The 233041-nt window shown below is 46.0% G+C and overlaps 4 protein-coding genes across 7 annotated transcripts in view; 1 reads left to right on the top strand and 3 right to left on the bottom strand.

Annotated features, from left to right (window-relative positions):
* Positions 1-35258, top strand: part of IQSEC3 (IQ motif and Sec7 domain ArfGEF 3) — a 93246-nt gene extending 57988 nt beyond the window's left edge. The window contains exons 3-14 of one of the 2 annotated variants that reach the window (XM_041484478.1): positions 2646-2934; positions 9003-10081; positions 14233-14394; positions 23723-23845; positions 24478-24644; positions 26734-26873; positions 27674-27799; positions 28918-29017; positions 31126-31287; positions 32028-32120; positions 32567-32610; positions 34821-35258. In XM_041484478.1, the coding sequence (XP_041340412.1) occupies positions 2646-2934; positions 9003-10081; positions 14233-14394; positions 23723-23845; positions 24478-24644; positions 26734-26873; positions 27674-27799; positions 28918-29017; positions 31126-31287; positions 32028-32120; positions 32567-32610; positions 34821-35258 (2923 nt within the window). Of the gene's footprint in view, positions 1-2645; positions 2935-9002; positions 10082-14232; positions 14395-23722; positions 23846-24477; positions 24645-26733; positions 26874-27673; positions 27800-28917; positions 29018-31125; positions 31288-32027; positions 32121-32566; positions 32611-32693; positions 32769-34820 lie in introns of those variants that run through there. The other variant, XM_041484479.1, reaches the window with a different exon arrangement.
* Positions 35259-49967: 14709 nt separating this feature from the next.
* Positions 49968-73019, bottom strand: LOC121362668 (sodium- and chloride-dependent GABA transporter 1-like). The gene is made up of 14 exons (XM_041484345.1): positions 72776-73019; positions 68009-68140; positions 67238-67338; positions 64543-64652; positions 64035-64167; positions 62716-62850; positions 61170-61273; positions 60750-60874; positions 59952-60064; positions 55082-55213; positions 54259-54361; positions 53748-53848; positions 52807-52974; positions 49968-50072 (listed from the first exon to the last, which is right to left on the bottom strand). Exons 1-14 carry the CDS (start codon positions 73017-73019, stop codon positions 49968-49970), a joined length of 1806 nt encoding a protein of 601 aa, XP_041340279.1.
* A 21939-nt stretch (positions 73020-94958) lies between these two features.
* LOC121362680 (sodium- and chloride-dependent betaine transporter-like) lies at positions 94959-178736 on the bottom strand. Its single transcript, XM_041484368.1, is given in 33 exon segments — positions 94959-95105; positions 97691-97861; positions 98914-99014; positions 105188-105290; positions 106606-106743; positions 107480-107592; positions 107800-107924; positions 109394-109497; positions 110974-111108; positions 113950-114082; positions 115659-115746; positions 117114-117254; positions 118610-118744; positions 122341-122537; positions 130234-130320; positions 139429-139490; positions 139492-139599; positions 140031-140131; positions 140756-140858; positions 141919-142056; positions 142203-142315; positions 142860-142984; positions 145623-145726; positions 154038-154172; positions 158161-158293; positions 160441-160525; positions 161085-161225; positions 162206-162340; positions 167105-167326; positions 168695-168759; positions 168868-169042; positions 177013-177209; positions 178626-178736. Coding segments are annotated over 29 exon segments (3618 nt in total). The 5' UTR covers positions 167322-167326; positions 168695-168759; positions 168868-169042; positions 177013-177209; positions 178626-178736.
* A 1307-nt stretch (positions 178737-180043) lies between these two features.
* KDM5A (lysine demethylase 5A) lies at positions 180044-230449 on the bottom strand. 3 transcript variants are annotated; one of them, XM_041484351.1, is made up of 28 exons: positions 229845-230449; positions 227977-228054; positions 226300-226422; positions 223989-224159; positions 223374-223508; positions 218143-218248; positions 217494-217582; positions 213974-214132; positions 211423-211542; positions 210184-210342; positions 208447-208628; positions 206553-206715; positions 205615-205734; positions 203807-204001; positions 203532-203713; positions 203145-203269; positions 202815-202965; positions 199877-199991; positions 196773-197128; positions 196109-196247; positions 195041-195220; positions 193471-193632; positions 191917-192468; positions 190900-191043; positions 187878-188037; positions 187158-187378; positions 184610-185020; positions 180044-183095 (listed from the first exon to the last, which is right to left on the bottom strand). In XM_041484351.1, exons 1-28 carry the CDS (start codon positions 230007-230009, stop codon positions 182883-182885), a joined length of 5076 nt encoding a protein of 1691 aa, XP_041340285.1. In that variant the 5' UTR covers positions 230010-230449; the 3' UTR covers positions 180044-182882. The 3 variants fall into 3 exon arrangements, with proteins under 3 accessions (XP_041340285.1, XP_041340283.1, XP_041340286.1); XM_041484349.1 differs by having other exon boundaries at positions 199877-199994; XM_041484352.1 differs by lacking the exons at positions 223989-224159; positions 226300-226422; positions 227977-228054; positions 229845-230449 and adding an exon at positions 223626-223736 and having other exon boundaries at positions 199877-199994.
* Positions 230450-233041: the final 2592 nt, after the last annotated feature.

A 233041-nucleotide genomic window follows, 5' to 3' on the forward strand; every position in this document is an offset into this window, starting at 1 on the left:
TATATTACCAGTGGATGCAGTGAATGTTACTCACTCAGGCTCTACACTGTGTGTGACAGAAGATAAAGCAGAGATGCACCCACGAGAGGTGACATCCTCCTTACAGAGCAGCGGGACCGAGTGCTGCAAACTCTCACACTCCATGTTCTACCCAGAGCAGCCAGTGCAGTCCTCAGAAAAACAGAGCTAAGCACGTCTGCCAGTGCTTAGAGGACCATCATGTCAGGGAATATTTGCTGGCATTTAGAGTCCATTCAGGCTCCAAGGGAAGTCAGGGGAAGGCAAGCTCTCCGTCTGACTGCCTCGGGCCTGACCTGCCCTAAAGAAGGTCTGCCTGGCACACTGGGCACTGTGGCCTTGACTCAGCTGGGCAGTGTGGAGCGTGTGTCTTGCTGAATGAGAGCTTATGCATGTAGCTGAAATTGCTTTATAGGGCACAGTCCAGATCCCACTGAAATGCTCGGGAAGCTTTTGCCATGCACTTCAATGAAAATGTGATCAAATCTATGTCACCTGATTTTCCCTTAGGCTGAGGATAAAAATTGCTGCTCTGCTGCTTAAAATCAGAATGGACAGTACAGGGGCTGCCAATAAAAATATTACAGTGAGATATGTAAGGGGAAAGTCCTCTAGTAAGATTTCCTGCAATGTAGATAGACATAGAAGAGAAAGAATTAAAAATAAAGAGTTAAAAATATCTTTAGGTGTAGGAAAAAATGTAGCATCAGGACTAGAACAATTCAAACTTTGACAAGGTGTCCAACGTAAAAGAACAGTTTTATGCTTCATTTTAATGTATTTCCTGACTGATGATAATGCAAAGATGTCATTTTAATGCTCTTTGACAAAGTTGGTTATATAGCATTTATGTTTGAGCATTTACGTAAGAGACTAATTTCTCCTGTGAATTTATTTTTTAAGTCTAACTGGTGGCTATAGACATGTGTATAAAAGGAGAAAATTTCTAAATTTAAATCCTTCATCTTTCTTAATTCTGAAGATGTGGTAGTGTCTGGCTCATCAGATTTGGAGCCCTCTTAGAAACTGTGGGAATGTTTCTAAATTTGATTGTTAATCTATTGAACAGAAAAGCTGCCATTGGAGAGAATAAACTTCCTTTTAAAGTACTAGTAAATGTGCAAAAGTGCTTAGAGGCTTAGGAGGCAAAGTCTATTTACAGCTAGAAGATTTGGACTCTTAAGGGCATACAGCACTTTTGAAAATGGGACTTAAATGCTTCTAAGTAATTTGGGCACTATATAAAATCATATCTAATTTCCCTCTTTTTGCTCTGACATCAACACCAATCATAAAATGATTTATTATCCAGTTGATAGCAGAACTGGTTTTATGTGAAGCAAGTCCAAGAGAAAGAGAGATATTTCAGAAGTTAATGAAATAATTTAATAGCATTTAAGTATGGGAGGCAATACACATTCTTGGTTTCACTGAAATTAAATGCATTGGTTCTGTAGTAATTATATCCAAACTGGATGTTGCTCTCAGCTGAATGCTCATCCCTTGGAAACCTGTGGACTGTGTCTGATGGACTTGGTGCAGTAGCAGCCAGAGTCCATGTAGGCTTGCACACTCTTGGAAATCATAAATTATTCCTCTGTAGCCACAAGAAGGAGGCTAAGGTAACAATGAACAAACACTGTCATGGTTCAAACAGAACCCCAGAACAACAAAATCTTGTTTGAAATTGGATGATTTTGGAATATACTTGGCAAAAGGGATTAAGTACAGACTTCCTCATCACTTCAATGGATCAGACACATGCTAATCCCATCCTGCCTGGAGCACAATGTCCCGTCTCTTAGGGTGCACTGTTGTCAGGCCCTGGTTTCACACTGCTGCTGCTGTGGCTGACAGGAGAAAAGAGAACTTTCTCCACAAGATCTCAGTGGCACAGCAATTTGTAGGTGAGAAAGAGGCAGCTTCTCTCATGGAAGCTCTGCAGTTGGCTGTGGCTGTATTGGAGACACTCTTTAAAGGGTCAGGATCTCAGGGCTGGCTGGCTCTGTTGCCCCTTTATAGTCTCAGCTCTCCAAGAGTTTCCCTGGAAACTCAGCAACATTCAGCCACCCCTGCCCCATTTCCCACATGCCCTTAGGAACTCCACGAGGAAACTGGTTCCTTGGGATCCAGGCTCCATGCCAGATGGAACTCGGGATGTGCAGAGATGCTGAGCAGTAGGTGGCAAGTGCACAGGGGTGATTGCCAGCTGCTCCAAAGGGCAGGAGAGGTGTCCACAGGCCATGACACCCTCCTTGGCTCTCCACCTCCTCCAACTGCAGCACCTGGAACTGAGGCAACCAGGCAGTTTGAGGAGTGACAGGACTGGGTCATACAGAGGAGCCTGCTCATAGAGAGGTTCTAAGAGCCTCTTGAGCAGGCTCCCCTGCATGAACCAATGCAGGTACGAACCAAGCAGGCTCCTCCCTCCCAGCTCACCTCAGAGCTTTGGCTGGATCAGCCTCCAATCCTGATCCATCACTGGAGGAGACCCCTGACAGCCCAGGCTCCCTAGACATTTAAAACACAGCTCAGGGAACGAGTATAGCGAACAGCAATAAACATGATCATAAATCAAATATAATATAAACAAATAAAAAAAGCGAAACGTTGCGTTTTGTTCACAGTGACGATCCCAGCGGTTCCACAAGCAAGAAAGCCGGGTGTGAAACGGAGGATCCGAAGGAGGCCGGCAGACAGAGTGGCCAGGAAGGCAGGTCCGACTCCGTGACGCTAAAAGCCGAGCATGCGGAGCTCCAAGAAGAGCAGGCAGCGGGGTGTTCCCCTCTGGTGCAGAAGGCGAGCCTCCACCACACGGGCTCCCCAGTGAGAGTGCAGCGCAGCAAAGGGACGGCCTCGTGTTCCCATGCGGCTGCCTCCGATTATGAGCTCTCCCTTGACCTAAAGAATAAACAGGTACCAAGGCTTCCTCCTCAGGCTGTTGGGAGAAGGGGATGGGGTGGGTGGGACTGCATTTGCACTGTGGTGGAATGACTTTCAGCAGATGCATTAGCCTTTTGTTCACCTGGAGCTTTTGCCCTGCCTAGCCGGCCCTTTGAGCACGTGAGGCTGATGGAGGAAGTAGATTGCCCACCTGTGACTGAGTCATTCTTTCACCCAAACCTGCTGGTGTCAGCTCCTCGTTGCCTGGATTCAATGGTCCAAAATGGACCTAGAAACCCAGTTGTGAGTGTAGGCTTAGAGATGGGTTACAGGCAGCCAAGAGCAGCAGCATCCAAGGGTAGTGCCTTGTTCTCAAGTGTGCAGTGTCAACAGGGCTCCCAGCAACTGGTTGCTCCAAATTACCTCCCTCATGGGTGAGTCTCCAAGAACCATCTTGCCATCTTGGATCATGCAGGGCAGGCCCCCAGCACACTTCTGCATCAGCATGAGCTTTCAAGAGGAAGTGGGGTTTATTCAATGAGTGTCCTGCACAGAATCTACCACAACGTTTGTGCGCTGCTGGCACCACTGCCCTCAGTCCAGAGGAGGATGCTGAAGAGATAGGCAAGTTTACCAGGCTAAGAGGAAATAATTCTGTCCTAGAAGCTGCATTCTGTGCCTGAGGCTACAGCCTAGCTCCAGAGCACAAGCGTGCCCATCTCTGGCTGTGTGTCCCACTGGACTCCCAGCAGGAGACAGTGGGACAGGGGCTAATAGCAGCTGGCCTCCTCCTTCACACATGGAATGTGTCCCCTCCCTCCTCATCTCTGCAGATTACAGCCCAGGAGAGCTATTGTGCAAAACAGAACCTAAAGCATAATTTGTGCCTTTTCCCTGGGAAGGCAGCTCAGTCAGAGGCTGTAGGATATGCAGACCCTGCAGTCTGTGAGGTGAGGACAAGTGACGGGGGGAGAGTTCAGTGGAAGCTGTGCTATTGCAGCTGAAGGGTCTCAGCTAATGAGGTTTCCACAGAAGAAGCTGCTACTTCTGGGACATCTCTCTACCACTTCCCTCAAGGCACAGGTGTTGTCCCTAAACATACATGTCAGATCAATGACCCAACAGATTTCTGAGCAAAAGAGACACCTTTGCTCTCTAGCTGTCTTTCTCAAAATACTGCATACTCAGACAAAATTCTTGCTTCACACCAGAAAAAAAATAAGAGAGACTAATTAACTGGCTTCACAAGTTAATGTGACATATCTTCAGGGTGGGCCACATCTTGACTGCTATATATGTTCTTAGCCTCCTGGATATCCTACAGCTGCTCTGGTTTGTCCTGGGGAGTGTCTGTCCTGTGTTATTTTAGCTTTAAGGTCATGTATCATTGTTCTTGCAGCAGATCTGCCCTCGATGCAAGTGAACAAGAGAGCCATGTTTAGCTGATTGCTCATTAATGTCTGGTGCCTCACAGAACTGACCTTGCAGGGACTGAGCCTATCTCCTTGGTGAAACCACTTTTGTCATACCAAAGGGACCTTACAATTTGTGTTCCTCTCCAGACTCATGGATGTCTTCATTGAATTGCCTTCAGCTCTGGAAGGGGGGATTTTCAGGCAGTGATGAGTACTAATTCTTCCACTCTTGCACTGTAGTATGTGTTTCTATAGGTATTAGTATCAATTTACCCATCAGGTAGTTTTCTTAAATACGAATAATGGTGATAGGACCTCACAGGGCTGTCCCAGTAGAACCCTACTTATAGCAGAACTTGTAATATAGGAATAGAACTCACAGTAAGAGAGAAAGGTGCAAGGAGACATTTTTAGTCTCACTGCAGAATTGAAGTCACATTTACCTTTTGAGAGAGGACTGAGTGCTAGTAAGGAAGAAGGGCAAGATGCAGCCTCCTCTGCAAGACTTGGACCAGTCATAGCCCCTCAGCATCATCCTAGAGTGTTGGTGAGTGGGTTCTTGGCTCTCCTTCCTCCCTACCCCATGAAACAGAGAATTTTGACAGTGCAAAGAGCAGATGTACTCTATGCTGGGAGGTTGGAACAGAGACTCAAGTACTAAAGTTCCCCTGTTCTTAGACTCTGTAATGTTGGCAAAATGCAAGGCACCACAGGGAAGAGGAGCATGCTTTCAGTCATACATACACTTGGGCTGTGCTGAAGGGCAGCAGGTGTCCCATGGATGAAGGAAAGCACTCCATTAACAAATATCCCTTGTAGCAATGTCCTTCCATTGTGAGAGGCTGGAGGGAGGGAGAAGCATTAAGAATGAGTGACAAGTATGCTTTGTATGTCTGGTTTTTTTTCTAACTTTTTTTATGATGCATGCATTGCCTTGAGTGACTCAGATTCTGTCCCTGAGCCTGATTCTTTTCATGGTGGCACATCACCATGCTTAGTGGCAACCAGGGTAGAAAACCAGTGCTAACCGAGAATAAGATCAGGCCATGGTCTCTCCTGGCAGATTTATAAATTTATGCCTATGGGCACCAAAGCCATGGGGTGTGCACCTCAAATGTTTGGCCATATCTGGGCCTGCAGTTTGGCTTGCCTTTTGGCTTGCCTTGACCTTGTTAAATCTCCCTCCATATGCAATCCCTCATGGCAGTGGATATTTCACAGCCATTTCTAATTCAGCCACAATTGCTCAGAATGAGTGTTCATACTGAGGCCCAGAAATGTATTAAGCTAATTATTCTTTGAAATCCCCCCCGATCCCCCTCCTGCTCTTCCCTTCCTTTGGCGCCGGCTGTCGGATCATTCCCCAGAGAAGAGTAGCTTTAAGTAGGCAATTACTTGTAATTCATGGGGTTTATTAGGAGTGAGAGAAGGCCAATCATGTCTGGCCTTTCTCAGCTCTCAGATGGGAACAGAAGGTTCCTCCAGCCATCCAGACTTACATCTCCATTACCCGTGACTGCTGCAGTGCTAACAAACGCCCTTTCCTCCTCTGGAGAAGAAGAACACAGGCTACAGCTGTGTGAAGTCCTTAATTCCTTTGGACTGTCAGTTAGCTCGATCTGACAGCAAATGGGTATGTCTCAGACATCAATAAGCAGCAAATGTCTGGGCAACAGCAAAGAAAAAGAGACAGAGACCCACTGCTACCAAACAAGGGTGAGAACCCACTTCTCTCTATGGGGATGCTGCATACAGCTCTGCCAGTCTTCTCAGGCATCCCTTGGAACACTCCCTGTCTCTGTTATGCCTGCTGAAAGATAGTGTAGGATTCCCCTTGCTTTGGACAGTGCCAGTAGGCAGTGGATCACAGGCAGAACCCAGCCTTGCACCCCTGGTATGAGCTAGAAGACAGAGTATTTGAGGAGGAGTCCTCTCACTTCAGATCGAGGAGTCCTCTCACTTTAGACCTTGTTCTGCTCCTTAATGCCTTAGTCCTTTGGGAGCACTGAGATTATGGACTGCAAAAAGCTGGTGATGTTTTTTATCGAGGTACTGACAGCTTGCTCTGTTCCTTTGGACTTTTAGAAGGATCTCTCCTTGCTGGCTATTAAAGTCTGCCATTTTTGGCACTGTCCTTGCGTGAGATAAACTGGCCTTTTACTTTAGATCAGCAATGACATCTTGTCTTGCCCTCTAATAAGATCAGAGCATATGAATTTCATGTTTTCAGAATGGCTGTCACCTCCTTGGAAACCTCAGATAATTGTAAGGCTCTTGCTTCTGCTTTATTTTGCATTTTACTGTTATTCTGTCCCTCTCATTTGTTCCTCTTTCCCTCCTAACACAATTAGCTCTGCATTTTCATTAACCAGATCATTATTTTAAGTGCTCACGGTCAGTTGTCAGTAATAACTGTCTGGGTTGGGCCTTTGCAGGTTACTGATGTAATTTACATTTATTTGCCTGAGCCTTCCTCCTGAAGGAATGGGCCAAGGGACAGTTCCGTCTCTTTCCAGGCAGGTCAAGTTTAAAGACATGTGTCAGGAGTGTTGGTTTTACGGCAGGATTTAAGATGTCCTTGTTTATCCAAAAGGCCTGCTGCCAGGTCTTGTGGTAAATGACACTGTAGCCATGATTACTGTGGGGGTGACTTTTAGCAATATTTATGCAAACTATTTCTGGAAGGGCAGCAGTGAAAGTATTAGACAAATGTTCTTTAAATCAGGGATAAACAGAGCTCTGAGCCAGCTACCTCTGCAACTGCAGTGGCAACCCCACCACTAAGAAAATTGCTGGTATTTCTTAGTGCTGGGCTTTGATGCTCGCCTTGGACAGACCACAAGCTTGAGGGCAAGGCAGACAAAAAACAGAAGCCTACCTGATGGTTGAGCACAAGGCAGAGGTCCCTGCTTCATGTCCAGAGAGGGAAATATGAAAGGATGTGCTCCCCATCCCACTCTCTTCCATAAATGTCAGCCTCCCAGTACTTGCTCCACAGGCAGGATAGCAGTGCAGGCAAAAAATGGCTGGACTTAGGTTGTTCCTCTCTGCCTGTTATCTCCCAAGGTCACATTATCTTCCTCTACTTCCAGAGGAGTTAGTATTGGAAAGACTCCAGAGGTCATTTACACTTCTCATAGCTGTCAGACCAGGTCTTTACGTGTACTTGCATCACTCACTGATGGTTTTATCTGTAATTTACGTCATGTTATGAAAAAAGAAGAAGGAAGCAGGTGGCATGACATGACTCTGTGAGCTGAGGCTCATGCCTCAGTCTCACTTTGACTGTGAAAGCAATTTGCACTTAAACTCAGATCTTGTGGAGCTCAGCTTTTCAAACAGTGAGTTCTGGGCCGACAAGGCAAGGTGAGGGACAAGTGGTATATCTGGGGATGAGGATGCAGTCAGTAAAACTCGTCCTTTGGTTCTGCTAACGAGCTCATACTCACTACATGACTGAGGCACTGAATCCTCTGCTAACTCAGGACTGACTTCACCGGTCTTCTCAGTCCTGCCTTTCATCTTTTTTTGGTTTTCCTACATGTGTGCAGGCACATATTAATGCTACAGTCTGCAACTGCACTCTGCCCTGTGAAGTGCCAATGATAACTTATAGTTCAGCCTAAACCTCAGTGAAGGTAGTTTGAGTTCTTTTTTTTTTTTTAACCCCATCTTCCACCTTCATCTTCACACTGTCCCCCTTGTCCTCTGTCAGTCACTCATTGGAACCAAATCATCTGTCATTCTCCTGGAACTTGTTAGTGAAAACCCAGCTGCACAGGAAGAGTGGAGGGATTACCAGGAGGTTTAAATTCTAGACTACAGGAACGACCATACATACCTGCTTTGCTGAAGCCAGTTAGGATGGTGTGTGTCAATGTATTTACATGTGTTTGTCGTTACCAGCTCAGGTAAATCCTCCTTCTACTTTTTTTTATTATCTTGTCTCAACATTTAAAATTCAGACTTTTTTACCTTTCAAAACTGAGAGTCTTTCTTTTTCTGGGTATTTTTCTTTTCATTGCTGGCTGACACCTGAAAAACTCAGATATCAAAAAGGAAGACACTTTGGGATTCAGAGTACTTTTTAAAAGACACAACTCAGAACAAACCCAGCCTCCACTAACTTACATGGAAGTTTATGTTTCTCACTAACTGCTAGATCAAGCCAGTATTCTTTGCATTTAAAAATGAAATTTTCTTCCCTTTTTCTGAATGATTTCTCCTTCTGCTGAGAGTATTTCCTAAGGTTGCTAAGGAGGGGAGAAGCATTAGTAACACTCTGAGACAAGAGATAATGCTTGACGTGACCAGAGCACCACTGAACAGGAAGACGTATTGCTGGAATGTTGTATTTGCAGTGATGCACTTGCCCTAAAGGCCATCAGAAGTGAGTCTTCAAGGGAAGGGCACCTGCAGGCTCCAGCTTTTATGAGTGGCACTCTAGGAAGAGGTAGGATCCCATTACAGCTGTGAGGAAGTTCATGGTGCTGATGATTTAGCCAGTCATGCCCAAATGGGAACCTTCTGTTGAAATCAGGGGCATGGCATTGCAGGGAAAAGTTAATTCATTGTCAGAAGTTCCTTTGACAGTTGTTGAAGACTAATCAGTGTAGAAAGCTGGGTAATAAGAAGCCATCGGGAGGCAATTAGCAAAAACTAACGTATCTGTTCTCTGTCTTTCAGATCGAAATGCTAGAACACAAATACGGCGGCCACCTGGTGTCTCGCAGGGCAGCTTGTACCATCCAGACCGCCTTCCGGCAGTACCAGCTCAGCAAGAACTTTGAGAAGATCCGCAACTCCCTGCTGGAGAGCCGCATGCCACGCCGCATCTCCCTGAGGAAAGTCCGCATCCAGAACTCGGAGAGCTTCTCCGCGGAGAAAGCCCTGGTGGAGGGGTACAACTTCGTGGGCATCCCACTGGTGAGGTCCCCGTCCTTGCCAGCCACTATCAGTGGGGCACTAACTGAGCTGGAGGACTCCTTCACAGAACAAGTTCAGTCCCTGGCAAAATCCATCGATGATGCCCTCAGCACCTGGAGCCTGAAGACCATGTGCTCCCTGCAAGATGGGGGCTCGTACCAGATCAGGGAGACCTTCAGCGCTAGCTCCATGCAGCCAAATCAAGACTTAGAGGCTGAGCTACAGGATCAGGAGAAGGAGGAAGGTCTCCTGCCAGATACTCTACCCAAGAGCAGCAGCACTCTCATGATGGCTTTTCGAGATGTCACAGTTCAGATCGACAACAAGAACATCTCTGTCTCATCATCTACCTCGGTGTCCATGGCAAACTGTCTCAGCAGCAACGACCAGGCTGGGCTCTCTCCAGCTACCAAGGCTGAAGAAAGCCCAGGAGAAGGGGAGGGAGAAGCCAGTGAACTACTGTCTGCCCCAGAGAGCTTACCTGAGAACAGCCTCACTTCCACTGAGGTGGATGTCAGCACTAATGGCACAGGGGATAGCAGTGCTGAGCCAGATCAGATGGCAGTGCAGAAACTCCAGTTTGATGCAAACAATGAGGCAGGACAAAGCAAAGGCTTGGAGTCTGAGAATGCAGACAACTCAGAGCAGCTGAGCAGCAGCAGCACCTCCACCTCAGCCAAGTCAGCCTCTGAGGTGTCCTCAAAAGAAGCCCTGCAGGCCATGATCCTCAGTCTGCCGAGGTACCACTGCGAGAACCCAGCCAGCTGCAAGTCCCCCACACTTTCCACAGACACCATGAGGAAACGCCTTTACCGCATAGGACTGAACCTCTTTAATATGTAAGTGACTCTTCCTCTATTTCCCAGCCAGTGTAATGCCTCACATAGGAACAGATGATGGCAGGCTCTTGGTCTAGATCCATCTCCAGGGAAGTTCGTTCGTGTTCAAGGGCATGACCATCTGGGTATGCAGTGCACAACACAGGTTGGCTTCCCAGAAGCTCTTTCCCTAAATTCTCCCAAGTACTCTCCTTCTCTTCTGCCTAACAGAGGAACAAGCCCATGAGTAGTGCTCATGCTGTCACAATTCACTGAACCTTCAGTTCCAGTTGCTGTCCATTTGGCATCCACCAGCTGAGTCTGGGATCACTCTGCTCCACTCTGTTGCAAAGGAACAAACATAGCTAGGACTGTTAACCCAGCCCTGGTTACTTAACATGGGGCAATTCCAAGTGAAGAGAGAGGGAGACAGAGGTAGAGCTGAGCTTAGCTAGCCCAGTATGAGTCATAATGGCAAAATTACATCTCTGGCTGTAATTTTCCTTCAGATACTTGGGTAGACTTTCACCTGACAGACCAGGTTTAGTCACCTGTCTCTCACATACCTGTGTTTGATATCCTGTGAGAAGGCTGTAGATGTGAAAGCAAAAGCAGAGCAGAGGTTACCATCAGAAGAGGTTAAGTCACAGGGTCACATGTGGATAGGCAGAAAGGAGCTGAGCTCCCTTAAGATTCAGATTTGCTCATTGCCTTTTGATGAGACTTTTCTCATCTAAGCAAGCCACGGGAAGTACTGGGTTTTTTTTATCATCACACTCTCATATCTCTGTCTTTGTTTCCATTTGAGTCCCCTAATAATAAGGATGTAATGTACCCATAGTAGGAGTATGTTTTTCCACACGTTAGCGTGGGCATTTTAGTCAAAGCAAGGCCTGATCATTATGCAGTCCCAGGCAGAAGTTTTTCACAGACAAAGGGGCAATGCACAGGATTTATAAATGTGTACCATGGAGGCTGTGGACTCCAGGAGGCAGGGACCAGGAAGAGAGGTTTTTAGGGTTGGTCTCAGAGCACACCCAGAAGTGAAGTGATGTTAGATCAGACAGATTTGGGATTCTTACAGAATTGAGAGGGACAGATTTCCAGTTCTGAGTACAGGTTGGAGGACAGGAGTGAGGAAAATAACTTGTTAGCTCTGGGGAATGATATCTTTCTTCAATCTCTGAGCAGTATCCAGGGGACATGTGGCTCCCCTTGTGACTTCTTATCCAAGGGGCTGAGAGGGCCATTAAGCTTTCTGAGGTTATTTGGTTGTTGCTTTCCCTGTCTATTTCCAGGAAGAAGCCAGTTTACTGTTGTGGGGTTTGGGATGTGGGCACTGATCCGTAGGCCGTGGAGCTGAGGCTCTGTGTGTGTGCACATCCTTTTTCCTGGCTTTCCCTGGAGCAGGAGCTGAAAGCCTGCAGTTTCTAGTGGAAACTGCCACAGCCTCTCTGGCCTTGCCTTGCATTTTTGGAAGGTAGTGCTGTAGCTTGGAGCAGGCCTCTGGAAACACATCGATGCAGTGGCACTTTCCTCATCCCTTCTGCACCGTGAGGGGGTGAAATCCCCAGAATGGTGAGTGCTTCATTATGCAGTGCTGCTGTAACAGCTCGGTGTGTGTGGGCAGCTGGCTGCGTGGGCAGAGGGAAAGACAGCAGGACGTGAGGAATCCCGCAGCATTTGCTGGCTCTGCTTGCAGCCCTGCAACACCAAAAATGAATAGCAGGGTCCAGGCTCAGGAGAGAGAGGAGTAGAGTAGCCTGCTGCACCTCTGGGTAAAAGCTGCATGCTGCACTACATGGGATACATCTGCAGGTGTTCAGTGGCAGAGATGCTGTATTGCTATCAGGTTTTTGTGAAGAACAAATTGAATCCTGGGAAAAACTGAGGGAAGACTGCTGTTAGTGAAAGAATTTTTGAGTTATAGTCTAGGCAGTGCAGGAGGGCTGTCACAGGGGTACTGTTTTATCCTGCATCCTTTGATGGCATTGTGTGTACCATCTCTACTGAGACCTGCACATCCATGCTAGTGTGTGTATTTTTTCTGGACATATTAAACTCTCAGCTCCTCTGGAGTGGATCCAAATCAGTCCAGTGACTTTGGAGTCACACAGGTGTAACTGAGTTCATCCTTGTGTTGTGAACACCATACCATGCCTTGCCAAATAACAAAGTGTGCAGGTGGATATGCATTTTATGAATCTCTGGTGCTTAGTTTGACTTATGTCCCAATCATATCACCTTTGCACTTAGCAGGGAACTTTACCTGTACTCCACAGCAGTGAGCCAGTAGGTCTGTATGATGATAAAGAAGGTGCATTGCTGCTGTTCCCTGAAGAAGGCCTGGGGTTTTCAGTATCACATCTTGCACCTCTCCTATTTATAAACTTAATGGGTTGATTGTTCTTGCAACCCTCTTCCCAGCAGTGCCCAGGATATTTTCTTTTGACATTACAGAGTAATCAGAACTATTTGAAGCCCATCTACTTTCTCCATGTCCGTGAGGCCCCTGTAAGGAGCAGGCCATTCTGCTGCATGCAGCTCCCCTTATAGCTAGACATATGCTGCTCACCCACATACTTCACCACCTGACAATGTCACAGTCTGTTCCTGTGCATATCATGCATTCACGTGCTCTGAAATCTCATCCTATTCTTTCCTTACCCCAGGAAACTGCCTGAGCAAACTCACCCATTGAGTCTTGACAAAGAACCCTCAATTTGGATTAATGATGGAAGTATGACATCATTTAAAGAAGTCACCCTCTTACCTCTCTCCACTCACCAGCTCAGAGAACCAAAGAAATGTGGCAATCTTCCTGCCATTGCAGTGATTCATCTCAGCACAGTGCATCATGACAGAGACCCTTCAGTGGGGCAGACTGAAATATGGGAGGAAAACTTCCTGCACAATACACACGTACTGTTTGTTCTTGTCTGCGTTGTGAGACAGGCACCACATAGCCTCACAGACACTCCCAGGATACACAAGGGCTTATAAACTAGGACAGAAAGATGGGGACAGATGTTTTATCAGGGCCTCTGGCAATAGAACCAGGGGTAATGCTGTAAAACTGAAGGAGGTTATAAGTAAGGAAGAAGATTTTTACAATGAAGGTGGTGAAACACTGGCACAGGTTGCCCAGAGAGGTGGTGGTTGCCTCATCTCTGGAGATATACAATATCAGGTTGGTGGGTTCTCTGAGCAACCTTCTCTAGTTGAAAATGTCCCCACTCACTGCAGGAGGGTTGGAGTAGATGGCCTTTAAAGGTCACTCCCAACCCAAACCACTTTGCTTCTGTAGGAGCTGTGTGTGCAGGCACAGACACTGGCACATTAAGAAGCAGAAAATCACTCCCACAGCCAGGCAATCAGGCCCACTCAGCACCAGACCTGCTCTCAGAGAGATGCTCACAGCCACAGAGGGAGAAAAGCCCTCTGTCTGGGAGCTGCACACTGCTCCCTCCCTTCTTCTGACAAAGCATTCTCTGGGTGCCTTCTCTCACACAGAAAGATTTCTGCCTGAGGGCGTGAATCAATAGAGAAGGGAAGAAAAACACAGCTAAGGGTGGGGGAAGTGGAGGAGGAATAAACAAATCTGAGTATGGGATTTCTGTTCAGACAGCCAACATCAAGCTCAGGTGAGGAAGATAAAAAAGTATCACTCTACAATGAACGTTGAAAATCTATGAAAAGCAAAATTATTTGTTTAACATAAAAAGTGTCCACTTTGGTTATCCCCCTTGGAGCCTTGAGCCTCGTTTGCCCATAGACCATGGCAGCAATGTCTCCTAAGTTTCTTCACAGAGGAAAGGGCCTCTGACTCTGGAGCAGATGGATGGCAGAAGAGTCACTTATGAGGTGTGGTACAATGCAGTAGGATTCGTTGTGGCAGTGGGATGCCACTTGTGATTACCAGGTGACAGCAGGTGCTGCAAGTGACACAGCAGGTCCTATGACATCTTTTTGTCCTCAGCAGCAGCTAGGGGGGCACACAGCAAGTCACTTTTCCTCACCCCAACCAGTCCCGTTCCTGACACACACGTGAACGCAGAGGAGCCCAGGCACATACCAAGGGCTGCATTGGTGCAAGCCATGGGGTGAGCCAGAGGCAACAATGCCTCCAAGAGCTCATGCAAACTCACCATGTCTCTGTCCTTCCCTTCCAGAAACCCAGACAAAGGCATCCAGTTCCTGATCTCCCGAGGCTTCATCCCAGACACCCCCATTGGGGTGGCACACTTTCTGCTGCAGCGGAAGGGCCTCAGCCGACAGATGATTGGGGAATTCCTGGGCAACAGCAAGAAGCAGTTCAACAGGGATGTTCTGGAGTAAGTGTGAAAATCTCTTCCCCTCCTCCCTTCACTCTGAAGGCATTGCCAGCCCACTCTGCCCCTGGCTGCACCAGCAAGCTCTCCATGCCCCTTTGCCCCCAATCTTCAGCAACTCCACCATTGCCTGTCCCTATCTGGTGTCCCTCAACACATTTCCCAGCTATGTGTGTCACCCTTCATATCATCAGTTCTTTCATTTCAGTCCTTCCTCAGGAGGCCTGCGGTCACCTAGCAGGAGCTCAGCACTGTCAGGTTGTAGAACAAGTGATGCTGGCAGGTTTGGGGGCTGGGGAACTCTTTGGTTGAAGTCTATCCCATCCATACAAAGTACTTCTGATGCCTTCTGGGAAGTATTAAGAGAGGCAGAGGAGGAAAAATATCTGCTTCTTGCTGTGAGACCAGCAGGGAGAAGTGAATGCTGGCTACATACTCAGATATCTTTCTGTTCAGGTTGGAAACTGGGGACCCTTTGAGTTTGTCCAACTGCATTATGAGGATAATTACAAGGTCCTGTTTGTGGTGATGAGGAGGCCTGTGTATGAAAACATGCTTCTAAGGGCTCGGCATTGCCACAGCAGCCACGGAGCACCGAGGAACATCCCCGCTCCAAAATCTCCAACAAGCTGTCCCTTTTCAGAACAAAATCTGAGGTTTCCTTCTTGCTTCTGATCAGTGGCTGCCTTTGCTGGATTGTTACCTTCAATTCTCTCACCGTGACCCTCTCCTGGTCACAAGCCATGCATCTCTCAGCCTGCACCTCTCTCCTCTTTCAAGTGTAGTTCATTCAGAGACCCATTTCAAGGCATGAACAGCATTCAGCTGCATCTTTTATTATGCAGAAGCACAACTCTTAGTGAGAGCTGCCTTTCCATTATGCAGGAAGTCCTTTGCACTGGGTCCTTTATTACATTCTCCCATTCTCCAAAATGTTCTCTATTTCCCTTGAATTTTGCAGTGGTTTCTCTTGAATCAAACCATAAAGAAACTCCAAATCCCATCCACATACCACTTCTACTCCAAAGAAAGATTGGAGAATGCCAAAGTTCAAGAGCCAAATCTAGGCCTAAATTTTAAAATTAATTCCAGCTGCAATTGCTGCTTCTTATTGCTGCAGGTACCTACCTGACCTTTGGGCCATCTCTTTTTTTAATACACTGTAGAAGTATCGATTTGTTCAGCAACAAGACACATGTGCTGTCCAGTCTCTTCATGCTGAGAACTACAATTAAAAGTAATTGCCTCTTTTTCTCCAGTAAGCATTGTGTGGGCTGCTTCCCCTCACAGATAATCTGCTCAAGTCCAAACCTAGCCTCTGCACTCACAGATATTGCAACAACAATAGGCTGACACTTCCCTGTAATCATAAATGTGGCATCATCCCTGCAAATGACCATGTTCCTCTGCCTCACATGGGACTACAAACTCAGTGTCAGCAGCTCCTGGGAACAGTGCCTATTGCAAAGCCTGGTGTCAGCCTCCCAGCCTCAGTGCCCAGGAGCTGCTACATGGGGCTTGCCTCTCCTCTTTCTGCATGAGGCATGGGGCCATTGGGGCAGGTGGCCCTACTCCATCATGCTCATTACTCGAAATTACCACTGCCCCTCTCATGGTAACACTCCAAATATTCAGTGAAGGAGTGACCTTGCCCATCCTATTAACATCTGTAGAAAACAAGGCCCAAAGATGGGGACCAAGATATTGAGGCTGTGTGTCCATGGATTACATGTGGGGCAGGGACTGTGTGTACTTGAGCATGTATCAAACTGGGTCTGAGTTCAGGGTTCAAACCTGTGTCAGATTTTGCCAGGCAACAGATGATATGCTTGCACTGACAATCTGTGCTGCCATCCTCTCTTCACAATAAATGCCTGATTTGTCTTCCATAAAGGCAAAGACAAAAGTAGACTTAAAATGTATGTAGAATATTTTAAAACAGGAAGGAAAAAACATGCACATTCAGCTGGTTAGAGCTGTGCCATTTGAAGGTACTTTCTTCCTGTGCCAGTTCTGAGCTTGGGGGTATGCTTGAGCATAGTTGGTGGGTTTTGCAAGCAAATTTTTCATCAGCCACTCATGAGAGCTAGATGGGCAACGGCTGCACACCCAGCAGCATGCCATGCATGGAAATAAGGCATTGAAAGGAGAAATCATGGCCCAGAATTATAATCCTGGATATTTTTCCTGTCCATGCTGCAGGAAGAAGAGGGCTGGCAGTGTAGTATAGTGTGCTGGCATTCCCAATGCACTGTATCTCAAGGGCTGGTCACAACTTAGGAGCTGTTTCTATGGGAGCAAGAGGCAGATCAAAGACCTTTTGGCATTTTGGAACTGTCTAAGACCTTGTCTTGTTCTCATTCCCCATCCAACTCCCATCAAACTAGCTCAGGAACACTGACACATGTTGGGAGAATGGACTGTGCAAGGGCTGCCTTGCTGTCCCCACATTCACCCACACTTAGTAATGTTAAGGTACATGGTATTCCCTGGAGAGCACGCAGCAGACAGGAGAGCTCATACAGCAGCTTTTGCACAATTTGCCCAATACCACAGTCATTTTTGTGGCCCAAATGGGCAGAAGAAGAACAGGCACTTAGTTCTGCTGACGTCAAATGCCCAGGCAGGTGGCCACGAGCAGGCAGTAGTGCTTGGACAGGCTCTGATCACCTGCAGTGAGGAAGCCTGTATGCAGGCAGAGATGTCTGTGCTCTTTCACATCCCAAACCTGACCCTGGAGCCTACTCTACCTCCCAGAAACAATTTCAATTATTGATGCTACTTGCTGTGTTAGTTTAGCTTTTGCTTGATGTGAAAACTTATGTTGCAATTGTGTATTGTGAGCAATGTTTCTATTGCATCCAGGTTGAATTAACTCAGCTGCATGAATAAATAATAGCACAGCTTTTAAAACATCTGCAAAAGTGTCAGCCTCCCTTGTGCATTTGGAGGCAGGGCAGAGCTGCCCAGGTTACAAACTCCAGACTCAGCTGTAATGTCCAGATATAAGTCTGTACTCTGCAGAGCTCTCTTGGCTTCTGCAGACCTTGAAGCTGTGCTGGCTGACAGAGAAACCTGTTGCTGCTGTCAAACAGCAGAGCTCAGGAGTGCAGAGCGGCATTTGGCTCTGTGAAGATGATCCCACTTTACTGCCACCAGTAAATGTAAAACTCCAGAGAATTGCTATGCTGGTTGCAAAGCCTTTTATGAAAAAGGGCAGGGATTTAGGTGAGGTAAGCAGTTTATGAAGATTGAGCTCTTTGGTGTGCTATTTTTCCTTCCCACACCTTCATGCCCAGCACCTAAATGCCCTGAAATTGTAATCTCCCCTCCATCTTCCTGCTCTTATCTTTCAACATTTAACTGATTTTCTTGGAACTCAGAAGAGGTGTCTGGATAATTCACAAGTAATTCTACATGCTAGCCAGAGGAACAACAGAGAGAACAGGAGATTTTCAACAGTTTCTGACTATAATTGGCACACACGCATTGATGACACTGAACCACTCAGGTCTGTCTCTTTAGGAAGATGCAGTATGTAATTTTCTTGTATAGAAAAGACTTCAGTCTTTAAAACTAGGATTTATCTCACTTGTTGTTGGCCACCACCAAGTTTAGTGCCTTCTAGAAATTTATGCATTCCTTTTGTCAATGGAGAGACACGGGGCCCTCAAGAGTGCTGTTTTTCTTAGCCTGCTAGTTTAGTCTGGATGTGCAGCTTTTAGGCATTTTGTGTTGCAGGGCATAAAACCCACTTGTAACCTATTTTAAGCATCTCACAAAATAACCATTCACTGTGATCAGCATCCAGAAGAATCTAAGAAGATCCAGTAAGATCCAAGAATCTCCTTCTACAGGCTGTCCTGCAGCCAGCAAGAGGGAGTCACTGGAGACCTGCCCCAGGGTTTCAGTGTCTACCAGTCCTGGAATACAGCTGGAGAGAGGTAGCCTGACCCACTAAAGGACCTATGTGGTACTGAGCTTAAATCAAATCTATTTGTCAAATACTGCAGAAAAATAATTCTGTTGCTTTGAAAAAGTCAGGCCCGAGGCATTAGCACATGGTTTTAATATAAGCCATGTCATCATTCTTGCATCCTTTCTTCATTCTGTGTTTATTTGCTTTTGTTCTCCTTTCTTCGTACTTTCCTTCACTTGAGTCCATTCTTCCCCTCCACCTGTTCCTGACTCAGGAATTACTTCCATTCATAGTTCATTCATGAACAAGATGATGTGAGTGATTTCATGAATGTAGTCAGCTGTGCTGGTACTGGATGGTTTGTGTTCAGCTTGTGGGATTTGGAAGTGCAGATGTGGCTGTCCTGGTGCACTTGCTGTCAGAGGAGAAATGGGCAGAGATTCCAGCAGAGGAGGCATTGTGCTGAGTTGGGGTCTGCTTGTGTTAAGAGTGGAAGTTGCTGTTGGAGACATTCTCCCCAGGGTTGAGCAGGTCTCCTGCCTGTCAGGCCTGTGTTGTCTTCTCTCTCTGTTGGGGGAAGTGGGAGAGAAAAGCTGCTCTCAGGACGTGCAGAGCTGGGAGCTCAGCAAAGGGGACTGCCTCTCAGAGAAGAATTAGGTTCCTCTTGAACAGACAGAATGGACTTGTCAGGTTAGCCCAAACTAGCCTTCTTTTCCCTTCTTACTGAGGATGCTACGGAGGGTCAGTAGGAGACTTTCATCACAGGAGGGTTTGAGCAGGAGCAATAGATAAGGATGTGATGGAAACAGGACAGAGGGAAGAATGTGTTAGGCAGTTCTGACCTCCAGCTGCAAGCAGGACTGTAGCACACACCAAATGTGAGAGCAGCCCTCCCATGCCTATACAGGCTGAATGTGCAGCTTGAGTCTGCCTAGTCCCCAGGGAAACTCAGGAAGGAGTAGATTCCCAAGTAAGTAGCCATGTGAGCTACCAACAACCATGGGAGGGTGAGTAGGCATGACAGCCCAGGAGGAAAACAGGCAATACACCAATCCTGCAGTATTCTCCAGAAAGGGAAAACTAGTGTGGGCCATGGTCTGCATTGTAGAGATTGTCCTTCCCAATAGGGTGAGGAGGGCAGGATTGGGACACACACCTGTGTCCACTGGTGCATGGAACTGGGGAGTCCTGCTGGCTTTTCTTTCTGTTCAGTTCACACATGCAGGGCAGTCTCTTTCCAGGGAGCTGAGCTCTTCTACAATTCACCCAAATCCTGATTCACCTTCAGAAAGCTTGTAGAATTAGGGAGGCTGGGAAAAGGGATTGTTTTTATGAATATCTTTGTGCCTTGTGATTTTAAACTTTCCACCTGGCTGCCTTCCCCCTTGCTCCCTCCCTGAGTGGAGGCTGCAGGTTCATTACAGATGCTTTTAGCTGCATCCCAGCCCCTGCTGCATTGTCACCTGAGTGGAAAAGCTGGAAAATAGGTCATTACACTTGGGTGAGCAGATCCCAGCCCCACATGATACAGCTGCTTCCTGTCTTCACTGAACCCTTTTGCCACAGGCTCTTTTGCCGTGCTTAGCCCTGTGCTAAAACCTCACAGCTCTTCTGCCATTACATCCACCCACTTTGAGGGGGACCTTTCCCTGTAGCCTACGAGGCTACAACAGAGACAACAGCTAAGCATAATAATCCATCTAGGAGCCCACTCTTTGGTCCTGGAACCTGGTGTGGAATTCTCTGCTCGTTGTTGTGAGGTGCCTCAGGGCAGATCAAACTCCTTATGTACACAGGTGGCCCAAGAGTCCTCAATCCCCACCCCCTTGTTCATGAGGCAGGGAGCCAGCACTTTTCCTGCCCACTTCAACCGCAGGATCCAAATATCCAAAGTCATATCCTCGCAGACAGTGGGCGAAATGAATCTCTGGATGCACTGTGAGTTCAATTTGTGTGGCTTGTTGCAAGTTCCTGGGCAGGAAGGAGTTGAAACATGAGATTTTATGAGGTGATTACTGTGTCCCTGTATCATCATCTCTCAAGCCTCCTGGCAGTCCTGGAATAGGCATCTCACAGGTGTCCAGGTGTTTGTGGGAAAATGAACTCAGCACTGGTTTTGGCATGTGCACATAAGTTTTTGGTTGATTCCTTGGATGCAGAGAGCCACCCACTCCCATATCCTTTGTCAGCTTCCACGGTCTCTAGCTTGGAAAGAAAAGACCTCCTTGGTCTGGTTTCACGAAGAAAAGTTGTGCTGCACTTCAGGGGATGTCTGACACAGTTACCAGAGTGCATTTGGAAAGTTAATGCAAGTCTGTGCAGGAATCTGAAGTCAGAGAAGGCTGCAAAACTTTCAGCTGTCTAGAAGAGGAGGAGGAACATGGCAGACCCATAGCACAAGGCTGTTTGGCTCTTTGAATGGATTTTTCTGTGTCAAATTTGCACACAAAAGTACAGACAAGTCTGATCCATCTTTCTTTCTGCCTGTCTAACAGCAGAAATAGCAGCTTGGTACCTGATGTCTCCTGTAGGAGCTGTTCTTCAGACCTTTGGCACAGGATTTGTCAGATAAATCAAATCCAAGCACAGGCTGACTTTGCTTGAATCAAATATTCTTCCTAACCTGTCCTTTCTGCCTGGTCAACTTTTCTCAGTAAACAGGACAGGGGACACTCTTCTTTGAGCTGAGAGACAAATGGAAGAGACTCCCAGGAGTTAGAATTTACAAAGTAAACCTGCATCAGTCAGTCTGTGAGAGAAACCCCCCTAGGAGAATCCAAGCATAACTCAAGTAGCAATGCCTGTTTGAGTTTGAAAAGAGCTGTGAACAGCTGCCTTGTCCTACTTGTCCGAAAGAAGGCTCCGTGCTTTCTGTATGAAGGGCATTGACTTTATTACTTGAGATTTGTACACAAAGGGGAGGATGTTTTAGGGCAGCCTGTGTGGAGGGGGAAAGACTGATCAAAGAGGGAAGGAGTAAGCAAAAGACAGATGATTTAATGCTGGTGGACTGGGGCTACTAGGGTGACCTTAGTGGGTGTCCCTGGGGCATGCAAGCACTCAGTGTTCACATGTCTGGAAGCAGACAATAGCAGCAAAATCACCAGGGTCAGTGCTGAGAAACACTTGCACACTGGAAAGGATTAAAAAATAATAACAAAAGCCCAAGTGCAGAGGTGGTTGCAGCTGTGAACACAATAACGACTAACAAGAGGAAAACTGTTTTTACTCTCAATGATAAATTCCAAGAAGCAGAATGCCTTGATGTTAACCCCAGGGACTGACTATAAGTATGAGAAAAATAAAAATAAAAAAGGAAAGATGCAGTGAAGGAATTTTTTCTTATTGCCAAGTGATTCTACAGTCCACCTCTTGGAGAGATAAAAAAATATTTCATAGAAGATTTCCTATGAGAGCAGTCCCTTTGATTCTCTTCCCTTGCTCTCTATCTGTTTCTGAATTTCGATTATATGGACTTTGTGCAGAGAAAGAGCCCACAATTCCTAGCTGAGGTTGTAACAAGTCCAACTTCAGAAGATACAAAGCACTTTATGTTCAGTCAAAGCTCTTGGTAAGTTATTCTGTGGGTGTCACCCCAGTTAAATGATGATAATTCCTGAATCAATAAGGCAATGGAGGAATGCAGAGACTTTTCTGAGTTCAAATCTCTGTCTCTTACCCATTTGAGGAATTGTGCAACAGATTTTTATTCCAGCAAGGCTGCACATGGCACTCAGCAGCTTAGCTGACAAACCACTTTCCAACAACCCACAGCAAACTGCAGCACTCAGACCAGCAGACACACTCCCAGTTTACCTCAGAAAGGAAGAAACTGGTAACAGCATACCCCTTTATTAGCAGAGGTTTCTTTGACAAAATTTCCAGATAATCCTAGGAAGCAGAAGGATCCAGAAGAGAGCTAATCCCCTCCCCCTCTTTTTTTCCCTATACCACTCCTCATAAAGTCCCAGACAACCTGTCTTGGGGGAAATTTCCTCCTTAATAACCTTAAATGTGGGATCAGTTTATCCTTTACCACATGGCATATCCTTTACCCCAAACACAATACAAAGAATTAAATAAAGGGGTTAAGGGACTAATAGAAGTAGCATCCAAAGTAAAAAGCAGCAGAAAATATGAAGTTCTTGAATTTTTAATGCGCTTCTATTGTCAAGGTGGTCCCATTAACAAATTAGTAACTTTGTATTTAATGAAGGTTTAAAGAAAATGGGATTTTGGCACCTGTGATTTTCTTCGTCTGTCAGACAGAATTTCAGTTTTGAAAATTTATTTTTGGCAAAGAATAATGACAAGCAGGAAGGTAAGTTGTGCATACCAAAGTCAGTGGAAAATAGAGTAACTCAATGTCTGTTTTGTTAGAATAACTAGTTTGCTAGACAGGGGACATGCAGAACATAAATCTAGACTTCAGCAAAGCTTTGGGCATGAGGAATTTTTTGTTGAGAGTGGAAGAGAGAGAAATTAGCAGAGGAATCATAAACAGGGGAGAAATTGGCTGATACAGACATTAGTGCCTACATACTCTGCTGAAATGGGAAGTTGGGCCTGAGGGACATTATGAACAGGGGTTTCTTTTGATTAATGCTTGCAGTAATGACCTGAGCACAAAAGGTAGGAATATGCTAACAGAATGTGCTGAAGCCACATGAGAAAGGTGTTGTCATTACAAGTGACTGAAATATCATGCAGTAAGAATAAGAACAAGTAGATTATTTGACTAATACAGAGAGCAAGTACTGTAGTGGTAGGTTTTGCAAACTAACAGCAGGGCCTTTATAAAATGAGAATGCTTTTGTGGGAAATAAGAGAGGTCATCCCCTTCTTGGGGTATCTAAACTGACCATGAATTTTCAGTGGGCGGTGAATCATGCCAAAATGCAAAGTGACACCAGATGAGCAGGTAATTTTCAATGTTATTTCTGTACAACAGCTTCCATTTCCTATTTTCTCTGAGCTGATTCTGGTCTTATTGATATTGATACAGGTGTCTAAATATCTATGTCAATATAAAGGTCCATATATCTATATAGATACAGGTAAGTATCAATACATATATATATATATATATATGCACACATACTTTCTCTGTATATGCATATGTGAATGTATATGCTGTCTATGGTGTGATAGGTATATATGATGGTGTATACATACACACACATATATATAAATATATAGTAAAGCACAAGAATTTCTCACCAGCTGTAGAATGCAGGAATCACTTGAGTGAGATCACTTCCCGTGGTAAGATCCAGGAAGCCATAGCCATGTCTCAAGGCCCCTCCCATGGGATTTCCCTTGGGGACTGGGCCTCAATGCCACGGTGGAGGAGCCTGCTTGGTGTCATCCATGGGAGGATGTTCTGATGAAGGCTATGTCCCCCTCTCACAGCTGTGTGGTGGATGAGATGGACTTCTCAGGCATGGAGCTGGACGAAGCCCTGCGGAAATTCCAGGCCCACATCCGTGTGCAGGGGGAGGCACAGAAGGTGGAGCGGCTCATCGAGGCTTTCAGGTAAGAGCAGGAGGCCTGCAGCCCCACTGCTGCAACCAGGGGAAGCAGGGAACTCAGCACACCCAAGGCAAAAAACCAGCAGGCATGGAGAGAATGTCCACAGACTTCCCTTCCAAAGAGGGGATCATGGAGGGGCTCCTGAAGGATGGAGTTCTCTGCCACTGCTGTGTCACAGCTGTGGCCTTGTCCGAGGTTCAGTGGCATGAAGGGCAGTGAGGCCAGTCCTGCTATGGCTTCCAGCAAGGGATTCCCTGTTCATTGGTGGCTCATAGGAAGAGAAGCAGAGGGGCTTGCAGGGCTGCTCAGTTCTCCCTTGGTGCATCCAGAGGAGTGCTTAGCAAGGCAGGCTGGAGCAGACACCTCCTGTATTACACTTGTGTGCTGACACACTCTGAGTAGTCCACTCCAGCCTCACTTGCTTTTTTGGTTCCTGAGGACAAGAAGGCTGAAGTTTCAGTGGCCTACTTCAGCCATTGGTGGGGAAATTTGCCTTCAGAGAGCAGTGGGTTCCTTCTCTCATGTGTGAGAGGTGGAGTGCAAGGAATGTGATCTGCTTGTGGTAAAGGCATTCCCAAGCTGGAGCAGAGGGCTCCCATGTTCCATGCTAAGTGTGTGCATCCCTCCTGCTGCAGCCAGAGGTACTGCATGTGTAACCCAGATGTGGTCCAGCAGTTTCACAACCCGGACACCATCTTCATCTTGGCCTTTGCAATCATCCTCCTCAACACAGACATGTACAGCCCCAACATCAAGCCTGACAGGAAGATGATGCTGGAGGACTTCATTCGCAATCTGAGAGGTGAGGGTTCTGCCTTGATTTTTCTTTTTTGCCCTCTTGCTTTTCTAAATTATGCCTAGATGAAGGCAGGAAAAGCCTAGTGGAACTGCCTTTCTCCAGGTCTTCTGCTGCTTGCCTGTGAGCCAGACAAGGAAGACCCTTTGAGATGCCTTCTAGGGTGCTGGGGAAGTGAAATTCTAATTAACTTTGTTTTCTGCAGAAAGCTGTCCAGCCTTCTCAGAAACCAACCATTTTCCTTTGAGAGATGGCTTCATCTTGTAAGATATCTCATTGCTTGGAAACAGTCCATTGTATTACATTTTCCTATTGTTCAGCTCCATCCTTCTTAGACCCTGTTGGGTTCTGCTAAACAAGCCCTACTTGCTGCATTGAATATATGAACACATTTTCCTTTTATCCAGGCTAAATCTTTCCCTTCTTAATTGCCTGCAATTACTTATAGTAACTGTAGGCGTGACAGAGTTCATGCATACATTATTTCTATGTAATTTCTGATCCATCAGTTCCCCAAATCAATTTTCTTCTATTTTCAAGGTCGGTCCTTTCCATCCTGGTAATATGTTGTTAAAAGCACTTTTTCAGATGTGGTCACAACATACTCATATATGGAGCTACTGCCTTGTTCTTATTTTCAGATCTACTAACTCAGCTCAGTATTGTTTGGCCTTTTTGACATCATGTCTAGACAAATTATTGTCTAATTTCCCAGCCATATTCATTCCTAGGTCATCCTAGGTCAGCCATTTTCCAAGTTTCTCTTACTGCACATCTGCAATTCATATAAAGCTCCCTCAAAGTTCTTCCAGCATGAATTCCTGTCTTTTCTGAAGATTTTGCATTTTTCTGGGTTTCTTTGACTTGTTTCTTTGTCCTGATTGCTGTTCAGCAAGTGTCAGCCTCCCACATCTTCCACAATTTGTCACCTGGTTCAGACTGGTATAATGTGACACTGAGGCCCTCTTTCAAGTTAATTCCACAGATACTGAATGGGTCTGCTACCTGCCATCACCCCCTTTAGTATTACAATTGATAGCACTAACAAAAGAGGGGGGTTATTTTAATGTTAACTTACTATTAGAGTTGCTTTAAAAACTGTCAGTTCACACCACAATGGATTAAATCAGCATGAGGGTCACTCACCTCCAGTGTGCAACACACCACAACTCATTAGAGCAAATGAATGTCACCCCATCACAGACAAGCAGAGACAGTTCAATCCAGACTCACCTGCAATGCAGGCCAATGCCCAGCAGCTTCAGCAGCCTGTGCTGGAAATGTTGTTTGGGATACATTTGCAAGGATGTAGGTAAGGGAGCAGGACATCTCAATGCCTTTCCATTTCTCAGCAGGTCCTCACCTGCATCACTCAGGATAGTACATCTCAGACCAGGGAGCTGGAGGAAGGCAGAGAAAATCAATATAAAATAACTGGAGGAATTCAGTTTGGAAGGACTGGAAACTTGGTTTTCAGTGTTTGACTCAGAGAAGGGTGGAAAAAACCTTTTCTGCCAGGCTCAGAAGGGTCAGGCAGCAAAATCTGGATAATTATCTAAGGAGATATAAAAGAGGAAAGGGGCAGGGTCAAGGCAGAGATACCACAAACAGAATAGCAGGAAAGCATTACTCCTAGGAGACAACACAGAAGGAAAATGGTGGAGGTCACCAAGCAGACAAGGAGAGATGATGCTTGCATTGGCAGCAAGAGCTGCTGAATCCCATCACAGAACTTCCCCACATCTAGCACTTCTGATGATACAAAATCAATGCAGGGGTTACTGCTGAGTGGCCCAAGATAAATGATGTGAAATTGTGGCTATAAAACCTTAGGGAACACATGGAAAGGAGCCACCATGCAGAGCAATGGAATAATGAAATCAACTGCATTGGCCTCAGAGATGTCAGTCTCTCCTGCTGGTGCATTAGATGCGTTAGAGAAACAAAGGAGACAGCCTAAAGTGAAGTATTGCTATTCCCCTTCACTTCCCAGCACTGCTCAGTGCAGAGGCAGTAGTGACCTGCCAGAGACCACTGGTTCTTCCCTTTTCTCTTCTCTCTGGCTGGTCTGCCCAACATTTTCTGTCTTTGGCAGGGGTGGATGACGGTGCTGACATCCCTCGGGAGCTGGTGGTGGGGATCTATGAGAGGATCCAGCAGAAAGAGCTAAAATCTAATGAGGACCATGTAACTTATGTCACCAAAGTGGAGAAGTCCATAGTTGGAATGAAAACGGTGAGCACCCATAATCCTCTGGCACCACCCAGCCCCTCTGTCCCCCACCTCTCTCCCTGCCCTCTTTTCTGTGTTTTTCCTCTATGCCTTTCTTCTCTTATGTAATACTTTCCTTGCTTGTCTCTACAAATGTACTCCTTTTGCTCCAAACTCTTTATTTCCTGCTATCTCATTCTTTCCTAATTTTGAGGGATCTCCTTGGCCAGAGTTTATAGTATCTAGTGCTGTATTGTTTGCCCATGAATTTTACTGCAGGTCCTGGCTGCAGGATAGGTCTGCAGTGTTTCAAACTTTCAGGCCTTTTAAGGGTGTAGGAAGTAAAAGGCAAAGTGATAAAAAACAATTTTATCTGTCTGTCTCTAGTGAATTCCCTAAAAATTGCTGGGGTTAAGAGATCCCCAAAGCACAGACATCTTCTTTGGCAGTAACCAATCTGTAGTGCAAGAACATACATACTGTTTATCCAAAATAAAGCAGAATGATTTCTCAAAGCCCAGGAAACCTGCAGATATCCAGTGGGGTGAGAGAGGCTGAGCAGTGACCCAAGGATTGGAAGCCAGAGATAGGATGTGTGAGCAAGAAGGTTGCATTTAGTCTGCCCTTTGATTTACCTGGATCACAAGACTTTCTCTGTTACTGCACCAGCAGGAAAACTGATGGCAAGGAGCAGTGGTGAGGTGATTTGTCTGGGCAGAGTGGGTGGAACTGTGTCACTGGGCAGGGTTGTGCAATCTGAGGGTGGGGGAGACCCACAGTGGCCCCTCCTTGAGCCCCTGCATGCTCCTGTGTGCTCCCTGCAGGTGCTGTCGGTGCCCCACCGGCGGCTGGTGTGCTGCAGCCGCCTGTTCGAAGTGACCGATGTGAACAAAGTGCAGAAGCAGGCAGCTCACCAAAGGGAAGTCTTCCTCTTCAATGACCTGCTGGTGGTGAGTGTGCTTTGGCAATTAGGCACTGCAGTAATAAAACCTGCCCTGGTTTCTGTAAGGAAATCTGAAACCAGTCCACAACATCCATTTTCCCTCTAAGGACAGCTCCCAGTTCATCAACACTGTAAGACACAGCTCTGGACCCCTCACCATTAAAAACCTACTAAATCTAGAACTCCACTAAACCCTTGAAAAAACAAACTGTCACATCCCACAGCCATCCAAGCAATGTTATTGCTTTCTCTCCTGCCTTTGCCAGCAGGGAGGTTCATTTCATGAGAGGGCGGTTCATTTCTTTGTCTATTTGTACTACAGTACACAGAGCCCTCTCATGCCCTTTAAATCTTTCCTGCCAGACACTTTAAAATCACTGCCTTCTAACATGGAAAAGGCTGTAGCAGACTAGACAGTACTTATCAGACCCCCAAATGTGCAGAGTATTTTTGAAAGTGTCCTGCCCCAGCAATGGAATTGTGCAGGTACCAGAGAGCAGAGTTGCATTGAAACTGAAAGGAGGCCAGACAAAATGGAGGTTTGCTGAATTTAATGGCAAAGTAAAGCCGTGGTGGCAGCAGATGCAAGGCAAAACCCAAACCCTTTTGTAGAAGAAGAGGATAAGAGAGCTTTACCCAGCTACTCCTCTGCAGCCACTTGCACAGTTATGAACGTGGGGAGAGGGTCTGCTCCTTGCAGGGTCTGCTCCTGCAGGGTCTGCTCCTCCTCTACTCCATGGGATAAACCTAATCCATAAGGACTACAGCTAAGGCACAAGGGCAGCACAGCATTCTCATAGCTCTTGTTGCCAGCTCTAAGGTATTTATGGCAGGCTTCCCTTTGCCTTTTGGTCTGTTCCTCGGTGAAGAGAATTACCCTTTCAAACTCAAAATGTGGTGACCAAGCTCCTCTGGGAGAGAGCCGAGTGGGCCCACGGCGATGCCTACAGGACTCCAGAAGTGTTGTTACAAGGCAGCATTCCAGGCAGCTGTCCTGCAAAGAGCCAGTCATTCAGCAAACATTGCTCCCATGTACACTTAGCAGAGCTTTTTTGCCTTGAGCAGTTTGCATCGTTCCTGCCTCACTGTTCCCCAGCACCAATGATGCTTCTCTCCCTCCAACAGATCCTCAAGCTTTGCCCGAAGAAGAAAAGCTCCTCAACATACACATTTTGCAAGTCAGTCGGCCTGCTAGGGATGCAGTTCCATCTCTTTGAGAATGAGTGTAAGTCCACTGCTCCTGGGTGTCCTGGAGGGGTTTGGCAGGGAAAAGGAGAAGGAGGGAGCGGGCTGTGTGAGTCTGCATTAGGAGAGAGATTCTGTCAGAGCTAAAAGCAGAGGAGAGAAAACTAAGACTTGTGCCGAGGAGATCACTCTTTAGGTACACTGTGATGAGGAGAAGATCCTGGTACCTCTCCTAGGTCTGAGCATCTGCAGAAGGGTCTTATTGAAGGATCTGGCTTATTATGGTGGCAGGGACAGCACCAGTGGTGAAGACTGGGGGAAACAATCCCCCTATACATCCCACTGAGCTCCCAGAAGCCAACTGCTGGTGCAGAATCTTGTTCTTGACAGAACTGCTGCTGCCAGCTTTAGCCCCTCTCCCCTCATGCCCAAAGTCACAACCCCCACTGCTGCCTGTGATGCTGACAGAGGCAGAGGTGCTGCTGCCACCTCCCTGCACAGTGCCGTGCTGAGCTGAGAGCTTCCCAAGGCAGAGGCAGAGCCCTTGGAACAGTACCCACCAAAGCATGGCAGGAGGCCAGCCCTAGTGAGCCTGACCTTGATGGTCTGGGAATAGAGCCATGATGTGTCATGATTGGGGCTGGTTGTGCCGTGCAGGAGTTCCAGAAACAGGCAGGCTCCCTGCTGGCACAGGCAGAGGGGCAGCACAGCAGTCCCAGGCAAGCATGGCTGATGCCCCTGGGATCAGGGGCACAAACCCCTAGGATCACAATGCTCTCCATTGTGAGCACATGGAGAACATGCTACAAGGAAGGAAAATGTAGCAGTGTTGTGGCTATGCTAAGTTTTTTCTATCCCTCCTCTACTCTGCTGGCAGCATGAGTCACTCTCCCAACACCCTGCTCTGCAGCATGCAGAGGCTCCCACATCCCTGTGAACCAAAGGGGCATTCATACCTGAATATCCCCAGGAGGCACCATCAGAGCTGGAATCAGCTTTCAGGGCTAGCATGACTATCCTGGCAGTGCCCAAATCTTCTGGCAAAGGTGCCTTGTTGTGTATCTCCTGCAGAGATAGTAAAGCAAATGTGACAATGATCTTGTGATCAGAACAGATGAGAGAGATAGGGTGGGAAAAGAGCTTGGCACACAAACAGGGGGAGCAGAGGGCTGGCTGAAAATAACAGGTTAGGCCTTGGCTTGTTTGGGAAAGACTGATAAAGGAAGGCTAATAAAGGAAGGCTGCCCATGGAAGACAGGCAGATGTAGGAGCACTGGAAGAGAAGTGAAAGCAGGACAGGGGAAGACAGAAATTAAATTTAGAGGAATGTGAAAGGAAAGGAGGAAAGGGATTGAAACCACCAGCCACTGAGTAAATGATAAAGTCTAGTCAAAAGTGTGGCAAGTTCTCTGCATTCTTGTGTTCTCCTGATTCTGTTGGTTGAATGTCCAGTCATCACCTCCCTGCACACAAACCTGATCTTTAAAACATGAGCCCTTTTGCTGTTTATTTTCACTCTCTGGGCATGGCCCCTCATTTACATTCCTGTGTGTTGTGCCTGTGAGGGGCACTAAGCAGAGACCTACAAATACACATCTTTCCCTTTACCATTCTCTCTGCAGAGTGCAATGAGCTCCCCACCTGCACTGTGCCAACACCCCTCCTGTGTTCTCTGCAGATGAAAGGAGAGGCTGGGGACAAGTCCTGCCACTGTGGATGCAATGGCTCTGACCCCAGAAGACAACCTCTCCTGCTGCATCTATCACAGGAGAAAAAGTGTCATTGGCCTCATAAACACTGTTTACTCTTCCACAGACTGAGAAAGGCTTTACAGTCTTACCTCTGTGCTCAGGTTCCTAGGCCCAGTGCTGCAAAAGCAACTAAGAGCTAGAGTTCTCTGGTTTTGGCAGCTCTGTGGTGCTGGTGACACTTGCCTTGCTGCTGCAGCTTGGTCCTTCTGTTCTCTTGGAGGGCTGCAGTGCTGCAGGTTCCCACAGCTGGCAGAGTGACAAACTCTGGGTGTGCAATTCCATTGGACTCGTGCTGAAAACTCTCTGTCCTTCAGAAGTACCAAAAAAAAAAAAAAAACAAACTAATCCATCAAGAATGCCTAACACATCTTTATTTTGTTGGCACATCTTTTTTCAGATTACCCCCATGGCATTACACTGGTGACTCCAGTTTCAGGCTCAGAGAAAAAACAGGTACTACACTTCTGTGCTCTGGGTGCTGAGGAAATGCAGAAGTTTGTGGAAGACCTGAAAGAGTCAATAGCAGAAGTGACAGAACTGGAACAGATACGAATTGAATGTAAGGGTCTCTCATACAATTCACACTCCAATGCCATCACACTGCATGTGACTACAAGGCAAAAAGGGTAAAGGAAGTGTTCTTCAGGAACAGGGGCAAAGAGGATGAGCAGCACAAGTCTGCACAGGGTGTTCCTGGGTTCACTGAGAGGATGAAAAAGCACACTGTGACCACCAGCCAGCAGGAGAAATGGAAGGACTTAACTACTTACAATGCTTATGGGACAGGGAGTGTGATACAGCAGCCTGGAATAGGGAACTTAGACTGCCACACCCAGAAGATTCTTTTCTGTCCCATACTCCTTTGACTATGCAAGCATGATCTGTAAGTAGCTGGGATAGATCTCATACCTTTAACAGAGCTGTCCTGAGGGCAAGCAGTCTGTCACTCCATGGTCTTACACAGACAAGATGTCCATGTAGCCTTTGATGGCCTTTCCAGGTACAAACTGATGAGCCAAAGTAGCTCAGCTGCAGTGGTCCCCATCTGTGCAGCACTAGCCAACCCTGTATAAATGTAGGTCATATGTAGAAGGTCCTATAGAGATACCCAAGTTTCTTCACATATCAAATCCTCTCCAGTTTCTGTTTTTTCTTGGCTGTTCCTCTCTCTCTTCTTGACACTCACTCATGATTTCCTTGCATTAATTCTCCTTGCTGACTTCTCATTTTGTTCCTTCAATATGCTGGTGACCTTCCCTCCATCCCCCCCTCATTTGTTTCCATATGTCTGTTTTGCAGGGGAACTGGAGAAACAGCAAGGGACGAAGACTCTCTCCTTAAGGACCAATGGAGCCCAGATGGAGCTGCAGTCTAAGCAAGGTTCTCCAACAGGTAAGAGGGCACCCAGCACCCAACTTTTTTTGGTCTAGAAGTGCTGCCTTTGCAAATGTGTTCTCACTGGTGCCTGTGAAAATAACAGCAAAAAGAAGTGTTCAGTTTTGTGTCCTTTAGCCTTGGCCAAATAGTGAAAATACAAGAGCATATACATTCTTCAAATACCCTAGAAAAGCCCTTGAAGTCTCATTACCCAGCCTGTAGCTGTAATACCTGGTAAAGAGCTGTTACTCAGAGACAGAGCATGGGTAAATTCTGAAGAACCTGGCCTAATTTTCTTCCCTGAACTGATAAAATGTACCCCACTAAGCAGCTAACATGTTGCAAGAGGGTCTGGATTGGCCTTGCACCTCTCCCTTTAACTCTCCAGTCCACAGTATGAGGACCAGCTCTTGACTAGAGGGACAGATCTCATGAGTGAGATATTTTGTTTTATTTCAAAGGCAAGAAGGATTTGGGGGAGAAGGTCTCGGACAGCACAGTGGAGGTAAGTAGAGTGCAGAGCAGCTGAGGTAAGTAATTCTCTCTCACTTCAGCACTTCTCACATTCTCTGTTGTTTCTTTTCTCAGGTTTTAATCAATGCCTCCCCAGCCAGACTGACAATTTTACCAATTTCCAGAGATACAATTAAAAGTTACTGCTAGGACGGGTAATACAACTTTCAAATCCAAACTAAACTTCAAAGCATTTTCAATCCTTTTCTATAACTGTAACATCCTTCATGGACCAAGCTCCCAAACGCTGTAGACTAACCCACCCCACTGCTTCTGGGGAGACTGAAAACCCCTCTAAGGACTTCCCTGACATGCTAACTCCATGCAGCATCACATGCAAATTCCCCACAGCCCAGCTTTCCTGCACTATCTCTGCAGCTCTGTCTCTCCATCCCCCTGAAGGGGATTGAGCATGGCCTTTGTACACCAGACTTTCCTTAGAGCTTCACCTTCCTAGGTAGGGAGCTTGGCTGTCCTGTGTACATCTATCTTTGCAGGAATGTCCAGCATCCAGTGGGTTGCCTGTTTCTTCACATATACCCTTACTCTCACTGCCTGTGAGGAAACAGGAAAATGCAATCTTCACACTGAAAATCTTATCAACTACTTCCTACTCTGTCTCTGTCTGAAATATCTCCATTGTCCTGAACCTTCCCTTTTTCAGGGTAGTTCTCTCCCCTCTTGTCAACATGTATTTACTTAAAGAATTTAGCTTCTCTGTGGGGAGTAGGTGCTGCTTCTTTTCCCTGGAGAGCACCCTGTTTTGCTGCAGACACCCCCTTCCTGGGAAAGGTGCCTCTGCCAGCCATTTTCCTATTCCTGTTGGGAGAAGTGTCTCCCTGTGTAGAACAGCTTCCATGTATCCTAATGTCATTGGCACTTCATGGCCCAGCATCCAGTTTTTCCTGTGGGATGTTCCAACACTTGAACAAATATTGACACAATATTATGTCCTGCTGTGTGGTGAGTCTGAGCGACCTCCATGTCTGGATAGAGACAGACAGCTCATCCTTGTTCCAGCATAGTGGGGAGCTTGGTCACATCACAGCTTCTCCTTCCCAGTTGCTGGTGCAGCTGCTGACTCTGCCAGACCCTCAGGGCAGCCCCACTGTCCCCCCTGTAACCCTGCCTGGCTGGAAGTGCCACGCTAACCTGCGAGCACTTGTTTCCTACCCAGGGCTTGTCACTTGGCTGACATTCTGTTTTAAGCCAGCAACTTAGCTCTGTTTTGGGGTCTCCATCAGCCCATGTCCTTGCCAGGAAGAACTATAACCTCATCCATCATTTGGGAAGCGTTATTTCCCTGCTGCACTTCTCCTGCTAGGGACTTCCCGTCCAGGCCAGCTCGTCCTTTTCAGACTGGTCTCAGTGAGCTCCCTTATTTGATTCCATTATCAGCATCTCAATGTGGAAACCCTGATGACCTCCTGCTTCCCTACCTGCTTTCAGCTGACCAAGTATTACTCTGCCAGCAGAGGAGCATTTCCATTTCTCTGAGATTATCTAATCTGCTGCCATTTCATCATGAATTTCTTTTATCATTGTATGAGCTAGATGGGCATTTTTGGTTTCTTTTTTTTTTTTAAATCATTTCCTTTCACTGACAAACCACCAAATGGAGCAGAGGGAGCTGCCTTTTGCTAGACTATGTCAGGTTTCTGCTTTTTCCTTTGTAAACAGATTAGCCAGTCATGTGGTGTACCTTCCTACTTAGAAAGGCAGGGAGCTGGGAAAGTCTTGAGTTTCTCTGTCGCTCTCTATCTCAGATTCAGCTGCTGTCATTTTGCTGAAACGTACAGCCTCGATTATCTGAAACCTTGTGGTCTGGTCCCCCTCTCCTTTCTGCTGGTGGGGACAAAGTCATGACCTCGAGGTCTGTTCATTTCCATGAGAATTCACGGACACTTCCACTCTTAGAATCGATGTGTGTTCCCTGTGCTGTTTGGATAATCACTGCATTTGGGAATGCCGGCTCTGCTGCCTTTGACGTGATGGAAAGGACAGGGACACTTAGGCTGGATGGGGACAATGGGGCTGTTGAGGGGGACTGTGCAGCCAAGATCATACCTATTCTGGTTTTTTGAGGGAGGGAGGGTTAAATGCAAGTGAGCTCGTCTGGTGGCGGGGGTTCAGGGCAGCCAGTAGCAGCGGATGGGAAAAGTCTTGTAACATTTAATGCTTCTTTGGCTGTTTCTAAACTAGGTGTCAATTCACAACAGGCTTCAAACGTACCAGCACAACTCCGCCCTGGGGCCCGAGAGTGGAATGCAGCCCAGCATGCGTCTTAACATGCCACGGGAGCAGCTGGAGACAGCACTGGTGCCCTCACACCCCGCCTCGGCGGGGACACTTGTACAGTGCCAGCAGATTGTCAAAGTCATTGTCTTGGACAAGCCGTGCCTCGCTCGGATGGAGCCGGCCCTCAACCAGACTCTGACACGCTACGTCACCTCCGACTCCTGCACCTCCACCCCCTGGCGCGGTGTGGGCAGTGGGCTCCCTGGGACCCCCATGAAGCTGGTCCATCAGCCTCCCCTGCCACCTCCACCCCCTCCCTACAACCACCCCCACCAGTACTGCCCCCCCAGCTCGCTGCTTCAGAGGCGCAGGTATTCCAGTGGCTCTCGCAGCCTCGTGTAGCCACACCACCAGCATCAAACAGCACAGACTTCCTCGCTTCCCTTCCCCACCACCTCCCAGGGACCCTTTCTGTCTACAGAGATCTAGTTTGTGATTTATTTTTTAGTAAAACAAGAACAAAAGATTAAAAAAAAAGCCAACTGACCTAACTCTTACCCTGTCTCCCCTCAAGATGACGCTATTTGTGAGGAGCCATCTGTAGAAACTGCCAACCTACATGCTCACACATCCTCACACCCTGCCAGCCCAGCTGGCCTCTGTGCTCGTGTTGTCCCCATGTAGCACTTTGCTGCCCTGTTCCTCAGAGGCTTGATGACCTGCTGCTTTCTAGGCACCGTGTCTTCCGTTTCCTACTCCTTAACCTCCTTTCCTGCCTTGCATTTACCTGGCCATAGGTTTGTACCCACCCAGCCTCAGAGAGAAATGGACTCACCTGTGCCATACCTTGGGGCATTCCTGGGGGTGGAGTTCTCCCTGCCACCATCACTGCCACCTGCTAAGCTGGAGTGAGAACTTGCACCACTTGCCACGCTTCCTCTTCATCGCTCTCCAAGTATTATCTCCTTGCAGCAACCGGCTCCAAATGGAGGAGTGCACGAGTGGAAGAGAGCTTGAGAGGAGGAGAGACTGTCCTGAGCTGCAGTACAAGTACACAAAGATGGCCTCACTGAACACCAAAACTTTTTCTGTTGTTATGTTGGAGCATTGTACCAGAGACCTCTGCTGAGACCTAGCAGACCTCACCACGTGTAAATACACCTGTATGGTAGCACACGTATGCGCATGCTTACTAAGGAAACACCAAGCAGTTCTGAGGGAGCAGAAGGGAGGGCTTCAGTCCAGGGATCTTCCTGGAATGGATCTGTGCTTTTCCAAAGAGACAGCACCGAGAGGTGCCCTCCCACCTCACCACACACACCCCCCACAAACACATACAGGAGATTGTCTTCTCTAAAACAGACCCACCTCTGCTTTCCTTCTTCTGGCTGGTTTTGTGTTTCCTGCCCACCTGCATTTTTGTATTCTGAAAGCAAAGCTGAGTGTTATGTTCACCTTTTGGGGTGGGCTCTTCCACCTGTGTTAGAGGGAAGGGACTTCTTGAAGACCACTTATGTGAGGTCCCATCTGTATCTCTTACCTGTATCTCTTACCCCTATATTCTCACCTCCATCAGCCCTTCCTATAGGAAAGCTGCCCAGATACCAGACTCCAAAGCCTCTTCTTTCTCTCTCTCTATCCCAGCTTCAAAGTGAGAGGAGGGGCAGATCCTGAGATAGAGATGACAGCTCAGCTCCTCTGCTTTATTGGGGACATTGATGTGAAGGAAGACAGCATTAAAAATGGGCTGTGGATGTATTTTTAGAAAAAAAAATCTCTTTGTGCAATAGCTGGGGGGAAGGTATTAATTAGCTTAAAGGCTTTGGTCTCACTCACTCATTCTATCTCCCTTCGAGGTTTAAGAAGATCAACTTTAGGATTCTAAAATAGGACAGAATGCCTTTTAGGGCCTTTATTTTTATTTTATTTTATGAGGGAAAGACAGAAATGCTCTTCCTTCCTGTGCAAGGCTGAGACATGAGCAGCGAGTGCTGATGATGTAATGGCAGGGTAAGGAATGGCAGGAGTTGTTGCCAGTGGTAGGAATGTGCAAAATGTCAGGACATGGGGGACAGCAAAGACAGATGCAGAAAACTTTTTTTAACCTTGTGGGATAAAAGCCACACAGCAATTTCCTTAGGGATTGTGCCAGTGCGCTGATCTCTGGGGCCATTGCCAGTGACAGAAGCCACAGGGCATCAGGGACGGGCTTGGCTCCCCTCAGTGCTCCCTGGATGCTTGCTGGCTGTGCTGGAATGTTCAGGGAGAGAGTTCACACATCTGACCTGGGCAGAAGCCCAGCTGGAGTTAGGGAAACAGACAGGGGCTGGAGTGACAAGTCTCCTGCACTTAGCCAGCCCTCCAGGGCAGGAGCCTGCTCACTTCCAGGTCCCCCTCAGTCTGAGCATGACCCATGGACCCAGCTGTGCCAAGAGTTCTGACTTGTTTGCTCAGCTGGGCACCAGGCTGCCACTTCTATCTGCAATAGCAAATGTACCGACTGTGAGCCCACAAGCAGAGCCTCAGGGAAGACTGCAGAAGCAGATGACAGAAAAGATTGTAAGAAAACCCTGAATAGAAGCCCAGTCTCCCTCCAGACCAGAGAAGCTCACTCCTAGCCAGCCCCCCAGGGCAGTTTGGATGCTCTGCATCCTGAACTGGGTGCTGGAAGAGGTCCTCACCCCTGGCCAGGGCTCAGCCCCTCACCCCCCAGCCAGCTGCGAGGCACAGCTGGCCTGGTGTGCTGCTGACTCCCTTCAGGGTGACACCCTGCTGCCTCACAGCAGCCAGAACCTCATCTGAGCTGCCCATAGCTTCCCAAGAGAGCATGTGTGGCATCTGCCATTTTCTGGTCATGCAGTGTGTGGCTGCTGTTGCTTTTGCTCACTGCTGCAGTGGAATGGGTGTCCAGGAGGCACTGGCACTGTGCCCCCTTCCCAGTAGTTATTTCACTGGCTGAGAGGAATGTCAGCACTAGTTCAGTTTTGGTTTTTTTTTCCAGAGTGCAGTGTGCCAATGAAGCTCTGTGTGTTAAAATAAATAAATTAGATTTTACTTGACATTTAACACAAAGTGACAACAGCAAAAAAACCTTAAGATACTTGAGGAAATAATTTTTTTAGATAAAATATTTATAACAATGCATACAAAGTTTCTACACAAGATGTTTGCTGCTTTAATAATTGATTGGGAGAGCTACAAGGATCTAAAGAGGAAATAAGGAAACTGCTTGAGACTCCCTTCTGCATGCTGGGTGAAGGGTAGAAGTGAGTGAACTCAAGTGATGAAGTACCTGAGGCAAAGTATTCTCTCAGGGCAAGTTGGTTCTGTTTCCCTGACCTTGCAAAGGCTACTGCTGGCCTTGAGCTTTGGACAGAGAAGCAAATGTAGATAACTCTTCTGTCTTCTAGCCTGCTGGCTACCCTGTGTTCTGCTGGGTTTAGCTGGAGAGGCACAAAACAGCTCTGTTCCAGCTTGTCATGGAACAGGGTGGTCAAAATTCCACTGTGGAGCCGCGCCCTTCGGACTTCACTTCAAAATACAGATTTTTTTTTTTTTTTTGAAGGTTGGTCTCAAAGGATGACAAGCACTTTAAAATATATCTGCACCTCACCTGATCTATTTTATTGTCTGCTCCTGCAGTCCTCCCACACAGACTCAGTGTAGCCCTACAGCTGTGAGCAGACACCCTTGCACACAGACTGACAGGGTGCAGGCTAGAAGGGGCATCTCAGTGACAACCTAGTGAAGGACAAAATGTGTGCCACAGCCCACCTGGAGGGACCAGCCCAAAGAAAAATCACCAGCTCTTGACAGCAGGGATTCTGATCATGAACCTAGCACAATCTTTCAGGTGGAGGAGTCGGGCAGGGAGCTGCTGCAGAGATGAGCTCAACCCAAATGAACCAGTGTCTTTTTGCTGCCAAATTCATGTCCTTCTATATTAAAAAGGGGGCGGGGGGGGGGGGGGGCGGAGAGAGAGAGAAAACAGAAACAAAACAGAAACCTAGTGAAAAGTGTTCTGCAGTGAGTGTTGGGTAGTCAGTGGCCAAATGAGAAGGTGGCTTTGCTGAACAGTAGGAGAGACTGAGCTGTGTTACGTCAGGCTCTGTCCTGATGCTCGCTCTTGCTGGTGCAGGCCCAGTGAAATGAATCTGTTTGCACCAGTAGCAAAGGGATGGGAAAATGTGACAGGAGAATTGAGCCTTGCAAACAATTTGGGTTTAATGCAGTGCTTTTCCGCTGCCACAGTAATTTTTAATGCCATAGTCTTGGCTGCTGGGTTAGCAACACTTTGTGCTTTCACGAGGCTTTCAAAGCATCCCTCTGCTCGCATTTCCTCTCCTTCTTGTAGATGAAAGGTGAGGGTATGGTCCACAACCTGAATTTCATCAATATTCATACTGAAAGGTACCACCAGATTTCGATGCATTTGAGGGCCTCCAAGCCATAAGGGTTTGAGTTTTGTCACCTGTTTCTCAGAAGGCTCAACCTGCAACTATGTGCACGTGTTTCTGAGGTTTCCAAAACCAATCTGAGCCCTAAACCAAGGATGCTGCTGCTTGGCAGAGCCTCTGCTTTGAAATGCAAGTTACTGAGCAAACTCCCCCCGTCTCCCACTCCACCAGCTGCCTCACTGTGCTAGTGTAGGCTCCAGGGACTGCCAACAGTGTTTTGTGAGCTAGAGCTGTCCTTGTCCTGCCCTCTCCTTCGCAGCCATGCCTGGGACAGCAGCTTTGAAGTCACCCAGCTCTTCAACACTAGTCACAACCCCATCTGAATGTGTCTTTTTAAAATCTAACAACAGAAGTGTTACCTATGCGTAGGCTTTTGAAAGCACCTGTCTGTCTGTACCTGTCTCCTGCTGTAAATATCACCAACAAAAGCTTCCTTTGGGAAAAGTGGTGTGGTCACACCTAGCAAAGAGTCCAAATGGCAAATATTTTGTAACAAAAATAACAAAAATAGATCAGAGGTATTTTATCTGTTCAATCAATAGAGTTTTAGAAATTATATTGAGATAATGTCACTTGTGCTCCAATGTCTTCTTTGCCTCAGCCCCCGCCCCGGTGTCCCTGGGCTCCAGCGGCGTGCACAGGCACACAAGCATGTACCAAGGGGTGCTCCATGGAGTGCTGAGCATCCTGGGCTCCTGCTGGCCTCAGGGGCAGCCTGCTCTGGCTACTGCTCTTTTCTTGCCAAAAGCAGCAGGAGCTAGCTCAGTGCCCAGGCTCTCTGAGGATCAGATCCAGAGGAAAACAGGAAGCAATAAACTTGTTCAGAAGGTGGCAACTTAACTGTGAAATTCACCCCTGCAAGGAGGTGGAGAGGAAAATGGTGAGGAGGAAGGCAGAGCCCTTTTGTGCTACAGCTCATTGCTGTCCATCTTGCTGGATGCTCTCAGCTGTGCAGGCTGCACCTCTGGGGAGGGAGACCCACACAGCCCTGCAGAGCACTGGCTGCTGCCTGTGCACTGTGGGGCACGTGGCCACACAGGAACCTGTGCACCAGAGAGCAGCACACACCGCGGGGCAGTGCTCACACCACACAGGACTGCACCTCAGAGAGCATGCTGGTACCTCTGCAGAACGTGCTGGACAAAACTATGGGCACAGCACCACGTACTGCCTGAGCAGGACAGCTTTGCTGGCCGCAGCATCACCATTGCAGCACATCTCACCAGCTACACAGGCTCAGGCCTGGGGAACATTTGGATGGGAGACACGTAAGGAAAATTACATTTCCTGTGCAGATCAGATCTATGTGCATATTTACACAAAGCATAACCCCAAGGTTAATGAAGCTGACCTTTGAGAGAGAATCAAGCACGTGCACACAAAGCGAGCTGTCCTCTGCAATGAGTGGGGGAAGGCAAGCTACATCTCTGCAGCTGGATCCAAGAGACGCTGGATTCAGATTGCACCTGCTAAAAAAACCTGTCTATAGGTTGCAAATTCTTTGCTGGTTTCAAAGAATACCTTGGATCCCCAGGCCCACCATGAAATACTTGGGAAGACATAAATCCCTCCCAGAAACAGTATATTTCCCTGGGATTCAGAGGCTTCTATTTATGTTTGTGTGTGCCATGGATATATTATAAATCAGCCCATCCCAAACAGGCATTTTCTAAGATTATTATTTTGAAAGAGAAGATTATTAAAGCTCCTGGCTGATGTTCAGATCACACACCTGGCTGTAAAGTAAAGATGAAAGCAATAAAACCAGATTGTCTATATGTGAAATACTCCTCACTTGCTCCAATGTACAGATACTGTTATTAATCAGAAGATGACAAGTGTCTCTGGGAAGGATACTATATAGACATATATAGGTAGTGCTGGTATAGAGGGTTGCAACCCAAAAAGCAAATACCACAATTGTCACAGTGCATCTGTACCCTGTTATATCTATACAGCATCCATTATGTGCAATAACTGATACATAGTGTGGCTGGAATTGATCAAAATACACCGCTCTTTTCCACAGAGAATCTTGAGATGCAATTTTTCTCTGAAACTCTTCAGATGGATTTCTAATTAAGCACATTCCTCAAATGTTTTGCTGTAGGTGGGCTCTATCCACCCCTGTCAAGCAAAAAAGCAGACTCACCACTGAACTCAGCAGCTCACAGCCTGCTGCCTCCTGCTTTGAAGGTGCTGCCTCGGGGGTCAGAGACCCATCCCAATACCCACACAACAGGGCAGTTCTCCAGGAGCAGGAGGTGGCAGGAAGGTCACCACAGACCCAGAGCTGCCATGTGCCTGCAGCGTCACTGTTGTGTGCAGATCATTATGGGTCCCTTTACACCTCATCTGGGATGCTCTGGGAAGATTGTGCTGAAAGGGGGTGCTTGGGGCACAGCTGATCAGAGCCAAGCTCCACCAGTCCCACAGACTGAGGTTTCTTGTCATCACCAGCTGATGGGAATGTCTGTAAAGTCACTGCCCAGATCCTTAATTCAGCAACCTGGAGCCATGCCCATATACCTGCCTGACCTGGGAAAGGTGGCTGAAAATAAGCAGGTGCCTCAAGGATCATGATGCATGGTTAGCAGGGCTGTGGGATTTAACCAGTTTAGGAGCTCTGTCACACTTGGTGGGTCTTGAAGCAACTTTTGTGCAGCTAACAAGTGCAACTGAGGTTAAAAGCTGGCTGAGGAGCTGTTTTCTATCTTAAACCATACAATCCATGAGCTGGGAATGTTCGTAGTAAGGCAGGATCATATTTTATACAGCACCCATACTCCAGCCTTGGGATCTTACAGTGTGGCACAGTTATCAATGAACTTTTTGAAAACAAGAATGCTGTCTTCCTAATCCTTCCTCCTCATTAAGGTAGGGTGTCCCAAACAGTATCAAGTTCATTAAAAACAAACAAACAAACAAGAAACAACAGAGGGAACAGAAGGATCTTCTTCCACAGCAGTGTAGGACAAAGGCTGTAGCAGTAAAAGCACTTAGAGTGATACATACTTATCCTGATATTCTATGTACACCTTTCTATTCCCTCTCATTATGGAAGGCTTGACTTTTCAGTATATTTTCTTTATCTTGTGGATTAATCTCAGCCAGCAACTAAGTACCTTGCAGCTGCTTGCTCTCTTCCCCTTCCACCCTTGGTGGAATAGGGGTGAGATCAGAAAAAGGTAAAACTTGTGGGTTGAGATAAGAATTGTTTAATAACAACAGCAACAGCAACAACAATAATAATAATAATGCAAATGAGGGAAAGATGCACATTGCAATTGTTCACCACCTACTGACCAATGCCCAGCCCATCCCCCAGCAATGATCAGCAGCTCCCAGCCAGCTCCTCCCAGTTTATGTATGGGACATGAAGTGCTATGGTATGGAATATCCCTTTGGCCAGTTCATGTCAGCTGTCCACACTCCTTCCCAGCTTCTGGTTCTTCTCCTCACTGGCAGAGAATGGGACTCTTAATTTAGGGTAAGCACTACTTAGCAACAACTAAAACATCAGGGTGTTATCAACATTATTCTCATGCTAAATCCAAACCACAGCACTCTATGAGGTCACATGAAGCAGGGCAGAATGATCTTCCCTTTCTAAAAGGAAAGGAAAGAATCTATCTCCTGGGATCTGACCTCAGCCTTCAATCTCAACTCACAACTTCTGTCATCCCTAGTGAAAAGGACAACCCATCCAGCAGCTCAGGACATGTAGCCAGGAAAGAAATGTGCAAGGGAAAAGCCAGAGCCCTATTTAAATAGCTTGTTCAAAGATAAAACTCCAGCCATCTGTCAACTTGCCCTAGAAGAGGCACGGCTATTAGCAGAGGGAAAGGCTGCAGAGATGCCAGTGAAAAAACCAGCAGTTTGCTAACATTTTACACAGGTCTGCCATGAATGCAGTGGGAAGAAGGAGAAAGAGTTAACAAATACAACAGAAGAAAGATCAGTGTATTTCTCCAAAGCAGAGACTGCTGGCAGTGTGGGACAGAAGCTTCCCAAGGGCTGCAGGATGCTTTGAGCTGGTGCAATTTGGCACTCAGCATCCCAAGAGCAGATGCTGCCACAGGGGATTGGCAGCAGCTGATCTCACTCAGATCCCGAGGCTCTGCCTGGCAGAGGAGTCCCCACAGCTGGAGGGTCGTCCTGGGGTCTTTGGTGCTGCCAGAGATGGGGGCAGTCCCCACGGGGCTGGGTGTACGTGATCCTCAGGCAATGGCTGGGATGCTGCCACGTCTCTCACCATGGCTGTGCTGCCCACCTGGATAGATCCCATTTAAACAGTGCTGGCTAACATAGACCTGCCCTCTATTCCTAAAGGAAGAGCCCTTTCTTCGGGAAAAAGCTTCTTTTCAGAGCTCAAAACATCTGGAAACCCCTGTAAATCCATTGGTGCAGCCTGACGGTGGCACCTACACAGTGTTTGGATGCACTCCCTGGTGCCACGGCAAGTGCCTGGTGGTGGGATGTCCCCTGTACCCTGCCTTGCAGAGCCCCCTGCACACACACTCCCATTCCCACAGCCTGGAGCACTCTAGTGCCACTGAGCCTCGCCTGCCAACACCCAAGCAGCTGCGGTGACTGGGGCTGTGACAGCTGCTCTGCCACCACCTCCCCCAGGAGCATCACGCTGAAGTTCCCCTCACAGAGCTGAAAAGCCGCTTTAAAATAAGAATCTTGGATTATAACTCCTAATCCCTTCATTTGCAGTAAGTGCAGAGAGGGAACAGAGATGTCAGCTCTCTCTCCCCCCTGCAGGACCAAATGCGCTTCAAAAACACATCAAAGCATTTGTGTCACGGGCTGGGCAGGCAGCGACCCAGAGCGGCTGCTTGGCCAGGACGCTGCGGCACCACCAGGAGGGCAGGAAGAGGCAAACGGGGATGTTGTCCCTCTCCAACCAGGCGCGGTCATCCCCCTCCATCTCTTGCCCTCCTTCACACCTAGGAGTTATTTTTAAAGGCGTGTCAGTCAGCTCTGGCATGTGCTGGAGGGGGATGCACAGAAAAGAGGGTGACAGGAGCACTCAGACAGGAGCAAACTGTGTCCAAAAGGCACACAGGCTCCCTGAGGATGGGCACAGAGGAGGCAGGGAGCCGGCACTGCCAGTGTGCTGAGACAGGGGGAACAGGTACCACCGTGTCCTGCTCTCGTCACCCTGGGGCCAGCCCAGGGGCTGAGGTACCCCCAGGTCTGTGTAAGGGGCTCTGGAGCCACTGAGCAGACAGTGGCAGTGCTCTTTGGGCTGATGGCAAAGGGATGAGTTTGCACGATAGAACCTTTTATCTGGAAAGATATGGAGAAGGTTTTTTCTGGATCTGGGTCAGCAGCGTCAGCACAAAACTAGCAGGTGCTTTTCTTTATGGGGTCAGTGCAGGGATATTGTATTTTCCAAGAGTCTTCTCCAAGCCACGCAGCCTTCAAAGGGAGAAAAACATTCAGCTGTGCCACCACGCCCTGCTCTGCCAGTGGGCCCTGGGCTTGTGGGAGATGCAGTGATCAGGCAGCAGTGCCCCCAGCCCCACCTGCCTCTCAGAGACCCTATGGGACCCTTGGGGGCCAGCCTGCTCCCCATACCATTACAGCAGGGATTCAGACAAGTCCCTTCCTGATGAGTTGTTTTTTTCATCTGGAAGCAGAAACACCTCAACTGGCCAGGATAAATTCCTCCATGCCCACTCTGCACAGGGCTGCAGCTGTGGGGGTGAGGGCTGCTTGTCCCCAGGAGCTGTGCTGGGGACACGTGCCACCCCACGAGGGCCTGTGGCTGGTCCCTGTGGCCGCAGTGAATGCTGGTGCTACTTTCCTGGCAGCACAGTGGCATCATGCCAGGCTGTCAGGAGCCATCTCCATCAGCCTCATGGCTGTCAGGTATCAGCACGGGGAGCACTAACCTCTCTTGAGCATCTCCAGACATGGACACTTCCCAGCTGACAGCATCACAGGGATGATGGACACACACTTGCCAGGAACCCCACACAGCCTGGGGCAGTGCTGCCTCAGCCAGGCTGCAGTGGGGATGTGGGATGCACCCCATCCCCTGCTGTGTTTTGTGGGCACACCATGTGGCCTCCAGGGCCACCCAGAGCTGCGCACTGCGCCTCGTGGTCTCAGCCGCTGAGGCAGGCAGGCAGTGCTTGGTGAGAGCTGGTAGCCCTCAGTACAAGCCAAACCACAGTGGATACATCCCATCAGTGATGCAGACCCCCTCCCCATTTGGCCATCACCACCAAATGCAAGCAGGATCCTCCAGTCCCGAGAGAAGCCTCCTGGAAGAGGCAATGGATAAGGACAAATTGCTCATCCAGAATGGCACCAGCTTTAAGGGCACCCCTGATGCACAACACAACTCCTCTCAACACACCATTTAATAGAACTGTGGAGAGACTACAAGCTGCACAGTGGCTGGCCAGTCAAAGCCTTCCAGTGCCACACAGCACCATATCCTGCCATGGACATGGCACAAGTGTTTTATAACCAGCTGCCAGCTGTTGGGGCACATCTGCTAGAACAGCAGCAGGAAGAACTCCCCTCTCCCAGGGGAGAGGATCACACCTGGGTCTCCAGGGGAAGCAGCTCTTGAGCAGCAGAACAATCCTGCCTTTCCCATGGCCCATGTCACCCCCTGCTGCAGTAGAGGATGGGGGCAGTGGCATTTATTTTGTATTTTGCAGGCCTCAGGAAAAAGAGGATTTCAGAGGGATTTGAACACAGGTCCCTAAATAGCTTCTTAGAATTAAGAGATTTCATAAAGGATTACTTCAAGCAGCTGCCTATGGTGGGGGGAGAGGCTGGCAGGTGCTGGGGAGGTGAGGGGACAGAGAAAAGGCAGGAGTGCTGTAGGTGAGCACAGGGGAGCACAATCCCCATCTGAACTCCAGCAGTGAGGAGAGGGGAGCAATCCACACCCTGGCTATGTATTCTCTCTTCTGGGTGAGTCAGAAGGAATGAGAAGCAGAGGGATGGGCAGCAGATGTGGTGCATCCTGAGAAGAGGACAAAAGCAGTTCTTACAGTCAATGAACAGATATGACTGCTTTGACAGACCCACCCACAATGGCGTTTCAGAGGTGTGGGATGAGCTTAAGGGGGTCCATCAACAACCCTGACTTCTCACTAGATGGAAAATCTGTGTGTGGAGGTAGGAAGGCTCTTATAGCACTAAGGATGGGATGAGTTTGAAACACTGGAGAAGTGGATCAGTCCATCAGACAGAGCTTGACTAAGGGTAAATTCCTGCCTGCAAGGTTATGCGTGCCAGACTTCACAGATACCAACATTCATGGTGGAAATAACATAGTGCAAAAACAGGAAAGGCCACAAAACCTTTCAGAACAGGCACAGCTCTGTGCACACTGGTGGAATGTGGGTTGAAAAGTCTTTCTAGTAATACCAGGAGATAGCATTCCTTGGCACAGCATTTTCTGGTACAAAGAGGAAGAGAAATAGCTGGAACTTCATTGTAATTTTGATATTGTGATGGAAATTGGTTCTTAGGGACTGGATCCTGTGAAAAGCTGGGGTCCTCTGCGGAATCCTGAGCTCCAGCTTTCAGTAGGCAGAAGTGTTGAGCATGCACACAGTGAGAGGCTAAGCCACAGGCATGCAGGAAGGAGTTCTAAGCTGGAAGAAGAGCACATGAGAGAAACAGGGAAGAGAGGCTGGTGATAATAGAAAGAGATAGAAATGAGGAAAGAATTGAAAGGAGAAGAGAAAGGAGGGAGAATTGCAATTTTACAGTAGCGAAACTAAGAAAGCTGAGGTAGATAATTTGGACAAATGATAGCAGGGAAGGACTGAGGCAAGAGAACAAAAAGGAGCAGGGCAGGAAAGAGAGAGCAAAGGAGAAGGTCATAAGCAGAAAATGGAGCAAATGGTTAAATCCCATTAAATATTGTTATTATGAGCAGACCCTGCTGCTACATCTGGAACAATGTAGCAAGGCCACGGGTCAGAGAGATGCTGGGACTAAAATCCCAGCAAAGAGGAATTGGGGTTTAGAGATTTCCTCAGCAACCAGGGAAAGAATTTTGACTTCTGGACCCTTCCTTCTCTACTCCCCTGGAGGAACAACCTTTGAACAGCTCTGCAAAGCTGCAAAGAGTACTCAAGCTCTTTGGCCAAGAGACAAAAAAAATACCACTTACACTGATTTGTTCTTCCTCAGACCTGAGCTGCCCCAATGAAGCTGGAAGAAACAAAGTCTTCCATGGTTTTATGGCCTCACCCAAAAATTTAGTCCATTGCCCATCACCCACCTGTGCAACCCTCAGTCTGCTTTTGAGGGAAGGGAGGTTATGGGGCCCGGATGCACAGGCAAAAGCAGGTTTCTAGTAAGGGTAATTACTGCAAAGTTTAGAGCTTAAACACATTTTTTGTGTACAGATGTCCCTCTCTAAGAACATGCATGTTTATAAAAAGTGGTTTCCTTAGTGACCTGGTTCATAAAAATAGGTGAAATGGGAATAGAAATGTTCAGCTACAGCAGCACAGACAATTAAAGGACAAGGAAAGATGTCATGTCTGAGATTAATAGTGATGAGCTATGATTGCAGCTTTCAGTGTTTGGCTTTTGGCTTTACAAGACTAAGCCTATAAATACAGCATTTCCTCATGTCTATTTAACAGCTGCAATTTTTTTGACACAAACACTGTAACAATTACAAGGTGGGACAGGGTGTGATCTCAGCTCAGGGTGTTGGAGACCACAAAACATGCACTTAAAGCCCAGCAGCCATAACTGCTGAGAATCATACATACAAATACAGATTGGTTTCACATCTGAAGCAACATTAACCAAGATGCACCCAGGAGTTGGCAGGGGATCCACTCCCAAAGGAGTCTGACTTTAGCTTTCACCAGAAAACTTCGTTCTTCTTTCTGTTACTGATCCATGGGCTGGAAGATTGGCAGAAGAGTAGGTTGGCCCCATGCTCTGGTGAGTCACTGGGACAAATAGCACAGGGCCAGCCTGCAGCATTTTGAAGCTACTGTTGGAGAGCAAAACAATTGTGCAAAGGCTCATCCCTCATCTGTCACCTGCAGTAGGACACCTGGGGGACTGCAGTGTGTCACTTCTGAGACCAGACTCTTTGGTAGGAAAGATGGGTGGGGCTTTTCTTGAATGCTCATTTATGAGTTTGTTGATTCTGATCTAAAGCTGGGAGCGTCAGAAGACCTGGCCATGCTGTGCCAGGGGAGGGGAGAGACTAATCAGCACTAAGTCACAGTATGTGTGCTCACCAAACACTCCGTACAAGGATATCTCTGTGTGGGGTCACTGGGAGACTGGCACAACTGGGAGCATCACTGTCACACCTACACGTGGTGCTATGATAAGCCACCTCCTTTCACAAAGCTTTACTAGAAAGAAATATGCTGCTCTTTTAGGATGGCTCTGAAACACTTTGCAGCCTTCTCCAAGGTGTTACACTCCTCCAGCACCATCTACAAGAGCTCACAGCCCTCTGTGGTTTATGTGTTGGGAGTTGGGATGTGCCAGTGGCTGATCTGGCTGAACAGACACGTCCCAAGGGAAGTGAGCACTGTTTCACAGGGTGGGTTTAAGGACGGTGGTTACACCCTGCCAACTGCCTCAGGAATTCTTGCCTGCGACCAGCTGGGATTTAGGAATGGCCACTTCCTGAAAAAGGTATGAACTGAACCACCCATGGGCATTACACTCCATCTGATTGTTTCCATCCAGGGACACAGCCAGGGAGGGTGCTTGGCAGGAACTACCCTGTTTTATCTTGGGTGGAGATTTTCACAGTGCTGGAACATCTCTTTATCACACAGCTTTGCCTCTGCACGAAGCTTGTTGTGGTCAGTGTGGGAGACTTGAACAGCCTGTAGCAAAGAGCCTTCCATTTACACTTTTTAGGGTCAGGCAGTGGCTGCTGCATGCAGCTACAGAGGGCAGAATGCTCCAGAAAAGAAAGGCTGACTGCTCTGCTGGGCTCTGGCTCACAGTGCCAGTCCCAATGGATGCAGCAAACATGTCTGGAGTCTGTGCAGGGAAGAAACATGGCACTGTGAGCAGCACACACTGTCCCCAAGGCCTTCTCCAGGTGTGGGGTGATGTCCTACAGCTACCAACAGGCAGGACTTTTCACTAGAATCCCTAGTTCTGCTCTAGAAGCCTTTGTTCTGCACATCCCCTCCAGTTATGTATTTGCTGGTGTTTTATGCTCCATCAATAAACAGCCATCTGGGATTTGAACCTAGTGATAGCAATCTCTCTGGGGTGAAACACAGCTGTGTGCTGGGGGATGCTCGGTGGAGTTTCACATGGAAAGGCAAGAAAAACAGAGAAGTGGATAACAATCAGTCTAAGCTCTCTAGAGACACCACTTCTCCTCAGGAGGAGGAAGATGTGGGTGCCAGCTGCTCCTCCCTGAGGGCCTGGACCAGGATGTTGCAGGATGAAGGTGGTCACCATGCAATGCCCTGGCAGCAGCTTGTTCAGGGCCTTGGCCAGCCATGCCAGGAGGAAGAGCCACGAGCAGGTTCCTCCACCAGGTCCTCTCTTGGACAAACGAAAGCCACCGCAGAGCCAGGGACAGCAAGCTGTGCCAGAGGAGCTCAGGGGACGATGTGGAGTGAGCGACTACAGGGCGGAGCGAGGAGTTTGGGCTCTCCTCCTACACGGCAGCATCCGAGATCCTCCCGTTCAAGGACGTCTTCGGCTGGAGGCCATTGTTCTGAGCGTGCACCTCTGGCCTGGGCTGTGTCATCTGCTGCAAACGCTGCCCAGAAATGAAAGGAGAGAGTGTGTCAGCCAGGGTCGGGGGCAGCAGCAGTGGGACAGCCAGGGCGTGGATGGCAGCAGCTGAGGGTTGGCTCAGAGGTGACCCTGATTACATGGCAAGGGGATGGTGCATGCAGTGACTCCTCCAGCAGCATTTGGTAGTACCCCAAAAGCCTCTGCGAGTCACCTTTGCTTTGATGCTGCACAGAGCACAGCAGCTCCTCCTTTTATCTGAAATATGGGGAGCATCCTGATAAGAGGCAAACTGTTACCAGGCAAGACCAGCAGCAAGGAGGAAGAAAAGAGAGCTGCAATGCCACAGGCTTCAGAGCAGACCTATTTTTCAATTAGGGTTGATTACAGAGCATTACTAAGTAACCACAGCAGGTTAACAAGGTTAGAGTCTGTGCCTTTGATGCCAGTCAGAACATCCACCTGCACAAACCTTTGCACAGCAGCAATTCCTGTCACTCTGAGCTGATCAAATGGAAATTGCAGAGTCAAGTAAAGTGGAGCAAGAACCCACGAAAATATGGAGGGGCCAATCATTACTGGAGGCATGTGGATTGAGCATCAGGAGTGATGAAAAAGAATGAATCACTTTTGCCAGTCAGGGAAGGACTGATGCTGTGCACTGCAGAAGAGAATGCAGAGGAGGATTAAGCCTGACCTGAACAGACATCACTAAGAGAAGTAGAACCTCATTCCAGTAAAGGGAAACAAACTCCTACCTTCTAATACCACTGAAGTGGCTGCTTCTGAGTGAATTTCCTGAAATGTTCACTGAACTGCTTCTGCCATTCATTGCATTTTTTCCCCTCCAACATTCAGGCTCAGTAGGATCAAAATTACTTGTAATCTTTCCTGTCTGTCAAAACCACTTTATTCAGGATTGGCATCTAATTTCCCTCCAGCTCCAGCTCTATTACAAATTAATCCAGGATCTGTGTATATAAGAGGCCAAAAATTCTCTCTGTCTCTCTGATACCAACACATGCACACACAGATTAGCCTACTTTCTTCCTGCTGCCATCTGCTGCTCACTCCTAGGTCTATGAATGATTGAGAGAGGGTCTGGGTCTGGTGATGTTTGTGGGCAATGTTAGAGGAAGAGTCAGACAGGGAGGGTGCACATCAGCCACTCATGCTGCTTACTGGTGCTGATGGTTTGCACAAGATGCTGAGGGGAGAGGTGGAAACACTCATGAGCTTCCCTCCAAGCCCCTGGGGCAGCACAGGAATACACAGCACTTTGGAAGGACTATGGATATAATTGGCCCAAGCCTTTGGTCAGGAGGAGATGAGCTACTCCTGAGAGGTCACAGATCAGTTTGGGCTCCCCCAGATGCTGTGATGTGCCTTCTCCATCTCCAGTGAAACAGGACTGGGACTGGGCAAAGGGTTGAACCCATACCTGTACATTCAGGCTCCCCTTGCCCCCTTTTCCAACTTATATTATGAGTGAATAAGGAGCCCTGTAAATGTCTGAGAAAGGGCCTACAGCTGGAATTCAGTTGGCCTTCAACCCAAAGTCAATGAAATGGCTTGACATAACACCCTGGCTTGAGTCCTGCAGGAAGGACAAGTACCTAAACCCAGCTTCAGATGAAAGACCAGAAATTGAAAGCAGATCTGAGATCCCAAACCCACCCAGCTCACCCCCATCCAAATGGAATGCTGGGAGAAAGAAAACTCAAATCCACCTGCAACTTCACCTAAAAGGTAGAGAACCTGAAGCTGACCTCAGCCCAGTAATTCCAGCCACAACTTCTTTGAGTCAAAGTTTGTTAAAAATACAGCATCCCTAAAATAAACTCATGTGATTTAGATGGTGTCTGGTTGCTGTTCCAGCGGGGCTGAGAAAGCCATAAATCAACACTCCTGGGGTGGCTTCTTACAACTGTAAGCACTAAGCCAGGGATTTGGGGCACAGTGCTCTCAAGACTGAGTGTCAACACCGTACATAAAATCTTAACAGTAAATACTGGGTATGACACAGAGACTCATCATTCATTGCTTAAAAAAATCCTGCTCAAATACTAAAGAAAATGTTTTAAACAAGACTAATGTGGTGGGTATTGTGGGTCTTTCTTGCTTCCTAATGCCTCAGTCACTGAGTGTTCTCTGAAAGGCACATGACAAACCATGTGCTTGTTTCTGCTGCTAGCAGAGCCTGGCCTGAGACATTTCAGGATTCAGGCTTGGAGGTGCTGATCTCCCAGTTGAGGAGTGCCAAGCAAACACGCTCATAGCCAGGAATCGCCAGGAGCTGGGATTTCCCTGGGACAAGAAACTCAAGGATTTCTTCCCCAATTCCTCAACTCAACATGGCTCCAGTATCCCATGCCAAAGAGATAGTCAGGGGAGGAGGGCTCCATTTTTTTGGTGATTGTCACACAAATCTCAATGAGGAGCCACAGACATAAGGGTAGAGCACCTGAAGGTCTATCTGCATGTCCAGCCACAGTCCAGCAGAGCTCCCAGAGTTAATGTGTCCTGCTCAGCTGTGCTGGCAGGCCCTCTCCAGAGAGCCCCTGTCACTGGAGGCTGTTCAGTGCACTGGGGCTGATGTGAACCCTCCCGCTCTCCTGGGGGAGATGGTGCACAGAGCTCCTGCAGCACCAGCCTGGTGCACGCTGATAACTCTGTCAGGGCAGACTCTGCTCGGTCCAGGTTCAGTTCAGGGAGGAGCTGACCCTGAGCAGAGAGCAGGGTGGTGAAGCTGTTCCTACCTGCCGGAGAGTCCCTGTTGAGGTGAAGAAAGAGTAGAGCATGTACCCTGGAATCAGAAACATGGAGGACAGGGCCATGAGCCAACCGATGCCTTGTCCCCACACAGGATAGACGTATTTTCCCAGTGTCAGAGGGGTCATTTCCACCACACTAAAGAAGAACACACCCTAGAAAAGAACACCAGCCATTGCAGAGGAAAGCGCAAAATCGAGGTCCTGTCATTCTTTTCCTTCATTACCTTCTTAGGTCCCAACAGCCCTACAGGAACCCAACAGCTCTTTTCACTAGTCTAGATTCTTTCAGCCCACCAACTGGTAATTTCATATAATTTCTTCTTATCCTAAGCTGGATAAGATATCCTAAGCTTTCCAAAAAGCTGGAATTGGAATACCCCATATTTCCTTCTTCACTAGACTACTCAGACAAGCAGTGCCTCCACGGCAGCTCCCGTGCAAGAAAACAGCATCCTCACAGCTGGTCTCAGGAGTCTTCATATCACACCACTCCCTGCACTACTTCTGCTGGGAGAGCAGGAACCTGCAAAGGCCAAACTGCTCTGCAGTCAGGTGTCCTGTATTTGGTGATAGCTTTTTTTCTCATAAGCGTGTCAGAGGCTGAAGGTGGAGTAGATGAAAGCCAGAACTGATAATAGCTTTTTAAAACATTACATGATTTTGCCTATCTTCTGGCATCTCAGAAAAAAAAAAATAGAAGAAGAACCGATGGCCTCGTTTAGATAAAACAATCATCTAGAACTTTTTTATGGGTGATTTCCAGCAGGCAGAGTGAAAGAGGCTCCTGTATCACTTTACCCATCTCCAGTCTGCCTGGGACTCCCTTGCACCAGACCTGCACTGGGTTGAGAACAGAATGTTTCCCTACTGCCCATCTAGAGGCCTTTCTAGACCCTCTCCTGCACATAGGACTCCCCTGGTCTTACCAGGCAGACAAGAGGTGTGAAGAAGGCCCAGCAGATCTTCCACCAGATGCAAGGCTTGTAGCCAATCATTTCTTCAATGTTCCTGTAAAACCTGTTCACACCTACAAGAAGAAATGAGTATTGAAAAAAATCCCCACCTCTGCACCATGGCCTTCATCTCTTCTCATGGCAGAGCACAGGCCAGGCACAGCAAGAGGGTGACAGTGTGGCACAAGAAGCATTAGCTGGAGGGGATGGAGTAGTGGGACACAAATTCATGCTAACAGCTTCCATATTCCTGATGTCCTCTTGAGGGCCCAGAGGGAAGGACCCTGGGCATCTGACAGTCTGTGCTGAGGTCTTTGTGAGGGCCTGGAGAAGTGAGATGACAGTCTTCCACTCCTGATTTTCTGAAGTTATCAATCTAAGCTATTTTTGCTGCAGAATTGTCATTGTCTTCACTGGCTTTGGCTTTTTCAGTAAGTCACCATGCCCACAGAGAAAACAAAGGAACAAGGTGTTTTGTGCTTACCATAACACCAAGAAATTGAGATGGTCTCAAAGAAGACAAGAAAAAGAAGACACATGCCACTGGCTGAGTAGTAATCAAACAGCTTGAAGACATAAATGCCACCCTGAAAAGACAAAAACAGAGTCAAGGAGTTCAGTTATAGATTATGACTGACAATATCAGCCAGCAGCTTGGATTGCTGCTGCCTGTGTCTGTTGGTTTAATGTCTATTTCCTTGGACAGTAGAGCCACTGTTGCAATGTTTCCACTGGAGTCTGGTTCCCAGCAGCAAAACTGATGTGCTCTTGCAGACAATTAGCCAGCCTGTTCAGGCATAGCCCAGGGTGAGGAGAAAAGAAATTCACAAGGATCTCTTCTATGTCTCTGCTTTAGGAGTCAATTTAGTCTGCTCTGCCCCTCCCCGGAGTTTTGCCTTGTCTCCTCATGAACCCACATTGCTCCACAAATGGTCTCCAGACCACTCAGCCCTCACCTCCCTTCATGTGAATCCAGGCTTCAGCTCCAGAGGTCCAAGCCTCCAACAGACAGGTTTTCTTTGTGTTATCTTAACTCTTTGAAGTAAGCACTTCCTGAATTTGGGCTCTGGTGGCTTGAGTCCTTATAGCAAATAGCAGAACAACAGGCCAGACTGACACTAGGATGATGGTAAAAATGATGGAGGCATCCTAAGTCACTCGAGATGTAGCACTGATGAGCAAACCACTTTACCCAGAACAGGAGAAATGCTGTCACTTCTCCCAAAGCTTTGGTGGTGCTGGGATATGCCAAGTGTCCAGAAAGGTGTCAGGAATGGAGGTACAAGCGTGGCCTGTACAATCTGTACCTGGGTGATGTTGGAGAATCCAATGAGATAAGAGATGAAGCAGACTACTGCGATGAAGATCTTCTTCCTGGCTCTTAGGACTTGAGGATACTCATCCATCAGGGCTGTAATGAACCCTTCCACAGTGCAGAACTATGGGAAAAGGCATACACTGAGGATATATAAATATATAAAAGTAACTTAACCTGTACACATTTAAATTCAATGTTGAGAACCCTAAGGACTCTGCAGACTCTAGAAAAGAAAGAGTCATCTCTGCACAAAGTTGGTCTAAACTATGTTCTGAAAATTCATCTCTCTCCCCACTGAATACAGATGAAGATAGGAGCACCAAAGTTAAATAGTTAAAAATAGCTCAGAAAAATCTCTGCCTTTTGCTTCTCATGAAAAGCCTCCTCTTTCTTCCCACAAACTCCCTAGGGCCTCCCTATCACTGCCCTGCTCCCCACGCTGCCAGGCCCTGTGCCAGCTGTGTATCTGGCTGCTGCTGGAACATGTGCAGGATCTTTATTGCTCTCCCCAGCCTGTGGCAGCAGCACTTGTGCTGTTCAATGATCTAAAATGCTCAATAAGGACCTGTATTACCCAGCCTCCCATGCATGTAAATAATATCTCTGATTACCCAGTCCTTGACTGCATTTCACTTTTTCAAGCACACAGCATTAAATGCATGTAGCACACCAAAAGCCCATCTTCATAGCACATCATCTTTCTAGAGGTGGAAATCCCTGGATGGTTTGTGCAGAGCTGCACCAGCCACAGTATAATAATGTTGTCTGTACCATAACACATAACAAAATCCCCATGAGTGTTGCCTTCCACTTTTCCTACTACTTCTGCCTTCTGGCACAAGGCCAGTTTGACTGCCCTTGTGAAGTGCATTCTTCTCTCCTATCCCTTGATAAATTGTGAGATTTACTTTTATATCTCGCTCCCTACAGGTAACATACCTTCTCTGAGAGAGCACATCTTGCCTCTAGCAACAACCCTGGGACTTTATGAGGGCAGCAAACTGGCTTCCCTGGCCATACTGAGCAAATGTACAAGCCAATGCAATGAAAATGAAAGCGGTTTCATCACTTTTCGATGGCAGGGACTTCCCTGTCCCTGGGAAGAAAAAAATCCCCTAGAGTGAAGGTGGAGGTATATAGACCAAAAAGAGCAGCAGAGGGTTGGGAAGATGTGTGGGGAAAAAATGGGGTGCCTGAGCCTATTATAGTAAAATTAGGGACCCCAACGCATTTGATTTTATGATTTTGGAATGCTGAATATTTGTTTTATTAAAACTATACTATATTACATTATAACTATATTAAAGAGAGATATTATACTATACTATATCTATACCACAAAAATACTGAAGAAATACATACTACTAATTAACAACTCGTGGCTGTCTTGTGACAGTCAGGACACCATTTTGAGTGACTGGCTAAGGAAACAAAATAATTTTTAGTAGAATTTAATTACTAATTTTTTTAAGGTAAATAATTTTCTAACATATTCTACATGTGTAAAACAAGAGGAGTAGTAAGCAGAGATGAGATTTTTTTTTCCTTCTTCTCTGCTTCTCTCACAGCTTGTCTCTGTTCAGAGGGTATGTGAACACCACAGCCTGTGGCTGGGCAGGGATGGTGGAAGAGCTTGGACACTGCTGACTGCTGGGACTGGCTTCCACGTGGGCCAGAGCAAGGCAAAGGGAGATGTGCATGCCCAGGGTTTTATATACACATGGAAAGCCAGTATTCCCAGAGCATCAAAGCTCAGCTTCTTCCACTTGAATTTTTAATGAGCTAAGCTTTTTATGTTGAACACAAGTGCCATTAAAGAACCTTTTGCTGTTCATGCATGGGTTAAGCTGCCTTTATAGTCAGTGACAGTAGTGCTTCACCCCATCCCACCTGGCTTGTTGTCTGCAAGAGTCAGGACTGAGCTGGCACCACAGTGTGAAGAGATAGCATGACTAAAAAAACCACTGTTGAAAGCTATTCCTTCCACATGGATGCATGGCCAGGCACTGCTGGAGCCATGGCAGGGCCAGGGGATCTGAGACCAGAAAGGCAAAAGCATTTGGAGGGGAACAGCCCTGGTCACGGGCAGAGGGTGGTGTCCAGCAGAAAAGGAACAAAGAAAATGATGCCTTAGATAACTGGATGAAGTAAAGCTGACAGCCCTTTGGTGCAGGAAGAACGATCAAAATCAGGGAATGCACAGAGGGAAAGACAGGGAGATGGGTGGTGAGGAACAGGGCTACAGAGTGAGTTGAATTCTCTTTGTATCCTATCAAAATTAAGCTCCTGGGTAAAGGATAAGGTGGAGAAACAAATGGTCGTACATCTAGCCATGGAACAGGCAATGACCTTCACACCATTTACTGAAAATTGCCTCACGACAGCCTCAGATTTCATAGGAGATGCAGCCTGGAGGAGGCTTACCTTTCCAGCCCCCAAGGACTGCAGGGGCTTGGCATGGGGCTCACTTTTCCCAGTTTACAGACCAAACATTGGCTGCTTGCACATGCAGACACCTGAATGAAAGCATGCTGCTTTCAGAGTGGCAAGGAGCTGAGCACTGGTGCCTCCTGTTCTTGCTACTGCAGTCTGCTTTCCAAAAAATTCTGCTTTTCCCACCAACCCTCTCCAGCCGCAATTTTTAGCACATATTCTTCTCTTCTTCGTGCCTCACCCTATGAGATTATTTCTTTCCCAAGCATTTTATTTCCATTAACTTCTCTCTTTTGCTCCTTTTCCTCATTACACAAGCTGCTGGGTCCAGTAATCTGGGCTTGGGAGTCAATACAGGTGTGGCACTTCTGTCTGAAGGAGAGTCTCTCTTCCACCCTCTCCCAATGTCACCGGCTTGCTATTCCCTCCTCAGCCACACAGAGCACCCTATTGGGATGTATGGACCCCTGGGGAGTTCGAGCACAGCTGCCAGATGTGCAGCAGAGAGCCACGAGACTGCTCTCACTGCTGGCAGCTGGAAATCCTCATGACCAACCTGTGCCTGGCAGCCTCACATGGGACACACACAGGCTGGCAGTCACAAGGCTTGCCAGCTGCCCTGAGCAATAAATGTCTGACCTGGAAACTGGTAGGTTAAAAGGAAGCACTAGCATATTATGAAAGAGGGTGTGGATGGGAGAGGGCTGAAGCCCGGATGGATCAGAGCAGAGGGAACACCAAGGCACACGAGTGAGGGCACGGGAGGGAGGTGTCTGTCAGTACAGGTCATTCACCCCACTCCAGGAACTGGCAGGAAGAGCAGACGGAGCTGTGCTGCAGCTGCAGGACACTCGCTGGACCTACTCTCACTGTCACTAAAGGGCTGGAGCTCGTGGCTGCATCACAAGCACAGATCTCAGCCCAGTCTCCCTTCCCTTGCCAGGCTCCCGAGCATCCTCGCTGTGCCTACAGAGCCGCGCCCCGCCGGTGACAAGCGACAGTCTCAGCCCAGCAGCCCTGGGGGCAGGAAATGCCCTACGGCCCTGCTGTGCCTCACGAACTGGGCTGCTGACCCACGTGAAAAATGCTTGCACCCCATCTGCAAATGCCACAAAGGATATGTAATCAGCATATAGAAAAGACATTTTTTTTTTTTTTTTTTAACTGAATGCTTCAAAATGCATGCGGAATTGTAGCCATTGTGGCAGCCTGTGTTCACTGGTTTATATGCATAAGCTGCCGTGCTGTTGCTGGTGTTTTTGAATGAAGCAGAGCTCCAGCATGCAGACAGAAAGCTTCTTCACATGTATTTAGCTGTGCTGTTTAAAAGCTTGTTTTCCTTTTCATTCCTCATTCCCCTCCCCAGCCTCTTCCTCCAGACAACGATAGCCTCCCAACAGACTGTCTGTCTGCCCTCTGAACTGGCTGTCAGAAGGGACGTGGAGAACTTCAAGGGGTATTTCAGAAGCAAATGCAGCAAATAAATTCCACAGAGTGCTTAGAGGTCTTATTGTCATGTCTCAATTTACCAGCACTGAGTGAATAATCCATGCAGATAATTTTTTTCTGTAAATGTAGTTTCTTCCAGAACATTCAGGTATTATTTGAATTTTTTTTTTCTAAATAATGTCTGTGGTAATGCATTCATGAGCTTTATAAAGTGCATATGAGAGTGTGACATGATTGAAAACCAGGTTTGGTTGATTGGATTTTCCTGGAAACCAGGTGTGACATTTCAGGAATAGGTTTGAGTCTGATTATGAAGTAGGCTTGGGTTTATAAACACTACCTGTAATCCAAGAGAGCATCCATTTTGTACTGGTGGTTTGTGCTGCAAGAGAAGAGCATGGGGGCACAAGGGTGGATATGACAGACCAAGTGCAGGTTTTTGCAGGAGCCTTTGATTTTGATACATACAAAAGGAAGGCAGGCTGCAATTCACTGCTTCACTGGGTAGCTACTTTCATGCTGAATTATCAGGAAAAAACCCTATCACCACTTGTAAAAATGCAGAGATAATGTTTTTTTGTTTGTTTTGTGAGGGCACTGAGGGGCAGGGTAGAGGCCTTTTGCTACATCTAACTTCTTCCCCATCAAGTATCTTGTAAAACTTTGCCATCAGATAAGATGGCAAAGTAGTCAGGATACCCAGGTGTCAGCCTTTTCCAAGACATGACTCCCTTCTGCCAGGATTTGTCCCTGCTAACCTATGGACCAGGCCAGAGAGCTGCAGCTCTGCTCAGGGTTGCATTGTTGTTGGCATCAACAACAATGCCAAAATGCTGCAGGAAAGCACAGCCCTCACACCATGAGAGAGTACTGCTCAGCACTCTGCTCAGCACTGTCCCAAGTGCAGAAGGGGACACCACAGTTGTACCTGAAAACATTTTTGTATCTTCCTCCACTTTGTCCCTGAGTTGTCTCACCTGACTGTCCAGACCCAGCATCATCAGCATGGAGAAGAAGAGGATTGACCAGAGTGGGGACAAGGGCAACTGTGTGACAACCTGCGGGTAGGCGAGGAAAGCCAGTCCAGGGCCTGCAGTAAGGAAAAGGGGGGTGAGCCCGTGTTCACAAAGCATTTGATGGGAAGTCTGAGCAAAGTGCCATGGTTAAATAGAGAGACAAAAATTACAGCCAAGAACTCAGGGGGTTTTCATATAGGAGCTAGGAACACCTACGTCTTTGTGCCTGTGATACACCAGCTTGGTGGGAAGCATGGGAGCAAGATGGGGAGACAGGATTGGAAAAACAAGTCCTGCAAGTAAGTAATCAAGTAATCAAATTATTGCAGCCAAATGGAGCTGGAGCACTGTGCTAGAAAAATAAACTGATATTCAGAGCTGGTTATAACTTCCCTGGTGCCTTTTTTTTTCCCCCACCGAAAAATGCTGTTTCTTGAGATAAAAGCTTTCTGTGACAAGACAGCAATTTCAAAATATGTCTTTGTGCAGAAAGACATAGCCCCATCTTGGTTAAAAAATTATTCTGAGATCACAGTCTCAAGATTTTGCATGAAAAAGGGACTCAAAATTTTGATCACATCTACTGAAAACATAGGTAGTACCTATTCTCCATAGGAAGGTTTCAGGCAGCAAATGGCCTAAATATTTCACTACACCAAAATAAAACTTCAGCACACCTAGTCAGGAAAGAACCAAGAGCACTCGGCACAAATGGTTCTCACAGGTTGCTGCTGCATTTGAACCTGGGTTTCTGCTTACCTGAGGAGGCCAGCTCTGACACCGACTTCTTTGTGATGTGTGACATGAAGCCAATGATAGAGAAAATAACAAATCCAGCAAATATGCTTGTGGTGGAGTTTATACAACAGACAATAATGGAGTCTCTGGAAGAAAGAAAGAGAGAAAAAACCCCACCTGCAGGTCCCTACCAAGAGGAGAGGGTGGGGTAAACAAAAGACCAAGCCCTGCAGATATCTGGTCCTGTGCCTTGGACAGGTAGCACAGGTGACATACAAAGTGTCCTGTAGGCAGGGAGCCCCTCTAAAGAGATCACAGTGTGTCCCCTAGGCTGCATGTTGCCAGCAAGGGGACAGCAGAGATCAGGCAGATTCACCACAACCCCCTGCCTCACCCATGAGGAGTCCCAGCCACACAGGAGGATGGAAAAAACCAGCTGACCTGTAGACATTGTTGTGGAAAGTGTTGTAGCTGCCCAGAGCAATGAGGGAGCCCAGCCCCAGGCCGTAGGAGAAGAAGATCTGAGTGGCTGCATCCATCCAGACCTGCAGAGAAGGAGCCAGAAGGGGAGTGCAGCAGAAGGGGCTCTGTGCTGCAGGTGCATGTCCTGCAGCAGTGCAGTGCAGGGCTAGCAGGGGGACTGGCTGCAGACTGTGGAGCTGTGTGCTTGGATGTACAGCCCACTGGAGATGAGGGAACCCTGTCAGTGGGGCCCAATCAAGAGTTTCTTACTAATATCTAATCTAAAGCTATTCTCTTTCAGTTTAAAGCCATTCTTCTTGTCCTAATACTATATGGCCTTGTCAAAAGTCCCTCTCCAGGGCTTTACTGTAGGAGATTCCCTACCTTTATGTACTGGAAGGTAGGGAATCTGCATCCTTCCCATGTGTCAAGTGTATCAAAGTGCAGTCTGGCCCAGCATCAGACATATATCCCCAGCCCTCCAGTGGGATGGATGTAGATGGATGAAGGGTCATGCATTTCTGAGCAGTGTCCCGTGCAGATCAGAAGGGACTCTTGCATTGCCTGAGTCTGTGTGTGTTTGTTTGTTTTCTCACATGTGCCCTCAAGGGATGCTGCTCCACTCAGAGACCCAGATCTTTCTCTCACACCCTCCATTTCTCTTCCACTACTGTGTCTTTGATTTTCCAACATGGAGCTGTTTGTGCAAACAACTGCAGAGGACAGCTTGCAAAGCTGGTCCCAGTGCCTTAAGGTGTTAAATCTTAAAAGTTTAAGAAAAGAAGACAGACTGTTTGTTTCTTAATTGCATAGTATTTACACAACTCTTCTGGTCTTGAGAACCCTGTTTCCTGCATAAGAGCAAATGCAGTTGGTAGTATAGTTACAGAGAGTGTCCTGAAAGAGGGATCATTGGGACCCTCACTGGAAAGTGACAAATGTCCAGCTCACACACGACTGGTGACTTTGGAACAATGGGAGTATTGCTGCTGAAAAATGCTGAGTCTGTTTATCCTGAAAAACTTCATTTTTGCAAGTATCGCTGTTCCTCCCGGGTCTCCTCTCTGCTGCCAGAGATAAAGAACACATTATGGGCCACCACCCATCACTTAAGCACTTCTAAAAACTGCTGCTGTGCTTGTGCTCCTTCTGAGGCCCCTAAGCCAGCAACACATCATCCTTTCTCTGGGACCACCAGAACAAGACCAGACCACCAGCCCTTGGAAAGTCGTGAAATGAGACATTCCCAGCCCAGAGGGCAGGTCCCTTTGTCAGGATAACTTCTGACTTCCCATACCCTTGAAGGATAACACTGCTTGAGTACAGCAGAGCTGCTGCACAGATTTCCATCCGTGAAGGACCTTTTTCTCAGTTTTGTCTCAGCCTATGAGACATGGGTCATGAATACTTGTACAGGGTTATTCTAGAGTTATTTTAAGTACTTACAATATTCATGGGAAGTGCATGGGGAAGCCTAATGCAGAGACAGCTGGGAGATAAGAGCTTTCCTCACTAGGCTACAAACCTCAGAGTCAGAGAGCTTCCTGAAGTCAGGTGTGAGGTAGAAGAGGATCCCCTCCTTGGCTCCTGGCAGCGTGACTCCCCGGAACAAGAGGATGAAAAGCATGAAGTAGGGGTACGTGGCTGAGAAATACACCACCTGAAAAAGACCCCATGAGAGAGAAGCCATCAGCCCACCAGTGCCCAGAACCCTTCCTGTCCATAGTGTCATTGAGTCTGGCATGTTCTCTTGTGACGGGGAGAGGCTCCAAAGCACAGCCACTTTCAGCAGCATTCCCTTGCATTTTCTGTCCCCCATTCCCATGCTAGTAACATTTCTGGCTGTTTGAGGTTTCTCCCTGCCAATGAAACACAAGGACACACTAATCACAAAAGTAGCATGCTGAAGTCTGGATGAAATGCCCAAAGACAAGGGAATTGCACAGGGATAATTTTAGTTCACAGAAGTAATCCCCTTAAGTCATCATATCCTTATTTTGCAGAGCTAAAGCTGGTGTTTCTCTAGACCAATGCACCAAGCAAAACGAGTTGTCTTGATTCCACTGTTTTCTTTTCAGCACTGTTTCAGTATCTTATGGGTCTGTGCCATCCCTCTTCACAGGGCCCACACCAGTAATCACCAGGGCTTTGCTGTGGCTGCGTAGCTAAAGCCTGTTTGAGAGCCACTGGGGAAGTTAACAGCTTAGGTGACCTGTCCCTGAAGTGCTTCTTTCTGATCTCTCCTCTAGATTATTCCTTTCATAATAGTGTCCCGCTGCACCATGCTGTGCTCTAAATAACACATCCCAGCATCTCAGTGCTGCTGTTTCACTAAACAAAGCAATTACCTTTCTGCTGTGCTAGCCTGGAACACTGCACAGGGAATAACAACGGGCTTCTCATCTGAACGTCTCCCACCAATATCAAAAGGGCACCAGGGAAATTGTCAAAGGAGATGGTGAGATTTTTCCCAACAGAGGCAATTTAAGAGACTGTGATTGTCAAAAGTGGGAGGCCAGAAGAAGCTTTACTCTCTCAAAGGGCTGTCCCAAAGTGGGAAATACAAGTAATTTCTGAAAATGCCTCCTCCAAAAAGAATGCACACTCAGACCCATGACCTTACAGGCAAGAGCTATTCTCTACACTTAGAATGAAAATTACCATAAACATCATAGCAATTTTTACAGCCGTGAAAGGTAAATGTCAGGAATTTAATACTATCTACTGTGATTTTGCCTCTAAACACTGTAGCCTTAGTTATAGACACTTAAATAAAATTGAGTCTGAAGGACATTTTGATGGCAATGTGAGGCAGCACTAAAAGACCCAGCCCTCACACTGTACCTTGCCTGTCCACTCCACACCTTTCCAGATGGAGAAGTAGACCAGCAGCCAGGCCAGGGCCAGCGTGCCAGCCAGGGGCCAGCGGACGGCACCAGGCTCCCCCAGACCTCCGGACATCTGGTGCATGTTCCTCCTAAGGGTGGGAGACACTGTGTTAGGAGGAAGTCTAACAATCAAGGGCAAAGGAATTTGGAGCTCACAGAGGTGGCTGGAGGGTGAAGGGCCAGGTCCAGACAAGTGTGAGAAGCCACAAATCCCTAGAGAGAGCTGAGGATCATTGTGATGGGACAAAGGGAGGCGAAGAGAGGTGGAGAGACTGTTTGCCTGCAGGTCCATCTGCATCTGCACAGTGCACCCCATGCCTACCGTGGCCAGTGGCTGGCTGCAATGCCCTTCTGCCAAAGCTGCCCAAGGAACAGAGCCAACAGGCACAGCCACAGCCCTGGTGGGCAGGCACAGTGACCACAGGGAGGGGGAGAAACCTGGTGTAGGCAGGCTGGGGACGTACTCCCAGAACTCGGTGACGGCGCTGGTGAGGTTGGTGGTGTCGTTCAGGGAGTAGTTGGAGAAGCAGCGGTCTGTGTTCCAGGGGTTCCCACAGCTCTGCCACGGCAGGTCCTGCACCAGCACAAGGACAGCAGGGTTATCATTCATGGGATATCTCCCAAGTGAAATATGGATTCTTTTAAACTGAAGTCTCTTAATTTTTTTTTTTTTTTTTGCAAAGATAATGGGCAGCTGCACTGGATGGGCATGCCCTTGTAGCCAAAATAATGGAACAATTTTCAAAAATATGATAAATTGTGACAAGGATTTTTGGGCAAAAAATATCATGATGTGATTAGGGCAATACTGTAGCTCCAATAAAATGTTAGCAATTCCCCACATACAAAGCCACTTCCAATTAACTGTTGATAATTAATACCTAAAAATTAAAATACTATCAAGGGATACTGTGTTTATAACCATTACAGCTTTTTACTAGCTTCATTCAACAAGTGGCTGGAATTTACTGCAGAAAGAATATGCAGGGATTTGTTTCTTATGTTTCATTTACACCAACTTCAATGCTTAAAAATCAACATGGCCCTGAGAATGGAGGCAATGGGTTGTCTACACAAACAGACTTTTATAACACAAGCACAGGAGTAAATTGTCCAGGACAGTAGCTGTTTGATGCTGTCCACTGCTCTGATTATAAGCAGCACAAAGGGATTCCTGGGAGATGTTTACTCTGTGGGTAGCTGTGTGACAGCAGTACAACACTACAGATTTAGTGTGACCAGCTCTGGCACTGCAGGCAGTGAAGCAGCACTACCTGGGGCCATGTGAGCGTGCAGGGCAACTCACCCAGGCCATGTAGTGCCACGGCTGAGCCAGCCCGAGGAAAGCAGCTTGGATATGTCTCCATGAGCAGCTACCTCTTTTCCCAAGCACAGTGCATGTAGATAAATGCAGAGCAGCTATTCTGGGTGATTTCCCTCTGCAGATAAGACCTGAGGCTCTAGCTCAACAAAGCTTTAAGAAGATTTTTTGTATCCATCCCTATTCTTCCATGAATGTAGACCTCCTCAGAAATATTATCTGTGTTTTAAGTGCCTTGTGCCATCAGTGCCTTTAAGTGCTGCCTTCACTGCTCCGTCTAAATCAGTTCACTCCAGCAGATGAAACCTTCAAACGTGGTATCCTGGCAGAATGGTGACTATTGCAGAGGTGGAGGTGACATTCCAGTGGCCACCCAGACCACTGCACCCCCCTGGTAATTTCACTGAGGACTTGCTAACTGCACTGAAGAAAATGCAGTGGCATGAGTAGTGCTGTACAGCAGCTCTTCAATGTCTGCATGTTAGAGAAGCTGCACAGCTCCCACAAGGAGGGGCAGGCTGGGGGACAGTTTTTTGCTGCTCCATTTCCTCTGAATTTCAGAGGACAGAAACTGCAGAAGGCAGGCTGGGCTCCTATTATAGTTCAAAGCACTCTTAATCAAATTTAGGAGGCAGGGGGGACAAACATCAGCCTAGCTTTTTCATTTGCACCTCGGGTCCTTTTGGGAATTTGGAATTATTACCTCTGGTAAAAGAAAAGGTCTTGAGCCAAACACCTGGATCTGCCTAAGCACATACTTTTACCTAAGTACAAGTACTTTCACCACCTGGGTCTGTAGTATCTGAATGTACCAAAGCCTTATCCTAAGAAAAATCCTGCCCAGGGTGGAATTGGGATGGGTTACTTTGGGGAAGACTCCTGTTCATTTGGGAAGCCCTGAGGGTGCATCTAATCACCCACAGCCAATAATTTTATTCTAGATCCAGGACCCTACAGTGATAGGTGGTGTTGGTGGTAGAAGCACAGTTGAGAATGCCAAATGAAATGATTCAGCAAAAGTCTTGATACATACTTGAAAGTTTTGCTGGAACAAAAAGGAAAACTGGATGCACAGTGTCCACAATAGCATTTCAGGGTTATATCTAAATGACATTTTAAAATATCCCATTTGAACCATGGGGTTGATGCCTTTAAGGCTTCAGGTTGCTCAGAGACTTACATTAAGGAAACTCTTAGCAGTTTCTGGGCTGAAATAAATAATTCAGCTATCAAGAAGTTAATATGGGGTGTGATTCTAACCTTGTATGGTAGAAGGCCATGCTATGGAAGAGGAGCCCACTATAAACCATAACACCAAAGCACACACTAAGGGACAGTCACCAGCAGATATCTAGATACTTTCTGAATCATTTTCCCAGCAGAAATAAAAAAAAATCCCTTGGAGATCATTTATCAAGAGAGAAGTGAATAAGAACTAATTAAGATAAGGAGTAAGTCCTGAGAAATAAGACCATGATGTAACAAAACCTGACAAAACCAGTTGTGGAAATGTGCAGCTCAGATTCGAGCAGCCCTAGAAATAGAACAGAAAGACAGGCTGAGTTTTAAAGACTGAAGTGAGTGGGGAACGGTCCCTGTAGAGGGAATAGGACCATCCCCCCAGAGGACAAGCATCACTACCCATCAGCACCACAAAACTGCCTCCAGGGCTGATGAACCTCTTCAGGAAGGGCGTAGCACGATGCTGACAAGGGCTCTTTGCACAAATGGCAAGCAGCTGGTGACTGCTGTGGGTCACAAACAAACCACTGCCCATAAGTGGGAGTGAGGAGCCAGAGCACAGGCAATGTCATGCTGCAGACACGCCCGTGACTCACCGCAGTGAAAGAGTTGAAGAGATAGTAGAGGGCCCAGGCAATGATGACAATGTAGTAGATGTTCAGCCAGAAGGACAGAACCATGGCTGCCAGTCCCACACCTGCAAATGAAGGCAGAGAGCAGCATCAGTCCAGGTCTCCAGTACCCAAGGGAGTTCATGGGCACCACAGCAAGGGGTTTTGTTGAAAGCCAAAAAAAGGGAACCAGCTCATCAATGCAGAGTGTGCTGTAGTTGCACAGTGAGCTGGTCAGCAAGGGAGGCTCGTTCCCTTATGTCTCTCAGCCACCCATTTCCACTGGGGGAACAATGCTTTCAGTGTGCTACTGGTACTCCATGGACAGAGCTCCATGAAAACAGGATCTTGTCACTTCTCTGGCAGAAGTGTACTTTCCCACATCCAAGGCATTTCTAAATCACCATTGGCTTCTAGAAAACAGTTAGCCCAATCATGGCAACAGGTTGCATTCCCATGCAATTAAAGTAAGCATTAGAGAGGCTTGGGAAAACAAAAGGCCTTCTGCAACCAGAGCCACTCTGTCACAGTCCTTTGTCCCATAAAGTCCCTTGTCATCACACAAAACTGCTTGAATAGAGCACAGTGACGTTAGTGACTGCAGATATTGAGGTCAAAGACAGCTTGAGAAAGAGAGAGGGGAAATCCCCTCACCCCATCCCAGCCCCCAGGGATTTGCTGATTTGCCTTCAAACCATTAATGGGGTTTTGTCTCTAGTTACGTGCCGTTCCTGTCACAAACATACAGCACAGTACCTTTGAACATGGGTGCTAATCTCCAGACTCCCAGTCCACCAATAGAGGTATATTGGCCCAGAGCAGTTTCCAGCAGGAAGAGAGGAATCCCAGCAAACACCAGTGTCAGGAAATAGGGGATGAGGAAGGCGCCTGAAAGAAGGAGCAATGTTATCAGGCAGTTCCCCCTTTGGTCAAGAAGGAAATGGCTCCAGCTGCAGTTTCTTGCTTTGCAGCACCCATGTGATGAGGAGCAGCCTCTCCCAGAGGTGAAAGTTTGCAGCTGGAGTTGATGTGTTCAGTGAGTCTCCCACTGAGGTCACAGCTGCCTTCCCCTTATCACTGTGGGTATGTATGTACCATGTATACATATCCACTGGCATCACCAGCTGTGCAATGCCAGGCTCACTTTGTTAGCTGCTTAGACAGTGCTAAACCCAATCTGACTACAAGCCCAACAGCTTGGACACTGACATCGGTAACTTGTTGATGCTTTCTGTCTTACCTGCAGAAGCTTTCAATTCTTTTTGAGGGAATAGTGCACAGGAATATCTGGCATTGGTCACTGCTTTCTTTGTTTATAGCTGTTTCAGTCTTTTAAGAAAACTGTAACCAAGACTGTATTGGCTCTTGTAACAGTGCTATATACCATCCCACCTGTGTTTTAGGTTTTACCCTTAAAATTCCTAGTGAAAATATTATTCTTCTCCATGGCCCTATGGAAATCATCTCATCACTAGAAAGGAGGTAGAACACTCATTCACTAGAGATATTACTGGCACACAGTTTTTAGAAGAGCAGTTAGAATAGGAGAACCTTGCCATGTGATTGGAAGGCTGTACAAGTTCAGGTCATCCTGACTTCTAGGATGTGGGACAAAGCCCATTTTTTATTTTTCTCATGCAGGTACTGGAATGGGCCATCATTTCTGAGGAGGACAAACTTTTGCAGAAGATGCTCGCTGGGGACAGAGGGAGGACGCTCAGTTTGCCCAGAAGTGGCTGGCTGAGCTCAGCACAGCACTGACTCCTGCACCAGCCTGAGGGCTGAGCTGTCAGTCTGAGTCTTCTTCTCCAGATAATTGTAGGAAAGCAAACATGGAGCCAGTGAGAAAAGCCACTCTGGAGAGCTGTGGCCCAGCTTGCACCCAGCAGAGCCAGGCTCCAGTTGCTGCTCTCTGAGGGCAGGGAAGCAGCCAGGCATAGCCAGAGTTGCTGGCTCAGGGGACATCCAGCTGGGGACATCTGCCTGCCAAGCAGGGAGCTGAACCCAGCTGGGAGAGGCAGGTGCCAGCACTCAGCATGGGAGTCCATGGGAGGCAGCATGCAAGAGGAGCTGGCAGTGGGTGGTGGGGAGAAAACACTCTCTGTGCCAGCAGCTCAGTGACCATGAACCTGAATCACAAGCTGGCATGGAAGCACAGGCTCTTGGCTTCACCAGCAGCCTGGTGCACAGGAGAGAACAGCTTTGGGCATCACTGTGCCTGCTCAGCAGCCTCCCCTGTGTGCTTACTAGACACGACAGCCTGCAAGGTCCAGGCCCCTGAGAGCTCTGTGGGAAGCCACTGTCTGCTCTGAGCCTGCTGCCACCCTGCTGCTGTGCAGTTTGGAGGCTGAGCTTAGCAGCAGTGCAAGTCTCTTCCTTGTTTCTGTGCAAGCAATTAATGAAATTTGGCTGTGGCTCTGATGATCCTGCACTTTTCATCTACAGCAGGTCAGGAAGGTTTGTAGGTGAAAGATCTTATTTGACTGTTGGGAAAAAACAAAAACCAAACAAATAAACTTTTGGACACAAGTCTTTTATCCTGGCTTGATTCTCAAGAATAGTGGAAAATCTACAAACCAGACCACTTCCTTGAGCTGAGGGCTGTTGGCAATGACACTGCCGCTCTGGAGGGCCAGGTCCCCAAGCAGGCATGGATAATATCCCCAGGTCATGGGAAATCAGTTCTGAAATTTGTATCTAAACTTTGCAGGCCGGTACAAAATACGGTTGTGCGTGACCTTGTGAAAGTCCCAGCTTGTCTCAGATCCATGGGTGTCAAAGAGGTGATGACGCTGGTCCTGCTCAGGGCACTGACCCTTGGAGGCAAGGAAGGATCAATAGTGCCTGGCACTCACTGTGCAGCCCCAAATCTGCCTGCTCCTAATGCTGTACAGCAGAGAACAACAATTAATCCTTCAAACAGGGAACACTGCCCACGAATCAAAAACTGAGCATTACAAGCTGTTACACTCTGCTGTTTTGAGTCTCAGTGTGCAAATGGGGAGTGCAGGATGCTTATTTAAAGGATTGTTTTTCTCTCAAGTTATTCAAGCTTAGGCTCTCACAGGCAACTCTTAGCATGTACTGAGCTGCATTTAGAGTGAATTTGGAGTCTGGCACAATTCTGTTGAGATCAGAGGGACTGTATAACGTTAGAGATCGGTGAAGAGGCTGGAGCCATGGGTACAGTTGGGCACATCCAGCTGCGTGCAGGGCCAGCAGGGAGCCCAGGCATCACTTTGGGAGAAGCCTGCTCCCCGCAGCGGATGGGCCGAGCGCTGGGCTGCCGTGCCCCGGGCTCCCTGCGCCGAGCAAACCAGCCGTGAGCCGATGCAATGCGACAGCGGTAAGTGAGACGACAATATTTCCATTCAGTTCAATTTGCCTGTGCGTAATGGAAGCAGCCCACACGACCGCGCTCTGAGCAGCGCACATGCAGGACGCTAAAATTAGAGTTCCACCCACAGTCTGCTGCGCTCCGTCGAGGCAGAGGCGAGGCGGTGCGCAGCCGGTTGCGAAGGAGCTGCCGTGCGCCCCCGCCTCGCCGCCCCGCTCCGGGGCCCGGTGACGCCGCCGTGCGTCAGCCCCGCCGCACGACCCGCGGCGGCTCCGCTCGCTCCCGGTGCCGGCAGCGCCTGCCAGCAGCCACCGCCCGCAGGGCTAGAGGAAGGAGCCATCCGGGCTGCCACGGACGGCAGGGGAGGCAGCGTGTTGGGAGAAGGCGGGAAGCAATTCCCGCATTTCATCTGCCTGGCGTTTCTGCTCGCAGCCGGCTGCTCCCTCTGCGTGCCCGTGTGCCATTGCTAATGCTAATAATAGCGCTGCACACCTCTACAGCACCCTCTGTCCTAGGTTCTCAGCTGACTTTATATGTAGGATCGATTTTAGCTTCACTACATCTCTCATCTCATTATAGGCATTGTCATCTCCACCTTTATGTGTGAGGAGACAGACACGGGCAGCACAAAGCTGGTGTGAGACTTGAGATGACGCAGCAACCACAGGGCAGATGCTGGCTAACAACCAGGGCTGGGACCTAGCCATGGGGGAAATGTTCTTTGAGGAGAGCTAGCAGTCAGAGCGTGGCCAGACAAAGATTACAAACCTGCACCGTGGCTCTGGCATTGGTGGCACAGGCTCCCCAGGGCAGGCCTGGATGTTCCCATAAACCTCACTCAGCTCAGCTGCACATTTCCACCTCTCCACAAACCCAAAGAAGCTGTGGATGCCCCATCCTTGAAAGTTGTTCATGGATGTGGCTTTGAGCAACTTAGGAAGGTGTCCCTGCCCTTGGCAGTGGGTTTGGAACTGGCTAATCTTTCAGGTCCTTTCCAACTCTGACCATCCTATCATTCTACAATTCTAAGAAAACAATATGGTCAGTTAGAAATCTTCTTGTTGAAATTGCTAACTTTCTGGTCTCCTGCTAGGACTCACTCCACATACTTCAGAGAAAGGGCCTAGATACCCTTAAATGCCATGAAGTTAAATGGACATTGCTTCAGGGAACAAGACCCTTCTCCTCTTTTCCAGGGTTGGTTTCCAGTTCCTACACTGTCTGCAACAGCAGAAATGGGCTGGTGATACGAGAAGTTATGAGAGCCAAAGGCAAAAGGAAAATAAAAAAGACATGGAGAAGAAACATGAGAAGAGACCCTCAGAGCAGCATGAATGAGTGTGGCACTTTGGATGGGGACTCCAGGCCAGGAAGAGCTAAAAGGGAAGCAAATAGCAATGTGGAAAGACTAGCAGGCAAAAAATAAAATTATATATACAGCCTTAAAGGTGAGGAAAAGGGGTTTGGACTTGTGTGGGAAGTCTGTAAAATGGTTCAAGGAAGTGAGCAGCTCTTCAAAGGGGAGAAGGAAGGCTGTTTTAGTAACAGGCACAAGCAATGGGAGAGCTCAGCATGGAGTGAGAAGAAAGAGCCTCTGCTCTACTGACACCTGCCTGTACTCCCCTCCACAAAAGCATCTCCCTGACAAGGCAGAAGAAAGAGCACCATTTGAGAGGGGAGCTGAGGCACAGAAGTGTGTTTTCTGAGTTGATCCAAGATGTTCAGAAATTCTGTAGCTGAGCAGGAAGAATTCCCTTGAGAACACTCTAGACTGTAGAGAATCCAACCTTTAACAGATGCAAACTGGTTTCTCTGGAGGTGCCCCAGAATCCAACTGGGTGCCTATTTGTGCATAGCCCTCCCTGTAAGTAAATAAGGTCCCACATGATTGTGGAGGTTTTTTGTGGGTTTGTTTTTTTTTTTTTTGTTTTTTTTTTGGTAGCCCTGCAAATTTGGACTGCATAAGCATGACAGAACTCAAACTGCTTGTTTTATTTCTTTGGACTGCTTCTTCCCAGGCTGCACTTGCTAGTAAAGCTCACAGATCATGGAAACATGTCTCTGGATGACTTAATAACTCCCACCATGTGGGAGAGCTCTCAGCTGGAGGACCACCCATTTGCCCAGACCCACATCAAGCCAAAACCTGCTCAGGTACAAGGCTGCTCATTGTGCATTTCTCTCACCTCCTCCATTTTTGCCACAGAGATAAGGGAAGCGCCAGACGTTGCCCAGACCGATAGCATAGCCCACACAGGACAGCAAGAAGTCAAATTTCCCCTTCCAGGAACCTCTGTCTGGGATCTCCTTCTTCTTCTTCTTCTTGGTGCTCACGACCTCGGGGCTGATGGGCTCTGGCTCCTCCAGGGCTGCCTGCTTCACCTCGGAGGGAGAGCTCAGCTCCACGGAGGTGTTGTCCATCTTGCCCATGGTGACTCAGAAGTATGTCCACTCTTGCTGACGGGCTGGAGGAGCAGGAAAGGCAGCTCCTGCCCTGGCCACGAGAAGACAAGATGGGAAGCACTGAGAAAAGCTCCTGGTGAGAAAGGAGAGAAGGAAGGTGTCCTGTGTCAATGTAGTGTGTCAGACTTGGTTTTTACCATTACATAACAAATCCCTCAACTCTCATCTTATCTGCTTCTCACCCCAGTGCTCTGCAGGAAGAGCTTTGGGACCAGTAGGCATGCAGTGAAACCACAGGTTGTGGGTGACCCACCACACAGCCCAGAAATATATCTGTGCTGTCTGAGTGACAGTGGAGGAGGGCACGATGAAGGTGCCAGAGCTCCCAGGTCTGGGGTCCAAAACTGAGCGCAGCAGTCACAAAGCCATCTGAGAGTTTGTGTGGCCCAGCCAGCCAAGCACACATTTACAGCAGCACCTCTGCTATGGACGTGCTCCGCTTGGAAATCCCATGCATTTATCCCTCACCACAGCAGCAACACAGCCATGTTCACAGCTGTGCACCTGCAGCATCTGGCAAGGCAATCGCTGCTCTGCTCAGTCCCTCCCTGTACACCATGTTGCATGTGGTACTGTAATGCCCAGGTGTATTCAGCTTGTGCACACTGTGACTAGAGCCAGCCTGTGAACCACTGAAATCCCATTAAGTCAAGACTCCAAAGTCCTGATGATTAATTGCATGAGTCCAACTAAAAAATTTAGTTAATACCTGCATTGATTTTAGTTCCTAAGAAGTATATAACCATCACAGCAAAACAATTTGGAAAGAGAGAGAGCAGGCTATGTTACTACACCTGTGTCTAACCCAATATTGCACTCGTGTCTTGAAAAATAAATGCAGTTCTCTCTTCCTGTCACACAAGCTATTGCAAAGTCAGAAAAAGGCATGGAAGCAAGCCAAAAGGCTGCTTAAAAGCATGGAGTAAGTTCCATGTGAAGAGAGTATAAATGAAACAGGATCCATTGTTCTGTGGAAGAGGTAGCTGGCAGGGGCCTGTAAATGTATCAGTGTCATAGAATACAAGTATTCACCATTTCTGACACAAGAACTGCAAGGGATTAAACCATGACCAGCAGGTGGTAGGTTCAAAAAGAGCAAGAGGTGATATTCCAGAAAATGTGTAGCTATAGAGCAAGACTCCCCACTGCAGGACATGCTGGATGCCAAGAGTTTATATGACTTTAGAAGAGGAAATTAAGTGGATAAATAATGGAAGGAAAATCCACCAGAATCTACTACTGCAATTCTGCAAAACCTTGAGCTGGAAGTTGTTGGAGGTTGAGGGACTCTTCCAAGGAAATAACACTCTCTGCTTTTCCTGGTTTATCCTCTCCACCCAGGATCTGCCCTCAGCCAGCACAGAAGACAGGACTGGCATGGGGTTTGCTCTCACCCACTTCTCAGCCCATTTTACAGAGACAAATTTAATCCTCTCCAGGGGTCCTGAGGGTGGTCAGTGCTACAATCTCCCAGAGAAGTCTGTTGACAAAAACATTCATAGATGCAAACATTGGAAAACAAACAAACAAAAAGAAAAACAAAATGGGTATATCAGGAAACAAATCAATGCTGTAAAGAGGTGTCATGCTCTAGCAGTTAAAGCTGACCTTGCTTGGAGCTTCTTACTAGACTTGGCAGTCTAGCCTCATAAAGCAACAGTACCCATTCATCCCATGGGATGTTTGGGGGACTCATTAACTGTTTCTAAAGTGTACTGGACAGAGGTGGTCTCTAAGTCCAGGCTCAATGGCAGTATGACTCCTGCTAACTGCAGTAGGCATGCCATGATTACAGCAGGTGGATTTTATTCCCCCACAGAATTCATCACTGAGGTTAGAAAAAGTCAATCCACTGTGAAGGGAATGGCTGAACCAGGAAATGTCTGTAATTCCTTCTGATAAGTCAGTGGAGAAGCCAGAAATCCCCTTGCTGTGGGACAGTCTGTAAGCAAGCTCCCTGAGCTATGGGGCCCACACCAAGCCTCACCCTCACTCCTCTAGCCCAGGATGATTACAGTAAGCCCAGCAGTAAGTGGCAGCATGAAAATGGTTTCTGGGGAGAAGAGACCATTTCACATAGCCCATGAGGCAGACGCCAGAAGAGACCATTGCAGGACACTCAGAGAAAGGCTTTGGTTGACAGATCCTATTTCTCTCCTCCACCTTGTGATAGCACTGTCACACCAGCTCCTGGCTCCTCCATAACACAGGGAGAAAAAGATTATACAGAACATGTAGGAGGAAAGTAAAAGAAAGAAAATTTATAAATCAAAATAGAAGAAATAGCACAAAATCCCTTGGGAAGAATTCAGAGCTGGGCTATGTCAGGGTAATAAGCTATGCCTGGAGACATAACAAATTGGACTCAGAAGACATTTAGACTCACCTTCTTTTTCTTTTTTTTTCTGTAGACAAATAACAGAAGGTAAGCTACTGTCTTTAAAAAGTATTTATATATCCTGATCTCCCTGTGCTCTTTTCCTTGTTCCTGTTGCCACGGTTCTCGGGTGATACTGCAGCTAGGTGGTCACACCTCATATTTCATAGACTTGGCATAAGATGATAAAGGAGCAGCAGACCACACTGGCAATTTCTTCTTACCTGAAAAGTGAGGTTCTTCATCTCCAGCTCAGAAAGAGTAAGCTAGATTTATAGAGGTTTCTTCACAGTCAAGAAATAGAAAAACAGGCAAGAGGATCCCACCAAGGATCCATCCCACTTACTCTCCTGTCTGTCTGCAGTGATGGATGATTAGGACAGAAGGGCTTGTGCATGTAACACAGCCCAGCTGTGCCATGTCCTTCCCCACACACACAGCCCTGACCAGCAAAAACACAGGCATCAGTCACCCCAGGCCAAGTTTGACTGCTGTGTTGCTCACATGCTGAACAAGTCCTACTGGGACAAAATGTCAGCCCCTCCACTTATCCACACAGGTCTCCTCCAGCACAAGCACAAAGCTTTGTCCTGTGCTGACAGCACAGAGAGAGCAGAGTCAGTTCAGCAGCTCTCTGTCATGTCAGATTATGTGTTCTGAAAAGCACACGGTGCTTTGGGCACAACAAAATGCCTGAAGTACTCAAAATGATAATCAATAAGAGCAGAGCTACAAGATGGAGGTGGCTCTGCTTTGCAAGGACTTGAAAATAAGGTCAAAGTTTCAACATGACACTATAGCAGGTTTCTCATTCAACTTCTTCCAAATGTACCATATTCTGAAGCCAGAACTTTCCAAGCAATTCGTGAAAGCTAATGCCTGGCAGTAAAGGAGTGACCTGTGTTTCACCAAGTTGTATAGAAGGCCTGGTCTTCTGCTGCTCAAGTCAATAAAAACAATTGCCTTGTCCCCAGTTGATGCAGAGCCAGGCTGAAATGCATTCTGGCAAACAGTCCTTTTTTTTTTTTTGAGGGGTTTTGCTTCAAATAATAAAATAGCACTGAGAAAGTATTGCTGCCACTTGAAGTTCTGCCTCTCCTGAAACACTGTTGCTAACAACAGTGACCTTTTTACTTTTCCCTGCTTCAGCATCAAATATTAACAATCTCCTCATATTTGACAGCAACCAAAAATTTCAAGGGCATAAAACTGAAACAGCAAAATGAAACAGCAAAATGACCTATGGAAACATATGTAAGAAATACTTTCACACACCTCCTCACCTCTTATTTGTCAGTGATTTAACAGCCACACAAATTACTTCTGACCCATGCAGGTAGAGCCACAATTAGTTTAATTACACAGTGCAGGCTGTTGTTTAGTCAATTAGACTTTTCCTTCCATCCACAGCATTTTAATGACAGCCAAGTAGCCCCAAGGCTCATGTGTCTTGGTCAGAGCTGTGACCGGCCCATCAGGGTACAGCAGACTCTCAAATAATTTGCTGCTCTCTGCAGCAGCAGCATATGCTGGAGCTTCCTGCATCCATGAAAGCTGGAGGGTCTGGGGAAAAGCTCCCTGTGGGAACCTGAGGATTCTGCAGACTGAGGAGTCTGGCAGAGTGCTGGCACCACATGGAGCCCACTCAGGGCTGGAGCATCACTGTCCTGTCCAGCTGGGTCAGGCAGACAGGGCTCATGCTTCACAGCCCTCTCTGCATGCTGCTCAAGAGGTGCCACTGCAGTCACCCAGCATTTCATGTGCTTTCCCCTGAAGACAGGTGATTGCTTGGTTGGAGAAGTTAGCATTCACAGAGGATGTGAGAAAAAAGTAAATTACCTCTCCTAGGTGATGGAGCTGCTGGGTGGCCTGCAGTTCCACGCCCTTTTCCATCCTCTTGCATAAGATTTGGGTTGCTGATACCTGGGTCTGACCTGCAGCTGCTGTCCAATGTGCCTCTTCCACCAGCAGCCCACACCACTCTTAATAATGTGGCAGGTGAGGCTGGCACATGAGATGAGAAGAAGGGGCATGAGCCAAGTTTCATAAACCATCAGATAAATGGGACTTTCACTGAGGCAAGGACACATCTTTCAGCCCCCAGCCATGATCCCAGGAGGGCTATGGCAGTACCTCACAGTCCTGAAAAAGTTTTCAGAGCTGCTGGGACTGGCTGCATCCTGCCACATGATCATTTTGCCAAGGGGCACCTTGGCAAATTTTTGTGTTATACATGCAGGAGGAATGGGGCCAACTAGTGCAACAACCTATCTGTCTCCAGATGCCCACTTGAATTTCCTCTGGCTCCTCACCCCATGGGGGAAGGCAGGGTCAGGTGTTGCTCCTGGCCACAGGCTGTGCTTCACTCACCACTTCTGCCATCACCTTAACATTGTCCCTAAGGAATGCAGGAGTTTGTGCCCTTTTTGGAAAATGCAAATGGTGTGGCGTCTGAACCATTTTAATGCTGTCACTTAAAACTCATCCTGGTCCCTGAGAAACTTCCCCAGGAAGCAGAGACATGGCAGGACTCTTTTTTTGGCCCTAGCAGACTGTCCTGACCCAGTGTGAGCCACCACAGCAGCATGAGGATCAAGGCCAGGCCACATCCCACTCCCTCATGGCAGTGTCTGAGCAGACTGCACAGTTCCAGATTGGGAGGCATCCCTGCCTCCATCCTCCTCAGTGAAAGTACAGCATTAAAAAGATTAAAAAGATTAAAAGATTAAAAAGATTTCTGCTTATTTTAAATATGTTGATTAAATTTAAAAGTGTTTTTCTTTTCTTGTACAGTGCAACCTATTATGCTGGGATGCCAGTTTCATTATGTAGGTAGTTTTTGCTGCATTATTCTTTTGCCCTGCCTGAAGCAACATGGACATTTTTAGCCCAGCTTTATTCTGCAAAGAGCCATTTGTCTGATCCCAGCCCCAGTTACTTTTTGAGTTCATGAAAAAAGAGCACATTTCTCAAAGAAGTTCCTCAAGAAGTAGGGAATGGAGGGAGAGAAGAGCTGCAGGTTAGTGCTGCTCCAGAAGAAGGGTGGTGGGGTGACCTGCTTTGTTCCTTGGTAAGGCACAGTCCCACTCCAGAGAGGCTAATGGAAAAAACCTTCCCAGTGCCTTCAATGAGAACATCAGTGGGGCAGAAGTGCCTGGAATGGACACAGAGAGGGCAGTTTCAGATGGAATTTCTCACTTGCTTTATACCTCCTGTGCCTGTTCGTGACAGCCCAGAGTGGTGTCCAGGCATTGCCACCAGGATGAGGACAGTTATCCACACTGGCCCCTTCTCTCTTTTCTCCAGAGAGGCTGCACTGTCACAGCCTGAGTTACTGCTCACTGGCCACTACCTCACCAAAACTGCCTCTGAACCAAGACTTTAGCTTAAATCCTGATCTGAAGCAACATCCTGGGAGAGACTTTGGCATTCCCAGGGGTAAACTGCCCTGTCTTACTAGGACTCATCGGTGCTGTGCAAAAGCCATGGCTCTGCAGTGCATGGGGGGAAAGAAATCATAACTTCATACACATAAAGCTGGATTTGATGCAGCTCCAGAGATGTTGCAAGCGGTGTCAATGGTTACTTGCTGTATTTGTCTTGGTATGGTTTGGGGGTTTTTTGTGTTTCTTTTTTGTTTGTATTGGTTTTGGGGGGTTTTGTTTGTTTGTTTGTTTGGGGATTTTTGTTTGTTTGGGGTCTTTTTAAGTTTTTGCTCCTTTTTGCTCCTTTTTTTAAAGGAAGTCATTGAACTAAGCAGATTGGGCAAAATCGGTGTTGCAAAGAAAAGCAATGACATGCATTTGAGAAAGTCACCTTGGACTTTGTTGCCACAATTTAATAAAAATAAAATTGAATAAGGAAAAGAATTGTGCAGGAAATAGCAGAAACAAGCATGAGAATGATCCAGGGTCTGCTCTGAGCTGCCAGGGAGCAATCTCTTCTCACCCTGTGTGGCAGAAGAGCAAAGGACTGGCTGTCCCTGGGGCTGGGAAGCTCAGACTGGGAAATGACCCATGCACATGGCACAGACAAGTTCAGCCTGCTCCACACTGACCAGCACCTGCTGCCCTTGGAATAAGATGAGCAGGTGAAAATCCCTCACTGCCCTAAGAAATTTCTGCTACTGCATTCAGATGAAAGCACAAAGAGGAAGGTAGATAGGAAAAGAATGAGAAAATCACAGACCTTCCCCCTGATCCTTCTGGGCAGGGTCACAGCTGCTCCTAAGCACCTCATCAGAACATGGCATCTGTGAATGTGCCTGTCACAACTCTGGCACAAGTATACAGCTCCAAAAAGACTAGAGCCTCACCATGGAGACCATAACATTGTTTTCCTGTTGCAGCATGGCCAAGCTGAAGAGAAAATCTATGTTCATTCTCAGATGCCAAACTCTTTGTTCTTCTCATGAAACTAGAGAGATAATCATGCTCCAGAGCCCTCAGGCTGCCATAAGGCTCCCTTTGATCACATGCTTTTTTTGGGGGGTGGAAAATAGAGAACAGCAGAGCCAGCTGCCTCAGCAGGAACCTTGCAAGAGCATTGGTAGCCTCTTGGCTGAAGTTTTTCTCAAAACAGCCGGGAAAGCATGCTCATTACCCAGAGCACATCCCCTGCTCTCCAGGATCAACCTGCAACTAGCTGGGCATTCTCTCTACCAATTTAACATTCAGTTCTTCTCCTATCCTCACTTCTTGTGCTAAGCTCCATAGAGCAGTGGAGAAGGAGCAGCTCTTCCACCAGGACTTGTGATCAGGAGATAAAGCAGAGGAAGGAAAGGTTGTTGTCCCTGCTGCCTTGGCTGAAGACTCCAGTCACATCCCACACAGCCAGTCCATACCAGGATGCAGACCCTGGCCCTCCAGCACCAGGAACAGCCTTTACCACATGAGCACCTCCACAGGAGCCAGACACAGCACCCACTTGCTCTATCCCCAGCAAACAGGACTCAGTGTCATGGGGTGTTCACCTGCAGTATAAGGACATCAGTTGCTTGTTCCTTGTACCTGTTAAGTTTCTTCATAAGAAAATGCATTTCCAGCCATGTGTCTTCAACCTGATTTTTGTTCTCCACACAACAAAATCCCAAACTGTTGCAGAGCTTCTCTTGGAGGGCGGAAAACCAAAATTAAATGTGCTGGATGTCTCTACCAGGTGCTGGCAGAATCACAGCAAGGTCACCAGCAAACTGAGGAGCCTGTGGTATCCAGACCGCAGCTCCAAGAAGCACTCATGAGAGACAGGGAGCAGGGAGAGGGTAGGAGGAGAGGGAGGAAGGGATGGGTGAGTTTGTCCAGGTCTCCAGTGCTGTGGAGACAGAGGAGAGATGGGGAGGGCTTCACAGAAGGAGTGAGTTACCTCCTCCAGAGTCAGAGTCTCTTGCAGATGGATAGGAAGGAATGGCACAGACACAGACCCCAGAAACATCCCAGCAGCTATACAGGCAAGGAAGCTGAGCTCCACTGCCTCAGACCATCAGAGCTTGCAGGACCTTTGTAAAGGGTCACAAAGAACCTAGAACACTGTGTGTCATGTTGATCCTTGGGGCTGAAACATATAAGGCTGGGGAGGGCTATCCCAGCCCCAGGGAGGGGTGACTGAGCCCATGCCTTTTATGTGTGTATCACCTAACCCATTCCTGGAGTTCTACCTACTGGAGACCCTCCCCAGAGAAGCTTGCCCGAGGTTTTCACATCAGTGTTGATACAGCATCTTTATGAGCAATCATTTCCACTCACTACATTTTATCCCAGCCCACAGGCACTGTGAGAAACTTCCCAATCTTAGGGATCCCAGTACCATTTTCAGGTCATGCTCTGGGGCAGTCATCTCCCCTCTTGCTCTGCCTGGTAGTTCCAGCTCCCTGGATGGAAGCAGGGGGTTGCTCATGCAGCAGGACAGGGAGCAGCACCTGCAGATCCTTCCCAGCCACCCCCACGGCAGCATGGGGAAGAGATGGTTCATGCCTCTCCTCTCTACTGCAGCAGAAACAACTTCTTCAGCCCAAGATTTTGCTCAGTGAACAGGTTTTGGAGGTGGGCTGCTGCACCTGGATGTTAATGGGAATCCAGTTAACTCTGCATGGGAGTGACAGATGGGAAAGTTGATGCCTCTCCAGCAACTGGTGTCTTTCTTGACCAAGGGGACATTGCAATGGCAACTGACAGAGGAAATTTAGGCATTGTGGTGGTGCAGCTGTAGGTAAAGCTGCTCCGCTTCACACTGCTCCAATTGAGCACCAGGCAGGATTTCCTCATTTGCTCAGCCCTCCATCACCTTTTGGAAGACAGGAACAATCCTGCATCCTGCCTTGTCCTCAGGGTGCCATGCCACTCAGCCCCACATCCAACCCAGTATGGATGGAGGAGAGCCCAGCACCTGCACCACTCTTCCCCAGGGATGCTAGTGCAGGCAGGTGGCTCTTTCCCACCACTGTTTTGACATTCCCTTCTCTGTCCCCAGTGCTCACACCCCAAGACCAGACACTGCTGTCCCAGTGGACTCACCTGCCTCACGGTGCCAGCCGGTGGCGTGTCCCTGGGGCACGCAGAGCTGCTCACAGAGACACCAGCCCAGGGATGCACGTACAGACCTGCTCCCACACGCAGAGGGGAGCTGTGAGCCCCTCCTGCCACAGGGCCCTTCTCCCTCTGCCTCACCCCACACTGCTTCTCATTGCACTATTGATGAGTCCTTAATGAGCTTTGCGCTCACGTCCAGTCAAATCAACACCCTGCATGTCGTGGGTGTGGGGCGGGGGGGTCCCACAGCCACTGGAAAATCACAGTCACTGGGAGAGAAGAGGCTCCAAGGTCATGGGCAGGAGGGAGGACAAAGCAAAAGGGCCTGATGCCAAAGAAGGGGGGAGCCATCCAGCAAGTGGGTTGCAAGGGGTTGGTTGAACCCATGTCGCTGCGGCAGTTCCTGCAAGGATTTATTAGTTCCTGCAAGGATCAAGTGCATTACTGGCTATGGGTCAGGCTTTTGGGATGGAGGGGCCAGCTGCAGGAAAAGGGATACTTCTCATTTGAAGTGGCAGTACCAACCATCAGCCAAAGAAAGGAGCCACATGTGAATAACCAGTTGCTTAGTGTGTAAATCTTGTCATTGACTCTAAAACAACTTGTATGGAACCTTCATTTTCTTTTCACTTGTGGGTCCCAAAATAATTTCCATCCACTGGGAGCAGAGAAAAGTCACTCTCAAAAGCAGCATGAGGGAGCTACTGATGCTATGAGCATCACCTTGTTAGAGGCAGCTTTGACAGAGAGGCAGGGGAAGGAGCCCAAGTGAGCTAAAACATAATTTTCCCCAGAGATGACACATTAGCACTTCACATCTCCTCTCTTTGTGTTAAAACAGAGGTAGGGATGCTTAGAATGACAAAAGTTCATTTAGTAGCTTTCAGTGCTGAGGAGACAACACAGTGACCTCACTCCCCTCCTGCCCCTACATGCAAACAAAGGCTAGCTTCACCCCATTTGTGACACTGCACCAGCTCCATGGAGGCTCAGGTGGGCTGAGGGCACCAAACTAATACCACAGATTTTATTCCTTGCTATCAAAACTCTCCTTCTTTAAAGAACCCCCACTGTCCCCTTGGATCAGGCAATAACCCATCACAGCTCATGGGCCAAAGTCCTTGCCCCACAGGGATAGCAGGGAAAACCTGCTGCCTTAGAGCTTTGTTGAGGTTGCTGCTTGTGCTGCCACCTCCATCTGTGCTATTATCCTGCCAACAGACTATGTTTAAAGATCACATTTCAGACTAAATGGTCACTAGAGGAGCATGGAGGAGGCAGTAAGACCCCCATGAGGCTTTTTTGTCCCTTAAAGAAGAAAGACAGTGGTGCTAGGAAGGTTGGCAAGAGGGAAATTGGAGAAAGAAAATTATTTTTACTGAGTAAACCCATGGGGCTTTCAGAGCTGAGTGGCTCTCCAGCACACACAGTGGAGGCATCCTACAAAAAGGCATCCTCTCTGACCTGAAGCAAATGCAATGAATGGGAATCCCTTCTGGAAGAAAGCTATGGGTCTGACAAAGAACTCTCATCCTCTCTTCTTCAGGGAGTCTGTGTCCCCCACACTACTCTAGGAGCTTGAGTACCTCTTATTTAGCAGCCTATGGAGTAAAAAGAGAAGTAAACTACATCTGTCTCAGAAATCTTTCATTTAGGTTCTTAGCTGGGATAAAAAATCAGCCAGTGAACATGTGCTTTGCTCCCTAGAAAACTCATTCTGTATTTCTGCAGTTGAGCACAGCTTGCACTGGCCAGACCTGCAAGCACAGGGAGCATGTAGAGCAGAACAGGGAAATCATTATTGCCCACCATGCCAGGGAACACTGCTGGAATTGCTGCCAGCTCTGTCCCACAGGGACAAGATCAGATCCCTTCCTGGTGAACTAAGGTTCACATTTTCTTAGAGAGCTTTTTCTGTGGTGGTGGGGTTGGAACTAGAAGACCTTTAAGGTCCTTTCCAGCACAAACCATTCAGTGATTCTAAGAAGCAACTCTTGGTGAAAGCAGAGCTGGCAGAGGCATGTTTCCCTGTCTCCTGGGAAGTGTGCAGGCACAGCCCTGGATGTGTTAGACCATGGAGGAGGCTCAGCTCTCCCTCGTCCACCCAGCTCACTTTGCAGTTGCCACAGAGCTCAAGTGGGCTGGGGGCTTTTTGAATATAATGCTATGTTACTGGAAGATTGAGATTTGCTTCAGCCAAACCAACCAAATTAAAGCAGGTACCTGCAGGTAATTTCAGAGGGGAGCCAGCAGCAAAGCTCCTGGCCCCCTTTTGTCAGAAAGAGTGAAGGTTCAGCTATCAAGATATCGTAGCTCACCCTTTCCTGAGTCTGGCATTAGTCCATCCATCACTGTTCTCTCTCAGACTTCAATCTCTCCTCAAGACCAACTGCTGATGTGACACCTCCTAAAATAAAAAGATAGAGAGAGACAGTAGCAATTTGCTTGAAGGGCAGGTGGAGATCTCAGGCCTGAGGGAACCAGCCTATTATATGTGTTTTCACAGCTCTCCACAGAATCCTGGCTGAGGAACACTTGAGAACTGCAGTGGGTCCACTGGAAAAACCATTTTCCACCACAGGCAGACTCCCTTCACAGGTAGCACAGCAAACCACCTCTCCACCTCATGCACTTCTAGTCTGGAAATAAAACAAGCCAGAAAGTTACCTTTTTTACTGAAGGGGTAAAAACTGAATTTGAAATCCACAAGTGTTTTCTGTATCATATTTGTTGTGCGAGTTATAGGCAGAAGCAGGCTGTGAGTATAAAAGGTGCTGGAGAGAAATAATGTCTCCCAGCACCAGTCTGAGCAACCCCTGCTTTTCCAGAAAAAAAGGGAAGTTGGACCAAGAAAAGAAGATAGTACATGGATATTCCATACTTGGTAAGAACTAGGCATAGAGTGGTAAGCCCAAATGAATTTGGGAACATGCCTTAGAAGAGAAGCAGAATTCACTTGAAAGGATGGGATTTGGAGCTGGTCTCTTGGTTGTTTTCCATAAATGTTCATGAGACTAAATTTTGATTCACCAGTGTGTTTCCAGAAAATGAGAGCTTGGCAGATACTCAGGCAAATACTCACTGGCTTCAGTATTTGCATTCAAAGCACTTGGGCTGCCACCTCCAAAGCTTTTGGTGGCTTGGGAAATATCCAGCAAAAGAGCCCAACCCCACCATATAATCTGTGTGAGTAAACACAAGTGCAAAGAGTGTTTTCTAAATAACAGCTATTGGATGTGATGACAGTGGTGAAAGCAGCCAAATAATCAGGCTAGACATCTCTTGGTTTAAAATTCATTTGCAAAAATCATTAACACAATCATTGCAAAATAAGCAGAAGTATAACCACTCAGGGATAATTTGCAGAGGAATAGGGCTGTACTCACTGAAAAGAGCTGTTATGATATGAGGCTGCCTGGCTCTGGTGACTAAGCCCACAAAGTCCACCACTTCCAAAGGGAAGCAAAGTTGCCAGCAGAGCAGAGCTGGCAGGTATTGCTTTTTTGAACCCAGTCTAAGGCATGGCCTCCTCCTCAGCAATAGCAGAAATCCTGCCAACCTGCAGTGGGGGCCAAGCTGGCTGACCTCCTGCCTCTGAGCAGGCTCAGAGCTCAGGTCTGGTCTGACTCCTACCTAAGCCATCCTATCCTAAAGGATGGCGAGGAGGGAATGACAGGGAAAAGGTGTGAGACCAGAGTATGTAAGGCAGGACAGTTCCTGTGCCCAATCCTCCCTGCCTCCACTCACAGATACTTTATGTGACTCCCAACCCAGGTGGCCTGTTGAACATTCCCCTTGTTGTGTCCAGAATTTCTTTGTCACCAGTGGCTGGACAGTTAATATTTGGTAACATAATCACCTGCCATCCTCACTGACCCCTTCTCCCCAGGAAAACTGCCAGAATCTCTCCTACTCCTCATCTTGGGCATTCCTGGTCAAGCTGGGATGAGATAGTCCTATGGTATAGGGAAAGGTCTTGCCCCACACAATTACAGCTCTCCACAGGCTGCCAGCCACATTTCCAGAGCACACAGCTTCTTTGAAATATTATTCATCTGGAAACCTGTCCAACACTTTTCACAGAGAGTACTTTTACTTACAATTACCTTCAGCCACTGGTATTAAATCTGCATTTATGCCACTGGTCCCTGCAGCTGCTAGGAGCCCTTAGGAACAATTTCATCTGTAGATGACTTGCTTCAAAGTCTGGGCATTTTTAAATCTCTCCTGCTGTCAACAGTACAAACAAAACAGAACACGGTGAAGGAATAAAAATGTAAAAGAAATATGGCAAGAACAAAACTGAAAATAAATACAAGAAAAGAATTTCCACCACTGGAGGAGATTAAAAGTGACCTGTCAATGAAAAATAGATTGGGTTGGAGCAATTTAGTTCAGTGTGTGCCTATTCATTTTCTTTCTCCTGGAATTCTCCAGAGACAGGGAGAACTAGTGAGATAATGTCACTGGGTATTCTGGCAGTAAGATTTTGTCAGGTGTGAAACAGCCAAATTCTGTTAAGCTCAGTGTTTTTTGTGTTGTTTGTCTTGTTCACCTTACCGTAACTCATGTGATTGAGAAACACATGGGAGAAAAACTTCCTCTACTAAAGATTTATAAGCACTGAGCTTTCAGTCAGCAAGTAAGACCTGAAGGACCAAGGGTTCCCAAGCACAAAATGAAGATGATCAATCTGACAAGTCCTGAGATGTCTTATGGGAGGAGAGGGATATTAGGTAGAAGAGAAAGAAAAGGCCACTAAAACAAAATCCATGCATTTAAAAATGTCTCTATGGCATTTTCTACATTCTTTCTTTCGATGAAGAGCCTTCACCTCCAGTTTGTGTAGGTAAAGTATTTCTACGTGTGCAACCATTTTTTTCATTTGATTGAAATAAATAAGGATGTACATGGATGTTTCTGAGAGAAGAGAAGCCCACTGCTACACACATTATCATTCTGTGGCTTTTGTCAACAGCTAAAGCGCAGTGAAAGCTCAGCCCTCTGCACCACCACGTCCTCAGGCACAGCACAGCTGGTGTTGGTGCTTGAGGATGGCCCATTCCTGTGGGTACCCCAGCCCACTCTTCTGTGGGGGCTGACACCTGCAGCATCTCACTGTGACACAGATTCAGTTTCCTGGTGGGCAAAGCCAGACCTGAGTTGTCCTTCCAAAGCATGAAATTTAATTACCACTACCTGCCTCCCAGCAGCAGCCAGCAAGCTCCCAGGCTGATTGCTGGTTAGTCTCTAAGCACTGGTGAGAGGAAGGCACCTGCTGCCACCTTTCTCCAGACATGCTCCAAAGGCTGGAGTCCCCAGAGTGCCAGCACGCCTGAGGTCCAGGTGACACAGGGTCATGGAGGTTCCCGGGTGGCCCCAGAGGCCACGTACCACTGATGTCCCTGGTGCAGTTTGGGAGCAGATTTTAAGCATGGCAGAGTCTCCCCTCAGCCCCTTGTTCCCAGCTATCTTCCCTGCCAAAGGGGTGTTTGAGTGACACCAGGTGTGCTATGTCCCTGTGATATGCCCAGCACAGCAACAAGGAGCACAAGGCCCTGGGAATCAGAAAGTGAGAGCTATCAGAGACCCCAGCCATGGAATTTCTGTGTGGAAGATTCCTGGCAGGACTTGAGTAGTAGCAGTACCTATCTGCAGGGTGTTCTCTTAGGTCTTGTCTACCCAGCCAGTGTTGCCCACCTAAATCAAAACAAATTAGGCTAAATTAAACCAGAGCAGCCCACTTTGAAGCATGATTATTCCAGTTTTAAGACCATTTGAGTAATAAGTGGACATAGTCACATTGATGAAAGTGTGCCTGCAGGCTGTTTTGATAAATGTAGTTAAAAAAACCTGATCATCTTTTTGTCACTGAAACTGCAAGGGACTCACAAGGGACTGGAAAGAGTTAGCTCTATTGCTTCTAATCCATCAAAACCAGTGTAAGTAGTAACACTGCATCCAACTTGGCTCAAACTTGATCCTGATGGACTTAATACAAATTAAAATTAGTATGAATGGAACATAAATAGAAGTGTCCTCACATACTTTGGAAGATTTAACTGAAATCACATACTCTGGGAAACCAACCTAATTTTAAAGTAAATGTGTCTACTAAATATGTCTAGTTACATCATTGGTGTAGCTCTTACAATTTTTCCCCCCTCTTTATTAAGAGGCTTATGCTAATAAAATCTCTGAGGTAGATGCCTTAAATCAGCATAAGAACAGTTATACTGATGGAGCTTATACCACTTCCCAAACCTTATGGCAATGCCTTCCTACAGGGAGAAGCCTTATTGCACAGCTGTGTTTGACCTCAAAAGCACAGGAGTGTGAGAAAAATGTGACAGATACAGAGGAAAAAGAGGACAGATTTGGGTATGAGATGCAAATGAGGGTTACTGACAGAGGCAGTATAACCACTGTCCACCACAGGTGCTCCATCATAAGTACACAGGCCTTGGGGACAAGGAAGAGCAAAGGCCTAGCTCCTCTGTGAAGTCCCACACAGGGACAACCTCATTTATTACAGCATCAGAAGGGACAGAGCCTCCAGTGGGAGGGGAAATATCTCCAGCCTGTAGCCTTGCTGCTGCTTGGCTGTGTGATGCACACAACCAGAAGCAGCCTCTGTCTGCAGCAATCGAGCTTCACACACCCCCACCCTCCAGGGAAATTGCATTTATTGATAGGATTGGGTGATGGGAAATTGCTTTGCCATCGCTCAATGTGTCCTACGTCAGCCTGCCCAAGGGACTCTGGCCAGAACAACCAGAAGGTGCTGCTGACACCTCTGCCCCCGGTCACTAAAACACCCTTCCCTTCCTTCCAGAAAGGGAAATTTTTTTTGAAAGTTTTGCCAAGATTAAAAATTACCTCTATTTATTCTGTAAGTCCAGAGCCTCACAAACTCAAAATGATGACAGCAATTTACCCACCAGCCCCCGTCACAATGTCATTATAGTGATGTCATTAAGGCAAAACCTACCAAAGCACAATTCTCCCCCAGATGCCCTAAAGCACACACACACACCCCCACATGGTGACACTGATCTAAGATGTTCTGAACCTCCAATTTTCCAAAAGGCATCAGCCCCCTTTCACCTTTCTCCTCTTCACATGAAGCCTCACAGGTGCCCTAAGGCCAAACAGCAAAGGTTTTGCTGCTGCCTCCCTTGACCATAGAAACAGGAAAGTGACGCAGCTCAAAAACTCCCAAATGCAAGGGAGATGCCACCCCATCTTGTACTGCAAAAGAGGCTAGAGTGGTTGTCATATTAAAAAAAGAAAAATGTAGGCTCCAAATAACTTTTGAAATCTGATTACAGGTAGTTCATAAAAAGAAAAAAAATTAATTCCTATTATTTTCTCGGCCCAAACACTGTAAAATGAATATGCTCTGAAAGTGTTCAAATATTCTCCACCCAGAGGTTCTGAAAAAACTGACTGTGCCTGACCACACTGCTTGCCTGTGTGGAGACAGACTCCCATGCTTGGGCTCCTGGACAAGGAGGTTTATAGGACGGGAGAACTGGAGGCTGCTCCTGAGCCTCCATTTTACTTGGCTGGTAATTTATGCTTTAGCTAAGGTGTAAAGCAGCTGTAAAGCAGCTCCAAAGCTGAGCCCTGCAAAAGCATTTTTGGGGTGGGAGAGCCCAGTGTTGATGATGAGAGATAGACACACACAAGACAGGATCGCCTGGAGCCTGAAGAGAGAGCCCCACCATCTCCCTGTTCCTTGACTGATGTATGCATCACACCAGTGCCAAGGGAGCCACAGCCACCTTAGCCTGTCTGGGGAATTAATATCTCACCCAAAAGCACTGCACGAAAAACTAACACTGCTGGGCATGATTTCCCTACCATTCTGAGCCCCAGCACCAGCCAGTTCCCATTGCCAGGCTGCCTCCCACCATCCCAGCTAATCCAGGGTTTCTGATTTGCACTGCTGTGCCCTGCCACTGATGGGATTTCTCTTCAGCAGCTCCTGGACCCACGTGCATGCTGCTTGGGGCATTCCAGCATAAAGATCTCTGCTTCTGGAGAGATTGATTAAGAAACCCCAGTTCCAGCTCTCAGGTCATCCTCACTTCAAAGCTAGAAGGTGGGGAGGAAGCTCATGTTAGAGTGATGGCCCTTCTCCAGGATATGTGAAAGTGACAGGTTGCTTTTATGCTTGAGGGAGGGTTTATTTCTCCATGAGAAAAAGAAGCTTATTTCATGTCCTGTTAAAATACAAGGTCCAGAAAGGTACCAGATGGCCTGTGATCTACCATCCTCCTCCAGAGACCACTGTCTACACCATGGTGCAACAAAAGCTGCACACTCGATAAAGCATGTTTTGGAAAAGTGGCCACTGGCAAATAATGATTGAGCATAAGCATGCCTCTGGTCCAAACCAGCATCCTCGTCCACAGCTCCCATTCTGGCTGTAACCCAGGCTGGGCAGGAAACTATTCTACAGCCTGTAAAAAAACCAAAGCAAAACAGGAGAAAAAAAAACAAAAAGCCATTTAACAGAATGGCCTTGGCATGTCACCAAAACCAAGACAGGATGGAATTGCCCACAACAGGCTTTGCACAGCCATTGAAAGCATTTCTCCCTAGGAATCCCTTTTCTCTCCGCATAGCTTTCCAAGCTCAGACTTGACAAACCAGAACAGACTGCTCTGAAAATTCATGGATGCATGAATTTGCAGTTGTGGGTCAGGGATGCAAACCAGAGACGGATCATGGTCCACAAGCAGCTGAAGGGGCAAGGGCTTATTGCGGGTTTAAAAAACTATACAAAGCAAAATAACCTCTGCAGTGTTCATCCATGCACTGTTAGGTGTATTTCTTCTCTTCCCTTGGCAGGTTCAGGAGTAAAATCTTTCACTTTAATACCTCAAGCTTATTCCTGCAACCCTGCACAGGGAACTGGATAGCAACATGTGCACATCTCCTCAGCCTCTCGAGTCTTAAATTTTAATCTTTAATTTTTGAAATAAGTTATTATTTTTCCTTCTCCTTTGATGAACATTACTCCCCTCTTACCCCGTTCAAACACAATTTAGCTAATTAGTAAGAGGTCACTATATGTAAGCACATGCACCTGATAAAGCAAAGGACTGCAAGAAGACCTGATGTGTTCCATATGCCCTCATGACTGCTGACAGTCTTTTTTCCAGCCCTCATTTACTGTGCAACTAAGTCACTTGGCTCATGTCTCTAATTTCTACCTGTGCAAGGCTCACCTCTCCTCAAGATGGGAAAAGCACCTGAGCAAACTCCTCCTGCCACACACCAGGGAAGCAAAATCTCAGGGAAGTCCCCAGGTTCCAGCACAAACCACACAGCCACTGCAGAATACCATAACTCACACAACATAACCACAGCCTAAGATCTGAAAACCCCTGTTCTAAAAGATTTCATTTCCTCCAGTCCAATCCCTACCACCCTTTTTTGTCTTCCAGTCCTTGGCAAACTGCAATAACTGCACAGGGGAAATCAAGAGCTTTGCTCAGGATGGAGCTGGGGTTCCAGTCCTTGCTAGTTAAGCCCTGCACTAGGGCTGTGGTGGGCATGGCTTCTCTCCAGCCCAAAAGCTAAGATGAGGGCTGGAGGGAGGGCATGGCTGCACCTCCAGCTCATTGGAAGCTACAGCAGGTCATTGTCCTTTGCTTGAGTGCAACCATGATCACCTGGGACAGAAGAACGTTTGAGAGCCGAGAAGAATTCCCACTGCAATTCTCCTTCCCCCAAAAAACTATGTTGAGGGTTGGAGCTACAAAAGTTGAAGATGTCCTGGTGATATTTGATAGTTTTATCTTTCTTTCTTCAAATTTTGTCCCATACAAGTTTTAAATTACCATTTCCTTTTTTTTTTTTTTTTTTTGCCATTTATCACTGTCAAAGGAAGAAGGGAGGGAAGGCTGAAGTGGGGGGGAACAAGAATAACAGGATGGAGAAGGATAACACAAGGCCTTTTGGCTTGATGTCTTTTTCAACAAACTCTGTTCCTGTCTTTTCCTTCTGGAGAGAAGGGTGAAAATGGCCTTTTTATGAAAAAAAAAAAAAAAAAAAACCACACAAAAAACCCCCAAAAAACCAAAAGCATAACAAAGAACAAACTGGAAACCCAGAAGTGGTAGTCAGGTGTTTACAGGTGTATGTCCTTTCTTCTGAATACAGTGTTTTAATTCCAGCCGGGAGGAGTAGCACAGTATGAAAACCTCGTACCTTCTCTTGGACTTCAGCTTCAAATGCATCATGTCTTGGCATGTTACCAACAATTACAGGAGAAAAAATATCTCTCCCTTCTCTCCATACCAGTCATTCAGCAGTGGATTCCTGGTGGTGTGCAGGAGAGGAGCAGTTTCCCATCAGACTCAGAGCTCTCCAGAGGTGCCCAGCTCCAGGGGTTGATGAAGACCTGCCAGATCTGTCATATGCATGTAGCAATGCCTGAGACATTTGTACAGATTTAACAAACCACTACTCAGTCTCTAATTGTGCTGGGGGTCACACAGCAAAAAACAGGCACTGATGGCATTTCTCCCTGTTCCCCCAGCTGGGTGTATGTGGGTGTTTCAGTTTTTAAAGGAAAGGGAATTAAATGACACTGGGTCACTGAGCTTTGACTTAAAATTCCTGGACTTGACTTTGTCAATTCCATCCAAAGAAACTGGATTAATTTCCTGATCCTGGGAATTTACGATTGCTTTCAATGGGCACACCAATACCTCCTCTAGCTTTATTAAAATAAGTCGCTGCCTGGCAGAGATGGGATGTTATTGTCGGATTATACAGAAGCAACAGGAATAAGTTCATGCAGTCAATAACACAGCACCACATTTGTGTTCCAAACTGAAGAGTTACTTGTTTCTATCTAGGATTTTTTCAGTGTTACTCTACTGCCTCAGAAATAGTGAACAGATCTCCATGACTTCTCTGACAGCACGACACTACCTCACATCTTGAAGGCATGGCAGCAGGAGCAGAGGGGCTAAATGTCCTACCAAGGATTGTACAGGAATCAAGATTGGGGGGAGCTGCTTCCCCCTTCAAATTACGAAGAACATTGGTGGGAGGGAGAGGAAAAATCACCGAACTGCTTACCATGAGGCCTGAATTCAAGCCTCTGGGTGCTAAGCTCTTTCCACAGCTATTTGCAGCATGACATTCAGCTCTTTAAAAAATAAAAATACAATAAATGATGTCTTATATGGTGCTGCAGTTCTTTGCAGGGAATGTGAATGAGGTTTGCCAGCCTTCTCCATCTTCCACAGTAAAACATCTTAAATGATAATGTGCCAGAGAGGTACAAATTCTGATACTTGACTTTCAGTGTTCATTTCACCAGCAGTTTGTAGTTTTTAGTTTTAAGGGAAAGGAAATTAAATGGGGAAAAGATTGTCCTATGCTAATTCTCCAGTTAAGCTCAGAGGAAACTGCAGCAGATAAGGTTCCCATAGCAATTGGAATAGGTACTGAGCTGCACAGATGAGGCCTGATTTCTGCGCTCACTTTTGGTGCCGGTCGTTTATCTCCACACAGCACAGGGAAAAGCAATTACTTGGAACAAGGAACAAGGGAAAGGAGGCTGTGGCATCTGTGATTCATTCTGATGGCCATTCTCTGGCGTGGTTGGATGTGCCAATATTGCAGCACCAGTGCATGTACCCTTGTCCACAGCAAAGCTCCTGGGTGCGTCCTGCCACTGGCATTTCTGGTGGGTTTAACTGTGAATTTTTGATAGGCATTGAAGCAGGATTTGGCAGGGATCTTCACAGCCCCAGCCTCCACAGGACAGAGTCATCTGGCACTGCACCAAACCCGGCAGCAGAGCACATTTCCTCCCACCCAGTGCCTCACATTTTTGACTACCCTGGCAACAACCAACCTTTAATTTGACACAATCTGCTTCCAATGAACCCATATTACCTATTTATTTTGCTTTATCTCGCCTGAGCTGATGATTATTGCACCTGATTATGCCTTCCTTATCCCCTGAGCAGTGATCCACAGCAAAGCCAAGGAAGTGCAATCATTCTCCCACCCTCTTCCCAAAGCTACTCTGCAGCACAGGATCAGGCCCATCAACTCCTTCTATAATTCCTCAACAAAATGCCCCAGCAGTGCAGTTAAATTTGTGGGCGTGCAGTCCTCAGGGTCTCATTTTCCCAGCTGTGCTGAAGCTCTTTTTCTTTTTCTTACCAGCTGCTCTGAGACTTTTCCTACACTCCATGAATTTTCTGAAAGAATTGTCAAATGTTCATCAGTTTCACTCTTGGATGCGTTTTCACTGGGCCGTGTAGTTTTGACCAAGAGCAAGTCCCCTTAGATAGTCATTCCTCACCCCCTTTTCCAGACTGAGACTGCTTTGAGATCCATCATCAACAACTACGATTGCATCGAGCACCCTGTCACTCCTTTCCCTTCCAGCGACAGCTGAAGCTGTAACTACTGACAGTGCAGCCTCCTTTTGTCATTGGCTATGATACATTCCTGGCTCTCTCTCCCTTGTACAGAGGTGACCTAGTAATGCACTTTTCTTTGTCATCCTCCAGCTTCTTATGTACTTCTGAACCAACATACTTATTTCCCATGCCAGCACCCCATCATTTCCTGCTTTTGCATCCCTAACTTGGCTCCTTCACACCTTTAATCTCTGCTCTCTCTCACCACCCTCACCACTGTGGTTTCTTTTCCTCCTCCCAACACCAATGCACTTTTTTTCCTTTTTTTCCTACAATGTTGTTTTTCTCTTCCCAACCAAGATCAGTAATGAAGAGCACTTCTGACAAAAGCGTGCTGCAGTCTTCACAGCTGCTGGCAGAAAGAGTTGTCCCCAGGGTGTAAAAGAAATGCTGTTGCCAGTGGGTGCCACCAGCTGGTTGGATGGAGAGGAATTGTCCCAGATGCTTCCATCACAGACATGAAGAAGAGAAGGGAAAAGAAACCACTTTGGGAAGGAGAGAGCAAATCAGTCTGGGTTATGGAGGAAACATCCCAGGTGCCTTAGAAGTGGGTTTCTCTCTCTGTGATGCTGAGCAGCTCCTGGGTTGGAGGAGACCATCCCTCACACCTCAGATCGGACGGCCTCGCCACGTGCTTCTTCTTTGGCTGTGGTAGATCCTCCGCTGGGGAAATCAGCTGCATCAGTCGCTGCAGAGAGGAAGTTGCTGTTAATTAAGCTGATGAGCAAACTGACAGCCAATTGTGATCCACAACCATTGCTGGGGGCAAAGACACCTAGACAGCACACGTCCCAGCTCCCTCTTGTTCTCATGAAACAGGAGGAGAGCAGGTTAGCTTCAGCTGTTCTCAGTGACAATTATTCTGTCTCTGTGCTCAAATCTGGGCTGTGGACTGATAATCTGATGTACTGCACTTCTCACAGACCTGCTACAGTGAGGGAGGATGCCAACAATTAGCACCACAGACATTTTCTGTGACAATGGACAAAAACACAATAAAACCTTTATTTTTCCTCTACCAAGTAGCTTTCCATTGATTTTCATAGGAGCTGAGAAGAATTTCAAATGGGCTGATCATCAGATGCTGGGCATCTCCTGCTATGATCCAAAACAGGGTGGTAGGCAATACCTACCTCAGTGGCATTTCCCAGGTAAAGCAGTCCCTCTGCAGACTGGTTTCTGCCCCAAACCATCCTCAGCTCCCCTCTTCCAGTCAGCCAGACTGTGATGGTGAAGGCAGGGGTTGAGAGGCAGCTGCCTGCCCTTAGCTCCCTCTGTCCTGTGCAGGGCAGGGTGCTACAGGCTTTTCCACACACATCTATGCAGTGTTGGGACAACTTAGAGGAGTATATTCTTAAAAAACAAAAACATCTTTGAGCTCTTCAGCAAAAAGTGCTGGCTCACAGGGACTCTGCAGTCAATTTCTGGTCTTTTTCATCCCATTTTTTAAGTCTCACTGGTGCTACATGACTTCCTAAGCTCCTGGTTTCCTTTCCCTTTCCATCCTGCAGCTACCTGCCAGCTTAATCATTTCCCAGCTGAAACCTGACTTTCACTGTTACTAACTTTTTCTGTCACAAGCTGTTCAGGACAGTGCATGCTCGCTCCCGTGAAGAGTGCATCACAAGCAGGGCAGGCAATTAATCCATGACTCGTTGGATTAATTTTAGTGCTCCCACTCCTTGCAAAGTGCCTGCCAGAATCACAGATTTTGTCAATTTATTCAAAACTCTTTGCCCCATGATTTCCAAAACTAACCTTGGTCTGCAGCTGCTCTGTGGGTACTTCATTGTGAGTTTTTAGTCTTTGGAGCTTGAGGTCTCTTAATCAGAGACATTAGGAAACAACATTTTTGTTTCTTGGTCAGTCAAGTGTAACGAGAAGTATCTGTTTGTAGCAGTGACTGATCATGATTACCAATTACAAACTTGTAATGAATTCACTTTCAGTGAATGGTTTGCAATATTCAACGACTGTTCCTGAAAATTTGTGTCAGGAAATTAATTCACTACAATTCTGGGGTGTAACTAGAAAAAGGGAACAGATATATTTTAAGAAATTTTGTTTTAAAAACAGGTGCAACTACCCTAGAAGGTATTTAATGGCTGGCTTTGATTCTGTCCTGAATCAAATCAGGTTTAGCAGCCAATTGCTTCCCCTACACCTAAACCACATCCTTGGAAATTTCTTCATGCTAATGTAACTGAGGAAAATTTCAATTAATATCATGTAAACCAGGACAAACAGAAAACCGCTCAATCTGAAATGGGCCAATCCTCAGGTGTGCTCTATAATGAGCATTAACACTATTCCCAGCAGCATTTCAGTCCAAGGGCTTGAAGCAGTTTACCCCTGGTGATAGATATTGCTTGTTTAACAGGCAGGACATGTAGGTAATTACTTCTCTGGCAGCTCCAAGCCTTCATTTAGACATCAAAAGCTTCTGAGCTGTGGGGAGTCAGACATGTCAGCCACGGATTCACCTTCCCTGAGACAATGGACCAAATAAAGACTTCCTGTACCCAGCTCATCGCTGGATGTGTTGGCAACGCAGGGTCCTCCTCTCCATGAGCCCACAATGTGGCTGTCACACCTACACCACAGCCACAGGGATGCTCCTGTTCCTGCTCCCTCTGCCCACCCCACCCTCCAACCAGCCCCAGTGGGGATGGGGAAGGAGCTGTAGAGAAATTGTGTAGAAATTTAGATGTACTGTACATCACTCAGACCTTCCTTCAAGGGTCAGGTGAAGTGTCATCTCCATGATTCCACTTCCCTAGATAGAGCTCTTCCTAGGACAAGGACGAAGATGTCTACAGTGAAAGAGGACAGGCTCAGGCATGGCACAGGGTAGGCCTTTACAGCTCTGTGAGCAGGTCCTCTTTAATAACTATAGGTCATTTCTTTTTTTAAAAGAACATGGCAATGACCCAGGACTACAAGGGACAAGAAGTAAAGGCAAAACAGATCTTGGTTTTGCACTTGGTTTGCATTGGTATCTACTGCATATATGCTACATATATGTCTATATATTGCATGATCATCGAGCATGATGGTGCAACACCACATGGAAGACTGGACATTTGATGATCAGCCTGGGAGCTGTGCTGAGACCCTGCCAACAAGAGCTGCAGACCATTCTGGGGAAGGGTGACTCTTACCAGCCCTTGCCTTCTCAGAGGAGAAATGTGCCATGTACCTCCTCCCTGGGGCCCACCCTGAACCATCTGGAGGAGCAACAGCAACACGCCCAGTGACCACAATCCCAGGTACCTGTTTCAGGGGTCCTTTGGTTTTCAGGAGGATGAAGATGGCATAGAGAGGAATACAGACCATGGAGGAGAGTGCCATCAGCCAGCCTAGCATGTAGCCCCAGGGTGGGTACTTGTAGGAATTGTTGTATTTCAAGGGTGTGTACTTGATCAGGGAAAACAGGAAGACACCCTGGGGAGCAGAAAACACAAACATAAGGAAAGCCAAGGGGCAGCCAAGGCCACCCTGCAAGGACTGGCTGCTCTGCAAGGGTGGCAATGGGTGTTCTGTCCTGCACGAGCCAGCAGGGACCTTGCTGGCTGCAGTGAGCAGAGCCTGGTGAGTGCTGGCTGAACAAAGAGTTCTCAGAGCCAGGGCCAGGCATCTTGGCGGCCTAAAGCCTTCAGGCTTCTGAAGAGTCATAAGCAAAGTTGGCAGCAGCTTTGAGGGTCCAGCAACATTAAGACAGCAATTTATTCATATCAAAAACAAGAATTGTTGTTCTGCCTGCCAGAAACACTCTGGAGAAGCCACACAGGCACAGATTTAGCCCTCCTGGGGCTCTCTAGCTACAAAGCTCTCTGACAATTTGGGCTGGTTTGAAATTTCCCAGATGTTCAAGTCCTGCTGAAGCCTGGGGACAAAGGACTAGGAATCTTTTGTAAGTTGTAACTATAGATCTCATCTGTGTTCCCATTGAGGTCAAAGAAAACAACTCTCAACATCAGATGCAAAAGCATGAGAAAGCATGTAAAAGTCAGCGGAACAAGACTGGACATAAATTCAAAACAGGCAAGAACTGGCCTGAATTTGGGTGCATTTTATTTAAACACAGTCACAGATGTTTTGGAAGAGATTTTATAACACAGAAAGCAAATGGCTATAGAAAGATACTTCTAAACCATGGGCAGTCCCAGGAACACAGACTGAAGCAAGTATTTCAGAACAGGATAATTTTCACTGGTTTTCTATTCATAGGTAATTTGACCAAACCTCTCCAGGCTTTGAGGACACATTTCCTTTTGCCTTCACAATAAACAATTGGATGTTCAGGCTCAATTAATTTTCCAGGCAAAATATAAGGCTTTACAAAGGATATAAATAGCTACCTCAGCTATGGACAAGCTTCTGCTTCTCCATACAGTTTGAAAAATTTACAGCAGCACCTTGGAGATAAATCAGCCTTTTCCACTGAGAATTTGGGGACCCAGAGTGATATGTCATGATGTCATAATTGCACTTACCAAGCACAGACCTGGGGTGAACACCAGCCAGCATATCTTGATCAAGGGCCACGGCCGGTAACCAATCATGTCCTCAATGTTGTCATAAAAACGGTTGGCACCTTGGCCACCAACCAGTACAGAGACAAAGTCATAAGTCAGATGGGTTTTTGTTTTCTTCAACCACTATTCACATCAGATCCCAAACTTCCTTTATCCTTGGTGTTTACTTCTGGTGAAAACATGGCTATCTTAATAATAGAGCAGCAAGGGATGGGGTTTTCTGGCATTGAAAAGGCCCATCTGTGGCTAAATAGAGATGGAGGGGTTTAATTTCACTCAGAAGTATCAGAAATATTGACACTGAAGAAAAGCATAGTCCCTCAGACAGTAGCAGCTGTGAGAGGAGGCAGCCATGCACTGGTAAGAACTGCACAGGGAAAAGAGGTGCCTGGTTTACAGAGCAGCAAGGGAAAGCTCTTGCAGATTAAGCATATGGGATTATGTGAGTGCAGAGTGCTAAAAGGAACAAAGAGAGTGGGGAACACCTAACAAAACCTTCTCTTTGTAAATAAACATGCTGGTATACCAAGGAAGTCATGTCAAGAATCACCACTGAGTTGGGCAGGACCCCTGTCATCTCTAGAGCCTGTCTTCCACAGAATATTTTATTATTGACATAAACTCAGAAAACCTGGCAATTAAAACTCTTCTGAAAACCAAACCTTCCATCTGCAAGTGCTGCTGTACTGTCTAGTGAGAGCTGTCTGGTGGGGTCTGATCTCTTCCTTCTCTTCTCATTAGTTTCACTTACTGGATTGTTTTGTTCACAGTGTGGGACTCACCTAAATCTCATGGTGCCCTGGAATGGATACACTTCAGAAAAGCACCTAAAAGTCCTGCCACTGGCCAGACTCTAACCACTGACTCTACCCAACCCAAAGTACAAAGAGCAAACTTATGCAACGGCATAGAGGAGACAACAAAATGCAGATAGATTTCAGCAGACCTTGCAATAAACTCTGGGATGTCTTCAAGTATTGGGAGCTTAATATTGGCCAGAAAGAGAGGTAAAATTAAGAAAAATCAAAAAGTCATTTATAACATGCCCTAGCGCCTTTCTAACCAAAAGTGACCAGATACAACAGACTGCCTCAGGCAAAATAAGACAACAATAGTAGACCAAAAAAAAAGTGAGCTAGTCTGTCTAGAAAAAAGGTTACCAGTTAACCACCTCCGGGATGAAATAATACTGTATTTGCTTTATTAAAGCGCTGTCTTGGTGCTTAAAGGATTCTGCTTTTGGGGATGTTCATCAATCTGTGATCTCATGGTCAGGCCCCAGTTCCCAGTTGCAAATGTGATAAGAATTTGCTTCTTTATATCTCAACACCAGAGTGCTGGACTAGGTAAAACATGTGCCTAGAGAACTGGCCACATATTTGAGTGCTTGGGGTTTGGTGATTTTTATTTTGGTTTGTGGTTTTTATGTCTCAGAATTAAATTCTCATATTATGTTTTCCTTAAATATAGTAGTTCTACAAAAGCACATTATGTATGCTCTTTTTTTTTTGCAATTCTTTGTATTATTTTCTATATCCCATTACTAATGCTTGCAGAAAATCTCTTTTAAACCCAGCTTTTTGAAGTATTTGGGGGGAGGGGGAGGATAATAGTGTTTTGAAGACCTCTTGGTGTTGAGTTGGCAAGTTAACAAGTAGCCTCAAGCAAAGCCAACAAGCTAGGGTATATCAAGGGACATGCATATATATTGTGTGGGAGCCCAGCCTATACCAGAGAACTTACAAGCTGTAACCATCATGAGGATTCAGATAGCATTTCTGAAAATATATAAGGGATGAAAGGAGTTGGTATATAAAATTAATTTTGCCAAAAAGCCAAAATATTCCACAGGGTGAAAAAAAAGAAAAGAGAGCTATAGATCATGTGAATTGCAGTTTAGAGTATGAGCACGGCACAGTATCTTCCACAGAAACACACTGTCATGTCAGATATATGACAGATAAATTAATTCATAATACAATTTCATGGCAGATCAAGTTTCTCTGCCAATTTGGATCTAGGATCTAGTCAAAGAGACATATCAATTAAAGAAATACAAAAATGCCAAACAAAAGGAAGAACACACACACATCCATCCATCCATCCATCCATCCATTGTCCAACAAGAAAAAAACCCACAACTTTTGTTAATTACAATGTGCCTCCACCTGTCCTTGTCCCTTTTCTCTGTAGAGCATCCACCAGGTCCTAAATTTCCATGGCCACTGTGGCAGTCAGTGGGTGATGTGATGATACACAATGGGGACTGACAAGAACATCCTCAGAGAGCATATGAACAGGAGGTTTTACATATTCTACATTTCACAGGCAGATGAAAAAGTAATCAAGCTTAAGAAATCATCAGTTCAACTACTCAACACCGACTTTGTGAGCAAATTAGAAGCTGGAGGACACATACTGGAGCAATGTGCCCTTCCTTCCCAGCACATCAGAAGGATTAGATAAAGCTCCTGCAGAGAAAACCATAAAAACCTCTCCAAAGAGATTTTTGTTGGAGTGAACAAAGATGTTTGCTTTTACTTCCAATATTCCAAGACAAGGAAGAATGAGATGCAGTCACTGGATGGTTAACCTTAAATGCTTGTACCACTTCCCTTGTGCTGATCAATCCCAAATACCTTCGAAGTGGTTGTGTGCTCCTCTGACAAATCATTTAGCCATGTAAATTCACAGGAATAAATTTCACACTAACCTAACTAGAGATTTGCTTACATTCTTATCTCTTGTCCTTACAGAGCTCTTCTCATTTTACGCAGCTTATAAAAACAGCAATGAGACCTAAATTAAAAGGGACAAAGATTTAATTTTATTTTTACCATATTCAAAAAACAGTTGAGCTTCACAGTTCTGCTAGTTTGGAATCTATTAAAAAAAAATCTCTCCCTTTTTTTTTCTCCCAAGTTACATTTATTTGCATTCATCTATATCAAATTCTACCCACAACATTGCAATAGGTGATGACTGTGGCTCCACACCACAGTACCAAGCTTGTATCTGCTCCCTCTCTGTCTCAAACCTGCAGCATCAACACCTGCACCAAGCCTGTGCAAAGAGCCAGCAATGGAGCTGTGGTGGCACCACAACTGCACATCCTCTGGGTACCAGGCACACAGAGCAGGCCCTTTAAGGCCCATACAGAAGCACGTAAGGTTGCTCATAGCCAGTGCCTCTGAGAGCATTCAGCACACACAGAACAAGCCCAACAGGCAGGATCCAGGCAGGAGGAGGCTGCCATGCCATGCTGGTAGTCACTCTGCATGTGAGCAACAGAATCAGAGAGAGATTTATCGCTGCACAACATGGGTTTACCCCAGGGCCACCCAGGTACCCTCTGGCATCAGTTTGCTTTATCTGTGTAAAGAGTCCTGCTGATTTCAGCCCTGGCTCTCCTGTAGTGATGGAGGCCCTTGCTTTCTCTTGGAACAGCTAATCATAATGTGCATGCTGTGACTGCCTGGAAAACATGCTCTGCAGCACATTTCAGTGGCACCATATTGTGAATCTCAGTATTCAAAGCCCATGCCTGCTTATAGAAAGGCTGCCTGTCCCAAAGTGGAAGGAGAGCAGAGAAGAGGCATGGGGACACCAGAATCCCTAAAGCACTCTCCTCTAGGGAACATGATCCTCAAATCCAAAGCTGTGCAATCCTTCCCCAGGCAGGGAGCAGTACGAAGGAAATCCTCAGGTCTCTGGGAGAGCAGCTGCCTGGCAGCAGGGGAAGCTGCCAAGTGGTGGGTGGTTGGAGTATGTGCTGGGAGAGGGGAAACTCAGAACACATATTTGTGTTAGCAGAAATGTAATTCTTCACAGTGTAAGCAAGAGGCTCAGCTCTGCCAATTGCAAGGCTGGGGAAAAAACCTCTTTAATCAGCACTAGTCACTTTTTCCCCCACTGTAACACCTCACCTTGGCCCTCTGACTACATTTTGGACCAGAATCATCCCAATGGATGCAAAGCAGAACATCAAGTGGGCAAAATCATACTGTATGGAGTGGCACAAATGAACCCATGGTATTGAGGAAAAGGGCCATTTCTCTGTCCCCAGCTACTCCATCTCCCTTTGAGGCTGCTGGGGCAGCATCACCTCTCCTGTTACTTGCCTACCATTGCTCCTATCCATGGGTCATCAGAAAAGGCATGTAGTCTGTGTGACTGTAAAAATGGCATTAACCCAGAATGGTGATCCCCATCCTGCCACAGATGGATGGGGATCTCCACATCCCTTTAAATCCCAAAAGGACTGGGCAGAAGGTGACTCAAAATTAAAAAGTGGCCAGGGTGTGTTACTGCAAGCTGTAAGGTGAGCTTCTGTTGAAGGACATCTTTCTAAAATAAATCTTTCTTACACATCTGCTTCTCTTGCATTCTCTGGAGCCCAAGACCATGCATCTGGACTGGTTATGCTTTCAGTAAGAGAGGAGTTTAGCCAAAATAGCAATTGGCTCCTGCTATACATAAAGCATTTGGAGAAACTAGTAAGTCCTTCATCAGCAACTGCACTACAGCCAATGCAACCTCTATAAAACCATAAGCACCAAAAGGAGCACAGAGGGATGGACTGCACATAAGGCAAAGCTGGCACTACATGAAATTGACAGGTGATAGAATCACAACAAGGAAAAGAGACTGACTCCTCACACCTGAGAAAGCCATGGAACTCCTTGCTGCAGTATTTTGTGGATAACAAATGATTAGCTAAGTCAACTGGGGAAAAATAACAGAAAATAAATAAATAGATTTCACTTCTGTCACTGGAAACTCCTGGGCAACAAGTTGAGTATTGCATCTGGTTCTAGGAGCCCCAGAAGAAGACATGTAGCTGTGGGTCCAGAGGAAGACCACGAAAACTAAGAGAGGACTGAAGCACCTGTCCTGTGAAGACAGACTGAGAGAGTTTGGGCTGTCCAGCCTGGAAAAAAAGAAATCTTCAAGAAGACCTTGTTGCAGCCTTTTAATATATAAAGGGGGCTTGTAGTGATGTGACAAGGGCTAACAGTTGTAAATTGAAAGAAGAGAGGTTTAGAGTGGATACAAGACAGAAATTTTTGACTCTGAAGATCCTGAGACAGTGGAACTGGTTGCCCAGAGAGGCTGTGAATACACTACCATTGCAAATGTTCAAGGCTAGGTTGGACAGGACTTTGAGCAACCTGGTCAAGTGGAAAGTGGCCAAGAGGATGGACTAGATGACCTTTAAAGGTTTCTTCCAAACCAACCAATTCTATGGTTCTATTATAAATCGTGAAAACCTTGAAGAACATTCACAGAAAGTACCACTCCTAATTTTTCTTCTATTGTATTCCTTCATGAGCATCCACTCCTGACCACTGAGACCCAACATGATGCTATGTTTGCATTCTTTCCCTGAGGTTATTATGGCAGTGCTGTTTGAAGTAGTTGGGACCAGCAGATGTGTGACTGTGGGATGTTGAGGTCTGGTCTAAGCTGTCATCTACTACAGCTGTGCACAATCCTTACAGGTAGGAGGCTCATGTAGTTCCATGAAGCAAAGAGAGGGAGCAGCTGCTCTGCATCACACACAAGACACTTTGCCCAAAAACCATCAGCCTTGACACAAGCTTCAGGGAGAAGAACCAAAGCCTTTGTGGTCAGGAAGAGATCTCCCATAGGATATCAGAAGAGACTTTTCTTACTGCACAGACTAACATGCAGTTGCTTTCCTCCTGATACTTTATGAAGCTTAGTTTTCTCCTGCTCTTGAGTAGTTTAGTTACAGACTTCACTGAGAGCCAAAGCAGTCGCTCCTATTTATTTTCTGAGTGCCATCACAGCCTGGGTAAATAGGAAGCAGGAATCATCGCAGAAGTAACACATAACAAGTTTGCATCCCAGAATTTTGTGTTAAATTAACTGGCAGGACTAAACTAAATGCGCAATGGTAAACAGACAGGGACAGACACCAAAGAACAGCAGTCACTCCTCTATAGCTGATTTTCTAATTCAAAGGGCAGATGGAAAAAACAACAAGGTAGTTCAATATGAGGCACCTACAGAGAAGGAACAAACACTCTTAGACTAAATGTGGAGCAATTAAGAAATGTTGCAAGGAAACACAGTGAAAACTAGACAAGAAAGAACATAATTACAGCACTTCTTTGCCTCCTGAGGATCTTTTCTATAGACTCTCACTTCTCAACCCCCTCATTCTTGCCTTGATAAAGAACAAGACAGGTTTTTGTCCTCCACTTACCATACACCCATCCTATGCAGATGACTTCAAAAATAGCCAGGAAGAGCAGGCATGTGCCACTGGCAGCATAGTAGTCAAAGAGCTGGAAGATGTACATGCCGCCCTGTTGAAGAGGTAGAGAAAACAGAGCCATTGCAAGACTGTTCCATGTCAGGGGAAAATTAGTGGGGCAAGCAAAAGAATAGCAGCAGAAACACTCAACCTAGAACAGGTGCAAGAAGAGCCTTCTCTTGGGGCTGCCCTCAACCTGTTCCAAAAACACAGTCAAGCCTGGTGGCAGGAGAGTTTTTCACACCCATTTGATGATACTGCTGGGCTAGGCTGGCTTCTATGTGCATAACAGCAGGAGCTGGTTTTCTTGGTTGTTTTAAAACAGTTAGGAAGTTCCCAGAATCATTTTTGAAATACCAAGTAGCAGTGCAGAACTTTGCACCCAGAAAATTGTGATCTTGAGCAAGGACATTCAAGATACCTTGTTTTACCTTCATCCAACCTTACATACAGCACAAGTTCCAAGCTCTGCAATGGCAAAGGCATGTGGCTTTCCTGCTGCTTCTAACTTTGAGCTGAGCCCTGCAGAGTTGTCATCAGCTACCTGCACAGGCCTGTACATCCTGCACAGGATGATTTTCATGTGATTTCTCCAAGACAGAGCCTCTCTACATCAAGCAGATCCTTTCACATAATGCTGAAGTCCCATAGACACAGTGCTACTCAAGCTGACAGGTAGGTGTTGCCTTCAGCAGATCCTTAGCCAGGATCCTGCTGGAGGATCATTCATCTGTGCCTCGGGGGTTTAACAGGAATTAGCTGTCTCTTCAGAGCTCATGGAGACAGCACAGGAGTGCTAAGCCCCCACCCAAGCTTGTGGTACACACAGAGCACAGCACCATGCACGAAGAGGTGCAGCTGTTAGCTGCAGAGCAGTGCAAACACTGTGTGCATGGCATCACACCAGCACAGTTCTGCTCTTGCTGGTCCAGGGATCACAGGCTTCCCACGGGCTCCAGCAGGGTTATGGCACAGCCATTACCCCCAGGCTCCTCTCCTGCTGCTCTGCTTTGTGTGGAAAGCAGCCAGCAAATGATCACTGCCCTCAGAAGAGCTTGTTTTCAAACAGCTCGGCTTGTTTTAGCTCCCAGGTCTGGTATTTGCACAAAGCCATGTGTCAGGCAGCCTTTCTGGGCTGTGGGACCAGGATCTCTGGAAGGCTCAGTGATAGTGAGTGCACCAGTGTCACACAGGGTCAAAGCAGCACTGGCTGTGAGAGACATCAGCTAATGGATTAGAAATGAAAGACAATCAACAGCACTGAAGACAAGTTTGCTGTCTCTGCCCAGACCTCCAGCACTGTGTAGCAGGGGGTTTGGTGCTCAGCTGTACAACCCTTGCTCCTTGCTCCTGTACTCCTTGCTCACCTCAGTGACCAGCAATAAGCCCAGCAAGTAGCCTATGACTGCAATGGCCAGGATCAGCAACTCCCGACGCCCTCTCTTCCGAAACACTCCTGGGAACATGTCAATAATAGCTGTCACCATGCTTTCCACACAGACAAACTGCAGAAGAAAACAGGTCCGAGAAATCAGCCTCTCTCCTTCCCCAAGCACGCACTTCCCCTCACTGTCCTTTTTGTCTTCCCACCCACCAAATCCTTATTTTTTCATTTTTTTCTTTTAATCTGTCTTGCTTCTACCAAAGGCCAGCAGAAACAGAAGATTTCACAGATTAAGGCCTATTATCAGATTAAGGCCTGATTATCCAGGCACAAGGGCTGGGGTATAATAGAGCAGAGCCTGAGCCAAACACCTGCCTGGTGGACATGCAGGACACCCTCTGCTCCCCTCGTGCCAGCAGCAGTTTCACACTGCACTCTGCAGGGTTTGTTTCTGGTATATAACAGGGATATGGGATGTAAGACATAGGCACACCATTGAGAAGAGGACAGAGGGATTGCTTTGGTGGGATGCAGCTGGGAAGAAACAGCCCAATTCCCTGTCCCAGGCTGTCCTGCTCTGTGCTCTGCCTCGCTCTGCAGTTTTGAAGGGATGTAGCTGGGGCATCCTCACACACACACAGGGAGAGGATGCCAGCAGAGATGCTAGCCCATATAGCCACTGGCCTGCCACTGGCCCTGGCTCTGAGCTCCCACAGTGTGTGAAAGTGCTGCATGCAATGTTGAGAACCTATTTAAGGTACCAGCAAAGCACAGACCCACCTTATTCTTTCCATTGACCGTGGGCAATGCTCAGGGTAGGGACAGGCATGTTAGGTGAGATGACGGGGGTGTTGTACCTGGCTGTCCAGTCCCAAGAAGATCAACATGAGGAAGAAGAGGCAGGACCAGAGCTGAGACACAGGCATCATTGTTACTGCTGTTGGATACGCTATGAAAGCCAGGCCAGGACCTGCCAACAGACCACAGGATGACCATGTGTGCTCCTTGACCACCCACGGCTGAAAGCTGTGTTGAGGAGTACTGGTCCTGCAGACCACTGCAGGCACCCATAGTAATAGAGGATGTAGAGAACATCCTGGGTTTCACCTTGGAAGAGTGCCCTCCCCTTCAGGCTGTTTGTTTTCCCTTGGCTCTGAAGTCTCCCAGAGAAACTTACCTGATTCAGCCACTTCTGAAATAGGCACTCCCTGCTCTCGAGCCATGAAGCCCAGCACAGAGAAAATGGCAAAGCCAGCAACAAAGCTGGTGGCACTGTTCAGGGAGCAGAGCAGGATGCAGTCCCTGCAGAAAGGAGACCAGAGAGAAATGGGGGTTTCCTGCTGCAGAATGGATCCACTTAGGATCATGTCTGTGCTCAGCTTCCCTAGCTGGACAGCACTATCAAGAAACAGAATGTTGTTCTTGATCCCCTTCAGAAATAAGACACTCAGAGCAGAACCAAGAGTTCAAGAGCTACAGGACTACACATGGCACAGTGGGGGAATAGGGCACAACCACACAGCACATAATAAAAAAAAATGACAAGAGTCTAGAGAATAGGAAAAACAACAGAGAAAATGAGGAAAACAGAAAATTAGAAGAGGAAAGAGGTTGCAAAAGGAAACATAGTCAAGAAAGAGGAGTATCTGAAAGCATGAAGACATACAGGTTCAGCAGGTCTAGTAAAATGAGGGTAATAGGACAATAAAAATCCTCACTGACAAGGGCAGTGTCTACACTGTCTTTATTAGCTATGATCAGATGGAGGTTGGGTTGTGCTATGCTACTTATCCTGAAACTTCTGAGCTCTTGGTCCTTGTGAAAATTGGGCACCACTCTGAGCTGGCTCGGCTGGGAGCCCCACACTCCTGGATCCGGCCTGGGCAGCTGCCAGAGCTGACCCACAGCATCAGCTGCCATGGTGCAGGCACTGTGGACACATTTGGGACACCCAGAGGTAAGCTGCCAGCACAAGGCACCTTAGGAATTAGAGGAAGGTGTCAGCAAACCACTTCATTGGTGACTGAAATATTTTGGGAGAGCCAGGAGAAAGTATTAACTGCCCAACCAAAAGCCATTGCAGCACCTATCGGAGAACAGGAGAGATGATTGTTGACTCCCAAGCACAGTTCTATTTTACAGTCTGTGCTGGAGCAATATGTGAAAGCACAGCAAAATCCCTGCTTCTCAGGGTTCTGTAGAGGGTGTCAAAAATGGTCCTGATGGCCCCGCTGAGCTCCGTGTCAGGCCATGGATAAAACAGATCTGTAATCCAAGGGCAAGGAGAAGGCCAGACAGACTTGATTAATTTCCTTGATAGGATCAAAAGGCCAGTGGCAGTATATTACTCTGATAGTAAAGCACTGGAGACAGGAGGCCCCCATCATCTTTGTACCATCTCCCCTGCCTAGCAAGTGATGGCAGAGCTGGCCATGTCACCCCTACCTACTCATTCTGTCAAAATAGAGTGTGCTGTCTACACAGTCGCTTGAGACACTCTCCATTTTCATTCCTCCCCCTCCTCCAGTCTCTCATTTCCACACTGACTCATGCAGCAGGGCACTATTAAAGCCATTTTCTGGACTCCTCTCTTCCCTCAGCCATTCTCCATTCCTGTGCTGAATCCTCTGCAGCTTCTGCACTCTGAGCAGCTCGTTAGTGACAGCAGCATGACCCAAGGTCTCCCCCAGGGACAGAGCCTGCCTCTGATGCAGCTCTGTGCTATCTGAGAGAATTTCCAGAAGGAAATGAGGAGTGCAGGCTCTTCCTACCTGTAACAGTTATTGGTGTATTTGTTGTAGCTGCCCAGAGCTGTCAGGCACCCCTCACAGATGGCATAAGAGAAGAGGATTTGAGTGCCTGCATCCATCCAGACCTGGAAGAGAGAAGGTCAGTGGTCTCCAGACGTGGCAACAAAATAAACAAATGGCTGTGCCCTGTCAACAATAACTCCTCCAGTCATGGAGAACAAATACAGAAAGTGGATCTACAGTGAATGGAGAATCTGGGATATCTATCAGGAAAAAAATGAGTTATAGAACTGGAAACACTTTAGGAAAAAGCTCTAGAGGAGATCATATTTTCATATTCCATTTAAGGTGACACCATTTCTCCACCCCACACCTTTGCATTCAGGGTAGAGACGGTATCCCTGATAGCATGGCTCCTTCTGAAGCTCTCACTACAGATGTCTGTGGTCCCTACATGGCCCAGATGATTAATCTCCTTGCAGAGCCACTGGTGAGTCACCTCAAATGACAGTGAGATCAACAATCTCTGCACTCCCTTCCCTGCTCCCAGATCTAGTTTTCCACCTCTCTGAGGCCACAGTGCACAGTGAAGGGCAGAAAATTGCTGAGATGAGAGATTGCAGGCCAGTGGGGTGTCACACACACAGGTTCCCCTTTGCTCTGGCATTCCATGGGAAAAGCTGAGTGGGGTTTCTCACCACTGCTCTAGCTCTCTCCTCCATGGAGAGCTGAACTGTGGGCTGAGCTGCAACTCTACTCTCACACAGTCCCAGGGAAAGCCCTGAGCTGGGAGTTTTATGCAGGCAGGTAAACAGCCCACCTTTCTGATGGTGTCCAGGTTCACCAGTCATTCTCTTTTTCCTCTATGCAGCTCCCAGCTGCAAACATCTAGGCAGCTGGAATTTGGCAGCCTTCAAAGAATCTCATCCCAAGCACTGCTGCCTAAGTTAATCCTGATTTCTCACAGATAGGCATGTACACAGGAGCCCTTCAGTCATGGACACACATCCCACATGAACTAAAGCTCTACCTTCTGCCTCAACTCAGTACCAGGATCTCACTGAGGGTTTCCATGAGCTCCAGTGACTGGTGGCAGTGATTGACCCTTTGGCCAGCCCCTGCCCTAGGCAGGTGGGAGCAGCCCCCAGGACAAGTGAAGGGAGCCCAGCTGGTCACAGCCCATGTTACATGCTTGCCTTCGGTCTCTTCTGCAGGCACAGGGACCCCTCACATCCTGGGAGGGTCCTGATGGAGCCAAACTGCTAACCAGGCCAGAAAAGAAATAAAAGTGATAGATTATATAACCCCTCCCTTAATTATCTGCATTTAACAGCCAGAAAAACTCTCTGCTACATGCTAAATATTAAATATACTCTTCTGGTTTTGCTGAGCCCATGAGTGGAAATGATCTAATATGCCCACATGCTGCAGACCACAAGCAAAAAGGATGTGCTGTGTAAGGGAACTAGAGTCCTCTCAGAAGTTTTAAGGATCCTGTTTGCCTGACCTCCTTTCCTAGATGACAGCTAGATGCCCAGCTTCAGAGGCCAGGGCACTGAGAACATTCTGGTGGCCAGCATTTGCCTGACACCACTCCTCACCTGTGGGTCTGCCAGCCTGGAGATGTCTGGCTTCAGGTAGAAAATGATCCCCTCAGCAGCCCCTGGCAGCATGACCCCTCGAACCAGCAGGATGAGGAGCATCACATATGGGAAGGTGGCAGTGAAGTAAACGACCTGCAGGGGCAGAGAAACAACAGGAGAGAGGGTCAGCAGGGAGGGGGCCAGGCATCTCTTCACGTCATCTGCAGGCCCCCACCCCAGCAAACCTCCCTGACTCTGCTGTTGGCTGTAGCTGCTGCTGCTGCTAACATAGAAGAGGCATGGGAAAGAAAGTAATCAAGGTTACATCTCAATGGTCATTTAGTTAATCTGCATTTTGTTCTTCATCCAAGACTCTGCCACTGGTTGCTGTGCTTTGTTTTCTCTTTCTAGTCAGTGTAATTTCCCTGCTGTGCAGCTGTTCCCTTCATCTTTCGAGAGCTGCAGAAGAAACCCAGATCTCTTCCCATCACTGAGTTTTAATGAGTTATTAAAATGGTCCTATGCACAGCAAGAGCTTTCTAAATTAAATATCAACTTTTGCTGTCCAATTTGAGACATCTACGAGGCATCTCATTTCCAAAAGTGCTCATGCATCACTCTCATCCCTTCAATACCTTTGAGCTCACAGGTAAAAAATGGGAGCAACTCAAAGCCTTCAAAGAAAATGTAGACCATTATTTTTGTAATACCTACTTTTACTTCTTTTTTGTTATAAATAAATATTACAGTAGAATTAATAATCTCAAAACTATTTCTCTAATATAAAATATTATTTTTTTCTAGTTGCAAAATATTTGCGAGCAAGTTGCAACTTCCTAACATTTATTCATTACTAAAATTCATCCAAGTAATGTGGAGGCTTGTTTACTCCAAGGATTCATAGTGACAGGCCTGAAATGACATTTTTTTGTGCTTAGTGCTAATTGGTCAAATAAGTCACAGTACATGGTACTTTTGCTGTTCCCTGATTGAATGAGAATGACACTCCTTTAGGCAAAAGTATTAAAATCTACCTTCAGAAATCAGTTTTAAGGAACATTTATGCATAAGGAAGAGAAACATAGGGGGGAAAAAAAAAGGCTTTTAAAAGAAAATGAGTCTTTATGGAATTATTTTAAATTATTGTCCTGGGGTCACTATGGTTTCTTTAAATTTGGATTCCTTAAATCACAGAAGCAGAAATATAAGGATCTGGCAGGGTTATGTGATTAGAGCAGCCTCTCAGGCAAACACAACCTTCTGTTTAATCTGGAGCTGTTGTACAAAGTTATGCACCTACTCAGAATCCTCGGGTCTTTCCTAATGCTTGTCTTAGTATATTGTCAGCAAAGAAAAAGAGGGAAGCAGTTGAAATTTTTGACAGTTCCCCTGTAATACTCAAAATTACAGCCTGCAAAGAAGACAACTGGCCTGCTTGACCTCTAGTATATTTGGGAACAGAAAACCCCTCTCATTGTTGCACCTTGTCCATAACACCTGGCTGGTAAATAGCTAATAGCCCTGTACCCTAAAAATTGTGATGGAAAAATCTTCTGTAGTCTCGAAGACCATTCCATTTACTATATGTAGTCACTCTGTTTTCTCTCACTTTCTGGTCTGGTTTTGCCAAACCAAGTCAGCTAAACCAGCCTGACTGAAATACTTTAGCTTTCTCCTAGTGCAGTTAAGTTACGCACACTGGGGAAGCATAAGGAGAACCATGCAAAGGAGAAATTCAGTGGAGAAGGCTGAGAGCTAAAGAGAACCTCAGGTGACTAAATTATTCTTCCATGCAGATCACACAGCCTCTCAGATTCGATTTCTTGTGAAGATGGCACTGTGGTATTCAAATTAGGGGGCATTAGAGATTCAAGGTTTAAAATGCCATCATTCATCATCCATCCCCTCTTCCCCACAAAGGTGGAGTCTGGATCTCCTTCCTTCAGAAATGGTGGGCAACAAGTCTGCACCAGCAAGAACAGTCATCAGCAAAACCTGGGAAAAATCTAGTCAGGGGAGCAAGCTGTTATCTCATTCTGTTTCAATGGGTGCCCAGTGCAGTTTTAAGTTAGCAGATAGGATTTAACACTGAAACACAGGTGTCAAGTATGAAAGGGAACACTTGTGAAGAGTAGACAGTGATTTGAAGGAAGAAATCTGTTGCAGAAGTTGGTTCCCTCCCTTTGCTATTGGGACATTCCCTGGACACCCACAAGGCTAATCATTAATCATTAATCATCATTAATGATCCACCCATCTCATGGCAGCTCCAGGAAATAAAGAGGTCCTGAGCAAATCAAGGCCATGGCAGTATCCCTAATACCCAGCCCAAGGCATCAAACACTCATTCACTCCAAAAGGAAAACCAGTCCATCTGCTCTATAGGATAAACAGGAGGAAGCATTGGCTCCAGCCCCATTAGCAAAATGCAGAAAGTGGTGAAGAACCTGCAGATTTAGAAAGAGCACAAAAGAGAGAACAAGGACACTTCTCCCACCCCAAATGTTATGCAGGATAAAGAAGCCGGAGAGATTCATTATCTATTCTCTGAGCTGGTTACAGGCAGCAGCTTGTCTGTTTTGCTCAAGTGTTTAATAATTGCCAGAGATGGGAAGCCTGCCACTGCAGAGGATCTTGTTGAAAACGCCCTCAAGCCACAGCAGGACAACACGTTGATGAGTGGATGATTCCCAAGGGCACTTGGGGAGAATCCATCAGCCACTGTGGGCATTTGCAAGTGAAAATGTGCCTCAAAACTCCCCTCAGTTCCCAATTCTTTCCTCATTCTCCCCTCCCTGATGGACCTACTAATTTATTCTTCCTCTTAGGTTTCAAACACAACTGGTATACACCAGTATGGCCTCAACAGGTTTTAAGTTTCACTTTGGTGCTGTGTCTTCTGCCTCTACTTCATGCAGAAGAAAAAGAGATTGGGGAAGAAATAAAATGGATGCAAGGAGGCTTATGGATTGGGAGGATAATCTCCATTCCTACTTTGCCTGTGGACTTGACCCCTTTCCAGATGCAGAAGTAGCAGATGATCCACGCCAGCAGGAGACACAGAGCCAGCTCCCAGCGCACAGTGCCCAGTTTGTGAATACCATCCGTGAGCCCCAGCACTCGCTTCCTGCCGGCGTCCAGGGACAGGGAGAGAAGCATTAACACTCCAGACCCCACTCACCCATACAGATCTTTCCCCTATTACCCCATCCAAAGACTTAACAGCCTGTCTACAACACATCTGCCCAGGGCTCCCAGCCATGCAAATCGTCCCAGCTCTGCATAAGGCTCCCCTCTCTACTCATCTCTGCTCCACCATGTCCTGTGGCTGACCCAAACCCTCCCACTGTCCAAACCCATGGTGCCATGCCCGTCAGACCCACACTACACAAAATCAACACCTGCTCCCCATTGCTCCCTGAGTCTGGCAGCTCCCCAGCAGAGACAACTCAATCCAAAGCAGGCCACCAAAGCCACTATCAGCCCATGGCTCCATTCTTCCTCCCCATATGCTACAGGCACCCTATATTTAAGCAGAAATTATCTTTAAGATTCCCATGCCCTTCCCTCAGCCTCCTTCCTTGGAGATTCACCATCAAGAAGGTAGGCCACATGAGAGCTCAGCACTGCAACTCCTGCAGTTCCCAGCAGCCTAAGCCCAAACTTACAACTCCTCTGCACATTCTGCTCAAAACCACTTCCCTCAGCATCCCCTTACCCTCTCTACAGAAAACCCAAACAACTGTTTCAGAGGGGCCTCAGCTCTCACTAAAGAGTGTGTGCAAAGAGCAGAGCAGGAGAAGGGGGCCAGCACTGTGCAGACTCTTTTTGCAACCATGGGCACGTATCATCTTCTATGTGCCCTGTGCAACAGACAAAGGGCAGTCAACCCTTTCAATTGTACTTTAAGAGACAGAAACAGAGAAAAAACCCAAACCCAACTGCTGAAGCTGAGTCCTTGACAGCCCTCTTCTTTCTAAGACTTTCCTCGGTAGCATGTGGAGTGGTAAGGTGGCACCAGCCATCATTTCAACCTCTCCAGACTGCACTGATGACCCTATCTGGGACATTATCTAGCCTGCTGTAAGACCCCTCACTCAGACTGTATTTTAGTGCCTTCAGCCGCAAATTCCTCAAAATTCTCTACCTTCCTCAAATATTCTCTGGCATCTCATGCATGCATCTCATATCCCTGCTCTCCAGGGATGATCCTGAGCATCCTGATGGATCACTTCCCTTAGACAGCAAGAAGGACTGGGTCAAAAGAAGGTAAAAGGCAGTTTTTCCCCACTGTGTTTCACTGTGGAGGACTGTTCTGTCTGCCATGGCCTCTCATGCTTGCCTGCCAACCTGCAACACCCAGCACATGTACTCCTGCTTGCAGCAAGCCCTCGCCTGCTTTTGGTGCCTCTCTCGATGGTCACACTCACCCAGGCAGCCCAGTGCCAGAAAGGGGAACACACCCTCAAGGTGCACATGAGCACCCCTGGGCAGGTACACCGTGAGCTGCCTTTGGGGTGTGCCCAGTCCTCACACCCTGGGCTCTGTGCCCATCTCCTTGGCAGCTCCATGTGCTCCCCGTGTTGGATCTGACACGTGCACCTCACTTGCTCCTACAGACACGCAGCCCCCCACCCAGGGAGTCCTGCAGCTGCAACCTTTGGATGAGAGGGAGCCTGAACAGAGGGAAAGCAATCACATACTCCCAAAACTCAATCATTGAGGAGGTGGCGTTCGCAGGCAAGGTCCTGTTGTCCAGGCTGGATCTATTCAGAATGTCCACACAGAGATCTACCAAAAGAAAAGGAAGCTGATGAGGTGAGAAATTCTCTAGGGCTCCTCCAAGAGGGATATTCCTTCCCCTCTGGACCCTAACCCTCACTCTGGCAGCACACAGATCCTTCATCTTGTGCTATAGAGCATCTCATTAAACGTCTTATTAAACTGTGGCTCTCCCCAGGTATGAATCCCAATCCAGCAGTCACCAGAGGGGCATCAGGAAGAGAAGAGGAAAATGAGAGAACAATTCCCTGCCCAACTGAAAACAGATGACTGCAAAATATAGATTATCAAGGGATAGCGACTAGGAGTAGTCAGGATAGAAAGTCTCATTCTATTTCCACATTATGCACCATTCCCTGTCCATACATGCACACACCACAGAAGCCTTCATGTTCTCCTTTGCCATCCCCAACCCTGTTACAAAGCATGAAATAACTAAAAACAGAGATGATGCCACACATCCAATGCACCTCATCTTGCATTTTTCCAGCAAAAGACAATCCACGGAAAACCAAGGAAACCCAGCTGTTGCTGGGAAGCTTCTCTCTGTTAAGAGAACATATGTGGCTTTTCTTGCAAACAAATCCATTCTGGGGAAGCTGAAGGAATTGGATCAGCTCTTTAAAAGGCTGGTTACTTCTGCTGGGATGAAAGGGCAGAGTGAGCTGTGAGTAAAAGACCCACAGGGTAGAGAAATTTAACTAATTGCAGAAATTAATCATCTGATGCAAGAGAAAAAGGGAGGGAACCAAGCTGCTGCCAAGCAAAACCTGTTCAACGTGTTAAAAAATTCCTGACAAGGACATCTTCCCAGGCTCAGCACAAGCACCTTGAGTAAAGTCAAAGCCAGGTCTTCTCTGCAGGGCAGAGTTAAGTGAACTATGAGCACAAAGCAATAAGAACCTAGTGAATGTAATGGTATGGAGGCTGTATGGATGTGATTTATCAGGAGAACAGTGCCCTTAGAGTTTTGTGTTACTGGTTCCTTCACTGGGAGACCTGAACTGCCAAAATCCTACAATGCAGGCTTGGTCTGATTTACCCAAAAGCTGAGTGCACAGAGGAAACTGTTCAGGCACTGGCAGTAGCAGCAACTGTCCCAGTAATTCCGCAGGAATGGGGCAGAGTAAGGGAACTGTAAGAAAAAATTGCACCAGAGCTAATAAAAAGATCCTGCCACATGATGAGGACTCTAGATTGCCTTGCAAACTCTACCATTCACCTCTCCTTCTTGCCAGAAAATGCCTATTTTTTGGTGACATCACATGCCAGCTCATGACAGCTTCTTATTCAAAAAAAAACAAATATTTTCAACAAAACCAAATAACTTCTGGGAATTGGAAAGAAGTTAGAAGCTGAACCAAGGGAAGGTGTACCTGAGTTCCAGGGGTTATTGCAGCTGGCCCACGGTAGCACTGAAGTGAAGGAGCTGAACAGGTAGAAGAGTGCCCAGGACAAGATGATTATGTAGTAGATATTCAGATATCCTACAATGACTTGGGAGGCATATCCAATTCCTGTGAAGAAAAGCAAAGGAGATGAGGATGGGACTGGCAACCAATTCCCAACACATGAAGCTTAACCCCAAACAAAGACACTGGGCATGCTGTGGTGGTAAGAAGGATGCAACACCAACAACACGGCTCCCCAGAGAATAGTGCAAGATCTGCCTAAGGGAATGAGGAAGGATTTTGTGACTGTGCACACAGACAGGAAACATTGTTGGTAACTCTAGACAGGTCAGTGGTGAAACAGCCAGAAAACCTTATGCTGATTTGAAAAAAAAATTTTCTAATGGCTACCATGCCACAGCACCATAGTTCCTCCTCTTCAGAAAAATACAGCTCTAGCCTTTGAAGAAAAGAAATGCAGCTGAGTCTCTTACTTCTGGAAAGTGTCAGGCAAAAAACATTCTTACAGCTGATATACACCATGCTCAGCTTTGGTCTTGGGTCCTGCTTGTGCCCATTGCTCACTGAGATCTCAGAACAGTAATCAGAGCAGAAAGGCCCAGTTCATTTATTTAAAACTGGTTGTCAGTGTCTTTTGAGATGCCCCTGCTGTCCAGCTCCAGGTCTGTGCCAGAGCATAGGGGTCTCCAGTGCAGGAGGTCCCAGACTCCCCAAGGAGTTTCAAATAGCACTGCATGCCCACGCTCAAGCAAACTAACCAGGCTCCACTCTGCCTGAGCACAGGTCTCTCCATTTGCAAAACATGGTTAATAAGCTCTCCTCTGGACAGAAGAATTGAGGAAATTATATTCGCAAATGTATTAATGCCATTAAACAACCTTCCCCAGGGCCCCAGAAGTCCTGGTTCTTACCCCTGTGGCTTAACCTCATCTCCATCACATCTCTGGGCTGTCAGACCCAGTGCACACAGTCTCATTCCCCCAGTTTGAAGGATGCCAGCCTGCAAATGCTGCCACAGCAGCCCTGGGCACAGGAGAGGGCAGGAAAAGCATGATAAACCAGACAGGTTTCCTCAATCTCTTCTCCCCTCACTATTTGTCCTGAACTACACACAGGTGTTTGTACATTGATACTTCCATCCTCCTTCTTCAAGCTGGCCATCCTGCTTCTCCTCTCTCCCAGGTTCTGAGCTTCTCAAAGCAGAAACTGTGGTTCAGGTGGACCAGCACAGCCCCCAGGCAGCACCACACACCCTCACTCACATGGAGAGGGGTCAGGGAACTGCCCCTGCACACACAGCAGGCAGCAGAAGGAATAACAAGGCTGGGAGAGAGAAGAAAGGAGGGAGACTAAAGGAGAAAGAAAATAAAAAAGAATAATAATATTTAAAAAAAAAAAAAAAGGATTTGAGTCACTGATTGTCAGAAAGTGTTGTCAGTAAATACTGTAACTTGACTGACCTTCAAAGATGGGACAGATCTTCCTCCAGGCAGTCACCCCTCCCTGGCTCGTGAACTGCCCCAGCGCCGTCTCCAGGAAGAACAGGGGGATCCCACAGGTGAAGAGGAAGATGAGGTAAGGGATGAGGAAGGCTCCTGCAGAGAAGGGTAAAATGCTGCCTCAGAGACCTCTTCAAACACCTTATCCTTAAAACCTCTTGTCAGGTACCTGGGACCACAGCTGGAATCAGCTACATAAATATAAATATTTCACTGAACTAAATGTGCAACCTCTGCTAAAGAAACAAGGTTTCCATCACCATAATTTCTCAGAAAGAAATACAAGGGTGGTCTGTCTTGTGCTACTGCAGCACTTCTGCATTTGGCATAGGCCAAAACCTAGAGGTAAGGAGTAGCCAGGCAAGGAGCTAAAAAAAGATAGTGCAGAAGAAGTTCTCCCGGTTTCATGTTCCTGACCTCATTCCAGCTTTCAGCAGGAATGGGATGAACAAAATAAGTCCTTGTTTCACATAACCACATTTGTTCTGCCTTTCATGAGAGTCACAGCAAAACTCCCACTTGCCCAGAGGATACAAACCTGGAGGCTGGTGACATTTCTTGGTAAGTGAAAACTTTGCCAGGATATAAATTTACTCGAGACATATTTCACATCAAATTTGGAAAGCAGATTGCACCAGAAAAATGGAAATAGCGTTTTCAAAATGAAAAAATTTAACTTCTACCTTCAAAATCCATTTTTTGGTAATATGTAGAGAAATGTGTAAAGAGAAATCAGCCTGAAATGGCTCTCATATTAACCCTTATCAAAATAGAAGAGGAAGGAGAAAAGAGCAAGGCTTTTTCCTAGAAACAATGACCAACATAAACTAAGCATAAGAAAAGACAAACAAAAATAACAAAAAAGTTTAATGCCCTGAAAAAATGGCTTAGTGCTCTGTTCAGCTGCCTGAAACATTTTTTGCACCTTTTTAGTTATGCTGTCAAACCAAAACACCAAATACATTCACTGCTCTGCTCAAAACTGCTCCTGAGATCTCATTTTCACAGCTGACCTTCCTTCTGTCACCTCACTCTCTTTCTCCACATCCTTAGTGTAGATTTTCACACTTCTGCTCCCCTCCAAACAAGATATGGTGGCTGCCTTCCTCAGTGAAACAACTGTGTCTGTCTTGCCACTCCATACAATAAAATCTGGCCATGAACACCTCTCTTGCCAGGGCCTGGAGAGCATCTCAGTTGTTTGTAACCAAGACTGGGTGCCTTTCTCAGCCACTGTCCCCCCTGGCCCTCTCCTCCCCTGCCAGCACAGGCACTCACACCGACATTCCTTCCAGTGACTGTGAGCCACTAGGAACACTTGCCTTTATTTTTAAAGCCAACAATGTTACAATAACAAAGAACATCCAAATTTCCCCTAAACACAGCTGTGTGTAGCTGCAGGAGACCTGGGGCCAGAGGGAAGGAGGCTGGTTCTCAGGGTCAGTCCAGGTTTGCGGGGTAGGAAGTGAGAACTGTAGACCCTGAACTAGAGGCAGCTGCTACTTTTGGTGTTGCAAGACACCTAAGCCAAATCTGCAAGACAGCTTTATGATCCTGCACACAGATGAGCCTTTCAGCAGATTCCAGACCCTCTCCTCTGATATGATTTGTCACAGAGGTTGACCCATTTTGGTCTCTGAGCAGTGATGGTTTTCTTGCACCTCCATTCTCTTGTCTCTCGTAATGTGTGCTGTCCCACAGCAGTTACCAGCTGAAACTCCAGCTGTGATCCCCTCCTCAATTTGCAATTTGCTGCTCTACTGAAGGAGCCTCAGCCTTGAGTGGGGCCCCCAGAAACAGATCCTCTTTCCTTATGAGTCAATAATAAGTTCAGGAGGCTGAGCAATTAGATCAAATTTGACAGTGCAGCCGTAGATAAGGTTGCAGTTGGTCGCTTTACAGAAAACTAGCATTATTGTTTCTATGGTATCTGTCTTCATAGCTGTATAACCATTTCAGTCGTTCAGGAGGAGAAAAGTGACAGGACAGCAGTCTCAAATTTGGGGGGTAAGGGTGGGACAGGGATGAAGCATTTATAGGAGGAAAATGCCCTTTTTTGCAATTTAAAGAACTTTTCCAATGATGAGAATGTCTTTGAGTGTCATGGGGAATACATTGCCTTGTACTATATCACTCTTCTGGCTCCCTAGAGCTCTGGAGAGGGAAAAGTACCTTCCACAGCAGTAGCATACTTTCTACAAGGGCATTGTGGGAAGCTGTGAGGGAAGGACTCTCCCATCCTAACCTTTCCCAAGCCTAGCCTCATTGCCCTCTGAATCACAGCCTTAGCTATTCCAGAGCAGTTTAATTAAAAAGAAAAATGTTATTCAATAGATATTTAAAGTGAACAAAAGTAGCCTTTTCACTTACACTAATTAGCATACAAATTGCAAGGACTGATGAACCGGGTACCACAGGCACAAACTATGCAAAGATATCATCTGAGCTCAGGGAGAAATTTTCCATGCAAAACCCATGACTCCTCTCTCAAAGCATCACTGCAGAATGGGCTGTTCAATCAGATGCACCTCCAGTTTTTCCTAACCTGTCCCCGTCTGACTTGCTCTTGGTGCCTCCCATCAAAAAAAAATAGAGAAGGAAAATGGAGGATCTGCTAAAAATCATCCCAGGTTCAAGAAAAACTTAATTCCATTTTCTTTAACCATTTCTCATCCTGCCCCTCACTGGTTTTGAGGATGTATTGTCTTGTCTCTTGTTTAATTTGGATAAACTCCAGCAATAGCAGAGAGGACAGGATTTAGAAGCCCTGGGGAAAATTACAGTGGAACTACTCAGCTATTGATGAAAGCTCATGGCACCTTGGAAAAGAAAGGCCTCTGGGGCATGGTCTGCAGAGAAAGGAAGCTCACAGTAAGGGGGATGGGGTGCGAAGCAAGTCCCAGACCATTATTTCAAGGTGTTTTTAGAGAACAAGAACAAAAGAGAAGTTATTGCTGTATTTGACATGTAATTTGTTATTCCTCCTTTTCTTTTATAAAGTTAGATTTTTATTCACTGAGAAGTTAGTGACAGTCAATTATTCCCTTACGTTTCATCTTATTGTTATGAGACATTTTAACTTTTAACCATGTAATGATCTTATTGCAATGTTAGTACAAGAGAAAAGGAGAGCTATGCAAAGAAACAAAAGGGAAGGTGAATGAATCTTTTTTGGGGATGAATTTTCCTAAGAGTGGTTTGATCACTGTGAGAATTACTCCAGGGGAAGAGGCAGAAATCTTCTAGATTGTATCAGGACTTGGCTAGGATACCAGCACTATCTAAGCCTTTCCTCCTCTGTAACAAGGGCCTGAAAAAGATGGATTTGACACCAGGAGTAGGAAAAGAGAATATGTAGGAGGAGGTTGATGTTGGTTTTCCAACCACTCACAGCACCTGGTATTTTCTGAAGACCAATAATTTCTTGAGATGCCCAACAGCCTTAAGTTGTTACTGGGGGTCAATTTTTTAGGAGTCCAGATTTGAGAATGCTGCTTTAAGGAAGAGTACCCACTGGGGAGCTAGATTCACCCCTGAGTTTTTATTCCTCCTGGTTTTGGCAGGAACTAACTTGTTGAAGGAGTGAATAAAGGAGTACCTTAGGGAGTACATAGAAGAATTGGGTGCAGGCATGTACATGTCTCTCATCATACCTACAGATCTAGAACAACTCACGTGTGCTGTGAACTCACCACCACCATTCTTGTAGCAGAGGTATGGGAACCTCCACACGTTACCCAAGCCAATGATCTCTCCAGCCACAGACAGCACAAACTCCATTTTGTTCCGCCACTGGCCTCTGTCTTCCATTTCCTCCACTTTTATCTCTTCAGGAGATGTGGTGGCCCCATTGGGTTCTCCTTCCCTGGATAGGGCTCTTGTCATGGCTCTGAGGGACAGAAGAGGAGAGCATGGGATGTAGGGAGTTACTGCAGGACACACTTGTGGGAAGAGGAGTGAGAGGACCAGATACCACAATAAGATGTGGTTCCAGTATGAGTATGTAAATTTAGATACATCTTATTGGTGGTATTACTGAGCAGAAGTTGGTCTTTCTAGAAGTGATTTGTTTTACCAAAGGATACACATTCCCTTGTTGAGATTAGGAAAATACACTGGAAACAAATCTCTCCAAAACAGCAGCATCTCTGCTTCCATTCCCACCAGCTGGGACTGCAAAGAAATCAGGGCTTTGTTCCCTTGTAGCAGCTTGCAAATTCATTTTGCTGGTGGCTCAATAAGTTTTTTAATAGCACATCTCTCATTCCTTTTGTGCTACCTAAAGGAACATCCCCATCTTCAGGGAGCAACGGAGACAGCAATCTGCATCACCCACAACACCCAACATTTCCACTGCCTCCGAATCTGCTCTGGACTATTTAAACTTGCTCTCTCCCTTGGCTCTGGAGGCAGCTCAGGCCAAGGACCGCTCCCAGTGAACAGCTCAGTGGTGAGCAGGACTTCATCACCTCTGATGTCATTTACCTTATAGGACCACCAAATCTTTTATTGATCCTTTGCACCAGGACCATGATGCCAAACTATTCCCGCCCTCCTTTTGCCCGGTGTCTCTCCAGTCATGTCCCTCTGGACAAGCAGCAGGTATGAGCCATCTCATGGTGAATAGGGACTACCAGGGAACCTGACCTAACTGGAAATAAGAGCAAGTGTAAACCCTGACATCTAACTGTCCCAGCAGCCAAAGAACACTATAGCACTTGGTGTAGTTTTCAATGAGGAGGAAGCGGGAGCAGGAGCTGGTGGGCCACACTCACACTTATCCACACAAGACAGCATCATTGTCAGTGTCTCATTTAGTTCTGTAAAGGAAATAATTTCCTAAAAGCTAACCCTCTGGATATATCAGGCCCTGGGGCAAAGAAAGATGCTTGTGTATGAAAAGACAACTTGTAATGAATGTTCACAGCAGAACAAGTAGTTCTTTGACATAGGCATGTTTCCTGCCTGTTATTCAAGTAATGAAAGCAAATCAGATCTCACAGTGTAATACACCAATTGCTCTGTAAATGCCCTAGGCAACAACAGGCTTTGTTCCCCCATCTGCTTTCCTGAAGGGCTCATCCTATTTGCTTTGCTATCAGCAGCAGTTTTCCATGGATGCTGCATGGAGGACTAAGCCTCATGCGAGACATCAACCAGTGTAAGAGGGGCTGCAACAAGATCAGGGGGACATAAACCATAAAGAAGAGCAGTCAAGGGCTGGTGAAGATCATCCTCCAGGCTAATATATCTTCCTTTTCAAACACAAGGCAGAAAGATCCTGGTCCCTGTTAAATTTGAGAGGTTTTTAGAACTGTTGCCAGTAAAAGCCTATATATCGGTAGTACTGCAGTGGGCACAACCAGTTTTGTGTCAAATGCAGATGCATGAGGGCACTGAGGAAGCAATCTCTGTTTTATCTCCAGCCCTTGCCCTTTATGGTCAATATGCTGGAAAGCAACTATTTACTGGCATGGCTTGCACTGATCCAAACCACCAAGGGCTACAACACCTGTGGATCTACACAAGAGTGGGAAGGTGAATCAGCCCTCTAACAGGCTGCTACAAACCTCTAACCCCACATTTAGAGAAGGTGGTGGAACCCAGGAATCAAGGCACACACCCTAAATGCTGGCTTGCAGCTGCAGCTCTGCAGCTCCCCAGCAGCTCAGCAGTCCCAGATTTGCCCCCTTCACTTAGCCCTTCTGCTGGGTAGGATTGGGAGATGGAATCATCAGGTACTCCTGCCAGCCATTTCTCAGCTTCTGAAGCCCAGGCAAGGCCCTTCTCCCCTCTGCCTGCCTGCAGCAAGGCCTGCTAGCTGGCTAATCAGTTGATTCCAATGCTGCAGCACAGCCTCCTCATCTGAAAGGAGCAGAGCTCCACGCACTGTCAAATGTGAGAGAAAAAGTAGCACGTACTTAATGAAACATGTTTGATCTGTCACGGACCTTGGCACATTCCTATTTGCTGCAGTCCAGGGCACGTTATCAAGTACAGTGATGTTTAAGTCTGCATTTGTTAAGGATGTCCCAGGAAGCTGGCAGGACAAGACTAGCTAAGTCTTTGGTTTTATTCTTTTAATGTTAGGTGGATCCAAGAGCCAGCCTATTTCTACTAATACTTGTGGGTTTATTTCATTTTTGCTAGAGCTGTTTCACACACGGGTGCAGAGGAAGGTCACAATCAGAGAATCACCTTTCACCTAGCCCTGGGAAGGGAATGTATGATGCCAGCCCACAGCCCCAACCCTGTCACCAGCCTCCAGCTCAGGACACCTGGACCAGGACTTTTTATCTGTCCTCTGACTCCTGAATAGGCCAACATGAAGGATGGAATTTGGGATGCTGCAATGAGGAACACAGCTGGGAGAAACACAGAGCATCAGGGGAGACACAGCACTTCTGCCTTCATTTTCCTATTTTAAGAAGGGGGAAAGCACCCTGGCTATGAAATCAAACTTTTTCAAGTGGAAACAGATGGTGGATTAAACTGGTTCCCAAAGTTCTGGGCCTTCATGGCATGAAATACAACTTCTCCTTTCCTGGACAAAGCCATGCACATTACACATCCCCACTACTTCCCTCTCTGCTTCGCCTACTGTTTCTATGACAAAGCCTATTCATACACCTCCTGGTTCTTTTCCTAAACATTTAATCCTACTGTGCCCCTGCTCTATATGTTCTTAGGCCAGATGGGGACTCAAATAACTTCTTATTTCCAGCTAGGAACAATTTGGTTCTCCCACAGCAGTCACAGCCACCTACTGGGTTACATCCTCCCCAACAGGCAAATATTTTCCTCTTCCTTTGGTTGCCCCCTCCTTAATACATGAGTTTGGAGTAAAGACTGTGCCCCTCACTGCTTGCCTGCACTTTTTTTGCTGTTCCTTCACCAAAGTTTGGAGAAAAATCCTATGACTACTTCATTCCCAGACTCTTTTCTTCCTCTGCCACAAAGTTTTCACAACTGCTAAAATGTCATCTTGCAATCCACAATCTACCCTGCCCCTGAACCCTCTCAACCTCCACCACCTTCCCTCCTCAGCTCCTTCTGACCCCACCTATCTCTTCTAGAGGTGCTCTGCTGTATTTTCAGCCCTCAGCACTTGGAGAAGATGGTTTTTTTGCCCTTCAGAGAAGTGACCTGTAGTGTGCCATCTTCCCACAGAGAGCAGTGAGCTCCCTCTATGCAGCTCCATAGGAAATGGTACAGTATTTGGTACTGGGCTTGGTGCATGGAGATAGCCACAATTTTTTCCCCAAAAGATTTATTGCTGGGAAAACAAGAATACACCTGGATTCCTGCAGGATTCCTGCCTTCTCTCTTTTCCTTGGAAAGAGAGAAGGCAGCATGCAGGCAGCCATAGACCCAGAGCAACAAGTCCCATCCTTGAACATCTGAATGAGGCAACACAGTCTCCCCTTGGTCACAAATTTTGTAGGTGTGGGACTGTGTTTGTCCCACACCTACCACCATGGGATCCTTCAAGTATGGGCACCAAAGGCAAGGAAAACCAAACATCTCTGAAGCATTGTGGTCACTCAGCAGTTGCCTATGACATGCTGAACACACAATGCAGATATGCAGGAGAACAGTATTTTTTGGCTTTGTTGAAAACAAGATGCCACCGAAGGGGAGAAGCAGTGATAAGAAAAAGAGGAGAAAGAAAGGATAGCACCATTTGAAGCAAAATATGGTGCTATCCTCAGCCTCTCTCAGGGTAAAAAAGGGAGGGAACTTTTTCAAAGTTCCTCAGGTGAGGAACAAGAGTAAAACAAGATGAGAGAGAAGCCACCTGGAGTTTTGGCACCAGAGGAAGAAGCCAACAGCAATTCTCCTGAAGCTTTTCTTTCTGCAAACTTACTGCCTGTTCCCAACTGCTGTCAGACAGGAGTTCCTACTGCTGGGAAGTTAACATCCTCCGTTTGACCTATTTTGCTGTTTTATCATAAGGCAAATGAGATGAGGACAATCTCCAGAGGGAATAGTGAAACAGAGGGAACAGCAGACAGAAATGTCTCTAAAAAGCAGCTGATAACGTTTATGAGAGGAAGCACAGTGTTAAAGCTCCCTTGGACACTGCCTGAACTGCAGAATCACAGGTGACAACGCAGACAGCATTTATATTTCTTGGTTTCATTTTGAAACAAGCAGCAACCAAGCACATAAACTGCAATTTAAGATGTGGAGGGAGGAATCAGGAAGCAAGACGACTGGGCTGTGTTACAAAAGGAGGAGCAGGAGGACACATAAAATTCTCCAGTTGCGCAACCAGAGCCAGCAGTTAGTCAGCAGCTGAAATCCTGCGCTGCATTTTGATGGCAGGGGGCGGGGGCGGCTGTGAGAGCAGAGACAGAAAATCAGGGTTCAGCAAGGAACAGCAGTGCCGAAGTACAGCTTAAGGGAGCAACCCCGTTAAATCAGTGCATGGGGGCTGCTACTGGAATCGGTCATCTCTGCAAGATGGACAAGAAAATATTAGCAGTGGAAGCAAGTGCCTTCCAGCCAATCTAAGAGCAGCTACACGAGCAGAGACAGCTGCTTCCAAACGGGAATGCTGCTGGAGAATGGCTCGCTCCAGCTGCATCGCATAGAAAGGCAAGGAAAGATGTAGAAAGACTGATCAACTCCAGGACAGCAGTTGAAATTAAAATGCCTTTCATTTCAAGCAATTGAAAGTTAGTTGGCTTCTTTACACTTTCTAATTAACTTCCAGGTTCTGTGGGCTGCAGGGTATTCTCAAAGCATCTGTTCAGCAACGTTCATGAGGCACAGGAGACTGTTACAAGGATCAGATCCTACCTATGTTTTCTCCAGTGTGAAATAAGAGCAATACTTGTGCAGTCAGTGAGTTTGCTACTTACTGACACCAGAAAGAGTGAGATAAGGAACTCAGTGAGTTCCTTATGAATGAGTTCATTATGGCATGGACATCTGCAATACAAAATGCAAGGATTATAGAGCATCACCCTTCAGAGCACACACCCCCAGTGCAGGAGTGTGACAAATGGGTCCTGCTCTGTCTTCTGCTGCTGGACAGGAGACCCTCCGAAGCCTCCAACATTGGCTGGACTTTTCTAAGGATCAGTGGCAAATCTCTTGCTAAAAGCAATGTAGGCTCTTGTTCCCTGAGCCAGATAAGTCTCTGTTGGTGTCCATGGATCACCATCCCTGCTCGAGGCTACAGAGACACAGAGGTGGTTTCTTTCTCTAGCCTAGAAAAAAAACCCAAGACTAACAGATGAAGTCCATAAATGCTGCCTAAATAGGACTAGAAACCAGCCTACGCACCAAACCAGATAATCTCAAGACCTCCACTCAGCCCATAATCTGGCTATATCTAATGCAACACAGCAGGAGGGCCAGCCACAGCAGGATCCATTCTTCTTACAGAGCACCAGCAATAGGTCTGGTACAGCCACAGATCCAGCCAGGCCCCAGTGGAGCCCCCAGAGCCACTTACCCGATGGCTGGAGCTGTCAGGCCGAAGTCCTGGGGCTGCATCTGGCTGGCTCAGAGATCCTTGTGTGCAGCCAAAGCATGTGGCCAGTATGGCTCCTGTCACTGGCTGGTGAAGCAGGTGAATGGCACACAGGGTGAAAATCACACTGCTCCAGCACTCACTCTGCAAACAGGTCCCTGCACAATGGGGCAGCGACCTGTGGTGCAGCCCAGAGGTGCTCCACAGGGACAAGATAGAGTCTGCAGGATGCCTACAAGGCAGCCACCTCTCTGGGGCAGCAATTTCATGGAGCAAGATGCCAGCCAGCAGCCCTGGGCAGGTCAGATGAAGAGATGGATGCTGCCAGCCCCCAGCCCTGCTTGGCCAGCTGCTGCCATCCATCCCTGTGGCTGGGGGCGAGGGCTGAGGGAAGAGTGGGAAGCAAAGTTGATAGAGCAGGAGAGCAGAGGAGCCAGCACTGCAGCCAGTGGTTCAAAGGTGGGAGAGCAGCACAGGGAATTTGGCATCACACTGCTCTAGGCAGTTGTATCTAAACTCCTCCAGGTAGGCACACCCTGCCTCACCTCCCAAAAGCACAGCCTGAGGACACTTGCTCTCAGTGATGAGAAACAGGGAGCACAGGCAAAGAGCACTCAAGCAAGACTCTTCCAAAAGCTGAGCAAGGTTAAGGCATAACACATTGCCTTATGCTTCCCAGCAGGGAGGATGAGGGGAGCGTGTGTGGCAGAGCCTGGTCCCTCAGCACAGACACGTGTGTGGCCAGCACAGAGCAGCAGAGAGGGCCACAGGGCTCCCTGCCATGACTGTCCCCACACTGTGCTCCCTGTTCACCCCTGCGCCCCGTGTCAGACCCTGGGCAGGCTCAGCCAGCTCCAGCTGGTGCTCAGAACGAGTCATATAAGGTGAAATCAGCACAGGCAGAGGTGCACAGAGACCACGACTCCAGCAGTGCCTTAAGTGTTTTCCAGCAGTTCCTGCCCTAATGCCACATTGTAATGTGGCGGGACTGCACCCCACCTGCACCCTCCAAGGGGCCTGGTACCTGCTCTCCAGCCTGGGGCACCCAAAATTTCCTCTAGCCTGCCCAGGACCACAGTCAGGCAGAGATACGGCACAGGCTCTTTAGCCTGTCCTCTGCAAGGACCACATCTGCAATCATGAATCCAGAAAAGTTGGGCTGTTGCAGAGCTGCAAAGGTCAGGTCCAAGGTTCAGCCTCTTGTATCACCAGCTGTCAAAGAGGAAAAACTAGGGCAATGGTATTTCCACTGGCATGAGATGAAAGCCCTGATTAGTAGTGATTACTTTAAAAGCACTGTTGATTTCAGAAGACACAGATCAGGTGTTATGAAACTCTCATGTGTTCTGCCTGCATTTGTTCACAAATATGCCCACATATCCCAAAAGTTTAGCACATGCAGAAACTGTTGTCTCCCTGCCTCAGCCCTACAGAAACAAATTTGAAGAAAACTTCGGGGCAAGAAGAACTAGAAGTGCACCCCCAGGCTCATCTTTTAAAACTGCAGCTCCCAAGTCAATGCACTGGGGTCAGCACCTCTGCAGGGCAGCACAGGAGGAGAGGACTCATGCTGGCAGCAGCTGAAATGCCTACAGCCTACTCTACTAGTGCCTTGGCTCCTGTACCTATTGTCAACCAGTCAGCTCTGCCCTTCATCCCTGTCCCTGTCTGGCTCACTATTGTCTCTCTTCTCAATATTTCTGCTGTCTGAGTACTTACCTGTCACTCTCTCCCTTTTTCTCTGCTGCCACAACCTTCAGTATCAATTACCCATCCTTCAGGCATCTCTTTGCTCTCAGCTTCCTGGTACCCCCTGTACAGCATCTCAGCCTGTCCTTTCTTTTTCCAAAGGAACCATTGAAAGAAAAACCTCTTCCCTAGGTTGATCCAAATTGATTAATTGCTCCTTATTGTCCATCTCAGTCTTGCTTTATTTAACCTTGGGAAGATTTTGTCCTTGCAGACTTGCTGGCCCACTCTCCAGAGCACAGCAAGCAGCTGGCGTGCAGCAGCTGGCTGCGGGAGGACCGGAGTCACCGGCACTCCCAGGGTGACACAAACATCCAGCCAGATCTGCTCAACAAGCAAACACCCAACTCACCTGAACCCAGCGCAGGTCTCTCCCAGGCAAGCCCCTCCCGTCCTATCCTTTCCCGTCCCACTGGAGTCCAGGCAGGGAATCCACTGACTGCCAAACAGATACAGCAAGAGTTAAGGCAGAGACTACCCTCTCTCCTCCTCCTGTCCCACCCCTTCCACCAGCTCCCCCCACCAAATTATCACCCAGCTCATGCGTGGGTGGTGGGACGCAGGGAAGGGAGGTGCATCAGGGCAGACGAACTTTCTCCCCTGTTCCCTTACAACATGCACCTCTCCAAACCTTGAACTGTGGCCCTGACAAGAAAGCAAGATGAGAAAGCAGCCACAGACAGGCAGGGTAAAGGCCCAGAGTTTGTAAATACCAACTGCAGCAGAGAGTAACGCCATGTCCTCTTGACCTCTGCAGGGCAGGAACTGTCCCTTGGCAGTCCCCACAGCATGGCCCAGGCTGGCTGACACATATTTCCACTGTTCTAGGGCTCCACCACTTTAGTGGGATAGGGGCATCCCTCAATGTCATCCTATAAACAAGCAGAATGAATCTCCACAGAGCATTACATTAAACTGTCTGTGGCCAAGATCAAGTCTCACCAACACTATCAGGCAGGTGGAGCAAAAGGCAGAGCGTGGGTGAAGAAGGAACATTTGCTCTGGGATCATGCAGAGCCCTCCATGCCTGTGCCATATGCTGAGAATACAAACACAGCTCATGGGACAGAGCTCTGTCAGCAAGGAGAGGCACTGTTGGATTCTTTATAGTGTCTGGGTGCTCACTAGAAGTGAGCAATCCCTCTGTGGTTTTGCCCTGGCAGCTTTCTTTGTATCCATCTCAGCTTTGATGTGCTTTTCCAGAGCTTCTCATGACCAACACCAGCAGCAGGCATTCCAGTTACACCATTTTTCCCAAGATACTTCAGCTCAGTTTTTCTCTTTTTTTAATGGTGTTTCATGCTATCACTCTTTTGTGTTTTGCTTTGTCTGCTTATGTGCCTGCCAAATTCCTATTGATCTTTTCATGCTACCATGTGGTGACACCAGAGCGGAATGCGGGAGGGAACGTGGGACATATCCAACACACTCTCGGCTACATCCGGACTCACCAGAGGAGCATTTCTCAGCCCCTCAGTGGGAAGCTGACAGGAGCTGACACAAGTCCTCAATGCCACAGTGTGGGAAAGAAGTGTGTTTACATGCCTGTACACTCTATTGAGGTCGTTTATAATGCTGTCTCCAGAAAATCCTCCATGAGTGCTAGAAGCCGGTGAATCAGATCCCATTAGAGCATGCTGGATTACCCTGGGGACAAATGATGCTGGAGAGATGCGTAAGGGGAACCAACCTGGACTGAGTGGGATCCTCAGGATAAGCCACTGAGGCCAGTTCTGGAGGCAGTAAGGCAAAACATCTCCATTTACTTGGGGCTTTTTCTGGGATTAAACTTTCCAAGCATGCCATTTTCAAAGCTCTTGGCTTTCACCTACCCCACAGGCTGGTTGAAGGGATTGGTCCCATACCCGAAGAAATACAGACTGATTCTTCCCTTGTGAGATCTGGCATCAATATGAGACATGACAGGCTCCATCTTCTGCCTTTTAGGGGCTGTCTCCAAAGTCCTGAAAGACTGCAAGGTGAAGGAGCATGTGCTGGCTCTGCATTGCCTCTGACCCTGCTCATGGAGGACAGTGCCACTGCCTGTCCTGTCCTGTCACAGAGGACTGGCATGACCCAGCACAACTGAGGAAAAGGTGCAATAGAGGTTATCCAGATATGAAAAGGGGATTAAGATAAGCCTAGGTAAGCAGAGCTGACCTAAAAACTTGATTTATCTATACTGAAGTGTTTCATGGGAACATCGCAGGGGTTTTGCAAAGCTGTAGATGGGAAATGACCTGTGACATTAAGGTAAAACAAGAAGAAAGTCAACCTAAATGAAAACTTTATCCAGCAATGTGTGAAAATCATTCTCTAGGAGAGGAAAAAAAGGCTATTTCTGTTTGCCAGCCTGGAGGTACCAGAAGTTACACTCACACTTCAGAGTTTCCCACCAGGCAATAATTCACAGGGTTTTTAAACCCTGCTATGGGCAGGGGCACATATATCTCACCACACCAGCTTCCATGTGAGCAATTTCACTGGTGTGATGACCCACACTGAAAAACAAAAGTCACGTTCTGAGCAGCTCAGCTGGGGGGGTGGGGGTGTACAAACTGTGCTCAGTCCCATCCCAGGAGAGAGCAAGGAAAGGGGTGATGCACTCCCTGACCACCAGCTGCCATCCTCGCTGGCAGAGTCAGCCCTGAGCAAGCACTCTGGGCTGAACAGCTGTGAGGTAGGACAGGACTGCTAAAGGATGTAACAATCTGACCGCACGTCACCCCACGATGTGGGCTCCTCCTCTGTAAGTGTGGGTGAGGTTGCTCTTAAACACTCATCCTCAAAAGAGAAGCAATGCTTGCAATAAATCCTGGAAATGTCCAAAGCACCCCCCTCCCTAGGCAGCATGAACCCCTCCCAGCCCTGGGTCCCCCTGTTGTGAGCAGCTCACACACCAGCAGCTCTCACATCTCCACAGCTCTCCCACGGTGCATCCTGCGCAAGCCCCATCACTGCACCCAAGGGTGCACAGGAGAACTGGGAAAGCACTGCTGTCCATCCACACAGAGCTGCTCACTCCCTCTGCAGTTGCCAGCTGCATAGGTTTCCATCCCCCCTCATGAGCAGAGGAGGAAAACTCTTTGAAAGAACCAGACTCCCTCAACCTGCCAGGCTCAGGGCAGCTGGAGACCAGGACTCAGTCTTTGCCCTGAAGGATGGCTGACCCCAACCTCAGATCTGTCCTGCACCTCCTCAAAGGTGTCCTCCTCCCCACACTGCTCATCACCTGCCAGCTGGCAATGCCCTCTTGCCCCTCCTTTTACCATTTCTTTTCTCAGAACAGCTGGCTCTTCCCAGCATCTGGGTGTCCCCACCCTTTCCTCCCTTTCAGCCGGCTCTGACATGCCTGCTAAAGAGCCAACCCAGAGGAGCAGGCTGCCAGCCTCAGCCCACGCCAGGGCCATGTTCCTTGGCAGCAGTGAGTCCTGGGCCCCTGAGCCCGTAAGACACAAGGCTTCAAGCCAAAATGAGTCAAATCTCCCCCGAGCCCAGATTTTGGGAGAGGTCTGTCAGCATGACACCCTATGGGTGAATCCAAACTGTGCTTTACAAACATTAGAGGCTGCAGAGGCAGTTGCTGGGACAGTTGTTGGACACAGTGGGGCCTGCAGCCCTGGCTGCCCCCATCACTGAGTCACCTGCAGGAGAAATCACCACTGCCCTCCTTTGTCCAGGCTAATTCCATCTTTTAAAACCTTTGCTAACAAAATAGGAGAAATGCTCATTGCCCCATGGGCACAGTGCTGCTCTTCTTCATCTGAGAACACGCCTTGCTGACTGAACACTATGTTTCCAGGGGATTTTCCCCTAGGCATTGGTACAATTTATTTTTCATGTTTATGGCTAATTTCTGCTTGAGTAAGCCTGTGACTTCTGACAACAGTTTCACTGTAACTAATCACAAGTGAACATAACCAAAGCAAGAAGAGCTAATGAGGCTCCACAGAACCCTGATGGGCTCCAGCAGCCACAGCACCACTCCTGTGTCAGGCTCCTACAGAGGAAGAGGCTGCCAGGAGTCTTTATCTGTGAAAGTACAGGCAGGGTGAGACATCCCCTGTTTCACAGCATCCCTGGTATGGGAGAGGATGAGGCAAGGGCAAACAGCTTAGGAGCCCACAGTCAGCAAAAAAGTGGTCAGGAGGGAGGACTGGCAGTGCTGGGGATCTGTTGCCTAACAGCCTGAGCTGCCCAGCAATGCTGCTCTTGGTCAGACACCAAGAGGATCACAGAACAAAGGCAAGCAGAGGGCACATGGGTATGTGCCTGTTTGCTCCTGCTCTCCCTCCCTGCTCCCTCAGGGCAGCTGAGCCTGCTGTTGTGGGACATGTGACAGCAAACACCTCCAATGCACAGGGCACAAGGACACAAGGGACAAGGTCAGATGGAGACACAGAGAGGCACCTGTTGCTGCTGCCCAAGGTGTTGTAACTCCGGGCAGGTCAGATGGAGACAGGGGTAACAAAACCACTGGCAATTTCTTGGAAGGAACAGCTTCTCCAGTGTGCCTTTGTGCTCCCCCATGCCTGTTTCCCTTATCTGCACCATGCAGATCCCCTCCTGCAGGCTGCTAACCACATTAGCACACAAGGGCTTAGCCAAACGCCCTGCTCTTTGGGGTATGCTCATTTACACCTGCCCGTAGGACCCACTTAACAGATTACTTGGGAATCTCTGCTTCACAGGATTATGTATCCCACAAGTTAACATGTTCATCTTACTCAATTCTCTCCATTTATGCACCATGGCATCCAACACATCCACTTTTCTTGTCACCAAAATGTGCAACACAACTCACAATGCATCACTCTGCAATAGCCATGGAAAACTGCCCTAAAGGCAAAAGGAAAAGACCTCTCAAGCATGTGTTCAAACATCCCAGGATTTGGGATGCTCTCCATGACAGTAGGTGCATCCTCACCCATAGGTCTGTCCCTGAGATCTGAAGTCTCTTCCCTGGCCTATGTGAGCACCTCCATCCACGGACAAAGAAAGCTGAGTTTTTTCCCCAGGCACCACAGACATAAAAAGGGAAAAGCAGAACCTGGTTTTCATGGACAGATGGATGGACATCCTTTCTAAGCACCAATGACCTGGGGTAGAACCTCGGGGGCTTCTTTATTTTTAGGTTAATTTCTCATTTGAAAAAAAAAAAAACAAACCAAAAAAAAAACACCCAAAAAAAAACCCCCACAAACAAACAAAAAAACCCAAATCAAAACCAACCAAACAAAACTGAAAAACCATGATCACCACCAGCACAAAACAATCCATGAAAAAAAAGGCTCTTTAATGTCATGCCCATTATCGAGTAAGCAATGGATTGAATTCTCAGGCTATTAGGTAGGTTTTGGATTCTGAAGGTGGGAAATACCCAATGAACACACACTTCTTGTCTAAAGGGAGATCAGCACCTCCCCAGCTGGCAAAAGTATGGTGCAAATTCCACAGACTGCAAGGCTGATCCTGGAGGAAATGAAAATCCCTTTCACCATATTCCAAATCATAAACACTGTATGCTGAAATTGACATATTCCAAATTTTACAAAAAATACCTTTTAAGCATGGGGTCTTAAAAGTGCTGTGAAAAAAATGTCATGTCTGGAAATTTCAAATTAAGTCCATCAACCTTTTCAATGAGCAAGATAGAATATACTTGATTCCTATTTCAAGCCAGGTGTCATCAAGTCTAATACTTTGCTTAAAGTCGTGTCAGAAATAAGACACTTATTTAAGAGTATTCAGCAAAACCTTTGGTTCTCTTGTTTATCTGACCTACCTAGCTCATCCACAGCTTTACAGTAATTGGGTCATGTGAGAGCACAGGCTTGGGAGATTTCCTGGGTCATATATAACCAGATCAATAAACCACATGCCCAATTCACTGGACGCCAGTCTATTTTGAAACAAAGCAAGTCACAAGCCTTTCAGCAAACTCACACTTGGCCTACATGCAGCCAAGCAGACTTTTACATCAGCCAGATTTTAGAGATAGCTGCAAAAAATTACCGTTTTCTATTATCGTTGAAATATCTTCCCAGTGGGACAAACCTCTTATAGATACTACTGGCAAATTAAAGTATAATTCTGTTTATGGTTAACATTACATGAATAAAAATATCTGTTGCTAGAACTTCTGTATTGAACTCAGTCCTCTTATTTCTAGAAGTAATTTTTACCAGCCAGTTCCGTTTCCAAGCAGCAGGGCAGCTGGCGTGCTCCATCTTCCCTTACGTTGTGGGTCTCTTCCAAAGGGGCTTTCCCTGGATTTCTCAGCTCTTCACTTCCCTTATCTCACACACCATGAAGTACAGTGGTAGCAGGGGAATCTGAAGCTCTGAGGCTTTGAGGTTGTCCATGAAAATAGTGGCAACCAGTTGAGCTCCCAGCTTCCCGGTGTTCTCCAGAGGCAGGGAGGGAGGCATGCAGAAACTTGAGATTTTGATGTGGGAGGTGCAGACCTACCAAAGGGGGCAACCCCTAGTGAAAGCAACCCATCCACCCCACACTCCGTGTGGAAGACAGGCTGGGAAAAGGGAAGGCAGGCTGGCAATGAGATGAGGTTTCCACAGCCACGTTGGGAGAGCCAGTGAAGGCCCGGAGGGCCCCGCTCAGGGGTGCTCCCTCCCAGGTTAAATCTGCACCGCCTCAGAGCCTCCCAGCAAAAAAACCCCTCAGCACCTGCTGCTCATCGGACTTCCACAGCCTCCATCAGCCAAGTCCGTGACTCCTTTCCAGATATACCTGTGTCCCATCTCAGGTTTCCAGGCTCCAAGAACACTAAACTAAGGGAAACTAAGTCTCGGGAAAACCAAACTCGGGAACCTGCCATTGCCTAGAGGAGTAAACGCGTTCCTGCCACAGCTGGGAGCGCCATTCTGAGATCACCGCTCCCTGTGGGAGGCAGATGTCCTCAGAGAAAAGCCCCACAGGGAACCGGGAAGGGAGGGCGAGGAGGATGGCGGGGTCACCGTGACCCGGGGCCCAGTGTCCCTCAGCCGGGTGCCGCCCGCCCGCGGGGCCCCGTCCCGCGCCAAGGCTGAGGGCCTGGGGCCACCTTGTGGCTAATGGCGCGGATTGCGCTAATTCCCTTTAATTTGTTTTAATTCGCGTCTTCCTCTGCCCGCGGCAGCAGAAGCCTTGGCCGTAGCGTGGGGCCCACCAGTGTCCTTGTGTGCTTCAAGAAGCTGAGCGCCTCCGGCTGCTGGCTCAGCTCTGTCCAGGCTCCAGCTTCCTCAGGGTTTCCTGGGAGCCATCCAGCTTCCCAGGGTTACGTGTCCTCTGGCTGCCCTCCTCGGATGCTGGGGCTACAGCACTTAAAACACAAGCTCTTTGAGTTTTATTTCTTTTACCCAAACAGCCTGGAAACTAGGGGCCCTGTTTGTTGACATAACATGCAGATTCTGTTTCCACCACTCAGCCCTTCTTCCATTCACAGGAAAACCAAAATTACTAGCTCCAGAGCACCTGGAAGGTAGTCAACACTGAAAAACACACAGATCTGCAGAGGCGAGGGAGAGCTTCTTATGATCCCTCACTTGCAAGAACAAAATACAGATCCACATGCTGCTCTCAGACCCCAGGAACATTTGATGACTCATCAGACAAATGACACTTCTGAGATCTGGCAGTGGCTCCAGCAGAAGGTGGCATGGAACTCTTCACCAGGGTAACCCAGCCCTACCACTCAGAGGAGCCTCTGAACCCCTGCTCCCTGTTTTCCTTCCTACCCTATAACCAAGCTTCCTCTCCTCTGGCCACCTTCCCATATCACTGTGCCAGTGCAACAGAGATGCAGACCTGGGTGCCCAGCACAGCTCGGCTGACACACATCTCACCTAACATGCGTTGGCAAGCAATGCCAGTGGGACAAAATAGAGACAGAGCAGATCTAGTCAGGAAAAACATAGATTTAATGGAATGAATGGAGAAGCTCCCAAAGTCCACACTGGAGCCACAGCTCTACTCTGACACTACTCCAGGGTCAGTCCTTCCTTTCTGCCCACCAGAAGTCTGGGGATGCTCAGGAACACTGGTGCTTGATGTGCCCCTTCAGAGCTCTCTCCAGGGAGAGAATTAAGGTGCATTGCTAACTCCACACAGACCATCTCCATGGCAGCCTCTTCATCAGCCCTTCAAATCTTCCAGAGAAGGGACCTCAGCCCAGAAATCCCTCTTTTCTTGGTGAGTGAAGAATCCTTGCGTTATCCAACGGGTGGCAAAGGCTGTATAGAAACCATCCAGGGGGGAGGGAGGGAGGGAGAGCGACATTTGTCCTAGCAATGAGATTCGAGCTCTGTCAGCACCAGGAGGCCAGCTCTGGTAGAGGGAAGGGGCTGCTCTGTGCCTGGCCTGGAAGGCAAGTCCTCAAGTGGGCAGGTGAGTTGGCGGAACCTCTGGAAGGCAAAGACAGGCACTAAACACAGCTGCAAGGACAAAAGTGACCTGGGCCCTCCCCTACCCATCATGGGTTTCATTCAGCCAGCCAGGCCCAGCTGCAGATCTGCTCGCTAAATGCCAGAGATGTCCAAAACAAGGACAGTCAGTACTTCAGAAACCGAGGGGATAAACTCATCTTCCAAACACTTGTCCCAAGGCAAGCACTGAGCACACGAGGTATCTAACACAGGGATAATTGGGGAAAGCTCTGTCCTCCATCTGCTCCAGGCCAGGGCTAGAAAACAGGGTGAAGGAAGGTTGGTGACCAAGCACCTCCAGGTCATGCCCTCCACCAGCACAGAGCCTGTGCACAAAGGTTCTGGCTTTAACTGGGACAAGTTCATAAGGGGTTACTCTCATACCACACCATGCTGTGCAGCCTTGCCTTGCCCCTGCAGCTGTTCCCACTCCTCCCTGTGTGTGCTGGACACAGGGGTCAGGGGCCCATTGCTGTCACAACCCATTCTTGAACACTTGCAGGAGGCAGGAAATGAGAAGGATCCCGGGGGTTCAGGACTGTTTGTGAAAACTCACCCTGAAATCAAGAGCTGTGGCAGGGATAGGATGCTCATCTGGAACAATGCCTGGTTTTTTAGCTCCCTGCCTCTCCAGTGTATTACAGGGCAACCAGCAATGCATCGCTCTGGAAGCAGGACAGACCCAGAGCACTAAGACTGATGGGAACTCCAAATTCCCAGTGATTCCCTCCATTCCAACTCTATGGCCTCAGCACAGACTGGTGAACTCAGCTGAACATAATGCTCAGGAGATCTGGAGCTTTCTCAGAGCAAGTCCTCAAGCCTCAATTAGGGGCAGCATGGAGATCATTATCCTCTCCATATAATGACCTTTTTCCTGCTGGTACTTGCAAAGAGACAGAAGAAATGAAAAAAGGGTACCAAGAGGCAGCAGCCAGCTTGGAGCAGCCCTCCAGCATGGCAGAACTTAAAAAAAACAGGTCTGTTATAGCAATTAACTCATTTAATTGATTTATTCTGGGCTCCTTCCTAATCAACCTGCAACACACAAATTATTCCACTGCAGGGCTGGAGTTCAACACAGAAGCACAGCCCATGCCCTGATGCCAGAGCACCAACCTCACCTCTCTGAGTGAGCCTTTGATGGTGGAGAGTTTGTAGACGATCCAGAGAGGGATGCAGACCATGGAGGAGAGGGCCAGCAGCCATCCCAGCGTGTCTCCCCACCATGGGTACACATATTTCTTGTTGTAAGTCAACGGGGTGTACTTGACCAAAGAAAATAGGAAGGTTGCCTGGCAAAGTGAAAGAGACCAATAAAAGAAAGAGAAAGAAAATCAACACCATGAGCAAAGAGAGATCTTTCTGGCAAGTACACATCTGCAGAGAGACTCATGGTAAAAAGGAGCACCTCAGGGCAGCAACAGAGGAGACATCCCTTAAACGGGGTTTGCTGGGACAGCCCCCATGGGCAACACTGGTCGTGACATCAAGGATCTTGTCCCACCAGCAAACAGCTCTGTCACAGCTGAGCCTCTCCCTGTTGTTGAGCCCCACATCTGGCCTCCAAAGCTACAAGCACAAATAAAAAATGGCCCACATAGTCCAGGCCACATAACCCCCTATATATATGCACATCCCTGTGTATATATGGAGGTGTCTGTATCTCAGAGGCACACAGCTCTGCCCACCTTCCTCCCCACAGCTCTTCCTCCTGTGTCCTCACCATGCAAACAGCAGGGGTGATGAAAAGCCAGCAGTATTTGATGATGGGCCACGGCCGGTAGCCGATCATATCTTCAATGTTACCATAGAAACGCTCAGCACCTGCAGAAGACAGCAAGCATGGGATCCCTCACTGCCACCAGGGAAGGAGGGCAGCAGGGTCTGCACGTCCAGGGTCCTGCTTCACCACTGTGAAGTGCAGCCAGCAGTCAGGTCAGGGAGCTCCTCAGGAGTGTGGCCAGCTTCGGTCTTTGTCCTGGACTAACTTTCTATCCTCCCAGAACAGTTCAGTAGGTCAGCAGGGCCAGCCCCTCAGCATCTCCAAGGCTAGGACCTCAGCCCAGGTTTTACCCATATCTGGTGACTGTCAAGACTGTGAGAGAGGGCTTTCAAAACGTTTGAGTCTCAAGCCCTCTGACCACAGGTTCAGAAAAGATTTTTCAGACAGCTCCATTTTCCCAAGGAAGGAGCATCTCTAAAGCAGGAGTGCATAGGAACATGCAAGGGATATCTGCCAAGCAGATCCCCCAGGATGCCCTCACACAGTGAGGAAGTCCCTGCCAGTTGAGTCCAGGGGCACCAAAGCAAAGGTTTAGATTCTGCCTTGCATTACAAAGCAATTGCCAAGTTAAGCTACTGACCAAAATTTTGAGAGTGAACCAGACAAGACTGTGAGAGGCCAGAGCTGTGGACCACCCCCCCCCTCCCCCCCCAGTTCATACTCACCATAGACCCAGGCGATGCAGAGAGTCTCAAAGATGGCCACAAAGAGCAGACACATGCCACTGGCAGCATAGTAATCAAAGAGCTGGAAGACATACATCCCACCCTGGGAAGGCCCAAGTGGGCAGCAAGGTGAAAGAGAGGGGAGAAGAAACAAGGCAAAGAGCTAAAGCCGGATCAGAAAACAAACTCAGTATCTCCCCCAGAGCTGGAGGCATCTCCCTCACTGGGAGAGTTTTACCTACAGAAAAGGCACATCCCTTGTGCCCAAGGCCCGACAGAGACATGCAGCCACCCTGCTGCTCTCAGGAGTCTCTGCAACCCTTCATTTCAATGCAGGGCAGCACAGCAGATGGCAACTGACTGCCAGAGATTGTGGGGATGTTTTATGAGAAGACAAAACCTAGGCAACTCTTGTAGCTGGAAGTGAGGATGGAAACCCCCCTTTAAGATATGCAATCCATCTGATTGACTTTAAAGTCTCAATTTGCAGAAGGAAATAACTGCATGCAGCCTGGTTGTTTCACTGTCCAGGTCTGCAGGGCTGCCTACAAAACAAGCCTGTGGGTAAATCCAGGCACAATGTTGCATGTACAACATCAGAGACAGCTTTTCCAAAAGTTATACCCAAATGAAAACAAAGTGCCAAGAGCATTCTGGCAGCATCAATCCACACATGCATATTGCTAGGCAGAGTTCAAAGTTTTAAATAAGAACAGTTTAGCTCCCAGGCAATCACAAGGGTAACACAGCGGATATCAGTATAATAGATAAGAGGTGCCCTGAGGCCTGACAAGTTTCCTTATAGTAAGTTCTGCTGTAGCTCCATTCAGGAAGAAAGATAAGGACAAGGGCACTCCCCTTCCCATGCAACAGGCTACAGCTGTAAAGGTTTTGTCTGTGTCAAGATAAATTTACAACCAAAACATAGGCTGTCCAGAGCTCCAGCTATCAGTCTTGGCAGGAGAAGTATCAGGCCTGTGACTGGCACAAGGAGTAAGGGCTGCAAGGGAAAACACGAACGGCATGAGAAGGGCAGGGCAGCGTCCTGCAGGCACAGGGCAGCAGGATGGGACTCAGCAGCAAGCTGAGTGTAAGATCTCACCACCCACCAGGTCCCACTCTGTCCTGTCAAGTACCATGCAGGTGGTCTGAGCCCAAAATACCTCTGTGAGCATCACCAAGCCAACCAGATATGAGAGGATGGAGACCACCAGGATGAGGGTTTCCCGGCGGTTCTTCTTGCGGAAGATGGTGGGGTACATGTCCACAAGAGCTGTCACAAGACTCTCCACGCAGACAAACTGCAAAAAGCAGAGATCCCACCTCTGTCAGCCCATCCTGACCAGCTTCCCAGCCCCACTGCCTCCCCCTCAGCCAAGCTGGAGCCTGTCCTGAAGAGACAGTGGCTTTTGTCTGGTAGGGAGTCACTCTGCTCCTGCAGCTTTACCTGGCTGTCCAGTCCCAGCAAGACAACCATCAGGAAGAAGAAGCACGCCCAGAGTGGGGAGAAGGGCAGCATGACCACAGCCCGAGGGTAGGCGATGAATGCTAGGCCAGGCCCTGCAGGGAGAAGGGCTTTCAGAGCAATGGCACAGCAGTGGCAGCAGCACAGCACAGCTGGTTCAGACCTGCCCGAGGCAGCTACCCAGCCAAGGCACAGCTTGTGGCCATGCAGCCTCTCACTCCGGTAATATCCGTGCTGTGCATAAAACTCAGGCTCCTGGAGCACCGAAGGAGAAGCAGGAAGGGAGGTAAGGGGACATAGCAACCTCTGGCTGCTTCACTGTTGCAAGGGCTGGGAGCCAGGGGAAGCCGCTGAGCCCAGGGAGCACAGCACAAGCCTGGGGATATGCCATGCAGTCACCTCAGCACCCTCCCCACAAGAGATACCAGCTGCCTAACCCTAGCCCTCACCCTTAGAGGCAGCTTTTATTAGGCTCAAACCCACTGTATCTCAGTACTTCATGAGTGTGCACTCATTTCTCCCTGCTTTTTGGAGGCAGAGAGCAAGAGATGGGAATCTGCAGCTGCAGGCATCCCCTGGTGGCTGGGGACTCAAGTAGCAGCACCCCCACAGCCCCATCCCACCAGGGTCTTCACTCACCTGACTCAGCCACGTTGGCGATGGGCACACCCTGCTCCTCTGCCATGAAGCCCAGGATGGAGAAGATGGCAAAGCCAGCCACAAAGCTGGTGCCACTGTTGAGGAAGCACAGGGCCACACAGTCCCTGGGAGAAGGGAGCAAAGCATCAGCCAGCTATGACCCACAACTCATGGCAGCCCCCCAAGACAGCACCTGCTTTTCTGCCCCAGCCACTGTGTCTCTCCCAACCCATCTGCAGCTTGACTCAGCACCAGCAGCTGCAGAAAGATGCCCCATAATGGACAACACAGCAGGACTCCCCCAAGGGAAGCCTCGTCCAAGGACAGCATAAAGATTCATTGCTCACCTAACCTCCTTGCTTGTGAGATAGTCTTCCCACACATCTAAATGCCAGGGCTTTTTTCTGGTTTTTTTCCCCTCTCTCTCCCCTGGTCCCTCCTGTAGCAGCATGTAACAGTTTGTTTTTGTCTGAGAAGGGAACACTTTTTTTCCCTTAATAGATTTCTTAGACCAGTTACAATCTTCTGGGTTCTCAGCACTACTAGTTATCTCCTGGTCTTTGCATTATGAGAAAAAAGATAATCACAGCCATCCAATTTATTTTCTCTGATCTATTCCCTTTTGTCTCTGTTTCATCTCACTCTCATCCATCAACACTTTAAACTGAACATCTCTTATCTATCCAATTCTTTTTTACGCTTGAGTCTCCCTAGTCCTCTTGTGACTGCAACCCTGGGGACAACAATAACATTTGCAGCATCATTCTGAGATATTCTGAACCAAACTGAATGCACCCCTTCTGGCATTTCATGGCCTGCTCTGACTTTATTAAATGTTACTCTGCAAATCCAGTGTGATTTTTCTGTATCCATCTTCAGTTGTATAGCATTTCTGGGGCTTCATGCTCCTGCTTGCATGTTAACTAGGTCAGAGCCCCTGCATCATACAAATTCAAATCACTCCTTCCAAAGCACAGCTCCTTGCACTGTCAAGCACTGCACAGCACCCAGCACCATTGCTCTGCCTTTGCATTTGGTTTCTAAGGCTCAATTAATCTCCCAGCTGGAAAGGAAGGCCACACTCCCCCAATCCCAGCTACACAATGGGAAGCCCAAGCCCGAACCTCATTTCTCCAGTTGCTATAAAGTGCCTGCTCTTCACTCAAATGTGATACAAATTCTCACATGTTTCAAATAGTTCCTGGTCCTTCCTGGTGTTTCTCCCTCTTTCCCCTGGAGGTATCCATGACAGGTCAAACCCTCCTTGGAAAGGCATGGGCTGAAAGGTGTTCTCCCATTATCTGGAAGGTGGGAAGGGATGTCATGGTAGAGAGTAAACTGAGGGGATAGCCAGATCAAAGAGATCTCTGCAAGTTTACACCTGAAAGGGAGCCAGGAAGACCTGAAGAATTCCCTTGCTGTGACAGGAAACAAGAAATGGTCAATACTGTTTGATGCCATCTTGGACCACTACCATATGAACAGTGGTTTCACCTGGAATAGGTGACCTGGAAATAACAAAGTACCTGGCCTGGTATAACAAAGTGGGGCACCATGCTGATGTCCCTCTCTCCTGCTAAATCCTGGTTCTGTCTTCTTATCCAAACTAAGCCTGTAGAGCACAGGACTAAATCATTAAAACTGGGTCCATGCCTGGGAAAGGCTAGTCGAAGTTTTGACACCAAAACTAAGACCAGTGTTCCTAGAAGAGCCAAACAGCATACAGGATAAATACAAGCACAGCACCGTGTGCAGACAGAGGTTTCTCCCCTTTCTACAGCACCTCCCAGCTGCAGTTACAGAAGGTCTTTACAACCCTTTTGCTGACCAGGCTCTGTCATCATCTCCATGTTACATATTAGACTGGGGATGCAAAGGGCTAATGTCCAAGGACATGTCGAAGGCCAGAAACAGATCCATTATCTCTACTTTTCCTACAGCTTTTTCTCTCAAAACTGAATGTGGGAGAAGGGACATGAAAAGAAACAAGTATCCTACCCTGTAACAGAAATGAACTCCTAAAGTGAAAAAAGAAGCCAAGCAAGGATCATGTAGCCAGTGGTGTCCCTGGACCTTTGATGGCAACGACCACAATTTTGAATTTAAAAGACGGGGGCAGAAGTCAGTGCCAGGGGCAACCCAATCAGCAGAGAAAGTGTGGGAAGAGAGGTGGCCTCTTTTCACACAAGCCTTTTAACCCTGGGGATGATACACCTACAGCAAAATTAGTTTATTTTCACTGGACCACTTCAACTCAGCAGCCTGATTCTATCTGGCAACCTGGTCCATTTCTGCTCCTGCAGTCCAGCACGCAATAAACAGAAGTCACATCTGGAGGCTCATATGCACCCATATGAGATAGCTCACAGGAACCCAGAGCACTGATAGCTGTGCCAGTCACCAGGTCCAAATGAACCACAGAAGGATAAATCACAAGGCGAAAGGACTCCAATTGAGAGCCACTAGATTTCACAGTTCTGCTTTCCCTGTAGCTGCTTGTGCACCCATGTAATAATGGAGACTGTAGTGTGGCTGGGGTCACAAAGCTAGTGAGGAAGATCTAACTTTGCAGAGTGTGGAAGAGGGGACAGACAGGCAATTCCCTTGGGTATAAAGCACAGAGAACTGGATTTGGGGAGAAAACACCTGGGAAGAGTTTTCCTATGCCTTGAGTAGAAACAAAAATCATGACACTTCCAAAGGCCAGCAGCCTCCAGCAGATCCTTCATGTTCAGGGAGGGGAAGGCTCGAGGCAGCAGTTACCTGTAGCAGTTGTTATGGTATTTGTTATAGCTGCCCAGAGCTGTCAGGCATCCCAGACAAATTGCATACGAAAAGAAGATTTGAGTGCCTGCATCCATCCAGACCTGCAAGGGAGATGAAAACACAGGTGAGAAGACAAGGCCAGCACACACACTGCACAGATGGGAAGAGGCAGAGCCCCAAGGCTGCTGTAAGCACCAGAAAGGCCAGGGATCAGAAGGCCAGCAGGACTCTGTATTGAAACAAGCCTTTTCTAAAGGTAGGTTGTACAGTGCCAGGAATTACAATGCTCGGGGAAACACCCAGGGGGCTGGGTGTGCCAAAGGGAAAGGATGCATCAGGAGCCTCATCCACCCAATCACATATAGCTCTTCATCCCCACCTCTTTCTTTCTTTGACAAATCTGCAGCACCCTGTGACACTCAAGAGCTTTCTCGCAAGAGGATATCAGATGAACACTTTCCATGAGGGCTGAAGGAGCCCTCTACCACCAGAGGAGGGTACTTGATTTGAGCAAGCCTAGTCTCCAATTGGCCAGTGCAGGTACACATAGCTTGTGGTGGTGGCCCTTCCCTCCAAGACCTAACGTAAATACTCCAAAATTTAAATGAAATTCCACTGGGGTAGAATACTAGAAATAAACAGAGTTGACTGCAAAAGATAGCTCCTAAAAGAACATACAAAAACTCTGTTATTCCCATGAGGCCCTTTGCTCTCACTGTCAATAACACATCCCAGGGCTCTAAGGCTGACATTTGTCAATGTCAAATTTCATCTGAAAGCCTAGCTGTGTGCAGTCACCAGTTCAGGCACTGTCCCTGCCTTCTGCAGACAACAGCAAAAGCAGGAACCAATGGTGGGGAATGAAGCAGTGACAAAGATTATTAAATAAACCTCTGTTCTCTAAGATCTTTTTTTCCTAGGGGTTTTATAAAACAGAGATAAGACAATCGTTCAACAATGCTGAAGTGTAGCCACATTTTCAAGACTAAAGAAAAGCAGAAATAAAATATTGCTGGGACAACTTTATGAGAAAAGTCTCCATGTGACTACACTCTCCTCTCCCAGAGTGGCAGTGCCAGTAAGCCCTCAACCAGCAGCCTTGCCCCAGAGCCCCTCTGAGAAGAACAAGAGCTAATGCAAAGCACCACAGTGCTTTCCAGAGGTTTTGATGCCTTCAAATCACACCTGTATCTGTCAGCCAAGACCTCATGTTCTGAGGCAATGGTTGGCTGGGCAGCACCTGCCCAACCACCCCCAATGCTCAGGCCACCCTTACCAATGCATGGTTCTGCCTTTCCTCTTTCAAAGTACAATCACATGGTGACAGGTTTTGTTTTATATTTACTTCTTCTCCTTCTTGGGCTGATGACCCTTATGAAGGCATGTTACAATCCCATTAACTGCCATTTTCCCAGGAGAAATTCTGGATTTAGCTCAAGGCACAGATGCACAGAATAAATCCTCTCCCTGCCCACTGCTGCAAACCCCCACAAGGAAAGTAGGTAAACTGCTCCTAGGGCTAGGTTTGGTGAAACTGCTCTCCCTGACTGTTCTGCAAGCCACTTGCCTAACATTCAACTCCACAACCTTGACTTAAAAATGGAAACCCTGGACTCTGGGTTCCAGATCAAACAGGGAGTGGGATCAACTCTCTGATTTGTAGACTGGGAAGGGACAGGTGATGAGATGGGACTGGAACAACTAATTCGAGACACTGGGAAGTCAAAAAAAGTGATTGACCTTAGTGTATTTTACTCTTTTTGGAGATGAATGGGAAGATGGGTTTAGAGACAAGGTATTAATTTTTTTCAGTTCAAAGATATTAGGAAAAGATCAAAGCCCTTTTTAAAATTGATTCCTAAAGCATCAGTGTGCTCTTGGGCAGTCCGGGCACAGCTTTCATTTTGCAGCTACATTTTACGCACAGCAAGGCTGGACCAGCAGACACCTTTGCATCAATAATTTAAACATCTTTGCACAGACTGGAATCAAGTGCTTTGTTAGGTATGCTTTTTATTTTGCTGTTCATTGATAGAGCTCTTGTTTTCCATCAAATTTGTGCTCAAAACACACCCTCTCATGGGGTTTGTAGCTCTTGTAGCTCAATTTGTCAAGATAACAAGACTTTTGCCATTAAACTGCCTACCCCACGCCTGTCATAACATTAGACTCAGTTGATGCTTTTCAACCAGATTTAACAGTTGTCAGAAACCTCAAGGATATCAATTACCTATGAACTGCACAATAGTTAGGGAATGGGAAAAAGACAGGAACTCAGGGTCCCCACTGAGCAGAAAGCTACAGAGAAGAAGAGTCAACCAGTGTTAAATAACACATAAATCACACAAGCAAAAGAGAAATACCCCTCCGGCAGGAAAAGAACTGGTGCTTTACCAGCCATGGTGGAAGCCAAATATCAAGAGACCAAGCTTCATTAGCTCTGTGGTTTATGACATGGCTCATTTCTAAAATGCAATGATAACCCTGACTTGTGTAGCAGAGACCGGCATGGGGTCTGTGGCTCCTCCCTTCACTGCCTGCTCTGCCCAGTCTCACACCTGTGGGGTGCACACCTGGCTGTGTGGGAGGCCAGCCCCAAAGGGATATCTTTAGGGAATACAGGACCTCCCTTAACATATGCTCCTGTTTGAAGCAAGGCAGCCTGTTGCTGAAACCATAAATAAAGCTAAGTTTGACTTGCAGAGCTTATGGTCCTACTTAGCATGACTGTGAACACCAGCTCAGGCTGCCTGCACATTATTTCAGGCATTAAAAGCTTACTGCAGCTCTTGGGCCAAAGACAAGAGACATCTACAACCTTCCCTGTTTCCTTGCAATTCCCGACTGCTTCCCCCAAATTTCTTGGTGGGGTGGCAAAGGACTACCACAGGACTGATGCCATGTGTGCTCCTGACCCACTGGTGATGGGGTCAAGCAGCAGCAGCAAGTCCCAGGACTGTGGGGTCACTGGGAGTGGAAAGGGTCCAGCCTCCTCCAGCAGCACCAGTGCCCATCCAGCCCCACAGGGCTCATGGGGGCTACACAGACCATTCACTTCAGTCAACAGCAACTCAAACATTTTCTCCCCAGTCTGCTGCCTGTGCTCATTTCTCTCCCTGTAGTGACTCAGAGAAATGTCTTTTTTCAGTTGTTCCCAGACCAGTCTGACTAAAAGGCCTCGCAGGGTCAGGCAGGGCTCTCTTTCCGCTGCAGATAAAAGCATCCTGCTGTTCTCTGGCCACTGCTCCCAAAGAGACTGGTAAAGTTTATCCTGTTCAGCTTTTGCTGGCATATTGGCAGTATGGGTATTTTGATTTAATGATTGCATTTTTCTAAGCCATCCATTTTATTCAATTCATAATTCAAATTCTTTGAACATGTTTTTTGGTCCAGTTTGCAATAGCCTCCTACTCTGTTTTTAGCTAAAACCTTTACATCTGAGCTGCAGTTATTCAAAATGGTTATGACCATTCCTTTGTCTCTTAATTTTCTCAGCAATATTCACTTTATTACATGTACTGGAATTTAATAGCTCCCAGTACTGAAACAGGTCCTTCCTTAGGAAGTTCTCAAAGCACTTTACAAATAACAGCAAGACCACTTTCAAGCAAAACGTTATTGAACCCCAGTGGGTGCCATACATCAAATATAGGTGGCATGCTGAGAAGCACTGAACTGTCCCCATCAGCAAGCAGAGACAGCACAGCACGGAGCGGGTACATGCTGTGTGGAGGGTCACACTTGGTGCAATGCATAGCAGAGAGCAAAACCCAGCCAAGTCTTGAGCTACAGATCAAGCAGCATTTCTTCTGCTCACAGCATCACGGCTCACGAGTCAGCCTGTGACGCTGGCACTACCCACAGCCACCCACTGCACCACACAAACACAGAAAGGGACATGGTGACTCCCAAGGTTTTACTGCAAGACTCCCAGGGCTCGATTTCCAGCACATTGACATTCCCCTTCACCCAGGACTGGCCCACAGTCCCCAGCCTGAAGATGCAGCCCACATCCCACCGTGCTGCACCAGCACAGAGCTGAGGGCAATGCTTCCCCCATCCCCATTCACCCCAGCAGAGAGGAGACAAGGAATGGGTCACTGGCATTTGTAAAGTGTTCCTGTTCCATTTGCCCAGCATCATGTTCCCAATCCCAGAGCCCCATCTGCTTGGAAAATTCTCCTCGGGAGTGAGGAACAGGGGCTTTGTTCCCTAGTTCATCTCCCTCTGCCAGCACTCAAGGCCCACACAATGCCCTGCCCGAGAACACTGACCTCATCTTATCCCCACACCTCAGGACACCTGGGGGGCTGGAGGGACATTTTGCACTCAGGAGGGCCCTCCCACCACCGGGGTTACTTTAAACAGCAAAAGAAAACAAACAGGTTTGTGGTTCGTCCCACGGACCGCAGCTGCCTGCCCCGGGGGTGCAAAGGGGCGAGCGGTGCTCCGGGGGACGCTCCTTGCTGCCTGGGAAGCCGGGCTTTATGGCCCTCCCCGCCCTGTTGCTTGCGGGCAGACAGACAGACAGACAGCTTTATTGCTTCCTGCTATGTCAGCGCTGAGATCAGGCTCAGCAGGGCTGCGCGGCCGGGTCCCGTGGCAGCAGGGCTGGCAACAGGCGTGGGACAAGGAGGCGGAGGAAATGCAGCCCCACGGGGATGCATTGCTCCAGCGAGGCCGGATTCCAGCCCCCAGCCCCTCTGGCACGCTGTGGGAGCACCAAGCCGTCCCTGCCTGCTGCCCGGTGCCTGCCCTCTGTGCCCAGGGCGGAGCGGGAGCAGTGCCCGGGCTCGCAGCCCCTCAGCCAGGACAAGCAGAGGCCTGCCGGGGGACGTGTCCGCACGGGGCCCAGCGGGAGCTGCTCCGCGCCGAAACAAACACCCGCCTGCGGAAGGGGAAAGCTGTGCTGGGTCAGGACCCCGGCCTGCTGTGACAACAATAAATACGGGGAACAAATAATATTTAGGAGGCCTGTGGTCGCCCTCTCCTCTCACAGGGAAGCAGCAGCGTTTGCTGGCCATGGAGCAGCAGCAGGAAGGGCCTGAATTTGGGGCTCTGACCCCTTCCCAGCATGGCTTCAGGGGCCCGTGGTTAACCCAGCGGGTCCTAGCCCTGCAAGATGCACATATCTCTCATCCTCCCTGTGGTGGCTGGAGGGGTTTATCCTCAGCTCAGCATTGGCTGTGAGAGCTGCCCTGGTCCAAACCATGGCCTCAGCATTCCCCCTCTGCAGCCACAGGCCCCCCACTGGGGGCATCTTCTCTTGCCTTCCCTCTCTGTCCTGTCTGATGGGAAACAAGAACCATGAGGGAAATCTGCAGGGCAAACACTCCAAAAACCAATCATCAGGTGAAAGAAAATGAGAGATATGTAGGGAAGGATATTCAGAAATAAATGCTCAAATCTGCTGACTATTGGCACCTCTGGTGTGTGCTTCCCTGCCCCAGGACTGGGATACAGCCCCCAAATTCAGGGGCCTTCAGCACATCTGGGATGGGTGGAAAGCAACTTATCACAGAAGCTTCTTTCTTTATATAAAGACTGGATAAAGTACAAGCAAATACAGCATGGTGGGTGTTTTCTGGAAATTTCAAGAGGAAAACAAGAGTGGGAGGCTTTGAGAAACATTTGCTGCTTTTCCAGAGAGACACAAACTCTGAGCACAACTTCTCCATTCTCACTCAGCATTAAGCCTAAGGAAATTTAGTTAAGACTTGATACCAGAGTGAAAGGAGACTGTTACATTTCTCTTCTTTAAAACAAACCCAAACACAAGAGACAGTCCTTTCTGCATCAGCCCCACCCATCCTCTCTTTATATCTGTCTGTCTAAACAGTGACTGGCAGTGATATGAAAGCTTCAATCAACAGAAAGCCTGACAGCATCTGAAAAAATTCTTTTAATGACAAGTTTTACACACTTAAATCTTAGTTCTACTCTGAATTCCTCTCTTTTCATCTTCTCACTGGTGGATCCTACTATGCATCCCTCTCCTTAATCGCATTCATAAATTTCCAGCATTTCCTGCTGAATAAAACAATTTATAAAATCAATAAATGCAAAGGGTGAAGTGATCAAAAGTACAAGCAAAGGATGACCTCAAGACCTTCCGTTGATCCACACTGTGAAACACACAGGATGCATCTGGAGCACAGCAATGCAGTCAAGAAGTGAGAAAAGACTTTGGGCCTAGTTATGACTGACAAGATAACATCATAATATTAAATAATCTACATATTGAAAAAATTAGCTACGAGCTCGTTTTTTAGATTTTTTTTGTTTGGGTTTTGGTTTGGGGACATGCAGTTCAAAATAGATTATCTCTTTGGTGGTTTTGCTGTTATCTGCTCATATTTGAGCATAACTGGCCTTCCTTATCAACACCTCAGTTTGGCAGTTCTCTGTATGGTCTGATCTACCTATCAACTGCAATTCATTTACCATTTTAATTATAGGCATTTCACAGATTGAGAAAATGAAGATGCAGGAAGATTTAGGGCACTTCAGAGCCAGAAGAGACCATTACCAATCAGCTCGACTGAGCTCTCATAGACAGGGTTTCCCAGTTCTGTCCAAGGTCACTTGTCAGGTGGAAAGCAATGATTTCCACACACCAGCCTGATATTCTGACATTTAATCACATCTCAGCTGTTGCTGCTCCCCTGGTAGAATCTGATAAATAATTCATACCCTCTTTTCACGTAGTTTTTCATATACTTTAGAGGAGCTTGGATTTTGTCCCCTTGCATATTGTTTGCCCTTTGTTTAAACCTCCCCTTGAGATGCCTTCTCATAAGGCTCAGATTGGAGAGGTCATTTTTTTTTTTTTTTAATTTCCAAAATCCCTTCCCCAAGCACTAAAGAATATTCCATTTTTCAAGGCAGTACAGAATTGCTGGTAAACAATTACAGCTCACTGTCCTTTGAGCACAAATTAATTATAATCAGCTTGGTCCCCATGGGCTGCCAGGAGTCACACCACAGTCCCTGCACAGAGACAGGGGGGCACAGCCACACACATATGTGGGGCTTGGGGCACTAACCCTTCCCTCTCTGATGGGAAGACACAAAAGACTCAAGTCCTGCTACACAGTTCAGTAGGATGGTTAAAACACTCTAGAGGAAGGCAACCATCACTGCCAAATCCTGCTTTTCTCTCTCAGAAGTAAAGCATTCATCAGAGAATGTGGAGTGGAGAGGGAGAAGCAAGTTTTCCTCCCTTGCTTCAGCAGTTTTCCTCCTCTTGTTCAGAGCCACCCTCTTCCTTTGAAGGGTTACTCTGCCTTTCTGCCAGCATTTTCTAGGCTGGAAGGAAGATCTGCTTCTAAAGCACAGGCTGCACTTGAAAAAGTTTGCCAGGACAGACCTAATGAGGACACAGCTAGAACCAGCCATGTCATGCCTGAGGAGGCTTAGTTCAGTCCCCTGGGCAACACAGCCACGGTAACAACAGGACTTGGCATAAGAGAAGGAGCACCACTCAAAAATATTATTTCATTTCAGAAGCCTCTTGCACCTCATCAGTGCAAACAGAGACACAGTCACAGCAAACACAGACCTGTTCTCACACCCTTCCATGTTTTTCTGGACCTCCATGCTGATGGAGCAGCTGCCCTACCCACCTGCCATACATCCACCAGCTTATTGTTCCCATTTGCAAAAGTGATAACTGAGGCAGCACTGGTGCTAGACCAGAAAGAGTTAATAGGGTTACTAAGGGTTTTGCTGGCCTATTTTCCAGGCAGGCACCCTTTAATCTCCTTTGGAAACACCTTCACACAAAGGCTGGTACAGTAGCTCAGCTGGAGCCAGGATTTAACATGGAAGAACTTGTCCCAAAGAGATTAAAAGCAGCAGTCGGGTGCTGACCCTCCTGTCAAACAGGCAGGAATTTCTCACCAGGGATGGGAAGGAGAGAAAGGCGGCCAGGTCCCAGGGATTGCTGCTGCAGCATGCCATGGCTCCCATCATCCATGCACCTGGCATGCTTCCCAAGGAAGATGGAGCAAATGTTCCAGGAGAGCAGGGCTCATCCCCACAAGCTGCCAGCACAATGGATAGTGGCACCCCATGCACTGTCTGGCTCCACAGCAGAGGAGCCTCCCCAGGAAACAGGAGGGATAGTTTGCACCACTCATGAGAAAGGATTAAATCCCACTGCCCATTCCCCTGAGCAATTCAGACTCAACTCAGACAGGAAAATATGGGAACAGCACTGGAGGAAAAGAGAGCAGAGACTGTGAGAAAAGACATCAGTATCACAGCTCTGCCTTACAGAGGGGCAAAAGAGGGGTCAGAAAGTAGAAACTGGAAGGAAGAGAGTAGGAAAACCAAAAGGAGAGAGTGAGGGCTGCCAGAGGAATCCATGCAAGCACAGCTTAGCTGTTCATTCCCCCCCTTCCACCTTACCTGAGGATCTCCAAGGCGACTGATGTCTGGATAAAGGTAAAAGAGGATTCCCTGGGATGCCCCAGGTAAGGAGACTCCCCTGATCAGCAGAACAATCAGCATGACGTATGGGAACGTGGCAGTGAAATATACCACCTGGGAGGAGCAGGAAGGGACAAGTGTGAGAGAGCAGCATGGGCCAGAGCACACAGCGCCAGCCAGTGGCACAGCACTGAGCCCTCGGCTAGGAGAGGAGGGCAGGGAACATCAAGGTGCTTTGCTGAGCAGCTTGATGTCTCCTGCAGTAGAAAGAAACATATTTTAAAATGCATTCAGGAAACTTATGACATGCTATTGCATGTCTGGAGGCAGAGAAAAATCTTTCTAGTCCTAGAGCAATCCAGACCCTGAGCCAGGCTGTCAGCAGGCTGGAGTCAGAGTGGGTTTTCTGAAGCCAGTGGTGTAATATCTACATGCATCAGGGAAGGACCTGCCCCCAGTATCCATCTTCACATCCCTACTCCAAAGAGAGTCTGAGTGACACACAGTCTCTTCTCCATAGTGTTTAGGGCAAGGGTGAAGGGGTGTGCAGGTAATGCCTTGAAACATGATTGCCACTGAAGGACCACCAGGGACAATGCTGGGGTTGTTTCATGCCTTGAAACATGATTGCCACTGAAGGACCACCAGGGACAATGCTGGGGTCCCCAGCTCAGGGCTGGAACTGGCAAAGGGGTTCTGCCCAGCCCTTCCCACTGCAGTGACTCTCAGCACTGCCTCTGAGGGACCTCATCATGGGCATTTCAGGCAGAGCAGGGCTGCAAGTCTCAGAATTGCCACTAAGAATGCAGACCCACCAGGACCTTGAACCCGTGTCCTCTTGCTTTTTGTGTCACTAGCCCTATGAGCATTGCAGACACGCTCAGGCAGCGTTAAAACCACTTTCCTCTAGCAAAGGAGCTACATCCCTTGGGGGAAAGCTGGAAACCAGTATCAGATAATCCTTTCAGGGACTTCACCTCTGGTGAATGTGACACTCAGTTTGGGGACTACCAGGGTACTTTCAGGACTGGTCAGGGTAACTGCTGTAGCATGCCACATTGACACCACATTGCAGTCTGTTTCCCACACAAAATGATATTGAGAGCTCATGCAACCTCCTCAACAATTCAAGTAATGTGATTAATCCTTTTGCATTGCTTCCACACCTTAAAGAATTATTGGCCACCTTGAGAAGAGGTTGTTCATTATCATGCTAGGCCAAAAAAAAGAAATGTTGCTTCTTCAGGTTTTTTCCTGTGTGGACGTGCTGAGCAAGGACTTGCATCAGCATGCTTCACCTGAACACTACCCTACAGCTCTTTTCTCAGCTCTGGCAGTTGTGCACTGGAGAGCTCATCTCTGGAGAAAGTGCAAAATGTAATGATGTGAAATAACCCATTTCTCACACATGCCCATCCATCCAGAATAAGTTGCTTTAAAATCCTAAAGCCCACCATCTCTTAGCGGGAGTCACCGGCTGTGACTCATCTTTGGTGATTTCTGCGTTAGGGGACATCCTACTGAGAACAGGCATATGCTTTCCCTGGAAAGCATATGATTTTCCCTTTTCCCATACTTCCCAGAAGTATGACCACTTCTGCTCTGCCCCTGGGTAATCTTTATGATCTGAGCAGTAATTCAAAACGAGATTTTGTTTTCTGGATCCACTCTGATAGATTCCATCTGAATAAAGCAATGTCCAAAGCACCTGATTCTGTGAGTCCTCCCCTAAGTCAGGACACACACCCTCCAGTCATTCAGTTTTGTATTGTAGGACAGGATTTGAAAGATACCTCATCCTTGAAAAAACCCAATACTAGAATATCATCTCTGTCTGCAACTCCAGGTTTTCTATGCATTTCACATGGCCTGCTCTATGTATCTCAGCAGACAACACTGACACAGAGATCAGTGAAAAATACCTCCTTGCTGAGGCTCTGCATTGCCTGAGATATCTGGAGCAGGTTAGTCCCTCTGAGTGTGCATCCTGAACACTGTAGACACCAAGGACAGGATCCTTCAGCAAGTAAATTCCCTACAGTCTCAAATTTTCAAGGAGCCTTTGATTTAGAGCTGTACAGTGACAGTAAATCAAATCTGCAGGTCCTGCAATTTTAACCATCATCGCTGTATTTAGCACACAACCAAAGTCTTCCTTCAGGAAATAATGGGATGCAAGTCCAAGCTTTCTCAGCCCATGAAAGCAAGACTAAAAACAAAAATCATAAAAACAACTCATTGTCTTTGAACCTTAGTGCACGTTCTTCCAGGATGCCAGGTTGCACATTGGCTTAATCTCTAAATAACATCAGTTTTAGGAGCTCAGGGCACAAACTGGTATTTTTCTGGCATATGATTTGGATTCATGTTTTGGTAACATCCTATGTGCTTTACTGCCTGTGTGAATTTCTGTGTTAAGCTTTTCACTCCACAGTCACTCACACCTCCACTGAGACCAGAGACCTGAATTTGGAGAATGTTTTGCTGGATTAATATTGCCAAACTTGTAACAATAGGAACATCTGGATCCAATGAGATATTACTCAGTGCTTGGCTCAGAGCCAATATTTTTTATTTTTTGGGCATTGTTAGCACTTACATCACTAGGAACCTTGCCGGGATCAGTGTGATCATTCTGTCACATGCTGCTCAACAACATCCAGGGTTTTATTTGAATCTGATCCACATGCCTCAGCAAAGTGGTTCCATCTGTGACAACCTCCTGCCTGTGGGAGTGCTCCTGGGGTCAGTCCCTGTGCTGGAGTATCAGAACCACTGCTGATCCGAGTAGGGTGATTTCAGCTCAAGGTGTTGACCCTCCACAGGCAAATCCTCAGAATTAAGGAATATTCCTTTCCCAGTGGGGTTATATTCCTACAGCCATCATTTTTAGTCAGATTATTAAATACGTGGAGGGTTGGTAAACCTATGGACACTGTTGCTTCAATGAAAGAAGGTTTCTGTTTTCAAAATTTCACTATCACTAGTACTTTTTTGCTAAAAATCACTTGCATCTGACCAAGAACTTGTATCTAAAATAGATGGAATCTGTTCTCAGGACTTCCCACACTACATTGGCTGTATCTTCGTATCATATTTGCTGTTATTAGACTGCCTCCGTTTTCTTTTACCAGGCCACCACAGCTAGCAGTTGCTCTTTTCTTCTAATTTTATTCCATGGAAACCAGAAAATATCACCCCTGCAAGATGTTTGATTTCCCTGTCATGTTTCATAATCCCAGACCATTCTGGAAGCAAGAGAAACTGCTAACATCCATGCCATCATTGATAGAAATGGGTGCAGCTAAAGTTTACACCCCATCACACATGATGGCTTGTTCAAGACATGCAGAGAATACACCATTTAGGAAATACACTAAACCTTTTCATTTCCATCTGTTCTTGCTGGCTCCAGACAAAGCTAGCTGGGAATGGGGTCAGGAGGCAGTAGCAGAAACTAAGTAATGGGGTCAGTGCAAATCAGAGTGGCACACTCTGTAACAGACAGCATGGAATGGAGCTGGACAGCAACACCATTTTTTTTCCCAAAAACATTAAAAGAAATAACTCTGGGGTGACTACTGTGGGGATAGAAAAAGGAGACCTTTACTGCTGGAGAACATGAGCAACTGCAGGAAGAGCTGGGACAAACAGAAAGCATAAAAGGACAGCTCCTATGGTGCTGAGGCAGAGAGGGCTTGGGGGCCATCATGGTTACCTTTTTTAATATCTAATTTTGAAGATTTTCTAGTAGAGGCAAAAACCTGCTGCTTGCTCATGCTGTGGTGGGAAGGGAACATGCAACCACCCCAGACAAAGGAAGACTGCAGGGTCTCCTCAGCCTGTGGATGGAGAGGGATTAGATGGGGATATACACCTTGGAAGTTGATGCTCTGAGATGCCTCGGTGCTCCCATCCTTTCCTACCCAAAACCACAGAGCCTGACTCACACTCCTGCTGCACATTGAGCCCTACAGGCTCCCACCAGCTTATGCAGACAGTGGTTCCCAGGGGACCTCAAGGACCTCTCTGAACCTGTAAAAGCTGAGTTAAACCAGTGCTGTGACCAAGGGAAGAGGCTTAGCCTGAACCAAGGACTCACCTTGCCCGTGGATTTGACCCCTTTCCAAATGCAGAAGTAGCAGATGATCCAAGCCAGCAAGAGACACAGAGCCAGCTCCCAGCGGAGACCACCCAGGTGCTGGATGCCATCAGAAATCTTTAGCACTCGCCTCCTGCATTGGGGGGAAGCAAAAAAACATGCAGGGGTCACTGATGCTGGCCACTAATATTCCTAACACCATGCTGGTTCTCACCTCCTCAGTGCCTGATGGCTTTAGGGAGAAAAGCTGTCTTACTAACAAGGTTCAGGTCTGAGCTGAAAGCCTCAGAGAAATTAAGCAGGGCTCTTCTCTGAAAAATACTGCTAGCCTGGCAGGTCACACATGGATACACAATGTTCACCTACTTTTCTGACACGCTGCAATCCTCACAGTCAGGGGTACACTGCACTTACCATGCAGAATCCATCATGACCACCCAAGAAGCAGTGCTGTCCCACCCCTTCTCCACAGCACACTTCTCTCTTTTGAGGCAGCCACATAACTGACCTCAGGACACAGAGCAGCACAGCATCTCATTCTGTGACTAAAACCCACCCATGAGCATCCCCACTGCACAGTCAGGTGAGGCCACCTAGAGCATCCTCTTGCAGCCAGTGTGGAGATAAAATCCTGGCCTATGTGGACCTTGGTACAAATGAGGTCAGATAATAACAGCCTTTCCATGTCATATGTGTGACAAATCTTCCTCATCACTTACAAAAATGAGGACTCATCCTCCTCTATCTCCTACACCACACACTTGAACTCGAGTGTGAACCAGGGTGCAGTCCCAGAAACCCAAGCCTGAGACAAGCAGAGAGGAACTTGCACTACCCTGGAGCCCCGCAACCAGCAGTGTCCACCCTGCTGAAAAGGACAGCAATTACCCCAAAATGAAGGTGCTGCTGGAGAACCCTTGTCTAAGGCACACTGCTGCCCTCATTGCCCCACAGCCTTGCAGCGGATTGAGGGGGTGAGAGAAGGGCTGGAAAAATCTCAGTGCACTCTCAGATACGCTTTGTCATCTTGCTCTTTGCCTGCTTCTAAGGATGTGGACTCTAACCAGTGCAAAGGGTGCCACTGGACTGGAACTAACTGGGTGCTGTACTGCAGCCAGAAGAGACCTGTGCAGTGTGTGATCAGCCCACTGGCAGCTCAGAGCTCCTCAAAGAAATGCTGGCCTCCTACCGCCCTGCCCAGGGACAGCAGGAACAGATGCTGCAGACAGTGAAAACAGAAGGAACAGAAGCAATGGACAGTGGAAATTTCCAGTCCCATACTGCTTATTCCCCAGTGACACAGGGATGGTCACAGCAGTGGTGGAAACAACAAATTCCAGTGTTCAGCTGCAGGAAAAGCAGCCTAAGGCAGGCCACCATCTAATCACCTGTGAGCAACAGGCAGAGGGAGAGCACAGGCTCAGGGAGTGCACAGGAGACAAAAAAAAATTTGCAACACTGAAGTTTAAAGGCAGTGTCCCTGTGCTGAGCTGAGGAAGCCCTGGGGGTGCTGTGTGTGTGCTCCATCCACCCCTGAGGGCAGACAGGGACAGAACAGGGCCCTCATCCATCCAAACGTGCAGGGGGAATGCACGGTGGCAGCAGAGGGGTTCCTGCACAGTCATTCACTCAGTGCTTAACTGGGCCAGCTGAGGATCATCAGGGATCCTAAGCCAACAGGGCTATGCCTTTGTGACAGATATAAAGCTACTCTGTACCCCAGGGTACCTAACACAAGGGGACAAAATAACAAACACAAGGGACCAAATTTCAGTGTGAAGTTATCTGACCCTAGCATTTTGATTTTGGTGAGTTTCTCTCCTCAGCATAACTTTCATATTAGTCACCCTATACTGAGAACATCACTCCTTTTTCTATTTTTGACATAAGACCAGTGCACATACAAAAGTCATTGCCCACCATGCCAGAGCGTCCTGGGAACATGCTGGTGTCACACAGCAGCATGGATTCAAAGGAAAGAGGTCAGTGAAACCAAAAAGGCCAAAAGGTCCAGAGGGACAGAAACACAGCATCAGAGAAGGACAAAATCGGGTGGCTCTGAGGCATGCCAGCTCCAGAGCAACACCGTAGGAGCAGTGAAGTTAACCTTGACTGACAGGGCTGCCCCTGAGAGCCTTCACTCTGACCTGCTCAGCTTCCCCCTCTGTGTCCTCTTCTTGCAAGGGGGGGTTTATAGGATGTGATACTGCAGTTTGTGTCCCTTGCCCAGGGAAATGACACCTGGGAGGGAAGGGGTGCACAGGCCTGTCCTTTACTCACTCCCAGAACTCGATGACTGGGGATGTGGCGTTTTCACTGGTCACGTTGAAGGTTGAGTTCGCCTTCTGAAGCTCCATGCAGTTCCCTGTGGGAAAGGCCCAGGGAGACAAGAACTTGTAAGCAGCAGTGCCTGGAGTACCAGAGGATCTGAAAAATCCCTCCCTGTCCATCCACAGTGTTGAGACTCCCTGGCATTGACTCTGGGACAAGTTATAGTCCCAAGGATGCACAAAAAGAAATCCCTTCCATGGAAAGGCTGGCAAGAAATCTAGGACTCTTAAGATGACAGCATTTAATTTTTCCTTTCAGTGGATACAGTACTGATCAGCACTGGGTCTGTGGCTAACACACAGAACAGGATGATTGAAAGATGCCAAGAAGGAAGGGCACCCATGTTTGCTGGAGCCCAGAGCAGGAGTCACCAGGGAGGTCACCACTGCACAGCACTGGTGCTTCTCTAGCACAGACTGAGATCAACTAAGCCTTTCCCACAAAAGTGCCAACAGCACTGCAGTGACCCAGCACCCCAAACCCATATCCCACCCACACAGGAGCAAGACACTTTCCTGAGGCTTGGCCCTGGGCAGCAGCAGGTTTCCCTCAGTGGGATCTGCTGGAGAACAGGGAGAGGGCTCCACACCCACCTGTGTTCCACTCGTGGTCACAGCTGCCCCAGGGGAGGTCAATGGTGAACGAACTGAAGAGATAAAACAAGGCCCAGGCCAGCACAATGATGTAGTAGAAGTTGAGCAGTACGACGATGACCTGTGAGGCGTAGCCAATTCCTGCAGAAAGCGAGCCCCAAGGGCAGGTGACCCACGTGCCAGGGGACAGGAACAGCATTCCCTTTGGGAGCTGCTCACCCAGGGTTTGTGCCTGCTGCTCTGCAATTTGAGCACGCTGCTGGATCCATGTCAGTGGGGTGGCCACCAGAGCCACTGTCCCCTCCACCGTGCCACATCAGTGGGCATCCAGTCAGGGGCCCCCAGGCACCCCTCTTCCTGCTGCCCTGCCACAGCCTTCCCTGGGGAAAGGGTGGCAGTGGAAGGGATGCTGGGTAGCTTATGGCTGGAACGCCACCCAAATGGGCAGAAACATACAATGGTGTGGCACCTACTGAGTCACATCTCTTCTAAAAAAAATTTTTTTAAAATAATTCTCTCATTTTCATTTGTGAATCTCTTTTATTAACACTGCACACCTTCTCTGGGAGGCGTTGGAGAAGCATCTAAAGGTTCATGAGGAGGAGGCAACTGTGACTTTCAGAGAAATCAAAAACAGTGGCTTGAGGCTGGATAGCTGTCATGAAACTGAGCTAGAAACAGAGGATCTGACTACTGACAATTCATTAAGAGAGCTGACACCTTCACCAGTAAGGTTTTACACGACCTGCAAACTCACAGAGATGACAGAGTGTCGACTTAAAAAAAAAAAACAAAACAAAAACAAACAAACAGCAGCATGCTTTGGGTTCCTCATAATCACCAGAAGCATTTTCCCCATTTACCTCTTAGAGAACAACCTTGATTTGGGCACAAAGCTCCTTGCCAAAGCTGTGGCCATGAAGAAGGAAACTGGGATGGAATGTAACAGTGAGAACTATTGGTGAAGGTGATCCAAAGGGGGCAGCCAGTGGCCCTCTCAGGCAGGGGATGTGTGGAGGTGCATAAACAATCCAGGCTGTGAGGAGACACATCTCTGCTCGTGCCCTCGGGGCCCCAGGGTGTCCCCAGCTCCCCATGCCCTCCCAGCCCCCTCCACTCACCTTCAAAGAGGGGGCAGATCCTGCGCCAGGCAGTCACCCCTCCCTGGCTCGTGAACTGCCCCAGCGCCGTCTCCAGGAAGAACAGGGGGATCCCACAGGTGAAGAGGAAGATGAGGTAGGGGATGAAGAAGGCACCTGGCAGATAGAAAAATAAGCCCCATGAGAGGACAGAGGTCAGGCTGTCCCTAGCAGTCACCAGGCAGGTTCTTCCTGAGTGGGACAGCCCTGGAGGGAAGGCGGCTGTGGAGATTGGAAGATGACAGACAGGATGCCAGGGGAAAAAAAATTTCCTCACATTTCATCTTCTGGAGTGATGTGATTACATTAATAATTCAATGTGTACAAAGAATGGAGAGGAAAGTTGTGAATAGCTGTATGGAAATACAGAAGAACACTCTGCTGTAAAGACATTCCAACTTTTAATCAGATTGGTGGCTCCTTTCACATTGATTATTGTGTCTGAATAAGTTGACAAACCCATGGATGCCAATACCAAGGCACTGAGGAGCACATGGAGACTGAGAATTTTGCCCAGTTTGTGGGGTTGCTCAGTCATTTGCTTGGCAAAAAGCAGCAGACCTGCAAGGGAAGAGCAAGTAGTGCAGGAAAACATGCACCTCACAGCAGCAGCCAGGGCTGCCCTCCTGTTCCAGCCCTGTCATGGAACAGGCAGGAAGAGATTAAATGCTTCAGGCTTCTCATTACCCCAGGCTAATGTTAATTGTAGTAATGGCCTTTACCCCCCGGAGCACAGGAGACAGCCCCACAAGATGGTGCATGCACATCATGTGCCACTCACACATCATGTGCCACTGGAGCTGCTCAGGCTGTGCTCCAAGGCAGGGACACAGGTCAGGAAAGAGGCAGACTCAAGCAGAGAGCAGCATCTTGGCTGGGGTGGGCTCAGAGGGCATGCAGGGTCAGAGGTGGCAACCCAGCCAGGCAGTAATTGTGGTTTCCCTGCACAGGCCTTTTCCCTGCCTGGGTGATGCTGACTGCTTTGGGCTCAGCTCAGTGGGGCTGTATGGGAAATCACAATCCTGGTGCACAAGAGAACTCAAAACCCAGGAGATTTCATTAAGAAGCTTAATTAGCATCCAGGGGCTGGGAAAGGGAAGGGGCACTTTGGGGACTGGCTGGGATTCCCACCCTGTGCTCATCCCAGCCAGGTACAGAGTCACAGCCCCCAGTTCTTGCAAAAAAAAAAAAAAAAAAAAGTGTGAGCAAAACAGACAGGGAAGGCACCTTGGCAGCTCCCTGTGGACAAAGAGGAGCTGAAAGGGGTGCTGGCTTCATGGTTTGACTCCATGATCTTAGAGGCCTTTTCTAATCTCAGTGATTCTGTGATACCTGGCAGCCCTGCAGGAACAATGCACATCTGCCCATGTGCTGCAAACAAAAATTGGTGAAGGCAAAAGGCAGGGGAAATGGTTGTCTTAACACCATCCTCTCAACTCTTAACTTGCACAAAATCATATCATCATGAAAATCTAGCCTGTTTCCAAGAAAGATTGTTGTCATATAAAAGCTTGCATTTAACTAAACTCCAGGAGAGGTCTCTGAGGCAGCAAGTCAAACTTTCCAGCCCAGTTTTCCCTTATTTGCAGCCTGGCCTGTCCCCTAACCTGTGGTTATCTTGAGTTTCAGGAAGGTTTCAGGAGGGTCCTGACATGTAGGCTGTGAAATAGCACAGAATTATGGTGGAGAGAAAAAAATTTGTAGAGATGTGTCTTTGCAATCTGCCCTAATCCCCTCACATCCCAGGCGTGCTGAGCAGCAGACCTCAGTGAGAGCTGACTCACAGGATGAATCCTGGGCACTGTGTGATCAACACCATCAGTGTTATTTAGCTAAAAATATATGATAAAGACACTTGTGCTAGCTCTGTATAACCTTGTGTAGTTATCTGCAAGAAATGTATCATTTTAAATAACTTTCCCAACTGCCACGAGCAGAGGTTTGTTTGTAGGGTATTTTAGGGGAAAACTCTCCCAGCTGAGGCCTGAGCTCCGGCCAAACCCTGGTCCCTGCTGGTTGGGTCATGTGCCATCAGATCCAGGTGTTTCTGTGCTAAAAACATTATCAAGTCACTTTGACTTACTGATTTGGGCCTATAAATGCTGAACACACTTTCAGGACAAATTTGGAGACCTCAGCTACAGGTGGACACACCGTGTAGGGTTTTCTCAATTGCTGGGAAGGGCTCTCCAGGTCCTCACCATGAAACAGGGCTTCCCAGTGACTGTGGATTCTGGATGATGGTACAAGTATTCAGGCAATTGGTGATGTATCTCAATCCCTATCCTTTCTCTCATCTAGCAATGACTAGGTGCATTACCTTGCTTCCCTTTGCTTGTTGCTAAAGCCAAGTGTGTCGTTTTATTGAGTGTATCATTTCACTTTTGTGTTGCCTTTATATTCACAGTCAAATAAGAGCATTCTTTCTGTCAGTGTCTGTGTTCTTTAAATTGCCCCATCAACTGGCAGAGCAGGGGACATGGGCAGAAATTTCTCTGTAACCATCCCCAGTGCCCTCCCCATCTCATTTTCAGCAGTGGGGGGCCTTGGGGCTGGCAGGGGAGCTGGGGAGGGGGTGCAGTGCTGGCGGCCACACCACCAGACAGGCTTCCCTGCTATTTCCCAATCAGCAGGGCCAGCCTGCCCAGGGAGGGCCTGGCCCTGCCCCTGCAGGGGAAAGCAAGAGCAAACAAGCACACAAAGAAGAATTTTTTGCTTTTCTTTGCTGTATTTCTCTACTATGTAGGGCTTTGCTATCACGCATTGAGCATTAAATATGTAAGGGACTACTCTTCCTTTGTTATGTGAAAATATCCCTAAAGAAGGGAAGAGTGACTGGCTCTTTAAATGACTCAGATTTTGCAGATACCTTTTCTTGAAGAGGTTCATATTTAGGCAAAGCAAGAGCTGCCAGCAGTTATCACCACTGCTTGCACACAGTTCAGAAGGGAGAGAGAGTCATCCAGCAGGGCAGAGCTACCTCAGACTGATGGCAGTGCTGGCACAAGAGTTAGTGGTTGTAGGCTGGCTGTGATTGACCTGGCACTGGAAATTAGATAAAGGCCCTGCACCTTTATAGAAGACTGGGAGAAGCAAGTGCCTGGACCAGCATTTCTAAAGGAGTGTAAGGCAAAACTTCTGGGAACTTTTAAAATTCAGTTTGAGGTGTTACAAGTGTTTTGATCCAGTGCTGTCTGCAGTAGGCTGGGTGCCATGAGACAGAAGGGAGACTCGTGTCCTGCACCACCTCACCACACTGCTCTGCCCCAGGAGAAACCTTACAGAAACTGTTCCTCACCACACCAGTCTCGTGCACCATCCTTGCTCTAACCTCATGGAAAGGGGGCTGGAGATGAAAAACCTGCCTGGGACTTCAAATTCCTCACAGACTCTAGGGCTTCACAGGACTTTGCTTCAGGCCCATTTCTCCAGGGAAAAAAGGCTGAGAAATCCCTTTGAGTCTTGCCTCTGCTGCTCGCACAGGAGCTCCCCTCTCCCCAGAGCACTCCCTAAGCTCTCCCCTGGCACCCAGGGCAAGGGGCGCCTGGACAGGATTCCAGGTCCTGCTCCCATCAATGGAATATAACCCAAGGAAAGTTGCAGCAGTGGGACCAGACACAGCTCAATAAGCAGCCAAGAAGCATTTCCCACAGAAAAAGAACATGCAGAAAAATTCTCCTTTTTCAACAGGGAAAGAGACTGCCTGATCACCTGGTTAAAAGAAACAAGTACTGAAGAAAGCACGGCGTGAAAGTAGCTAAACAGTGTTTAATCCTCTTTTATGCCACTGGGATGAAAGCAGTTTAGTGAGGCCCATGAGACTACTGCAAGCTCAAGCCAGGGGATTTCAGCCCCGGGTCCTCAGTGCTCACTCCCTGCCAGCTCCCAGCCAAGCACCACTTCCCCTGTCCCCTTCTGGAGGGCCCAATTAGCAACTAATCAGAGAGCAGCTCCCTCTCTCTACATGTCTCTGAGCCAAAGTTGAGAAAAACTTGGTGTTTTCATTTTTTATAGTTTTCTCCTTTAAAAGGCAGCCACAAGCTGTGGAAGCCTGCAGCAACCGTCCACCTGCACAGCGAGCCAAGGCACAGCACAGCCTGGCCTCGGGGTGGATGGCTGAGCACAGCCTGAGCAGCGCCAGAGTGCCAGCAGCAGCACCCTGCTTCCCTGTCTCTTCATCCCATGTCCACCCGTGCTCCCACAGCCCTTCCGTGGGGATCAGAGGCAGGGGGCCCCTCTCCCACACCTTACAGCTCCTGTAGGTGCCAAGGGAGTGCCATGTGGGGCAGGAGTGGTGGTGTACTTCTACCCCGAGGCAGGAGAAACCCCTTCACTCTGCCCTGTCCCTGCCACTGGGACCCAGGGGCCAGCCCTCCAAGGACACACACAGGAGCAAGAGCTGTGTTCAAGAGCTCCTGGGAGTCCCCTGAGTTCCTTCTCACAGAGCCTGCAAAGACACTGGGGCCCTGTGGCCTCTCAGACACTGCCTGCTCTCCCACCAGGACTCCCCATCCGATTTGCACAGGATGCCTGGAGCACCTCAAGGCAGCAACGCCTGACGTGAGACACACGGCTCAGAAAGCTGAGCTCTCTCCCTGCTCTTCCAGCCCTCCCTCTGCATATTGCCACCCACTTCACCAGCAGGAGCAGAGCTCCGTTCATGTCAGGGAAACACAGCTACAGAAATCAGAAACCCTGGGATATTGCCACTGTTAACCATGTCTCACTGGGTTCAAAACAAGCCCCTGGTGGAGTCCTAGATTGCAGAACCATGCTGGCAGGTTGGCACCTTCTCTTCAGACTGATGACTAGGGCACAGCTGAGGAGCTGGGAGGGGTTGTGGAGTGGTGCTGGTGACCAGGTGGCCCTGGCTGCACTTACCTCCCCCGTTCTTGTAGCAGAGGTAGGGGAAGCGCCAGACATTTCCCAGGCCAATGATCTCCCCAGCCACAGACAGGACATACTCCAGCTTGTTGTTCCATTGACCACGCTCCAGAGTCTGGTCCTCCTCCTCTTCTTCCTCCTTCTCCTTTTCCATGCCAGGGTGTGTGGGCACCATTTCACCATTGCTGACAGCACCGGGGACTCTGTAATCCATCCCACCTTCAAAAAGAGTTTCCTTCATTACATTCAGCACAAAGATGCAGAAATTTGGGCCATGGGAGGCAAGAGAGGGGCAAGGACATGCACATACACATCTCAAACTGTTCTTCCCTTTCTCCTCATGTAGATTTCTGCTGGTGCTAGGAGTGCATGTGCATTTTCACTAATGAGTTCAAAACCAGTCCTTGAAAGCCACTATTAGTTTCATTATTTTAAACTGCCTCATCTCAAAACAGTCCTGCCTCTGGAAGCCCATCCTCTTAGCCCAGTGTTACACAGAAGACCCAGGCTGGAGCTTCTGCTGTGTCAGGGCTGGAGGGGGATGACAGCAGGATCAAATACTTGACAAGGCATTTTATAAGGGTTTCTCTTCTCTTCTGTTGCCTTGGCCTGGTTTTACAGACCATGTGATGGATGCCACAAAGCACACAGAACTCCTAGACACACGAAGAGAACAAACTGAAATGATAGGAAAGCAAGTTTATCCTTTTGATGGCAGCAACTGTTGCTGACAATCTTCAAGACTACATGAAAAGGTGATTTTCAGAATGGTGCTGTCCTTCTAACAGCAGCATAAAGCATGCAGAAATCATCAACATCTGGGATCTTGCCTTTCTCAAGGTCTGCCCTTCCAAACATCTGCCCATTTCCTGCAAAGCTTCCCACAGCACTGCTCTCAGATCCTTTGGCACCATCTCTAAATACATCTGTGCTAAGAGAAGACCAGCAGAGAGCATGTGGGCACCACTTCACTGTCCCACGTTCCCTCAGGTACCTCCAAGAGGACACCATTGGGAAGGATCACGGAGGGTTGTGCCTGTTCCTTCCAGGCAAGATGCCCCACTGGCTGCCAAGTCCTACAGCAGAAAGGGTGAGGATTGTGGTTCTTACCAATCCCCAGTGTCAAAGCTGGGATTGCTGGGGACCTCGTGCCAAGGAGGGCACTTTCCCCCGCGCAGTGCCAGCCCTCGAGCCTGCTCCGTGCCCTGCGGAGCGTGCTCCCCCAGCCCCAGCCTTGCACTGACATTTATCCATCCCTGCCTGCAACTCCCTCGCCGGGAGGGCAAGAAAAGGCACTGTCAGCAAACGATACTCTCCCCTATCCGGGGAGAACTAAAAAAGGGCAAACCAGCGCTTTCAACCTCTCCCCTCCCCCTGCTTAGTCCCTCCATAAAACACCTGGGCACATGAAGAGGGCTAAGAAACCCTGGCAAAGCGTTTGACAGCGGCCGAAAGGAGGGACTGGCAGGACCCCGCCACGCTAGAAAATTATTAAACAGGCAGAAAATGCTCCGTGACCTCTGAGCCCCGGCAGGGTGAGGGGCACAGGGGGAGCAGGGCAGAAGCAAACGGGGACAGAGGTGTTACCTTGCGGACGGCGCTGCCGGGGCGCGGGCGACGGGAGAGGCGAAGGCAGGACGGAAAGGTGCTGGCTATTTAAAGTGTGGAAAGAAAAAAAAAAAATCCAGCGGTGGTGTAATCCTAGACTTCGCCCAACCCACATTCCTTCCCCCACCCCCCAGGGCTGGACAAAAACCTACACATGACTGATTTCATGGCCGGTGCGAGGGGGCTCGTTGCCCCCGCCTGTGAGGAGGGCTCACGCTGCCTCTGTCCCGGGCCGGCCCCGCTCTGCTCCGCCTCCCTTCCCTTGGGAACGGGGAGACCACCGCTCGCAGGTGCCTCCGCAGCGCTGCCCCAGGGAGCCGAGACCTGCTGGGAAGAGGTAAGAGACAGACCATGAATTCCCGGTGAATTCCCTGCCGCCGCTGCTCCTTAGCGGGGAGGTCACGGGCACAGGGCAAGGTCCCGCATCGCAGCCTGACCCGCGATTTCCAGGACTGTGCTGTGGCCAGGAGCAGTGGCAGGCAGCAGAGCTGGAAATAAACTCAGCTGAGCGCTCTGCTGCTTCTTACTAAGGGCCCCAACAGCCCCATTCAGAAATCTGGCAGGTCGCAAACTCTCTTCCCTCATGCGCAGGGATCTGTGCCACTGGTCTTTTCCAGAAGCAGCGCTGCCCCATCCCAGGACACCGCTCTGGAAGCTGCAATGGGAACACACAACCAAGCAGGAGATGAAAAGTTTCATGGCAAGGAGACAACCAGCCCCAGTTAGGCACACGCACCACTGGGCTGTGAAACGAGCTGTAACGTATCCATGGTGGATATGTTACAGCTGGGATGGTCCAAGGATGCACGTGAGGCAAAGCTTTAAAATATTTTTATGACATCTGTTGATAAATATCTGAGGCAAGAGAGAACAGGGAAGAAAATAACAATTTTGGGGTCAGTGTCCCTGTGTGAGGTGTGTAAAGCAGCAGTAAAATGTGTAGAGGCAGTCTGAGAAGGCAGAACAATGAGAAAGGACCAGCAAGCGCTGTGGTTTCACCACATCAATCTGTGGTAAATCCACACAGCACCAGACCTCCTGCAGGAGAAACAGAAATGGAAGAGAGGCAGGGAGAGGTAAGGAATTAACTCAACCAAGGAGTGATCAAATATGCAACAACTCCTCACTTCAGGAACAGATGCCGTGGTTGAAAAGAGGGTGACAACAAAGGTCCAGGAAAAAGAAGACAGAGAAGAGAATATGTTATGCACTACATCTCACAATGTAACAACTAACATCATTTGATGAAAAAGTCAGATTTAAAATAAATTTAAATACTTTTTCCTCCCACTGAGCGTGATTAATTAAACATGGTACCTGTAGCCATTACCACAGAATATTGTTTGGAAAGGAAACAGGCAAATCCACACTGAGCTGCTCCTCTTCCACAGCAATTAAACACGGTGGTCCAAATAAAACATCTCCACTCCTCAAACCAGTGATTCTTGAAAACCAGGGAAGATGGTTTTCCCATAATTCCTCTTCCAGAAGAGAAATTATGCAATATGGTGAGACCCAGAAAATATCCAATCTTGTGCAGAAACCATCTCACAGTGATTAGTGCAGCTGTTAAATAGGGTAAGAATGCAGAGATTAAAAACAACAGTGAAGACAAATAATATCTTGCCTTGTGCAACAGATTGGTGTAAGGAGAGAGGAGATTAAGGAAATATTTCCATAGATTTTCAAACTGTATTTCCAATTTCGAACGATTGCATTTGTCAGCAGCACTGCATGAATATCCCTCAGTAAGCACAATTACTGCAGCATACAGATAGCAATAATCCTATCAACAAGACAACAAGTTAATTGGCAGGAGCTAATAGACTATGATAGGAAAATGTGCAATCATTTACAGACTATTTGGCTTGCACCCCATGTGATAAGACTGCGCTGAACACAACAATAACCCGAAAATGAAAACAAATGTTCAGTGTAAACATAAGCAGCGAGGGGGGATATTAAATCTACAAGTGCAAAAGCAAGCTGGAAAATCCTGAGCAGAGCATGTTTAAAGGAAAGCATCACTTTACACATATTCTGGAGTGAACTAAGAAAAAATTCATATGGCTCTGGAAGATGTTATTTGAAATATTGGGGGTTTTAATTTTTTTTTTTTTTTACAGAAAATAGAGAAAAAAACCCCAAAAAACAACAATGCCACAAAGGAACAGTTAAGACTACAGAAAATAAAATATATTTTCAATATATATTTTTGAAATGGTAGAAGGCAAAGAAATTGAGAGGGACTTTAATCGACCCATTAAAGACAATGAAAAAATTAAAGGGAAAAGTGCTAAGGATGAAATCTCAATGTCTAAGATTTTGAGTGTAATTGTGTCTAAGGAAAGGGGAAGAACAGGGACAGTCAGAAACAAAGCTTTACCAAGCAGGTTTGCAAGAAACAAATAAGAGAAATGGGAAAATGTGGATCTTTAAAAAAAAAATATTAAAAAGGAACAAACCTAGGTAATATGCATGCTGTAGTAACGGCAAAACAACTTCATCCAGAGATCTACCAAGACAACACCATTTAAAATTATTTGGATAGAGACACACACATAGATGAATAAGGAGAAGACCAGGTAAGAGCTTTTGAAGTAGTGTGTGCCACCTGGAGTGACGCAAGCTGCACCTCCCAGTGCCACAAGTGCTGGCACTTGGCAGCTCTGATGCTGGCACCTGTCCCACAAGCATCGCTCTCCTGCCAACCCCCAGGATGGCACAAGGTGGTACTTTCAGTGGCATCCCCTGAAAAGGGTGTGAAATGAGAGGCTGCCTAGTCAGGAACCTCCTCTGAGCACAGGGCTGGAGATGGCAGCAGCCAGAGCAGCCACACTGCTCCCAGCCTCATCCCGGCCAGCCTGGCTGTCACACTGCTCCCAGCCTCATCCCGGCCAGCCTGGCTGTCACTGCTCCCAGCCCCATCCCGGCCAGCCTGGCTGTCACACTGCTCCCAGCCCCATCCCGGCCAGCCTGGCTGTCACACTGCTCCCAGCCCCATCCCGGCCAGCCTGGCTGTCCCCCAGCGTTTATTGGGACAGTCCCTGCTGGAGCAAAGCCTCCAGAGCAGTCTGCAGCAGCCTCCAGATCCAGGCAGGCTGCCAAGCACAGAGCAGCTGTACCAGCTGGGGCACAGCTGGCTTAGACACTTCTCCCAAACACCCATTTTGGAGAAGAGCAAGAGCTCTGGACCAGGGGGGTCACTGTCAGTGCTGGAAAATCCTAAAGGCTATTGATTCATGCTGCGTTTTGCTTCTATCTTTCTCTTTACCTTAGGACATTTGCCAAGATTTCTGCCTTCGGCTTGATCCCAGTTTTCCACCGGCAGCTGTGGCTGTGCTAGCAGGGAAGATCTTACAGCCCAAAGAAAGCAAATGTGGAACAAAAGCCTCTAGAGATAATATGGTCCTTTGACTTTTCCTGGGACAGATGTGCATAAGAACTGGCCCCAGCCCACCCCTCACTGCTGATACTTCATTCTCTGGTAACAACTACAGAACCTACTCCCAGGTCTGGTCTTGCTTCACATTAATGTCCAGCTGAGCAGGGAGTAAATGTTGGATTTCTCTCCTCCAAAGCACCAAGCCACCTTCAGCCACCTGGGAAGGTAGTTCAAACCTAAAAAAAAGGAGGGATTCAAAAGGCACCTACTTAGAGGAATGAGGAGGAGAAAAGAGGAGAGGGAAATGTTTACAGGGAGACAAGCACAACCTCTTGTGTTGTATCTCCTTTAAACCTACTTTAAAATGAATTCTGGCCCAAACCACCAAAGTCTTTTCAGGAGAGTGGCCTGGACACAACTGCTGCTGCTGCTTCACGTTCCCAACACGAAAAACCATCAGCCACATCTGGCCTTTGCTGAGCACTGAGAGCAACTGTGCCCTCCTCTGCTCCTCTGTCACTCAGGACAAACTGCCTCCACGTGTGTTGAGGCAATGCAATCTTGTGAGCTACCTCCCAGCTTCCAGGAGCACAATTTCCCATTTTGTCATCTGGGAACCAAAGGCCAGAGCAAATACGATGCATTTCCTCCATCTGACAACCACCCTGCTACTGGCCTGAAAATGTTGTTTAGCTTAAAGCAACCAAGGCTGCAGTGAGCAAAATTGTCACAAATATGCACAGAAAGGGGATAAATAGAGGCTGACACTGGCTGGCACCTTACAGGAACCTGGAGACTGCTCAGCAGAGAAAGAAGCCAAGGTGAGCACAAAGGATTGACTCCTGCTTGAGCCACTAAACTCCATCCCAGAAAGGCAACACATTTTGAAACTACAGTAGCAGAAGCAAAAATCCAGAACCTGCAGTTCCTGCATGACAGAAGGTCCTGCAGCAAGCTTTCAAACAACCTCCTTCAGAGACAGCCTCCCTAGTGAATAACTGCTTCCAAATAATGGCTTGAAGAACCAGAATCCTGAGGCTGGAAGAACCTGGTCCTTGCTGGATAGCTGCAGAGCAGGAGAGGCCTCACTTCTGTGCAAGATCCTCGGTGTGGACACTGTGCTCTGCACACAGGAGATAAACAGGGGACATTTCTGCATGAGCCAGAGCTCAGGGACCGCTTAGAGTGTGGGCTGGCCTGCTCAGAGTGCTGGAAAACCTTCTCCTGAGGATATCACTGCCACACCCCCTGCTCCTCTACAGCAGGAGCTGGGGCTGTGCTCACACAGCGCTTGGTGTGCGGGTGACAGTGTGCTGGCTTGTTCTCTCTATGACCAGGGCAGAGCAGAGGAGGATATCAGCTGACACCAAGAGAAGAGTGCTCCTAGACCTGCTTTGGCGGCTACAGGAATTCCCAGCAGCAGTGGAGCTGCAGATTCCTGTCACCGCTCCCTTGGCTATGCCCAGTGCCAGCAGTTTCCCCCCAGAGCAGGATGAAAGCAGCAGGTGCTCCTTGGGTGGGCACTTGGCTCTCAGGAGCACCAAACCCAAGACAAAAGCAGGAACACGCAGTACTGCATGCACAGGTGCAGCAGGAGTGCAGCAGGCAGATCTGCATCTTACCTCTGCTTTGACTTCTTAGTACTCTGTCCCCATTAAACACTGGCCTTTTGCACACATGAGCAAGGAAAAGGGGCTTTTCTGCTCAGAATTAAAAATATCCTAATTTCTTTACAGGCAAAATGAAAGCACTGCAAGGTTATGCCCTTATAAGCACATAAGCATAGATATCTATATATATATATAATTATAAAATAATAAAACACCATGTTATATAAGCAGGAGCTGAGTAGTAAGCAAAGACTCCTGAGCCTGAAGACTTCAATTTTTTTTTAAGCATCTCCTTCTACTTTCCCTTCAACTCCATCACTTCTCAGGTCTTTTTTCTATTCCCACTTCACCAGCAACCTGAACAAACCCTTACAGAGTAACTGTGGGAATAGAGCCTGAACACATTTTAGGCAGAGGGCAGAAGATGCTACTCTTCCAAAATCTAGTCATGGGCCTCCTGATGTGAAAGTTGATAGTTGGATCAAGAAATTAAAACTCATCAGTTTGAAGCTGCAGCCAAGAAAACAAGTGGAGGACATTTTCATATCAAGAACCATTTACCAAAGGAAATCATAATTCCAGCAGTGGTGTGAGAGGCATAGGATGAGCAGATTGATTAGGTACAGGGTAAACTGAGGGACGGAAAGAGAGCTGTATATTGGGACCACTTATGGTCTTTCCTTATGCTCTGCACATCCTACTCCTTTGAGGGAAGTCTGAAAGCACCTGCCTGCAGGAAGGATGGCATCAAAGCCATTGACAGGGCAGGGATTTGCATGCCCCTGCATCCTTTCTGTCTGCAAGGGAGATGTTCTGGCAGGAAAAAGGGAAAACTTTTCTCAGGGGTTAGACAGGGCTGTACTTAACTGATTCCTGAGAGAAAGCCTATAATCTGCTTTTAAAGAAGCAAGATTTGGGCAGTGATGTCAGAGCATCTGTTCATACTTGAACACTCTAAAAAGTAAAGAAAAAAAAAAAGAAGATACTTCGTAATTCATGACTACTGGGCTGGTAACAACTCAGAACACAAAGTTTCCATTCAGGGAGCAATCCAATACTCATTGGTTGACAGAGTGAGAAGTCTTCAGAAATTTCTCAAGAAACAGGTTTTCTGTGCAAAAGTTGACAAAGTGAAAACTTGGGCATTCAAAGAAGAAATAAAATTCAAGTTCAGTTTTTCCAGCTTCCAAAAATCAGAATTTCGTCAGATTTTTAGAAAATCCTTGCACTGCCAGATGTTCTCTCTAAAAACATCACAGGCAGCCCCTATCTGAGCACAAGGAGTGAGTGAGAGCCACCAGCCCCTGGCCACTGTTCAGCAGCAGCAGTTTCTCTCTTGTTTAGCTCCTCTGGTCACCAGCAGCCCAAGGCAGTGGAGGAGGAAGCAGAGGGACCTGTGCTGCCAGCCTTCTTCTCTAAGCTGCCCTGCTGAGGTGGTCCCTGCAGGCAGAGAAAAGGGGCTGCACTCCCAGCACTCATCACTGGCTCTGTGCCTGGTGGGGCTCTGAGACATAACCTGAGCAAGACCTGGAGCCTTCACTCAGCTTCCCAGGTGGAGGGAATTCTGCCTGAAGCAGGAATCACAAGCCTTCACACCACGGCTGAGCCCCTATCTACAAATCATTCCTGTTCTGGTAGTCAGTTGCAACATATGGCACCAAGGCTCTTTCAGGCTTATTCATTTTCCCTCAAAGAAACAAAATAAAAAATAAAAAAGTAATCTGTCAGTATTGATAGCTTAAGGCAATCTTATTTTTCTATTGATGAGTGCCAGAGATGAAAAAGTTCAGCTTCAAAGCAGATGCAGAAAGCTGACCCTTCCAGCCAAGAGGAGGAGTGGCAGGGAAGCAGGGAATGGGAGCCCAGGCACAGAGGGTTTAGCAGAGGCACAAGGATTTGGTCTGGTTGGGCTGGCTCACTACACCCACACTAAAAGAGAAGGTGGCTTGAGAGCCCTTTTGAGGGAACAAAAGGGCAGCTGCTGCTGCTCAGGAGCTTCACTCTGCCGTTTTTGACTATCAAATTCCAAGCCACGTCACCCTTTTGCCACCACGAATTCAAACAGTGATGCTTAGGGGGCTGACCAGATCCAGAGGTCACATGGAGAAATACACCCAAACACAAGTATTTCCACCATGAACATTAATTACTTCCCTTCAGCCAGAGAGGCTCACAGCATCACAGCTCTTTGTGACAGGGACACTTCATTCCTGATCCCTGCAAGCTAACACAGAGGGTAAGGCCTGCTTGCCAATCACCTGACAAGTGCTGAGAATGTGGTTTCAGATAGAAAGCTTTCATGGTGATCAGGGAAGGAAATAGATTTAAAAAAAAAAAAAAAAAAAAAAAAAAAAAAAAAAAAAGACATGGTGGTGTGTTCAAATGGGAGAATTAATTGAGAACATGTGGAGCCAGTGTAACTTTTAGTTTTGGTGTTCACCATAACTGGGATCTAGAGGAAAAAGGAGATTGGTCTTTGATATTCTGATTCACCTTGAGGTTCCTACTACAAGGTTTGAACTGCATACCCCCTAGGGCTGGAACAGAACCTGTGCATTCACACAAGCAAACCAGGAATCAGCAGCTTTATTGCTGCCCAAATCTGGTCCTGGTGATGCCAGTGGACAGTCTGCAGTCAAACAGCTCCTGTGGAGGGAGCCAGGCAGCCCTAAGAGGGTGGGAGGTGAGACCTCTCCTGCTGCAAAGGAAAAAACGTTTGGGAGGAGCAAAACAGAAGTCTGTGAAGGGAGTTTGTGCTGATTTCTTTTGGCCTCACTTCCCTGAGAACAGGCACTGCCCAAGGTGTAATGGAAAGGCCCTGGGGGATGGAAGCAAAAAGCACAAGAAACAATCATTTTCCTGTGAGATCACCAGAGCTGAGAAACAGGGACATGGAACAGCTGCTGCTTAGGGCAAAGTGAGCTCCTTTTTTCAGAAATCTCAGGTGTTGTTTGTCCAGCAGCACTCTCTGCACACTCTGTAAACAGGAGTTACACAAAGGTCATGCCCACTTTCTGCTCCAAACAGAAATGGGAATCTGACCCATTATCTTCCTAGAATCACTAATCAGCAAGAAAAAAAAATCCTCTAAGTTATAAACACTTTTCCTGTGGCTGTGCACTCTTCCATCATTTATTTGTTCAGCTCTCTAACTGTGCTCTCTAACTGCCCTAAATCCCAGAGTCTGACCATTCCAACACTATTTGCAGCAGAAGCCAGAGGAAACCAGTGCCAGGGTAGGTGGTAAGGCCCAGAAAGTGAGGAAGTGGGCTGTGCTCAAACCTCACCAGTGAGATACAAACCTGGAAATGGGAAACACCTGTGGAGCTCCCCTTCTGGCAGCAGGTGAGAGCAGCAGCAGCATCACACTCATGTGGGGCTGGTCCTTCAGCATCAGGCAGGGTGCTGCCAGTGATTCCACCTCTCCACCAGGCGTTCTCAGCAGCCATTGTTTACCCCAGGAATGTTTCTAGGCAAAGCTAAAGCATCTACCTCCTGCCTAAGAGAATACGAGGAAAGGAAATCATGGGATGTACCACTACCAATACACTGACAATGTCCAGATTGACTGCATTTCCAGCTGTATGAAGTGAAAAGTTAAACCATTAGCTGACAGAAGTAAACAATGTGGTACTTGTTCCACATGCCACTAAAGCCTGAGCTGTTTCTCAAATTCATAGCATGGACTTGGGTGGCTGCACTGCTCCTGTCACAGCACAGCAGCACCAAGCACCTCCTTTCCCTGGGGAGTGACAGCCTCGCCCATTGCTGGGGGCTGAGCCAAAGGATGCAGCCCTTCCGTCTGCTGGCCTAGCACCCACCCATGAAAAGCAGGTGCCAGGCTGGCCAGAGACACCAACCATCATCCCAGCACTTGTGTGCACAGGTGGCTGCTCTCCTGGGACATAAACACCCACAGCAGCTCCCTCTGGCACTTGGCTTTAAATGCCTTTTTGGGGGGAGTGTGGAGGTGATACACAGACTCCAAAAAGTGACCTCTGAAAAGCCACCAAATAAGACACAACACCCCACCTCAGATTAGAACTACTGACTGCAGCAGAGGTTTTGTTTCAAAGCCATTCAGAGCACAGCTCCTTACAAATAGTTTTCAATAAATCCTTGCTACTTTCATTTTCTTGACCTACAACTTAACATTCACTTGTGCCAAGCCACCCCATTACCCAAAGCTCAGTGTCCTGCTGTGCAGTTTCCAGCTGCCCCCCACATTTTTCACCCTCCCAAAGCCAGCATAGCTGCAATGATGATAAGGGCTGGACTTGTGGCACCCCCCCCACTGCCTTGGTGCTCCAAGCAGAGTTCCTGTTTGGTTCAGGCAGGCTGACCAAACACAGTGACCACAGCTGGAGAGGATGTGAAGGAGTTCCCTGCTTTTCCTTTGCATCTAACTGGAGTAAGCTTCAAATGTTGCTTCTAGCAGACCACAGCACTCAACTTCTTACAGCAATTTTAACAGTCATTTCAGGAGTGATATTAAGAAACTTTTTCCACCCTTAGAAAAACATCTGAACCCCAGGAAAAACAGGAAGATCACTTTCTTGATAGACTGTCATGAACCCTCTGTGCATGATGCCCATTCAATGAAGAGAAGAAAGGTGATGGAACCAATCCTCCTCAAACCAACATCCACACCCATGAGGGATAACGTGACTGGTAAGTCACCACTACAACCTCAGCCCAATCTGGCTGCCTTCTGTGATGAACTCCATGGACAAGGGGAGAGCAGTGGGTGTTCACCCTGACTTACAGCAAAAACACACTTAGGGGGAGTGGATGGACAACCTACAATGGCAGTGAAAAATGGGGTGGACAGCAATACTCAGGCTTCAGCAGTCACCAATTTGAAATCTTGGAGACAGCTGCAAGTGCAGTACCTCAGGTGTTTTTTCTTACCCACCTGGGTAGTGGTACAGAGCACACTCAGATGACATCAAACAATGCTGGCAGAGGACTGGAGCAGCAAAGCCCAAAACACAGGAGGAGGGAACTCCCATTCACTTGGATCTTTCCTGGCTGAAGTGATGTGCTGATGGAAAGTTCAACTCCTGTATCTGAGAAATTATAAACCAGAAGACCTGGGGCTAACAGCAGCCAGAATGAAAAGGAGTCAGCAGTACCTGCAGTTATACAGGCCAGCCCTGTAGGAGGCTGCACAGCAAAAGTGCGAGCAGCAGCTTGAAGGAAGTAATTTCCATCCTGTATTCAACACTTTTAAGCTGTACCTAGAGTAACACGTCCAGTTTTGGGCTCCTCAGTACATGGAGCAACCTGCAACAAGGACCACCAAGACTGTCAGAAGGCTGCAGCTCATGCCATGGCTCAAGGGAGGCTGAGCTGGATTTGTTCAGCTTGGAAACCAAGGCTGCAGGACCTGCAGTCTCCAACTACCTAATCAGAGAAAATACAGAGCCAGACTGTGGCAAAGGCACATTACAGCAAGTGAATTCTGCACTACAGATGCTACAGAACCAAATGGGAAACCAGAGAAGTCGTTGAATGCTCATCCCTGGAAAAACTCAAAATTTTATTGGACACAACCCTGAAAAATTTCGCCTACTTTTAAAGTTGCCACTGCTCTGGTCAGGAGATTGACCCAGATGACCTCCAGAAATACCCTCCAACCTAAATTGCTCTATGATTCTAAAAACTGAAAAGATCAATGCAAGTTTCACTGTGTGGCTGATATAACAGACTGTTACCTTATGCCGTGTGACTGTGTTCCAATCCCTTCAGATAATTCCCATAATATCAACAATATGAAGTTGCTGAAGACTCTTAAGTCTTCATTACCAGTGGTCCAGGCTGCACCAGCATTCAGCTACAGATCTGTCAAAAGCATTAATCCTAAAGACAATGGTACTGAAGGTCAGCAGTGACATTTATCTCTCTGCAAGCAAAGCTGCCAAATCCCAGGCCCTGTTTTTTACAAGAAAAACCTGAAAACACATAGTTTGTACAAGCTATACAACTCAAGCCCTTGCCATTTTCAGCTCCTCACAACAGCTCAGGTAATTTCTTTGACCTTTTGCGTCAGACACATGAAAATAAATTACAGCAGCAGTGGCAAGTAGCCTTTGTAGACTACAGCATTAAGACATGCACCTTTCTAGATACACAAGCTAATATTTTTTGTGTACTGAGATTTTGTCCCCAAAGCATGAGAGTTTTCCCACAGCTGTAGCAGACCTGTAAGAACATTTTTGTCTTGGCTTTGGCTGGCTTCTCTGCATATGCTTTTATAAGAATTCAAACCCCTAGGATCTGGAGACAACACCACAGCTGTAGCTTCGGGTTTTTCAACCACTAAACTGCAGGTTTTTCCAAAAGTTAACATTTATTCATAAGTTCATACTATCAGCAATCCTTTGATAGGAATTACGCTCTTAAAAAACAAGCTTAAAACAATAAGATGTAAAGCTAATAATGGTCTTCAGTTTATGAACACCTTATCCAAAAGCAGACGAGACATCTGTGACCAGAAAAAAGTGTGGCAACCTCCTTCCAAGAGTGGAACAGAGGCTCTCCACGTGGCTACATGAAAAACAGCTACTAAAAATGTGACTTTTGCATATGATTTGCACATTTCTTTCTGTTGTTTGCTCTTTCCTGTGCTCGTTACAAGCAGAATGACCACAGTTGCATTGTAGAGCTGTTTGTTTCCATCTTGCTGTAACTAGTGCTTCCGTCAACACTCTCCACCACACCTTCTACACAGAGAAACAGGAACATGCAATGCAGGTTTACTCAAAGATCTCTTTTCCAGTTGATGGTAATTACATACAACGACTTCATCGCAACAGAGAATGCAGGAATGGTCACGAGGATATGCTCAGGAGATGCTAACCATATTTCCCCTGTTGTGTCACAAATTCTAGGAGTCAGGAAAGAATACAGAACACTGGGATTCTTTAAGAAATCTTGTACTAGTCTACTTCTGGAACGATTAAACATCTGTGACAGATAGTTTATCCACTCCATATGGGGAAACATTTATGTAGTACCGTCAGTTAAAGCTTGAAGGAAAAGTAACAACTGTTTAAATCAGTTTACCAAAACTAAGTGTACATTGAGAAGAAAGAAAAAAAAAAAGTAACTGGAAGCAAAAAGAGGGTATGTCTACCTAAAGCATAGACTCCTTCATAAATAAGTAAACAAATAATACTCTTAAATTTGCTAGGGTGCCCGTTCAGCCACATGCTTAACCACAGCTTGCTTTTGACATCACAGTAAGTCTTTAAGGAGCAGGAATTAGAAGTCTGTGTCCCATTTGCACTCAAAGCTCCCAAGACTCTGGATCTTCTGTGCTCCATCTTATTTCTTTTCCTTTTGCACACTTCCTCTTCCCAGGTAGCAGGCACACATAGAAGAAAACAAAGAAGTTCCGTCTACCTGAGCTGAGCTGGTTTTTTTTTTTTTTGGATGGATAATTCTGCCAAATAAATAAACTTCCAAATATCAGAGAACAAGAGAAGGGACACAGAACAGTCAAGACAGCACACCTTTGTTTTTGTCAATATTTCTTTAAATCCCAATCCAGCTCCTAGTAAGACTGGACACTACTTACAACACTCCTAGAACTGCAGAAGAATGGAAACAATAGGGAGCGAGTGGAGAGGGGGACAAGACAGCCCAGGGGCTGACTTCAGACATTCACATACACAAGGCCAGCATCCACTGGAGTCGTTAAGGCCCAGATGCCCCACTAATAGGAACAAACCCAAATACAAAGGTAGCACATGAAATGTATTTACCTATTTAAACACAGGCAGCTGGTCAAGCTAGAATGGGGAAGGTAACTGCTAATTCCTTGTACTACAAGGAAGGAATGGAGTAAAAAAACCCAAGCCCACGGGCAGGTTTTTGCTTTGTGAACCTCTGTCTGTGCTGCTGGTTAACAGTGGTAAGTATAAAAAAATCAAAGAAAAATAATCTATTTATAGAACAAGTCAGTAGTCTGAGACATTTAGAAAAAAGTAAAAACAAGTCCTTCTTTAAAAATGGATTTACTAAAACAACTGTCACCCAGGATGACCCCAAGCCCTCTGGTCCTCCGGCAAAGCCAGGGGCAACTTCAAACAAGAACTGTTGCTGATTGTACACTGGTACACACCCAGCAAAGCCAGCAGGGAGGGGTTTGCACTGTGAACAGTATCTGCAGACTGCTTGCTGGTATCACAGGAGGCCATGCCTGTAGCCTGGTGATACTGGAAAGTTGTGAGTGAAACTTTTCACAGAAGCACGTGTCAGTGTAACCTCTGAGGTAAGTGGGCTGTCTTCTTTCCTTCCCATCCCTGGTACAGATCTCAGAAGCTGTGCCCCGGGTGCTGTACCTCCTTGCCAGCTCCATCCTGCGCCACACAACTTTAACGTGCAGGAGTGCAGAACTCTAAGCAAAGCCTAGAACAGGAGAGAGCATCCCTGTGGAAAGGGAAGCACTCTGCTCTTCCCACGTTCTGGTCTAGCTAGACATTATCAATGATTTCTGGCCCTCCTCAGGACAGGAAGATCCGTTGTTTCCCACTGAGGAAAAGAATCTGCCTAGTGGAGTAGAGTTGGGTTTCTTTTTTGGTAAACAGAACTTTTGCTGATTTTTGCCATTACGAGCTCCTCTGCCCTTTAGCTACAAAAGAGAAATTAAAAGAAATTCATCCACTTGCTCCCACCCTTATAGTGTAGTGTTAGCTGCCTGGATATGGAGGCAATTTCATTCTCCCAAGACATTGCTCTACACACTGGGTTGGCATGGAGAGGCAAAAGACTTCCAAAGTCACCTCCTCAGGATAACCAGGTAGGTGTAAGAGCTCCAGCCTATGCCCACCAGCTCCAGGCCAGCCCCACTACCAACATGTACTTCTGACACCCTGAAGTGTCTGACAGCCTCGAGTTTGCTCAGTCCTTGAGAGCAACAGGCACACTCAGAGATGGAAACACTCAAGTCAGAAAGCACAGGCTGGAGCCCCTCATCAGGCAGTGTCTGCACAGCCCAGTCGGTGCCTCTGTGCCTGACATTCCTGCTGCAGGAAGGGACCAGCTCTGCTGCACATCTGTACATCCTTGGAAGGGAAGCTCAGGAGCTACATCAGCCTCAAACCCCTCTCGTTCCGAAGGGTTCCAGTGGTCCATTTCCCAACAAGTTCTGGGCATGGAGCAGTTGCTAACTCGTCTCCTTGAGATCTTCCATTGGTAGTTTGTAGCTCAGCAAGAAGGGAGGAGGTGAGGCGTGGGCAGGGCTGCTGGGGCCCTGCAGGGGTTTCTTTGCACAGTTTATACAGATGTAATCCTCATTCTCAGCCATCTCTGGGGAGACCCCAACACACACCTGATGGAACCACTCATCGCAGCCCCCGTCACACTGCACCCAGTCCACCTGCAAGAGAGCACATCAGCAACACACAGCCTGTTACAAGCAAGGACACACAGGCACAGTTTCTATGAAGAAAATACCTTCTGTTAAACCTACCAAGAATATAAAAGCTCTGGGGCAAAAATTAACACCCCTATAGAGCTTGTTTAACAAGCTACTTCAGTTTAATGGAAACTAACTCTTCCAACAAACCTTGCCCCTCTTGCATCCTTACACTGCAACAACACAAGAACACTCTACTACTCCTGAGGAAGATGACTCAGCTCTCCTCAGATGAAAGGTGTGCTAAAACACATTTAAAATGCTCAGGGGTGGTTACTTCAGCACAGGTGAGAGTCTCCATAAACATCCTCCTAGACTGCATTATCAAACACCAGCTTTTGTAAATATAAGTCCTAAGTGTCAGAACATTGAAGCTACAATACAAACTTTGAGCTGAACTTGCTGTAGAACAATATGGAAAAGACAAAAAATGAGTTAGAATGTAGGAAGGAAAAGGGATTACTGATTTGATTTCTGTAATTCTTTGAATAGAAGTACATGTTAACTGGAGTCAGTGGTCAGAAACTACAATTTGCAGGGTAAGAATCAGAGATTCTCCATTTTAATGGCATCCACTGGTACAGCTATAAAAATTGTTACTGCTGTAGTTCTGCTTTCTACTTACAGAGGAAAGTAAAACTGTATCAGAAAAACAACAGTAGCGGCAACCTATTTAAAATGAAGAAACATTATCATCATACAGATGTTACTTTAGTTTGTAGCCAACTACTCCTGAACAAATTTTCCAAAGTGATTAGTAATGGGTATCAACAGCTGCAGCTTCAATCATTACATTGCTGTATTTGCCAATTTTTGACAAGTATGGCATTCACCTATTGAAAGTAGAAAAGTACAGAAAAAACATTTTGAAAAAAATTTTGATCATCAGTCTGTGTTAAAAGCTGACAATCACGACAGGCAGTGCCACAGAAAGAGGCAGATCAAGTTTCTTTTGTAATAATCCAATCAGGTCTAAAATAATTGATTATTTATCTCCAACAAGCAAAATGAACCACTGAAGTTGTAGATCACTCAGCCTGCAACATCACTGTTCACCGAGTGTACGCAAGAAATACAGAAAATCTGTTTCATTTACGAACATCACACATCCCACTCCTGCTCAGGAACACAGTAAAGCTAGGAAATTTCTTTCTGAATCAAAGAATTAATCCTGTGAATCAGCCAATGCATGTTGCACACAGTCAACAGAAAATTCCACAGCTTGAAGAAGCTGAACTTTCCAATCAAAACAGAGTACCTTTTCCCAGATTCTAATTTTCCATCTTTTCTGAAGTACCTAAGAGAATAAGGAAGTCCTACAGTTTAACCTGCTAAATCCACCTACCCAAGTACTACTGAATTCTCTCTCATTTCTAACCACACCACTTTGGTTTCTCATGCTGCTCAGCTTGACCTGGCACAGGGGCTCTGACTTAGCACAGAACTGCCTGTGACAGAAAAAAGGGGCAACTCACTTTGTCCTTGCAGGGCCTTTGGCAGTTCTGAGCAGCACACACGGCATTCTCATCATCTGACTCTTCTGCTCCTGACCAGTCGTACTTGGAAGGAATATCCAGAACCTTCTTCTCTCTTTTTTTCTCCGTGCTCTCCTTTGCCAGTTCTACCTTTGCCACAACTGCCTTCTCTCGCTTCTTCTTCCGCTCCTCTTCCTTAGCCAGTTTCTTTGCCAGCTTGTTCAGCTCCTTTGTCTTATCCATAGTGAGTTTTAGCTTCTTCTTCTTGGGTTTTTCCAGTTTTTTCAGCTCTTTAGATTTTTGCTTCATATCTCCAAAAAACTGCTCTGCTCTCTCCAGTTTTCGTTTCCGCTTCCTCTCAGAAGAGTCCCTCCCTCTCATTTTCAGTGGTTTTTCATCCATGCTGTCATCCTTCATAGAAAAAGATACATATATTTACTCAAAGACAAATTCCCTGCAGACCTGAGGTCTGACAAATGTACTAACCTCTACTTTTACCCTGATATGGCATGAAGAAATCTAGCCAACAACATACTGTTACTAATTCTAAACAAAAAAAAGCACTTAGCTTCATTTTCACCATCCTATAAAAAATTTTTAAGTGTTATCAACTGTGTCAAAGTACAATCAGTCAGAAATATCCAGTGGAAAAAGTAAACTATCAGCAAGGGTAAGAAGGCAAAATAAGCAATTATTACAACTCCCTTCTCACATTGTTTTTTAATGGAAGTTGAGAAGATTAATCATTTGTTAGATGCTTATTTTTCATCCGAGGTCAGTCTTGCCTGTAATTATTTTCGAGAGAAAGCAACTTCTGTTTTGGAGATTAAGAAAGAGTAATTGGTGAATTCTTAAAATGTATCATCAACTCAAGCAAGAAGAGAAAGCAACATCCATTATTTGAATGGCTTCCAAACTGGCAGACATTGTAAATATCCTGGTGTCATCAAGAGCTCTTAAATAACAGATTCAGATCACAAGTGGGGCTTGAAACTGGCCAGCTCTGTCCCTGCAGGTAGCATTGACAGTGACAAGTCCCATTTATACCTGAAAGATTCACTTGTGTAGTCCTTTGTACAAACAGGACTGACTTGATTTCAGTCAATGCAGCTATATACTTTAACCTTAATTATTAATAGATTAAAAACATATTATAAACCAGTAAAGAGACTGTTTACTGTACATTACTTAATATAGCTACTCCACCCAAAACCAAATCCTCTCCAGATTATTTCACAGAAGTCTACTTATTTTGTGTGTAAACAGACATAGAATATATTCAATTCAAAATGAGCAGCTCTGGTCAAGCAAATATTCATAAAGGTTAACCAGAAAATGTTGCAATGCACACACACTCAGCACTCCTCACCCCACAACCCTGGAAAAAAGCTTTGCTTAACTATTAATGTAACAGTCTGGCATATTATTTATAAATTGCTATTTGCTGGCACTCAAACTGCTTTTCAATCAGCTCCCTGCCAAAACCATTACACTGAAAGAACATTAAGCTTATGTAGTACTCGGGCTGAAAGGTGGTAAAGCAGCAGAACTTGGAAGGCAGGGGCATTTTTATACTCCACACTTGTAACTGATGCAGTCTGGCAACACTTGTACTCATCCACTGTGTATGGATGGCACACAGAAAATCAGACACCAATTAATATGTTCACCTAACCTCACTGTTCACAGCATGCAACCTTCCATTTTATATTGCTGTACACCACCAAAAAGCCAAGAAAGAACCAGCATCTTATGTCCTTCCTGTACAGCTCAGTAACCCAACAAGGCATCACACAATCCATACGGTCAAGCTGACCCCCAGCTGCAGCTGACAGATGGTAAAAAAGGGGTTCCACTCTGGCTCTTCAACCCAGCAGCTTGAGTTGAAGCTTCCAAAGAGGCTGCTCTTGGAGCACAAATTCCTTGCCTTGCCCTCTGCATCAATGTAGCAAAGTGATTTTGACTAGACCTCACAATCAGCAGATAAACCTGCCTGATGCACTGGCAGCTGAGCAGAGCAATCAGGGACATCTTCACAGTATATCAATTAAAAAATTCCTATGTCTATGTTATACTGAGGAAGAATATGAATCTTATTGTCTACATTATCAAAACATGTTTTCCCCAGTAACAAAGTTCAGTAACATACAAGTATCATGTTATATAAGCTAAGTGTAACTTTTCATCTTCCTAAATGTTTCTTGTAACGCTTTTGCAAGTTAGTGAAGTTTCCAGGCACAATCAAAAGGAACGTTTCCTCCTTTAACCTGTTACCTTCTAAAATAAGGTTTGCATATGGAAGTACTTGAGAAAACTGTTCTAAATATGGTTAACTGAGGAGGACAGTGCTAGGGCATGAGTGATCAAGAACTGAATTTCTGGATCACTTATTCTGTTGTTTTCTGTAAGCTACTACTCTCTCCAGGTGAAATCCAAACATGACAAGCAACTGAGCACACAACTAATCAAGATCAGGTTTATATAAATCCACCAATAGAATGCGGTGGGATTTCTGTTCCACACCAGAGTATTTCTTCAAGTTCCCTACCTCCATGACATGAAGAAACCTGTCCTCAGAGGGCGGATGAGTGGCCTGCAAAATCCGCCAGATGTGCTGAGTTTCATCCAGAGATACCTCCAGTAGATCTCCTACCATCATCAGATCTTCCAGCTGAGCTTTTGCTCCAGGTGACAGCTCCAACACAGGGGGCTCCAAGCTGCGAGGTACCAGCGGGCTCTTCCGAGGCTGCTTCCTTGGAGTGCTAGAACCTTTCAGACAGGAGCCAAGACACAGAATCCTTAAGGCTGGAAAAGATCTCTAAGGTTACTGAGTCTGTGCCAAGCCCACCACTAAACCATGTCCCCAACTGGCACACCCCCTTTTCTTCTGAACACTTCCAGGGATATGATTCCACCACTTCCCCAGGCAGCCTGTTCCAATTGCCCAAACAGCCTTTCAGTGAAGAAATTTTTCCTAATACTCAATCTAAACCTCCCCAGGCAAAGCCACATAAAGAGGAGAGATCAAAACCAAAAGAAATTACATATTTTTTACAACATTTTAAGGTGGGAAACAGTAGCAACCAAAACACATTGGCACAGGTTTATACATCAAATATCAGGAAGCTAACTACAATGTAACTCTGCTGTACCTTCCTCCAGGTACAGCAGGTACAACATATCCTGTACAGCTAGTGTGGATAACAGAGCTGGCTGCTCATCCTCGTTATCTACTTAATTTTATTTCAATGTACACAAAAGCAAATACCTTGAGAACAGCTTTTAGAAGCAGAGGAATAGGCGTGTTCAGCACAGAAGGAGGGAGCAGTCCACATGTGTGTCACCACCTCCTCTGATTTAATGGGGATTTCCTCATCACAGAACAAATTGGGCTCCAAGCTGCTGGAAGACTTCACACTGGCATTGTCCTGGAAAAGACCCACAGAAAACATGCAACATGTGAATCCAGAGAATACCTACTCCAAAGTAAATTCTACTAAGACTGAGCCATCTGCTGCTCCTAAAGCCCTCCACTGAAGCACTCCATCAGAGATACCAAGATCAAGGGTAAAAATTATATCCCTACTCAAATGGTGGATGAATACAGGAACTATGGAGATAGGTCAGTTTATTTACAGCTAGTGCATGAAAAACACTTGACAAGTTTCCTCACTCAGCACCTTAAGTATGGTCTTCACAAGTCAACATAATGACAAGCAGCTTTTTCTTAGCCTACATAATTTATTATTTTGCTTGAAAAGTCTGACTGCACACTCATGAAGACTTTATCTTCCATAAATCGAGGGTATGCTGACTAAATTACAGTGGCTACAGAAAGGAATTATTTAAGATTTTAGAGGTACGGAAAAAAAAGGGCATTCCAGCACAGCAAGAAATACTAACATAATGGCAATCAAATGCTGCTCTGGGATAAGTACTTTTATGGCAGTGTTAAATCAGTTTAAATTAGAACCAAACAGTGAAAGAAGAGGGCTGTCATGAATATTTCCATTAACAGAGTAATGATGGCACTGGCCTGTGCTCAGCTCAGTGTGTTGAGTAAGACACTGAACAGCTCGAGGTATTGGGCAAGACACTGTAATTTCATGACATAAAAAAGGAGTTTAAGAATGGTAATATTTCTCAATCTCTCTCTGTGGCCTTCAGTTGTATGTTTAAAAGAAAGTGATATACAAAGTAATGATTTCTCTACAGAACTACAAGTGGGAAATTCAAATTTAAATTGCCCAGATGATGAAAAGGTAAAATAAAACTACTCAAAAAGAGGAATGTATTTCTTCCTACACAGTAAAGATTTTATCTTGAACAATATCTTGTTACGGGTATCTTACTGTACTACATTGAACCAAGTTCAGGGCTAACATGTAATTTTTTATATTTTTAAATCATCATCATTAGCAGCCATAGGCAATACCAGTGCAAAGAAATGAGAAAAAAACCAAGACAAAAAATGGAAACAAATTACAGGTGATTTGACCAGTGAATGTGTCTGCTTGGAACAAACCTTACAAAAAATCTAGCTACTGCACTCCAAATGAAGATTTACAGGCAAGAACCAGGTTTTAATTAAGAAACATTTAATATAATCAAACAGATCATATTTTGATATCTACTTCTGTAACAACTGTGCATTTGAGAATCCAGAGACTGTGGTTTTCAAAGTACAGTGTATAGACCCTTAGGAATTCAGCATTATTTCTACAGGGTCCACAACACGAGCAAATTCATGCACGATGCATCATGAACTGTATCTTTTTTTAAACACACTGGAACACATCTATGTATCAAAAACTGAAAAAAAAAAAAAACCTTAAAAGTCAACATTATAGAACTAATTAAATTATGAGCAACTTTGGGTTTGGGTTTTTTTGTTTTGGGGTTTTTTTAAATCTTGCATCTCTTAGTTTATATGCGAAGAATTTGGTTGGTTGCCTGAAAATTTGTCTTCTAGTCCAATCATATTAGCTGACCTAACAGAATACATTTCTGGTCTCTATCAGCTTTGCTTAAACATATTTTTTTTATTATGAATATCCAAATCAAAAGGGTTAAGTACAAGATTTTTAAATTATGACAGTAGAATTATTAAACAAATGAAACTATGGTCCTGCAAAACCCTGAGATCCTGGCAAGCATATGCCATCTTTCTTGACATGTGTTTTATCACAGCCTCAGAAAATGCCACATCCTTCAGAAATGCTTTATTAAGACCCCTGATGCAAAGAACAGTTTTGGGAATTACTTTTATATATAAAGCTAAAATAATTAAAAGCTGTAGTACCCAACAGCAATGTATTCTTGCTGGCATTTCACAGGGGACTGTAAGACAAATCTGTGTATTTGCATCAGGCTGCTGAGAAACAAAACACTTAAAAATAGGAGATTACAGCACATCATACCTGGAGAATGTGCTACCCCTCTATAAACCAGAATATCTGCCTGAGAAGAATTCACATGTCTCTTAAGATAGCATCTTTAAAGGCAGAGATGACACTCTCACTAGAAAGAAAACACTGCTCAAGAAGAAACTGTGGCACTGCCTGTGTCTCTATGTATTTCAAAAGGACATTTCAATACCTTGAAAACACATGGTTTTCTCCACAACTGCCTTTTCTCATGTAAGTTCTTCTCTAGATAAAATACTTCAGAAATTTAACTGCAGTTACAATTTCTGTACTGAATCCAGACACTAATTTTACAACACGATCCAGACATCTTGTCTCAAAAAAATTCCACGCTCCAAAATGGAACACATGTACTTCCTTTATACAAGGGCTGAATGAAGAAAAAGGTATGAAAACATGAACAAAGCTCTGGCATCAGGAAACTTCTTACACAGCATGCAGTTTTTGAAGGCTAATCTTTTTGCTGTAGCAAAAACTTTCCAAGACCTCTTCATATCGATACCGATATTTATGACTCGTGGTATCTCTGAATGGGGCATAAACACAATCTTCATCCTCCAGAGTGTTATAAACAAATCCCTTTGTAAGTGGATCTTTCTACTCAGCATTAAAAGGCACCTTTTGAAATTCAAAAGATGGAAAGGACTTCGAAAATTTTGCATAAAAACATTACATAACTTCACAATAGTTCAGAGAATGTGGATATTCAGATAAAAATCAAGAAGTGCCTCTTCTGCCATAGGCGCTAGAGCAGAATATACACAGACAGCTTCAGGTACAAGAAATATTCTGAAAAAATTGGTTTCATAAAAGACAGGTGTTCTGTATTTATTCCATGTAAACAAACCACTCTGGATTACTTACCTTTATGTCATAGCCATATGTCTCCCTGATGTCTTCATCAGAGTCTGTCTCTTCATCATCATAATCCAAAGTCTGCCGTGGGGATGAGGACACGCTCCCTATCACTCTGTTAAAGGCTGACTGCTGAAAACTTGTCAAGTGTCCCTAAAAAAAAAAAACAGAATATGGAAATGAAAAAATAAAATTTCCAGGAAAAATCTGGAAAACCTAAAGAGTTATTAACAAAGAAAACAGTGGTTCTTTTGGCCTGACAATAACTGCCTGGACATCACAAAAGAGACCAGTTACAGCAAAATGTGTAAAAAAAGATAGGGAAATATCCAAGTAAAAGGTTTGGTTAGATTCTGATTACCTGTTTTTTAATAAGTGACTGGAAAGATCTACATACTGTTCTTCAGTGCTACAAATTACAGCTTCTTCACCATAACATGACCTGCACTCATTCTCAAGGTGAAGAGGGCAGCTATGGAATTATCAGTGTTTGACTACATTCCTTGCTGAAATTTACTAACAAGACACCAAATGCCTGTGAATGACAATCCATGAGAAGTTATTAATACTGAGGCTGGATTTTGTCAAGAGCAAAATGGAATTTGGACACAAAAGTGGCAACTGTTTTACACATCTTGAGGCCTACACAGCTGACATGTTTCTTACCTACACAATGCATAATGATCTGTATCTTTTTTTAAACATACTGGAACACATTTATGTATCAAAAACTGAAAAAAAACAACCCTTAAAAGTCAACAGTACAGAAGTAATTAGATTCTGAGCAACTTCAGCAGTTGCTGTTGACAGTGAGTACAGAGCAACAGACCTGTTCCTGCAGCAGGAACGTACCCAACAGAAGCCAGCCAAAATCTGCAGAGCACTGAAGTAAGAAGTTTTACCATGTGCAGACCTCAGCTCTTCACTGCCCTCCCCTCTCCCCCACGCTTCTCCAAGAAAAGCAAGGCATTATGACACACTAAATTAGGGCAAACACAGGGAACAGCAAGATCTCCCCATCCCTACCTGCAGGTCGGGGTTAGCTGCTGCCTTCTGGAGCTCTGCGCTGATGATTTTCTCTGTTTTCTCACGAGCCGCCTGCTCCACCATTCTCTGGCTGAGCACGGAGAGCTTGGCCAAAGCAGAGGAGAGCTCGTCGGTGGCCAGGGCCTGCCGTGCTCGGTCCTGCCAGCTCATGGCTCGCTCTGTCAAGCACTGCAGGGCCTCCCCCTCGGGCAGCCGCACGGGCAGCTTCTGCAGGGACACCAGCAGCGACAGGATGGTCTCCAGGCGCGGCCGGCGGGAGCGCATGCACAGGGGACACAGGAACTTCACCTCTTTGGCCTGCCAGCTGGAGCCCTTCTTCTGAGAGCTCGTTTTGGGCAGGGGCACGCAGCCACTGTGAAACCAGTCCTTGCACAGCTCACACTGCAGCATGAACCCGCTGGCTGTCTTGCGGCAGATGCAGAACTTGACTTCTTCGATTCGGTCCACCATGGTCATCTTGGCCAAGTTGGCTGCCCTGAGAGCGTGCATGGCTTCAATTTCCTTCTGCTCCCGCTCCTTGAATACAGCCACCTGCCCAGCAAGGACAAAAACATGTCAAGACCTTCACAGCTAAGAGAGATTTAATTTTATTAACAGCACAGGAAAAGGAAAAAAAACCAGCCCACTCAAACAGATCAAGAGATCTAAACTTAACCCAAATTTTAGGAACTACATGATCTAATTAAAACTTTATCTAAGATACCTCCTCCTCAGTTGCTCATTACTCCCTGGAATCCTTCTGGTAGAGATGCTATGTAAACTTTAGATAACCTCCTCAGTATCTACAAACTTTCTGAAGTTCATAATTAAATCTGTCATAAGGCCACCAGAAGAACAGGTTTTGACTCCAGAGAAGAAGTCAGAATCTGTTCCATTCAACTGTTTACTGAGACAATGGAGCTGAGCATCCTTTCAGAAGCATCTGAGTGACCACATATCTCCTGAAGCAATTTGCACAACGTTAATGTTTCCATTCAGGTAACTATAACCAAGCATACTACAGTAAAATAGATTGTGTATAAGCCATGTTAATGACCCTGCATATATTTTCTTTGTTTACCAGGGAAAGGGCAGCCAGATGTCAGCAAATTACTCTGATAAGCAGCATGAGCATCCTCCAAAAAAGAGGAACCAAATTAAACATTCCCTCCAGTCCAGTGTCCATAACCAAGCATTGGCAGGCTGACCACAAAATTGACCTAACCAAATACGTGTTGGTCATGGTTAAGGCAGAGCTGCACCTCATTATTTCCAGACAATTTCAATAAATGTTAATATTAGATGAGCAGCCACAGATACTAACCCAAGAGCATTTAAGTCTTACACATACCCAATGGTATTAAATACCAGCAGTGACACTCTGAACTCTACTTTCACTGCAATTCAAGTTGAACTGCATTCTTGCGTCAAACACCAGATTATAAGGGATCTCTTTCAGTGAAATTCATTTATCAGTTCCTCCCTAGAATTTCTGCAGTTAGAGATGACTTAAGCCCATGCAAGCAGGAGACACCACCTTCCACTGCTCCTTACCACAGCTGCAGCGTCCCTGGCCTCCTCCAGCCCATCCTCCAGTTCACTCAGGGATTCCAAGTCAAGATCTTTCTCCTTTTCCTTCTCCATCAACTCCTTCGCCCTCTTCCGCCTGTTCTTACTGCTCCCATAAACACCGATATCGGTCCGCGGGCTCAGAACCTGCAACCACCAAGGAAATTTGTCCTGTCAGGCCCAAGGACATCTCATCAAGGAATGACAACAGTGGCACCAGGGAACAAGAACTACTCAGCAATCTAACCCCTTTGACACCTGTCAACTAATGATAGGAAAAAGAGAATAAACAGATAAGGAGAGAAGTATCTTATAGTTAGGGAACAGGAATGTAATCAACAACCAGTGACATGGCAGGTCAAACCGAAAGCCACTGTGTTTTCTGATTAAATTACAGAATTTATTCAGAATATGCATATAGCTAACTAAAACACTACATGCAGTTAGACATCCATACTTCAACATTCCCTTCAGGAGCCTCTATAAATCAAGTCTTAAAAATTATTTAATATTTACATCAGCAACTTGGTGCCTGAAAAACCCCTAAAAGTACGCTATAAGCCTTTCAATATCATTATGAGAGGCTGAAAAGCACTTTTAAGGACAAGAATAAAGCTTTAGTCATCATGACTAGTTGGAATGCATACTTAAACATAAAATCTAGCAAATTAAATTCAATATAGAAAAGCTCAAATTGCTACATTTAGGAAAATGCAAAAGCAGAACATATTAAGTAACTAGTTAAGCAGAAGAATATAGAGAAAAAGCTGTATCTAGAATGTATCACAAAGTGAACAAAAATTAGTGTGATGTGGTTGCAACAGGGAAAATCCCATTGGAAAACATTAAACCTCAGTATCCCTTTGGAGACACAAGATGTAACTAATGCACTTTACATGGCACTAGGGGAAGTCAGACTGGACTGGGACATCCAGTCTGGACTGGGACATCTCACTAAAAGTGAAGACAAACCTCAGAGACTTGACAGCAACATAAGAGAATGAAAAATACAGCCTCCAAGAATGCAGCTGAACTGGAACTGTTTTCCTTACAAAAGGGAAGTCTGTCAAGTAGATATGATACATCTTCAAACACATGATTGATTTTTATTAAAACAAGGACAGTCACTACATTCACTGAGGTGAAATAAACAGTAGCTAATTTTTTTTCTTCTAGTTAAACAGTTTATAAAATATCTAATCTATTTTCTTAGCATTTAAACAGTGTGGGAAGTGAAAACATATTTCAATTTGACACAGGTCTGTGTCCATTTCAGGCCTACATTTCTTCAATGACCAAAAAAATGCTTTACTTCCCCTCTTCTTTCACAAGTAAGAGATGAGGTTTTCCATACATAAAACCGAACTAACCAAACAGACTTTCGGCCTTTTTCATTCTTTTCATCCAAGAACAGCTGAAATTATATTCTATTCTGAAAATGAACTGTAATCCAGTGTAACTGAACCAGCTCTTCCCTCCAGACACCTGAGGGCCATCATGACCAATTTCTGACAGAGAAGTGTGTTCTTCTGACAGAGAAGTACGGGCTGCTCACCTGTAGCAGGTTGTAGCTGGAATTCTTCTTGAGGAAGGTCCTTCCTGTGCGCTCCCTCCAGGCACGAGCTGCAGCCACCTGGGACTCCAGCTGGGGCAGGGCATCAAGGCGCACCGGGATGGGGCGGCCCTTGGCAGACAAGCTCTCCAGCTGCTCCAGGTACGCATAGTTGCTCCCATTCTGGGGTGAAACAAATTTTTCTAAGCCAACAATTCCACCATTACATCAGCTGCTGGACTAATTTCAAGCCATACACTACTTTGTCACAGTCTAAAACAGAGTTCCATAGGAAAGGGAAGGAGGGCAGTGTTTCAATCTACTGTTATTTTAAACAATTGTCCCATACAGCTTTTATTTTAACAGTCATTTTGATATGGCCAGCTGGCTTAGGGAGTAAGACAACATTCCATTTCCAGACAGTTATCTAAATGCTGTCTGCTTAACAGCAAGAGCTGTATAAGGGTTGATGTGAAATCTACTGGGATTCTCATTTCAACTCCCAACAACACCTGGTGTAAGATAAGCAGCTCTAGTTCAGCCATCAACACCCACAAATATCACAGAACTCAGGACCAAGTCATGTGGGTAGACGAGTAGAAGGGGAGGTTACTGAACTAATTCATCTCTTTCAGAAAATTCTGGCCACCATTGCCATTAAATCTTGCAACATTTTAGGGAGAAAATAAAAAAACAAATTTCCGTAAAAAAACAAAATTTCCACAGGCAGATCCAAAACTGAAAACCTGAGAGCACCCTCTACTGCAGCTAAATATTTTCAGTGACAGCATGCTGAACAGTTCCAAAACCAAATACCATATCAAAATGAATTTGCTAGCTTTTATATCTGCTCTGAAATACATAAAAGGAAGGGAAACAGAACTTGGATAGCCAGTGGGGAGACAAATGCACAAAAAGAAAATAAAGTACACAAGCTCCAGTAAGAGCACATTCAAGAGCCATAGCAAGGCTTCTCTTCAGGCCACCTTTGTGAGGAGAGGTGCTAGGAATAAAGGACACATCCAAATAAGAGTGCAAGCAGAAGATTCTGGGCCCTGCTGTAACCCCTACCTGAATGGCCTCCACTTTGGCTGTCCAGTCTCTAGCTCGCTGCAGGGCTTCTTTCAGTGCCAGCACATTGGGCAGGTAAGCAGGGATGTTCTTTGCCTCATTCACGATGCCCTCCAGAGCCATCATACTTTGGCGTGGTCTAGAGTAAGAAAAACCCAATTCCAGCCTTCTCTCAAAATACCAGTCATCTAAAGCCATAAATCTGACAGGCTGGTGACGCAACTTCATCACTACACTGCAGGGTAGGACACCGTGGCTCTGTGCTTGGAGGATGCTACTGGCTACCAAATAACAGGAGGTAAGAAAGGTGATGGACTTGGCACAGTCAAGCTCAGAAGGGCACAGCATCACAACCCCTAAACACCAAGAAAGCTGTCTCTTGTTGGTAGCATAGTCAAGAGTTCTTTGTGGAGAGGGATGAATAGCAAAGACAGCAGCAACACGCACAGCCTCAGCCTCCTGCCACAGTGCAACATGATAGGCAATCAACACTTCTGCAATTCATCAATCTCAAATCCAACTCTAGAGCAATCTAATGGTTGGGAGGTTAAAAAAAAAGGCAACTACAGCTTCAAGGGCCCAACTTCTCACCTCACATCTCAAAAGAGGAAGAGAAACACTAAAGTGTGTGGCCTTTAAGAACAGTTTGTAAAGGAACACTCACCTGGCCTGCAGGCAGACCTTGGCCTTCTCCTCCCACCTCTCTGAGACTGTGAGCAGCTCCTGCAGCTCAGCCATGGCTTTTTCTACAGCGTGATGTGGTGCCAAGCCCACACCAGAGTCAATCAGCTTCTTCATCACATCCAGGGTGACTCTCTGGGGATCCAAGAGGGTGGACCTCACCTCATCCAGCCACCGTGCCTGCTGCAGTTCTTGCTTCAACCTTGGCAGTTCAGGAAGTTCAACATAAAGGCCAGAGCCCATGTCTATCAATTCCTGCAGCTTGGAAGAGTCTGGGATCTCATCAATCATAGCTTCCTGAGCACGCTCATGGAACTCTTCCACATCATCGAGCAGATTCTGAAGTAACACACAGTACAAATCAATTAGGAAAAAACACCCACAGAATCCAAAAGAAAATGCAACTGAGGGATCAGTCAGCTGTGAATCTGTATGTGATCATCAGTCTGAGCTTCCACACACAATGCCAGCTAGCTGTCACAAGCCATCAAGTCTGACAGAAATTAAGTAACAGAACATGTAAACTTATTTGATGGCCTAATGTTTCATACCCTAGGCATATTAGTTGCATCAAACTCTGCACCTAAAATAGTACAACTGCAAATGACAACAGCTCCCAACAAACAGAATATTTAGCACTGCCCAGTCAATGTTAGTTTTAAAATAGTGGGGAGAAGAGGGACTTCTGCAAACAGGTCACCATTTCAATAGTGTCAGGGGCATTACAGCAATGACAGCAACACAAAACAGAAAAAAACATGCTGAGGAGAAATAACAAGCCAGACATGTATGAGAACATGAATACCACAGGTCCTGAAAATAACAATGGTGAAGTCTGAAAGTAATATTCCCTAAAGCAGGACCACCACTTATAAGCATCGGGGCTTTATTGCACTAAAGAAAGAAATGAAAATGCAAAACCCTCTTATTAAAGGAGACAATTTCACAGAAATCCAACTGCAGTGCTGCAGTTGTCCTCATCCTCATGTTTTGGCACTGCAATGAAAAAAAAAATCAAAGACAGCAAACAGACAGGAAAGAATCTCTGCAGGAGACTCATTCAAGGACATTCAACCAGCAAACTCAATGGATTCACCCCCAAGTCTCTTACTAGAAGACAGGCATTTCTGACAGCAAGCCTACAGCATAACGAGGAGCAAACCTGCATTTCCTAACCCTTAGCTTACTGCCTTTTTTGGCTGATGCTGCTTTTCATGACTGGAAATCAGAAGGCATTTGTAAGAAAGAACAAGATCTAAATCATAAAGATTTTGATTTAGGGAACATACTCTGAATGCTTCATAGTGGCAACAGCAAATTATAACAGTTCAATAATTACAATGCCTTTTGTGTTAGAAAATATTCATCATCCAACATGACAATTATTTTGCTATTCACTATGATGGATAATTGCATTCAAATGCCATGCTAAAAGCTGGTGAGTGCTTAGACATAAATGATCATTATCTGACTTCATTCAGAAATGAAAAGACTACACTTTGTAATCAGTAAAATGATAATTATTTATTTATTGACTAGTGATTATGCTGAGGCTTCAAGAGCATGCACGTGCATAGGCAGAGTACTTGAACTAGAACCAGATTCCTTCCTAATGCTGAGGGGTGGGGGAAGATGGACTAGTTGGGAGAAGGCATTAGACAAAAATACAAGCTAAAACTGTTAAGAGTTAATTATATGTCTGCAGCCCTCTCATCTATGAATTATGTTTTAATTAGAAGCAAGTTTTAAACACATTTAAAAAGCCCATCTGAAAGCAATCTTACATGTCTACCTAATAGATGATAACATTTCATTAATAAATATTAGTAAGTATTTTTACTAATACTAATAATCTGTGTAATTACATACTAATGTGTATGTAAAGAAGTGAAGTAAAACCATCCTATCATATGAGGATGAGAAAGCACTTTCCACTTGAACCAGTTTGCTGGCATCTAATAGAGAACACCTCCAAAGGACAAAGACAGCGTCAACAAGCCTGGCAAACCTGCACACTAGAGCCCTAAGGTTTTCTGAAGGAAATTGTTTTCAGGAAAAAAAATGCCAATATTACATAAATAATAAGAAATTCCAATGTAAAGTCTCTCTTATCAACACTGAACTATCATGGAACAGTTTATATAAAATTCGTGAATGAAGGACATAAACACTAACAAACACTTACGGAAAAGGGACCTTCTAAAAAAAAACTAAATTATTTTTAAACTGTATGTTTGGCTATGTAGCACTAGCAGCACCTATGGTAATGTACAGGATTTCAGGCCTTCTGTCTAGTACTATACAACACATGGAAAACTGTACAAGCAGAGCATGCAGGTTAATAAATGATTAACATATATCTCAGGAAGCATTTCTCTAGGCATCTTTATTAAGGATGTTGCTCAAGGAGTTTTCTACAAGTTGGTTAGTAGGTGAAATGCTGTTAAGTATTCCATCACCAGTGACAGAGAAACAAATTAAGACTGCTGCTGAAAACACTTGCTATGATGCAGAGTGCCAGAATGATAAATGGTAATAGCAGCCAGGGGAATCAGTATGATCTGGATTACTTATTAGTCTAGATTCATTCAGAGACAGGTGTAAAGATCTATATGAAGGGCAAGAAATGCAGGCCATGCATACAGATTAAGAAGGCTGTAGCCTGGAAAGCAAGGCTGAGATTTATGGAATAACTAACAATGTGGCACTGCTTTCCTGCTGCCCTGAAAAAGCACACCAGTGTAACCCTCAGAGGTTTCTACAAAAATATATAGGTAGGATTTAGCCAGAAACTTAAGCTCTGCAGAGAGCATGAATGATGATGGAATAAGAGTAACTGATTCAGAGATTTAGAACTGGGCTGTCTGGACAGTGACAGGGGAAGGGGATCTTCCATATTTGTTTAGCTGCATCACCACATCTGATAACGCCTGTTGTACCAGGCACCTGGAAAAAGTGCACATATATTTTACGTCAGAAGCTCTTCATCCTCTACACCAGGCAAACTGTCTGTTTAAAAAACATACTACCACAAAACCAGAGCAAAGTAAAAGGCACACCATTATCAAGGAGCAGATGCAATCTTACCTTTACTTGTCGGGCCTGGCTGATAACACATGGCAAGCTGAACAGCTGCTGCACAAATGCTTTAAGCTCCTCCATAGTCAGCTTGGTCCGTGTCCTTCCACTGTCTTGGCTCACTCTGCTGTACAAATGGGCATAATTAAGTATTAGGTGAGAGATAAGATGATGATCTTTGGATTTATTCACAGTGATAGAAATTATCAGGATTACTGAGATGTTACCAAAAGCATTTAGTCACCTAAGAACTCAAAGAAAAATGTAACTTGAACTCAACAAGAATTCCAAAATCCTGAAAACAAAATTTAATACAATCCCCTAAGCCCCTTCAGGATCATTTACTCTGCCCTTCAGAGGTACAATTGTCTAGGCGAGTTCCAAACTGAGTTTGTTACAAATAGAAGAATATAGCCCCATAAAGTCTGCTTTAGGCAGTTCAGGAAGTTGTGCACTGTGCCAGGCACTGACAAGAAGTGTGAGATAACTAACAGCAACAAGCCCTGAACACAAGTCTTATGATCTAGTGCTTTCTTTCTTGTAGCCAGAGAACTGCTGAAACTGACCTTGCAACAGAGGACTGATATTCAGTGGGACAGGCTCTGCAAAGACATTTCCATTATATATCACTTGAAGCAAGTGTAACAAGCCCACTGAATGGAGTAAAAGACTTAAAAGTGACACACTGCATAAATTAAATACTTGGTGTACAGATCACTGGCAGGCACAACTTCCCAAGTACAACAGATTTCAAATACTGAAGAGCTGTTCCCTGCTAATGAATCTACATTTGAATACCACAAAAATAGTAAAGAAATTCTATCTTATGCTATGGACTTACATAATGTTGTAAATGTAAAATTTAGATTAATGATCAAATATAATTACACACCAGCTAAACCTCAGAGGGGAATAAAGAATCCTGCAGGCTTTGATTTGCTCCAACAGACAGTGATGAGGAGCAGCGGCTGCAGCAGACCTGCTGTGCCCCCAAAATCCCTGCGTGAGGGCAATGGGGTAGAGGGCTCCAAGGGACAAAACTGAGGGAGGGGACACTCAGCAGTGTCACACTGGCATTCTAGCCTTAGTCCAACCACTGTCACAGCAAAAGATGCTGCACAAAAAGGTGCAATTATGCCTCACTCACAACATCCAGGAGAAGGTAAAGATCTAGGACTAGAATAATGGACAGAACTTCACAGCTATATATTATCCATTTTTGGGGTTTATTCAGAAAGGGATGGATAAGGCACAGATTTTCTTCTACTGCATTTGACCATGAGTTTATTGCTGCATTAACCCCTGCCAAATGGCTCTGTTTGAGCACTTGTTTTTAATTTGCTTTTTTAATAACCTAATCCTTTTTGTAAAAGTGATCCTTCTCCAGGTATTAAATATGAACAAAAATGTTACAGAAGCAGCTGAACGTGACCTTTATAATTACACTGCCTAGCACTGTTCAAAGAAGTTTCAGTATCTTCCTCAAACCTCAATTTTGTAAAATATTTTTAGTTACCATACAACAGCCCTCAAATGTATATATAAGCCTTTTGTGGCCTCAAAATTCTTTTATCTTTACATCAGACATGACACTGAAAGTATCAAAATCCTTCTACCCCCTGTCTTTCTTGGGGTAGCTCTGGAAACCCACCAAATAACTAACTGAAGAGTTATTTCTTCTTACATATATATATAGATATATATCTGAGCAACTGTTGAGAGAGGGCTGTCATACTCCAACAGCAGGAGGAAGAGGAGGAAGCAGCACCAGACCAGGAACACCTGGGAGCTACCAAAATAATTTTACTTGACTACAACAGAGCAATGCAGCCCCTGTCATGCTGTTTCCCTCACCTGGATCAGAGTTCTAAGTGAGTAATACCTCTGTGGCAGTGGGGTTCTACAAGCAATAAAAAACAATCAGGAGAGCCTTCTTTAACCTCCAAATACAGAAAAAATGCTTCTCTATTGTGTAACAGTTTTCCAGTTGGAACAGACTGTTACACTTGGATCTGTGGTGCAACTAACATTTTAGTGTTCAAATTCAAGCAATTATGATATATGCATTATGTTCTGTGTAGCAAAATTGTGCATTATAATTAACAAGGTATTTACTTTTTACTCTCTCAAAATGTCTTCAGTAATACACAGAAACCACACAGGCAAAAAATACAACCAACCACAAAACCAAATCTTATCCTCAACAGAGGAACTACAAGCTACATAAATTTACTGTACAACTGCTGCCGCAAGAATTACAGTCACCTCACTGAGCTATTTTCTATTGACTTATTATTCAGTGCACAATACATACAGGATAGAAGGAAGAACATGCTCCTGGAAGCTCATGAGAGCAGAACACAGAACACGGATATCCATCAGACTGCTGAGGCAGGGCCAGGCACGGCAGGCAGCACAGAGAACCAAGGGAGTTCCACTGCCCCAAGTCACTGAGGCAAGCCACTACCTTTCAGCCACACATCACTGCCTCCCATGGTCCTTCCCAAAAAGTACCAGACTGGCTCAAACCATGGACTGCTTTTGCCCTCCATACTGCTTTGCTCCCCCAGCACAAAAAATCCAAAAGGATTTTTGTCACAAACACCCAAAGTCAAAACTTACTTTCATTGCATTTCTACCTCCAGCTGTCTCTCCCTACAAGCAAAATACTTCATCAGCACTGAAACACAACTTCTCCAAAGGATTTCACGTTCAGTACATAAGTCAGCTGAAAGCAGAATGCTTATAACATTCCAACTAAGCCCACCTTTGGGCCCTTTGTGCCACTGTATCTGCCTCCACCCCTCCCTATCTCTCAGTGAGTTGAAGGGAAAGGAAGCACTGAAAGAAGCTTGCACACAGTAAGACCTCAGGGTTTTTAACTCTTCCAAGTCCAATCAAGTAAGAAAGAGGCAGATGGAAAGTACTGAAAAACTGCCTGTCTCACCTGTGTTTTTGCTTTTTGCTCAGAAGCAGCTGTGCTACTGAAGCACAGGTCTCTGCTTCTTTCACAGCGTCTCGGAGCCTGCGGAAAAGATCGTTCTCCGGGTATTTCCTGTCTTCAGCATCCTCCAACATTACTCTCAGCTCAATCACATCTGTAATAAGAGCACATAAATTATTTGTATGCAAAAAAGAGAGAAATTTTAGATGGCTTCAATGGCCTTCAATCAAGGTTCCAACAGCATAATTCAATTTGAAATGCACAATGTTAATGAGAGGACAGAACACATGTAGGAGTTTCAGGACATCCTATTAAGAATGACAGAAGTCTGACCTTTCTTGTGGTTGAGATTGGCAGACAGAGCCTCTGTAACTCTACTGACCCAAGTGTCGTAAGACTGTGCTCTAACCTTCACTCCATACAACAAAGAAGGAAGGTCTTCTAGTGGATAGCGGTACCTGAAGGTATGGAAAAAAAAGACAGAAAAAGTATTAATGCCCACATCAAAGTCAGGATATTAATAATGAGTTTTTCCAGCTACAGCAAGGCCAGAAAAACAGTACATGTACAACACCTGTTCACCTAGGAACCAAGAGACAAAGAGGATAAAATACTCCCTAAATGAAGGAGAAAAAAAGTGTGACCCAATGTATTTGGCCACTGGGCTACAGCAAGCTATTAGACAGGGAAGAAAAGTGGAGACAAAATAACCCAGTGTACCTTAGACATTTCTTCTGCATGGGACAGGGACATAAATCAGAAGGATGATACAAGCACACCAGGCGCTCAGGATTACAGGAACACGTAAGAGCTGACAGGAAGCACGTGGTTCTGCAAGCTGTGCACTGACGTTCATCATCTGGAACCAGCTCAAACACCTCTTCTTCAGACATCAACACTCCCTGACAAGAAGAATTAGCCACTTGCTCAAAAATTCTAATGCAAGCAGGGGGAGAGGGAAGCAGAAAGTTCTTTTGCAAGCATTTATTACTCACCATCTGTACAACAGACTCCCTCAGCCGTGTCTCTTCCTCTATCAGTAGAGTCATCTCCTTGCAGACCATGGCAGCCAGCCCCACATCCAGGCACTCTGGATCTGCAGCCATCTTGAAGATCAGCTCTTCGTGGGAGAAAACACAGTGACGTCCCAGCCTTCGGTAGTGACTCACACACTGACGTCCAATGGGCAGCTAAAAAAACACATCATCATCATTCAGGGGAAAAAAAACCATCTCTCAGCTCCCACTTTCCTCCCTTTGACAAAAACTGGGAAAAGACAGACTAAGAGTTCTCTTTGATGGAACAGAGAAAATTCTGTGGCATTCACATTCTCTGAACAGAGAGAGAGAGAAAATTCTCTCTCAGGTTTTTTCCTGGAGAAGCACAGAGAGAAGAAGAGAAAACAATTCTTATCTCTACTTGCTGCTCCTATTGTTTTTGCACATGTGGAATGTGTTAGGAAGATTGTTTACCTGAAGGGAGTTCTTAATTGGATTCTGGTGATGGCTGTTTATATTAATGGGCCTATTGGGTCAAAGCTGTGTCCTGGTTGTCTCAAGACAGCCATGGGTTTTTCTTTAGTATGTATCTTGGTATAGTATAACACAGTATCCTTTTAGCATTCTTTAATATAATATAGTACAATGTAACATAATATAGTTTAATAAAGCCATTGTTCAGCATTCTGAATCAATGGAGTCAGATGCCAATCATTCCCAGACATTGGGGTTGCCCTGTATTCAGTAAGATTCTAACAACCTTAAAATCATGTCACAGATGAGGACAAAGAGGGCATCAATGCTAGGGAGGGGCATCTCCCATAACCTTATGCACCTAACGTAGAGACAAAAGTTTATACTTGTCCTAAGCTCTTTTTACTTCCAGTGGCAAGAAACTGACACCAAGGAGAAGTCATCTGATCTACACTAAGGTGAATACATTCCCCCCTGGATATGACTGTGCTTGGACATAGCCATTTAACCTTAAGATTCCTACAGTTAACCAAAACTGGTATCACTCATTTTGTGCCGTTTAAAGCAAAAAGATGCTAAATTATTTTGCTGCAGATATTTCTGGTTACATTTTACATAAGCAAAGGAAATTTCACATGGCTGGTGCAAGTTAAGCAGATTTTCACAGAAGTTACACTCATATTCCATCATGAGTGCTGGAGGAAAAAATAAAGAGCCCTGACACACTGCCAGTCCTGCAGGCAAATTTTCTGATAAAAGAATAAAAGTCTCTGAAAAAGGGCTACAATTTCCATTGGTAGTTTAAAAACAAAGCTAGAGACAGATAAACTAGAGATGAGATCATAATTTTCAACTGTAAACCCTGGATAGTAACAGAACACTCCTTTGACAATTTCCTGAACAATCCACATGAGCTATGCACTGATGTGGCACAGCTATCAGAACAGCACTAACATGATTAAAAGGCACAATGAACTGGCACAAAGGAGAAACAAAGATTGTTATAAGCTTATCTCCAACATGCAAATGACAATAGTACTTCAAAACAGGACACAGATTCAGAAAGTGGCATCACAGCTAAAGGTACTGTGAGATCCCACTTTTTGGTTAACCAATAATTAAAAAGGAAGAACATGTGCCCAAAGTTTCAGTTTGAAGTTGCCTAAAATTACAATTATTTTGTATAATGAAACTTCCCTCAGTTTCTAACTGCTGTCCCAAGAACTAAAAACATAAAATACACTATTTCACTGAAAAGAGTGTTCAGGTAGTTAAGTTACTAACACACCACCTGCAGAAGTCACATAGCAAATATATACAAAAGAACAGACCCAGTCAGCAGTGCAGAAGTTCACAGCTTCAGCAAAGTTATATCCCTGGTTAAATCCAGAGTGATAGGCACGAGGAAAGGTCACAACAAACTCGCCAGCACACTGATTTGTCCTGAAAACCTAAAAAAGGGAGGATAAAGGAAAGAAAAAATATATAACATGCAACAGCTTAAGACACAAAAATACAAGATGTTTGAATACCAGTTTCTGTACCCATAGATCACCACAGGCAGCACAGCTACCCCAATAGTGGTAATGATTGTTTTTGCCTTCTGAGCATGAATACTCAATTTACAGCCTTTTTCACAAAGAGCTGAATATATAAACCAACAGTTGAAAACTGTCTTTATGAATCCCAAAAAGGATGTTTCTCTATCATCATTTAATCCATTGTACCACAAAGTGCAAAAGCTTCTGGAAAAAAGTTTATGGTTTGCTTTGTTGGGGTATTTGCCAGGGAAGCAATTTATCCTAAGACAAAAGCAAATGATAGTGACTGCTGCTTAGAGGTCTGCAGTCAATTGTGTTTGGTCAGAAAACATTTTGTAATGCTGAGATTTCTACTGAAAGTAAGACAAGTATTTTACTGTCAAGAGCTTTTAAAGGCATTTCAGGCAAACTTGCTGTTACACAAGGGAGGGGATTTTTTAATTAAAAATTAACTGTAATACACAGCATATGATTGTTCTGGAAGGTATTTTATGTAGGAAGCTTGGCACACTCACTTCTATTACAAGAAAATTTAAATTTCCTGGTTAGCCTAGGGAAGAGTCTAGAAAACAGCTTTAAAAAACACCCCATAAGTAATGAATATGCAAATGCCTACCATAAAAATTCTTCAGAGTTATGCCAAACCATTGTTATACAAATCTGGCAGAGAATGAAAAAAAGAGAGCACATAGGAGTACTTATGTAAAAAATGCTTGTGTGCTACTCACTGGTACACCATGTTCCATCAGCACATTGGGGTTCATAATAGTGACCAGCTGATGCAGGAGATCAGGCTGGGATTCAAAGAGCTCAGGAGCCAATTCCTTCATCACATCTTCCAGCTGCTCTGCTGCATGAGAGGGCACACCATACCACGTCTTCGGCTCTCCCCTACCGAAACACAAGCACAGGAATGAACCCAAGGGAGAGGGAACTGATGGTGCCACCCAGCTGTAAAGCACACCTCACAGCCAGCAGCACTGTCCTCATGAGCCATTTTACACCTAGATTAAAAAAATGTCTTTAATCAACATGCATCTTCTTCAGGATGTATTACTCTAATCTAAAAAATCAGTTACACTCCAACACAATTCTCAACATACTTGGCAGTAGATTTGCCTTGACAAGCTTAACATGGAAGGTAATTGTCACCATGCTCCCCAAAGGGGTAAAATGGGAAATTATTTTCCTTCAGAAAGAAGGAATTAGGTTTAATAAACAAAATGTTGGCTGTCACGCCTACAGTCTAAAAAAGATCATGGTACTCCTCCATTCAATTAGGCTGAGAGTAGTCTTATTCCTAAAACCAACAGAACAGTATACCAGCCAGAGGAGTAAAATACATGCCATCTCTCTAATACGCCTAACTAATTACTAAAAACCTGGGATCCACTGGATCATTAAGGTGAAAAATGCCAAATAACCTGGATTAGTCAAGTACGAGGGAACAAAAATATTAACAGGACCAAAACTAACCAAATAATCAATCAAGCATTATTCCAGTCCTTTCTTAACCAAAACAAACTGCCAAGACCTAGCATCTAGAATGAGATTTTTAAATATACATATTTAAAATACATATACAGCTGAGATTTATTTTTAAAACCTGTTTTACTACATTTTGTTAAGCACAAGCAGGTGGAGTCTGCTTACTCAGCCCTACGGCCATGGATTATCCCAGAGGCTGGAGCATTTCCGGCGGTTCCGGCGGGCTGCGGTGCCCCCTGCTGGCGGCACCCGGCAATGCCGGCCGGACGGACACACGGAGCCGCCCGACGGACACACGGAGCCGCTCAGCAGCAGCTCAACCGGGAGCAACAGTAATAATGCCCTTCCCGAGCTTGCCGATCAGAGCTGGCTAGCAAACACGCTTCTTCAAAAATGTGCAGCTGTGGTTTGAAGGCCATCAGCTCATCTCTCCCAGATGTCCAGCAACCTTTGTAAAGTCTCCCACAGCTCCTTCCCCGCCACTGTCTTCCCCTCTGCTCCACTCTGTCTGACAGACTGGGAATACTGGCAATTCCCGTAGTTAATCTATCACTAGTCTTCTATTCACAGAAAAGATGAACAGCACAACACTTCCAGGACTGTTCCAAATGGCAGAATTACTTCCAAATTTCTCTTTATAAGGAGTATTCCCATGTATACATGGATCTGCTGCTGAACAGTCAACTGATGCCTCCAAAAGCCATGAGACAGCAGACTCCACTTCTAGCACACAGACATCCCAACTTTAAACCATAAAGCAGGGAACCAGTAAACTCTTAACTCGGTTCTGAATGAAAAAACTTTCGTAAAAAAGATAGGATCCTGTAAAGCACAATTCTATGGTGACACTGGAATGTTGGGCACACAAGAATATTTCATCAGTTAATGAGAAGCACTAATATGCTTGTCCTGGGTTTGCCTTAATTGAATGCTTTGCCTTCAACCCACTACAATGCTTTAAAAAGCATCTGTATTCAGCTTCAATCAGCCACAGCTAAGAACACACACCACTCTGCACATCTATCTTTTCATTTACACATGTCCTCAGTGTGCAGAGGCACTTTGAAGTAGAACTACAAACTTCCTAAAGCCAACAGGGCAGTGTAAGGTAGATGCACAGAGGACAGCCCATACCAATGCAGGTAGTTGATTGAATAGCTCCAGTGGTCTTCAATATGCCAGCAGAAGGAGGAGAAGCACATCCCCACATACAGCCAGGGCACCTTCATGCCAGAGATGTCTGCATTGATATGAGCAAGGACTGACTGCTCCAGAATGGGCATGTTGTTCAAGTTCCAACCAGAGAGAGCATAATCCTGCCAAAAGAAGAAAATTTGAACAAATCAGAAGAATATTAAGGACACCAAGTCCAGAAAAGGAAAGTACAAATGAAAACATCAGCCTATCCATTTCTATAGTAGATAATGGGATATTTCCTGCAACAATGAAACATCAAACCCAGAAATAATTCCTTAAAAACCGTAGTCATCAAATAATCACACTAGGATTTTAGTAACAGTCCTAGTATTTCAACATAGCCCATCTTCTTTGGATCAAGGCTTATACACTTAAGTTTTGGTTTCTTCTCCGTCACAAGAGATGCTTTTCTGGTGGAACAAAATACCAGCAATACCAAAAGAAGAACTAAAGATAGAAGTCTTCAGTAATACAGGACAACTTAAAATTGTACACAACACAGTGAATCTCATGTCACTATTTCAGCTTTTTTTTAACACCCATTTTACCATGCTGCACTTCATGTTGATCTACTGTATGGATTACTTTAGAAAGTTTTCTCACAGAAAGACATTCCTACACACTCCTTTTTGAAAGGACAGCATCACCTGTTAAGCACTCTCACCTTTACTTTCAAATACACACAATTTGTTCAAAAAACTATAACGCAGACAGCCTTAAAAGCCCACTACTGTGCTTTAGCATTAATCTACTTTCCACTTTTACAAAAGCTGTAAGCACAGATTGATTGGGATTTTAGGTATAACCCATAGCCGCTGAAAAGACTGGTCAGAGCCTCAGCTCAGCCAAACATTGCTGCTGTTTCCTCTGCTCTGATACTGCAAAGACATTGCAGTGAGTCAGAAGACTTAAGTGATCTGGTTAAGAAATTTTTAAAGTGACTACCTTCATACAAATAGAAGTATCAGTGCTGACTCACTAAGCAGCTACACAATCACAGCACAGCCAACAAAGGTACACACAGGAAGGTGCAGGAAGAGGTGGAAGATGATAGCAAACAGGATTACATCTTCCAGTAAGCAGCAGAAATTGATTTGGGGCTGCATAATCAGGAAACCACACCTTTACTATGCCTGAATTTCAGTGTACAAGCAGCGAGAAAATTGCTTTGCTACAGTAAGGTCTTAGGGAAAATAGTACCAGATGATCTTTACTGAATTTTTTATAACTGAATGCTGTATCTACATCTACATTATTACAGTATACACAGAGAAACAAGGTAAATCCAATTAGTTTGTTTCACCCATTAAGAACATCCTAAGGAGGACAGAATTATGTTTCTGTAACTAACTCTAAAACGAAAAGGTTTGAAACAAGAAAGAAAAAATATTATTAAAGAGTCTCCTCATACTCAGACAAACTGCAACAACTTGCACATCATTGCCTGCTAAGATTAAGTGACAGAAAACAGTGTGACTTAAATCATGAAGCAGACCTTGGTTATCAGCAACCAGATCTGTAACAACCTCAAATATCGGATTAATACCCTGTTCAAAAGGAATGTTAAATATGTACAAAACCCTGAAACAATTTCTTCATTTCTGCCCTAAAGTCTTAATGTGAAATCCTACACAGAGCAAAGAATGGGGTCAGTTTGCACATCCTGTTCCTCACCTCCTCCTCTGGCATCAGCTTTCGTCGGCCATCCTTCACTGGGAAGCCACTCCCAAAGTCCTTGGATGAGATATCGGCCCCATATTCCACAATAACATCTTCTTCTATGCTGCTCACTAATCGCCAGAATTCCTTTTCTACCAGCTCAGTGGGAACCATCTGAAAGTAGACGAGAGGTTATGGTATGTGCAGATAACAAAAATGATAATTCAAGCAATAAATCACTATTAACTCCCCATGAATTTTCATACACCAAGGTCACTCCCCCTCTCCCCTCCATCACTTCCAAGTCATAGTTTTGGTCTGCATTCCTCCATAGTGGCTGGAATGCTTCAGAGAGAAGGAACAAACAAAAGAAGATGGAATCACCAGAAATAGAGCAAAACACAGGGGGAAGAGGAGACAGGCAGCAGAAATCAAGCAGCAAAGAGAACAAATCAGCATACAAATTCCAAACTATTTCAAAGAATAATGACCAGGATTTCTGAACAACAGTAAGGAAATTCACATATAAAACTGTGTTCAGGAGTTTGATCTTCATATAACTGATCACTACTCTTACATGTATTAATTTACAAAGCTTATTCTTAAAATAAGCTTTGTTCCCTGTCCCAAAGTTGTCTTGTAAACTGAAGTCCTTAAAAAGTAGAGGCTTTAGCAAGAATGCCCATAAATTACCAAAGAACCATGAGAGGAGGAAGACCTTGGTGCTGCATGCAGTACACAGGACAGTGGAACTGTGCTAAAGCAGAAATTCTAGTTTGAAAAATGCTGCTTTGATGCATAACAAAAAAACCAAAAAACCCAAAACCACTGTGATTATCAGACAGATTCGGTCTACTGACTTGTCTACAAGAAAATACTGTAAGACAAAGAAAACAAAGATTTATCCTCTGGACAAACTAAACCAAGACAAAAGGCATAGGGAGGGCAGGAAAAGGGCCCCTATGCCAAATGAGCAAGATACTTAGCCCAGTTTATCAAAAAGGCAAGAACATTAACTAGAGTGTGCCCAGTACAGTAAACTAACAAGCAATAAAGCTGTCTGCCCATTGCAGGGAAAGAGTGAAATGAAGTTGAAATGAGACCAGATGCAGTAAGCTAAATAATTTGTTTACATGTTTGAAGCTTATGGTGCCTCTTTAAACAAGGCTAAGATGTCTTAGCAAAAATCCAAGACCAGCTGAAACCTCTTCTCTTTTTCCCTTACAAGGAATCCCAACAAAAGCTGAAACTCACATGGACCGGCATGTTGAAATAATCAGACTTGAAGTTATCAGCCATTTCACCAAAGCTCTGGAGAGTATATTCCCTGACAGCTTGTTCAAATCCAAAGGCCTCTCGGGGTTTGTTGCATTCCTAGGAGACAGAACACAGAAATATTGTTCCCTGCAGCAGACTCTGACACAGTTACATTTTTAGCAAGAAGCCCTAGTGTCCATCTGAGTCCTTACCCAGCACAATAAGCTACCAGGTTTGAGACTTTTCCAGCAGAGGCAGTCACACCACAACGGAAACAGACCAGAATTAACGGCACAGAAGCTAATCTAACCCTGTAACCCCAGGGCTCCACACTTCTGCTTTCCTGTCCAAAGCTACATTTCATCAGCTACTGCTGCCAGCCACAAAGCAAGACTGTGAACAAGATGCTTAGACAGCCACAGGACATTTCTTAGACACACTGGATTCAAGCACCTGCAGAATAACTGCACAGGAACAAACCCCCCAAGGGTTCAGTCTTATCAAGTCAGCAAATCATCAACAGATTTGACACCGTGAAAATATATGATAGGGAAGAGGAAAAAGGAAATTGGAACAGGGCAACACAGGCAACAACAGACATGGCCCATCTGACAAAAAAATCTCCAAGTCCTTCCCTGTTCTATCCCCATTCATCCTGAAAATGAAAAACACTGGTGCACATTTCAGCTCCTCTCCCCACTCATTTTTAACGTGTCCTTCTCAGCTCCTTTGGAACTGACACCATGTTTATATATACAAGCCATATTGGAACACAAAGATCATGTAAAACTATCTAATAGTCAGCTTTTCAGTCACAGAAACAGGACTGGAAAGGAATTCATCAGTAGTTTGTGGTTTTTTTCAAGAGGAACTGTCCTTAGACTATTCCCAACATGTACCAAAGTGGTTCTTAAACTGAGCCTGTGACAGAGAATCTACAACATCTGTGAACACTGTCAAACAATGTTGACCTAAATACATATAAAGAGCCCTTACACTATTCTTCCCAGCTCCTGTTCCAGTACCCTGCTGTAAAATTACATTAAGGATCTGCACACAATTAACATCTAAAGTAAAAACTGAGGCAAAAAGCGCTAGTGAATACTTCAAACATCTTTTTGCTGTTACTTGTTTACTTTCCAGTACACATTACAGTAATCTGTTTTCTCCTACCTCTTACTTCCAACGCCTTTCCAAAACTTTTCAAATACTTTCTGTATCATTTGCTAGTAAAAAATTACTTGGCACCTTATCTTTCCTGGGTTTGTCCCTGCCTGCATTTTTTTCTTGGGTAACATCTATTCCTGTTTTAACCAGCAAAAATGAAATTTCTTGAGTTTCCACATTCCTGAACTGTTGCTGCCACTCTATTTACCACTATAGTCTCTAAATTAACTCCGTATTAGATTGCTGCAGTTTCCTAATTCTTGTTTATTGCTCCATCTTAAGAGAAAATAAAGTAGGTTAATCCACTCTCTGAGCAGCAGCCCAAAGGGAATGTTTCATCTCTTCCCTTGCCCGTAGCTATGAATTTCCACCTTTCTTTAAGCAGCATTTGCCTGAGTTCATGTGAACACCTCATCTCTCAGTGAAGGGTTAGAGCAGTGAGCTGATGCAGCTCCTGTGGCTGCACAACTCTCAAACATCACCATAAGGAACCAGCAGCAGCCAGCACTGGAAGGGCACTAGAAATGCGTGTGCACAACTGCTCCTTTTGGAGCTCCTCAGGAGTGAAAGCCAGTCTTGTAATTACACAGTTACAAACAGTAAGTGTCTTCCTCTGTGTGCACAACTGCTCCTTTTGGAAACAACACTGCCTCAGGAGTGAAAGCCAGTCTTGTAATTACACAGTTACAAACAGTAAGTGTCTTCCTCTGAATCCTACATCTACCACCTTTCTCAGCTTGCAAAATTTGTTTCCTTAAGACAAATACCAAACCAATCAAGTGATGTTTGCGGTCTGTTGATCAATCTCTTAGAACTGGGTACTTCTTCTTTTTTGAGTAATGAAATTCAACTAGCTTCCACTTTCAGAGCCTGAGCAGTTCCTTTTTTAGACTAAACCAAATCTAAAATAGCTACAACAGAACTTTAAATTAGTTGTTTCACTTTCTGATACAGGGCATTCTGAACAATGCCATAATGTCTTTCCAATAATCAAAGCTCCCTGTTATGCCTAAATTTCGTACTTTATTTACTTCATAGTTTACAAATTGTGTCATCATTATGTGGAAACATCCATTATAAGCCTAGTTCTCACCCCTAATTTCACACTTCCACATTATCAAATTGAGTTTCAGCTTTTAATATACCAAGGTCAAATTTTTTACCTGTCACATAGCCACATCAAAAACAAAGGTTATGCCCAAGCTCTAGAAGGAATGTTTCACTCTCCTTATGGCTCATCAACCAGAATTCAAGGCTCATCTTGACAATATTCCAAAACAAACTATGCATTCTACACAGATGGATTGCTGAACTGCTCTTCTTCTGATCTTTCCAGGTACACAAGTATACATACAAAGCTTCAGTAGCTCTTGAACTGTACCTCAGCAACGCACTTTGGACACCTCCAATCACCCTTGGGTACATCAGGAAGAGGAGGAATCAAGCAGAAGGTGTGATAGCTGTCATCACATCCATCACACAGTAGCAGTTTGTCCTCGTTATTTCCTCTACCACAAAATAAGCAAACATAGAGATCAACCTGTGGGGGGGAAAAATAAAAAGTTACAAGAAGTTTGTTATCGAGAGCCCACCTTACTTAAGCTAAGGAAAAAAGGATGATATCCTGAAGTCCAATATATGAGCATCAACCCCGGATTTTGAAAAGTATTGATAAGGACAGCTTCTGTTTCATTCCCAAAGCAGCACTATGTGGGAGCAGGAGGACCTTGGGTGCTGTAAAATAACTATCCAGCTCAGCTGGACTGTCTTCTGCTATCTAACTCAAGCAGCATCTCACTCGTGTTATTCTAAGGCAAAAGTTACAGTTTTTACAACTCCCTCTCTTCAGCCTTCTTATAATGGAAAACAACTTAAACTAAATCTCTACAAAGACTGCATGGCTAAGGAAAATCTCCAAAAGGTATTTCAGAAATATATACATCATCACTTGCAACAGTACAGCGGTATCTTTGTAACGAAAAAGAGATCATAAAATCCACAAACCGACAGATTTCAATCTAGAAATTCACAAGGAAGCAAAGAAACCACAAGTAGAAGTACCAGCTTCTTTCTCATTTTTTTCCAAAGCAAATAATAAAAACTCTGAATTATAAGAGAGAAGCATTAATCCCAATACAACAGCAAACAGTTTTTGGAAGTTGTACAAGATAGTCTCTCAACAAGAACAACACTGACTGGGAGACATTCTCTGGAGTCAGAAAGAAAACCATATGAAAATATTTCAAATTTTCTTTGCTCTAGCTTCCTGTAGAGTGCAAAGAACTTTAATTAATAGATATTTAACATAATTCTGAAGAGGTGTAACAATCTAAATTTTAAAAACCTGGGTATTACATTATCTTTGCTAAAAAATTACCTTCTGTATAAACTTTTACTAACAGCATGAACTTCATGAATGACACCTACTCCAAATTCTGCTACTACTTCCACCAGCCCCTGCCAATTCAGGCTGTGTGTATTTCGTTCACACAGCTCAAAATAACACCAGAAGAGGTGGGGCTGTGTTTGGTGGGGTCTGTTAATTTAATCAAGATGTCACAAAAACATGTGCATTTCAGCTGATTAGGCTCAGGTGGATTAAATAGTTAATGAGAAACCCATCTCGAGTTACAGTGGCCTAGTTAAGTATGCAACCTCCTAGCTATGCAGTAATATACTTCTTCAGGAGACTGCTCAGGTTTCTTAAGAAACTATTTTAAAAAATAATGCAGCTCTACTCAGAGGCATATCATTTTCCCCTATTAAAAAAACCCCACACACTCACCCTCATGGAACATTATGTCTGTCCAAAGCACCAAACCAGCTGCTTTTGCTGTGACTACATGGAAGGGAGGGAGGGTATCTCAGCAAGCACTTTCACATTCTCTTCCCAAAACTTAGTAGTGTATGAAAATGGCAATCCTAAGTTTTCTGTGGTCCTCACTAGCTACCTCTCACTAGTAATACCTTCTTCTCTCTAAATTCCTATTAACATATGCAACCTCTATGTTAGCATAAGTGATGATGTGGCAACTACAAAAACTGCATTGAAATAGATATTCACAACAAGCAGACCTGTGATTATGCAATAACCACAAAAAATCCTGCTAGCCATGTAATAAAACAGTGTAACACTATGATGATATCTAATTATATGCATTAGGGGGAGAGAAGGAGATAAAAAGGTGTATTTTATCTCCCAGTTAGTAATTCACTATGGGAGTAAATCATACAGGACTCCATTTTCCTCATGGTGGAAAAAACTTATTCTTTATCCACATAACTCCTTTTTATACACCTTTACAGACCTCGTGTGGGACTCCAATTGGTTAGTAGTTTTCTTCTCAATTACTTCCACTGGTTAGTAACAAGTTGTTATTCTGTATTGATTGGTCACTCAAAGTCTCGGTGTCTATGTGCAGGAACAGTTGTTTGTGAAAGATAATTTTCATTTTTCTATCTAATGGTGCAAAACCAGTTTATGCAGGTGGAGGTTATTTTTTTTACCCAGGAATAGATTATTATGTTAACAAATTGCTCACAAGAGGATTGCTTTCACATGGGAACTTGCAAAATGCTAGCTCTGACAAGGCCAGACATTGATTCCAGGAGAGCAGGCTTGCTTTTATGAAGCCTTTCTTTATGATTTTTACACCTTACTGCAACAATTCACCAAATGAAATCAATTTCATAATTAGCACTTAAAAAAAACATAAATAAATGATGGAGAAATATGCACGAAACTGCACCACAGTATTTTTCAGCCCAGTGTTACATGAGGTAAATGCATCACCAGTGCATTTAGGACTGCTTTCCTTATCCAAGTATTAAAAAAAAGTGTGGAACCAAATAGTACTAAGTCACAAAATTTCAAAATATTAGCATTACAGCAATATAATTTCAAAACAACAGTTCTGTTGTTAGAGTATTTTTGTTTTCTCTTATAAATACAGGTTAAATGAAAAAAGGAAATAATAGTGCTCCATAAAAAACCCCCAGGAGACAACACAAAATATTTTAAAATTAAAGCATAGTTAAAATTATCAAATTTGCATGGCCTAGGAAAATCATATATTCAGAAGTAGTAGCACAATTGAAAAAATTCAAGTCACACAAATCCTAACTGATCTGCAATGGCACAGTGATCTGGTTTTTAAATATCCAAATTCTCCCACTTATTCTGCCCCATATAAAAATGGGATTACTAGAGTCTTTAGGTTGCCTTGGCCTTCCATGGTTGAAATTTAAGATAAGCTTTTGTAAGTGTTCTCAGGCTAAGAATAAAAAAAAAGGAACAGCTGAATTCTCTGTGAAGAGTCTAATTCTTTAGACAATAAGAGCACAGCTCTCCATTCATGGCTGCATACACATGTTAAATTATGACACTTTAAAAGTAGGAAGTCACATTCTGTGAAAGGCATTAAGAACAACTGTACACTGCTTTTCCATGGACAGACATCAGAGAACTAAATGTTTTATTTTTCCTATTCAAAGTCAAAACAGAAAAGACACAAGATGTGGAAATGCTAAAAATAAACTCCTGAAGTAGTGGAGCACCTCAGAGTCTCTTCTAAGGAAAAGAAGCAGTATTATACTTGTTCTACTAAGGAGAGCTCTAACAAAAATTGAACTATTGAAGGCATTCAAGCACGTAGCAAGTATGATCAGCAAAAAGCTTCACATTGCAACAGCCTTCCTGTCTAAAAGATGAAAACAAAAGCCTTGAGCACAGTATTTTTTCCAAGATACTGTTCTTGCTTCCCATAACAGTATCATCTGCTGCAGCATGCATTCATTCATCTGTTTGGAGGGGTGGGGGTTCTTTTAGAGGAAGAAGAAAAATCTTAGTAAATCAACCAAGTTCTTTCTATCAGAAATCACAGGAAAGGCATCAAACTTACGAAGTTGACAGAAAGAGTTCCTTTGCGCTGCCTCATCTGCATGCCGAACGCTTCTGATCTGGTTCCCTTGCGCCTTCGCGTCACCTCGTCTTGAAGTAAAATGAAGTTAAATGCTATTAACGTGACATCAAGATAGATTTAACTTGTAAAAACACCACAGACACCCAGCCTGGCACCCTGCCTTTCAGATCAGAAACTACTTAACAGTCCAAAGAAAGCAAAAATGTCATGCTATATCTGGCCAATCTAAAATCAATAGGGATTAGGAAAAACATCTTTTGCTTATGCTCACAGGTGATCCCAATGGCCTCATGAAAAAACAGTGAATTAGACTCCTAAATTGCGCACTTTGCTGGCAGGATCAGTTTCAGCACTTTTAAATCCTGCTTCCCCTTTCAGTCACTCAGTAAATGGAACAGCTGCTTAATTGTTATTGTTACTATATAATACATAAAGAGCTGAAACTTTGCCAAGTTATATGAAGCACTCTGTAAATCTCTTGTGAATGGAACTCTAGAATACTTAGCTTTCTTTTTCCACTTTTGATTTGCCTTCTTCTTAATACTGTCTCTAGAGACATTCAGGAAGATTTAGCAGTCTCACTAAAAGCAAAGAACTCATAGAAAGCTACAAGCCAAGATTTAATTACCCTCTTTATCCTTTGCTCCCAATGCCAGTCCCATCATCTTGGGTCCAGCTCCAAAGATCTGCAGCTTCTTCAGTTCAGTGTTTCTACTCATTTCTCCTGCCTCTGCCTAAAAATAAATACAAGACCACATCAGCATAAACCACCAATATTTCCCCTCCAGGTTTCTTCACAATTTGTTTCTATTCCACTCTCCCAGAATATGTGCTCATCAAAAGAAGCAGGCCTGAAAAGATATGATTTTCTGTTCCTAAAGGCAATAAACATATGCAAATGAAGTAAGAGAGAGAATTTTTGTCCCAAATTTCCAAATTACTTCCCATCTAATATTCCAAATCAACTACAAGAAGTGACCTGTACACCAAATAAAAGAACTAGGTTTGACATTTTGCAAAAAATAATAAGACTGCCAGAGCAACTTTTCCCAAAATGACTATGATTCAGTCAAGTGTCTGGATTTTGATGCAGTTTCAACAGGATTTCCTTGTCTGTTTCCCTGAGTAGATACAGCCACACGACACTAATAAGTTCCAACCAACTTCCTTAAGCTTGGCTGCTTCTGGGCTTATTTGTGATGAAATGTTGTGAGTACAGTTCAGATCACAGCTACTCATGTTGCAAGCTCAAAATCAGAAGTAAAATGACCCATTTGGGGACAGCTCCAAGCCCCTGTCAGTGATGTTTCCTGAAGTGTTCTACTCTAATGAACTTTTCTGTTTCCCATTACTGACCTACCTCATTTTCTCACATCACTGCCACTAATCTAACATTAGAAAGAATAAAAAAAAGAAAATATTCTGCTTTTATCTGCAACACAATTACCTTGGCCTTTTTCTTTATGCCGCCTCCTTATACTTTGAAAAATCTCTCTGATGTGGTATAGAAGGCCACTAAATTCTCACTGTTCAAAAACTTCCTCCTGAAATTCACTGATCTTAAAAGACCTCAGCAAGACTATAAATTTTGAAGGTGGGCATGTAATTTTAAAGAAGTTATTCCTCAGTTAGCTTCCTGATGATACTTCATCTGTTATTTTTCAAAGTTATGGCCTGATATCTCATGCCTGTCCCTTGGGGTGACACGCCTTTAAAGTCTTTAATCAATTATTAAAAAAACCCCAAAAATATCTTCTAAAAAAGTGTTTAACATAAGTTCTAATACACTGGCAATAAACATTAAAAAAGATGATTCTTCTGCCTTAATCAGTTGTTTTTCTTGCTCCCAGAAGACATTTCAAGATATACTTTCCTATGCATTATTACTCTAAGGAATTTTTAGTGATATTTACAGTCCCTGTTCCCATTGAACTGGGTATGCATTATGCTAACAGGCATCTTTCCAACCTAATTACTGCTGATATTCTAATTTTGAACATTTATATGTTGATATTAAATTATTTGCATTTTGTATGTGACCAACTTTGTAAGCCCACTGTGCAACCATGCAAATTTTTCCTCACCAATTCCTAACTTTTTGGCTAACAAACCATAAGCAAACACACCAGAGACTTCCTAGTCCTGCAGTTTCCATTTCAAATTCATTAACAACTCAACCATTCTCTCAACTAACAGAACCTGACAGAATCAACCCACATATTTCACACAGACATCATTTCAACAACAATCTCCTCAATTTCTCCTACTATTGTGACCAAAGATAGTTTTCTCAATGAGATATGAAAAATAATTTTATTATCATATTTAATAAAATCAAATCATTAACATGCAGCAAGAAGGTTTTACAGCTTAGTTTAAAAATACATTACCTAAATATATTTTCATAACTCCTCAGATTTACTTGGATACCACTAAACTTTAGTGGATGAAAGCCATTCATGCTCAGGTGGAAAGAGCTACAGAGTTTTGAAAAAGAACAGTTTGCATATGGGAAAATTAATGTTTTTTAAAAATCAGATTCCTATGTAACCTCATGAACACTGACTGGATATTGATACTGAAAGGTGTAAATACCAAAAGTATTCAGAAGCCCCACAAAGCATTTTTCTGCTGTGTCCTTTAAGAGTGTAAAAAAAAAGCCAAACTCACAACTGTGAGTGCATGGAAGCAGCAGCAATCGTGCATTCCTTGCCATTCTCTCACTGCTAACAACACAGAACTCCAGCTCACTTTTGCATTATATTTTCTCTACCCAAGTGAAATGAACTTGATTAAATCATGGTTCTGCTCTTATCTCCTCTTTGTCCTGAAGACACAGACTGTGCCTTTTACCTTCTCAACTGAAAGTACAACCCAAGGGTTTTTTTGGGTTGTATATGGCCAAGACTAATAACACAATCCAATTACACTGGATTCACTCACTATTCTCTTGTCTCACCCCTCATCAATTCTGAAACATTTGCAACCCCACTCCTCCACCCCCAGTGTGCAACGGTTACAACCAGTAACCAAAATATTTACATGTTTGGGGCATTTCTCAGCATCTCCCAGAGTTCTTTTGTTTCACTATTTTGTTTCAGTTATTGACATGGAAAGAAATCTTTCAAGCAAAAAAACCGTGAAGCTTATTTTACTGTGTTATTCTGCAATGATAAAGAAACCTGAAAGCAGACATACTTAGAATTGTTTTTAAGAAAATTCTCTGGACATTAAGCTAATATCCTTTGAGAAGATAGCACTTCTTGTTCCAGTACTGCAATTCCTTACCAGAAATCACCATGACATGGCCTCATTAGAAAAATCCCTTGTCAGCTAAAATACACCCTAACACATCATTTGTGAAGATACCACTACCATTTTCTAAGAAAGTATTCTCCTAAATTTAAGCTTTCCTTAAGGACATCCTATTTTCCTAATCGGAATTAATTTAATTTTTATTGTCATTTTCTTTACAAGCCTTTAGGAACTCAGCTACCTTTCTCCAGCTTTTATTTGTGAAAGCTTTCTTCAGAGAAAAGCATAAAGTTTATTTTCCAAACATAATTGCTCACCATCTAATTATTCCCTTCCTATTCAGAGACAATGTTTCCAACTGACATTTGATTACAATATCCAAAGATTCTCAAGCTATGCTCCACAGAGGACAACCATTGCCTATTTTCCTTCAGTTTTCACATTCTCGAAAAATCCTGAAATTTGCTTTTTCAAAGTCTCTCACCCCCTTCTATTGCTGAGGATGCTTCCCTATTTGAGTAATTTCTGAATACTATATTTATACTTTCTTATTAATTGCCCATTCTAAGGTAAGTTATCTGCAAGAAGATGCAGAGGATCTTTGGAAACTACTTCTAGTGCTTGGAAAAGACCTACGGATCTGCAGAGGTCTGTGGAATTATCCATGCTCACTAACCAGGCACTGGACTACTTGGCACACTACATACAAATCATTCAGATGTTTCAGCTAGAGCAGAATGACATTTATGTAGTAGGTTTTTACATTACTTGCATATTACTGGCTCTCTGAAGATTGTTTGGACAACCTCTGGTCCAATTCCAGGTATGCATTTCCAACAACAAAAAGAGTCCTGTCTACAATAAAAAGGTGCACTGAAATCTGGAACAATGTCTCCATGTTCTCAGATATTTATTTACACTGCTACCATTTCTGGATGCTGAGGAAAAATCTGTCTCTAAATGCTGCTCCAGGGAAGACTTAAGACAGTTATACACAGCTTCCAACACAACAAAAACCTACTTCTCCTGGCTGTGCAAGGAGGATGAGTTTTTCCTGTATTCAAGAACTCACTTCAGCCATTTTACTAACTGTAATGCTTAAAAGATAACATGGCTACAAGCCTAATAAAAGGCATTTAAATATATATATTTTTTGCAGATTGTCTAAATAAAATTCTCTTATTTCTGAATTGCAGGCCCTTCAAACAAAGTGAAACAGGTTTACAGTGCCAGGATCACCAAAGAATCATCTTTCCAACATGGAGAAATGACAAGTACCATTATTCTACTGAAATCAGCAGGAAAAAAGATCCCACAGGACCTTGATAAAAGTGACACTTTTACACCATGTGTGAGAAAAAAGGACATACTGCCATTTCACCATAAGATTAATTCAAATCCAAAGAAGAATTCTATATAGCAAATGACTGCTGAAGTTCCTGCAGCACTCTCAGATTTTCTGCTTAACTCACTACCAATACTTTGAGAGATTTGGGAAGATCAACAGGCCTGGGACTGCTTGTGTGATGCACTGCTATATGGCTATGATAAATAACTTCAAGTCAGCTTTAGCAAGCTGAGAAAACACACTAAAGAAGACAATTCAGTCTAAAGCATCAGAGAAGAAGGCGAAAAATTATAAAGGACACTCAAATACCTCAGTGACAAGAAAGGTGCATTGTAAAAAAAAAAAAGGCAGTTAAAGAGCATTTGAAAAAACCCTGTGGTGCTGGAGCTAAGTCTAGAATAGTATGAAGCAAGTAGGAAGTTGGTTGCATATAAATCCAGCTTTCACCCACGCTCTGCTGACGAGCCAGCAGGGAGCCTCCAGACTTCATGTGAAAAGCCTCAGGATGGTGCCTGCAAGGAGTATCTCTGTCAGAAGGGGAAGGCCTCATTTAAATAGTGCAACAGAGCCATCAGGGCAATACCCCACAATTATTTTCAGTAAGACAGCAATTTTAAATGGTGGTGACTCAGTCTGAACTCAGATTTTCGCAGGGGTACCTCCCAGGAGTTAATATCACCTACTAGAATACCAGAAATTCCTATAACACCAGTAATTCAGAAGGAAAGAAACTGCTTTTCAGCAGAAAAATTGTAGAACTCCTGTATAGTTCCAGCCATCACTGATCATCTCCTCACACATCTGTTTCAGCTCTTCAGAAGAACTGCCTGCCCAGCTTGAGATAGTTAGTCCCACATGCAATTCCACAGTTAACCATTACTTACATGTATTTGCATTCATGTCATTAAGAGCCATATTTTAAAAAGGTTTAAAAAAGTTCTAGAACTTTATACAAGCAGAAGCTTTAACATCAACTCACAAACAGCTTTCTGTCTTGTTTTCACAGAGACATTCATTACCAAGGCACTGAGGCCACTTGTCAGTAAACAAAAAGAAACTTTTAGAAGTTTTGACACAAACAGTGCATATGCTGTATCAAACCAGATCTCAGAGTTACAAACTGAGAGTTACTTCTCTGGATTTTAGTTAAATGAAGACTGCTTCCCAGTGGTGCTTCTGAGCAGGTTCCTAAAGGCTGCTGCACTGGTGGGAGAAATAAGCATTCTCTGTCTGCAAGAGCTGATCAAGAGGAATACCTGGGATTTGACACGCCTGGCTCTCTTCAGCATAACATTCATCCTTGAAGCCTGCTTTGGGGAAGCTTGGGCATCTGAACTGAGGTCCTCAGCCTCCACTTTTTCCTTAAGATCCAAGTTAGGCTTTTGGATGCCCTAGAGGAGCAGAGCACAGGACACTGTTGGTCAGGCAGTGCTAATCATTCCACAGCCTATGAATCATTCTCTTTGCTAAGAAACAGGACGAGTGAAGTCACACAGCATTACACACACCATTTGGAAAAGAGGCCAATTAATTCATTCACCCTTCAAATAAGAAAATTGAATCCCAGCTACCAGGTTATCAAGAGAAAAATAAACATTTCCAATGAAGCATATCATCTTTTGCCTTGCTTTCCTTCCCGACACAGTTGACTTCAGTCCTATAAAGAAACATCAGAAAATAACTACACAAGGTCATGTTACAACTTCCAGCACTATTCTGTCACAGATAACTAAGAGGGTGGTTCTAGCTTTGTTGGCACAGCTGGAGCTTCTAACAGCCCTGACCCCACGTCCCAGTTCCACATGGAGTAACACAGCACTCTGTGTGCCTTTTGGGAACCCTCTTCATAGCATGAAAGACGAGCATCTCACCATGAGGCTGACCCCGGACTGGAAGAGCTCATAGGGATACAGGATCCGTTCATAGTGAGACTTGAGCAGTGACCCCGTGCCTTTCCCTGGCAGGTAGCCAAGCCGACTCGCCACTTTAGACCATTTCTTCTCTTTGGTCACTACTTCAAAGCCTCCTTTGTTGGCAACAATCTGAAATAAATAAAAAGTTGCGGGTTTTGAGCTGCTCTCACCAGCTTGCATAAAGCAAGAATCAATTAAACCAACCAAATGTTAAAAGGTTCTGTGAAAAGTGACAGAATCCTGAAATTAGATTTTGTTTCCTGAAAGACTAGTCCTTCAATAACAAAGCACTTGACTTATTTTTATTGCTTCATATATTTAATGTGATTTTTAATTTACTAGCAAATGTAAATTGCATACTGTCCACCACAGGAGGAATCCAACAGTTAAGGTTTATCATGACCTGGAAAAGATACAAAACCTACCATAAGAACAAACTGAAAAGTTAACCCTCACCAGACTTGTATTCTGCTGTAAAAATCAAGTCTGGCCAGCAATAAAGCCCATTTTAACAGACCCCAGGCAGAAGGGAGTGTTGGAGCTCAGAACTCTCACAAAACCCTGAAGGGAAGACAGACTACTATAAAAAGAGGGAAAAGTAAATTTACCTTCCAACTCAGTTATTACACATGACTTCAATTGGTTTGAGACCAGTAATTCACATACAGAATTATCACTGCTTACAACTATATGTATATACAATTAAAAACAAGACCATTTGCCTGCAAGCAGTATAACATCATGAGTTGCTTCCTCTGACACACAGGCCACACTTCCACTGCCTCCATTCCTTTTACACTTCCACTGCCAAGCAATTTAAAACACAAATGGATTATAATTCCATTTATATTGTTTTAAGACTAGTATAATTTTTACAGCAGGGTAGTTTTGCATTGCATTTCTTTACATACGAGGACTAAATTTCAGGCTTAATGTTTCACATATTGTTAGAAACCTCAAGGCAAAAACATTTTGTTACTGGAGTGAAATTTAAGGTTTCCTTGTGAGGCTGAGGTAAACTGAGAAGTCTGTGACACTGACAAGTGAATTCGTTGATTCTGGTTTCTCCTATAATCACACAGACTTACACTTAAATAAAACAATATTATTGATCATTATTTTTCCTCTTATTTAAAAAAAAAGCTCTAGAAAAACCTTTTAAAATGAAACCTGTTCTAAATTTCAACTTATCTTTAAAATTTCCAGGAAAACTTGTTTTCTAAAATTATCTATGAATGAACAACAGCTAAAGAAGCCAGTAACGAACCAAATCAACTTAGAGCTGCAAATCTACAGCCAACTGAAATGTTCCAGCTCATTACAGTGACCCAGATATTTTCCAGTACCTCTCTGATATTCTGCATTTCCCAGTAAGCCACCATGAACACAAAAAGAAAAAAAATACAGGAAGACATTTTATCAGCTTTTCTCTGTATTTTATCAGCCCTTCCAGACTTTCCAAAATACTTGACTTTCTTTAAAACAAAAACATACTCATTTACATTTTTACTTACCTAAGAGAAACAAATCTTGATGGGGAATGGAAACTGAAGCTCTAACCTAGAAGCACTAGAACTACCAGAACTTCGGTCTTTTCCCTGTAAGAAGAAATCTACCTATTTATATTTATTAGCAGCTAAGTCTATAATGGTACATATATTTTGCCAGTGCAAAACCAAATTCCAATAGAGACTTGTGTGCAAACTTTAAAAGAAGTTTGGTCTGTTCACCAAACATAACTATTGAAATATTGATTTCTAGCCAGCCTTAAGCCAAGCCTGTTTTGGAAATTAAAGTAAGTATTCCTGGAGTTGACATTACATATTTTCAAAGATACGTGTTAACAAAAACCTCTGCTGGAAGAGAGGAAGGAGAAATTGCAACAATTCATTACAGAATTGTTGATCAGAGCTGAAATGCACACACACATACTGCTGCCTTCCCAAAGAACGCCTCAAACTCCTGCAGCTCCACCACATGTAAAAAGGGGGAACTAAAAATCAAGAGGCCAGCTGACATCAGGACATTCAAGCTCCACAAGGTAATAAATACCTGCAGTATGGAATCCAACCAAAGGTAACTAATTTAATTACACTGTGACATGTTTGTCGTAAACATTCAAATTAGAAATTTTTTTTCACTGTATTTTTCCCTCTTATTTAATCTCTGGATTAATGAGCACTGTAACACAAGTCCTTCCTCTTGCTTGGTTTCCTGAGCTTGAATGAAAACTGAAATCCCTGTCTGCCTAAGGCCTACAAATACTTACCTTGCTCAGACCATATAGATCCAGTATTTTTCTCTCAACCACAGGGATTTTTAAATTGGATCCTTGGAGTTCCCAAAATTTTGCTAACTGATCCAAGAAGTCCAGTTTCACTCTTGTCATTGCCTGGAATCAGTAAAGGTAGACAATCACATATGTTCAAAACCAAATGTGACAAAATCTTAGAGTCCTGAGAGAAAACAAGGTAAGTTTTTATAGTGTTTCCATTTTCAACATGCAACTTCGCAGGGGAGGTATTTCTTTGTCAGGTAAAAAACCCCAAAAAATTAGAAATATTGTTAAAAATAAAGACTTTACAAAAAGAAAATTATATATGCTTTTCTTTCTGCATTTAAGACCCTATAAATTAAATTCCTACCAAATAATTTCTTGGTCTGAAAGCAAAATGCATCCTTATGAAATAATCAGCATTCCAGGGAGAAACACAATCACAATTATTAATTGTGACCCCCAAGAGAACGCTTCATTTCACCTGAGGCTGTGGAGAATGCTTCCAAAACAGAATGATAAAATTAAGATTATGGGAGTGTAGTTTGAATAGAAGTGTGTAATATCACATGGTAGAAAACTCTGAGTTTAAAGTTCTAGAATACAGTAATATATATAAAGCAAGATAGTGGTTTTAGGGTGGAGGCTAGTCCTTCTTTACCTTCTTTTTCATGGGTTTGGGTGGTTTTGTGTAATTAGATTAAAAAGTCCGCATTGCGGGCCATGGGTGGTTGGTTATTAAGTTAAAAGTAATTTGAGTGTCATTTCTTAATTAGAGATTAAAAGGCCTTGTAGAGAGAGAGATACAGCTCCATTTCTTTAGTTTGTTAGAGTGAAGTGCTGTAGAACTCATGGCTTGTGAGACTGTAAGACAGATAAGAACTAATGAACATTTCAGTCCAAACAAGAAATACCGTCCCATGCATTTAATCCTGACCCTGGCAAAAAGAATTGAAGACTCAACACAGTGGTGTCCTGTGTGAACAGGACAATTATTGGTGGGCAGCAGAGCAATTACCAACAGTTTTAATATATGCCAGTTTTTATATATTACCAGCTTTTATATATGCCTTATCCACACAAAGGACCTCTTCTCACTTTCCATAAGGAGACTCATTTACAAGCCAAATGACATTTTGGTATGTGAACAAAGCAAGGCTTTGAGAAAAGGAAAAACCAGGACAGAATGGAGGTCATACTGCTTACAAGACAGTTTTTAAATCATAAAATTAATCAGCTATAATGAGCCAATAAAAAAATAATTTTAAGGCTTAAAAGGCATTATCAGGACAGTATGAGGTAACCAGAGGCATCAGAGCAGCAGGAAATATTTTAAGAGGAAAAAAAATCATTGCCTGTGGAGCTCTGAAGGATAGACACTGGCTGCTCTTACTACACACATGATATTTGGAATTCATTCTAGACACTACCAGGTGAATGGGAAAAACTCCTGTGGTTATTCTGGGTAATAAAATAAAAACCAGATTTTTCTCAAAGTGAGGGAGAGTTGTTTTATACAAGTTCTGTCACTGCCAAGTATAAACACTGATATGGTCTATGGGCTTCTAAAGTGTTCCCCATCCAGAAACCTGCCAAGATGCAAATCTCAAGCAGGGAGACCTCATTCTTTCAGTGCAAACACAAAATTATATCAACAGTGGAAAAGCTCACCTCCAGTTCATTCAGGCGCTGAATTCGTGGAGTGAAACGAAAACTTTGTACTTCACATGCAAATGGAGGCTGCCAGTCCTAAACAGAGACAGAAAGACATTTTACTGCTTCCAGAAACTTCTCTGAAAAATGCACAAAATCAAACACCCTAATAACACCTGAGTAAACAAGGTTCTGATAGTAAATTAGTTTCTAAGAACAACTGGTGATATCATTTTCCAATTTTAAGACATTTTTGTGCTTATACAACAATGTTCCTCCCACCATATTTTAGTCTGAAGAAAGATCCTCACAGATTCAAAAATGTCAAAGAAAATAAGGTTCAAAGCATCTCAGTATGCATTACCTCATGCTAAGCTTAAACATGAGATACACTCTGTAGATGGTCTTTATTTACTTTAAATAAAGAATCCATACATCCTGCACACTGAAAAATCCTCAGTGTCAACAGCAACAAAAACTAAATCAGGCACAGCATAACACATCTAATGGTTTTCTGCTTGTTTACAGTCATTTCAATAAAGACAAGACTACCAGTCGAGAGCCCAATCCTTGAACAGGAACGGAGCCATAAATAATGATTTTCTCAGCACTGTCAGGGGTCGGTGCAACCACAAGTGCCTCCCAGCCCCACCTCTCAAAACCGTGTTACAACATCAAAACAAGTAATTCAGCTTTTGAGCACTTTTTACCAAAGCTTCAGTTACAGCAGATCGTCCCCCTGGCAGTGACTACACCAGAAGAGGGACGCGCCATTACAGGTGGGCAAGCCACACAATCTGCTGCAGCACATAAAGGCCTCGAGCACAACCTTAAATATTTACAACTTCCATTAATAGGAAACAGCAATTAATCAGTCAGGGTAGTAAGAAACGTGTGATTTAGCAATTACTGCAGGTTGCAAATCAACCCGATATGTGCGTCCTGTGAAACCCTGCAAGGCAAGCAGCTCAGCAGCCTCAGAGGAACACGAATGCATCCAACAGCCAGGAAAGTTCCAGTTATCCTCAATGAACAGGATCTGGATCTGTTCCTTGTGGCCTCTCAACCTGAGCTATGCAGCTTATTTTAGAAAGGGCAGCCCCTTGGAGGTCAAGTTTTCACCATGGCGTTAAACTAACTAAACACATTCTGGGAACCAAAACGGGTCAGGAGAGAACCACAAAATCCAACCAGCAACCCCCACACCCACGCTGTCTTTCCAGGTTTTTATCCCTCTCACTGTTTTCAAGCCTCTTACTAACAGCTGCATTTGAAGTTTATTTGTACTTTAATAATTCAGAGAAGTGCCAAGCTGCCTGATGCTGTCCCTGTGAAGACCTGCCCAGTCACCGGGCAGGTGACCGTAAATTGGAGAGATCAAGCTGCTGCCCCCTGAAGAGCCGTGCACAAACGCAATGCCCCTAGACAAACAGGCTGGCCGTCCTCCTCTTAACAGTCTAAAAATGGTCTTTACGAACAATGATCCATTACGAACAAACACCCTTCCTTCTCCCTCTTCCCCGCCCGGAGCAAACGCCCGATTTCACCTACAAAGCCTCCCCAGCTTCCACAAGTCGGCTGCTGGCGTTTTGGAAGTAAAAATAGCACCAAGTCCCGGGCACGGCCATGCACTCACTATTCGCCTCTCAGCTGCTCCAAAGCAGCCTCTACAAAGCCCCGCTCGGAGGTCAAAGACTCTACAGGTTCCTCGGCGTCCCTGGCACGGACACCGCGGCCTATGGAAAGGGACACACGAAACCCCGAGCGGGGGAAGGGCCTGCCCGGCTCCTCACGCCCTCCGCCCGGCCACCGAGGGCCCGGCCGCTCTGGGACCGCCCTGCGCAGCCCGGGGACCCCCCGGGCGCAGCCGCCGAGGCGGGCGGTACCTTGGGGGGCCGGATCTTGCAGATGCCGGTTTTCTCGGCCAGGCCGCGGATGCGGCCGATGAAGCCGAGCGGGTCGCTGAACTCCTCCCAGCTGGGTTCGAACACCGGGCACTCGGGCGGCGGCACGAACTCCGCCGCATAGCGCGACCCGCCGCCCCCCGCCATGGCCGCAGGGGGAGGGGGGCGCCGGCGCCGCCGGGAGCGCAGGGCGGAGAGGGACGGCCGGGGGGCTCAGGGGCTGGGCCGGGGACCGAGGCGCATCCCCCGGCGGCGCTGCCGGGCGGCGCGGCGGGATCTGCTGCCAAGCGCGGCTGCCGCTGTCCGGGCCGGGACCGCTGCCCCCGCCCGAGCCCCGCTCCTCGCGTCCCGGCCCGCCGGAAGTGACGCGCTTTCAAAGCCCTCCCCGGAAGTTTTTGCACGTTGCCTTCCGATCCAGAAAGTAGTCCCCCCGCCGCCCTTCTTCTGGCGAGGTGACTTCCGCGCCTGCCGCTCGCGAGGACGCCCTCGCGACAGATCCCAGCGCAAATCCGCCCCGCTCCCCGCCCCTCAGGGCAACGCGCCAGGGCAGGAGGGACCGGGGACCGGAGAAGGCGGGGCCACCTCCACTTCCGCCGCGGAGGAATGTGCGACGAAATCTAAGCCATTCATTTCCGGTTCCGTGGGGCCGCGTCGCCCATTGTCTGTGCCGGACGTCAGGAGCGCCGCTGGAGGCCCCGCCCCCTCCCGGGCCCCGCCCCTCACAGGCCCCGCCCCCCCTTGCCCTCAGGAGCGGCCGGTGCCGGAGGAAAGCGCCGGGATGGGGACGGGAATCCGCAGGGATCACCGAGTCTGAGTGCTGGTCCTGCCCAGGACACCCCAGGAGTCACACCCTGTGCCTGAGGGTATTGTCCGAACACTCCTTGAGCCCTGGCAGGCTGTGCTGTGCCCACTGCCCTGGGGAGCTGTTCAGTGCCCAGCCACCCTCTGGGGGAAAAACCTTATTATAATATCCAACCTAAAGCTGCCCTGCACAGCTTCAGGCCATTCCCTCGGGCCCTGTCACTGTCACCACAGAGAGATCTCTATTTTTTACCTATCCACTGCAACCCAGTCTTCCAAAGTAAATTGTATGTCTTTTTGTGTTTAACCAGAACTGTGCCTTCGCTGTCTACCAAATTTCACTTTATTCTTACTGATTATTCAAACCTCCGTGCCAGTGTTCTATTTCAGCCTCAGGAAAAGTTAATTCCCTCCTCCTGTTACCAGGAGGCTTTACAAGATCTGATGCACGCAGATCAAAACATTTCTCTGCATCTCTTCCCTGCCAGATGAAAGAGGTGCCACCCACATTTTACATGTGGGAAACACACCTCCAATGCAAGTGGCTAATTTTAACAGAAGTTACAGGTAAAACCAAACTAATCTTATAAAACATTGGGCAAATTGATGTTATTGTCTTGTTGCTAAGTAGTCTTGCATTTCATAGGGGGATTCTGACATGGATGCTGGATAATTTTATGTAGGACTGCATAAGCATGTGGGATGCAGACATTTCCTTGCTAGGATCTAGAAATTATATATTTTTACAAGCTCCTTCCACTTTTTTTTCTTTTATTATTTGGTTGTGTCTTCTGATGGGGCTGTACCAGATTCTTTTGAGGAAATACATGTGTGTTGTATTCCCAAGAGCAGAACCATCATGCACCCGATTTCTAAGACAACCAGTGATTTAGTCAGGAATACCAGAAGCAAAAATCTCCGTGCTCAAAAGTTTTGTTTTGAGATCCAGTCTTTTGCTGGTTTCCCTGTAGACTCTTCAAGGTTGTTTTGGTTTTATGTTAAGATATTTAGGCTGGTGGAGGTCTCTGGGAGGCAATGCTGGGAAAGTTGCAGCAGCAAAATCTAAATATCCTATATAACCCGAGGGGGCGTTTTTCTCATCAGTTCTGAAAGAGATCCTTTTTAAAAGAGAATTTTAAGCTTTTCTTTATTACCTGTTCTGTTTTTGGGGCTGTTGGCCTTTAAAACATCTGTCCACGTGTACTCCATGTCAGTTTTTATTCTTCTTGGTTATCTGGGGTTATTTATTGTTTCGCTGTGAGACTTCAGCCCCTCGTACAGTGTATGTGCTGGTCTGTGAGAGTGGGGAGAGCCCCCTGTCTAATCCCAGGGAATCTTAAATATCCTGAGCTGGGAGGGACCAACCAACAAGGGTGATCAGGGCCAGTCCCTAACAGCAGCCTTTCTTCTGGACGTTGCCAAGAGAAATTACCTACCCTGCTATTTTCTCTATTTCATGAGGAAATTTGTTTGAAGAAGAATCACAGAGTCATGGAATGTTCTGAGCTGGAAGGGACCCGCAGGGATCACCGAGTCTGAGTGCTGGTCCTGCCCAGGACACCCCAGGAGTCACACCCTGTGCCTGAGGGCATTGGCCAAACGCTCCTTGAGCCCTGGCAGGCTGTGCTGTGCCCACTGCCCCGGGGAGCTGTTCAGTGCCCACCAACTTCTGGGGGAAAAGCTTTTTATAATATCCAACCTAAACCTGCCCTGCACAGCTTCAGGCTATGAAAAATGCATATTATGTGATTGGCTTTTGGCAAATATTAAAATGAATACTATATGTGTTACATTGGAAAGTTATGTTGTATTAATCCTTTTTTTTTTTTTTTCGTAGTGCTGTACTCATCTTTTTAAGTAGTGTGGTGAATATAGTTTTAGGCTACAGAAACTATGGGATGTAAGATACTTTTTCTAACTAGCACAAGGAGAGATAACAGCAACAAGACACCCAAAAAACCCAAGAGAAGAATTATTGCCTCCTTATCAGGAAGAACCAGACTTTGAGGAACCAAGACGATTGTTTCACAAGATGAGGAAGGAAGTTGACCATAACCAGAAAACACCTTTTGTTTGAAAAGAATATTTGCATCATGAATGACATATATGAATATGCAACAGGCTATTGCTTTTAAGAGGTAATCCTTTGTTAGTGAGGCGTTTTTCTATGGCACAGTTGCAGACACCCAGTCCGTAATTCTTTGCTTTTATTGTCCTAACGCTGCTTGTCCAAATTCTCATTGCTCTAATTTTTATTACTATTTTTTATAATTATTTTATTACTGTTAAACTTTTAAAATTTTAACACAAGTGATCGGCATTTTTCACAAGGCCATTCCCTACCTTGTGACAAAAGAGATAAATGCTTGCCCCTCCTC

This window comes from Pyrgilauda ruficollis, unplaced genomic scaffold (genome assembly GCF_017590135.1).
Source record: "Pyrgilauda ruficollis isolate IOZ18807 unplaced genomic scaffold, ASM1759013v1 scaffold66, whole genome shotgun sequence".
Classification (NCBI taxonomy): domain Eukaryota; kingdom Metazoa; phylum Chordata; class Aves; order Passeriformes; family Passeridae; genus Pyrgilauda; species Pyrgilauda ruficollis.

Excerpts from the sequence above, each read along its gene's own strand:
- LOC121362668 (XM_041484345.1), bottom strand. The coding sequence starts at position 73,019 with ATGGGCAAGATGGACAACACCTCCGTGGAGCTGAGCTCTCCCTCCGAG. Across the intron at positions 68,141-72,775 it reads CTGTGGCAAAAATGGAGGAG|GCGCCTTCCTCATCCCCTAT; the intron begins GTGAGAGAAATG and ends TCCTTCTTTCAG. Across the intron at positions 64,168-64,542 it reads GCCGTCACCGAGTTCTGGGA|GAGGAACATGCACCAGATGT; the intron begins GTACGTCCCCAG and ends TCCCACCCTTAG.
- KDM5A (XM_041484349.1), bottom strand. The coding sequence starts at position 230,009 with ATGGCGGGGGGCGGCGGGTCGCGCTATGCGGCGGAGTTCGTGCCGCCG. Across the intron at positions 226,423-227,976 it reads AGCGCCTGAATGAACTGGAG|GCAATGACAAGAGTGAAACT; the intron begins GTGAGCTTTTCC and ends TACTGATTCCAG. Across the intron at positions 224,160-226,299 it reads ATCTATATGGTCTGAGCAAG|ATTGTTGCCAACAAAGGAGG; the intron begins GTAAGTATTTGT and ends TATTTATTTCAG.